The sequence below is a fragment of the Gopherus flavomarginatus genome, chromosome 17, assembly GCF_025201925.1.
Source record: "Gopherus flavomarginatus isolate rGopFla2 chromosome 17, rGopFla2.mat.asm, whole genome shotgun sequence".
NCBI classification, from domain to species: Eukaryota; Metazoa; Chordata; order Testudines; family Testudinidae; genus Gopherus; species Gopherus flavomarginatus.
Genome location: NC_066633.1, coordinates 23,471,870 through 23,759,258, shown reverse-complemented (window position 1 = coordinate 23,759,258; position 287,389 = coordinate 23,471,870). Strand labels below are relative to the sequence as shown.

The 287,389-nt window shown below is 48.5% G+C and overlaps 3 protein-coding genes and 1 long non-coding RNA gene across 6 annotated transcripts; all 4 read left to right on the top strand.

Moving 5' to 3' along the window:
• Positions 1-37,392: 37,392 nt before the first annotated feature.
• Positions 37,393-54,944, top strand: AMBP (alpha-1-microglobulin/bikunin precursor). Its single transcript, XM_050926557.1, has 10 exons — positions 37,393-37,512; positions 39,455-39,597; positions 40,546-40,622; positions 41,398-41,511; positions 42,057-42,158; positions 46,846-46,883; positions 48,982-49,060; positions 49,640-49,807; positions 51,638-51,811; positions 54,847-54,944. Exons 1-10 carry the CDS (start codon positions 37,393-37,395, stop codon positions 54,876-54,878), a joined length of 1,047 nt encoding a protein of 348 aa, XP_050782514.1. The 3' UTR covers positions 54,879-54,944.
• A 4,376-nt stretch (positions 54,945-59,320) lies between these two features.
• LOC127036083 (uncharacterized) lies at positions 59,321-65,496 on the top strand. The gene is made up of 2 exons (XR_007770003.1): positions 59,321-59,387; positions 65,069-65,496. It is a non-coding gene; the product is annotated as an uncharacterized LOC127036083 (long non-coding RNA).
• Positions 65,497-72,923: 7,427 nt separating this feature from the next.
• On the top strand, positions 72,924-102,773 carry CCDC183 (coiled-coil domain containing 183). Its single transcript, XM_050926541.1, has 14 exons — positions 72,924-72,993; positions 73,451-73,572; positions 75,001-75,078; positions 76,370-76,537; positions 77,528-77,632; positions 88,290-88,412; positions 89,011-89,139; positions 90,651-90,711; positions 92,336-92,436; positions 93,571-93,731; positions 94,565-94,730; positions 100,732-100,860; positions 101,554-101,650; positions 102,637-102,773. The coding sequence occupies exons 1-14, from the start codon at positions 72,924-72,926 to the stop codon at positions 102,771-102,773; spliced, it is 1,647 nt and encodes a 548-aa protein (XP_050782498.1).
• Positions 102,774-104,155: 1,382 nt separating this feature from the next.
• RABL6 (RAB, member RAS oncogene family like 6) lies at positions 104,156-216,642 on the top strand. 3 transcript variants are annotated; one of them, XM_050926495.1, is made up of 16 exons: positions 104,157-104,498; positions 119,690-119,824; positions 142,087-142,134; positions 153,399-153,451; positions 155,145-155,236; positions 157,973-158,113; positions 159,431-159,536; positions 160,100-160,150; positions 169,857-169,960; positions 187,431-187,789; positions 194,001-194,157; positions 206,102-206,314; positions 207,894-208,251; positions 211,806-211,977; positions 212,844-212,896; positions 214,300-216,642. In XM_050926495.1, the coding sequence occupies exons 1-16, from the start codon at positions 104,369-104,371 to the stop codon at positions 214,492-214,494; spliced, it is 2,367 nt and encodes a 788-aa protein (XP_050782452.1). In that variant the 5' UTR covers positions 104,157-104,368; the 3' UTR covers positions 214,495-216,642. The 3 variants fall into 3 exon arrangements, with proteins under 3 accessions (XP_050782454.1, XP_050782452.1, XP_050782453.1); XM_050926497.1 differs by lacking the exon at positions 119,690-119,824 and having other exon boundaries at positions 104,156-104,498; XM_050926496.1 differs by lacking the exon at positions 160,100-160,150 and having other exon boundaries at positions 104,159-104,498.
• Positions 216,643-287,389: the final 70,747 nt, after the last annotated feature.

The following is a 287,389-nucleotide window of genomic DNA, read 5'->3' as shown; positions in this document are numbered from 1 at the left end:
TTTATAGACACTTAGACAACCTGTATAACTTCCCTGCTGTCTGTTGGATGACAATTACAGCAAAACAGAATATGTCCTGCAAATTCTTAGCATGTGTAGAAACAACTCGGGGGACATCAATTTTGGATTTGGTTTTGACCAACAGGGATGAATTTATTGCGAATGTGAAGGTGAAGGAATCATGGGTAGCAGGTACCATTGGCTAGGGGAAGTTGTGCCTCCCCAAACCTCCAGGCATGCCCCTGCCCGCGCTCTGTCCTGAGCACCTCCCCCATTTCCCTCTCGGTGCAGCTCCAGTCTTCCTGTGGGGTGGCCTCAGCTTCAGCTGTGCCGCTTGCCTTCCCAGTATTCCAGGGCTGGCGGTGGTGGGGGGGGGGGGAGAACAGAAGGGACAGCACCTGGGGCAGAAGGGGCGGGGCTGGGGGCTAGCCTCCCTCAGCTGGCTGTTCATGGGAGGAAGTGATCATAATCTGATAGAATTCAAGATCCTATGGAAAGGAGGATATGAGAACAGCAAAACAAGGACACTGGACTTCAGAAAGGTGGATTTCAACAGACTCAGAGAAATAGCAGGCAAGGTCCCATGGAAAGACCAATCAGGAAGAAAAGGAGCCAAACGGTTCCTAAAAGATGTAATACTAGAGGCTCAACATCAAGCTAGTCCCACACAGAGGAAAGATAAGAAGAGCCACAGGAGGCCAATGTGGCTGCACAAGGAGCTTTTTAACTACTACAAACCAAAAGGGATACATCCAGGAAATATACGTGGGAATAGCATGAGCATATAGGGACAAAATCAGGAAAAGTGAAAGCAAAGAATGTTTTACAGCTGGCAAAAAATGTTAGAGACAACAGGAAGGGGTTCTTCAAATACGTCAGACAAAAAGGGAAAATCAAGGATGGTGTGGGTCTGCAGCTCAGTGGAGGTGGTGAGCTGGTACAGACACCACCACCAAGCGACTGAAGCACTGATCAAAGGGGAAAGCCTGACAAAAGGGCAACCAGCTATCCTGTGGTGAGAAGCACCCAAGTTTTTAAGGGCACTGAAAGTGTTAAAATCAGCTTAGAATGTGTTTTGCTTTTATTTTATTTGACCAAATCTGACTTATGTTTTGACTTACAAACAGTTAAAATCTATCTTTATAGTTAATTAATCTGTTTGTTTATTCAACCTGAAGCAGCGCATTTGGTTTGAAGTGTGTCAGAGACTCTCCTTGGGATAACAAGCCTGGTACATATCAATTTCTTTGTTAAATTGATGAACTCATATAAGCTTGCAGCATCCAGCGGGCATAACTGGACACTGCAAGACAGAGGTTCCTAGGGTTGTGTCTGGGACCGGAGATATTGGTTGGTGTAATTTGGTTGCACAATCCAAGGAGCAGCTTACATGCTAAAGGCTCTGCATGGACAGCCCAGGGGTCCTCACAACAAAGCAGGGTAAGGTTGGCTCCCAGAGTCAAGTGACCTAGCAGATCACTGTTCCAGATAACACCAGGGAATGTCACACCAACCCCAACTAAATCATCCCAGCGAGGGCTTTGTCAAACCGGGCTGTAAAAACCTCTAAGGATGGAGATTCCACCACCTCCCTAGGTAACCTATTCCCGTGCTTCATCACCGTCCTAGTGAAATAGTGTTTCCTAATATCCAACCTAAACCTCCCCCACTGCAACTTGAGACCATTGCTCCTTGTTCTGTCATCTGCTACCACTGAGAACAGTCTAGATTCATCCTCTGTGGAACCTCCCTTCAGGTAGTTGAAGGCTGCCATCAAATCGTCCCTCACTCTTTTCTGCAGACTAAATAAGCTCAGTTCCCTCTGCCTATAAGTCATGTGCCCCAGACCCCTAATAATTTTCTTTGCCCTCCACTGGACTCTTTCCAACTTATCCACATCCTTTCTCTAGTGGGGGGCCCAAAACTGGATGCAGTACCTCACCAGTGCCAAATAGAGGGGAATAATCACTTCCCTCAATCTGCTGGCAATGCTCCTCCTAATGCAGCCCAATATGCAGTTAGCCTTCTTGGCAACAAGAGCATACTGTTGACTCATATCCAGCTTCTTATCCATTTTCCCAGGTCCTTTTCTGTAGAACTGCTTCTTAGCCAGTCGTTCCCCAGCCTATAGTGGTGAAAGGGATTCTTCCATCCTAAGTGCAGAACTCTGCACTTGTCCTTGTTGAACCTCATCAGGTTTTTTTGGCCCAATCCTCCAATTTGTCTAGGTCACTCTGTATCCTATCCCTCCCCTCCAGCGTATCTACCTCTCCCCCCAGTTTAGTGTCATCTACAAACATCCCATCATCCAGATCATTAATAAGGATGTTGAACAAAACCAGCCCCAGGACCGACCTGTGGGGCACTCCACTTGAAACTGGCTGCCAACTCAACATTGAGCCATTGATCACAACCTGTTGAGCCTGACGATCTAGCCAGCTTTCTACCCACCTTATAGTCCATCCAATCCATACTTTTTTTACTTACTGGCAAGAATACTGTGGGAGACCATGTCAAAAGCTTTGCTAAAATCAAGATATATCATGTCCACAGCTTTCCCCATATCCACAGAGCCAGTTATCTCACCATAGAAGGCAATCAGGTTGGTCAGGCATGACTTGCCCTTGGTGAATTCATATTGACTGTTTCTGATCACTTTCCTCTCCTCCAAGTACTTCAGAATGGATTCTTTGAGGACCGGCACCATGATTTTTCCAGGGACTGAGGTGAGGTTGACTGGCCTGTAGTTCTCCAGATCCTCCTTCTTCCCTTTTTTAAAGATGGGCACTACATTTGCCACTTTCCAATCATCTGGGACCTCCCCTAATCGCCATGAGTTTTCAAAGATAATGGCCAATGGCTCTGCAATCACATCAGCCAACTCCCTCAGCACCCTCGGATGCACTGCATCCGGCCCCATGGACTTGTGCATGTCCAGCTTTTCTAAATAGTCCTTAACCTATGTAGTACCTTGCCCGTTTGTGCCAGACACACTAGCCTGCTACAAACACAGACCCAGGTCTGAACCACGTCCCACAAAAGCTGCAAGCTTAACTGAAAACAGTTTAAGAAATGCTCCTGTATCCAACACCCAGATACCCAGTTCCCAATGGGATCCAAACCCAAATAAATCTGTTTTACTCTGTATAAAGCTTATATAGGGTAAACTCATAATTTGTTCGCCCTCTATAACACTGCTAGAGAGATATGTGCAGCTGTTCCCCACTCCCCCCCAGGAATTAATTACTTATTCTGGGTTAATTAATAAGTAAAACATGATTTTATTAAATATAAAAAGTAGGATTTAAGTGGTTCCAAGTAATAACAGACAGAACAAAGTAAATTACCAAGCAAAATAAAACAAAACACGCAAGTCTAAGCCTAGTACAATAGAAAACTAAATGCAGGTAAATCTCACCCTCAGAGATGTTCCAATAAGCTTCTTTGACAGACTAGACTCCTTCCTAGTCTGGGTCCAATAGTCATTCACACCCCTGTAGTTACTGTCCTTTGTTCCAGTTTCTTTCAGGCATCTCTTTGGAGTGGAGAGGCCATCTCTTGAGCCAGCTGAAGACAAAATGGAACGGTTCCCAGGGCCCTATATAGTCTTCCTCTTGTGGATGGAAACCCCTTGTGTTCTCCTATGCAGAATCACAGCTACAAGATTGAGTTTTGGAGTCACATGGGCAAGTCACATGTCCACGCATGACTCAGTTCTTTACAGGCCATTGCCATTGTTTACATGTTAGTTTGCACGTTCCCAAGAAAGGTCAAATGTGGATTGGCGTCCCTCAAGGTCCATTGTTAGCTAAGTACTCCCAATTACTTGAATAATCCCTTCACACTTTGTTGACCTGCTGCCTCCTGAGTCTCTCGGTATGTCTACACTCCCCCAGCACAGCTCTGGCACTGCAGGTGTAGTGCTATGTACAGACTTCCTACATCAATGGAGGGTCCTTTCCATTGATGTAGGTGCTCTCTAGAGGCAGTAGCTAGGAATCCTTCTGTCAACCCAGCTGTGTCTACACAGAGGATTAGGTTGATCCATCGCACATGGTGTGTTTTTTGTTTGTTTGGTTGTTGCTTGGTCAATCTAATGTTTAGCTGTTGAGCAAGTCTTTCTCTTAGATGCTGTCCACCTCATCCATGAGAGATTCGGCTCCCAATAATTTCTCCTTAACTCACCCAGTTACAGAACAGAAGCTGTCCCCTATGGCTTAGGGTGACCATTCACATAGATACAGAGCACTGAACGAGTACTCTGTTAAGAGAGTTTGTTTAAACCTATGGGGTCGAATATGTCCCCACAAGCTGTTCAGCAAACAGAAGGATAATATACAGTTCAGGGGAAGCTGGGATCAGTTCCCAGACAGGAAAAGCTGCCAAATCCCCCAAATATATTGTGGAGATTTCACTAGCTGTTTGCTGAACTTGGAGACCTGCAGGAGTGAGTGGCTCATGCCTTAGTCTATTGCACCATCTAGTGGTTTTGGGGGGTATGTATCATTTACTATTTTTTCCAAACCCAACAGATACACCAAAATACCGGAGTCATCACAATATACAACATAAGGAAAGAAGGTTACAGTAAAGGGAGGGAAGCGACATATTTATCTTCAGGGTCCATATTAATCATAACCCTCTGAAAAGGGAGCCCACATTGCTTTGAATTTTTCAGGCATTCTCCTCCTGCAGAATGCCAGTCGTTGGTTAGATGTGAGGTCAGACATATCACTGAACCAGGCATCGGTGTTTGGTGGGGAGAGACATTTCCAGTTTTGCAGGATTAATTTGTAGTGACCAAATTGACACATTGGACCCATGCCATCTTGTTGCCAGGTAACCTCCAGGTAATCAGGAGTGCGTCATCTAGTGTTGTCAACAAGCAAGGGGGAGAGATAGTAAGGGTCAGAAGATTAAGGCCCTCTTGTGACCTGCAGCTGAACATGGGCCTCCTTTGTGATCTTCTGGGGCATGGATAGGTGATAGATTTCATGAGTCTAAGGAAAGGAAGGAGTGAGCAGCAAAATAAGGACAATGGACTTAAAAAAAGACAGATTGAACAAACTCAAACTGGTAGGTGAGTGTGGTGGGTTGGACCCCACTCCTGAAGTGCTGGGGTCTCACTGAGTCCCGCTTGTTGCACCAGCCTAGGTTTCATGACCCTGTTGTTGCTGTGCCAGGCTCTCAAGCCTTCTCCAGCACACACACAGGTATGGCCACACCCAGCTGCAGACACAGACTGAAATCAGTTCTGTGTGGGAGGACTTAGCTAGGAGAATGGCCAGCACTCACATGCACAACTTTTTTGGGGTATAAACCCTAAATAATATTGTCTTGAACGGGTATAGAAAGATCTGCACGCTGGAAGCTCATAAAAATGGGCCCTCTCCCTCAATGTGGAGAGAGATATGCCCCGCCCACTGCACAAACTGGGTTTTGAAATAAACAAGAAATAAGTTTATTAACTACAAAAAGTAAATTTTACGTGATTCTAAGGCAGCGGTGGGCAAACTACACACCAGCTGTTTTAATCTGGCCCTTGAGCTCCCGCTAAGGAGTAGGGTCTGGGGCTTGCCTAGCTCCAGTGCTACAGCATTCCAGCTGGGGAACAGGGTCGGGGGCCATTCCACACGGCTCCTGGAAGCAGTGGCATGGCTCCCCTCCAGTTCCTTTGTGTAAGGGCAGCTAAGGGGCTCTGCTCTGCATGCTGCTCCCATCCCAAGTGCCACCCCTGCAGATCCTCTTGGCCAGGAACCGCAGCCAATGGGAGCTGCAGGGGCGATGCCTGCAGACGGGGCAGAGCACAGACCTGCCTGGCCACACCTCTGTGTAGGAGCCAGAGAAGCAACACGCTGCTGCTTCTGGAGCTGCTTGAGGTAAGCGCCACTCAGAGCCTGCACCCCTGAACCTCTCCCTGTACCCCAACCCCCTGGCCCAGCCCTGATCCCCCTTCTGTCCTCCAAATCCTTCGATCCCAGCCCAGAGCACCCTCCTGCACCCCAAAACCCCCATCCCCAACCCCACCCCAGAGCCCAGAGCCCCCTCCCTTCCCCTGAACTCCTCATTTCTGGTCCCACCCCAGAGCCCAGAGCCCCCTCCCTCCCCCTGAACTCCTCATTTCTGGTCCCACCCCAGAGCCCACACCCCCAACCAGAGCCCTCACCCATTCCCACACTCCAACCCCAATTTTCTGTGCATTCATGGCCCACCATGCAATTTCTATTCGCAGATGTGTTATAAGGGATAGCAGACAGAACGAAGCAGATTACTGAGCAAATAAAACAAAACATGCAAACTAAGCTTAACACACTCAAGAATCAGGTTACATAATGTAATTTCTCACCCTAAATGTTGCTTTAGGCAGGTTGCAGAGTTTCTGTAGCTTAGCGTTCCCGTTATTTCTCTTTACAGACTGGGCCTGTCATAAACAGATTGTTAAGGGTTAATGTCTCTTCTACCTGCAAAGGGTTACAAGCAGGGAACTGGACACCTGACTAGAAGACCAATCAGAAGACAAGATACTTTTAAATTTGGGCGGAGGGAAGCTTTTGTGTGTGTTCTTTGTCCGTTGTGTGTTCTTCTCTCGGAGGGTCTGAGAGAGACCAGACATTACTACAGGATCTCTAAGTTTCTTTTCAAATAGTAAGTAAAAACAGGCGGTTTAGGCTTTTTGATTGTTTTACTCTATTTGCAATTGTGGATCTGGCTGGTTAACTTTTATATGTGTAGCTGCTGGGAATATTTTGATTTGTATTGGTACTGGGGGGAAAGTCTCTTTCTGGTGTCTGTAAGCTATAGGACCCTGTAATATTTACATCTTGAAGTTACAGAGCTAATTCTTTACTTTTTCCTTTCTTTTATTAAAAGATTTCTTTTAGAGAACCTGATTGATTTTTTTTTCTTGTTTCCCTTGTTTTATTCCAGGGGATTGGGATAACTCACCAGGACGGGTGGGGGAGACGGGAGGGGGGGAGAGATAGAATCTCTCTCTGTTTTCCTTGAATCTGTTTGCCTCTTTGTGGAAGGGAAGGGAGATGCTTCTCTGTATGGTGATTTAAGAGGTTGGATCAGTATCTCTCAGGATAGCCCAGGGAGGGAAATTCTGGGAGGGGGAAAGGTGGGGGAATGGTTTATTTCTCCTTGTTTTAAGAACCCAAGGGATCTGGGTTCTTGGGGTCCCCAGGGAAGGTTGGGAAGGTCAGAGTGCCCCAAAACACTATATTTTTGGGTGGTAGTAGTGCTATCAGATCTAAGCTGGTAATTAAGTTTAGAGGATTCAGGTGCTAGTATCTCATTTTCTGAACTCTGAAGTTCAGATCTGAGAGGGAATGCTATGATAGGGCCCCTGTCTCAGCCTGGACTCAGCCCCGCCTTTCCCTTCAGGGATTTTTAAAAATCTTCCTCCTTGGACAGGGAGGCAATGGAGAGAGTCCTGATTGATTTACTGCCCAGCCTTACATAGAATTTATATAAGGCAGGAATCTTTTGTTTCCCATTCTGCCCCCCAACCCTGTCTTAATGGAAAAACACTGAAAGCCCAAGATAGAGGTCTAGTGCCAGGTGACACTGTCACCTGACCCTGCAGTGTAAAAGCAGCAACCCCAGGAGCTTCTCAGGAAGGCGGGAGATTAGTATCTTCGAAAGCTTACTGTTCTTTCTAATGGCCCATTGCGGCTGATTGCCTACTGTCTGGTGGGCGTTCCCCCAAACACACATACAGATTTAATTGTTACATAGTCAATATTCCTAACTTCCGATACAGAAATGATACAAGCGTACACATTGGGTAAACACATTCAGTAGATCACAACCTTTTCAATGATACCTCTCATGACTCATCGTGCATAAAACATACCTTGGCTATGCCATATTCATATCGCAACAATATTTCTATGAAGAAGTGAGGTCCTATGGGAAGAAAATCGAAGGGAAAAAGGAGTTCAGGAGAGGAGTGCTGTTCAAGCAGACAATATTACAGGCACAAATGCAAACTAACCCAGTGTGAAGGAAAGATGGGCCATATAGTAAGAGGCCAATATGGCTCCATCAGGAGCTTTCGAATGACCTGAAAATCAAAGCGGAATGATACACAAAGTGGAAACCTGGATAAATTTCTGAGGATAATAGAACAGCACAAAATCAGAAAGGCAAAGACACAAAATGAGTTACACCTAGCAAGGGATAGAAAGGCAACAAGAGGTTCTTTGAATACATTAGGAGCAAGAAAAGATGAAGGCAAGTATAGATCCTCTACTTAGTGGCAAAGCAGAGCTAAGAACTGTAACATCAAGAAGCTTGACGTATTTAATGCGTATTTTGCTTCAGTCTTCACCAAAAAGGTTAATGGTGATGAGACATTCAGCACAACTCATAGATGCTTAGTCCCAGGCTTGTGTGGAATTTCTGGCATGACCCCTGCTTCCTTCAGGGCATGCTGGGACCTGCAACTGCTGGGTACCCTCCAGCTCCTCCCCCCAACCCCCGGCAGCATCTTCTATTTGCGAGCTAGGCTCTGCCAGGACCAGCAGCCCCTAGTGGTGACCAGCAGCACTGTGACCCATTTTTGTAGGGGAAAAAGGAAATTCTGAGCAGAACATTAATTTCTGTGCAAATTCTGCATTGCACAGTGGAGCAGGACTCTGCCAGGAGTATACATTTCAGTGATTCTCTGGACGGGGGTGAGCATGTGAACTCATTGCCTACAATCATCTGCCTATTGGGAGCAGTCTTTTTAAAATGTAGCACAGGCCCCAGTGCGTAGAAACACAGCTATAACCCTAGCAAGTTGGCAGGGAATGAAAGAGGATTGCAAAGGGGACCCTCCCTTTCTCCTGTGGTCTAGGATGCAAGTCTGGCTGCTGTTATACCATGCTGTGGACAGGCCTTTGGAGAGAGCTGGAAGGATTATGGGTGTTTTGAAATGTCTCCGGGGTGCTCAAACTGCACAAAAGCTAAGTGAACAGGAGTACTTGTGGCACCTTAGAGACTAACACATTTATTTGAGCATAAGCTTTCATGGGCTACAGAAAACATGAAAAAGTGGAAGTAGGCATACCAACTGTAAGAGGCTAATTAATTAAGATGTGCTATTATCAGCAGGAGAAAAAAACTTTTGTAGTGATAATCAAAATGGCCCATTTTAGACAGTTGACGAGAAGGTGTGAGGATACTTAACATGGGGAAATAGATTCAATCTGTAATGACCCAGCCACTCCCTATCTCTATTGAAACCCAAGTTAATGGGATCTAGTTTGCATATTAATTCAAGTTCAGCAGTTGCTCATTGGAGTCTGTTTCTGAAGCTTTTCTACCTTTAAATCTGTTACTGAAGGGCCAGAGAGGTTGAAGTGTTCTCCTACTGGTTTTTGAATGTTATGATTCCTGATGTCAGATTTGTGTCCATTTATTCTTTTGCGTAGAGACTGTCCTGTCTGGCCAATGTACATGGCAGAGGGGCATTGCTGGCACATGGTGGCATATATCACACTGGTGGATGTGCAGATGAACGAGCTCCTCATGGCATGGCTGATGTGATTAGGTCCTGTGATGGTGTCCTTTGAATAAATATGTGGACAGAGTTGGCATCAGGCTTTGTTGCAAGAATAGTTTCCTGGAATATGGTTTCTGTGGTGTGGTGTGTGGTTGCTGGTGAGTATTTGCTTCAGGTTGGGGGGCTGTCTGTAAGCAAGGACTGGCCTGTCTAGATCCCATTAACTTGGGTTTGAATAGAGACTGGGAGTGGCTGGGTCTTTACACATATTGAATCTATTTCCCCATGTTAAGTATCCTCACAGCTTCTTGTCAGCTGTCTGGAATGGGCCATCTTGACTATCAGTACAAAAGGTTTTTTTCTCCTGCTGATAATAGCTCATCTTAATTAATTAGCCTCTTACAGTTGGTGTGCCTACTTCCACTTTTTCATGTGCTCTGTATATACATATATCTTCTTACTATATGTTCCATTCTGTGCATCCGATGAAGTGGGCTGCAGCCCATGAAAGCTTATGCTCAAATAAATGTGTTAGTCTCTAAGGTGCCACAAGGACTTCTGTTCTTTTTGCGGATACAGACTAAGGGTATGGCTACATCTGGAATTTCAAAGAGCTCTCCCAGCGCTGCATGTAAACCACATCCCTTACGGGTGTAGTGTGCAGTGCTGGGAGCCACGCTCCCAGCGCTGCTGCCCTGATTACACTGATGCTTTACAGCGCTGTATCTTGCAGCGCTCAGGGGGGTGTTTTTTCACACCCCAGTTGCAGCGCTGTAAAGTGTGAGTGTAGCCAAGGCCTAACACGGCTGCTACTCTAAAAGTGAAGTGACCAGCTTTGTGAGCAGGCTGGGGATGTCGGGGAGCAGTCCAGGCACCGTGGGCAGCGTTTAAGGGGTAGGACACAAACACTGCTTTGGCAATTGGCAGCTTGTCCCTAGCTGTGTAAGTCAATTATAAAAGGTTTAATGAGCAGTGTAGTGATTAAGGAGTTAAGCCTTAGGCCATGCGAGAGAGCTCTGACTATTGAGCCCTCACTGTGGGGTGCCCACAGTAACATCTAATTATCCCATTAACCACAGCATCTCCCTGCTGGCTGTTCTTAGAATCACCTCAGGGTTCAAAGTAACTCTCAGCTCTTGGAGTCTAGATTCTGTGGAGTAGAAGCACCCACTTTCCTCTGCAGTGCTCCAGCTCCCTCACCCTTTGACTCTGTGGTTTATTCCTGCTGATTGTCAATCTTGGCCATGCCTGTCCTTGCGCTGTCAGGAAGCAGCAGAGACACAAAGTGAGCAGGTCTGAGCTGCAGGAAACTGATCCCAGGAGTCTTGGTTTAGGAGGCAGAGTGAGGCTGTGCAGTGATGTGGCTCCAGGTGGTGGAAGCGATTGCCTAGTGTAGCATCCACTGAATACCCAGTGATTAGGGACAAATGGGAGTAGTGGTGAGTGTATTTAGAGGTTCAGAGCCTCTTTTCACAGTGTGAGGAGCCACATCTCATCTCACAGTATGAATAATGAGACCTCAGCGTGGGCAGACTGGACTCTGAACTGTCCTACTGGGACAGCGACATGGAGTCACCAGCAAATCATTTCCATAACTCCTGAATCAGCGCCTGCTAAATATCCCCCGGGGAAAAGGAGGGGGCTGCCGGCAGGGGGCATTTGATGGGAGGGTCTGAGTGCTGGGAGTCAGTTCTTTCTTGGCCAGCAGACACCATGTTATCCCTGTGGCCATGCCGCAAAGTGCAGTGAGGAGAATGGAACATTGACTAAATTAGGGTACCTCAATACTACCTGCTGGATTGGGGGGCAGTAATCGGTCTATTGGGGATCGATTTATCGCATCTCGTCTAGACTCGATAAATTGATCCGCGAATCGATGCCCGTACTCCACCTCGGCAGGAGGAGTAAGCAGCGTCGACGAGGGAGCTGCGGCAGTCGACTCACCACCATGAGGACGGACAGGTGAGTTGAACTAAGATACTTCAACTTCAGCTACGCTATTTGCATAGCTGAAGTTGCGTATCTTAGATCGATCCCTGCCCCCCGGCCCCAAGTGTAGACCAGCCCTTACCAGGGAGGGGATGGACTTACCATTTGCTTGGAGTCCAAGTTGAGTTTAGAGATGTTTCTAAAGAGAGAGAATTTTTCCCAGGAACTGGATTAAAGCCGACTAGTGAAGTTACATAGACAATAAAGGGGAAGGGATGCAGCTCAGAATAGTTCAGAGATCTTCTGACCAACCTGAATGAATTCAAGTCAGTGGAGCTGGATGCAATTCACCAGGGTACTGAAGGAATTAGCTGAAGAAATCTCAAAGCCATTGGCAATAATATTTGCAAATTCGTGACAGGAGAGGTTCCATAAGACAAGAGAAGGGCTATTGTAATGCCAGTCTTTAAAAAGGGGGGAAAGGAGGAGCCAGGGAACATTGATAGCTGTGAAGTTACTAGAGCAATGTATAAATAGGACCCTTCATTTTCAGTTTTTATTTTATTTAATTTTTCCTGTGGCATATATCACATTGGTAGATGTCCAGATGAATGAGCCCCTGAAAGTGTAGCTGATGTGATTAGGTCCTATGATGGTGTCCCTTGAATAGATATGTGGACAGAGTTGGCAACGGGCTTTGTTGCAAGGATAGGTTCCTGGGTTAGTGTTTTTGTTGTGTGGTGTGTGGTTGCTGGTGAATATTTGCTTCACGTTGTCTGTAAGCTGTCTGTAAGCAAGGACTGGCCTGTCTCCCAAGATCTATAAGAGTGAGGGATCGTCCTTCAGATCAATCTAGTTGGGGGCTGAAAGTGACGGCTAGTCAAATATCAGGGGGTAGCAGTGTTAGTCTGTATCCACAAAAACAGCAAAGAGTCTGGTGGCACCTTAAAGACTAACAGATTTATTTGGGCTAGTGTCGTTCTGTTACTTTCTTTGTTGGGTCTGTCCTGGAGTAGATGACTTCTGGGTATTCTTTTCGCTCTGTCATTCTTTCTTCACTTTAGCAGGTGGGTATTGTAGTTTTAAGAACACCTGATAGAGATCCTGTAGGTGTTTGTCTCTGTCTGAGGGATTGGAACAAATATGGTTGTATCTTAGAGCTTGACTGTAGACAATGGATCGTGTGGTGTGGTCTGGATGGAAGCCTGAGGCATGTAGGTAAGTATAGCGGTCAGTAGGTTTCCAGTGTAGGGTGGTGTTTATGTGATCATCGTTTATTTGCACTGTAGTGTCCAGGAAGCGGATCTCTTGTGTGGACTGGTCCAGGCTGAGGTTGATGGTGGGATGGAAATTGTTGAAAAAATGGTGGAATTCCTCAAGGGCTTCTTTTCCATGGGTCCAGATGATGAAGATGTCATCAAGTAGAGTAGGGGCACTAGAAGACCATGTGTATACCATATGTCACAGTTACCCTTCCCATCTCTTGCTAGCTGCATCTCCAATTGTGCTTCAGTCTTCCTGATTACACCCCTGCGTGCTCGAGCAATATTTTTACACCCTTCCCTAGTCATCTGTCTAAGTTTCCGCTTGTAAGCTTCCTTTTTGTGTTTAAGCTCACTGAAGATTTCTCTGTTAAGCCAAGCTGGTCACCTACCATATTTGCTATTCTTTCTGCACATCAGGATGGTTTGTTCCTGTGCCCTCAATAAGGCTTCTTTAAAATACAGCCAGCTCTCCTGTGAAAGCAGCCAAGAGTCCTGTGGCACCTTATAGACTAACAGACGTATTGGAGCATGAGCTTTTGTGAGTGAATACCCATATCCGACGAAGTGGGTATTCTCCCACGAAAGCTCATGCTCCAATACGTCTGTTAGTCTATAAGGTGCCACAGGATTCTTGGCTGCCTTTACAGATCCAGACTAACACGGTGACCCCTGTGACGGTGCTGCCTGTGGGAGCCAGCTGAAGTCACTCAATCAGGGTGAACTGCAGACAAAAAGGGGCAGACAAACCCAAACGCTGGTGGTTATTCCAATACTTAGATTTACCAACCAGCACAAAACAGCTTCTATAGTACCTTACTGGTCACTTAGAAGTCCAAACCACACAGTTCCCTTAAAGTGCCCAGCCTCAGGCCTCCATCCAGACACACCTATCAGATATGATAATGATTCCTGAAAATCTTACTTCATCATATAAAAGAAAAGGTTCTTCCAATCCCAAAGGATCAGCCACATACCCAGGTTCAATTATAACTTAGATCTTACCCAAAATACATGCTATAGCCAATTGTTATTAACTAAGCTAACATTTATTAGAAAAGAAAAGAGAGAGAGAGTGTTGGTTAAAAGATTAATACACATACAGACTTGAATTCAATTCTTGAGGTTCAGATACATAGTAGAGGTGAGCTTGTAGTTGCCAAAAGTCCTTTTAGAAATAGTCCAGAGGTTATAATCCAATGTCCATATTCAGGGTGGCTCCAGTCAATGACTGGGGATCTCAATCCTTTTGGCTTAAGGTTTCCCCCTCTTGAAACCCAAAGCAGATCTGAGATGAAGAAGGATCGTGTCCCAGGCTTCTTATACATTTCCAGCAGCCTTTCGGCCTGAGAAAACAATAGGCTTAACTCCTTCTCCCAAACATCCTGGCAATTAGCACAGAGTAATTTATCCATTAAACAGTTTAGATACAGGTTACCACAACCTTCAAAGAGACTCATAGACAATAATACTATTTCACTCAAGTATCATCTTAAATGCTAATATTCCTTTTTTGATCTTTGAATTAAAACTATAGCAATAGACAAGACTTGTTTGCTTACATCACAAGACCTGAGCAAACACCTTCCCTTCTACCTCTAACAATGCAGACTTGCATTTCAAAGCTCTGTTCATTTACATATCTTGCTAACCAGTTCTTAAGGTTCACCCATGGGTCAGGTCAGTCGGTGAGGTGAGTTAATTAACTCTTTCTGGCCCTGTCACCTTTCAGTGAGATATCATATTATACTCATAACATCACAACCCCTCTGATACCAGCTCTCCTGGACTCTTTCCCCTTCCTATTAGCCTTGCAGGAGATCCCTTTATAACTCCTCGCAGTCTGCTTTGGACTTAACTATCCTGAGTAATTTTACGTTGTCTGCAAATTTTGCCACCTCACTGTTTTCCCAGATCATTTATGATTATGTTGAACAGGACTGGGCCCAGTACAGACCCCTGGGGGACACCACTATTTACCTCTCTCCATTTCATTCTGTCTGTAGCCCCATTCTCCAACTTAGCAAGATCCCGCTGAATTTTACCTTTAGCCTCCAAAGTGTTGGCATCAGAGGGAAGATGCCGAGCAGAGATGGGGGACTTCGGGCACAGGATGGGCAAGGCCTTGAGGGGAACATGGGCAGAGTGTGGGGCAGGGCCACAGTCTGGGTGCTTGGGCCCACAGAAGATTAATCTGGCCCTGTAGGGAGGTTGTGGAAGCTCCTTCCCTGGAGGCTGTCAAGAGGAGGCTGGAGCCATCTGTCTTAGATGGTTTAGCCACAACAAACCTTGCATCTTGGCAAGGGGTAGGACTATATGGCCCTTCAGTCCCTTCCACCCCTGCAGTTCTATGTCCCCCTTTGTCTCTCAGGGCACGTCTACATTACAAACATAAATAGACCCGTTAGGTCGACTTGCAGACACCACAGTAATTAGTGTGGTTTTTCGTGTCCGCACTACCCTCCTTCTGTCGGTGGTGCACATCCTCAACAGCAGCGCTTCCACTGACTTCAGAGGGGCAGTGAGTGGGGGTAGGTGACCAGATAGCAAGTGTGAAAAATCAAGACAGGGGGTGGGGGGTAATAGGTGACTATATAAGAAAAAGCCCCGAAAATCAGGATTGTCCCTATAAAATTGGGACATCTGGTCACCCTAGGTGGGGGGCTGAAAGCCCCAGCTCTCAGCTCTGCTCAGATCTCTCCACTGAGATCCCGGCAGCCCCTCCCCCCGGTCTCTCTGCTCCCCACTGGGAGCGTGGCGCCCTCCTCCTGGGCCCTCAACTCCCTGCCAGGAGCCCAGCAGCAGACCAGGCTTGGAACTCTGTGCCAGGAGCCTGTGGAGCACCTGGGCTCCTGGCAGGGATCAGAGTGCAGAAAAGTCAAAGGGGGCAGTCAGGCTGGCAGCCGGACTCCTGGCAGGGAGCAGAGAGCCCGGGAGGGGCAGGGGGTAACCGGGCTCTAGCTGGAGCCCCCCACCTACCCCAGGCACAGGGTTCACAGCAAGGAGCATACCAGCCTTTGTCAATTTCACAGCTCCAGCTGCAGGGGCGCCACTTCAGATTTTGGTGTGGGGAGGAAACTTTAAACTCCAGGAGGTATTTAGGTACCTGAAAACTCGGGTTTTTTTTTTTGCAGATATTAACTTAGATATTAGCTGACAGGAGCACTTTATCTAATTACTATATAAAGAAGAAAAATAAATAAGTATTAGATCCGCTCTGCTCTAATACTAACGTACTGACATCTTGTGTCAAGTCTGTCACGGAGTCCCCGGGCGATGCTCTGGAACTGCTCCCCACCAAGCCAGTCAGGACTTTGGGGAGCCTCCTCTCCCTTGGAGCAGACTTGTTCAGGGCAAGAAGCTCACACGGCTTCACCTCTTGGGTCTCTCCTTGGAGCATTCAGCATCCTCTGCCCCTCCGTGCGCTTCCCACAGCGAGTCCACCCCAGCGGGGTCCTGGGGAAGCCACCGGGTCCTGCACCCCCACTTTGCAGTCAGACGTGACTCTCAGCCAGCCAGTAAAACAGAGGTTTATTCGATGACAGGAACAGGGTCTAAAACAGAGCTTGTAGATACAGCGAACCGGACCCCTCGGCCGGGTCCATTCTGGGGGCAGTGAGCCAGACCCCCAGGTCTGCCCTTCACTCGACCCCAGCCAGCTCCAGACTAACAACCCCTCCCAGCCCCTCCTCTCTCCTCAGCTCCTTTCCCGGGCCAGGAGGTCACCTGATCCCTTTGTCTCCAACACCTTCAGCTGGCACCTTTGCAGGGGAGGGGCCCAGGCCATCAGTTGCTAGGAGACAGAGGGTCAGGCATTTAGGTGCACTGGCCCTTGGCTCTGCCAGATACTTAAGAACTGCCATGGGGACACTGAGGCACCAATACAGTATTCAGAGAAAACATTAAGAACTTTCCCAGTTCGTCACATCTCTCCCCCCTTCGAGACCGAACTGAGCGAGGTCACTCCAGCCAGTGACCTGGGGAAGTTCGAACCCACCAAGGTTCCCATGGATGCCCCAGCATCTCTCCCATCCCTTGGTCTGAGTTACACCAGGACAGTCCAGTCTTACGCCCTCCCTTAGGTCGGGTGTGCTTGATGGCACTTGCAGGCCGCATGTGGGAAGGTTTATGCAGCCCACACCCTTTGCCACTCCAATACCCCTGGGGTTCAAGCTGGGATTGGGTCTTTTCCCAGCCCTCTGGTCTGTGATTCGGGCTCCCTTGGTTAAGAGCCCCCATCTTGGCCTTTGCCAGCTCTGGGCTTGGGCAGCCGCTTCCCATTTTGTGGCCCAGACACAACACCTCTGCCGTCCCCCCTTGCACTTTCCAGCTTTTACCGTCAGTCCCACCTCCTTGAGGCAGCCCAGCCCCCTCTTCACCTGGGACACCTGTTCCTCCCAGGTCTGGCTAAAGATGCACATGTTATCAGTGTCTGCCAGGGCCAAGTTCTCCATCCCTCTCAGCTTGTCTAGAATCTCCCCAGGCCTAGGCATGGGGTCGGCATCGGACACTGTGATGGCTTTAAGCTTCTGATAGCCCCCATAAAACCAGATCATCCTGTCTCGCTTGGGGATCAGCCCCACGGGTGAGGCCCATGGGCTGTAAAATGGCTGGATCCCATCTAAAGCCAGCATATCCCTGACCTCTCTCTCCAGGTTCAGGGGTCCCCTCACTCTCCTCCCATCCAGCAGCTCGAAAGGGAAGAACCCTGTGGATTCCTGGGGCACCACCAGCTGTCTCCCGATTCCCCCCAGTTCTAATTCCCCTTGGGGAGCCCATTCCCGGTACAGGAATCCCTTCTCTTGCAGGACTCTGTCCCTGCAGCCTTTCCCAAGGGGGTTTGCAGCGCTGTGGCCAGCAAGTTCTCTCAGCTTCTCCAAGGAGGGATCCTTCTGCAGCTCGGTCTGGGATCCAGCAGCTGGGGCAGGGAGTGGGACCTGCTCCCTCTCGCTGGCTGGGCCTGGGGTCACAGCCCCCCTGAGCCCTGTCCCTGGTAGCTCCCTTCCTGCTGTGTAATCACTTCCCAGCAGCACGTCTGGACCAGGCAAACCTGTTTGGCAGCCGACCTGCCCTGCCCGGGTGTCCCCCCACTCAGCTGGGGTCTCAGCTCCCCCCGTGCTCAGCGCTGCCCTTGCTGTCCCAGTGGGGGCAGGCAGCGAGCTCTCTGCTCTGGTCACAGCATCAGAGCCAGCGTGAGCCCCCTCTCCGGTGTGCAGGGGGGCGGGGAGCATCTCTCCCTCCCTCTCAGCCCCAGGGGGCTGGTTACAGGTAGGCAGGTATCCTGAGCCCAGCAGCCCCTCCCCCCTGCCAGCCAGGTTATTTGCATTTTCACTGACCATTTCAATCCTAGCCAATTGGTTCCCTGGATTTGAATTCAAACCCTCAGCCGTTACAGGAGCGGGGCCTGGATCCTGTCCCATGGGGAGACAGTCACCCCCCAACAGGGCCTCCCAGCTGATATCCTGGAGAACCCCAACGACCAGCCAGCCCAACCCCTCCTGGGTCTGCACAGGGATCTGGGCCATAGGCAGGGCGAGGGGCTTCACCCCAGGGAACTTCACCCAGGTCCCACAGCCCCTCAGCATCTGGGGCTGCACCACCACAGTTCTCTCTGTCCCAGGGTCTCGCCCCCGCAGGCGTGTTTCCCCACTGACCCCTGGGCAGCCCCCTATGTCTCTCTGCTCCACCATCACCAGTCCACGCTGCTGCTGCTTCTCCTGCAGCTTTTCCTCGGGCTCTTGCTCTCTCTCACGGTCCTCTCGCTCTCTCGGGCTCTGCTCCCATCCCATCCGTCTCCGATCTCCTGATGGGGAACCCAAGCGTGAAGACCCTCGTCTGATTGGGGACCAGATTCTCGGGAATGCCTGGCTGATGCTCCAGCTGCTCTCAGATCCTCTTGTAGCCCCATCTGGGCCAGGAATCTGCTCCTCAGAGCGGTCCTTCTCCTCCAACTGCACGATTAACTGTGCCTTGGTGAATTTCCCCTTGCGTAACCCTCTCTTTGTGCACAGGATCATAATGTCCTTCTCAAGGAGATGGTGATAGGCCATCACTTCACCGTTCCCAAGTGGCTCTGGACTCACAGGCCTGTGTGCTCTTGGCTCCCCCATGGTTTCCAGGAAGAACCCCTGGTGTGCCAGCCCTTCTCGTGATCACCACCTCTTTGCCAGGGTCGAGCTGCAGACTCCTCCGCCCCTGGGACTGCTCCTGCAGTCCCCTGGGGAACCCTGCTACTGCAAAAATCCTTCTCTCTCCCAGGATCGAGCGGTAAGCTCCTCCGCCCGAGACTGCTCGCTGCAGTCCTCAGGGGGACCCCGTTACTCCAACAGTCCTTCTCGCTGGTCACACACTCCCAGAGGTTAACTGCCCCCTGAAACCGTCTCTCTTTGAGCCTTCAGCACGCCTGGTCCTCATTATCCCTCCTTTGTTTTACTGCTCCCCAGTCACTTACTGCAAGCAGCGCCATTCACGGGGTGCAGTACGTCCCGCCGCTGCCACCAGTTGTCACGGAGTCCCCGGGCGATGCTCTGGAACTGCTCCCCACCAAGCCAGTCAGGACTTTGGGGAGCCTCCTCTCCCTTGGAGCAGACTTGTTCAGGGCAAGAAGCTCACACGGCTTCACCTCTTGGGTCTCTCCTTGGAGCATTCAGCATCCTCTGCCCCTCCGTGCGCTTCCCACAGCGAGTCCACCCCAGCGGGGTCCTGGGGAAGCCACCGGGTTCTGCACCCCCACTGCGCAGTCAGACGTGACTCTTAGCCAGCCAGTAAAACAGAGGTTTATTCGATGACAGGAACAGGGTCTAAAACAGAGCTTGTAGATACAGCGAACCGGACCCCTCGGCTGGGTCCATTCTGGGGGTCAGTGAGCCAGACCCCCAGGTCTGCCCTTCACTCGACCCCAGCCAGCTCCAGACTAACAACCCCTCCCAGCCCCTCCTCTCTCCTCAGCTCCTTTCCCGGGCCAGGAGGTCACCTGATCCCTTTGTCTCCAACACCTTCAGCTGGCACCTTTGCAGGGGAGGGACCCAGGCCATCCGTTGCTAGGAGACAGAGGGTCAGGCATTTAGGTGCACTGGCCCTTGGCTCTGCCAGATACTTAAGAACTGCCATGGGGACACTGAGGCACCAATACAGTATTCAGAGAAAACATTAAGAACTTTCCCAGTTCGTCACAAAGTCACTTAAGGGACACTGGTTTCATTTAAAATTTTAATGTATATTCTTACTTTGTGACTAACTCTTGAATACAACAATTGAAACAATTGTGAACAATCTAGGTTACTTTCTATCACTCTTTTGCAGTTCCCCACGCTTTGGAATAGATCATTTAACTCTTGGAAATATCCTATTAGGGCAGTGCCCCATGAGTTCATACTGCACCTGCCTGGAGCTCTAGGGGTGTTACCTCACTACAAATAATAAACTAGAAACTACCCTTAAACAGGAGTGAAACTGACAGTTTCAAGTCACTTTCATAGTACTGCAACCCCAAATGTTCAAAAATCATGAATCAGACTCACCAAAAAATCATGAGATTGGCTTTAAAATAGTGGGATTATGTAAATATAATAGCTGTGGTGTTCTTTTTCTTTGCCGTCTGCTTTTTTAATCTTTAGGATGCACTGGGGTCTGTACGATTGGGTGTCTGGGAAGTGGGGGGCAGACGCCTGCCCACTGCTAAAGGATCTCCCCCCAGCCTAAGGGGAGGACCCACAGGACCACAGAACCCACTGATTACGGGGGACAACTAATAAAAGAACCAGAGGGGTAGCCATGTTAGTCTGGATCTGTAAAAGCAGCAGAGAGTCCTGTGGCACCTTACAGACTAACAGATGTTTTGGAGCATGAGCTTTCGTGGGTGAATACCCACTTCGTCAGATGCATGCATCCGACGAAGTGGGTATTCACCCACGAAAGCTCATGCTCCAAAACGTCTGTTAGTCTATAAGGTACCACAGGACTGTCTGCTGCTAATAAAAGAACAGGGACAGGAGTGCACTGGGGTCTGTATCTATTGGGTATCCGAGAGGTGGGCTGGCGGAAGCCTGCCCACTGCTAAAGGATCCCCCCCCAGCCTAAGGGGAGGACCCACAGGACTTCAGAAACCCACTAATTCCGGGGGACAACTAATAAAAGAACAGGGACAGGAGTGCACTGGGGTCTGTATCTATTGGGTATCCGAGAGGTGGGCTGGCGGAAGCCTGCCCACTGCTAAAGGATCCCCCCCCAGCCTAAGGGGAGGACCCACAGGACTTCAGAAACCCACTAATTCCGGGGGACAACTAATAAAAGAACAGGGACAGGAGTGCACTGGGGTCTGTAGCAGGATGGACCCCTGCTCCTACCCTTCGGGGCTTGGACCAGCCCTGGGAGATGGCTGAGGCTGGGAAGGAAAGCCTGGGCTGATTAGGGAAGGTAGGCTCAGCTGTGGCCAAGCCCCAATCAGGCCCAGCTGGTCCCTATAAGAGGCTGTGAGCCAGAAGCCCATGGAGTCTCCCTCTGCCTGTAGAGGGAGAAGGACCTGGCTGTAGGGAGCTAGAGACAGGCTACCTGAGTGGAGCAAGGCTGGGGAAAGGCAGGGGAGCTGGGTAGCTCCAGCCTGGAAAGCCCCAGGCTGTGGCCTAGTATTGGGCTAAAAGGTACTGAGAGGGCAGCCCAGGGATAGGCCCAGGCAGCAGGTCCAAACCCAACCTTGCCAGTGATGAGTAGGCTGATACTGCAGTCTGCTCCAGGGTGTAGGGGCTAGACAATGACTGGCAGTAGCTGTATACTGAGGTGAGGTGGGGATAGTGGGTTGGGGGGGTTGTGGGGAGGGGAGACCCTAAGACTGAGAGGTTACTGCCAGGGGGCAATGCCCCATGTAAAAGGGCACTGAATCTGGGAGGGACATGGAGGCCAGAGGACAGGTGGATCACAGGCGCTCCAGAGCTGGAATGAGCTAATTCCCAGGAGTCACCAGCAGGAGGCGCCACAGGGGTGAGTCCGCTCCGCCACAGGGTCACATTTTAAAGCTTTCTCCACAGCCACGAGGGCTAGAAACTTCATTTTTCTTTAAGAATGAAGGCTGAAATCATCACATGTCACTTGACTCCAGGAGCAGGGGCTTTAAGGAAAACAATTATCCTGAGGCTCATGACAAAATCATGAGAGTTGGCAACACTGCTTTCACTTCTGTTTAAAAGGCTAGCTACTTTCCAAAAGGCTCTTAAACACAACACTACAGTGACTGAACTGCAGTTCTCACAGGAGAATATGTAAAACCAAAAATTTTAAAATTGAGACTTCTGAGATATATCAGGGCCACTGAAGGCAGGAAAGGAAAACAAACAGACACAGGAGCTCTGGGAAGCTCTTCCTCTTGAACGAGAGTTGGAGGGTCAAATCTTCTAGTCCTTAGTCAAGTAAAACTTCTATTCCCATCAGTGCCTCCACTCACAGATATTAGCAAGTGCTCAGCTATACATTTCATCCTTAAATATCTGAGCCATCTTATCCTGGGCTACACATCTTGTATGCATTGGCTCAGGGACTACATTTTCTGGCATATTCTGGACAGTGCTGAGCACACAGATGGTGCCCAGGGAATAATACAAAGCCTGACAATAATAATCGACTTTATGGACTCTGTGGATGCAGTTTTTCTTCGTTGTTCTGGAATTGGCCTGGATACAGCTGAAACCCTAAGAATTTGATGTATAATCACATCTGATACTCAACGACACTTTCTCTTTCCTTCCTTTTCTCCAACTCAGAACAAAATATGACACAAAACAAAATGGCTTTCATTTAAAATCTAAAATTGCACAGCAGCCATTGCTGTACAACCCAGCCTGGGGCAGAACCTGCCACCCATTGGGGGTTAAATCATCTCTCATCTGACTCTTATTCTCTCTTTCTTCATCCTTCCTGAACTCCATGCTGCTTTTCAGGCTGTCAGCCATGACATCCTTCCCAATCTCCTGGGACCGTTTGCTGTAGACGCAGAGAACTGGCCTTCTTGGTTTTGCTCCCATCTATTTGAGTCCTCCTTTTATGCAACATGTAGCAAAGAGAGGCTGGTCCAGTGGATAGGGAGCTAGCTCTGAGAGACCTGGGTGCTACTTCCCCCCATGGACTTCCTGTATGACCTCAGACAAGTGCCTAGGGACAGAGTTTCAAAGCCTTTTTAGGCACCCAAAGATGCAGCTAGGCATCTAATGGGGTTTACAAAGAACGTAACCTTGTAGGTGCTCTTGAAAATCCCACTAGGTGCCTAAATACCTTTGAAAGTCTGGACTTTAGTCTGTGTGTGCCTCAGAGCCCCATCTGTACAATGGGGATAACATCCCTGCTCTGTTCCACTGAGGGGCTGGGAAGAGAAATAGCTTAGACCTCCTGAGGTGCTCAGATACTATGGTGATGGGGCCCCAAAAGTACCACAGGTAGAGTGGGAACCTCTCTATTACCACTTCTAGCCCTTCCCTGGGTTTTGGCCCCTTCTTTTCACCTATACCCCCTAAATCTCCTTCTTTTCTGAATAAAACCTTGGCTCAGAGGGCTTGCTTGTATTTCTTCCAAGTCCCTTGCATTCTCTCTTCAACACCCCCCCGCCAACCTTTGCAGATGGCCTTCTGTTTTACAGGCTCATCTATCTATGTCCAGTTCCTTAATTTAATCACCAGCCATTTTTTATCTTAATCACCCAGCCTCTGTTTGTAAATAAAATACTGGTTCCCTGCCCCGGGGCACCTCTTCTCTGCAGAACTCCCATCCCACCTTGATGCTATGCTGAAGGTAAGAGCTCCACCTGGGAGCTCCCAGACCTCCTGTATGAAACTCAAGGAGTGGCAGGATTCCTCCCCCCTCAAATGATGCCTCTGGCAAGGAGCTATGAAATTGACAAGAATGACAGCCAGCAGCTGATATAAGTAAGGCAGCATCTACACAGATACTGACATAGGCTCCACCCCTTTCGTGGAAGTGGAGTGTGATGACCCCACACTGGGCCATCAGGGGTTAATAGAGCCCTAGGGAGTCTTTGCAGGAGGCAGCCAATTAGAAGGGGGCTGCAAGGAGCAGCCATTCAGGGCTGGGCTGGCCCATATCAGAAGGACTATGGAGCAGAGCAGAGCAGCAGCAGTTGCTCCCTGGAGCTCAAGAAGGGAGGACTGGCTGCCTTGCAGGAGGAAGAAAGCTAGCACCTGGGACAGAGCGGTGCTGGACAGGATCAGGGGAGCACGAGCGAGCTCCTAGCTGACTGCTGGCATGCTAAGGCCCTGAGACAAGGGTGGAGAAAGTGCTGGGGCTACAAGGAAGTGGCCCAGGGAAGTAGACTGAGGTGTTGGAGGGGACGCAGCATGTGGCTGCCATGTACATGGTCCCTGGGCCAAGACCCAGAGTAGTGGGCAGGCGTGGGTCCCCCCCCGCCCGTGCTTCCACTCACCACTGAGGCAGTGATGGGACTAAAAGACTGTGATATTCCCCTGGAAGGGAGGAGCACAGAGTGTGGCACAGCTGGAGGGCTGTGTCATGAAGAGGATACTGTGGTCCTGGGAGAGGCCTGGGCCCAGGAGCAAAAGAAGTGATGGTGGCAAGACATCACCAGAAGAGCATGCACTGGCAAACAGAGCTGATCCCCAGGACAGCCAGCAGGAGGTGCTGCAGTGGTGAGTCGCACCCAATCGCATGGAGTTATGTCGATGTAGTAGGGCACTTACATCGGCAAGAGGGAGGCTGGAGTGTGGACACTGACGTAGTTAGGTTGATGTAAGCTGCCTTACGTTCACCTAATGCTGTAGTGTAGACTAGGCCTCAGTCCCAAAGAGCCCTTTAGAAGCTGTCTGTCCACACCTTCCCTCCTCCCAGGGAGTCACTGCCTAAACACCCCTCCCTTCACCTAGGAACTAAATGCAGATTATTTCCCCTGCAGCCCCTTTTCTGCTGCCAACTCCCTGGCTTTATGCCAACTCCCCCTATTCCTTCTCAGCTGGGCTCCATTATCAACCAGCCTCTCACCCCCCAGGTTAATTAACTAAACTGAGCCTGTTTTGCCTTGTTTGGGGCACACACCTCTTCACACCTGGGTCTGGGACTAGTCCATATTTTCATTAATTACTTGGATAATGGAGTGGAGAGTCTGATATAAAATTTTCAGGTGACAGCAAGCTGGAAGAGGTTGCAAGAACTTTGGAGGACAGGATTAGAATTGAAAATGACCGTGACAAATTGGAGAACTGGTCTTAATTCAACAAGGTGAAATTCAATAAAGGCAAGTGCAAAGTACTTCACTAGGAGGGGAAAAATCACAATAGGGGATCACTGTTTTTTTTAGCGGTACTACTACCTAGCCAATCTGGGGGTTATAGTGGATCCCACTGAATGAGTCGCCAAAGTGAAGCACTTGCGAAAAAAGTTTATAATGTTGTGGGGTGCATTCAGAGGATTGTTGTAGGTAAGACATGGAAGGTCATTGTCCTGCTCTACTCAGCGCTGGGGAGGCCTCAGCTGGATATTGTGTGCAGTTCTGGGCATCACACTTTAGCAAAGATGTGGATAAAGTGGAGGGAGTCCAGCGGAGAGCAACAAAAATGGTCAATGGGTTAGAAAACCTGATCTGTGAGGAAAGGTTAAAAAAAACCCAACTGGGCCTGCTTAGTCTTCAGAAAAGAAGACCAGGGGGATGGGATGGGAATCTGAGAGCAGTCTCCAAATAAGATGTGGACTGTTATAAAGAGCACAGGAATCTACTGTTCTCCAGGTCCACTGGAGGTAGGACAAGACAGAATCAGCTTAGTCTGCAGCAGGGAGAGTTAGGTTAGATGTTAGGAAAAACTTTGACTCTCTCAGAGGAGTTCAGCTCTGGAACAGGCTTCCCAGGGACGCTGTGGAATCCCCATCACTGCAGGGTTTTAAGAACAGGCTGGACAGACACCTGGCCGGGATGGTCTAAGCTTACTTGGTCCTGCCTCAGTGCAGGAGGCTGGACTCAATGACCTCAGGAGATCCCTGACATGTTGATGACTTTAAGATTCAGGCTTAGTTCCTCTTCAGACAGCTGTAGCAAATGCCTGACCATGGAGCTGCTCCTCATGGAGCTCCCTGCTCTCCACTGCCTCTACTGCTATCACTGCAGGCAGCCTGCCCACTTCCGCTTTTGCTTCCTCCCAGAGGAAACCATCTCCTGCAGGTCCCTGCTCAGCTTGTTTAGGCTGGGAAGGGGCCATGGCAGGACTTAGCTCCTCTGTGCCAATGCCTGCTCTGGCACTACCTCACCAACCAAAACTGCCTGTGTCCCACTCAGCCTAGCACCCTGCATTTATTGGTCTAGCCCTGCTCAGCTCCAACCCTCCAGACCAGTCAGTGGGGCTGGGGCTGCATGGGTGGGGGAGAGTAGGGATTCTGGGCAGGGGGGGACCCCTTAGCACCCTGGCAGGCTGGCTGCTTTGCAGAGGAAGTTCAAGGAATCTCTGTTTTTTGCGAAATATGCTGGCTGGGACAGACTGCCCATTTTGTTCTAATGGGCAACTCATCTCTCACAACTTTTCCAGCCTCAGTTTCATCAGCCACGCTGAAATCCTGGGCCCCTGCTATGTTCTCAGGTGGTCTTTCTGAGTAAGTTTGGGTATAGTCTGGGGACCCAACTATATCCTTTCCACCACTTTTTATGCAAGCCTGTACCATAAAGGGTCTCTCCCGTGGTTTATCCAGCTTAGGGCTTCTACTCTGCCTTTCCCTAGGATTGTGGCACCTGACCAGATCCTCTCTTTTAACAGTTCCCCATCTGACCTTGCACCATAGAGTTTTCTCATTTTACCAGAGACTATCCTTAAAAGTTCTCTAGCAAAAATGTATGCACCTTCAGTTTTGGATTGTAGGGTTTCCTGTGGTCGAAATTCTCTTGTTCCTCCTCAGAATCCCATACAAGAGGTTTGCTGGGGTCCATAGTTCATGGCCAAACGTGAGGAACCCTGTAGTACACTTTGCACTCTCACTGACTGCTGCTCTATCAGCCATCACCAGGCTACTCCACGTTCCTTTGGTGCTCATAGACTCATAGACTTTAAGGTTAGAAGGGACCATTATGATCATCTAGTCTGACCTCCTGCACAGTGCAGGCCACAGAATCTTACCCACCCACCCACCCACTCTTGTAACAAACCCCTAATCTATGTCTGAGTTATTGAAGTCCTCAAATTGTGGTTTGAAGACCTCAAGCTGCAGAGAATCCTCCAGAAAGTGACCTGTGCCCCATACTGCAGAGGAAGGCAAAAAACCTCCAGGGCCTCTGCCAATCTGCCCTGGAGGAAAATTCCTTCCCAACCCCAAATATGGTGATCAGTTAAACCCTGAGCATGTGGGCAAGACTCACCAGCCAACACCCAGGAAAGAATTCTCTGTAGTAACTCAGATCCCACCCCATCTAACATCCCATCACAGACCGCTGGGCATACTTACCTGCTGATAATCAAAGATCATTTGCCAAATTAATTGCCAAAATTAGACTATCCCATCATACCATCCCCTCCATAAACTTATCAAGCTTAGTCTTAAAGCCAGATATGTCTTTTGCCCCCACTACTTCCCTTGGAAGGCTGTTCCAGAACTTCACTTCTCTGATGGTTCAAAACCTTCATCTAATTTCAAGTCTAAACTTCCTAGTGTCCAATTTATATCCATTTGTTCTTGTGTCCACATTGGCACTAAGCTTAAATAATTCCTCTCCCTCCCTAATATTTATCCCTCTGATATATTTATAAAGAGCAATCATATCCCCCCTCAACTTTCTTTTGGTTAGGCTAAACAAGCCAAGCTCTTTCAGTCTCCTTTCATAAGACAGGTTTTCCATTCCTCGGATCATCCTAGTAGCCCTTCTCTGTACCTGTTCCAGTTTAAATTCATCCTTCTTAAACATGGGAGACCAGAACTGCACACAGTATTCCAGATGAGGTCTCACCAGTGCCTTGTGTAATGGTACTAACACTTTCTTATCTTTGCTGGAAATATCTTGCCTGATGCATCCTAAAACCACATTAGCTTTTTTAACGGCCATATCACGTAGTCATCCTGTGATCAACCAAAGTGCTAAGGTCCTTCTCCTCTTCTTACTTCCAACTGATGTGTCCCCAATTTATAACTAAAATTCTTGTTATTACTCCCTAAATGCATGACCTTGCACTTTTCACTATTAAATTTCATCCTACTACTAGTAGTCCAGTTTACAAGTATCAGGGGGTGGCTGTGTTAGTCTGGATCTGTAAAAGCAGCAAAGATGACGAAGTGGGTATTCACACACGAAAGCTCATGCTCCAAAACGTCTGTTAGTCTATAAGGTGCCACAGGACTCTTTGCTGCTTTTTCAGTTTACAAGGTCACCCAGATCTTCCTGCGTGATATCCCGGTCCTTTTCTGTGTTAGCAATACCTCCCAGCTTTCTGTCCTCCGCAAATTTTATTAGCACATTCCCACTTTTTGTGCCAAGGTCAGTAATAAAAAGATTAAATAAGATTGGTCCCAAAACCAATCCCTGAGGAACTCCACTTGTAACCTCCTTCCAGCCTGACAGTTCACCTTTCAGTATGACCCACTGTAGTCTCCCCTTTAACCAGTTTCTTATCCACCTTTCAATTTTCATATTGATCCCCATCTTTTCCAATTTAACTAATAATTCCCATGTGGAACCATATCAAATACCTTACTGAAATCGAGGTAAATTAGATCTACTGCATTTCCTTTGTCTAAAAAATCTGTTACCTTCTCAAAGAAGGAGATCGGGTTGGTTTGGCATGATCTACCTTTTGTAAAACCATGTTGTATTTTGTCCCAATTACCATTGACCTCAATGTCCTTGACTACTTTCTCCTTCAAAATTTTTTCCAAGACCTTGCATACTACAGATGTCAAACTAGCAAGTCTATAGTTACTCGGATCACTTTTTTTCCCTTTCTTAAAGATAGGAGCTATGTTAGCAATTCTCCAGTCGTACGGTACAACCCCTGAATTTACAGATTCATTAAAAATTCTTCCTAATGGGCTTGCAATTTCATGTGCCAGTTCCTTTAATATTCTTGGATGAAGATTATCTGGGCCCTCTGATTTCGTCCCACTAAGCTGTTTGAGTTTGGCTTCTACCTCGGATGTGGTAATATCTACCTGCATAGCCTCATTCCCATTTGTCATCCTACCATTATCCCCAAGATCCTCATTAGCCTCATTAAAGATTAATCTAAAGTATTTGTTTAGATATTGGGCCATGCCTAGGTTATCCTTAACCTCCATTCCATCTTCAGTGTTTAGCGGTCCCACGTCTTCTTTCTTTGTTTACTTATTTATATGGCTATAGAACCTTTTACTTCTGGTTTTCATTCCCTTTGCAAGGTCCAACTCTACATTGCTTTTGGCCTTTCTCACTTTATCCCTACACGTTCTGACCTCAATAAGGTAGCTTTCCTTGCTGATCCTGCCCATCTTCCACTCTTTGTAGGCTTTCTGCTTTTTCTTAATCACCTCTCTAAGATGCTGTTCCACCAAGGTAGCCAGCTCAACCCTCAGGTCCTACTGAACCTCAGATGGGGGTGTGCTGGGCTTGGAAGAGGGTTTTGTGGATCCACATACTCTCAGAAACCTGCTGAAACACTTTGGAGTCAGTTTCTCCCTTGATCTCAGTGTAACTCTCCTGGGACTCCAAATCTGGTGAAAAATCCAGTCACTGGGACTCCTGCTACTGTCTCAGCCTCCTGGTTTCCTGTTGGGTAAGCCTCAGGCCATCTGGGAAAGCAGTCCATGGCCACCAGGAAAGATTGATTTCTAGACTCTACTCCAGGGAAAGGCCCAAGCACACCAACCACAAAGCATTCCACTGGTGCCCTCCCGAGGTCCTGCTGCATTGGTGTACTCCCTGCTGTAGGGAAACCCTTCTTTGCTGTGCAAGCATGACATTTCCTGTATCAGTTTGCTGCATCCTGCCTCGATTTGACCCAATGGAAACTCTTTCTTAGCTTGGCCAAGGCTTTTGTAACCCCAAAATGTGACAACCTCAGCACCTCCTTTTTCAATGTATCTGGTACCACCACCTGATACCTGTACCCATCACCCACTGGTCATGGCCCTCTCCTCTACAATATTTCATCTTTAAGTTTTAATCCATTGTGCCCAGAAGCTTTTCCTGTGATATTCTGAGGCGATACTACACTCTAGGAGGGTGGAGTTTGCCTGCTGATTTGCCAGTCACACTTTATTCTGATATCTGGACACTCTCTTTTCCTTTTTCATGCTGTCTTTCAAATCCTCTGTCATCTCTGTACCAAAGACATGGATGCTGCACACATCTGTGGTGCTCTCTTGACCCCTTTTAAGGAAAGGACAACTGATTCTCTTGTATGTGCAGAACCACTGCAGCTGGAACTGGGGAGAAATGGCTGACACAGACAGTGAATGGAACTGGCCAGCTGCTGCAGGTATTCCCTGCCCCATAGCAAACAGAGGAGTGGCAGTTCTGGGCCCATGAAATGAGCACCAAGATGTGATGCAAACTTGGAACAACCAGCCTGGAGAGAACATCTAGATGTGTGTTCCAGCTTTGCCCCCACCCTGCAGTCCAGAGACACCACAGTGAGAGTGGTTCTGACAGTGGAGAAATTGTTTTTGATCACAACCCAACAGCCCTGGATTGTGATCACTCTGTGGGCAATCAACTTGGTGCTGGAAAATCTCCAGTGGGGGCAGTCGTCATCCAGGTGTGCAAGGCCATTAAGCTGCACAGGATTGTGACACTGGACAAGGTACAGGGGATAATGCACTGATTGATTGAAATGGGCTTCCCTAACCGGGGCAGGGTGATAGAGGGGACGTGTGTCCTGATTCTGCCCCCACCATGCCTCTGAGAACAGAACAAAAAGGGGCATGTCCCCTGGGGTCTGGATGTGCTGATAGGTCACTATGAACATTTCACTGACATTAACGCTGGCCAGCAGAGCATGTCCATGGTGCTTTCATCTTTGGGAAGACAGGACTTTCTGACAAACTGCAGTCAGGGACATTTTCCCCCAGACTGCCCTATTGACATTGGTGGATTTGCAGTGCCCAGTGAGCCTGGGGAACCCAGCCTGCTCTTTGCTTCCTGACTCAGGAACCCATACAGTGATGGCAGCAAGGAAAGATGTAGCTTTCACTTAGGCAGGTGCAGGATGTCCGTGAAGCGTGCCTCTGGCAGACTAAAGGGGAGATGGTGATGTCGTGCTGCTAGGCTCCGTCACAGCGGCAGATATTCCTGTTGTTGCAGCATGTGGTGTTTGGCATAGTATCTAGGAAGCCAGGAGGGACATGCTACCCCTAACAGGAGGGGAGAGGTGGGCAGCTGTCTGCTGGTTTTCTGCAGCCCGACGCAAGATCAGTTTCTGGAGCCCATTGTGGTGCTGTGTGGCAGAGGGAAACCGGAAGAGCACACTTTGAGGTCAGCGTGTTACATTGTGTTATTTCACACACACAGATTGGCTGGTTTACTCACTGGGTTTTTGGATGGGGGTCTGTTCATTCGGAGGGGCTGCATCTCTCTATTGTAAGGCAAAGAAAATCAATCCTGGTGTTCACAAAACAGAACTTTATTGTGCAGCACTAACAAAGGCTGGTGGCTCGGAGCTGCAGGCCAGGTCAGTGTAGTGTATTCACAGCAATTCTCCTACTGGGGCTGAGTGGAAGGAGGTAGATGGCCCCATGAAGAAAGCTTTGCTGTCCACACATTGTGTTGTCTTGGCAGTGTTCCTCGTTGGATGCTGCATTCCCTGAAGCACTTGTCTGTGTTGCCTGAGGATATCTGGCTGCACTCCTCAGAACGTCTGTCTTTCATCTCAGTCCGTTGTCCAGAGTCAGCAGCCTCCACCAGTTCTGAGTACATGTCTCCTCTTGTCCATTGCTAATTTCCTCCTTATCATAAGAGTCTCAGCAGGTGTACAAGGGACAGGTCTCCAGAATACCCCAGTGAGACCTTATTGATATAAACTGGGACCATATAGAAAATGGTTTTCAACCAAGGTCCTGTAGTGGCACCAGATCTTATGTAAAGGGGGTCATATAAGGTGTCTAAGACCAAGTTATGAGTTACGGATTATGATTATGCTGTCTGTATGTCTGTATCATTTTGTAGTTGAAGTTATGAATATTGGCTGTGTACTGTCTGTATTTCAAACTTGTGTTGTGTTACTGGGAAAGATCCCAGACAAGTGGGTGTTAGCTCTGCTTAGCCTGCTTGATGGCCCATTAAGGACCATCAACTACACAACTGACCCATTAAGAGGAGGCAGATACGCCTTGTGACTCAGCAGGGTGTGCAGAAACTGGCCCATGTGACTGCAAACTCCATTTTGCTGTAATTTTCCACAGTAAGAACAAAGAAGTGTTCTTACACCTGGAAGTGCCTGTATAAGGCTGATGCCTCATCTCCATCTTGTCTTCAATCCTGCTTCTTACCTCTGGAGGGACTTTGCTACAAACAGAAGCTCTGCACAAAGGACTGAATGACCCATCCCAGCTGGGGATGTACTCCAGAGACTTCATTTGAACCTGCAGTTTACTCCATCACTGCTACAAGTCTGAACTAAGAACTTTGCCATTACTGTATGTAATTGATTCCATTTAACCAATTCTAGCTCTCATCTCTTTTTTTTTTACTTTTATGAATAAACCTTTAGATTTTCGATTCTAAAGGATTGGCAACAGCGTGATTTGTGGGTAAGATCTGATGTGTATATTGACCTGGGTCTGGGGCTTGGTCCTTTGGGATCGAGAGAACCTTTTTCTTTTACTAGGGTGTTGGTTTTCATAACCATTCATCCCCAGGACGAGTGGGACTGGTGGGGATACTGGGAGACTGGAGTGTCTAAGAAAATTGCTTGTGTGACTTGTGGTTAGCCAGTGGGGTGAAACCGAAGTCATTTTTGTCTGGTTGGTTTGGTTTGCCTTAGAGGTGGAAAAACCCCAGCCTTGGGCTGTGACTGCCTTGTTTGAGCAATTGATCCTGAATTGGCACTCTCAGTTGGGTCCTGCCAGAACCACATCGTCACACCCAGACAAGGTCACTGTTACACAGCCAGACTGAGCTGCTGTTAAATTTTAGGGATTAGAGATAGAGATGCTGGCAGATGTATCCCTCATGAGAGCATCAAAGGCCCAGAGAAAGCTACTAGTGGGAAGGCTCATGATCACCCAAGGACATCCACTGCTGGCTTCTTCACAGTGGAGATGCCCCGAAGAGGTCCTTATAGAGCATCAAGAGAGGTGTCCCGCTGTCACAGCTTGGTGCTCTGGAACCACTGTGAATGAAGTCAAGTAGGACTCCAGGTCTAGACAGTGTCTGCCCTCAGGGCCACTCTCACCAGGGCAAGAGCCTTCTCGGCTTCAGCGCTTCCTGGGTCTGACCTTGGAGCATTCAGCCCCCCTGTTCACACTGTGAGCTCCCTGCAGTAAGTCCACCTGGCTGGGACCAAAGGGCCCAGCACTCCAGCTCCCCAGTCAGCAGTGACTCAGGCAATGTAATAAAACAGAAGGTTTATTAGTTGACGGAAATATAGCGTAGAACAGATCGTGTTAGCACAGAGAGCATGAAGTTACAGCAAAATCCATGGCAGGTGGATCCAGAGCCCTGACTCCTAGCAGCCCAGCCTCAGTCATGCCCAACAGCCTCTTTCCCAGGCAAACAGGTCACCTGGTCTCTTTGTTCTTTAACACCTTTGGCTGGCTCTTTGCATAGGATGGGCTCCGGCCATCAGTTGCCAGGCAACCATGTCAGTCATTTGCTGTGCCCAGGCAGACATTCAGCAGTCACACCTGCCCTCAAGGGTGTCTCTGTAATGATCACACATCCTTATTCCACCACCTAGATACTTGAATGATACATAGGGGAAACTGAGGCACACAGTATTCAGAGAAAACATTAAGACCATTTGGGGGCAGGGATAGCTCAGTGGTTTGAGCATTGGCTCCCTAAACCCAGGGTTGTGAGTTCAATCCTTGAGGGAGCTACTTAGGGATCTGGGGCAAAATCAGTACTTGGCCCTGCTAGTGAAGGCAGGGGGCTGGGCTCAATGACCTTTCAAGGTCCCTTCCAGTTCTAGGAGATATTCTTATTAGCATGAACTCTGGCAACTCATGTGGAAGAGAATAAGGAGGTGGTCAAAACAGAATTTGAAGAGCAACACAAAAAACTAACAGCAACATTTTTTAAGTACATCAGAAGCAAGAAGCCTGCTGAACAAGAAGTGGGGCCACTGGAAAATCAAGGTGCTAAAGGGGCACTCGGGGAAGACATGCTGTGTTGGGGAAGAGTCAACACGGCTTTTGTAAAGGGAAACCATGCCTCACCAATCTACTAGAATTCTTTGAGGGGATCAATAGGCATGTTGAGAAGGGTGATCCAGTGGATATAGTATACTTGGACTTTCAGAAAGCCTTTAACAAGGTCCCCCACCAAAGCCAGGGGTGGGGAAACTTTTTTGGTATCAGGGGCCATTGATCCACCAAAAAAATCAATGGTGAGCCACCCACCTTCAACTCAACTGCCGTTTGTGTGTGTGGAAAATGAATAATGTAGAGTTATTTTCCTCTTCACATAACACAAGAACCGGAGGTCAGCCAATGAAATTAATAGGCAATAGGTTTAAAACTAAGATAAGCAAAGTACTTCTTCACACAACGCACAGTCAACCTGTAGAACTCATTGCCATGGGACATTGTGAAGGCCAAAAGTATAACTGGGTTCAAAAAAGAGCTAGATAAGTTCATGGAGGATAGGTCCAGCAATGGCAATTAGTCAAGATGGTCAGGGACGCAACCCATCCTCTGGGTGCACCCCTAGCCTCTGACTGCCAGAAATTAGGAATGAGTGAGAGGGGATCGATCACTTGATGATTGCCATGCTCCTGTTTACTGCCCCTGGGGCACCTGGCTCTGTCCATGGTCAGAAGACAGGATACTGGGCTAGATGGACCATTGGTCTGACCCGGTCTGGCTGTTCTTAGGTTCTATTCCCACTCCAGGTTTAGGCTGCTTTTGGAGATGCTGCCCTTTGGGTCAGATGCTGAACCAAGCTGTTGTTTGCCAGTGGGTGTCCATGTGGGAGTTTAAACCCCAAGTGCTTACTGAAGTGGCCCACCAATATTTCCCCTCTAATACACCCGTTCCACAGCTTTGTGCCAGCTATTATTGTGCAGACAGTGGTAGCTCCATTTCACTACAGGCATTGAGCTCTAGTTTTTGTAGAACATCTCTGGATTCCTCAAGTATAACAGACTCCAAACAAGGTCAGTTCAAAATGACACATGGAAGTACAGGCTCCTGCCTATTTCCTAGCCTCCATCGAGGCTGGACCGGTCCATGTGTCAGGACAGAGCTCGTTTGGGAGTGGCCAGGCAGTTGCTCACCATTACAATCAGCCAGTTGTTAAAACAGTGCTTAGGAGAGAAGCTCCCAAATGCTTGTGGCTGTTGTCCTAGACCTCAGCATCATGTCAATGCAACGTCTCTCTGCTGACAGTCACTCTCAGGCATGCCGTTCTTCTGGACCACTCTTGGCAACACAGAAATGTATATGCCAGCTTTATTGGCCAGTGACATGCAGCCAAGTGTGGGAAGCTAGTGCCCTCTCCCACACAGCTCCACACTTGAGAAGGGCAGTGGAAGATCTTGCACTAGCAAATGGCATCCCAGGTGAAGGCTGAATTCAGTGTTTAGTTAAACATTCTTTCAGCTCTAATAATTGCAGGTGTTCTCAGTACAAAGGTGAGGGAGTAAAGTCAGCTGATTACTCATGCCTTTCTCAGGCAAAACACCCATTGGCTTGGGATCCAGAAGAAGATATTGGAAAATTCTGCGGGGATGGGGGAAAAGGGCAGGATGGGGTTTTCAGACAGCTTCTTTGGTTCTGCTCCTTTATTTGCAAATATGAGGTTAAAAACCTTGATTTTAAACTTGTTTTGGTTTTGTCCTTTGCTCTGTTTGCAGTTTCCCTCTCACTGTTTGGTTTAGTTAATCAGTCTTTGAAGACAAACAGTCATGGGGAACAGCAAGGGGAACGTGAAGCCAACCTGGCCTTGCATGGCTGATCTGGATTAAACCCTTTTCATTACTAATGTAGGATAGTGAAAGAGCCTCTGTGGGGCTGGAGGTTAATGGTTCCTTGTGAGTTGCTAAGATTTATTGTGGTGTGGCCATGCTGACAGCGAGTTAATGATGGCTGATGGTTACATGATGGCTTCCAGAAGAGATTGCAGTGGGAACTGATGCAAACACAATGTTGTCACAACCTCTGATTCTATCTGTGGAAGAGGAAAGAGGCAGTTCGGCGGTTTGTTGGTTGCAGTAACCCATCAAATCCAATCTAAGTATAGATACAATCAGGGAGGTACACATGGAAAACGTTGTCTTTCTTTCCATTCTCTATGGCTTCTAAGTAACCAAGGGAGAGAAGGCTTCTTCTGTGATGATTCCATTGTTCACTAGATGGTGGGTTAGTCCTAGAGAAGGAAAGTCTTATAGTTAAATATCAGGGTGTAGGATTAAAAGACCTGGGATCTGTTCCTGGCTCTGTCACAGACTCAGTCTGTGACTTTAGGCTGATCACTTCACGACTCTATGCCTCAGTTTCCCCATCTGAAAAGTGGACACAATGCTGTTTCCTGCTGTCATAACATACAGAGCCACAGGCCTTCTTAAACAATGAGCTTTTATTTGGGAGCCATGAGCCACAGACAAAACAAGCAAGCTCCTGGCTTTGTTCCTGGAGACACCTCACTTTTCTGGACCCTTACGACAGCACCGAGGCATCGAGTGGCTGAACGGCATTGCTGCAAGCATGTCTCACTGCACCTACATCATAGCGGCAGGAGGAGGCGTCCATCATCCCAGTCAGAGGGGGCGTTTAGGGCTCAGCTGAAAGCTGCCAGAAGAACACACTGTTATTCTGACCAGCCTTTTAGCTCAGCACTTGTAAACATATATTCTGTCTCAGCACAAAAACAAAAATAGCACCAAGGTTTCTCCTCTGAGTCTTTAGTGGACAGTGGTTCAAATCACCAAAATACAACTTAGTTCAACATGCTTCTCAGTCTGGGAGAGAGGCCCAGGGCTGGACTGAGGGGCACTGGCAGAGCTGCATGTGGAGATCCCAGGGCTGGATCAGCCGTGGTGGTAGCGGGGCAGGACTGAGGGGCATTGGCAGAGCTGGGCATGGAGAGATCCCAGGGCTGAACAAAGGGCACAGGCAGAGCTGTGAGGAGCAAGCTTTGTTCTATCCGGGACTATCAGTCCCTTATTTTCAAGACACTTGCATTCGCACAAAGCTATTTGACATGACTGCTGCTAACAACATCTAAAATGCTGCAGGTTTTTGTGTTAACCCTGTTGCTGCTTGCCAGGGAAAAAAGCTCATTTCTATTTGGCAGCAAAATAGCCCACCAAACAATGTGAATGGGTCAGCACCTGAAAGGCACAAGCAGTTCTGTGACGCCTCACAGAGGCTTGGTCCAGAAGTCTCCATTTCCCTGAGCCTGCACTATCTGGATCCATCAGGGCTGCGTTCTCTGCTTGATTGGCTGCCTGGGATATACTCTGACATGCTCTGCCCACCCACGGCCATTCACCTCTTGCCGTGGCCAGGGGTTTGGAGTTCACATTTTGCATTGTCCACGTTACAGGGCTGAGTCCGTCCATTCTGAAGCTGAGGGGCACAACCGACCTCGGGGCCATGAAGTTCCAGGAGTTCTTCTTCCTTCTCTTTCTTGCCTACCTGCCCACAGCCAGAGGGAGCCCGATTGGGAGCCAAGTCCAGGATATCCAAGTGCAGGAGAATTTCGAGCTTGAACGGGTAACAGCTCTCTAGCGCTTACATTAACTCTCAGGAGTAGATTAGAAAGGTGAAGTGTGTTTTGTCTCTAAAAATGCCAATATTTTCAATCACCATCTCAGGTCCTCTTCCAAGAAGAGCTCGGCCAGAGCTGGAAGGGTCTCACTCTGATCCACATCAATTAGATGGGATTCAGAGCTGGGGTGCTAGTGTGGGTGCTCCTGTGATGAATGTGTATTGTGATAGGTGCTGCATCTCACTGCAGACACCCTGATAGGAAGGGCTTAAGTGTGTGCAGAGGGGGAAGTGAATGAGTGAGTCTGTGTGATATAACAGATATGGACAATGCACCTTTCCCATGCAGGGTACCCATGTGCATGGCTGGGGGGGCTGTAGGATTTGTATCAGACAGGGAACAATCTGTTATGTGGAAAAGAATCGACACAGACTGCAGTGGGAGCAACCAGTCAAGGGAATCTGAGGGGAAATTATCTTGTGGGCAGAGCTGTTACATGAACCGGTGCCAAACTCTGGAGCCAAGTGGTTCCCTGTCAAATTTCTTTTAAGTAACATTGAATAGACAACACTTTTCAAAGGCCACCCTGAGAAGGAATCAGATTGCTTACTGAGATGGGGCATGGATTCAGGGTACCAGTGCAGCGTGAGTGGGGAAGAGAACTCTCCACTGGCACAGCAGAACCACCTCCGCGAGTGGCAGAAGCTGTGTTGGCAGAAGACGCTCCCGCCAGCGTAGTGCTGTGCACATGAATGCTTATGTCATGTAACATATGTCATTTGGGGGGTGGAATATTCACACCCTTGAGCGACATAAGTTTTGCGATCACAGGCTGTAGTGTAAACATAGCCTATGTATCTATCTAGGCCAGTGGTCCCCAAATATTTTACCTCAGGCCCCCCCTTAGCCCTGTCTGTGCCCCTCCCACCAGAGCCAGGCCCGGGAGTGGGGCTGCAGCTCTGGGAGCAGGGGGGACATGGATAGGGGTAAGGAGGCCAACGCTGGGGCCTCAGCTGGGGGTGGGGCCAGGAGCCCTGAGCATGGTGCTGGCAGCCAGGGCCCCAGGCACAGGGCTGGGAGTGGAGCCTCTGGCGTGGGGCAAGCAGCCAAGGCTGGGGCCAGGCGCAGAGCTGGGTGGCGCTCCCTTCTCTCCTCCCATGGGGCTGGCCCAGGCCCCAGCTGCGCCCCCTAAACGTTCTTCTGCCCTCCCTCGGGGGGCATGCTCCACAGTCTGGGGACCTCTGATCTAGGCTTTGTACTGTGTATTAACTATTTTGTCTCATCTGCTTTCTTCAGCCTTGGCACAAGATGTTGGTCAGAGACATGGCTGTAGGGCTGGCCCAGGGGTGTAATGTGCAGCTATGTGAGAATAAGGGTTTGGAGTTTGAGCCCAGCAGAGAAGGAACAGCTGGCATCCAGCAGCAGCTTTTCCTGCTGCCCCACAGCAGAGTCAGCAGGCAGTGGGTCTGACACTAAGTTGAGAGGGCAAGGAGAAGTGCATTAGCTAGGTGTTTCTGGACAACCAACAGTGAAATAGTTAATGATGTTAACATTTAAATTGCAATCGTTAGATTTCGGAATTCATGTACCTTGGAGATGTGTGGGGAGCTCACCCGTCTTGGCATTGTCATTGGTGCAGGCTGGCTCAGGCAGCTTCACACTCACAAAGCTGTGCAGCCAGAAGCCCTGGGACCTGCTCCTGAAAAGTCTGTAACCCCGCTGAAGTCCGCGGGATTTGCAGGGGCTCACTCCTAGATCTATTTGGGCACCTGAGCTGACCCTTGGTGCCCCACAATATCAAGCTCATCAGTAGTTTGCAATGGAAGTTTAAACTCTGCAGAAAACCCTGAAAATTCCCCAAATCCTCAGCAGAGGTGGAATGTCCCTGGCCTGCCTGTCTGGGGCGCAGGGTGGGGCAGTCAAAGGCTGTGCTTTCCTTTCTCCTAGGTATATGGGAAATGGTATGACATTGCCACTGGCACAACATGCAAATGGATGAAGCAATACAAGGATAAATTCAACATGGGCACGCTGGTGCTAGGACCAGGGCTGACCAGTAATCAGATCAGCACCACCAGCACCAGACTCAGGTAGGCTCCCAGGAACTACTGTTCCCCAGTTACCCAGAACACAGGAACACAACTCGGATATACTGTGCACTCAGGCGACTCAGCTGCAGCCTGGGCCTGATTTTCAGAGCTGCTGCCCCCTGCAGGTCCCACTGGCTTCAGTTGGACGGTCCTGAAAATCAGGCCCATTGCGATTCAGTATTGCAGGGGGTCTGCTTACGTACTGCCTGCTGCAATGCTGGACACAGCACTCCCCGTCTATGCCTGAGATTAACCAGCTACAAAATGGGTGTATCGCTAGACAGCCTATTCATGAAACCCTTTGAGATCTGGGGGTGAAATGAGAGGAGAGCCTGGGCACAGTGGGAAGGAGCTAAAGGAGAAATTAATTCTGAATCCCAGGTGTCTCTTGGATGGAATTGCAACCTGGAAGGAGGGAATGGATTTCAATGGAAATAGACCTTCAGAACCTACCCACGTGATTGTTAAGGGGCCCCTGACAGATGCACAAGTTCACTGCAGACCCGTTATCTACTCCAGCTGAGGAGCAAGTCTAGCTTTGACTAATGCTGATGTTACGGGAGGTGCCTGGGACCTTTTGACTCGGCAGCATCAAAAGATGTTTACACGGGCTCCTCCCTGCTTCCAGCACCAAAGCCTCAAAAGCCTTAAAATGACAGTACAAAATAAAAGGAGGCAAAACTGCTCGTTACTGTCCCACTATACTAGTCGTGCAGGGTCACATCCTGCTCCTTCCTCCTCATCTGTGGAGGCCCAGGTCCACCAGACTCACTGGGGCCGAAAGTGTGGGGGAAGCTGGAAGTTCTTGTGATGGGTGCTGGGGAGAGGGCAGGGCCAATGGATCCACAGCCCTGGGGGCCTACAGTGACTAAAGAACTCTGGTGGCCCATCATTGGAATGGGACTGGGAATAGCTGCAGTTATTAGAGGTTTTCTCTCTCCTTCCCAGGCAAGGTGTCTGCACGCAGGTTTCTGGAGAGTACCAAAAAACCGACATACCTGGAAAATACACCTACTATAACCCCAGTAAGTGTGGGAAGGACAATTCTGCTTTCCTCCTAGGAGCTGCATGCACTTAGAACCATTTGGATGCAGAACTTGATGTAAAAAGAGAAGGGATGACAGCCCAGCAAGGAGTAAGGGGATGAAATGAAGGGAAGGAAAATGCAACCAGCTACCTGGGAAGTAAAGTCTAACATGGAAATCTAGTAGAGACTGTGAAACAGTCTCCCAATGGGAGTTGTAGCAGTTCGGTGGCTTAGGACATTTAAATCCAGGCTTTGGGATAAAGGCCTGAAGAAAGTAGTGCAGGGACCAATCCTATTCCAGATCTCCTCCTCCTTTAACTTTGAAGATCCCCCAACAGCAGTCGTAATTAAAAGAGCCCCGTCAGTTTCTCTTTTGAATCAGTTTAAGTTGTTTGTTTATTATCGCCCAGGGTTTTTAACTCTCTTAGATGCAGTGAAGTTACCTGGGTATAAAATGAGAGTAATGCAACAGTGAATCATGGCCAGTGAAATCAGATCACGTCTGTGCAGCGCATACACTGTGGGGTAGCCTTGGGACCCTGCATGGATGGGACAGCTCCCTGCAATGAGGCCAGAGTACCTCAAACTGTGGCTACTTGAAAGCCACCACGGTTAAGGCAGAAGCAGCCAGGTTCAGCAAATAGCACAGGCTAGGACCCTGGGCCAGCTGCCACATTTCACCTAGCCCATTTTCAAAGGGAAGATTATCCCCTATTCATGCCCATTTAGAGAAGTGCCCACTGGCGGCTGTGTGTGTATTTCCTTTTCTGCAGGCTGGGACGTGACCATCAATTCCTATGTGGTGCATACCAACTATAAGGAATACGCCATCATTCTAATGCAGAAGAAAAGTAGCTTCGGACTGACAATTACAGCCAAACTCTATGGTACGTGTCTGTGACCATGGCATCTGGCTGTGCCATTAGCAAAGTGCTCAGGCCCCTGCATCCATCATGGGGTGATAGTGAGGCTGTTGCCCTGGTGCTGAGTGATATGACCTGTTGGGGGCTCAACACCTGTTCCAAACCGGAGAGTCTGGACCAGCCCAACTTTGGTCACAAGAGGCCTGAGTCTCCACACAATTATCCCCCCAATTGGGGGTCATTTGGTCTGGCTCTGGCAGGGCCTGCTCAGGAGAGGCCCAGGGCTGGAATGTCAAGGGTCGCGTCTCATCAGGATTGAGGTGCAATACAAATATTGGTCCTTACAAGTACTTGGCCAATGCTGGGGACAGGTGTGTGGAGCAGAGATCTGACCTGGTACGCTAAATGGTGTGTTCCACACACTGAGCTGGGAAGGGGAAGCTTGCCCAGAATGGGCCTGCCTTTAGCTGCAGGAGCTTTGTGGGAGGGAAGTGGCGGGGGTGGGATTTCAGACCATCTCCCAACCCATACACCACTCACGCACCTGCTGAAGTTTGGGTTCTTTCCAGGCAGGAGCCCGGAGCTGCGAGAAGGCCTTATTGTGGATTTCAGGCAGTTTGCTCAGGAGATGGGGATTCCTGAGGACTCCATCTTCATCATGATTAACAAAGGTAACCCAGCTATGATCAGAGTGTCACTGCAGGGCCCCCTTCTCCCCTTGGCCTCAGGCACCTCCATGGTCTGTATGTTCTGTGACTCGCCCGCTCTTTCCAGACCACACTGTCCACTCCAGCCAAACAGCAGGGAGGGAGAATGCAGCATGGCTATGTGATGGGTTTTCCCCCAGGGTGCCACCTGGAATTGGGGTACCACTGAGTCTGCCTGACCCACAAGCCTGGGTGCCCTTTACACTGTATTGCTGTGACAGTCCCTCAAACCCCCTCCAACACACATGCAGGTAGGGACACACCCAGCTGCAGCTACACACACATGCTGAGATCTAGGGATTCTCTGCATGGGAAGGCTCAACTAAAGCACCTCAAAATTCCTAAGGTATGCACACACCCCCTTTGGAGTGTAAACCCAAAATTATACCATCTTACGCTGCCCAGGGAACTGTACAGCACAAGCTTATGAAATTCTCCCCCTCCCTCAATGTGGAGGAAGATATGCAACAGCTTACTGGCCCCAGTTATGAGTCTCATCCACTGGTTTTAGACAAAACAAAACCAAGTTTATTAACTACAAAAGATCGATTTTTAAGTGATTGATTATAAGGGATAGCAATCAGATCAAAGCAGATTACCTAGCAAAGAAACTAAAACACAATCTATGCCTAATATATTCAAGAGGTTGAATGTGAGTAGTAAATTCTCACTCTAAGGGCTGGTCCACACTAGGGGGGGGGAAATCGATCTTAGATACGCAACTTCAGCTACGTGAATAACGTAGCTGAAGTCGAATATCTAAGATCGGATTACTCACCCGTCCAGACGGCGCGGGATCGATGTTCGCAGCTCTCCGTGTCGATTCCGGAACTCCGTTGGGGTTGATGGAGTTCCGGAATCGATATAAGCGCGCTCGGGGATCGATATATCGCGTCTAGATTAGACGCAATATATCGATCCCCGAGCAATCGATTTTAACCCGCCGATACGGCAGGTAGTCTGGACGTGGCCTAAGTTTTGTTTTAGGCAGTTTGTAGAGATTCTTGAGGGCAAGCTACACTTGTTTGCAGCTTAAAATTCCCGGTATTCCTTTCACAGGCTAGAAATCTCTCTAGTCTGGGTTCAGCCCTTCTCCCCTAGTCCAGTCTTGGTTTCTCAGTTGTTTCTAGCAATCTTCTTGGGCAGGGAGTCAGTGGACAATCACAGTTGTCACTCCCCTGCCTTAAATAGCTTTTGTATATGGCGGGAACCTTTTGTCTCTTCTCTTAGTTCCCACACCTGGTCAGTGGAAAAACACTGGTATTTCAAGATGGAGTCCAGTACCAGGTGATTTGTTCACATGCCCGTATAGGGACACAGCAGCCATGACTTGGAGGCTGTTTGTAGCATCCTCAGGAAGGCTCCCCAGGAAGGGTCCCCTGTGGGAGATTAGCATCTTCTAAGACCTTTTGTTTTCCCTAATGGCCCTTCCCAGCCAGCCATCTAGACTGATTGCATTTTATCTAGTGGACGTTCCCTAGATGTAAACACATTTGTATAGATGCACAAACGATATTCCTAACTTCAGATACCAAAATGATACATGCATACAAATAGGATAATCATATTCAGTGAATCATAACCTTTCCAATGATATCTCACATGCCTTATCTTGCACAAAATATATCCTAATTCTGCAAAAATCATAGCATAATAATATTACTGTGACGAATAAGGGGTATAGGGCCACAGGCAGGTTGGAAGAGCAGTCAGCCAGGGGCTTGAAGGGATGGACAAGAGGCAGGAAAGTGGGAGAAAGGAAGAGAGATCTGTGGTGAGTAAGAAGTAGCAGAGAGGAGCTGTGTGGAGACAAGGAGACTGGGCCGTCTCTGAATGGATCAGGCTCCCAGGCCCCACGCACCTTCAGCTACAGTCCAGAACAGAGCTGCATGATGAGCTCAAAGGTGCTCAGATGCTGTGATGATGGGTGTGGGTTAGTTAGACAGCTGCAGGCCTCCAGGAGGCTTAGGCATAATGCACCCCCAAGCAGTGTCATTTCCCACTAGTGTGGAGAATGGGAACCCTTGTCACCATTCTCAGTCCTGACGTGTCACCAGCACCCTCGCTCGGCAGCTGGGTCATTGCCCCACACGTGATCCCCAGCTCCTGAATGCCAGGAGTCCCCCGGGAGGGAGGCGGAGTTCCTCTGACTACTTCCAGTTGCACTCCCTCCCAGTGAGGCTGCATGCGTTTCCACTGACGAGTTAGCCAGAATCCCCTCCATGACCTCATGTGCTAGTTGGCCAGAGAGGTCTCTGGTGACTGACAGTCCACCCACACCCCGCCCTGCTCTGCTAAGCCCCCACAGTGGAGAAGGAAAAGGCAAGAACTGGGGACTGAACTGCCCACATGGCTGTACCAGGGTGGCTCGCCACCACGGAGTGCACAGTGCCGGGAGGGGGAGTGCCTGGGGAGAGCAACAAGAGGCTGCAGTGGGGTAAGCTGTTGCAGAGTGTGATGAAAGGCTTCTGCAGAGAGACGCTGGAGACCAGGCAGCTGCCCTAGGCAGGGAGCCCGGGAGGAAGAGAAACCTTGTGTTGGGAGGTGGAGTTGTTAAACTTTGAGTTTTATTTGTAGTTTATTTCATATGAATAAACCCAGTCCCCAAGGAGGAGTCCTGGCCAAGGGAAAGCCTGGGGGACATTTTATCTGAACACTCTAAGAGGGGAAACTGAGGCTGAGTATCTGTAGTGTGATCATAGGCCCTAAGGGGGTGCATGGACTGTGGTATTGGAAGGGCTGAACTAGGACACACGGTCACTCTGCATTTGAATCCCTTGATGGGGAGCTCCCTAAGGACACAGGACGTAACTGCCCTGTCCTGCTTGGCACTGGGGAGGCCTTGGCTGCAGTGCTGTGTGCAGTTCTGGGCGCTGCACTTTAGGAAAGATGTGGGCAAATTGGAGAGAGGCCAGAGGAGAGGAAGAAACATGATGAAAGGTCTAGAAAACCTGACCTGTGAGGAGAGGTTCAGAAAACTGGGCCTGCTTAGTCTTGAGAAATGAACACTGAGGGGGGACCTGATAACAGGCTTCAAATATGCTAAGGGCTGTTCTAAAGACCACAGTGTCCACGAAGGCAGGACAAGAAGAAATGCGGGGAGCGGGGGTAAGCTGCAGCAAAAGGGATTTAAGCTGGATGTCAGGACAGCGAAGCACTTGAGCAGGTTAGTGAGGGAGGTTGCCGAATCCCTGTTGTGATGGGTTGGATCACAGAACCCCCCTTGGGAACCGTCAACTGATGTGCCAAGACTACTTCTGCCCCTGCTTTCCCTGCCAGCCTGGGACTCCAGCACCCTGTCTTGCTGAGCCAGATACACCTGTCCGCTCCAACACAGACCCAGGGTCTGAGCCACTTGCCCCAAAGCTGCAGACTTAACTGAAAGCAGCTCACAGAAGTGTTCCTGTCTTTAACACTCAGATGCCCAACTCCCAATGCGGTCTAACCCCAAATAAATCCGTTTTACCTGTATAACTCTTATACAGGGTAAACCCATAAATTGTTCGCCCTCTATAACACTGATAGAGACGGATGCACAGCCTTCTAAACTCAGGGTTGTGAGTTTAATCCTTAAGGGAGTCATTTAGGGAACTGTCTGGGGATTGGTCCTGTTTTGAGCAGGGGGTTGGACTAGATGATCTCCTGAAGTCCCTTCCAACTCTGATATTCTATGATTCAGTAAATCATAACCTTACACAGATATGTTACATGGCATATGTAGCCTAAAACATATTCCAGTTATGTTACATATACAATCATAAGCATATTCCATAAAGCCTTATGGGGGGCACAGTTACACCTGTCTTTGGAGGGATTAAGAAGAGGTTGGACAGACCCCTTCAAAGATGGGGTAGGGTTACCTGGTCCTGCTTGGCTGGATGAGATGGCCTCTCTAGATCCCTTCCAGCCCCTCAATTCTCTGGTTCTATAAGCTGAACTGCCCCCACCTGCTCTCGCCAGGCACTGTACAGCTGTGGTCGTGAAGGTGGGCTTGCAATTTCAGGGTGATGCGATCCAAACAGAAGTGTAAGAGTTGGGTAACTGAGGGTGAGTAAAAGGCTGGGAGAGGAGCATGAGTAAATGACAGCCATTCTATGCAGGAAACTCTCCTGACGGGGACAGGCAGGGCAGGTCTCAGCCCTTCTGTTCATGGGCACTATGGGTGCAGGGCGGTATTGACACAGATACGCAGCATGGTCCACGAGAGCCTTGCCAGCCTATTCTCTAGCAATGCCTGGTACTACAGCCTGGGGCTGCCTTAATTTCTGTCACATAGGTCTTGGGGTGGTGGGAGAGAATCCTAGGGCCCAACCAGCTGCACCTGCCCATTCCTCCTGCCATCACTCTGCCCGCTCTTGCCCTTGCCAGTTCATGTAGTTCAGATCAGCCCGCACCAAGGGGCCATGGAGATAGCATGGAAGAGTAGTGGGATTCCTAAGCTTCGCTCTGCATGCAGACCTGGGGGGGAGCATGGGGCCTCCTGGAAGTCAGTAGTGTTTATCCCTGTAGACAGAGTGCACGTGTCCGGCGATGATAGAGGTAAACTGGACAGAGTTGGGCAGGCCCGTTAGGAGCTGCCTCTCTCTACCAACAGCTTCCATCTCCTATCTCCCATCCTATTAACGCTCTCCTGTCCTGTCCCTTGGTGCAGGTGAATGTGTGCCTAGTGAGACCCAGCCTGAACCCAAGGTGAGTTGATGGGGCTGGAAGGAACCTCACAAGCTGAATTTCCTGGGTCTCCAGAGAGTTGCGCTGGCGCGTTAGGCGTCCCTCCAGAAAGTGCAGTCTGGAACGCCACGTTCATTGTGGTATCTAGGCCACTGGATTAAGGACGCGCATGCTGCTCAGGTTGGGAGCTCTTCAGAAGGGCCCAGCCTGCCTTTCTCAGCCACCTTGGCAGATGGCCCTTCACCAGCGCTGATGTCTCTTGATGTGCTTGTGTCTGTGATGACAGTAGACCTTGTAAGAAGCCTAGGGTACAGTGGAATGAAATGGGCACAAGGGGTTAGCTTTTAAGCCAAGGCAAGACCCCATGAAGATGCCACTTTGTTACATTTGATTTTACTTTAATGTTCCATGTTTGGTGCAAGTAGCCAGTTCTGGAGCCGGGAGTCCCCCCCGTCCACCTGTGTACCCCACTTGGACTCAGAGGGACCCCCTTCGAAGAGGGAGAAGGCATGTCAGTATCTGTGGCCTCTTTAAACCTTAGGGCCAGGCCCTCCGCTTGGTAAATTGGTGCCAATTGGTGCCAACAGCCCTTTAATTAGTCTCAGATGTAGTGGAGGTTATTTGTGAGACACTTGCTCACTAGGAAGTGGTCTGAGACCACTAAACTCATGGCATACAGGGGCTATCAAATGGCCAATAACTTTTAGATGATGAAGAGGTGAAAGGCCTCACATCTCATTACCTGTCCCAGGAGTGCAGCTCCTGCCAAATCGCAGGATGACCTAATGTACTTTTTCACACAACACATGCTTAGTCTGTGGGACTCACTGCTACAAGATATCACAGAAGCCAAGAGCAGAGCCAAACTTCACTGACTGGCACTGTGACTCCAGGTCATGCCACTTGGCTTGCGGGCCCTCTAATGGGGCACCCAGTGCAAGCGGCAGCTTTTGTTCTGCCCCCCCCTCCCCGGACGGCCCTGACAGCCCATTCCTAGGGGTGCACGTACTTCTTTGCCAGATGGACGACAGCTGCTCGCTTCGTTACTGACTGAGCTGTCCAGGTTTGCTGAAGGAAGAGGCTCAGTGAGTCCCTCTGCGCAGCACAGTAGCCGTGCTAGCTCTGCTCAAGCCACTGTGACATGGATGGACTAGCTGCTTGAGTACAGTCCGATGTGCCCCCCGGGTATGTCCTTGAGCAGCCAGCTGGAGCCCACCTGCCATGAGCAGAGAGAGTGCTATACATCTACCTGAGCTGGGACTGACACCCCCTAACTGCCCCCCATACATCTACCTGAGCTGGGACTGACACCCCCTAACTGCCCCCCATACACCTACCTGAGCTGGGACTTACACCGCCAGCTGTCCCTCCCTTCCCCCCTGGTACATCTACCCGAGCTGGGACTGACACCCCCTAGCTGTCTCCCCCATACACCTACCCGAACTGGGACTGACACCCCCCAGCTGCCCCCCATACACCTACCCGAACTGGGACTGACACCCCCCAGCTATCCCCCATACACCTACCCGAGCTGGGACTGACACCCTCCAGCTGTCCCCCCCATACACCTACCTGAACTGAGACTGACACCCCCCAGCTGTCCCTCCCTTCCCTCGCTGGTACATCTACCCGAGCTGGGACTGACACCCCCTAACTGCCCCCCCATACACCTACCCGAACTGGGACTGACACCCCCTAGCTGTCTCCCCCATACACCTACCCGAGCTGGGACTGACACCCCCCAGCTGCCCCCCATACACCTACCCGAGCTGGGACTGACACCCCCCCAGCTGCCCCCCATACACCTACCCGAGCTGGGACTGACACTCCCAGCCGTTCCCAGGGGTGCAGAGGGAGCCGAACGCTGCAGAAGCTCTGTTAGAATCCCAGTGATTTCTGGGTCCATCCTTCACTTGGGAGAATATGTTCTGCCCAGGGACCCGCTCCTCTTGAGCCTGCTCCCAAGGGCATTGTGTGTCCCCCATCTTATAGGCCTGTGGAATCTCTGCGTTCGTTGCCATCTTAGGAGAGACTCTGGGATTTATGGCTCATGGTTTTTCCACTGCATTGTCGATGGAAACTTGCTCCCTTAACGAGCTGCTCTTTCTTCTGTGTGCAGAGGGATCGGAGAGCTGTCCTGCCAGAGCAAGAGGGCTCAGCTGAAGGTCCTCTGCCACCGCTCATCAGCAAAAAGGAAGGTCTGTACTAAGATGGGGTCTCACCACACTCTGGGGATGGCTGGAGTGCTCTCACTGGGACCCTCCTCCTCCATCTGTCTGGAAAAGGGATGGCTGTGCACAGACCTCAGCAGGAGCAGAAACACAGAATAAATTCATGCTGAAAACTCCATTTTTACCTGCCATAGCTTTTCTAGGCAGCCAGGTGCTATCACTTTAAGCCTCCTGCCTTGAGACCTTCCAGGGTTACTGGCAACTGCAGTGTGGCCATCAGAGAGCTGGGACTCTCTGCCTTTTCCAGTGGGACACAGCTCCCTATGCTACAAACCTGCCCCTACTCCAGAACTGACCATTGCTCTCCCTGCCCCACAGAGCTGGGTGATCTCCATGGGAAATCCCTTAGGTGCGGGAAAGCAGCACATGGAAATGGGAGATGTTTGAATCTCCTCAGAGGTTTGGGGGTTAGGCTATGGCCCCGGGGAGATGGCTCAGAGGGCAGGGGACACGGCCATGTAGCCCCTGGATGTCACCACCACATGCCATGCATTTCTGTGGGTTTAAAACGCAACTCACTAGGCTCAACCCTCTTGATGTGCTCAGATTTCTGCCGGCTGAATAAAGATGTGGGCCCCTGCATGGGGATGAACGTTCGGTTCTTCTACAACTCCTCTTCTATGGCCTGTGAGACCTTCCACTATGGCGGCTGTCTTGGGAACGGGAACAACTTCCCTTCGGAAAAGGAGTGTCTTCAGACCTGCAGAACCGAGGGTAAGGGGGGCAGCCCTTCAAAGTTTGAGCAACCCCTGGCCAGCGCAGGAGGGGCAGGCTCAGATTTTGCTGTCCCTCTGATCTGGGCGGCCCCAGCCTTCCACTCCTCCAGTGTGGTCCTGGCTTCCTGCTTCAAAGCCCTTTCCTTGTGCACATGACCTAGGCTCAGGGCTGTGGGGAAGCGATGTGCTCACGTGCTGCCAGTGTGGAGGGAGCCCAGCGCAGTGGGGAGAGCTCTGAGAAATCAGTCACGGGCCAAAATGAGACCAAACAGTGTGCATGCCCAAGGCCTGACTGCAAGAGATGACTAGAAAATGGAGAGGTGGCTAGAACTGAGCGAGTCACTGCTTTTTGTGATTCATGGGCCAAAGCAAAAACCATTAGTTTTGGATAGGGTGACCAGACAGCAAGTGTGAAAAATCAGGACAGAGGGTGGGGGGTAATAGGAGCATATATAAGAAAAAGCCCCAGATACCAGGACTGTCCCTATTAAATCAGGACATCTGGTCGCCCTAGTTCTGGATCCAACAAAGCGATTCCTTTGACCCAAAATAAAATGATTTTTGGTGCTTCATTTTGGGTCATTTTTGGGTGGTTTTCACTTTTTTTTAAATAATAGTTAAATTTCTAAAGGAAATGCTGGTTTAAAATAAAACTCGAAACGTTTCATATTGAAATGGCTGAAACAAATTGTTTTGTTGTTTTCTAACATTCTTTTCCTTTTTCCTTTTTTTTTCGGGGGTTGAAACTATGCACTGAATTCGACCCAAGTTTTGCAAATCGTTTCAGTACCCCCCAAAATGCATTTTTGAGTGAAATTTACTGTTTGCCTGAAAAATGTCACCCAACTCTGTCTATTCGCCATAAAAGAACTGACCCGGTTAACTTCCCAAGTCACTTCCCTGGGTTATCCCGGGGCCTTCAGCCACAGCTACCACCAACAATCAATATAAAATACTTTGTGTCTGGGCAGTCGGCACAATGGGCCTAACCAAACAAGCCCAGCGGCGAACCTGGCTGATTGCGGTCAGGGAATTGTGGGTTTGCTCTCGTGTCAGTGCCCCGACTGCTGCTCTGTTATGGGGACTTGCACCTTTCCAGCCTCTCTGCTGTGAGTTGCTGGGCTTGGCTCAGAGCAACCGAGGGAAACCTGTTCAAGCCCATCTCTGTGGAGTGACAGGAGGGGATGGCGAGAACATGCCTAGATACTATGGTGATGGGCTCTCCAGAAAGGCTTCAGGTCCCGTGTTCGTCCCAGTATAACCGAGCTTGTCAGGGGTGGCCTTTTTTCCTGGTATCATTAGACTGGTGCCCCCTGTAGTGTGGGGCAGTTAGAGTGGGGAACAGGTGCTGCACTCTGCTATAGTTACTCCCATTCCCATGCCAGGGCTACACTACAAATTTGGCCAGCAGAGCTCTGGCAAACAGGAGTGTGGCTGCTACTTCTCTGGGTAAAAGAATCCTTTTGTCTATATAAGCTCTCCAAGGGAGCTTTGCTGGTCTGGCAAATTCCCTGTACAGGACCAGCTCTTCCAGTACAAGCACATGTATAACTGCTTCCAGTGTGTGTGTGTGTGGGGGGGCATTCTGCTGGTTTACCTAGGCCGCTGCAGTTAAAGCACTGCCATTTGGGTGCAGACAAGCCTGCCCCTGACAGTCGCACTCCTCTCCTCCACCCACCAGATATGCCAGCGTAGCAGATTCTGCTGCCTGCCCACTGTGTGAATCCTTTTCCTTCCACTGGCTCCCGGCCTGGAACTGGGGGGCTCCAGGCCTTGGGCCTCGGAAGAGTGGGGCTCCACTTTCTCCCCTCTTGTCTCTTTCTCCCAGCGGCCTGCAGGTTACCCATAGTTCCAGGGCCTTGTCAGCAACCAGTGACACTCTGGGCCTTTGATGCAACCCAGGGCAAGTGCACCAGCTTCAACTATGGAGGCTGCCAGGGCAACGGGAACAAATTCTACACGGAGAAGGAATGCAGGGAATACTGCGGGGTCCCAGCAGACGGTATGGCGCGCCCGGTACTATCACAGAGCTAGCGCTCCTTCAGCAGCCACGGCTCCAGCCCTCTCGGCCCACCAGCATTTGCAGCTCGGGGAAGTTGTTTTCTTCCAGGAAGGACATAACATGACACAGCAGCAGACACCCCATCTCTCTACTCCCTCATCCCTGCTGCCAGATTCTCTTGCCACAGGCACTGGCTTCCTCTGGCCCCTGGGGGTGCTCAACCCCCTGCACCTCCCCGGTCCATCCCAGACCTCCCCCCTCTTGCCCCCTTCCCCCAAGCTCCCACCCCTGCCCTGCCTCTCCCAGCCCCACTCCACCCCTTCTCCCAAGCCCCCATCCCCCTCTACCTCTTCCTGCCCAGTTCTGCCCTCTTCCCGCAGCGCCTCCTGCACATCACGGAACAGCTGATCGCACTGGATGGGAGGCCCTGGAAGGGATGGGGGAGCTTGGCTGCTGGTTAGGGTTTCCTTACGTCCGGTTGAAAAGGGAACTGATGGCTTCGGGCTGTTAAAAGTCTGGCTGGCCACTCGCACTGGGGCAGGCAGGGTGCTGTGGCCAATGGCAGCTGCAGGGGCAGCACCTGGGAGCGGAGGCAGCACACAGAGCCATGCGGCTGCGCCACTGCCTAGCGACTGCGGGGACATACCGGCTGCTTCTGGGGCTGGAGCCTGCACCCTGAACCTCCTTCTGCACTCCAACCCCCTGCCCCAGCTCCGCGCCCCCTCCTACACCCAATTTGAGCCCGGAGCCTCCTTCCCACCTCCTCCTGCACTCCAAACCCCTCATTCCTGGCCCCACCCCAGAGCCTACAACCCCAGCCAGAGCCCTCACCCCGTCCTACATCCCAGCACCCTCCTGCACCCCAAACCCCTCATCCCCAGCCGGAGCCCTCATCTCCCCTGTACCCCAACTTCCTACCCCAGTCCTGAGCCCCCTTCTGCACCCCAAACCTCTCATCCTTGGCCCCACACCAGAGCCTGCATCCCCAGCTGGAGGTCTCACCCCTTCCTGCACCCCAACCCCCTACCCCAGCCCAGTGAAAATGAGCAAGCGAGGGTGAGGGAGAGCAAGTGACAGAGGGAGGGATGGCGTGAGCGGGGCGACGCCTTGAAGGGGCCAGAGCCAAGGATCAGAGCCAAAGTCTGAAGTCAGAATGGGGTTCCCTGGAGTGAGACAAGGCAGGAGCAGGGGTGGCAATGAACAAGAGCTACCACAGTCAGGAGTGCTTTGAGCAGCCACTAAACTGATGCCACTGGGCTCAAGAGTGGTCTGCTGGCTTTTCTCATTGGCTACAGGCCAGCTGTGCTTGTTAGGGTGCCCGGAGACTGGCTCTGTGGCAGGCCCTGCTTCCTGCCATGCAGCACTTTTCACCAGTCCTTTACATCTGTGGAGAATGGGTTGCTCCTTTTTAAGAGGCAGGGAAACTGAGGCACACCACAAAGACAGGCTAGTGCCAACATTTTCAAAGTTGGTGCCTTCAGTTAGGTATCTAAATCCATATATAAGGCTCTAAACCCAGACCGCTGAAGGGAGCAGCCTGGATTTCAGAAGCCCTGAGTCCCTGCAGCTCCAAGTAAAGGCAACATGCTGGACAATCTGGCTGGTTCTAGTCACAGTGTGCCTGGTTTATGGCTCTAGGTGCTCACTGCAGGCACCCACCTTGGAAAGTGTTTTCCTAAGTGACTTTCTCGATCACCTGAGTCAGTAGCAGAAGCAGGAACAGAACTTAGGTGTCCTTTTTGGCCAGTTCCCTACTCTAGCCAGTGGCACTACTCCCCTCTGGGGTGGTCCTGAATGTGTCAACAGCTCTGCTACACAATGCACTTAGCTCTGAGCTGCTATTGGCAAATAGGTTTCCGTTAACCACTTGGCTTCTGCCTCCTGTCACAGGTACATCCCAGACCTGCCAGGTACCCAGTCCAGTGCTGGTATCTCAAGGGAACATTGGCATTCCCTGAGCTCTGATGGGAAGAAGGACTAATTCTGGGGTTATATCCTGTGCTAGCTGTGTGCGTCAAGGATTAATGAAGCCATGTCTGTGATGGAGGGGAGGGTCCTGCAGGTCACTTGTTCCCCACTGAGTGCACCTTGGGCTCGGTGAGAGCTCCAGCCACTGGAAAGCAGCTGTGGTACAGCCCAGGAGTTTCACATGCATAGCGTTTCACAGCCTGCTGTTGCTATTGCCTTTCTGCAGTGGAGGCCCTGTCATTCAGGCCTTGCTCTCCTTGAGCTCAAGAGTGTTTGGTCTAGGTCGGGAAAGTAGAATCTGCCCATGTGTACCTATGGCGATGGGCCCATTAGAAATCCCATAGATGAGCAAACAATGAAGACATTCAAAAGTACCTGAGAAGCAGTTGGAGGGGACAGGGACTGCTGCAGTGGACAGACTCTGGGGCTGATGATCTCAGTAAGCAGCATAGAATATCAGGATTGGAAGGGACCTCAGGAGGTCTAGTCTAACCCCCTGCTCAAAGGGGGACTATCTCCAGACAGATTTTTGTCCCAGATCCCTAAATGGCCCCCTCAAGGATTGAGCTCACAAGCCTGGGTTTAGTAGGCCAAGGCTCAAACCACTGAGCTATCCTTCCCCCCTGGAGCTAGGGCTGTGCTTCGCAGCATGGGCTAGGTCTGCTTGAGCTCGCACACTAAAAATAGCAGGGTGGCCGGGGGGCAGCTTGGGGTCCGGGCGGGTTTGTAGCCAGGCGGCTGGCCTGAGCTAGTGTCTGTGCTACCCTTGGCCACACTGCTATTTAGCACATTGGCTCGAGCATGCTGGGAAGCACCCTCCCATGGGGTGCAGACCTGTGACCCCCTGAAAGAAATTGTTTCCTAATTCTATGTCTGTATTGATCAACCCATTCTGGTGTTTGTGGGACTGCAGTCGGTGCGATCTCCACGGCTGCCTGTCCAGCTCTCACCTCAGCATTGACACCATGTGCATTGCCACGGTCTCTGGGTGCCTCCCGCTGCACCTGAAGTGCGTGCGTAGCTCTCTGCACAGCCTGTGGTGACACGTTTTCTCTCTTTTCTTATAGGAGAGGAGGAGTTTCTGGGCTTGTCCAACTGAAGAGGACACAGGGATGGGGAGTGACAACTGGAATCACTAAAAAGCCGCAGCAGGAGGCCCCGCTAGGAGAGCATTTGGAATAATGTTTGTGCTGATTGTGTGTAGAGCAGTTTTAATGAACAGTAAATGTCTCTCAAAATGAGCACAGTGTGTGTACACACATCCTGTGGACTTCTCCTTATCCCACCCAGCACCAGGGTGTGTAAGCATCTGCCACCATCAGCTGTCCAATGCAGCACTAAGAGCCCCCAGCTCCCCACCATCTTTGATGCAATTCATCCATCACTTCCGAGTCCTTTTCCCCACCACCCTCTGCTGCCAGGCTCCCTTCACCGGGTCCTGTGCAGCCAGCAAAGTCGTGCTTCCTGGTCCTTATCTAAGCAGGCCTGGTTTCGCCTCCAGCCTTGCGCAGCATTTGATGCCTCCTGGAGAACTTGGAGTAAGATTCTGTTTCTGTGTCTCCTTTGTTTCCCAAGTCTCTGCTCTTTGATGGACCTGGGGCTGTTAGCATGAAACCAGGACCTGTGTTTCTGAACAGGGCCTACACCCTTCTGGATTCAGGCTTCTTCCCAGGGTCCCGAACTGGGATGTTCCATGCAGGCCATTCTAATTTAACAGAGGGCAATAGGCCCCTAAGAACCCAAAACACTGGCTTTGGGCTGAACTCTGATTAGATACAAGATGAACTAAGAAAAATGGGTAAAACACAGAAAATGTGAATCAGAAGCTAAAATTTGGCAGCCAGTCAACTCTGCACCCTCCCTCCGAGAGCTTCCTGCTTGCTGTGATCAGCTGTTCTGCAGGGTGCAGGAGGTGCTGGGAGGGAGGGAGAGGAGGGGGGATGGGGCACACTTGAGGGAGGGGATGGAAAGTGGTGGGGAAGAGGCAAGATGGGATCTGGGGGGGAAGGGGTGGAGTGGGGGCAGGGCCTGAGGCTGAGTGAGGGTTGAGCTCCCCTGGGGAAAATTAGAAGCCGGCACTTGTGCACCGAAGTGCCGCGCTTTGTGCTGTTGACATTCGATTACCTAGGGCAGTTGTGGAATCGCCATCGGGGCTGCTCTAGGCATTTTGCCACCCCAAGCACGACAGGCAGGCTTGCCTGCGGAGGGTCTGCTGGTCCCATGGCTTCGGTGGACCCTCCGCAGGCAAGCCGCCGAAGGCAGCCTGTCTGCTGCCCTCGCGGCAGCTGGCAGACGCCCCCTGTGGCTTGCTGCCCCAAGCACGCACTTGGTGTGCTGGGGCCTGGAGCTGCCCCTGATCGCCATCGTGGGAAGTTTCTAAGAACAGGTTTGACAAACACCTGTCAGGGATGGGCTAAGCCAGGGGTTCTCAAAGTTCATTGCACCGCAGCCCCCTTCAGACAACAGCAATTATTCCATGACCCTGGGAGGGTGGCCTGAAGCCTGAGCCTGCCTGAGCACCACTGCCCCGAGAGTGGGGCCAAAGCCCAAAGCCAGAGCCCCATCATCCAGGTCTGAATCCCTTGGGCTTTGGCCCCGAGCGGTGGGGCTCAGGCTTTGGTTTCCGCCATTGGCAATGGGGCTCGAGGTTTGACCCTGGGCCCTAGCAAGTCTAATGCCAGCCCTGGTGACCCCATTACAATGGGGTCCCGACCCCAGTTTGAGAACTGCTAGGCTAAGCTGACTTGGTCCTGCTGGAGCATGCGGGGGATGGACCTGAACTCTGAAGGTCCCTTCCGGCTCATTTCTGTGATTCTCCAAACCACCTTTCAGCTGTCGCCTGACCCTGTAGGCCCCTGAGATCCCCTGGTGATGTGCCCAATGTGCAGAATCCTGACACTTCCTCCCAGGGCCGGCTTTAGGGTGATTCAACCGATTCCCGGGAATTGGGCCCTGCACCCTCCGCTGAAGTGCTGCCGGAAACAGCGGCAACTGATTGAGCTGCCACCGAATCGCTGCCGCTGTCTTCAGCGGCATTTCAGCGGCAGCTCTTTTGAATTGGGCCCCGCACGTCCTAAAGCCGACCCTGCTGCCCCCCACTGGTGAGAGGCTCACAGCCCCGGGACTAGCTGACAGGGCCCCAAAGCAGGAGGTGTGGGAATGCAGCTCTTGCCAGCAGGGCCCAGGGCCACAGAGGATCAACAGACCTGTCAACTCTCAGACCCTGCTGAGGTTCGAGGTGGTTCCACCTTCTGGGCCACGACAATGAAACCCAGCAGTGAGAGCCGGGCTCTCAAAGCCCTGCTACTGGGGGAGCCAGGACAATCCACACACCTGGGTTAGGAGCAAACCTTCCCAGTGGCATGTGAAGACTTGGGCTTGTGCACTGCAGCTGAGGCGTGGCCTGCGGAGCTAGCCCACACTAGTTGTTCTCAGGACTCACTGGTGGCTTTTCATCTAGATCCCCACAGTGTTTTCCAGAGAGGAGTGGGTATGCTTACCCACATCACAGCTGGGAAAGTGAGGCACAGCGAGGGAAAGTGACTGGCCCAGCATCACACATGAGCCAGTAACAGGCAGGGCTGGAGCCCAGGGTCCCCCTACACCCATTCCCAGAGCTGGGAATAGAACCCAGAAGCCCTGACTCCCAGCCCATGGGGTCGGGGTGGATTTGGGATGGGGTTGGAGGTGGCAATAGGACCGAAAGGGCTTGTGGATGGTGATGGGTGGGGGAGGCTGGGGATGGAGATGGGGGAGTGGGGAGGGCAGTGTCACCTGGAGTGGGGATGCCTGGTGGGTAGTTCCTGCTTTTCAGAGGGTCAAGTTGAGGTGCACTAATGCTCTGGCAGGGTGCAAGGTGCTGCCACTCAAGTTGATTGCTGCATTAATGAAGTATTGGGCAGTGAATTTTAGCTGTGGCCCTCCAGCCCCTGCTTCCTGGCTCCTTGGGACTGAGCAGGGAGCAGGGCCGGCTCTACCATTTTTGCTGGCCCAAGCAAAAAAAATAAACAAAATCCCCCCAAAAATGCTTGTGCTGCCCCAAGAATAGATGGAATGCTGCCCCCTTAGCATGTGCCACCCCAGGCACATGCTTGCTCTGCTGGCGTCTGGAGCCAGCCCTGGCAAGGAATATGCATTGTGAGCCTGTTTAATACCCCTGGGTGGTGAAAGCTAGAAAGGCAGCTGCAGGCAGGTCCTGGCTGGGTAGGGAGCCAGGAAACAAAACCTTGGCACCTGGCTGTCACCGAGTGGCAAAATCTGTAGCAAAAAGGTTAACTTTTTTGTGGCATTTTGGAATAAGCCCCACCTCAATGGCTGACGAATCCCAGGGTCCCCAGGGCCCTGCACAGGGCAGATGACACCAGAGCTATTGCACAGGTGCTGTGCACTCACAGACAGGCCTTGCACGTGGTTCACCTTATCTAGGTTATAACCACAAGAATCATCTCATTTGTACAAAGGAAAGCTGCAAATCTACTAAGCAAAAGAGGAATTTTCCTCCAGGGCAGATTGTCAGAGGCCTTGGGAGTGTTTCGCTTTCCTCTGCAGCATGGGGCACGGGTCACTTGCTAGAAGATTCTCTGCACCTTGAAGTCTTTAAACCATGATTTGAGGACTTCAGTGTCTCAGACACAGGTTTGATACAGGAGTGGGTGGGTGAGATTCTGTGGCCTGCGTTGTGCAGGAGGTCAGACTAGATGATCATAATGGTCCCTTCTGACCTTAAAGTCTATGATTCCATGATTCTATGAAAAGCCCCCCAAGGAGGGGAAGGGGGAGGGGAGGGCGGGTCTGGGGTGAGGGGGTAGCTGAGGTATGCAGTGGGGGTCCATACCCAAGGGCAGGGTGTTGGGGACTGAGTGGCAGCAGTGTGTGTGGATACAGTTGAATCAGTTTAAGAGTGCTGGGTAGCGATCTAGCTCCAGAGGCCCAGAAAGCAGGAGGTGTGCCCGGGTGACATTAAATGGGCTTTGTCCTTTTCAGCAAGCAGCTTGCTGGACCGTGCGCTAATCATCTTCCAGCAGAGAGAGCAGAGCTTTCATGGCAGGCCTCTGTTCTGGTTTCACGCTGGCCACGCTCTCCTCCATCCTTCTGTCCTTTGCCTCACCAGCAGCTGGTTGTTACCGTTCACAGGGCCCTTGTCTCAGGACCTGAGGGTCCCTCTCCAGGCCTGTCAAGCCAGTGCCTTTCGCCAGCAGATGGATGGGCATTGCACAGTGGGACCATAGCCACTGCCAGGCCAAGGAGAGCACTCATGGGAGGGGGTGTCACCGTGGTATGTTGGATACAGGCACAGCTGTTTCCTGTCAGTCAAAGTGGCAGTTCTAGTGCTTCATCGAAGACAGCCATGCTGAGAAATTAAAGCTTGGGGAATTATCTGCAGCAACCCCACGGTTTTCAATTCCCACCCTGCTTTTCTCAGATGAAGCCCTCGAGCTGCAGACTCGAGATCCCAGGAGATCAGTGACAGCCAGGAGCCAGGGCTTGTCCCCGCAAACCAGCCGAACGAATTCACCTGATTCAAATTGAATAAAGATATAAAGGCCTGAATAAAGATATAGCAGACAAAACCAGGTATGCCAACCTGACCAAAGTCAGGCTAACAGAGGTTTGTGGGAATCCCTGAGTGGAAAACACTGAGAAGCAGCAGCATGTCTCACAAGCGCTGGGAAAAAGTAAGATAAGAGAGAAGCTGCATTCCTGGCATAGTACCAGATGTGCTGTGTTAGGGCAGCTCCTTCGAAGAACTGATAAGAGCCCTAGTTTCCCAGCCTCCTTGTTTTCACTCCCTGGTTTTGTTCTTTGTTTGTTTTTAACTCCCCTACATTTCTAACTTTAGGCATGCATGTATACTAAAGGTGTCTAGTTTCTAGTTGTTAGAAGAAGGGGGTGGGTTGCTCCAGTGAATAATTTATGACGCGACGGAACTGTCTATATAGGCTTATACTAAGATGTAAAGAGCGGGCTGGTTCTCTCTGGAGACGAGCTGCTCTCTATTGATGCGTGCACTTGTCAATAAAGAGCTTTTGATCGGACCTTGCTGGTGTTGCCTGTCTCTCTCGCGGTCAGACAACGAACTTTGCCATCTGGGTTAGAGTCCCTGACATCTTTGGTGACTCCGCCGGGACCCGTCTGACTCTCCGGCGAGGGATCGGACCCTGAGGCAACGCAGCGCTCATCCTCCGGTTTAGAGTAGACTTGCCTGGTGATCTGATCTCTGCGTTGACGATAAGGTGTGTTCTGTGAACCAGCTGAAGCTCGTAGAAATCCAGCAATGTCCACCTACCCGTTGAGTAGGGTCCAGGTTGTCGGGGTTAGAATTCCTGACAACTTAGGTCTGGGTTAGAGTCCCAGTCCAGGTTTGCGCAGGATCCAAGTTGTCTGGGTTAGAGTCCCAGCCTGGGTTTGAGTCCCAGTCCAGGTGTTCGAGTCCCTGGAGAGGTAAGCGAGCGCTTGACGTGGGGAGGTGGGGGTTAAAGTCCCTTTACCTCGACCTGGGGAAGAGAGGTTAGAGTCCCTTCATGAAGAGGAGTTAGAGTCCCTTCATTAAAATGGGACAAGTTGGCAGTAAGTGCCCGGGGGATACCCTGTTGTCTCTGATACTTAGAGATTGGAAAGAGATTTCTGAGACCGCTGGTCTAGTTAAATTTAAGAGGAGAAATCTGTGTTGGATCCAATGGCCATCATTTACCTTTCAATTGTCCCCGACTAGAGACTGGTCGGAGGGTGAAACCTTTTCCACAGATAGAATGAACTCCTTAAGGGATATTTTGGTTGATCTTAGGCCGGGACAATTGGATTACTTGTTTGTATGGTATAATTATAAACCCATGGAGGGATGGGTAGCTTTTGAAGCTGTTTGTATGGAGAGCTCTTGTAAAAAAATCCCCCACCATATGCCCCAGAGCCGCACCGGGAGGAGGACAATTTTGTTCCTGTTCTTCCGTCTGGTGGAGTGCAAGGATTCAAAAGCAGGTTAGGGACAGTTCAGGGACAGAGGAGAATCAAGGGGGAGCTCAGAGTGATGTTCCCTCATCTTCAGAGGAATCAGGCAGCCTCACCCCCTCTGTGCAGCCTCCAGCCAGCCTTTTGCAGACTTGGCCAGGAACTGCTTCTCAAACACTCTCAATATGACAGCAGCCCTCGTCCTTGCCCTTGTGGACCCCCACTAGGTTACTTAACTCCATAAGGGAGAATGTTTCTGAGACACCCCTGATATTACAAGCCTCGTTGAGAACTTATCTAGTTCCACTGGTTGCTGGGGAACATGAGATGGTTTTTACCCATACCCTGTTTGCAACTTCAGATTTGTTTAACTGGCAGTGCACTATGCCTCACTTATGAGACAATCCTGAGGCAGTGGAAAGAATGTTCTGCACAATCTTTTTCACTCATGTGCCCACTTGGGCAAATGTAAGTCAGTTATTAGATACTCTTATGACAGAAGATGAAAGACAAAAAGTAAAAGAAAAATCTGCAGGTCATTTGAATGCACCTTGGCTAATTACTGACCCTAATTGGAATTCCAATAATCCAGCTCAAAAGACAAAGTTGGATGGATTTTTGAAAGCTGTTTTGAATGGTATTAGAGACACAGGGGAGGCTGCTCCCAACTGGAGCAAGGTGACTGCTTGTGTTCAGCGTCCAGACAAGCACTCCTCTGACTTTTGTGCTCGACTGATTTGTGAAGTTAGAAAGCATGGGAATTTGAATCCTGAAACTGATAATGAAAAGGAGATGGTTAAAATGGTTTTCATGTCACAATGTGCAAAGGATATTGCGAAGAGATTTAAAGAGCATCCAAATGGTACACAAGGGAAAAGTTTGTCTAAAGTAGTTAGCATTGCTACTAGAATGTTTAATGGGAGAGAGGAGAAGAAAGAAAAAAACATAAGGAAGGGTGGGGGCTAGTTGAGAAGCCCACCCTCCTAGCTAAACTGGTAGTGGAACAAGTTGGTGCCCATGGAAGGGACGGTTCAGTGAGAAAAGCAGGATCGGGCCCAGGCGGGCAGGCAACAGACCGAGAGATTGGAAAACAGGTTGGAAAATTTTGAGGGTGTAGTGGAAGGAAGGAGTAAGTAAGTGTAAGCATGGGGATTTCAAATACCCAGGACAATACTTGAAATGGTGATTTGAGTTGATAAAAGTGGCTGTTGAGAGACAAGCAAGTGATTTAAGGGAGAGTGAGAAGTGAACTCTCTAGTTGCTGGAGGAAACAGCAGTTGAACTTTGTAAAAATGCTAAAGAGGAAAGTTCTTGGTGTCTTTGAAATGTTTGTAAATAAATTGAGGCAAAGAAATTGTTAATTGCAATCATTTAGAATTTAGTTAAATTAGCTGAAGAATGTATATAGTGCTATGTAATTGAAATTTTATTAGGCTCTAAGGGCACTATAAGTGGTGATGTTTTCTTTCAGTGTTTGAAAGCAGGAGTTAAAAGTAAAAAGCAAGCCAGAAAGCATCTGTATTAATGCAAATTATCTAACTGATAAGGTAGGAGCCACTGAAACCTGGGCTGCCTATGAAACACATAAAATATGGGGTAATTCCTCTGTTTTTCCTGAAATCAGCAAGGGTATTTGTCTATTTTACGCAATGATTGACTGCCCAGAAGGGGTAGACCTCTGTTTTTTTGTCTTTCAGATAATCAGAGAAAACTGATGCCAGCTGAACAGCATTCAACGTACCATGCATTTACTGGCACAATAGGAATTATGTTTTGTGTTCTATGTTCTGTCTTGTGGTGTTTGTCTTGTGGCCGGAATTGTTGTGTTTAGTGTTTTTATGGGATAGTCTGGTTTGGAATCAGGCAAAAAGGTTAAATTAAAATGCAGATACTTGTTTTGTTCAACTTGGAATACAAAGTGTTTGGATAAATCAGGAGAATGTGATATACTGAAGTCTAATGCATTTCCTTAAGTAAGAAAAAGAAACTTCATTGGCCAAATTGTTAATTGCAAAAATTGTTGTTAAAATTTGCATACCAACAGTCTTTGAAAGCAAAGACATGAAAAGTTAACCCGCTCCCCATATTGTACATGGGATCCTTCTGGATACCTCAGATTTCTAGCCAGAGGGCTGGGGAAAGTGCGAAGCTATTGGACTGGAGGTTGTATTGAGTGAACTCCTCAAAGTGGGTGTGCTTGTCCTGGCTTGTTGCTCCAAAGCTCTGTAATAAGGTTATTTTAGTAAAAGGGTGTGTGTGGCATATATTGAATAATAAGACTAATGTACTGTATAATGACAATGTTTATGTGTTCATGGTTGGGAAAAAGGTGTATATGTAAAAAGTGGAAGTTTCCTTTGTAGGGTAAAAGAAGCCAAGAAGGTAAGAAGAACAAAGAACAGAATAAGTTAACTGGAAAAAAATAGCAAGTTCAGGCTATAGATAGGACAGTGACTCCATTCACAGTCAAGACTTGGCTGACAACCAGGAAAAGGAGGGCTTGAATATGCCCAAACAGCTATGAGATCTGAAAAACACTGCCAGGCACTAATGAAATGTGTTAGGTTTCTTTTCTCACAGGTAAAGAAGCGCTATCCAAAGACCCTAGCAGCCCTGCCACTACTTGGAACCAGGAAACTGGATTGATGTAGAGGTCCATCAGCGAAAGACTGCTTTGACTCCATGCTGGAAAGGCCGTTAATAAGCCCTGCTGATACTAACATCGCTGTAAAGTGCCAAAAATGACTGCTTGGACCCAAGATTCTCACTGCAAAAAGACCCCTCCACCTCGGGAGAATTCTCCTACTGATGATTAGCCTGTTTCTCCTTCTAGCTCCACTGAGCCTTCTGGACAGTAGGAAAAAGTACAAGGTGAAGTGCTAGTAACCTCTCCCTTGTCCACTGACAGATCTATTGTGCCTTTGAATTTTTCTAGAAAAAGCAAAACCATTACAGGGTGATGTGCTAGTAACCTCTCCCCTGTAGGACGCTGCACCACGACTGTTTTGGGAAAGAAGAAGGAACAGTCACTCCACTGAAATTGCCAAAGTCCAGGAATTCCTGACTAGAAAGGACATTAAGAACTGACCCTGGTGAAGAAACAAAGAATTGTACACTGGCACAAAAAAATTTGTGGGACCCATGCTTGGGAATGTGGTATTGATTGGATTTTGGGGTTTATTCTACAGGCTGTGCCCTGTGTTCTGGATAAATCCTTCAGCATGTATTGCTCTCTCTAATTGCATTTTAAATAACAAGTACCCGAAGAGTTTGTTCTGCCACTGGAAATTTTACCTGTATTGAAACCATTCCAGTGACTAATAATGTAACCCCCTCCTATGCTATTAATGGCAATGCCTTTTAAAAGTACCTGAAAATAGTTAAATAACAAATGTAATATAGTACTACACCAAGGATAGATGGTATTAAATATCACTGAGGCTGGGAAGGCATTGCAGTGGGATCTAGTATGTTTGGAGATTCAGGATTTCCTGAATGACCAGCTGATGGCCATTCGGAGTGATCTTGAGTACCAGACTTGGCCCACTGCCCTTACAGACACATCAGGAGTACCGTCTGATCTGTGGTCATGGAGATATACTAAAGACTTTCTGGGTGGAAGTGTGAACATTTACAGTGCTCCTTCCAAGCATTTGGACCGGGGGGTGTGGGCTTCCACATACCGAATCCTGACGGGTCCATGGGGAGGATGCACATGGGACTGGATTATTCACCGAAACATCTGGGAAATTAGACCACTTGGTATACCTAACTGATTTATAGTCAGTGCCCCAATCCCTTAGTTGTCAGACAAACAGGATTCCACTCTTTTGTCCGTGCACTCATTCCTGGATTGCGGGTGGCTAAGCTCAAGAGAGCAGCTGTAAATATTTCTGCAGAGCTTGAAAAAACAGCTAATGCATTAATAGACGCTTTCCAAAAGTTGCAACAAAAGACTGATGAAGTAGCAGAAGTGACTTTGCAAAATAGACGTGTGCTAGATGCCATGAATGCTGAATTAGGGAGGGGCTTGTGCTCGCATCGGGGAAAAATGTTGCTTTTCTGTTAATCACTCTGGCTTAATTGACAAGGATTTACAAGCTATTAAGAATGTTGCTGTTGTTTTCCATGCTGTATCTCTTGATCACACTTTTAGTTTTGAGGACCTCCACCCAGACCTTGGGTCATGGTTTACTTGCCTCTCCCGTACAATTGCTAAATGGATATGTGTCCCAAGAGTCCCATTATGGTCCTCTAGGGACAAAGGGGGGATTGTTAGGCCTGAATAAAGATATAGCAGACAAAACCAGGTATGCCAATCTGACCAAAGTCAGGCTAACAGAGGTTTGTGGGTAATCCCTGAGTGGAAAACACTGAGAAGCAGCAGCATGTCTCACAAGCGCTGGGAAAAAGTAAGATAAGAGAGAAGCTGCATTCCTGGCATAGTACCAGATGTGCTGTGTTAGGGCAGCTCCTTCGAAGAACTGATAAGAGCCCTAGTTTCCCAGCCTCCTTGTTTTCACTCCCTGGTTTTGTTCTTTGTTTGTTTTTAACTCCCCTACATTTCTAACTTTAGGCATGCATGTATACTAAAGGTGTTTAGTTTCTAGTTGTTAGAAGAAGGGGGTGGGTTGCTCCAGTGAATAATTTATGACGAGATGGAACTGTCTATATAGGCTTATACTAAGATGTAAAGAGCAGGCTGGTTCTCTCTGGAGACGAGCTGCTCTCTATTGATGCGTGCACTTGTCAATAAAGAGCTTTTGATCGGACCTTGCTGGTGTTGCCTGTCTCTCTCGCGGTCAGACAACGAACTTTGCCATCTGGGTTAGAGTCCCTGACAAACTGAAAGAGGAGGTGCTCAGCTGGAGATAGCAGCAGCCACACCCTGATGCCATGGCGCGGAAATGACACTCAAAGTAATTGTTCTGGTGAAGACGAGCTTTGGAGCTGGGGCAAACCCTGTGAGCTCACAGGTAATTCTGCCCTCTTATCAGGCAGGCTTGCCCCCTCCAGTGTAGTCTGCCAGGCTTTGCTGGATCTCACTGTAAGTGACACTAGCCATGGGGCTTCCACCACATCGTTGGAGACCAGGCCACTCTCCAACAGCTTACAGGGGATTGCCCAGCTGTTCACCTTACATTCCTTACTGTTCACTCTCCGTGCGGGACCACAGGAGATGCCATTTGGTTTTTCCAAACCAACCCTAGTTCGGTTTGGATCTGGGCTCCGAGCCATCGAAGCTCAGCAGGAGTGGAAGTGGGGGGAGGGTGAATGTGGAAACAAGTGCTGGTGCCGTCTCTGTAATGGGTGAACTGGGACGATCTGGGTGTCAGTTCTGCAGATGAATAATCCTTCTCCCCGGCTTGCCCCCAGAGGCTCTCCCTGCACATGTGAAAGGAAGCCCTGAGTATGAAAGCAGTGTGACAGGTACAGCAAACCTCTGCCTAGTTCAGGGACGAGATCCCGCCAGCTTTGTGCTGGACGCTGAGCCAGATGGGAAAGACCAAAGGGCTTCCCACAGCCTGGAACCAACTAACGAAGCAACAGGTTTCCCAGCGACGCTCTCTCCCTTTGGCCCTGGGTTCATCCCAAAGGGGAGCACACTGCTCTCTAGCAGCTGGCCTGGCTCCTCTCCCTGTTGGGGCGTTTCATTCCAGCTGAGCCCTGCCCCACTCCCTTCTCTGGGGGCCTGGGTCACCCTGCAGACTCCTGCTAAAGAGTCTCTGATAAAACCCTGCAGCCATGAAGGGGCTGGGGGCACATGAGCCAGATGCTCCTCCAACAGGAGCAGACAGCGTTTTAAAGGGCTGAGGCAGCCATTCTATTTTTTCCAAAACCAACCCAGAGTTGCTTTGGAGGCAGGTTCCCTTGCATGAGAACCACGTGGATTTGTGGCTGGAGGCACAGGAGGGCGGATAAGGGGTTTGGTTCGGGGCTACCTCTGTCATTGGCAAACTGGGATGATTCGATCTGAGGGTTTTTTTAACCCACTACTAATTTTTCTGAAGCTCGTTCCACGGGAGGATCTCAAACAGTGTAGAAAGGGTGGAGTTAGCCTGCCACCCTCTTGTGAGCATGGGAGGTATTCTCCTCATCTCACAAATTGGGAAACCAAGGCACAGAGCAATGGAATTATTTCCCCAAGGTCACAGAGCGAGTCAGTGGCAGAAGTGGGAATAGAAATGATCCCAATCTCCAGTCCTATGCATCAGCCTCCAAACCACCTGTCCTGCCCCTTCCCCCCAAAATCTCATCTCTCTGATTTTGCAGAATTACATGATGGGATGATTTGGTGCTGGCTGCTCTTTTACCCAGACCCCCATCATATGGAGCTTTGGAGTTTGGCCCATTTCCTGGTGGTTTTCAGATTGGTTGGATGAGTCCTTCCAGGGGGCTGCGGAAGGAAACCTGGGGCTCCCCAAGCAGTGGACCGTGAGATGATGATCTCCCTCTCTTGTCTGCAGAATTCAAAAGCTGGAGGCCCCTTTATTTGCAGGATGCTGGCAGGGCACACAGCAGTCCAGAGGCCTGTAGTGACACTGCACTGCAGATTCAAGGAGCAAGCCAATGGCACCAGTGCAAGGCGGCTCAGTGTTTCTGGGGAGGAGCTCTGGGGAGGATGGCCAGTAGAGGAAAGGAGCTTGTCGCATCGGGGTTGGGGGGCTGTTCCAAGAGCATGCATAAAGCCTCCAAGCAAGAGGCAGAGGGATCAAAGGAGTGCATAGGATGGGCTAACTCTGAGTGAGCGGAGCTGCTCGTTGAGCCAGCCAAGACAGAATGTGACAGGGCCCTTCTCCCAAAGACCAAATCTGTACAGGCCCTTCGCCGTCTGCCAGAATTCTGCTGCTTGTGATTTACACCAGAGGGCATGAGCAGCATTACAGCTGCTGAGAGTTGTGTGTTGTGAGCATATCACACTCCCCACTTATCACTGGTGTGCCAGGAAACCTGCAGCAGGTAACAGAGTAATAATATCACCTAGCTCTTCTCCAGGGCTTTTCATCTATACATCTCAAATGGATTTACACAGGAGGGCAGTATCACGATCCCCATGGTACAGCAGGGGAAACTGAGGCACACAGTAAGTCAGTGGCAGAACCAGTGGCAGGAATAGTGCCAGTGCACTGCTTTATACACTAGAAGCTTAGGAAGGTTTGCTGTTTGTAGTAGGAAAAAGGCTCCAAGAGATGAAAGAATCTGGAGGAGAACAGGCAGGGGCTTCCCGAGGGGACAGGCATGAGAACATAAGAACAGCTATGCTGGGTCAGACCAAAGGCCCATCTTGTTCAATATCCTGTCTTCTGACAGTGGCCAGGTGCTTCAGAGGGACTGAACAGAGCAGGCAATCACTGAGTGACATCCGCTGTTGTCCACTCCCAGCTTCTGGCAAACAGAGGCTAGGGACACTCAGAGCATGGGGTTGTGCCCCTGACCATTCTGCCTAATAGCCATTGATGGACCTGTCCCCATGAACTTACCTAGGTCTTTTTTGAACCCACTTATACTTTTGGCCTTCACAACATCCCCTGGCACCAAGTTTCACAGGCTGACTGTGCGCTGTGTGAAGAAACACTTTCTTGTGTTTGTTTTAAACCTGCTGTGCATTAATTTCCTTTGGTGACCCCTAGTCCTTGTGTTATGTGAAGGAGTAAATAACACTTCCCTATTCACTTTCTCCACACCAGTCATGATTTTATAGCCCTCTATCATATCCCCGCTTAGCCATCTCTTTTCCAAGCTGAAAAGTCCCAGTCCTATTAATCTCTCCTCATACGGAAGCCGTTCCATACCCCTAATCATTTTTGTTGCCCTTTTCTGAAACTTTTCCAATTCCAATATATCTTTTTTGAGATGGGGAGGCCACATCTGCATGTAGTATTCAAGGTGTGAGTGTACCATGCATTTATATAGAGGCAATATGATATTTTTTGTCTTACTAACTGTCCCTTTCCTACTAGTTCCTAACATTCTGTTACCTTTTTTCACAGCCACTGCTCACTGAGTGGATGTTTTCAGAGACTTTCCACAATGACTCCAAGATCTCTTTCTTGAGTGGTAACAGCTAATTTAGACCCCATCATTTTATATGTATAGTTGGGATTATGTTTTCCAATGTGCATCATTTGCATTTATCAACATTGAATTTCATCTGCCATTTTGTTGTCCAGTCACCCAGTTTTGTGAGATCCCTGTGTAACTCTTCGCAGTCTGCTTTGGACCTATCTTGAGTAATTTAGTATCATCTGCAAATTTTGCCACTTCACTGTTTACCCATTTTTCCAGATACTTTATGAATATGTTAAACAGCATGGGTCCTAGTACAAACCCTTGGGAGACCCTGCTATTTACTTCTCCCCATTCTGAACACTGACCATTTATTCCTACCCTTATTTCCTATCTTTTAACCAGTTACTGATCCAGCAGAGGACTTTCCCTCTTACCCCTTGAGTGCTTACTTTGCTTAAGGGCCTCTGGTGAGAGACCTTGTCAAAGTCTTTCTGAAAGTCCAAATACACTATATCCACTTGGTCACCCTTGTCTACATGCCTATTGACCCTCTCAGAGAATTCTAATAAATCGGTGAGGCATGATTTCCCTTTACAGAAGCCATGTTAACTCTTCCCCAACAAACCGTGTTCATTTATGTGTCCTAGAATTCTGTTCTTCTCTATAGCTTCAGCCAATTGCCTAGGACTGAAGTTAGGCTACCGGCCTGTCATTGCCATAAATGCAAAGTGCTCCACTTAGGAAGGAACAATCAGTTTCACACATACAGAATGGGAAGAGACTGTCTAGGAAGGAGTATGGCAGAAAGAGATCTAGGGGTCATAGTGGACCACAAGCTTAATATGAGTCAACAGTGTGATACTGTTGCAAAAAAAGCAAACGTGATTCTGGGATGCATTAACTGGTGTGTTGTAAACAAGACACGAGAAGTCATTCTTCCACTTTACTCTGAGCTGGTTAGGCCTCAACTGGAGTATTGTGTCCAGTTCTGGGCACCGCATTTCAAGAAAGATGTGGAGGAATTGGAGAGGGTCCAGAGAAGAGCAACAAGAATGATTAAAGGTCTTGAGAACATGACCTATGAAGGAAGGCTGAAGGAATTGGGTTTGTTTAGTTTGGAAAAGAGAAGACTGAGAGGGGACATGATAGCAGTTTTCAGGTATCTAAAAGGGTGTCATCAGGAGGAGGGAGAAAACTTGTTCACCTTAGCCTCCAATGATAGAACAAGAAGCAATGGGCTTAAACTGCAGCAAGGGAGATTTAGGTTGGACATTAGGAAAAAGTTCCTAACTGTCAGGGTAGTTAAACACTGGAATAGATTGCCTAGGGAAGTTGTGGAATCTCCATCTCTGGAGATATTTAAGAGTAGGTTAGATAAATGTCTATCAGGGATGGTCTAGACAGTATTTGGTCCTGCCATGAGGGCAGGGGACTGGACTCGATGACCTCTCGAGGTCCCTTCCAGTCCTAGAGTCTATGAGTCTATGAGTCTATGCTCACCTCAGGCAGGTGGTGCTGAGACAGCAGAAACTGCTGAGGGGCATACAGAGAAAGAGCCGGGAGTGCTGGGCCTGGTGCAGGACCTGAGGCCTGAACCAAACGTAGCAAAAGCCAGGTTGTGAGCCAGCCAGGCCCTATCATAAAGCTTTAGTCCTCTCAATATTGAGTGAGAGTCCTGGGCTTCGGTAACCTTTTGCAAGAAAATCCAGTATGGACTGAAGATCATTCTCAGTGTGCATGAGGATGACATAGTCTTCAGCATATTGAAGATCAGTAATGGATGCTCTTGTTAGACCAGCAATAGAGATCTCCCTAAGGGATGGGGAGCAGGCAGATACTGGACACAGTATTGGTATATAATACTCTAAATGTTCTTTATTGATTACAAAACAAATCTTATTCACACCCCAAACATACTGTGCCAGAGTACAAAGGTCAGAATGGTCTGAATGGCCAGTCAAGGTTCCTTCTGTCAGGATAAGATCATAAGATATGGGGAGCTGGCGAAAACCACATCTATATCCACTTGGGACTCTGGATCAATAAACGACCCTGATTTGCAGAAATCATAGGCACCATTTATAGTCCATTTCATTGCCTTTGTTTACTAGGATTCTTTGCCTTTGTTTACTAGGCCTTCTACTCATACAATTCCAAAGAGACAATCCTGGGTGGGCTGCCATGATCCCAGGTGTGCCATTTCCTCTATTTCTTATACAATTTTATATCAGTCCAGCTGGTGTTATATCCTTTTCTGATTATTTTCTGTATTTTTCTCAGAACAAAAGATTGTTTTTGTACAAAGAGTTCTAATAGTCCTGGACCTTAAGTCCTCACTTCAGTTGCTAACTTGCAATGCACATATTCATGTCAAGCACGCGTCATTCATACTAGGCCTCAATGAATAACATAACATATTACATGGATATATGAATCACAATGTAGATAGATAGATAGATAGGGTGTATGAGGATAGATAGATAGATAGATAGATAGATAGATATCCCAACACCCTGAAGACTTTAGACTTCAAGTGAAGACAGTCTCACTCAATATTGAGAAGACTGAAGTGCTCTATCAACCTGCTTCAGGCCTGCACATGCCCCACCACAAATCACCATTAAGGGTCAGACTTTGGAGACAGTTGAGCACTTTTGCTACCTCTGTGGCCAACTTTCTCAAAATGCAAAAATCAAGAGTGAGATCCAGCAAAGGATTCAGTGCGCAAGTGCTTCCTTTGGGAAATTGCTCCGATGCATTTTCACGGACCATGACCTATGGCAGGACACCAGGACCCAGGTTTATAAGACAATTGTTGTTCCTACGCTCCTCTACGGATGCGAAACCTGGGTGACCATTCAACAGCACCGCAAGAGTCTGGAGAGGTATCACCAACGATGCCTCTGGAAGGTCCTTCACATCAAATGGCAAGATCACCACACTAACGCCAGCATCCTTCACTGAAGCCAATGTCACCAGCATTGAAGCAATGATCCTGAAGCACCAAATTTGCTGGGCTGGACATTGTGTGCGGATGCCAGGCTCTCGCCTCCCAACACACGTCCTCTATCTCAGCTCACCTGTGGTGGTCAGAGGAAACACTACAAAGACACACTGAAAGCCTATCTTAAGAAAACTGATGTGGACATCACAATCTGAGAAGAGCAAGCCACCAACTGACCCCAGTGGCGCCATATCCTCCATCAGGCAGTGGCCCGCTTTGCAGAGAAGCACCTTGCCCTCGAAGCTGAAAAGAGAGAAGACGAAGGAAAAAGAAAGAACTTTCTCCTAGCAGGCCACTGGCCTCCCACAAAATGTCTGTACCTACTTCAGGTGGATTTGCAGTTCCAGGATCAGACTCCTGAGTCATCTCAGGACCCATATACAAATCTGTGGTACAGATCATCCTCGAATCGAGGGATTGCTAATCATCATAAAGCAGATGCTTGCTTAGAAGTTCACTGTCCTGCATATGAACTTGGCAAAGGCATAGCTAGCATTGCTGAAACACAGGCACTCCCAGGAAGTTCTAGGTCCTGCGTATTCATGTAAACACATTCCTGAAGGAAAACTCAGGTCCACCCCAGCACAGAGGTGCAATATAAGCACAATCCTGGGAGCTGGCACAGGAACACATGACCCCAAGTAAGACAAGGGTGGGAGGACAGGCTGATGGATGAACTTGTTGGTATTGATGTATGGAAGGAGAAGTCGCTGGAGGGGCACCTGGGTCCAGCTGAGGGGGCTGCAGAAAGTCCTGCTGCTGTTTGAGCTGGCCTATTGTCGTAGGCATACATGTGCTAGTGTACCTGTAACCAGGGAGCCAGGGTGCTAGGACCATGCTTGGTCGACAAGAAACCTGGCCAAGGGCCTTTGCCACCGAACCAAGTTTGTGGTCTTTGTAGGTAGTGCTATCAAGGTTTTCTGGGCCAGCTACCTGTGCAGGGCTGGGACAGAACATGGAGAGAACCCACATGCACCCAACTGCCACCACTGAGAACCCAGCGATGCATGACTGAGTCACAAAGATCCTCCTGATGTCACAGTACAAGGACAATAGAAAAGCTGATTCCAAAGGCTGATCTCTCTCCTGCTCAGCAGCTGGTGGGAGGAGAGGGCTATAAGTGTCTCTGGGTGGGGACCCAAAGTCTGAGTGACTGTGACAGGATACTCTCCGTCTTCTGCCACCATGAAGTTCCAGAGGAAGAGGGATATCAAGCAGCAGATCCGGGAGCTGCGTGCCATCATCTCTCTGCAAGGTGATGCCCTCTCTCTTGGCTGGGCTGACAGGCTGGAGTGAAAAGCTCCCTGAGCCCCCTGAGCTGCCGGGACCCAGGAGCCAAGTGCAATCCTAGGCGGCAGGGCTGATGACATTGTAGCCGGGTTTGCAGCAGGTTTCAGAGAGGGCTCAGATGAGATGGGGAGAAGGAAACCCCACTGATACTGGTGGGCTGGGAGAGGGGAGTGGGCATGGAGGTCTAGTGACCAACTACCCGCAACGATGTTCCCATAGGATTATCATATCCAGAAGGGGTGGGGGGTAAATGTGGAGCCAGGTCCTCCGCTGGTCACCTCAGTGACATGCCATGGGCACCAATGGTGTGACGGTGAGTTCCACCCACTCGCAGCAGAGCATGCAGTGCCAGGCCTGCCTTGTCAGAGGGGAGGGGAGGGACCTGGTCCTGCCCTTTGACTGAAATCCCAGTTTACCTCTAGAACAAGGGAAGAAGCTTTTTGCACATTCGACAGAGGAGAAGCTCACTCAGAACAAAGGGCTCATCAGCTTCCTGCGTGGGAATGTGCACGACGAGATGTGCACCTTGAGCGTGGCTCAGAAGGTACCCGCGCCCCCGCTGCGGCATTGCTCTGCTAGCGCCTGGCTCTGCCCTCACACCAAGGAGCAAGCTTGCTAACCCTAACCTGGAGAGCCACCAGGGTGTGCACAATCCCTGAGCCCCAGCACCCACAACCATGCCCAGCTGAGGATCTCCAATGCTGGGCAGGTCTGAGGGGATTCACCTGCCGCCCCCAGGGCCAGTAGGAGACCCCGGGAAATACCATTCAGTACTGGTACAGCTGCCTGGATACCTTCTGCCCCCTTGGTCCCTGTTCTCCTGCCCCACAGCCCAGCTTTTCAGCCCTAGGGCCCCCTGCCCATCCCAGCCTGCCTCTCTGCTCTCCATCACCCCAAACCCTGCTCCCAGCCTTGGGCATCTCTCCCCTGGACTCCCTCAGCTGCCTCACTCCCCAGCCACGGCTGCTATTAACCCCCATTCTGCCTAGGTCACTCACTTCCCCGGCTCCGAGCACTGCCTCCCACTGGGCCCCCCAGCAGAGGCAGGCTGCTCCTCCCAGGAAGGCCCAGCCCAGCTTTCCTCCCTCCTCGCCCCCTTTGGATCCTTCTCCCTGTCACCCTTGTGCTGCTTTCCAGGCCCCCTGCCCCCATGCTGACCTCCCCCAGCAGTGCCCCTTGTGTGCTCCCAGGGTCTGAGCTTCTCCCACTGGCTCTGCAGTTCAGTGTGGGGCAGGGCTGTTTCCTCCTGGACCAGAGGCCCTGAGTGCTGAGAGCACCCACCGCTAGTCAGCCCCCCTGCAAGGCAGGTTCTAGATGGCTCAGGAAGGGAAGCCAAAAATGGAGGCCCGCAAAATGTGTAGACACCTTCAGGGCCGGTTTTAGGAAGTGCGGGGCCCAATTCGAAGAGTTTCGATGGGGCCCCGGCAGGGATGACATTAAAAAAAAACGTAAAAAACCATGGGGGGCTTACTCACTGGGCGGTGCTCTGAGTCTTCGGCGGCGGGTCCTTCACTTGCTCTGGGTCTTCGGTGGCACTGAAAGACCCGCCACCAACGTGCCACTGAAGACCCGGAGCGAGTGAAGGACCCGCCGCCGAAATGCCACCGAAGACCCAGAGCGCTGCCAGGTGAGTAAAAATTAAAAAGGTGCCTCTAGCCAGGGAAGAGATTCTTGGCCACTTGCCCCCCACTCTGGGCGGCCCTGCCACTGGGCATGAGGCCCTCTTAGCCGTGGGGCCCGATTCGGGGGAATTGGTGGAATTGGCCTAAAGCCAGCCCTGGACACCTTCGCCTCACCCTGCCTTGCTTTCAGCCATCGGCAGATGAGGATGCTCCGGTAGCTGGGGAAGGGGAGCAGGTCAGCCCTTGGCTGGGAATAATGCACTAACAATTACTGTGTGCAGATGCACTCACAGATTAGTAGTAGTAGAACTTTGATCCCAAGTTTCTCTCTGCTCCTCTCCTGCCCACAGTACGACCAGGTAACGATTTCCCAGGCATGCTGGGATCAAAAGCACTTGAAGATGCATTTAGCCAGGAGCACCGTGGAGGTAATTGGCAAAGCAGACACCCAATCTCTGGCATTTACTGCCCAACGACAGAGCAGAGAAAATGGGGGTAGGAGGGAGGGGGAGCTGGAGGAGGCTCTAAAGGAAATTGCCCCTCTTGGTGATACGTTGGCAAACCTCTGCTCCTCTGCTCCGGGGCTCTGTACTGTAGTGAGCTGGGGAGTGTGTGTGTCTGTGTGTGTCTGTGCGTGCACATGCATGTGTGTCCCGCCACCCTGTGCTGGATGGAATCAGAACTGCTCGGCTGTGTGCCATGGACCCTATACTGCTAACAGTTACTGGAGATTCTCCTCTAGCTCAGCTGGCAGGGCCTTTGTTTCTGGAGCAGGAGGGTCTGTGCTGTTGTTACAGAGAAGAGCTAATGGTGGCAGTGTGCAGCAGAGACCTCAGAGAAGGTTCACGTGGCTCCCTCCTGTTACAACGTGTTCCTGCCAGTCACACCAGCTACTAGCAGGTCACAGGCTCCTCGCTCGGAAGTGCTGCCCGGGGCTGTCCTCACCCTAGCCAGGGACCTTCCCTTCCTGCTGGATTCAGGACATGCCAGAGGGCAGCATGGGAGCAGCAGGGGCTACAGCATCAGCTCAGCTGCCCCTCGCTGCTTCCAGCCCCGTGGCCCTGTTGTCCTTTGGCAGAAGCAGCACCAGGGAAAGGAGGGGGGCTCTGGAGGCACAGGAATGTGCTACTGATGTCCAGGCTTTCCTGGGATTAGAGCTGCAGACTCTTTTATTGATTGTACGGGGCAGGGGTAGCTCAGTGGTTTGAGCGTTGGCCTGCTAAACGCAGCGCTGTGAGTTCAGCCCTTGAGGGGGCCATTTAGGGATCTCAGGCAAAAATCTGTCTGGGGATTGGTCCTGCTTTGAGCAGGGGGTTGGACTAGAAACCTCCTGAGATTCTATGACTTTCAGACCCAGATCTGCATTCTGCAAAGAGCCCCTGCATGGTGTGTCAGCACAGCTTGCATGGACTCCAGTGACAGGTCCCACTCTTTACACTGGGCCAAACCCACAGCCCAGATCTTCCGGCCTGCACCCCACAGGACTCCAGCTTGAGGTTCTGTCTGACATCTATCTTAGGGCTTGTCCTGCTGCCTGTCACTGTGGTATCTGGGCATCTGCCATGCATAATCAGCTGCTATCCTGGCCATCACCTCTTCCCTGGGGGTCTCTGCCTTTGGGCTGGCTGAGGGTGAGGTGGTTCAGAAGCTCACTTGGGGCAGAACCCTCTGCAGGCTGCTTGTGGGTGAGCCCACCCAGTGCCACTGTGTCTCTTTCAGGCCGCCAGAGAGAAGCTGCAAAACTCCATCTTTAACAGGATGAACGTGCACAATGTGCTGCTGTACGAGGTGAAGAGGCGGGGCGGGATGCTGGAGGGGCTGCAGAGGAAGCTGCAACACCTGGCAGACGTGGAAGGAGCAGACAGACAGGGCCAGATACAGCTGCAGGTGACAAGGGCTCAGCTCTAGCGGAAGACTGTGCATGCCAGAAATCTGTGGCCATAGCAATGGGCCAGGTCCTGGGAAGGGCTGAGAACTTGCTGGTGCAACTGACTTCAGCTGGACCTGCAGGGGCCTGGGTATCTCTGGAACCAGCCCAAGATGTGGCTTGTTTTGGATGAGGGTTAGCTCTGGACAGTCCCCATGTCCTCCCCAGTTTGCATGGGCACTCACACCATGCATGTGCATACTTGGCCCATACATGCACCTGTGTGGTCACTTGCACTTCTGCACCCTGAAGGCCCAGATCACAGGAACCTTGTTCCAGCTGGATGAGGAACCCCCTGAGGAGTCCATCTTCAATTCTAGTTCATCCAGAGAGGTGGCCACAAGGTGATCCCAGACTTTCCCTGCCAGCAGAGACTGACCCCACTCCTTCCACTGCATCCCTAGTACCCAAAGATCTGCAGCGGAAGAGAACCTGGGCCCAGTACAAACCAAACTGCTAAAGCTACTGGGCAGGCGCAGCAAAGAAAGCAGATGAGAGGCAGGTCTGAAACCCTGAAACCCCATTTCCTGGGCTCATGGACCCAGGAGTTCCCAGGCTGGCTGCCCTGCTCTGCACACTAGCAGCACATGGCCTTCCCGCCACCACCCCTAGCTGGAATCCATTATCAGCATCCCTCCCGTCCCCTGTACCCGCTAGAAGAAAGGAGCTCACACAGTCAGTGGCCTGTCATGGGGCCTTCAAATCCATGTCTAAGGGCAATAGAACTTGGAAGAATCCCATCCTACCTGGAGAGTCCCGGGCCTGTGTCAAAAAAAGATTTTAAATTAATATAAGGCTACTGGAGCACCAAACCAATTCGCCCTCCCCATTCCTGAGGGCTCAGGAGCCCGAGCCAGCCAGCCCCAGGGCTCTGAGTCGGCCCATCCGGTCCCCAGGAGCATTCTCATGTCCCAGGCAGCCCAGTGACACAAGAGCCTTCTCTGTTGCAGGTGATTCGTCAGCTGGAGAATAACATAGAGAAAATGCTGATGAAAATCAGAACTGGTGAAAAGATTTATTACCTGTATCTGAAGATGGTGGATTTCCTGAAGGATGTGAGTCTCCTCCCCACAAACAGGAGTAGATAAAGGACCATGGAGTAGATAAAGGAGCAGTTCCAGGCATTGGCCAGAGGGGATCACTCAAGGCAACCCCTTGTCCATCTGGAAATAGGGTGCCAGGTGCATTGTTAACAGAAGCCGATTGCACTAATGATCGTGTTGTGCTGGGTCTGCTTTGGGGTTAGAGATAAACCAGTCACAGTGTTCAGCTGTAAACTGCAACTTCCCCACAGACTCCTGGGTGTTTGGATCCAGAGTCTTGGCTCAAGCCAGTCTCTGCCTGGAATCATCTCACTCAGCAGGGCTGGCTCCAGGGTTTTTGTCACCCCAAGCAGCAAAAAAAACCCCAAAAAACCCCGCAATCACGATCTGCAGCTCTAACGCCGCTGCTTCAGTCTTTGGCAGCTATTCAGCGGCTGGTCCTTCCCTCCGAGAGGGACCGAGGGACCCGCCGCCGAAGTGCCACCGAAGACCTGGACATGCTGCTTCCTCACCATTGGCCACCCCAAGCAGCTGCTTGCTGGGCTGGTGCCTGGAGCTGGCCCTGTCATTGAGACACAGCCTTATCCCTGGGAGCTGGCTCTGGGATTTACAGGCTCAGATATGTGAGATGGCTTCCCTTTCCAAGCCCCACTCTGGCCCTCTTTGGAGGGTTGCCACCTTTCCAATGGCTAGTAACCAGATACGCAAGGCCCCGCCTCCAGCCCTGCCTCTTCCCCCCAAGGCCCTGCCCCTCTGCGCTCCCGCCCCTGTGCGCCATGTGCCTCCACAAGCCACATGAGGTGGTGGCAGCAGCTGCTGCAATGCTGCCTCCTTCCTTCCACTTAGGGTGCCACCTTTTTCACTGATCAAAAATATCAGACATCAGGGGCTGTCAAATGGCAACCAAACACACAAGCTGAAACCCGGATTGTCTAGGTGAAAACTGGAGGGGCGGCAAGCCCATCTCTTTGGAGAAATCCTTACATGTCTCCACAGTAGGGCGCAAGCTGAGGCTGCCAGAACAATACAGTAACATGATTGGAGTGTGTTTGGAAAAGCCACAGTCCTGCTGATGTGTTTTCCTTCTGGACTGAGAGCATTAGAATTGGGGAACATCGTGAAGTCAGCAGATCATAATAGGCTCATCTTGGGAAAGACATTTTTGGTCTAAAAGGCAATCAGACATTCATGTCCTGGGAAGCCACCGATACTGAATGTTGGTGTAAACATTGTCTTGTTAAAAAAATCCAAACAATGCACGTTACCAGTCCATGTTGATAAGTGCAGACATCTCTTGAAATTCAGTGTGCTGAGAACAGTCCATGCAGTGGTGTAGAGAGAAGTCTGCAGTGTGCAGTTCATTCAGTGATGCAGTAAGGAATCTGCAGTGTGAAGTCAATGCACTGCTGTGGAGAGGAATCTGCAGTGTGCAGTTCATGCAGTGCTCAGTGAGGAATCTGCAGTGTGCAGTTCATGCAGTGCTCAGTGAGGAGTCTGTAATGTGCAGTTCATGCACTGCTCAGAGAGGAATCTGCAGTGTGAAGTCAATGCAGTGATGTGAAGAGGAATCTGCAGTGTGCAGTTCATGCAGTGCTCCATGAGGAATCTGCAGTGTGAAGTCCTTGCAGTGATGTGAAGAGGAATCTGTAGCACAGTGGTTCTCAAACTTTTTTTTGTGGTCCACTTGAACGTTGCTGAGGGTCTTGGTGGACTAAATGATCTTTCCAAGTGTTGTTTGTACTGTTTGCTAACTATATATATATATAACCCCCCTTAATAATTAACTTTTTTTGTTCTACAAATAAAAGCACACAACTCATATTTTAATATCAGTACTGTTGTCCTACCTTACCAATGCAATGGATGTGCCCTCTCTCCCCCGCCGCAGCAGCCCCTGAGCTGGGGCTGGGGAGGAGGGGGGGTCTCTCCCTCTCTCCCCCACCACAGCAGCTCCTGATCTGGGGCTAGGGAGGAGGGGGGTCTCTCCCCAGCCACAGCGGCCGCAGAACTGGGGCTGTCTCTCCTCTGCAGCCGCAGCCCTGAAGCTGGAGAAAGTCGCCTCTTTCTCTGGCCACTGCAGAACTGCACATCCCATATTCCTCCCACCCCCTCTTCTCACCCCACTGTCCCCTCACCTCCAGGGCTGGCTCCAGGCACCAGCTCAGCAAGCAGGTGCTTAGGGTGGTCAAGGGTAAGAGGTGGCACGTCAGGCTCTTCGGCGGCAATTCAGCGGTGGGTCCCTTGGTCCCTCTTGGAGGGAAGGACCTGCTGCTGAAGTGCCGCTGAAGAAGAAAGTGGCACTGTGGAGCTGACGCTGATCGCAATTGCGGCTTTTTTTTTTTCTCCGCTTGGGGCAGCAAAAACCCTGGAGCCGGCCCTGCTCCCCTCTCTTCCCACCAAGGCCACGCCTCAGCTTACATGTCCATCTTCTCCAGGGTCCAGGCACCTGATTAGTGGAGACACACCTGCAAGGTTCCACTGATTAGGAGGGTGGCCCTTCATTCTGGCATGTGCGTCCGTCCAGGCGCACACCTTGCAGGGAACTCCACCTGAATGGAGCTCGTCCATGGACCAAACACACTCTGCTGTAGTGTATGTTATTACAAAGCCTGGGCTGGGCAATGCTGCAGTGAGAAAGCCAGGGGCTGTTGAGGGTGTGATTTGCAGTCGGGCATTGAGAAACCAGAAGCAGATGGTGTACAGCATGGCGTGGGGTAACGCTTCAAGGAGAAAATAACAGAACATGCTGTATGGAGCTGTTTGGAAAACACAGCTGTATTTTGAAGCTCCAGAGTCTCAGCTCCAGTTCTGCACCATCTGCAGGGGTAGAGACAGTTTATTTATTTGGAGGGGGAAGGGAAGTGGGTTAGAATGAAAAAATAATCAAATAACAGCAGCAGATTCTCATTCTGCCATGATGTAACTATTGTAGTAGACGCAGCCCATTGATAACTGTCTGTTCACTTGAGTCCAGGGGAGACTCTGAGGGTTGCTTCATGTCCCTTGGTATTAGCTGGCTCTTGGTCACCAGGGATGGGGAAGGTTTCTCCTGTGCCAGGCTCTGGCTCCTTTCTTCCCTGGCTGGGAAATGGCTTAGCAAGCAGGGCCTCTTCTTCTTGTGAGGGGGAATTCTGAGTGCCTGGGTGAGACTCCCATCTGTGCTTCTCCCCCTCTTCCTGCAGCTCTCTTCTCTCTCCTTCAGCTCACAAGGACTTTGGAATCCAGATGCTCTCTCATGAAGGAGACCTGAGATAGGTCCATCCAGTGGCCATTCTTCTGGGGCTGGCTCCCAGAGCCACTTGACTGGCTCTTCTCTTTTTCCTGCCCTGTGCTGAGTTGCATGTGCTCTTTTCACAAAGGGATAGGGGAGGTCAGGCTAGATGTCTAAGCGCTAGGATCCTTCGCCTGTCCTTGTGCAGCCTCCGGCCCAGTTCCATCATGCCTGGGGGGCAAAGGGCTCCAGCTGCCCTTTTCTTGTCAGAGTTTGCAAGGACCATGTAAAGAGAACAGAAAAGTGGCTTCCCAGTGTAAGACAGCCCCCTACTAAGGGCAGAGGAGTGGGGGAGCAGTGTTGGGCCAAGAAGGCCTTGGTCTCTCAGCTGTTGGGCATGGAGCCCTGGCAGTCTGGTGGGAGGGAGGGAGTGGGGAGCATGCATGGAGGAAAGACTGGCTGCACAATGGCAGACAGCAATGGATCGGGGAAGGTCGGGGACTGGGAGTCAGTCTCACCTGGGATCCCCTTCCTGTGACTAAGAGGGGACACCTGGACTTTATGGGTGAGTGGAAAGCACCCCCACCCCCCCACACACACCTCAACTGAAGCTAGGGTGACCAGATGTCCTGATGTTATAGGGACAGTGCTGATATTTGGTGCTTATTTTTATATGGGCTTCTATTACCCCCAACCCTCATCCTGATTTTTCACACTTGCTGTCTGGTCACCCTAACTGAAGCCCTCAACTAGTAAGACTGTTTAGACATAAGGCTGGAGTCATGCCCCAAATTGAAGGGAAACGGAAGGTAGGAAGTGGCCCAGGGGAGACTGAGCTGATGTGGCAGCCAGAAGGGACTGAGTCACCCCTTGCCTCTCTCTCCTTGGGCCTGGGGCTGGACCTAGGGAACAGGGAGGGGCTGGGTCCTCCTGTGCTTCCATTTCTCTTCCCCTGGCCTCCTGGGTGGCAGGTGACAAACTGTGGGTTGGCTGCTGGGCCCCCCAAGTGCCTGGAAGAGCTGCCTCCAGGCTCGGAGAGGCTGCCTGAAGACTGACCACTGAGTGAAGCCTGCTACATGTAAGCGGGGGAATGGTCCTGCTAGCATGGGGAACTTTCCTGGCTTATACACGACCCTGGTGAAATGGGCTAGTGAAAGGATCTGAGTCCTTGCTCCCAATCCCTTTACCCAGAGGCTGCCTGACCTTGAGGGCTCCCCTTCCACATTTCTGTGTGGCAGAGTCCTAGGCTGATGCTAGGATTCCTGGGGAGCTTGACCCCCCCATCTTGTCATGGTCACTTAGGGCAGGGGTTAGGGTGTCCCCACTCTGGGATGCTCTCTCTGCTCTGGATGCTTCAGTGACCCAATGATCATTCCATACAGTTCAAACAAATACAATTTATTAAACAGCAACTAAGTAAAAAAATCAGGAAAAAATGGGAAAAGTGAAAGGAAAACCCATCACCCTGCTCTGTGGCCTGGGGACATCACAATCAGCATCTCTGGAACATCAAGGCAGTTCACAGTCTGTCCCTCACACGGCCAAGGCCCCTGCCCAGGCCCTGGCTGTGCTTCAGGGACCCTGCGGGTCCAACACTTGCTCTGGTGGTGGCCGCACATCCTCAGGCAGTAGGTGGCAGAACCCCTCTTCCCAGCATCATCCCCCCCCCTACTCGTGGGGGTTACAATCGCTCTCAGCTGGTCTGCAAGGCCTCTTGGTGAGGGCGTCTCCCTGCACTTGGCCTCCTGCCCAGGGTCCCCCATCACTCTGCTACTCTGCCTCCAATGCAGCTTCCTGGGCTGCTTCTCTGGCCCTGGTTGCTGCAGCTCTGCTCCCAGCACAGGTCTGCTCTCTGGGCTGCTTCTGTGGCTCTGCTCCCAGCACTGACCTGCTCCCTAGGGTGCTCCTTACCTGAGGAGGTTGTGAAGGCTAGGACTATAACAGCGTTTAAAAGAGAACTGGATAAATTCATGGAGGTTAAGTCCATAAAAGGCTATTAGCCAGGATGGGTAAGGAATGGTGTCCCTAGCCTCTGTTTGTCAGAGGATGGAGATGGATAGCAAGAGAGTGATCACTTGATCATTGCCTGTTAGGTTTGCTCCCTCTGGGGCACCTGGCATTGGCCACTGTCAGTAGACAGATACTGGGCTAGATGGACCTTTGGTCTGACCCGGTACGGCCGTTCTTATGTTCTTATGTGCTTCTCTGGTTCTCTCTGGCTGGCCCAGTCCTGCTTCCCAGCTCAGCTCAGGCTCCTGCTCTCTCCTTAGCTCAGCCCCACTGTCTGACCCAGAATACAGGACCCCGCTGGTCTCCTGACTCCCTCATTAGCCTGTCCTCCCTGTCAATCAGGCTGACCTGGAGCATTGGCCTCTCCCCATTGCTCCTAGGGACTGTCAGTCTTAGGGTCCTGATCTCCATCGACTTGTCCCTTTTCCTTTTGGTACTGGGAGGTAGCTAACCAAAAAAACCCAGGAGTTTTAGTAAGGGGGCCAACAGTCCCCTTATATTCAGTAACCAACAGCTCAGTTGTAGGCTGTTCCCTTTCTTCCTTCTGCCTCCTTCTAGACGGATCTCTAAAGTACACAGTGACTCTGAAACCAAGAGGCCAGCTAAATGTTTCAATTTACCCGGAGAGATTGTGTGTGTATGTTTCAATTCTGCAATCCTTTGTCATTCTCACTAAGTGAGCAGTGACTGCATGAAATACAGAAACAAAGTGAATATTTTCAAGGCTGAAATGAAATAACTTAAAACAGTAGGAAACAACGCTTCCAATTAACGAGTGGATCAGTCCCTGCTGGTTATAAAACTAAGCTGTCTCTATCGTCTGTAACAGAAACCAAATGCCCGTTAGCATTTCTGAGACACCTTGTCAGCCACGACATAAAAGTCTTTCCCTGCAGAACCCTTTGGGGAAAAAGGCTGTTCTCTCTGTTCATCCTGGTTTCTTGGTTTTCAGTGGCTCAGTGGTTGATGTTCTTCAAAAGACCCCTGAGAATGTCGGGATCATGCTAAGTTCTCAGTACTCTCAGAAGAAAGAATAAAGCAGGAAGATTCTAATGGAAATACTCAGTCGTACATGATATCTTGCCGGACAGGGACTTGCACTGGAGGACCATTATACTGAACAGGCTGAAAATGGGCCTTACCTGGAGAGTTCAGTTGCAGTTGTATTCAGCTGCTTTGCTTGCAGACTGAATTTCAAAGGGGCTGAAAAAGAGTCAAGACAAATTCCCAAGCCAAGTTATTCAAAATGAGATAATGGACATGGTGGCTCTTAAAGTGGGGAGGGAGATTTCTGAGAGGGTTTCTGGGCAGTGGTATACAGTGGTGATGGATGAAACAACAGAGTTCTCCAACAAAGAGCAAGTGGTTTTTATGCCTACAATACGTGGGTGATGAGCCAACTGTGCATGAAGAGTTCATTGGATTGTACAATGTGGCCTCCACATTGACAGAGGTAATGGTATCACTTATTACAGGTACTATTGTTCCTAAATCTGAGGATCAACAAATGTCATGGACAATGCTGTGATGGTGCCATTAATATGGCAGATTATATCAGGTGCAGCAACCAGATTGCAACAGGAGGAATCACGAGCATGTCAGGATGCTATTAAAAATAACACTTGCTGCAATTTCAGGAGTAACTGCACCTATATTCCCCCTTGAGGGCATGCACTTAAAGTTTCAGGCTTCCAGCCATCATCTGTCTCTGGGCAGGGGCCTTTGTCCCACTCCCTTCTGCTTGAGGGGTGGGGGTTTCATGCTGCACAGCTCCCTGCCTTACACTGTGATATCCCCAGCAAGCCAGTCTGCCTGCAGGTCAGTGCTTGTGCTTTGCTTTGTCTCTGAAGGTGATGACCAGCGTATTGCCAACACTTACAAGCTATAACCCAGTTCTTGCTAGGCAAGCACCTTTATTCTTGAGGTAAAAGCATCACAGAGAAAACGTATAAAAACAATAAACAGGTGTAAACACCCACTAAACATACCAGGAATCACCCTCAGTCTTATGGGGCCAAGGTCAAGGCCCTCCCGACCCTTCAGCAGGACCGGGGCCCCTTGGACAAAAATTCACATCCATTTGCGGGATTGGAGAGAAGGCCCTGGATTAGTTCAAGCTCATCCTTTTACACTGAAAGCCATTTCTTTGTTTTCTAATCTGTGGGAAACCCAGTTTGAGCCAGTATGTGCAAACCACCCCGGGGTGATGCTTCTCTGGGGCTGTTTCCAATCCCCAGGAGTAACCACCCCCTCTGTTTTTAGTTCCTGGAGGTGCTGTGGTAACCCTCCCCGAAGAATAACACAACCATATAGAAACCATTCATACGTTTAATACAATGGTCCCCAAAGCTACTGCATGGGGTTGCAATGTCTGTTACAATCCTATCCTGCAAGATACTCTTGGAACCATTTAGGAAATTACAGAATGAAGTAAAAAACTCACCCAAACAAGATGCTGTACTTCAGGACATAAAATATGAAGTGTTCAGTACACCACCAAACATATATGTCCTCTGTCCAGCAATGGACTCTGTGCAGAAGCATTTGAGATCTACCTTTCACTGTGGGCAACTTGAGAGGTTGCAAAGGATGCAATGAAAGATCCTGAAATTAGAGCTCAGAATTTAAATGGAAAAGTTAAACTTCCTCTTGGTATCTGTGACGTTCTGTACCTCAGGGGAACCCCCATGTTCATCCTTGTAAAATAATTGTGTGGTATCCAGTGCAAATTTTGTCATGTCAGGTGTCTTCAGAAGGCTCACGATGTACTGAGCATTGTTGTTATAGTCATTGTTACAGTAATGTTATAGGCTGTAATTCCATGTATATAGTTATGAGGCTGAAAATGTGTCTTCAAGTCTTAAAATAAGCCCAGGCAAAAACTCTCCAAGAGCAGAGAGGCAGTTCACACCTCATCAGGGCAGGTATAGGACAAACCCAGCCCAGCCTCACAGGAACAAAGGACACTGGCCTAGGCAGCAATAAAAGAATCTTTTGGACTTCAAGTGAGTCACCTCCTTCCTTTGGCCAGTTTGGGACTGTGATAAGGTAATGCTCACCTGACTCTCAAGGGGAGGAGGCAAAGCCAAGAGGGAAGAAAGACCATGACAAAAGGGAGAGACATTTGCCATGCTTGCTCTCTCTTCCACCTACATCTACAGACACTACACCAAGCAACTGAAGTACTCATCAAAGGGGAGAGCCTGGCTGAAGAGCAACCAGCCAGCCTGTGCTGAGAAGCATCTAAGTTTGTAAGGGCATCGGAAGTGTTAAGATCAGTTTAGAATGCGTTTTGCTTTTATTTCATTTGAGCAAATCTGACTTGTTTTGCTTTGACTTATAGTCACTTAAAATCTATCTTTACAGTTAATTAATCTGTTTGTTTGTTCTACCTGAAGCAGCGCATTTGGTTTGAAGTGTGTCAGAGACTCCGCCTGGGATAAGAAGCCTGGGGCATATCAATTTGTTTGTTAAACTGACGAGCTCTATAAGCTTGCAGCATCCAGGGGGCATAACTGGACCCTGCAAGACAGAGGTTCCTAGAGTTGTGTCTGGGATTGGAGATATTGGCTAGTGTCATTCAGTTGCAAGTAGCTGGGAGCAGCTTACATGCTACAGCAGGGGCAGGCAACCTATGGCACGCGTTCTGAAGGCGGCACACCAGCTGATTTTCAGTTGCACTCACACTGCCAGAGTCTTGGCCATCGGTCCGGGGGGCTCTGCATTTTAATTTAATTTTAAATGAAGCATCTTAAACATTTTAAAAACCTTATTTGCTTTACATACAACAATAGTTTAGTTATATATTATAGACTTATAGAAAGAGACCTTCTAAAAAGGTTAAAATGTATGACCGGCCCGCGAAACCTTAAATTAGAGTGAATAAATGAAGACTCGGCGCAGCACTTCTGAAAGGTTGACGACCCCTGTGCTAGAGGCTGTGTGTGAACAGCCCAGGAGTGGGGGTTCTCACAGCAGAGCAGGGTAAGGCTGGCTCCCAGAGTCAAGGATTGGAGTGACCTAGCACATCACCAGTCCAGACAATACCAGAGAAACGTCACAGTATTGAACTAGGTTGAGAAGTCCTAAAAACAGTAGACAATGTGTCATATTCTGCAAGGGTCAGACCTTTCAGCAATAGAAGGTCAATCTCTTATGAAAATGACACTGAATTCACTTCATTCCGTCCAATCGGATGAAAACTACAACTTACTCTGGGAGCAAATCTACAGAGAAGTTTGAAATAGAAGATAGAAAGCATGAGCTTCCAAGAAAGAGAAAAGATCCTAAGGAAATGCAAATAGCAACAGGTGAACTCAGCTACCCAAATACAGAATAGGAATTTGGTAAGTACATCTACTTCAAAGTAATTTATTTTACAATGTCTAGTGTTCAATCAAGATTTGAACAGAGAGGCTACAAATTATTAAAAATAATACACTCATAACAACACAAAATGTAACAGGAATGTGATTTCAAGATGTGCTACCGGTGTATGGTTCCAATTTCAACCATGATCAACTGGTTACTCTGCCTCATCTATTTCAAGCCAGCTGTCAGCTTACAGAAAGATCAGTGAAAGCTGTTCATAAATATCTCAGCTTGCTCTGCCAAACCAAACATTGGCTCTTTTCCAAAGTGGTGAAGCTGATATACCTGATTTTGATGGAACAGCAACCAATAGTGAAGTGAAGGCTGTTTCTGCACTCTTCAGTGTATTAAACCATGGCTTTGATCCACAATGGGACAATCATAGCTCAGCTGGTATGTGATTTTTTACTTGTACACAAGGACAAAGCTGATAACTTACAGATGTTGCAGAAGAATTCATTGCAAGCAACGCAGGGCAAAGATAATTGTTTGCAACTTTTTCACATTTGTAAATTGTTCTTTTTATTCCTGTTTTATGTTTTTGTGAGCAGTTTTGTGCCATGACTAAATTTGTGAGCTAAATGAGCTCTGGTTCCAAACTCTGTGCCTCCTTGATTTATTAACGTAAGCCCTAAATTCTGGGGAGCTAAAAGCACCTCAAGCCCCTATTCTCTACACCCATGACATGAGTGGTACTAGGTGAAATATGATCTGGCCAGTTGGGAATTTCTTTGGAGCTGGCTCTGCCCCACCAACATAGGGGCTGTGTCAGGAGAGAGAGGAGATGTAATGGGAGTGGGGGGAGGCAGAATTGGATAGGGTAGACTTTGCTCCCCTACAGTTGTTCTTAGTTGGCCTACGGTCCCTTAGCATCCAATGCCCCATCCCCGTACCCATATTGTGCAGGAGACAATCTGGCCCAGGATTTTTGCCTTTGAGTTCCTTGTTGATTCCAGAGGTGGTTCCCACATTCTCCATTATGCTGAATCTCACTGAGGAGGATGGGGGCACAGGGTTGTACTGCACCAGCATGTCCTATAGGTGGTAAGAATTGCTGTCTGTGTCTCTGTGCCCTAGGAATTAACCCAGCTCCCTTTGCAGCTGAACGTCCTTCAGCACATGGTAGAAGTCTACCAGGTGGAGCTGAAGGGTATGAGACTGATGGCTGTGGATGCCACCGAAGCAACAGAAGCAGCCAAGGTGAGAACTCTGCTTGGGAATCAGGTGCTGGGTATGTCGGGAGAGGTCCTGGTTCAAGGGCTGCAGCATCTGTTGCATGCAGTGACCTTTCCAGGGATGACTTAGGCCCCTTCTCTGGTTAATTTTCTTGCCATAAAGAACAGAACTGGGGATCCCAGTGCCCACCAGGCTCCTCCTGCCCCTACAGCCATCCCACTCCTGGGTGCTGGGGACAGCTTGCTGAAAGCACTAGATATGAAATACCCAGACAGGTTCAAACCCTGGCTGCTCCAGCATCCCAGGCAGTTTATTTTGTGGAGAGTCCTTTGGAAAAGACCTTAAAAGCTGAGGCCCTGCCTGCTCTGCACAGGCACTAAAGATCCCAGGGAACATTTCATATGATGTAGGGGCTTGCCAAGGCATCCTTGGCCAAAATTACCCCCCTTCCCCGCACCCCGCTGTGCAGTGCGCTATGGGCCAGTTGTCTTCCACGCTCTGCCCCAGAGGTGGCTGCATTGCTGCAGTGCTGTGGGGATGCAGCTTGTGCAGTACTTTGACATGGAAGGGCTTTACTGATGTCATGATTGTTATTCCCTTCCCTGGCTGTGCCATGCTCCAGATGGACATGACCAATATGGAAACTGAGTTCATTGCAGAGAGAAGGTTCAGGGAGAATTCCCTAAACTTCCAAAAGAAGCAGATTGACAGGATCCGGGTCAAGGATGCGAGCGAGCGGCACAGGAGAGTGGTGAGTCCACGTGAGCTCTGGGCGCAGAAAGGCGAGTGAGCTCACCCTGTGTGCCTGGCTTGAGGATGGTGAATGGGAAGTTCGCTCCAGCAGGGGAATGTTGACAGCCTTCTCGACGCTGACAGCCCCTAGCACAGGATGCTTTGAGGGTGAGCTGCAGCTGCCCAGTGATCATCAGCTCCTGTGGCTTGACTTATGGAACCCAATGTGAAGTGCAGCCCTGGGCTGGGGTCTCCTTGGCTCCCAGAAGCTAAGCACAGCCAGTGCTTTGGTGGGAGAGGGATATCCATGAGCAGCAGTGTGGGTGATGGAGCCCTTGCTCTGACTCCAGCTGCTGCAGATGGACCTGTCCTAGGCGATTCTCTCCTTTAAGTCAGCAGGGCCACTGCTGGAAATGTCTCTTTGGATGAGCCAGAAACAGAAGGCCTGGCTCTTGGTTACAGTCATTCTTTGCCCCCATCACTCTTTCCAGCCATGGGTCTTCAAACAGAAAGAATGAAGCCTCTCAACCTTCTGTGAGGTAGATCAGTACCATTATCCCCACTTTACAGATGTGGAAACTGAGGTACAGAGCAGGGCAGTGACTTCTGCCAGGTCACAAAATGAGCCTGTGGCAGAGCTGGGACTAGGACCCAGGAGTCCTAGCGCTGTACTATAACTGCAGGACCATCCTCTTCCTCATACAAGAAATGAGTTGTTATCCCCAGTGCCAGCCAGGCCCCAGCTTGGGTAATGCCATTCACCTACTTAAGGATCCCTCCCTTCAGAGTCACTTGGAGAAATTGTCCTTCTCTCCCTAGCCAGAGAGCAGTAGGAGGTCGCTGGTACAGGATGGGTGCTATATCCCACCCCAAAGGTGGCCACATGGTATCATTGGCTCAATGAGTGATGGCCACATGTGCTGGGCCTGATCCCTGTGTCATGGCTGACACCTTGGCAGAGTGGGTGTGAAACACAACTGTGGTGTTTTACAGTTTCTCCTCCCTGGAGTCAGCGACAATGCAAGGTACACGGCCCGGGGCCTCAGGCCAGGAGGCGTCAGTGGACTTACTCTGGAGTTACACTGGTGGATGCGAGATCAGAGGGGAAGGATTGTCCAGTGGTTCAGGTGCTGACCTAGGACTTGTAAGACCTTCATTCACCTGCCTGCTCCTCCACAGATGCCCTGGGTGACCTTAGGCAAGTCCCTGGGCCTCAGCTCCCCATTTGTACAATGGGGCTAATACAACTACACTGCTGTACAGGATAAAGACATTAGAGATTGGGAGGCAGCCAGACCCGGCAGTGATGGGGGCCAGATAAGCACCTAATCTAGCCAGAACCTGGCCCCCGTGTATAAAGTGCTTTGGGATCCCCCGGTTGAGAGAAGCTCCATATCCGGATCACTACTGGGGACCCGACCTCTTGGGTTGGCTCTGCCCTGGGGCTAGTTTGGCTTGGCATGGGCCAGGTGCCTCATTTCCTCCCATGCTTTTCTATGACTCATTGGGTTGCTTCTAATTCCCTTGCAGCAGGCCAGGCGAGGCCTCAATGTGGATTTCCCAGCGCTGATATCGCATGAGTCGCTGAAAGGTGAGCGTGCATTTCGGCCAGGCCCACTACTGGAAGCTTCTTATACTGTGCACATGCTGATGGAGAGGAGGGACTGGAGCCCAGTACCCTGAAGGTTAGAGTTCGTAACGCCAGGAGCTGCTCCAGGGTGCAGCGTTCATAACGCCGGGAGCTGCTCCAGGGTGCAGCGTTCATAACGCCTGGAGCTGCTCCAGGGTGCAGTGTTCGTAACTCCAGGAGCTGCTCCAGGGAGCAGCGTTCATAATGCCGGGAGCTGCTCCAGGGTGTAGCATTTGTAACTCTGGGAGCTGCTCAAGGGTGCAGCGTTTGTAATGCCAAGAGCTGCTCCAGGGTGCAGGATTTGTAACTCCAGAAGCTGCTCCAGGTTGTAGCGTTCGTAACTCCAGGCGCTGCTCCAGGGTGCAGCATTCGTAATGCCGGGAGCTGCTCCAGGGTGCAGCGTTCGTAACTCCGTGAGCTGCTCCAAGGTGTAGCCTGCTGAAGGCTCAGGCAGCATCCCAAGTCCACTGAAAATAGGTGATGGCCACGGCCTGAGGCAGGGTATCAGGCGGTGGGGTATGAATATCCAGCTTGGAGATGGACAATCCTGGTTTCTGGGAGTGGCTATTTCTCTTCTCCCTGGGGTCTTTTCCCAGAGGACACACTCAATGAGTATTCATCACCGGCAGCTCTTGGTGGGAGACGTCTGCTCCCATGCGACCTCATCCTGCTCTTGTTGAGGTCAATGGGGACAGCACTGACCCCAAGCCTGGGTAAAATTCAGCCCAACCCAAGGCTCCCTGCACCACTTAAGCCTCTTGGTGGGGCACCACTGTGTAAGCAGTGTTATGTTCATGGAACACACAGAGAGAAGTTAAATAAAAAACATAAATATTCTTGTTAGAAGTTGTAACCTCAAACAACTTTTTTCTTAGATTCCAGAACAATAACACACAAGAACAAACACCAGAGAGAGACAAAGCAGGCTGTTCCCTACAACAGAGAGACGCAACTTACTCCACCTCACTCTAGGCTGGCTGGCTGCAGACTGGTCGCTCAAGGGCCAGATTGCACACTTCCCTTGCACAGAGCCTCCTTAGCCTAGCTAGCCTGCAGGCAGAACCAGGAAACCCTGTACAAATTTAATAGTGATACTCGGTCCTTTTGACACGGTTGTCAATACAACTCGGGGAGCAGCCTCTGGGCCCCTGCATACAAGGAAGGGTTTTTCTTCTTTGGCCCTGCATGGGAATGGACAGAAGGACCTGGCTTAAGGGTGGCATTAATGTGGGAGACAGACCTTGCTAGGAGCAGGGCATGATTAGCTAATGAGAGCCTGTCTTTTATTCAAATGCTTAACCTAGTGTTTCATTGGTCAAGTGGGTTGTCCCTGGCCATGTTGCTGTAGATTTCTGGGAGGTTTTAGGGAATCTCTCTCTAGTTCTTATCTGAACTCAGTTGTTATTTTATACCTTGCCCATAGACTCTTCATTCCTGCTGCTCCAACCCCTGGCCGTCATTCTGATGTCATTCCGTGAACCCCCTGCATGCCTGCTCTGTTCCACCCCCTTCTCTGGCCACCAAGCCTGCCCCAGACTGGGGGATATAACTGGTCTTCTCTCTGCTGTTTCCTCCCTACGCCTAGGTGCAAAGCTGGAGGCCTCCAAAGCCCAGATTGAGCATCAGGCCCAAGTGACGTCTGAGGTAGACAAGATAAAGTGTGCAGTGCAATGCTCACACCTCTGGGTAAGACACTCTGGGCTATATGGCTTGGGCGCTTTGCTTCAAGGGAGGTAATGCCAGATTGTCAGCCCAGGAAGCTGAAAGCTCCTGTCCTGTGTGGACATAGGTGCTGGAACTAGGGGTGCAGGGTTTGCTGCTGCACCCCCTGGCTTGAAGCAGTTTCCATCATATACAGGGTTTACCATTTGGTTCAATGGGTCTCAGCATCTCCACTCTACAAATTGTTCCAGCACCCCGGGGTGTGGATAGCTTCCCCCATGCCATGCCCATGTCCTTGTCCTGTCCTGTCCACCAGGCCAGGGATCAGCTAAGAGCATGGATGTGCCTTTGCTAAGGAGATGTAATATTCATACCAGGGTGACTATACTTATGCCCGTGTTGACTCTCTGAAGTGTCTAGGGAGTGGTATCCCCAGAAGCCTTAGCACACTCACCAAGAGCTGAGTGCTTGTCTCTCTCAACAGCCCTGACTGCTGAGAGCATCCTGGCGACTCTCTGAGGGCATCCTGTGTGCTGGGAGCTGCTGTCTGAGCCTGCTTCTGCCTTGGCACAATGTGGCTGGACAGTGTGCTGCTCCTTTCCTTCTCCGTTTGCTCCAGCTTACCAGAGCAGTTTGATTTTCAGAGCTAAGGAAGCAGCAGACACTGTGTCATGAGGGGACGAGATCCTTGGGACATGCGCCAAGGGAAAAGAGGCATCAGAGAGTCAGATCCGAGCTCCTGACTCAGCTCTGAATTGGAACTGTTGCCTGATTAAGGATTGAGGAGTAAGTCCAGTGCTCAGGATCTGGCCCACTGATGCCAGGCTCCAGTAGGCAGGGATGGCCTTAGACAAGGGCTAAGAAGCTACCTGCAACATCTAAGGGGCTTTGCTGGGGTCTAATGTGGGACCCCAAGGCCACAGCCTGTTGCTGTGCTGCTCCTACTGAGAAGTCCCTCCAATGAGCCCCCAAAATAGTGATAATATCCCTGTAACTGGGCAGTGCTGATCTCACATACTCCAGGGTGTGGTCCGCATGGCTGGTTGTGGCTGGTGTAAGCTCCCCGCACTCCGAAAGTGGAGCTGGGATCTCATAGGTCCTGTATTCTTCCTGGTCTGATGCATTTTGTTTTGATGCCTCCTCCTCTCTCCTGGCCAGGACATCGCAGGGAGGTTCCTGGCCCAGCAGAAGACTGGGGAGAACCTGCAACAGCAGACAGTGGAGTGTGAGCAGAAACGTGAGGAGCTGGAGGCCAAGCTGAAGGAGCTGGAACTGGAACGTGCTGAGCTGAAATTCCACCAGACCCCAAGCTCCATAAGGTACATATTTACCCCTGCACATTGGGTCTTCATCCCTGCTCCTGGGTCTTCACCCTGATGACTTAGCTTCTGACAGGACGCATGTTGCAATTCAGGCTCATAGAGTGCATTTTCTACCATGGTTGGTGCCAGCCCCATATCTACTGGTGCTCTGGGTGTAAGGATGGGATTTGATGTCCTCTAAATACTCACAGCCTGCTCCCTTCCCCCCACCAATGCATTTGGTCCTCTGCATTTCTGCAGGGCCCATCTTAAATTCCACTGGAATCCTATGCACTGTTTGCAGCAGTGCTTCAAAAGAGATGACATGGCATCTGGGGCAAAGGATTCTGGTATATGTCTGAGACCCACAAGTGCTACTGCACAGAGCTGTGCAGAACCAAGGTCCCTTTTGGAGGGAGCAGGGCATTCTCAGTAGCAGGTCTTCACTTCCAGAATTTGCCCCTCCTGGAAACACATGGAAGCCAGGCCTTGTAATATGCACTTCACAGCCCAGGCTGCCACCAGCAGTAGGCTCCAGAATCCCAGGCAAGGGGCCCACTGGTTAGATTTCCTCCATGCCTACCCTTTAACGTTGCTGTGGTGCAGGATTTGTGGCGTGTGTACTCCTGTACAGTGTCTGATAGTGCTTACCTAAGCCATGTAAAGAGCATCCAGATGCTGTGTGGATGGGGCTCCATAAGTATAATCCGAATGAATAACAGCCTCCCTTGGCCCTGTGTGTGTGCGTGTATGTGTGTACATGTGTGTGTGTGTATATGTGTGTGTATGTGTGTGGGTGTGCCTCTGTGTGTGTGTGTGTTTGTATGTGCATGTGTGTGTGCACCCTCTAGCTCTAGGAAACTGGCGGCAGAACTGAAGAAGAATTTGGAGGCGGAAGAGGTCCGGCTACACCAAGTGCACACCCAAATGCTGAAGAATCAGGAGCTTCTGCTCAGCTTTGAAAATGGCATTGACAACCTCCTAATTCGCCTGTGCGGGATCACTGTGCCTGGCCATGTATGTGCCCTAAATCCCCTCCCTCCTGCCCTTTCTGTCACCGTGCAGCACTGGGTTGGGCAGGAGAGGGCTCTCTGCTCCTACCTCTTCAGCATCATGTCATTTGCTTTGGGAGCTTGTAACTAGGCTCACCCCCAAACCCACTACATCTTCATCGTCCCCTTGTCATTCCCACGGAGAAGCGGTTCTCTCCCTCACTCGTGGGCAGTGTATTGCATGCTCGCTCTCCAGGCTGCTACAGCAGCCTTCACAAAGCTGTTGCCACTCCTGGTGCAGCTCTCAGCATCAGCCTGGTGTGCCCAGCCCTGTGTCTCCCCGCTTTTCTGGGCTGCCAGTGTTCCTCCACTGGGAGTGTGCCCTGCCCTGCCTAGTCCAGCATTGCTCTGCTCTCAGACCCGGTTCAGTGTGGGGCCTGTAGACCCCATCACACGCTCAGACACAGCGGATTGCATGCTCTTTCCATTTCCAAAGGCCAAAATTATAGCAGGGTTCAAAAAAGAATTAGCTAAGTTCAGGGGGGAGAGGTCCATCAGTGGCTAATAGCCAGGTTGGGCAGGGATTCAACCCCATGCTCTGGGTGCAGAGGTGACAGATGCTTCCTAAAAGTGTGTGTGTGGGGGGGCACAGCTGTCCATGCAGCTCTTACTTCAACCCGACTCCGGCTTCAGGCCTGGCTTGAGGGTGGGGCCCTGAGGGCCAAAAAGCTGCAGCGGGGTCATAGTAAGAGCCATCTGTGCTGCTGTGGGGAGCTGCAGAGCCTCCATCTGCCTGGCATGGGGGGCCTGGGACACAGGCCGGAAGCTGCACTTGGGCCTCCCCACAGCTGCCCAGGCTCCCTGGGCTCTCTTACTCAGGCTGGGTTTCAGCTGGCCGGGGGATGGGGCCTCGTGGAGAAGAGAAGGTGTAGGGGACCAGGGCCATGGTGAAAAGTGGATGGACCATGGCCTCTTGGCCTCCCCTGTTCCTTCGCCCCAATCTGGGTATCTCTAGCCTCTGACAGCTTGGATTGGACTACAGGGGATGGATCACTTGATGATTGCCTGTGCAGTTCATTCTGTCTGAAGCACCTGGCATTGGCATAGCCACTGCTACGTAGCTATTTGTATGTGAACTAGCTCGATAAGAGAATGGGTTTGCAAGCAATGCAGACATCACCTAAAAGGGCTCTCGTCCCCGCCACTCAAATAGAAAGTCCCCTCCTAAAGATTCACTCCGCTCAGAGCACCTGCTTCATGCTGGCTGGCTGCAGACTCAGGCAGACCTCCCTGCATCAGTTTATGTCTGGGTCATATTTTGAAGGGTTTTGTTAGACCTGCAATAAAGGTCTCCCTATGGGATGGGGAGCAGGCAGATACTGGGTGCAGCGTTGGTATATAATACTCTAAATGCTCTTCATTGATTATAAAACAAACCTTATTCACTCCACATTCACACCCCAAACATACTATACTAGAGTCCAAAGGTCAGAATGGTCCCGATGGCCAGTCGAGTTTCCTTCTGATCATAAGATGCGGGGAGCCAGCAAAAACCACATCTATATCCACATGGGACTCTGGATCAATAAACGACCCTGATTTGCAGAAATCATAGGCACCATTTATAGTCCGTTCCGTCGCGTCCTCAGTTGTTTGCCTTTGTTTACTAGGCCTTCTACCCACACAATTCCAAAGATACCGTATATACTTATTCATAAGCTGAATTTTTTTATTAAAAAAGGGAAGCACCAGAGAAGGGGGTCAGCTCATGAACGGGTATAGAGAGGGAGAGGTGGGACACAGGCCCTCCCCCCAACAGAGGGAGCAAGGAGAGGCAGCACCGCCAGCAGAGCCAGAAGGGAAGAAGCGGGGCCAGAGTTTGGCTGCTTCTGGCCACGCTGCTCTCCCCCCAGCCTCCGAACAGCTGCAGCTCCAGGCCTGCAGGATGCAGCCATGCTGCCTGGCCTGCTGGAGCAGCTCTGTCCAGGCCAGAAACATCCTCCTCTGGCCTGCCCCAGCTGAGGTGGGAAGGGATGGGATGGGGAGAGTGTGGGAGTCCTGGGCTAGGGGTGGAGTCATGTGGGGGGTGGTCACAGGGGTTACTCCCCTGACCCCCAGCTTCCCCCTCCCTCCCCCAAATTTCCCCACCAGTTGCTGTCCCAGCCCGTCAGGATAAGCTGCTGGGACACTTTGTTTACTTAGGTTTACCTCCAGGCCTGCGGACGCTGGAGCTAAACAAACCATCTCAGCCCGCCAGCAGCTTATCCTGATGGCCTGGGAGACAAAGTTTCCCAACCCCTGAATTATAGGGTCGGCTTGTGAATGGGTCATAAAAAATTTCCATTTTTACTTATCCATCTTGAGGGGGTCAGCTTATAAGTGAACGGGCTTATGATCGAGTATATATGGTATATTTATATCTATATCATCTATATATATTTTCGGAATTGTGTGTGTAGAAGGCCTAGTATATATATATTAGAGCTGTCAAGTGATTAAAAAAATCACAATTAATCATGAGATTAATCACACTGTTAAACAATAATAAAATACCATTTATTTAAGTATTTTTGGGTGTTTTCTACATTTTCAAACAGATTGATTTGAATTTCAACACAATACAAAGTGTACAATGCTCACTTTATTTTTGACAAGTATTTGCTCTGTATAGAAACAAAATAAATAGTATTTTTCAATTCACCTCATACAAGTACTGTAGTGCAATCTCTTTATTGTGAAAGTTGAACTTACAAATGTAGAATTATTTTTTAAAAAACTGCATTAAAAATAAAACAATGTAAAATTTTAGAGCCTGCTGGTCCACTCAGTCCTACTTCTTGTTTGGCCATTCGCTCAGACAAACAAGTTTGTTTACATTTGCAGGAGAGAATGCTGCTTCTTGTTCACAATGTCACCTGAAAGTGAGAACAGACATTCTCATGGCACTGTTGTAGCAGGCATCACAAGATATTTATGTGCCAGATGCACTAACGATTCACGTGTCCTTCATCAGAGACTGCTATAACATGAAATATATGGCAGAATGCAGGTAAAACAGAGCAGGGGACATATAATTCTCCCCCAAGGAGTTCAGTCACAAATGTCATTAATGCATTATTTTTTTAACAAGTATCAGCGGCATGGAAGCATGTCCTCTGGAACGGTGGCCAAAACATGAAAGGGCATATGAATGTTTAGCATATCTGGCACGTAAATACCTTGCAATGCCAGCTACAAAAGTCCCATGCCAGTGCCTATTCTCACTTTCTGGTGACATTATAAATAAGAAGAGGGCAGCATTATCTCCTTGTAGCAGGGTGGTCCCCCTGCTCCTGCCTTTCAAGGCTTAGAACAGCCCTGGGAGAGGGCTGTGGCTGTGGCAAGAAGCCTGGGCTGATTGGGGAAAGTAGGCTCAGCTGTGGCCATGCTCCAATCAGGCCCAGCTGGCCCCTATAAGAGGCTGTGAGCCAGAAACCCAAACAGTCTTTCTCTGTTTGTAGAGGGAGAAGGGCCTGGCTGCAAGGAGCTAAACAAGATACCCAGAGTGGAGCAGGGCTGGGGAAAGGCAGAGAAGCTGGGGAGCTCCTGCCTGGAAAACCCCAGGCTGCAGCCTAGGGTAAGGCCAAGAGGTGCTGGGGGTTGCAGCGGGCAGCCCAGGGGTAGGCAAAGGAGCAGGTCTAAACCCCTTTGCCGGTGATGAGTAGCTGATACTGCAGTCTGCCCCAGTGAATGGGGGCTAGATGGAGACTGGGCAGTAGCCAATACGGAGGCAACGTGGGGATAGTGGGGTGGGGGTTCCCCTGGGAGAGAGAGACCCCGTTAAAGGGGCACTGGGGTCCTGGGAGGGACACGGGGGCCAGCAGAGGATAGGCGGATCACTGTCCTGCAGAGGGTGCTCCTGGCTGGAAGTGAGCTAATTCCCAGGACGACCAGCAGGAGGTACCGCAGGGGTGAGTCCTGCACGTCTACACTCCTGTAAAAGTAAACAAACTTGTTAATATTAGCGATTAGCTGAACAAGAAGTAGGACTGAGTGGACTTGTAGGCTCTGAAGCTTTACATTGTTTTGTTTTTGAGTGCAGTTATGTAACAAAAAAACCCCTATATTTGTAAGTTGCACTCTCAGGACAAAGATTGCACAACAGTACTTGTATGAGGAGAATTGAAAAATACTATTTCTTTTGTTTATCATTTTTACAGTGCAAATATTTGTAATAAAAAATAATATACACTTTGATTTCAATTACAGCACAGAATACAGCATATATGAAAATGTAGAAAAACATCCCAAATACACCTCTACCCCGATATAACACGACCTGATAGGATGTGAGTTCGGATACAAGATGGTAAAGCTCTGACATGCTGCTCTGAGCAGCGTGTTAATGGTGTCGTGCCAGGCTGGGGCTGAGCGGTTTGATAAGGGGCAGAGGGTCTTGGGAGAGGTCAGGGGCTCCCCCCCAGGGTCTGGGGGGCAGAAGCTGTGGGAGGGCACTTTTGGGGGCCCCACAGTCCCAGAGTGGCCTGGGGGATTAGTGGGGGGCCAGGAGCAGCCCGCTCTGCTTCCCTCACCCCAGCCCCAGCCATGTCGCTCAGGGGAGGGGGCTTGGGGGAAGGGATCCCCCGCACACTCACCAGCAGCGGCAGAAGCGGAGCAGCCCGGCCCCAACGCCTCCACTCCGCCAGCTCCCAGCCGCAGCGCTCCGCTTCCCACCACAGGTGAGTACGAGGGGACGTCCTTTCCCCAACCTCCCTGCACTCACCGGCGGTGGGAAGCGGAGCAGCCCACCTGCAGCCATCTCCACTCCGCCAGCTCCCAGCCGTGGTGCTCCACTTGCTACTGCAGGTGAGTGCAAGACCTTTCCCCAGCTGCCCCCCAGCAACACGGCTGGGGCTGGGGCTGGGGCCGCATCGCTCCGCTTCCTGCCGCAGGTGAGTGCGGGGGGGAGGGGGCATCCTTTCCCCAACCTCTCTGCACTCACCGACGGCGGGAGGCGGAATGCCGCGGCTGGGTGCTGGCGGAGTGGAGCAGACTGGGGCTGGGCTGCCGGTGAGTGCCTGTCAGGGGGTGGGGGTGGATAAGGGTCAGAGCAGTCAGGGGACAGGGGGTCGGGTAGAGGGTGGGATCCTGGGGGTGATGAGGGATGGGGGTCTCTGGAGGGGGCGGTCAGGGAACAAGGAACGGGGGGTGCAAAGCAAGTTTGATGTGGTCTCACCTATAACATGGTGAGATTTTTCGTCTCCTGAGGACTGCTTTATATCGGGGTAGAGGTGTATTTAATAAATTTCAATTGGTATTCTATTGTTTGTGTGATTAAAACTGCAATTAATCGCGATTAATTTTTTTGAGTTAATCATGTGAGTTAACTGCAATTAATCAACAGCCCTAATATATATATCTTTGGAATTGTGTGGGTAGAAGGCCTAGTAAACAAAGGCAAAGAACTGATAGATATATCTATCCCAACGGTTTCTCTGTAGCAGAAGGGCTCCAGGCCTCTGCTTTCTCTGAGGCTGGGGTTCTGGAGTTCAGTAATGTGGCAGTTGCAGACAGAGAAGGCACTGCAGCCGCTGCATGGCCATGGACTCTCACTGTATGCAACCATGGCAGAACAAGCTTTCATTTCCCCTCGGAATGAACAAGAGAGGCCAAAGGTCATGGGAGGTTCAGGATCTCAGCAGAGCCTAGTGCTGAAGCTGGGTGGCCGAGCTCAGTGTGTGGCTAGAGCTGGGTGGTGAATGCCCCATTCTCATTGTTTGGGCACAAATCCAACATGCCTTTCGGATGCTAAATACATCCCAGTCGGTCGGGCTGCTGCCATGTGGGGAAAGGCACTTTATAAATGTCCCTCTGCCCAGCACTCAGCCTGGACAGGCAATTCCCCAATTGCTGAGGCCTCTCATCCCGTCCTGAACCTCCTGGGTGTTTGTTCCCACTTGCTGGCTCCCTCTGCACTCCAGACACTGGCCCTGGAAGGAATCTCTGGAGGCGGCATCATCTATATCACTTTGTCTCCTTGCCCCTAGGGTGACATACGCGTGGACACCAGTGACACTTACGACAAGCTGCAGTTCTGTGAGACAAAGCTGCTGCACTTGACAAAGGTCATGACCAACCTTCCATCCTACAACTTCAGCAGGGAGGAGAACAATGAGGTGTGCTATTCTTCCCTGACAGGCTCGGGAGGCCTTCCCCGAGAGGCTGGGCCCAGGCAGCAGGTACAGCTGCACTGCTACTGAACTCCCCAGGCAGCAGGTCTCCGCTCTCTAAAGCCTGGAGGACTTCCCAGAACACAGTCGTGCTGATGGGCTGAAGATACCCAAACTTTGCCCAGCCAAAGGGGCTGTACTGGTAATTTGCCAGGAACTCTCAGGCACATTGCAGCTGCCCTCATCTTTCATTTGTTTCATATGTGTATAAGCCCCTGCCAAGCAGCATCTGAGCACTGTGCAGTAAAAATAGTGCAAATCAGAATCTCAAGAAGCAATATCTAGCAACCAGAGACTCTGTGTCCCAGCCATGGATTGCACCATTGTGATCCCAGCAGCCTCCAGAGTTTAGTGCTGCTTTACACTCAGGTTAGCTGACCCATCGTGGCCTATAAAGCTAGCCACACTGAATACATGCCTCATGCCTTGGATGGGCTTGTACTCCAGCGGCTAGCCTGACCCACTGCTCGCACCTCTGCTGCTATGCTCCATGTTTAGCATGCTAGCTTGATCAGAGCTAACGTGGGTATGTCTCCTTGAGCTGGAAATTACCTCTTCTGCTGGAAATGTAGACATACCCTGTGTCCATTGCCCGCCTCCCCACCTATACAATATTTAACCTGAAGTGTTTTTTTACAGACCTTTGTGAAAGTTAGGAATTTCCTGGAGGAAAGTACAAAGAATGAGCGTCAGAACCTGAAGATTTCTTTTGAGGATGAAGAAGATGCCGTTAGAGGTATGAAGATCTTGGAATTGGGAGAGCACTGAGGACCTGTAGTTAGAATGGAGATCTCAGCCAGCTGCTGGGGATAGCTTTCAGCAACATTCGCAACAGCCTCTCCATCCTCTGCAACTTCAGGGTTCTGTCAGCTGCATTCCACTGAAGGGTCAGACATGGACCCCCATTGGCTAAGACAAAATTGGTGCTGGTCTAGAAATCTGCAGTTGCCAGTTACTCCTGTGGCTCAGAGTTTGTGTGTGAGGAGCCACATCCCTCCCTTTAAGGCCAACGGCTCTCACTACAGTCTAGGGGATTTCATGATGGTAGGAGAGTAAGAAATGGACAAATCCTATGGGCTACTCTGAACCCTCCATCAGCAACCTCCAGTCAAGTGTAAATATCTCTTACCTTTTATTTATGTACATCCTCACCATTCTCCTGCCTAGTTATAGCATTGCTAACCTCATCAAAAATGAGGAGTCAGGCCTCCAAAGGCATCAGATTGGCTTAAACTTCATGCGATTTTAAAGACTAATTCATGCTGAGCTCTGTTTATTCACCTTCTGCTGTTGGAACCTCAAGTTTTTTAACTTTATTCTACAACCACTACAGCTAGAAACTTAGGTTTCTTTTAAATGAAAGCTGAGATTCACACATAATCACATGGCTCCAGGAGCTGGAGCATTATAGAAAACATCCTATGGAGTGAGAAACAGCAACACTGCAATTATTTTAGTGAGCTGAGTCCTGACAGCTCAGAGTCTGAGGAACTGGGAATGGGAATGTAGCTTGCAAGGAATATACTGGTAACTGCACTCTGCTGGATAGCAGACGTGATTGTGCTTCCCACTGCCAGTTTGAGGCCTACAAAGATGCCATCAGCCTTAATACTAGTGACCTCTGCTGGGGATTTAGCCCCCAGGTGTTATAGTTGAAAAGCAGCAGCAGCTCCATTGCCACGTGCTTTCCCAGCCTGCTTCACTAGGCTTTGTCTTTTGCAGATGCCTTTGATTTTGCTGACATTGACCACAGCTACGTGCCCAACCGGGATGAGATAAAAAAGCAGGGCGTGCGCCTGATTGAAACCATGACCAAGGCTGCCAAGAAGAAGCAGCGAGGAGGCCGGAAAGGCACCTAAGGCCCAGTACCACCATCTCACACCAAAAGCAACTTTATTTCAGACTCAATAAAGCACTTCACTTTCCTTGGCTGGTGTTATGCTGCCCAGGCCCACTCAGCGCCATGAGAAGCTGTTGTAGGGTGCCAGGGCCAGGCTGGTGAGGGCCCAATCCTGTCAGGTGCTCACCTTTGAAATGCAGAAAAAAAAAGCCCCCTCCACAAGGCAAGCCTATTGCAACCCCAACTCCCAATCACGAGGGAATTCCACAACCCTGCTCCCTTCAACAGCCTGTTCCAGTATCTAGAGAGATACCACCTAGAGAGAGTGATAACACTGCATCCAACTCAAGCCGTCTCTCACACACCCACGCAGTGCACTTGAGTCTTGCGGGGCAGGCAGTTGCTGTGTCTTCATCTGTTGTCACTGAAACTGTGGAAGTGGGAACCAGAGCCGGCTCTAGCCATTTCGCTGCACCAAGCCCGGCGGCATGCCGTGGGGGGTGCTCTGCCGCTCGCCGGTCCCGCGGCTCCGGTGGACCTCCCGCAGGCGTGCCTGCGGATGCTCCACGGGAGCTGCGGGACCAGCGGACCCTCCGCAGGGAAGCCTGCGGGAGGTCCACCGGAGCCGCCTGCCGCCCTCCCGGCAACCGGCAGAGTGCCCCCCGCAGCATGCCGCCCCAAGCACGCGCTTGGCATGCTGGGGCCTGGAGCCGGCCCTGGTGGGAACACTGCAGCCCCGTTTGCTGGACACAGAAACTTTTACCATGAGCGAGCCCAATGCACTGTGATCATATTGCAAATCTTTAGACCCGTGTTAAAAAAACACCCAGTAGATTCACTTAGTTTTCTGACAACTGGAAAATCCATTAAACAACCCGCCAGGCCCGTCAGATACTGGCCAGGTGCAGTAACCCCAACGCTGAGCGCCCACGTGGCCAGGGGCCTCGGCCCCTCTGCCCTGCCCCTGCCCCTGCCCCGCTACAGGCCGCCTTCGCGCGGGGATGGGCGGAGCCACGCGGCGGGGCGGGGCTGAGTGGTGGGGAGGGGCGGGGTGCTGAGTCGGGACAAGGCTGAGTGGGCGGGGCGGGCTAGGGAGCAGGTGTGAGTGAGTTTCACTCTCTTGTCCCGCGCGCGGTTCCGTAGCTGCGCTTTCTGCGTGCGTCCCTCTCGCCTTAAAGCGAAAGGGCCAAGATGGCGGCGGCGCGGGGGGCTGAGCGGTCTCTCTTGGCTCAGCGGCCGGCGGCACCTGCGAGGCCCTGGCGGGGCTGAGCCCGACCCACAGGAGCCTGGGCAGCGTCGAGACCCGGACACGCCGCTCTCTGCCCCGGGACCGGGCGATGCCGCGTTAACCTGGCAGCGCCGGGACCAGCCCCGCATCCTGCCCAGCCGCCGCGCCGGGGGACAGGCCCTGGGAGTGCAGCCAGCCGCGGTGCTGGGGCTTGGCCGCGTTCCGCCCCCGGGGCACAGCGGTGTGTCTGCGCAGGCTCGTCAGCACCCCCGATGGCCGCGTAAACCGCCCCCCCCGCCCATGCGCTGCCGCTGAGCTCCGACGGGAGGCGCGTTTCCCGCGCGCTGTTAGAGCTTCGTGCCCCGGGAAGGCGGGGGGCGAGGAAGATGTTCTCGGCCCTGAAGAAACTAGTGGGCTCGGATCAGGCTCCCGTCCGGGACAAGAACATCCCCGCAGGGCTGCAGTCTATGAACCAGGCTCTGCAGAGGAGGTTTGCCAAGGGAGTCCAGTATAACAGTGAGTAGGAGCTTGAAAGTTTCGGGGAGCAGGAATACGGGGGGGGGGGATAATCTCTCGGGTGGCAAACGTCCATGCCCTGAGAGCTGGATCGTTCCTGCTGTTGTGTGCAGAGGAATGAAGCTGTAACCATATGATACTAGCCCTTTGTTCTGTGTGCTGTTACTCTCACAAACTGCCCCCGGAACAGTTTGTGGCATTAAATAGTTCCACTATGCGTGGGAGATGCAGCGATAGGGAAGGGAGAATGACCTAACTGAAAGACAGAAAACTCAAATCTTTAATGCTTGTTTTGAATACTTCTTGTTTTAGGGGCTGGGTGGTTCTGAATGCCTACATCCCCACACACCTCTACTGATTTCGTTGGCAGTTATAGGAGCACACCATTTCTCAAGATTAGTCCATTCAGATGCTAGAAAAATCCCCCGCCCCCTGCCTCTCTGATATTTGGATGGCCTTTGCTACATCCCAGGAAAATGGTACTTTCTCATCAGGTGTAAATGGCTGTTTGTTGTTAAGTGACTATTGTGGAATTTTGCCATGGTAAAGGTTAGTGAAAGGTGTAGGTGACACCATATCTAGTTTTATTAGGTCCATTAGTCTCATATTGGGTATCAGTTTATGCAGGTACATATTTTAAAATTTTTTTCAATAGGCATTTTAAGAAATGTTTTCTCGTGGATAATTGCAGCATCTCTTATTCCTAGTAAGAAAATATTCCTTGAAACTCAGAGGGACACTGTAAGTAGGTGAAATATATGAACAAATAATAATTGTGACACACAGGGCAGCAGTTCCAAAACGTTTTACTTAAGCAATTCAGCACATGCATTTTATCTCTGTTTGCAACCCACTCAGGGGCCCAAAACCATAAGTCAGCTGTGTCCCCTGCTGCTGTTGCCTTCTTGCCCCTCTGAGGCTTGTGACACTGACCTCCTACAGCAGTACTCTCTGCTCTGGCACTACAACCCTAATTCTGGTGCAGAGGAGAGGTCCTGCAGGGGTGTTGAAGACCGAGCGTTCTCCACTCTCAGCCCCACAGCAGCAGTCCCCGTCTCATGGGCTGGACCAGGCCTCCCTCCACAGCTGGGCCAAACCTGAGTGGTGCTGCAGTGTTGTGCGGCAGATCACAATGCATGGAGCAGAGCACCAGGTCCAGCCCCATGGGACAGGGACTGCTGCTGTGGGAGTGAGAGTGGAGCAGGCTCGGTCTCCAATGCCCGGAGTAGGGAGCTGGGCCTAGCCTTGTGGGACAGGAGCCATCACTATGCAGGCTCCCTCTCCAGTCACTTCCTCTCCACATCAGGCCTGTAGCCCACTTAAACCTTCCCGTGACCCAGTGGTGGGTTGAGACACACTTTTGGGAAACAGTGACATCAGGTGATAGCTCTGAAAATAGACACACACCATCACAGTGAGTATTAGCTCATCTGTATGGATCTGTGTAGGTAGTGAAGTCAGAGTGCAGAAGGGTTAAGAGGAGATCAGCAGTGTGGAATAATGTGTCTGATTTGTAAATGTTGAACTTGAATAATTTTCTATGCATTTGTGTGCAGCTAGGGAGATGTGAGGGGGATAGGAACCATAGTTGAGGGGAAGGGAGAGGCTAGCATTAGAAATGTAGAAAGTATGGTCAGCAATGCTTCTGAGGGGGCGTATGTGTGTTTCTTTGTTATACCAGAGGAAGCATTTGGTTCACATCCGTTAGGCACACTAAGAATAGTGTGTAATTTAGAAAGTCTAGCAATTGTGTGGAGCTATTTCCATTTTTAAGATTAATACAGCTGGGTCAAAAATGCAGACACTAAAGCCACCAAGCATAGTCCCTTGATTCCTTAGCAAGTACATCCATTTTAACTTTGTCACATTGCTAAAAGCCTGTAGAAGGGTTTTGTTTGGTGCCTTGACTTGACAGTACTTGTGTTCTGATAGCTTCAGTTCTATCATAAATATTAAAAACAGTATTCTGTCACTGCCTTGGGGGAAGCTTTCCAATTGCCATAGTAACTCTTCTCTCACTGTTGCTGTTATATAATATTTACAGAAGATGCAGGCCAGCTTGTGAAAGGGTTTTGGAGGTGGTCCACTAAGACTCGCATGGTGTATTTATTTTTGAATGCCATGCATGTGTGACCCTTCAAGGTTGGACAGGTCTTGGCATGAGGAGTTATAACTAAGGTGACTTCCAGACATTCTGTGCTTCAGCCTCAGGGGCTGGGGACTCTGGAGCTGGCAGCTAGTGGGGCCCTGGGAGGGTTCCAGTGACAGGCGACAGGGGGCCCCCTGCAGGGTTCCAGTGACAGGTGACAGACTTCTGAGGGGGCCCTCAGGATTCTGGCAACAGCCTCGCATTGGGTGGGAGGCAGAGGGATGCCTCGGGTAAGTGGTTGAGGGTATCCCGTTTTCTCTTTAGGCAATATGGTCAACCTGCAGCTCCCAGCCACCGTGGGTGGAGGGGAGCTTCCAGCTGCGGTGAGCAAAGGGGGAACCCCACACCCTGGTGGCAGGGGAAACCATGGAGCTGCAGCAGTAAAAGTCACAGACAGGTGACAGCTTCTGTGAATTTTTGTTCATTGCCCATGACCTGTCTGTGACTTTTACTAAAAATAACCATGGTACAATCTTAGCCTTAGGTATAACATGAGTGGGATATGGGATAGTAAGGGATGTCAGACAGAAAGGGTGTCACTATGGGGAAGACAAGGCTGTAGCTCTTATTTTATTTCACCAATGCTCCTTTGTAAATTAAAAAAAAAATGAAATTCAAGGGGAAAAATGAAAATGCTTTTCATAGCCATTGTATACAAATATATGTCATGCCTTTAACCCCTTTTTTCCCCTACATTTGCACAAATCCAAATTTAGGGTTCGCTGTTATGGCTGTTACAAAAATGGTCACTCGCTTTTTTGATGATCCATTCAAAATATGAAACTGAAATCTGTTTCCTTACCACACATCTATTTAGCTCATACACTGACTTGTTGAAGGATTGCTCATAAGCGCTATAGCTAGTGGACTGGCAGCCAGGAATTTCTACTTTCTAAATCTGGCTCTGATACTGATTTGTGTGGTTTTGGGTGCCACCTCTTTGTGCTAGTTTCCGTATCTGTGTAGTATATTCAAGAAAAGAAGTGGAAGAAACCCTCAGGTGAATAGTTTAACTATATTAAGTGCTGAGTGTTATGCTTATGAATTCTGGACAGCTGGCATGAGTTATAGGAAAAAATGCATTGAAGCACTTTGTTGAGGGAACCCCATCCACTCCCTACCAGATAGTATAGACCTTTCAAACAGAAGAGAAGAGGTTGGCGTGTTTGTAGGGTATGATTTCAGAAGAGGGAAAGGCCTAATAGCAGTCTTAGCAGCAGCCACTAGTATTCAATGGAGAATCATATTTCAAAATAACTTTCATACTTGTATCTTAACATATGTTTTTTCATGTACTCCTCATCGTCACTGTGCCTTGTGGGCATACCACCATATTTGGTTTTTTAGTAGCAGAGAAGAAAATAAGCTATAGGCACTACCAAACTACAAACTGAAAGTTTACATAAGGTGGTGATAGGCTGGGAGAGGAAGAAATGAATGAATGTGGCTGAAGGCCTTTCTGGGATTATATGTCTGAGGATTCCCTTGAAACTCCCATTGATGGTAACTGATCAGAGCAAAAGATGTGAGGCGGTTTGAAAGATCCAGCTGTCATATTCTCTTTCTTGCCTGGAGATGGGAGCCCACTGTGCTACCATCCTCAAACTGTTTGACAGGGCAGGCATTCACGAAACAGAAGTCTGTGTGTTCCTTTCAGATGGCTTTGGACATAATCAGTATAATACTGACAAACAAGTGTGTAGGCACTGCCTAAAAATCAACCACTAGTAGGAAATACTGAGGCCAGTGGTTCTGGGAAATCAAATATTCTACCAGTCTTCTGCTTTTCTCCCCTTGAAAGTAAAAAAATGTTCTCATGGATATATTGTATCCTTTTATTAAGTTTTTTAAAACCTGATTTTCTTTATTATTTGTAGTATTGTAGCAACTATAAACACACTTCAGCTTAACATTCTGGAGGAGCAAGGACAGAGTTGGGGGTCAAGAGCTCCTGATGTCTAATTGTGGTTAGCCACAGACTCAATCTGTGGCCTTGGGCGTTTGCCTCTTCCTCAGTTTCTCTATCTGTAATAATGAGTGGAATCTTTCCACCTTTTGTAGAGGATTTTAATGATGTGGATGAAAAATGTACAATATACTAAATGACTTATTACTTTCTTTCCTCACATTTTTCTGTCTCCCACAAATAACTTCTGATGCTTGTTATGCAAACCTGTGGGTGTTGCTTTAATTTAAACCACTATTTACTATCAAATTAAAGCTGCAAGCCTATCGTTATCATAAATGTTAATACCTATGTGTACCTTACTGATGCTCCTCATTTCAAACTTAGGACTATCTAAAGGGCTGTTGACCAGGGACAGTCAGGTAATCATGAGTGGGCTTGTAGTGAGTGTTGAGTTACCGGTGATGCTGTATGTCATTTTTTTTAATGATATTGAGGACCTTATCAGAGTTACGTACTTGCAGCAGTGGTAAGAGTGTTTGGCATATGATAAATGAAGTAAGAGAGCAGCCTTGGCATATTAAATTTAAAAAACCTACTCTCTAAGGGTGTGACTGTGATTTAAAAAACAAACAAAGGCAGTGTTAAAGTCACCCTATTGTTACTTGAGTGGTTATTTTGAGTGTCTTGACACAGGTTGCACAGCATAAGAATGACCATACTGGGTGCTACCAACGGTCCATCTAGCCCAGTATCCTGTCTTCTGATGGTAGCCAAGTCCAGGTACTTTAGATGGAATGAATAGAACAGGGCAGTTTTTCAGTGATCCCTCTCCTACTGTTACAAGCAATAGGCACCACAAGAGAGATAGAAATTGAGTGGTTACCCTTACCTTAAGGTACCTTTCATTTGCTGGTTAACAAAAAGGTGTCCTTCTCAACTTAGTGGAGGTTTCAAGTGGAGGTTTTTGTGTGTTTGTTTAAAGTGGTTAAGCAGACCTGACTTCTAAGCCTTTGGACCTAAACTTTTTCTGTTTTAACACACAGCTGAAGAGTTAACCCAAACGCAGCAGCATAGTTCAAGAGAAGCAGAAATTGATAGAAATTATAAGCAATTAAACTGACCAGTGTAATTACCTTTTTCAAACAGAGGAATGCATGAACAGCATAAATGGTGAAAGATACATCTGACTTCTAAGTCTCTTTTCCTTTTAATAACCTAAGCTGTAATTTAATAATGGACATAGATTTTTTTAAAGGACTTTCCAGGGGAGGCAGTCTGATCCTTTGGGTAGGGCATAGCTCTGAGGCAGCAGACCTGGGCTCCTGTTCCAGCCCTACTGCTGACTTGCTGCATGCTTTAAGAAAAATAGGCTCTTTTTTTTTTTTTTTTTTTTTTGAAGTAAGCAGTCACCTTTCATTATGTATTTCTCCATCTGAAAATGGAGATAATGCTTATCTACCTCTTTAAGGATTCTGTCACATCTATAGGTACAAAACACTGTAAGTACTACATATTATTTTAACCTTATTTTTGGTCTCTTAAAGTTATGTATTATAGAAACATGAATACCACTCAGCAAATAGTCCAAAAAGAAAAGCAATTATCGACAACTATAATTTTAATTAAATTTTTAATTGCTGCTTATATATTGTACATTACTTAAAATATTTACTGTATATACTCGTTCATAAGCCAAATATTTTTGGTAAAAAGGTGATGCATCAAAGAGTGGAGGTGGCTTATAAACAGGTCTACACCAAAATTTGATGATTTTAAACTCTATAGAATCATTGAATTGAATATCTAATACATTGTCATTTTGTTTACCTGGAGCATCTACAGGCATGGAACCCCTTAGCCCCATGTAGCTGCAGGTTGCTGTACCTGGCCACAGGGAGCTGAGGGGCTCCATGCCTGCAGATGCTCCAGGTAAATAAAACGTCCTGCCAGCAGCTTACCCTGACAGGCTGGGAGCCAGCGTTTGCCGACCTATTTATTGATGTCAATACTGCAGCCTTTTAAAGTTGCAGAGTTGTTTAGTGGACTAAATTGGCTTAAAATGGACCTCATAAGTCTTGAGCCAATATGAAAATATAATGTGCAGAATTGATGGAATCTCTAATAAAATTGAAATAGCCTGTTATCCCTACAGACATGCCAATCTGCAGGGCTGCTTTGAAATAAACAAAGAACAATAATTTGACAGTGATAAAGCAGGTGACATTCCTATGTAAAATCCTACAAAATCTAAACTACAATAATCTATTTTCATACTAGTATTTAGAATGAACAACGGTCAAATCAAAAGAAAAAGGTCTTATCATGCAGCATTCAATCTTAAAGTTGTTGCATATGCAGAAGACAAAAGCTGTCTAGAGATCTAGAAGAAAAAATTGAATCCTTCCAAAGGTTTATTATAAAATATCGAAAGGAATATGCATTTGAACTGTCACAAATAGGAAATATGGATGGAACACCAATGACATTCGATCTCCTGAGCAACAGAACGGTAACCAGTGTTGGTGAAAAAACCGTTTTAATTAAAGCAACTGGCCATGAAAAAATCCATTTTACGGTGGTTTTATCATGTTTGGCAAATGGATCAAAGCTCGCTCCTGTTATTTTTAAAAGAAAAAGCTTGCCTAAAAATATGAAATTTCCTGCTGGTGTCATCGTACGTGCACATCAAAAGGGATGGATGGATGAAAGTGGGACTATTGAATTGCTGGAAAAAGTGTGGAATAAGAAACCAGGAGCACTTATCAAGAAATCTGCTGTGCTCATTTGGGACATGTTCAGGGCACGCAAGGTGGATGAAAAATGTGGCCAAAAATATGAAAACTGCTTTGGCTGTAATACCTGGCGGCTTAACTTCAGGCAGACATCGAGCGGCTGTAGAACTGAACAAACCCTTTAAAGACAGACTGTGCAAAACGTGGTCTGAGTGGATGTGCTCAGGCATGGCGAAGTTGACAAAAGGCAAGACTCTTTATGAAGCCCGAAATCAGTCTGGTCGCCCAGTGGATCAAGGGTGTCCAGTCAGTCAGAAATGGTAGAAAAATCATTTAGGAAATGCTGTATCAGCAATGCACTCAACGGGTCAGATGATGATGGCATATTTGATGATACAACAGAGGCTGATGATGAGAAGGAATCTGACTCTGAAGACGACACTGCTGACATCTACAATGACAATGCAGGTGTTGTAGTGACTGAAGCTGAGTTTAATGAACTGTTTGGTGAATCAGAGACTGATGCAGACTTTGAAGGATTTTAAGACTTTTTAAAGTATCACATTGTTCTAAGTTACTTGTTTTAAATATGCATTCACTGATTTTAAATATTGACTAATTTTGAAGGTGAATACATATTTATTCAGTTATTAAAACAGTCTTTTTGTTAGATTACATTAATATAATTCTAGCAAAAGTTTTGAGTGTTACTTGTGATGCCAGCTTTTAAAATATAGCAGGGAATGGCAAACTGAGGGGCTCTGTGCCAGCAGATGCTCCAAGTAAACAAAATGTCCCAAACTGCCAGCGGCTTACCCTAATGGACTGGGAGCCAAAGTTTGCCATACCCTGAAATGTAGGGTCGGCTTATGAAAGAGTCTTACTTTTTTTGCTATTTTTACCTAACCATCTTGGGAGGTCGGCTTATAAACAAACGGGCTAATGAACAAGTATATATGGTAAGTGCATGGTACAAACTTCTTGAAATCATGCAATAGCAGTCCTCCACTTGTATCTCTTCGTTTTAGATACAGCATGAACATCGGATGAAGGGCTGCCTTTTGTTATTAGGCTACTTTGGCAAAGTGATGCAGAATTTAATGCTAATCACTTGTTCGAGTTTCAAGGGTGAGAAATCACTTTAGGGCAGTCCATTTCCTAAGGAAGAACAAATTCCGTGTCTCAGAATGATGTGTGAAATCCTGGCACCATTGAAGTCAGTGGCAAAACTCCCATTGACTTCAGTGGAGCCAGGATTTCACCGAATGATTTCTGATCTAATCTGACAAGATGATCAAACTTAGAAAATTTGGCCAATGTCTAAAAGAAGACCCTGATGCTGAATCATAGAAGATTGGGGTTGGAAGAGACCTCAGGAGGTCATCTAGTCCAACCCCCTGCTCAAAGCAGGACCAATCCAAACTAAATCATCGGAGCCAGGGCTTGTCAAGCTGGGCCATAAAAATCTTTAAGAATGGAGATTCCAACACCTCCCTAGGTAACCCATTCCAGTGCTTCACCACTCTCCTAGTGAAAGTTTTTCCTACTATCCAACCTAGACCTCCCCCACTGCAACTTGAGACCACTGCTCCTTGTTCTGTTATTTGCCACCACTGAGAACAGCCAGCTCCATCCTCTTTGGAACCCCCCTTCAGGTAATTGAAGACTGCTATGAAATCACCCCTCTCTTCTCCTTTGCAGACTAAATAAGCCAGGTTCCCTCAGCCTCTCCTCATAAGTGATGTGCCCCAGCCCACTGATCATTTTCATTGCCCTCCGCTGAACTCTCCAGTTTGTTCACATCCCTTCTGTAGTGGGGGGACCAAAACTGGACACAATACTCCAGGTGTGGCCTCATCAGTGCCGAATAGAGGGGAACAATCACTTCCCTCGATCTGCTGGCAGTGCACCTACAAGTGCAGCCCAATATGCCATTAGCTTTCTTGGCAACAAGGACATACTGACCCATATCCAGTTTCTCATCCACTGTAATCTCCAGTTCCTTTTCTGCAGAACTGCCACTTAACCAGTCGGTCCCCAGCCTGTGGCAGTGTATGATATTCTTCTGTCCTTGGATTTCTTTTGGCTCAGTCTTCCAATTTGTCTAGGTCACTCTGGACCCTATCCATACCCTCCAGTGTATCTTGTTCTTCCCCCGCTTAGTATCATCTGTGAACTTGCTGAGGGTGCAATCCATCCAATCATCCAGAGCATTAATGAAGATGTTGAACAAAACTGGCCCCAGGACTGATCCGCTTGATACCAGCTGCCAACTAGACATTGAGTTGTTGATCACTACTCGTTGAGCCTGACGATTTAGCCAGTTTTCTATCCACCTTATAGTTCGTTCATCCAACCAGTACTTTTTTAACTTGCTGGCAAGAATACTGTGGGAGACCATATCAAAAGCTTTGCTAAAGTCAAGGTATATCACATCCTCCACTTTCCCCATATCCACAGAGCCAGTTGTCTCATCATAGAAGGCAATCAGGTTGGTCAGGCATGACTTGCCCTTGGTGAATCTATGTTGACTGTTCCTGATCACCTTCCTTTCCTCCAAGTGCTTCAAAATGGATTCCTTGAGGAACTGCTCCATGATTTTTCCAGGGACTGAGGTGAGGTTGACCGGACTATAGTTCCCCGGATTCACCTTCTTCCCCTTTTAAAAGATGGGCACTATGTTTGCCTTTTCCCAGTTCTCCAGGACTTCCTCCAATCACCATGAGTTTTCAAAGATCATGGCCAATGGCTCTGCTATCATATCAGCCAACTCCCTCAGCACCCTCGGGTACAGTTCATCCGGCCCCATGGGCTAGTACATGTCCAGCTTTTCTAAATAGTCCTTAACCTGTTCTTTCACCACTGAGGGTTGCTCACAACCTCCCCATACTGTGCTGCCCAGTGCAGCAGTGTGGGAGCTGACCTTGTCTGTGAAGGCTGAGGCAAAAAAAGCATTGAGTACTTGAACTTTTTCCACATCTGTCACTAGGTTGCCTCTCCCGTTCAGTAAGGGTCCCACACTTTCCTTGACCACGTTCTTGTTGCTAATATACCTGTAGAAACCCTTCCTGTTACCCTTAACATCCCATGCTAGCTGCAACTCCAATTGGGCTTTGGCCTTCCTGATTACACCCTTGCGTCTCGAGCAATATTTTTATACTCCTCCCTAGTCATCTGTCTAAGTTTCAACTGTGAGCTTTCTTTTTGTGTTTAAGCTCACTGAAGATTTCTCTGTTAAGCCAAGCTGGTCGCCTGCCTTATTTGCTCTTCTTTCTGCACATTCTGAAGGTGAGAGCAAGCTTCTAGAAATAACACAGAATACATTGCTTATCTTTGAGTTGTTAAGGTCACATGCTGGATGAAACTGTGGCGAATCCCATTTATATTAGCTTTTCAGCATGATATTTTGGACACTTCTTATCCTTTGAGTATAGTTGTTTTTTTTTTTTTCTTCACACACAGTTAGGTTCCTTGATTGAATGTCTTTTGTGTGTGAGTGTGTGTCTCTCAATCTGCACTAGAGCAGCCTGGTGTTCTATGCCATTGATTACCAGTCATTACAAATGCATTTGATTATATTAGGATTTTCTGATTTTTTGCCTCAGGCACATATACCTTCCACAGTGAGTCCAGACTGTCACAACTAGCTGTCAGTTTTTCTGTATTACTTTGCTGAGCATCGCTGCTGTGTTCTGCTTCCAGTAAGAGTATAATAGAAAATATGGTCCCTGCTGCAAGGCACTTGCACTCTAAGACCCTGTCTACACTAGCAAGTTTTTGCGTGGCGAAGCAGTGTTCTGTGCTGTAACTCCCAAGGCGTACACACTGCCAAGCCACTTAGTGGACAGAAACTGCGCAATTGTAGCGCTGTAAAAAAAAAACAACCACCCCAATGAGAGGTTTACTGCTTTCTGCGCCGGGGCTACTGCTTTGTGGTGCCAGTGTAGACACCATGGTGATTACGCTGCAGTGATTGGCCTCAGTGAGGTGTCCCATAATGCCTGTTCTCACCTCTCTGGCCATCGGTTTGAACTCTACTGCACTGCCTTCAAGTGACCAACCGTCATCCCCACCCTGTAAATTCCTTTGGAAATTTGAAAGTCCCCTTCCTCTTTGCTCGGTGGTGTGTGAAGTGATCTCGGGGCATCTTTCCAGGTGGCCATGCCTGCTCCACGCACCATTGCTCCCTCTTGGAGCAATGCTGAGCTGCTGGACCTCATCAGCATTTGGGGAGAGAAGGATGTCCAGTCCCAACTATGCACCAGCATAGGAATTATGATACTTACGGACAGACTTCACAATGTGTGATGGAAAGGGGCCATGACTGGGACACATTGCAATGTAGGGTCAAAGTGAAGGAGCTGCGTAACGCCTACCACAAGGTGTGGGAAGCAAACTGCTGCTCCAGTGCTGCGCCCACAAGCTGCTGGTTCAACATAGAGCTGGACACGACACTCCATGGCGACCGCACCTCCACTGCAAAGGCCACTGTGGATACTTTGTTGGGTCGTGTGCCAGTCAAGAGTGTACGAAGCCAGGTGGAGGAAATCTTGGATGAGGATGTGAGGCAGGGAATGACTTGGAGGCCAGAGATGCATAGAGCCAAAAGCTCTTTTCTACCCCAGAGGAGGCTAGCCATGCACAGCTGTCGGAGACTGGTGAAGCGCAAACAGGAGAGGAGGCTCCGGTAAGTGGATGTGATTTTTTGGGAATCACTGAAGTAAGTTGTTGGGGGTAGGAGGGCAGGAGGGTTGTCTCCCACTGCATGCCTAGTCTGAGTGGCAGAACAGGCTGTTGATTTGACTCCCTCACTTCATGGGACTCTCCCTCAGAGGTCTCCAGGAAACTGTCTTAGAGATACTGGGCAATCCGCTGCTGCAGGTTCTTTGGCAGAGCTGCTTTGTTTCTTGCCCCATTAACGGCAACTGTGCCATCACAGGGGGGACCATTGCTGAACACAGGCGAGCTGCATGGGGACCAGGGCAGAAGCTACAGCCTTGGAGAAGACCCTCCCTTGATTCCCTGCTCACCCTCAGCAGCGAGACATCTTCCATAATCACATCCTCTGAAAAGTGTGGGGACAAGAATGATTATCAGCCTTCCCACTCCCTCCCACCCCCCAGTGCTGGCTCTCCGCAAGAGCCACGTGCCCAGTGTACAACAGGGTCCAGGAAGAGTGATTTACCTTGCCCTATAGCAAGTCACCATTTTGGCAACTCATGTTTGCTTGCCTGCAGTTAGCCGGTTAGTGACAGGTGTGAGAGTACTGGCTGTGTTTTAAAGCACTGAATCAGTGTTGTCTATGTTGCAAACAATACTGCTTCTGTAAAATGTTGCGTTTAAACTTCACAGAGATGACCTTGGGATCCCAACCTCCCTCTTTATTATTGGTGGCTGAATGGCTGCGCAGAATTAGAAAGTGGCCAAGAAGAACTAAGGACTTTCTGCGTAATGTTATGATGCACTCTGCTGCCGAGAAACAGGAATTGAGGGAGTGGCAGTACAGACATGCTTCAGGTGGTACTAGCTCTTCAAACTGAGCAGTTCTGTGCCCGCCCTCCCCTGCAGCCGCTGTCACAAAACTTTCCCATGTGCCCCCCAGACACCGCCAACTCGCTTTTATCAATCTCCTGTCTACAGTCTCTACCCGCAGCATTCCACTCCTCCCTCGCAGTTCAGCACTGTGGACTCCCACTATTCATTGCACTCAACGCCCATTCCTCTGCGGTATGGCCCTGCTGAAGTACCTGCTGCATTGTACTCCAAAGGAGAAGGTTGGATACGATCCCTGGACATACACAAATCTCTAGCCATCCAAGGAGACCACCTTCTCGTGGGACCTTCCCTTCCCCCATCCCCGTTCCTCCTGATATATTTTTTCCTTTCACTCTCTCCTCAGGTGGTTGTTTTTTAATAAAAGAATTGTGTTGGTTTTAAAGCAATCTTTATTCTATAAATTGAAAGCAAAAAGAGCCCTGCAGACCAACATACAATTACGGTAAACCCACATATTGCATTGTTTACACCAATTACCTCCTAGCATTACAAGCATTGCACTTCTGAGCATAGCAACAAATATTAGTGGCTTTCAGCTTCAAATTGCTGCCTCACGGCATTCCTGATCCTTATAGCCCTACGCTGCACTCCTCTGATAGCCCTGGTCTTTGGCTGTTCAAACTCAACCTCAAGGCGCTGAGCCTCTGCAGTCCAGCCCTGAGTGAAGCTTTCACCCTTCCTTTCACAAATATTATGGAGCGTACCACACATGGCTATAAGCATAGGAATAGTTTCATCGGCCAGGTCCAGTTTCCCATAGAGGCAGCACCAGCGGGCTTTTAAACAGCCAAAAGCACACTCAACAGTCATTCTGCACTTGCTCAGCCTGTTGTCGAACCACTGCTTGCTGCTGTCAAGTTGCCCCGTGTATGGCTTTATAAGGCGTGGCGTTAAGGGGTAGGTAGGGTCTCCTAGGATCACAGTGGGCATTTTGACTTTCCCTTTGGTGATCTTCTGGTCCAGGAAGAAAGTCCTGGCTTGCAGCTTCTTGAACAGGTCAGTGTTCCGAAAGATGCGTGCATCATGCACCTTGCTGGACCAGCCTGTATTAATGTCTGTGAAACGCCCACAGTGATCCACAAGCACCTGGAGGACCATTGAAAAAACACCCCTTGTGAGTAATATACTCGGTGGCTAGGTGGTCTGGTGCCAGAACTGGAATGTGCGTGCCATCCGCAGTTAGGGAAGCCCATTTGTGCAAAGCCACCCACAATGTCACGCATGTTGCCCAGAGTCACGATCTTTCAGAGCAGGATGCCATTAATGGCCCTGCAGACTTTCGTCAGCACAAGTCCAGTGCTCCAATTTCCCACTCCAAACTGTTTAGCAACCCATCGGTAGCAGCCTGGAGTAGCTAGCTTCCACACTGCAATTGCTCTGCACTTCTTCAGTGGCAGGGCAGTTCTCATTCTCATGTCCTTGCGCCACAGCGCTGGAGTGAGCTCATCACACAGTCCCATGAATGTGGCTTTCCTCATCCGAAAAGTACTGCAGCCATTGCTTGTCATCCCAGACATGCATCACAATATAATCCCACCACTCAGTGCTTACTTCCCGAGCCCAAAAGTGGTGTTCCAGAGTGGCACTCTAGTGTCATCACTATTATGTGTAGCAAGATCAATGTCTCACTCGTCTTGCCATTGTAGTTTAAAGAATAACTCCACTGCCACTTGTGACTTGTTGGTCAGAGCGAGCAGCATTCTGGTCAACAGATCAGGAGCCATTCTTGAAGCTTGAAGAGGCTGGGTGCTCAGTACTCAAACAGTTGAAAGATGGCACCAAATGCGGATGGATGCACAGGGATTGCTGGAATGCCCCATCATGCCCCACGCCTTCCCGCAAGTCTTAGCAGCAGAAGAGAAAGAGGTGCTCCGTAGGATAGCTGCCCTGAGTGCACTGCTCCAAATACCACTGCAAGTGTGAACATGCTATTGTGTAGGCAGCTGACAGTGCGAACACACAACAGTGGTTTCCCTTCAGCGCACTCTAAACGGCACTGTAACTTTTCCTGTGTAGACATGCCCTAAATGAGAGATGAGAGAGCGCTCCATTACAGAAATAAGATGTGTTGTTTTAATTTAAATTGGTGTTTACAGGGATATAGTTAAACCAGTGCAAATCCCTGTGGGTCCATGCTTGTTTTTAGCTTAAACCTGCTCCTTAACTTTAGTTAAATTAAAATAGGCAATGCTTAAACCAAAGAGTGTCCACACAGCCATTTGTACCAATGTAGTTCTGTCAGTTTAAATTTACATCTTTAATTTAAACTGACGCAACCTTCTCAAGTAGGCAAGCCCTCAGGCAGGGCAATTTGGGTATCCAAGCTGACCAGCCAGTTTCGAAGTGGTGCAGATAGCTTCAGGAGATCGTTATTTTCTTGAGGATAAGAAAATTATTTAAGGAAAACTTGAACGCTACAGGAGGGCATTTGGCATGTGGGTAGGAGGAGGGGAATGCAAGCTCAAAGATAGGTGTGGAAGAACTTGTTGAAATGTGAGCAGGGGTTAAGGTTACCCAGGGTGGTGGTGGGGGGGAAGGCAGCAGGATGGGAGTTAAGCAAAAATGAGAGCAGAGGCATAGACTGAGGGAAGTTGTGCAAGGCCTCAAGGGCAAGGATAAGTGGCTTGATCTTGAAGTTGATTCTTCCTGCTGAACTTAACTATGCAGCTCAGTAAGCAGGAATTTGAGTGACTGTTGCTCATATCTTGTAATGAAATACCCTGCATTGTAACATGAAAGATCTAATTACATCAGAATAACACTTTCAAAATATTAACACTTTTCCAAGCATTCCCAAGATTTGTTTTAATCAACTTTATTTTTGTACTTGCTCTTCTTCCCCCAGTGAAAATTGTAATCCGAGGGGACAGGAACACAGGGAAAACCACACTTTGGCACCGACTCCAGGGGAAGAAGTTTGTTGAGGAATATATTCCTACTCAGGAGATCCAAGTCACCAGCATCCACTGGAACTATAAAAGTAAGAAGGGAGAGGGAATGAAGGGTGCCTGGGGGAAGGAACAGTCTGTGCCATGGAGGCAGGAATTCCTCTGTAGCCTCAGCTGTCTCTTTCAGCTTTATCCAGTTTAGATTTAAAATGGGTACTCATCACTCTTACTTGATTATTCAAATAATCCTGTTTTTTAATCCTTTCACTCAGTAATTATGTTACCAACCATTTAAACAGATGTCCTCAGTAGTTAAAATCACAGGAAGAAATTTAACAAAATATGAATTGAAATGCTCATTGTATTTTCTTGTTTCAATGAAAACAGATTTTATTAGTGAAATGTGTCCCTGGAGGACTGGATCTGAAGTACAACAGTCCTGTGTTAGTATATTCAATACCAGCAAGTGACATGGAGCAGTCTAGTCTCACTCTGCAATTGGAGAGTAAATCCATAGTGGACATGGTGAAAAGTGAATTAGATTTTTAAAATGCTTGTAGTTCTAATAATCTTAGGTGGAGATATTAATACAAGTATAAGGTATTGAAAAACAGAATTATTGTATTTTGTCAATGATGCTCTAAGACTCTTGCTTGAGTTGGAGAGCTGAGGTGGAAGTCTTCTTCCTGCTATGGCAGCTTAAAGGAACTGGCCCTGAGATTTTTACAGCATGGGCAGAATGCTGCTGATGTAGAAACTGCATAAGACAGCAGCCGATTATTTTAGGAGTCTCTCTTCATAAGATCAATCATAGGAGGCTGGAGGGGGTAGGCTGAGGGAGCAGGGCCATGGTGCATGTCTGTAATGGGGTCAGCACTCGCCTCATGTGTGCCCCCTTTTCTCTGGCCAGTTGTGCCTGCAAACAGTCTTTTCACAGGAGCCCTTTCTCTTGGTTAGGTGTGAGCCTGCTTTGGTTTTACATCAGGGTGGTGCCTGCCTCTCGCAGGCACCCCCCAGCTGCTGGATCTCTCAGCTGATCTTCGGCAGCTCAGCTCTCTGGCCAAGCCACACATGCTGTCCCCCCTTTGGGGTAGATAGTCCACGTTCTTTCTCTGCCCTTGTATGAGGCTGTAGCTCTAAGGCAGGGGTCGGCAACCTATGGCACGCCGGCACAGCGTGCCATTAAAAATCCTGCCCGGCCCGCTCTTCTGTGCCCTCCAACCCCCCCCCCATGTAGGGGCAGGGGGCAGAAGCATAGATGTGCGCACAGGGTGTGCCCAGGCACACCCTAATGCAGGGCTGGGCAAATGGCCCCACTCTCCCGGCGCGGCAAGCCGTGGGGTCCATGCTCCCAGGCTGGAGCGCCCGGCCGAGTGCAGCAAGCCGCCGGCCTCTTCCCCCGCCTTCTCCTTTCCCCTGGAGCCATGTCACCGCATGCGCAGCGCTCTGGGGGCTGGGGCTGCCTGCTGCCACAGGACAGCCTGTCTAGCTCTGCGCAGAGCAGAACATGCTGCTAGGAGCCTCATGGTAAGGGGTCTGGGGCTGGGAGGGTCGGATAAGGGGAGGTAGTCAGGGGACAGGAAGCAGGGTGGGTTGGATACGGGGTGGGATCCTGGGCGAGGGGTCTCTGGAGGGGGCAGTCAGGGAGCAGGGGGGGTTGGATGGGGCATGGGAGTCCCGGGATCTGCAGAGAAGAAGTGGGGGCAGGGCCTTGGGGAAGGGGTGGGTGGATGGAATATGGGCATATCCCCCCCAGCCCTGACCCCCCCCCACACTCAGCCCTCTGCTTGACTCCTTCACCCCCACCACGACCCCAGCCCTGACTGGCCCCCCCCACATACCCAGACCCTCCCTGCCCTGACACCTGCACACACACCCCCACCCCCACCCTGAGCACCAAATGGAAACTCCTGCAAACCCCTCCCCCCCCATTCCCACCTGCACCCCTCGCACCAAATGGGAGCTGCCCAGGTAAGTACCCCACACGCAAACCTCCTGCCCCAACCCTGAGCCCCCTCCCTCCTTCTGGCTCCTGGCCAGACCCTTCATCCCCAGCCCTGTGCTCAGTGCACTCCCATCCTCAGCTCAGTGCAGAGAGAGGAAGAGAATGGGCCAGAACCAGGGAGAAGATAGGTACCCACTGTATGTGGGCAGGGCCGGGACCCTAGGCTGGCACCTGGGATCCCGGCTGAGCAGGTCTGGCAGCTGGCGGATGGAACCCCTGAGCAGCAGTGGGCTGAGCTGCTCAGCCCACTGCTGGTCTGGGGTTCTGGCCGCCAGACCCTTGCCAGCCAGGGTCCTGGCCGCAGGCCCCACTCAGCCCGCTGTTGGCCTAGGTGAACAGAACACCAGACCAGCAGCGGGCTGAGCCGGCTGACGGTGTAAGATCGACATTTTAATATAATTTTAAATGAAGCTTCTTAAACATTTTGGAAACCTTGTTTATTTTATGATGCAACACTAGTTTAGTTATCTAATATATAGACTTAGAGAGCGAAACCTTCTAAAAACATTAAAATGTATGACCGGCACGCGAAATCTTAAATTAAAGTGAATAAATGAAGACTCGGCACAGCACTTCTGAAAGGTTGCCGACCCCTGCTCTAAGGCTTCTTCCCTGAGGCCCTGCCTTCTTCAACCATCCAGCTGGGGCACATCTAAGTACCCTCAGCTGGTGTCCTTTTCAGCAGCCCTTCCCTTGGCTCAATCTGCAACCAGACCAGCAGTGCCCTTCTCTGACTAGATCAAACTAGCTAGAGATGTAAAGGGTAATGAGAAAATATTCTACAAATACTTTTGAAGCAGGAGGAAGACCAAGGACAGGGTAGACCTGTTACTCAGAGAGTGTGAGTGTGTGTGTCTGAGAAATAACAGAAAATGTGAAAATGGCAGAGATGCTTAGTGACTTTGGTTTTGGTTTTCACTAAAAAGGTTGGTGGTGATTGGCCGTCTAACATAGTGAGTGTTAGTGAAAATGAGGTAGGATCAGAGGCTAAAATAGGAAAAAGTTAAAAATTACTTAGACAAGTTAGATGTCTTTAAGTCACCAGGGCGTGATGAAATGCTTTGTAGAATACTTAAGGAGCTGACTGAGGAGATATCTGAGCCATTAGCGATTTATCTTTGAATAATCATGGAAGACTGGAGAGATTCCAGATGACTGGAAAATAGCACCTATAAAAAAGGAAATAAGGACAACCGAGGAACTACAAACCTGTCAGCTTAACTTCTGTACCAGAAAGGTAATGGAGCAAATAATTAAGCAATCAGTTTGCAAACATCTAGAAGATAAGGTGATAAGTAAAGTGAGCATGGATTTGTCAAGAACAAATTGTATCAAACCAACCTGATAGCTTTCTTTGACAGGGTAACAAGCCTTGTGGATATGGGGGAAGTGGTAGACGGGATATATCTTGACTTTAATAAAGCTTTTGATACTGTCTTGAATGACCTCTTAAACAAACTAGGGAAATGTAACCTAAATGGAACTAGTGGGTGCATAACTAGTTGCAAAACAGTTCCCAGAGAGTAGTTATAAGTGATTCACAGTCATTCTGGAAGGGCATAATGAGTGGGGTCCCATAGGTATCAGTTCTGGGTTTGGTTCTGTTCAATATCTTAATCAATGATTAAGTTAATGGCATAGTACACTTGTGAAGTTTGCAGATGATACCAAGTGGAGGGGGCTGCAAGTGCTTTGGAGGATGGGATTAAAATTCAAAATGATCTGGACAAATGGTCTGAAGTAAATAGGATGAAATTCAATAAGGACAAATGCAGTCCATTTAGGAAGGAACAATCAGTTCACATACAAAATGGGCAATGACTGCCTAGGAAGGAGTACTGTGGAAAGGAATCTGGGGGTCATAGTGGACCACAAGCTAAATATGAGTCAGCGGTGTGACGCTGTCGTAAAAGAAGCGAACATCATTGTGGGATGTATTAGCAGGAGTGTTGTAAGACACGAGAAGTAATTCTTCACTCTACTCCACGCTGATTAGGCCTCAACTGGAGTATTGTGTCCACTTCTGGGCACCATATTTCAGGAAAGATGTGGGACAAATTGGAGAAAGTCCAGAGAAGAGCAACAAAAATGATTAAAGGTCTAGAAAACATGACCTATGAGGAAAGACTGAAAAAGTTGGGTTTAGTCTGGAGAAGAGAAGACCAAGAGGGGACATGATGATGACAGTTTTCAAGTACATAAAAGGTTGTTACAAGGAGGAGGGAGAAAAATTGTTGCTCTTAGCCTGTGAGGATAGGATAAGAAGCAGGGAGGTTGTGGGATCTCCATTGTTGGAGATTTTTAAGAGCAGGTTAGACAAACATCTGTCAGGAATGATCTAAATGATATAGTTCTGTCATAAGCGCAGGGGACTGGACTAGATGACCTCTCAAGGTCCCTTCCAGTCCTATAATTCTATGATCTCTGTACCTTCACCTGGTTTGGCCTGGTCCTGGGCTCAGCCTGTCTGCACTGACCTTTTCATGGTCCTGCTGCTACTCTAGCCAGCCAGGCATCCGGTCTTTGGCAGTCTTCCCTGGGCTCAGTTCTGCCTGGTGAGCTCTCTGCAGTGAGCTGTCCATGGCCTGCGGCTCATCTAGCCAGCCAGACACCCAATCCTCCCTCGTAAAGTTCCATGCAGCAGCTGAACTTCTCTGCTCTGCTGCTTATCTTAAGTAGGGCTCTTCTGGACCCAGACTGGCCCCTCCTCTGCAGCCACTCTAGGATGCCTGGAGGATTTCCCTCTGCTCTATTCTGGGGCAGGGTGTTGCAGGGCCGCAAAGTCTCCAGCAGGGGACCTCTGGACCTGGCAGGATTTGCAGGGCAGGGTGACGGAGCGGCTCCGGAAATGGACAGGACTACTCCAGTGCCTCTCCCTTCGGGGGAGGGCACTGGTGCTTAATCAACTGGTCCTGTCCATGCTCTGGTACCGACTCAACACCCTGGTCCCGGCCCCGGGTTTCCTGGCCAACCTCCGGACGGTGATTCTGGAGTTCTTTTGGCCGGGGACGCACTGGGTCTCTGCAGGGGTCCTCCACCTGCCCCTGGAGGAGGGGGGGCAAGGCCTGAAGTGCTTACGCGCTCAGGTCCATGTCTTCCGCCTCCAGGCCCTGCAGAGGCTCCTGTTTGGTGCGGGTAGTCCGGCGTGGAGCGTATTGGCGCACGCCTTCCTCCGCCGCTTCCGAGGGCTCCGATACGACCGGCAGCTCTTTTACCTCCATCCGAGAGGTCTTCCGCGAGACCTCTCCGGGCTGCCGGTCTTCTACCAAGACCTCCTCCAGACCTGGAAGCTCTTTTCAATGACCAGGTCCGTGGCGGCCACCGTGGGGGTTGACCTTCTCGCGGAGCCCCTGCTACACAATCCCCAGCTTCGTGTGCAGGTGGCGGAGTCCCCCACGGTGTGCCAGAGGTTGGTCTCGGCAGGAGTCACCAGGGTCGGAGACCTCCTGGACTACGACCGGGGAGACTGGCTGGATCCCCTGACGCTCGCTCAGCGCATGGGGCTCTCCAGACCTCGTACACCCCAGCGCGTACTTCAGGAGGTGAAGGCCGCTTTACTGCCCGCTGCTCGGGCTTACCTCGACCGGGTCCTGCGAGAGGGCACGCCCCGCCCACCCTCCACCCCAGGCCCCGTGGACATTTTTATCGGGCCCCTGCCCCGTGGACCCAATCGGCCTTCTCACCCTTTCACTGCCAGCCGGCTGCATGATCTGCAGCCGGTTTTGTTCCAGACCGCGCCACGGAAACATCTGTACTCGCTCGTGCTCCATACCCTCCACTACCTCACCCTCGTGCCCCGCCCCGATACCAAATGGCGGGACCTCCTGCCACCTCTCGAGGGTGAGGAGCCCCGGTGGGCCAGTTTGTACTCTGCCCTGGTCCCGAGGCCCGCCGGGGATATCAGTTGGCCGCTCCTTCACGGAGCCGTGAGCACGGGCGTGTACTTGGCGCGGTTCACATCTGTCCCTAGCACCTGCCCTTTCTGTGGTGAGAAGGAGACCTTGGCGCACGTTTATTTGGAGTGCGCCAGGTTGCAGCCCTTGTTCCGGCTCCTCCTGAATATTTTCCTGCGTTTTTGGTTGCACTTTTCCCCTCACCTTTATATCTACACGCTCCCCATCCGTGGCCCCACGAAGTCGCGGGATCTCCTTCTCAACCTCCTCTTGGCCCTGGCCAAACTGACCATCTACAACACCAGGGAGAGGAGGTTGGCCGACGGGATTTCCTGCGACTGTGGGGCCTATTTCCATTCCTCCGTCTGCTCTCGCATCCGGGCAGAGTTCCTCTGGGCGGCGTCCACTGGCTCCCTTGATGCCTTCGAGGAGCAGTGGGCGTTGTCCGGGGTTCTCTGCTCGGTGTCCCCATCGGGTTCCCTTCGTTTAGCCCTATGACCTCACTCCCGATCCTGTTTTTTTCATTAGTTGTCCCCCGTAATTATTTGGTGTCCCAGACCTGTGGGTCCTCCCCTTAGGCTGGGGGGAGGCCCTTTAGAAGTGGGCGGGCTTCGCCCGCCCACCCCCGCTGGATGCCAATAGGACCTCTGGACCTGATGCACCCTGGCACACTGCAACGCCCGCAGTTCTGGGTTGCATTGCAACTTGTACACAGCTCAGCTTGGGCTGCAATAACTTAAGCAGCCAACTTTTACTGAGGGCTGCTATGCACCCTCCCAATTCTAAGCTGTTATGGGAGGTCAGAGGTGGTATAAAGCCCCTTTAGCTGCACCCTCCCAATTCCAAACTGGGTTTTCTGCTGTGCCTCCCAAAGTTGCACCCCAAAATCACACCCTTGGAGCTAAATAACGTATTAAATAATTGGGTCTGCGAAGGCTTAAGTAGATTTTTTTCTGCTTATTGAAAAGATTCTGTGGCTGCCTTCTACCACTTCCTCTCTGCCAATGGCTTTGGCTGATCTATCCAAATTAGAATTTGAGAAGTTTGGTCTTCCCACTGCGCAATGCAGAATTTTCACGGAATTAATGCTCTGTACAGAATTTCATTTTTTCCTGCAAAATTGGTGCTGTAGAGCTGTTGGCTTCTGCTGGGGCCGCTGAATCTGGCAGAGCCTGGCTCCTCAGCTCAGTGTGCCAGCACGAGTAGACTGAGCTTCCCAGTTTTGCCAGCCCCACTCGATCACATTGTGCGGCTGGGCTGGTGAGCTATGTGTGGGGAGAGCCAGGTGCAACAGCTGGGAGCTGCAGGGAGGGGCCACTGCTTTCCGGAAGGGGAGATTGAGGGTAAGGGGGAGGCCTGGTTGGGATGGGGGTGTGTGTATGACTTGAGCTGTTCTGGGGATGGCTAAACCTTTAAATTGTACCTGCCGCGCCCCCGCTCCCCCCATTATTAGCAGGTATGCATCGTCTCTGCCCGGCAGGACAGTAAAGAAGTTATGTGGAGCAGATCCAGAGGCAGGGCTTTGAGGGGAGAGATCGCTGGAACCTGGGCAGTCTGCTGTTGAGGACTCGGGGGATAGAGGTGGGCTCCTTGCCCTGGACAGCGTGCCCTGACGGGAGTCATGCTACCCTGAGTCCTATCTGTCTTCATAAAGAGCAGTTCCAAAGCATCAGACCTGTGACTCTCACACCCATATGCATCTTTACTTTGGGAGCACCATCTTTCTGTTTATCCTGCATCAGCTGGCATAAGGCACTTACTCGGCTGCGCAACTTAGACAGGTCCTGCAATCTTTGCAGTGCATGAAGGCTATGCTGTTACTTCCTTGTGTCAGGCACAGACCTGTCACTCAGCTTTCTTCCCTGTCTGGCTTCTTGGAATGTCGGTCTTACTGTGAAGTACAAGAAAAACTTTGAAAATTGTTTGGGGTATGCGCCACACTATTTTACTAGCAGAGCTATAAGAGATCAAAATAAGAAACAGGGAAATTCTTTTTTCCATTGTAGTGGGGCAAACCTAAAGGCAATTAACTTTCAAATGGTGGCTACATCTGTAGAAGCAGTATTTTTCCATGTTATAGGTAAACTGTGTGTGATTTTTTTTTCCAGCCTTTACTCTAAGCAAAAGGGATAATGCATGTACTATTCATAAATGCAGCAATGGAAACTGAGATCTTATCTAAAAAAAAAACCCAACTCTAATTTACAACACCAATTACTTGCTTTGTTCATGCAGTGGCACTAATTAGGCAGTCAAATTACATGCACAAAAATGTTTGAAAACTGTGCTCCGTAAGTAGAGGGAAGTCAGGCAGTTTATGCTGTTTCCAAACATTGGATTGCATCTGTACTTGTTGGATCTCAGGTTCCATTTTTTCCAGTATAGAGGCAGCCCTTTTAGCAGGCTGGTTTTGCTGGTAATCCAGTAACAGAAGGCAATTTTTGTGTAAGGCCAAAGTTAATGTAATGCTCCGTCATAACAGAATTTGGTGTTTGGAAATGACAACCTTGTGTACTGTGAGGTGAAGGGCTTGCCTCAAGGTGAAATATGTGCGAGGGAGGGGAGTGTCTGGAGTGATGGACACTTGAGAGATTACAGAGCTGACATTCTGTCTTTTGCTGTCAGTTTGTTTCACTTTAAAGAAAATAAGAGTTTTGTACTGTTAGAAATAATTAATGGGAAAGAATTTCACTCAGTGCTATAAAAAAAACCTCACCACTTTTAACAAACAAACATAGATGTTTCCTGCTGTGAAATTTATTTTGCCTGTGCCACGCTTATGCTGTTTGACTAAAGATACTGAGGTATACTGTGTCAGCCATTTCCCAAGACTAATTAAATTTCAATCAAATATTCTGGGATCCTTTGGTTGCTCAGTATTAAGATTTTAAATGAAGAGATGGAATATACAACTTGTCAGCTCTTTGTAATTATTCTGAAATCTCAGCATGCTGGCAAAGAATTCATTTTATTAGAGGGATGTGGTTTTTTTTCTTCTGAGAATGAACCAGCCTGTTTCTCTGATCCACTGGTCTCCTGTCTGTGGAATTTGATAAGCTTTAGGCCCTGTCTACACTAGCAAGTTTCTGCGCAGTAAAGCCGCTTTCTGCGCTGTAACTCCCGAGGCGTACACACTGCTCAGCCACTTAGTGTGCTGAAACTGTGCAGTTGTAGTGCTGTTTAAAAAAACAAAACAAAACACACTCATCCCAATGAGAGGCATACAGCTTTCTGCGTCGGGGCTACTGTTCTGTGGTGCCAGAGTAGACACTGTGGTCAATAACAGTGCTGTGATTGGCCTCCAGTAGGTGTCCTACAATGCCTGCTCTTTCCTCTCTGGTCATCGGGTTGAACTCTACTGCCCTGCCCTCAGGTGACCAACTGTCATCCCCACCCCGTAAATTTCTTTGGAATTTTGAAAGTCCCCTTCCTCGTTGTTCGGTGATGCGTGAAGTGGTCTCAGGGCATCTTTCCAGGTCGCCATGCCTGCTCCATGCATCAGGCAGTTCCTTGCTGAGAGCAGTGCCAAGCTGCTGGACCTCATCAGCATTTGGGGAGAGGAGACTTTCCAGTCCCAACTGCACTCCAGCTATAGGAATTATGATACCTATGGACAGATTTCACGATCCATAACAGAAAGGGGTCATTACCGGGGCACACTGCAGTGCAGGGTTAAAGCGAAGGACCTGCGGAACGCCTACCACAAGACACAGGAGGCAAACTGCTGCTCTGGTGCTGCGCCCATGAGCTGCTGGCTGTATTAAAAAGCTGGACACGATACTCTGCAGTGACCCCACCTCCACTGTGAAGACCACTGTGCATACTTCGGTGGCTCACATGCTAGTAAAAAGTGGATCAAGCCTGGAGGAGGAGATCTTGGACCAGGGTGTGGATGGGTGGGGACCCAGAGGCAGAAGGTGACTCGGAGGCCAGAGATGCATGCAGCCAGGAGCTCTTTTCTACCCCAGAGGAGGCTAGCCATGCACAGTTGTCAGATGTTGGCAAAGTGCAAACAGGAGAGGAGGCCTTTGGTAAGTGGATTTGATTTTGGGAATCGCTGAAGTGAGTTGTTGTGGGTAGGACGGTTGCAGAAAGCAGTCTTGTCTCCCACCACATGCCTAGTCTGAGACTCTCCCTCAGAATTCTCCAATGGCAGGGCGGCTCTCATTCTCATGTCCTTGCACCACAGGGCTGGTGTGAGCTCATCTCACAGTCCCATGAATGTGGCTTTCCTCATCGGAAAGTTTTGCAGCCACTGCTCGTCGTCCCAGAGGTGCATCACAGTGTGATCCCACCACTCAGTGCTTGTTTCCCAAGCCCAAAAGCGGCGTTCATGGAATATCAGGGTTGGAAGGGACCTCAGAAGGTCATCTGGTCCAACCTTCTGCTCAAAGCAACACCAATCCCCAACTAAAACATCCCAGCCATGGCTTTGTCAAGCCTGACCTTAAAAACCTCTAAGGAAGGAGATTCCACCACCTCCCTAGGTAACCCATTCCAGTGCTTCACCACCCTCCTAGTGAAAAAGTTTTTCCTAACATCCAACCTAAACCTCCTCCACTGCAACTTGAGACCATTACTCCTTGTTCTGTCACCTGGTACCACTGAGAACAGTCTAGATCCATCCTCCTTGGAACCCCCTTTCAGGTAGTTGAAAGCAGCTATCAACCCCCCCCCCCATTCTTCTCTTCTGCAGACTAAACAATCCCAGTTCCCTCAGCCTCTCCTCATAAGTCATGTGCTCCAGCCCCCATATCATTTTTGTTGCCCTCCGCTGGACTCTTTCCAAATTTTCCACATCCTTCTTGTAGCGTGGGGCCCAAAACTGGACACAGTACTCCAGATGAGGCCTCACCAATATCGAATAGAGGGGAATGATCAAGTCCCTCGATCTGCTGGCAATGACTTTACTTATACAGCCCAAAATGCCGTTAGCCTTCTTGGCAACAAGGGCACACTGTCAACTCATATCCAGCTTTTCGTCCACTGTAACCCCTAGGTCCTTTTCTGCAGAACTGCTGCCTGGTCACTTGGTCCCTAATCTGTAGCAGTGCATGGTGGTATTCCATCCTAAGTGCAAGACTCTGCACTTGTCCTTGTTAAACTTTCTTTTGGCCCAATCCTTTAATTTGTCTAGGTCCCTCTGTATCCTGGATCTCCCAGTTTAGTGTCACTCAGATTAGTGTTCCACTGTGGTCAGCGCCTCTGTATGCCACAGGCAATCTTGTGTCATAGCTACTATGCGTGGCGAGATGAATGTCTCATTCCTCTTGCTTTTGTAGTTTAAGGAATAACTCTGCTGCTACTTGTGACGTGTTGGTCAGAGCAAGCAGCATACTGGTCAGCAGATTGGGATCCATTCCTGCAACCTGAAGAGATAGGGCGCACAGTACACAAACCGTTGAAAAATGACACCAAATGCGGACAGAAGCACAGGGATTGTTGAGATGAGAAGTAATGCATCACGGGGCTCTGGCACAGGACCCAGGATGCCCTGTGACCCCTTACGCCTTCCCACAAGCGTTAGCAGCAGAAGAGAAAGAGGTGCTCTGTGCTGCCCTGAGTGCACTGCTCCGAATACTGCTGCAAGTGTGAACATGCTATTGTGCAGGCAGCTGACTTTGCAAACACACAACTGCTGTTTCCCTTCAGCGCTGTCTGAGCGGCACTGTAACTCTGCCAGTGTAGACTGCCCTTAGTCATGAGTGAGATGGGTTGGATCGCAGAAACCTCCTTGGGAGCTGCCACTGGATGTGCCCAGACTACTTCTACACCTGCCTTCCCTGCCAGCTCTGGACTCCAGCACCCTGTCTTGCTGAGCCAGACACTTCTATCTGCTCCACCACAGACCCAGGGTCTGAATTACTTGCCCCAAAGCTGCAGGTTTATCTGAAAGCAGCTCACAGAAGTGTGCTTCTCATAACACTCAGATGCCCAACTCCCAATGGGGTCTAACCCCAAATAAATCCGTTTTACCTGGTATAAAGGTTATACAGGGTTAACCCATAAATTGTTTGCCCTCTATAACACTGAGAGAGAGAGATTCACAGCTGTTTGCTCCCCCAGGTATTAATACATACTCTGAGTTAATAAGTAAAAAGCGATTTTATTAAATACAGAAAGTGGGATTTAAGTGGTTCCAAGTAGTAACAGACAGAACAAAGTAAGTCTCCAAGCAAAATTAAATAAAATGCACAAATCTATGTCTAATCAAACTGAATACAGATAATCTCACCCTCAGAGATGCTTCAGTAAGTTTTTTCCTCAGACTGGATACCTTCCAGGCCTGGACACAATTCTTTCCCCTGGTACAGCTCTTGTTCCAGCTCAGGTGGTAGCTAGGGGATTCTTCATGATGGCTCTCTCCTTAGCCATCTGAAGACCAAAATGGAGGGGTCTCCCAAGGGTTTAAATAGACTTTCTCTTGTGGGTGGAGACCCCCTCCTCACTCCTATGCAAAATCCAGCTCCAAGATGGAGTTTAGGAGTCACCTGTGCAAGTTACATGTCCATGCACGACTCAGTTTTTACAGGTAGCATCCATTATTTACATGCTACCTTGAAAGTCCTCAAGTAGACTTCTTAATGTGGATTGGAGCATGCCAAGATCCATTGTCCTTTAAGTGTTTCTTGATTAGGTGCTTAATTTCAACATTCCTTTCTCCAGAAACTGACTAAATGCCCTACTAAGGTTATTTAGAAATCATGCCAGTTCACAGCCAACATTCATAACTTTTAATACTAAAGTGATACATGCATGCAAATAGGATTAATACATTCAGTGGATCATAACCTTTGTGGAGATATGTTGCCATCACAATGAGTTTCTGGTTTTTTTTGGTTTGGATTCTTTTAAGGAAGTTAGGAGTTTAAGCAATTGACTTTCTGGAGTCCAATGTACAATTATGATTACATGAACCTCATCAGTTTAATTCTGCTCTACACAGTGCCACAAGAAAGCCCAAATGTAATACTAGTAAATATTGCATGATCTTTGTTTGACAGGCTTGATTATTCATACATGCATAGGGTAACAGCCACTGTGCTTTCTGTTTGACAGTCCTAAGCATGTGAAGTAGTTTGTCTAGGGGTATAGGAGTGAGTGAGTCTGTCTCGTAGACTGGGAGTCCGTGATGAAATCAGCCAGCAAATGAGTTATTCTTTGTAATCAAAGGCCTTTCTGACTTTTCCACTACCCTTTCTTTGGGAGTAAACAATGGCTGCAGAATGCTATGCTAAGTAATTTCTTGAACAGAGATATTTGAGTAGGTTTGAGCCATGCTGTGGGTAGGCTTGAAATACGGGGCTATTAGTTTCAAATCTGTGATTTGGATTAACCTGTGATCTGACACTATTGTTCAGATACTTGCCTTCAGAAGCAATTTAGGTGGAATGCTATCCATAATGTCTTGTCATAAAGCTAACCCAGTGGCACTAAAAGCTAATCATCTGCTTGTATGTTCATGATAGAGTCAGGAATGCAATGACTGATTAAAAACTCTGTTGGGTGTAACAATTGGTATAACTACTGTTCACTTTTAGCATAGGAAAAGAACATTTAATCCAATAAGTACTTATGAAAATGATTTTCCCTTGGTTCGTTTATATCGCAGATATTTACCCATTTCCCACTTGCTTCTGTATGCCATGCTATTCTCTCTACTGCTTCTAAGGCCCTATCAAAAATTAAGTTAATGTTTCTCTCCTTTCTAGGCCAGTCGGCTTGCCCTTAAGCTAACTGGAAGGGTTACTGTTGGCTTTGAGTAAGGCTTGAGCAATTCTTGATATATCTACTAGGTGACTTAAACTCATAAGAATGGCCATACTTGGTCAGACCAAAGGTCCATTAAACCCAGTATCCTGTCCTCTGACAGTGGCCAATGGCAGGTGCCCCAAAGGGAATGAACAGACAGATTATCATCAAGTGATCCATGCCGTGTCCTTAGCAGCAGATATGTACATAAGAGTAAGGCTCCTTAGTGCAGGGCAGGGTCTTGGTGAGAAGTCCAGCCCCACTGATACTCTAGCTAATGAGAAGCAGGAGGGAGGACACTGGGAATTGTATCTGAATCCTGCTGGGGCTGAGGGGGCTCTATCTTGTATTTAGTCTCTGGGTATGGCTACACTTACAGCTGTACAGCGCTGGGAGTTACAGCTGTCTTCGTACAGCTGTGTAAGGACAGCGCTGTAGTGTGGCCACATTTGCAGCATTTGCAGCGGTGTTGGGAGTGGTGCATTGTGGGCAGCTATCCCAGCGTTCAAGTGGCTGCAATGTGCCTTTCAAAAGAGGGGAGTGGGGTGGAGTGTGACAGGGAGCGTGGGGGAGACAGAGAGAGTGGATTTTTGGAGCTAACACTGTTGTCAGCTCCCTGCCTTGCAAGTTCTAAGGACTGGAAGATACACAGCACCTACTTTCAATCATTTTAAAAGTTTCGACCCCTTCCCCCACCCCTCTCTTATTCACTAAATGCAAATTATGCACTCCTAAATAGCCTTCAGACCACATAAGCAGCTGCTCAACACGGACTCCTCCCTCCCCCCTCCGCCGTGTGGCTTCTCTCCTCAGGCAAACAGCTGTGAACATTTCAAAGCAATTCCCCTGCCTGCCTCTTCTCGAGCAAACAGGAGCTGTGTTTGTTTTTTAGATAAGCAGCTCCGGGGATCCTGGAGTTCAGCCACTCTTCTGGTTTGTTGTGAACAGGCATTCTGGGATACCTCCTAATACCCTGGAGGCCAATTACAGCGCTTTTGATGGCCACACTTGCGGAGCAGCGCTGCATCACCAGCGCTGCAATTGTTATACCCCAAGCAGACCAGGTGTACAGCCAGCGCTGCAGCCAGGGAGTTGCAGTGCTGGATGTGCCTTGCAGGTGTGGACAGTTACTAAGTTGCAGTACTGTAAACACACCACCAGCGCTGCAACTCTCCAGTGTAGCCATGGCCTCTGGCTAGTAGTTGTCTTTATAAATGTGAAGCTCAGTTCCCCCTAGCTGCTGGAAGGGAAGAGGAGCTTCTTCTCTCTTCCCTCCCCTCTCTCCTCTTCCTTCTCAGAGCCTCTTGTCTGTTGAGAGGTTGGAGGGTTTCACTAACTTTACCTCTCTAACAAAGTATCTTGGCTGCTGCATGGGGCAGAGGGTGTCTCTATTACTGTGCCTCTCCTCTCAGCCTTCTGGCTGCTGTAAGTGTGTGTTTGGAGACAGATTTGTGCTGTGTTCCTCCTAACTGTGTGCAAGTCTGGTGTGTTGCCTTTCTCTGAGGGTATGGCTACACTTGCCGATGTAGAGTGCTGTGAGTTAAACCAGCCTTCGGAGAGCACAGCAGGGAAAGCGCTGCAGTCTGTCCACACTGACAGCTGCTTGCGCACTGGCATGGTCGCGTTTGCAGCACATGCAGTGGCATCGGGAGCGGTGCGTTATGGGCAGCTATCCCACAGAGCACCTCTTCCCATTCTGGTGCTGTGGCTTGTGGGAAGGGTGTGGAGGCTGCGGGGCATTCTGGGTCCTGTCCCAATGCCTCGCGATGCATTGGTTAACATCCCAGCATTCCCTGTGCTTCTGTCCACATTTGGTGCCATCTTTCAACATTTTTTGTACTTCATGCTTCTATCTTCCCTTTTGGTCTGCGGGAATGGAGCCCAAACTGCTGAGGAGTATGCTGATGAGTCTCACCAGCTCGTCGCGTTTGGCAGTTGAGTTATTCCTTAGGATCCAAAGTGACTGTGAGGGCTCCGATGATGATATTGACTTGAGTAACGCATACAACACGAGTTTGCTTGTGGCCTTCGCAGACATATTCACCACCATGGAATGTTGCTTTTGGGCTCGGGGAAACAAGCACTGAGTGGTGGGATCACATCGTCCTGCACGGCTGGGATGACAAGCAGTGACTGCAGAACTTTTGGATAAGAAAAGCCACTTTCATGGGACTGTGTGAGGAGCTCGCCTCCACCCTGCGGCTCAAGGACATGAGATTGAGAGCTGCCCTGATGGTGGAGAAGCAGGTGGCTATTGCAGTCTGGAAACTGGCAACTGCAGACAGCTACCAATTGGTTGCTAACCAGTTTGGAGTGGGAAAGTCAACCGTTGGAATCGCAGGGCCATTAATCGCATCCTGCTCAGAAGAAACGTGACTCTGGGTAATGTCCAGGACATTGTGGCTGGCTTTGCATAAATGGGTTTCCCTAACTGCAGAGGGGCAATTCTGGCACCAGCCCACCTAGTCTCCGAGTATGTTAATCGGAAAGGGTATTTCTTTAGGGTTCTCCAAGCACTTGTGGATCACCATGGGCATTTCATTGACATTAATGCAGGCTGGCCTGGAACGGTGCATGACCTTTGTTCAGGAACCTGCAAACCGGGACTTTTTTTTCCCAGACTAGAAGATCATCCTAGGGGATGTTGAAATGCCCGTTGTGATCCTTGGAGACCCTGCTTACCCAGGACCACCCAGAGGATTCAGGGGGCCTGGGACAAAACAATTTCAGGGGCCCCTTCCATAAAAAAAAATTGCAATACTATATTCTTGTGGGGGCCCCTGTAGGGCCCGGTGCAAATTGCCCCACTTGCTCCCCCCCACGGGAGGCCCTGGGAAAAATAAACCTTCTGCATCTCGGCACAAACTCAGTTTTGAGAGAACTTCTTTACAAGGTATCACTGGTTCTCGGCATCAGCTAGTGCTAAAAGGCACTAAAGTTCATTAAAAGGGTTGGACGATATTTTCTGTCAACTTTTTCTGGATCGAAAACTAGGGTTTTTAAAAAGCAGAAAAAAATCGCGGACCATGTCTGCTTTCCTTCAAAATTTGTTGTGGTTTTTTTGATTGAAAAGCTGAAATTAGTCTGCCAAAACCTGAATATGGCTTGGGGTTTCAGAAGTGTGTGGCCAAACATTTGCTGCTTGCTGTATTTGATTTTTTTTGAAGAAATAATAAAAAAAATTCTGCTTTAAAAAAAAAAATCCAAAAGTTTTGAACCACCTCAGCTTGTGACCAAACGCCTGAGCCCATCCAGGCAGAGATTTTTCCAGGTTTCTGATACTTTGCTGGCTTCCTTGACTTGTATCTGTCTCCATAACTTTGGGTTCATTTAGGTTACAATATAAGAACAGCCATACTGGGTCAAACCAAGGGTCCATTCCGCCCAGTATCCTGTGTACCGACAATGGCCAATGCCAAGTGCCCCAGAGGGAGTGAACCTAACAGGTAATGATCAAGTGATCTCTCTCCTGCCAGCCATCTCCACCGTCTGACAAACAGAGGCTAGGGACACCATTCCTTACCCATCCTGGCTAATAGCCATTAATGCACTTAACCTCCATGCATGTCTCTTTCCTAGAGACTGGCTCCATGGGGTCCCTCACAAACTGGAGACGGTTCCTGTGGGTTTGTCTTTAGTATAGCTTATGTACATACTCCACGAACTGAGCATTTGAGCTTGTTCCAGAATCTGGGATGAGCTTATGTTGTGAAAACTGACATGCTCAAAATAGCACATGCATGTGAATGTAGACTGGGTGCTAAAATTAAATTAACCCAGGGGCTCTCAAACTGGGGGTCAGGACCCCTCAGGGGGTCACGAGGTTATTACTGGAGGTCGCGAGCTGTCAGCCTCCACCTCAAACCGCGCTTTGCCTCCAGCATTTATAATAGTGTTAAATATATAAAAAAGTGTTTTTAATTTATGAGGGGGAGAGTCGCACTCAGGTTTGCTATGTGAAAGTGGTCACCAGTATAAAAGTTTGAGAACCACTGAATTAACCCCTCTGGAGCCTCAGGGAATGTGTGTGGCAGGGGGTCTCCCTTGGTAGGGTTGGGAAAGATATTGTTCTTCTCATGTGATCCCTCCTCCAGTGGCTAATTTTAAATTAAGCTACTCTCCCCTGACATGAATCTCCCTGTGGCACTGAAATTAAATATAGACTATAATTTGGCATTTGAGAAGTGAAAGGGATGGTAGCCCTAATGGAAAAGCTAACAGCTTGGCTCTTCTGCAAGCCTCAAGCTGCTGAATGAGCTTTACGGTAGGGAAAGCTGTGCCTCCCAAACAGCCTGGCCCTGCCCCCTATCTGACCCCCACCCACTTCCTGCCCCCCGACTGCCCGCCCCTTCCAGAATTCCCCACCCATCTTGCTCCTTGTTCCCTCACCATCCCCCAGAGACCCCACCCCTGTCCCCTGACTGCCCTAACCCCTATCCACCCCCCCGTTAGTCCTGACAGACCCCTGGAACGCCCACAATCCAACCCCCCTTTGTTCCCTGTCCCCTGACTGACCCCCCCCTCCCTATCCTCTGACTGTCCCCAGGACTTCCTTCTCCTTGGCCAACCTCCCTGGCCCTGGCCCCTTACTCCCGGCTCCCCCCTCACCCGGAGCCTCAGCCCATCCAGCAGCATCCCTCGACAGCTGCAGCGTGGCTTCGGTGAGGCCTGAGCTCCGTCCCGCTCAGAGCTGCGTGGTCAGGGGGCAGGGCTGCGAGCTCCAGGCTGAGCTCGGCTCTCTCCGTTCCCTCCCAGCTGCTTGGGAAACAGAAAGGGCAAGGGGGTGGCGTGGGAGTGGTACACTCACAGATTTGCATGTGTCCTGTCTGGAGTGCTGTGCAGTGAGTGCTGCACTTCAGGATGCCTATACTGCATGGTGATGGGGGCTGAGTGCAGTGGGTAAGGGTTGTAGTTTTCAGGCCTGGGTGGTGAAGCTACAGAGGGCAGCTGGTGGCAGTAAGAACCTGGATGTTGGGGAAAGTGGGTTGGAGGTGACATGGGGGCACAAGGGAAAGAGTTTTGGGACAAGGGCTGCGGGGAGGGCGGGTGCAGTAGTGCTCTGCCTGCATGGCTACAGGTGCCTGGATAGAGTCTGCCTGGCGCTCCATTATGCTTATCAGCCGCTCTGTGCTTTTTTGCCAGAGCATCGTGCTTTTATGCCGGCGCTCCTCATTCTGCTAGTGGCACCTTCTTTCACTCTCCCGCCACTCGTGCACTTTTGATTTTCATTACTTCAGTGCTGCATTACTTTATGCAACATGTCTGTCTTGCTTCTGCGTGGCCTCTTTCTGATTGGAGTCTTTCGGATGGTGGTAGCACGGACGGCTGAGATCTCAAGGTTACATCTGTAAAGGCAAAGTGCAACACTTAACAGAGGCAGCATTGTTCACACCAGACAGAGCAATGATTCCCCCATACTTAAGGGCAAGCACAGTCTACGCAATAGCATAATTTGCCCATCCCAAAGCAAGTGCACACAAACCCACGGGAGCCCCAAAATGGTGAGAGAGCACAGGGTCAAGCATGACTGATGGTTTCATGTCTGTACTGTCCTCTGGGTTTCGTTTCATGGCTGTACTGTCTTCTGGGTGTCTGTGCCATGGGGAGAGCCAACAGCGGCAGGGTGCCCCTATACTGAACACCCTCCCCACATTTTCCACAGGAGTTCATCCTGGAAGATACCTCGCTGCTGAGGGTGACCTGGGAAGCAAGGGAGGGTCTTCTACTGCAATGCGGCTTCCGCCCTGGCCCATATGCAGCTTGCCTGTGTGCAGTAATGGTCCCCCCGCCCCTCACAGTACAGTGGTGCGGACAAATTAGCCTTACTGGGACAAGAACCACAGTGGCTCTCCCGAGAAACCTGCGCAAGCGCATTGCCCAAGTTCTGGATGAGACGTTTGAAGAGATCACTAAGGCCAATTACTGCGATATGTGAGAGCCCATCAGCGCCCTATCTAGGCATGCATGCAGCCCTAATCCTCCTCACCCCAAGAACCCTCACTGAATAACTTCCTTCCCAAAATAAAAGCTGTTTACCGGGAACCTCCTCTGGTGTTTGTCCTTCCCCAAGCACTGGCCGCTGCAGCTGGCTACCTTCCTCCTGGCTTGAGAACAACTCCTGGCTGCATGCATCTAGGGGTTCTGGGGCGCCTTCCTCCACCTCAGCACACTTGCTCCTCCTTGCTGCTGCTGCTCCTTCTGCCTTGTTGAACTGAGCTCTGAAGTGTCCGTGGTGGTACTTGAAGTGGAGGTGGGGTCACCCACCAAGTATCGTGTGCAGCTCTTTGTAGAAATGGCAGGTTGTGGGCTAGCACCATAGCGGTGTTTGCCTCGTGGGCTTTGTGTTAGGCATTCCGCAGCTCCTTCACTTTAATCCTGCACTACAGTGTGTCCCGGACATGGCCCCTTTCTATCATGGCCCTTGATATCTGCTCGAAGGTATTGTAATTCCTACGGCTGGAGCGCAGTTGGGACTGGACAGCCTCCTCCCTCCAAACACTGATGAGGTCCAGCACCTCGCCATTGCTCCATACTGGGAATTGCCTGGCGCATGGAGGCATGGTCAACTGGAAAGATTCGCTGAGAGCACTGCATGCCTGGCTGAGCAAACAGGAAGGGGATTTTCAAAATTCCCAGAGAATTTAAAAGGCGGGTCTGACGGTTGGTCATCTGAGAGCAAGGCAGTAGAGTTCAAAGTGATGACCAGAGTGGCTAGAACAGGCATTGTGGGACGCTTCTGGAGGCCGATCAGAGGGCATTAACAGGACAGGTCGTCCACACTGGTGCTGCGGCGCTCCAGCAGGCACACAGCAAACGTTATTCCACTTGTCGAGGCGGAGTACCAGGATCGCTGTACCTGTGGAGTCAGAGCGCTCTGCGTGCCTTGCCAGTGTAGGCGGGGAGTGAGCTAGTGCGCATGGGGCTCCTTTATTGCGCACTAACTCGCAAGCGGAGCCAAGTCCTGAATCACTCCACTGTCTCCACAGCTTTCTGCAGGAGTATGAAGTTGACACATTTGTATCCAAATCCAGGGTTCTGGTACTAAAACTGATCAGTCTCCTTAATTTCACACTCATGCTGCTTAGCTATGTCAGGAACAGAGGCACTAGCTCTGTCTGCAGGCTCAAGAAGACAGTACTGTATGTACAATCTACATTTGTGTCTGCAAGGTTATTTCCCTGCAAGGACTCCAGCAATAGGGAAAAGCTCTGGTGAGGGGGAACCTTTCCCCACTGCTTCCCCCTCTTCCAAAACCTTTCATTGGCATGTGTAGCTACACACTGTATTATGGACATAGCTTGTTTTTCTTGGCAGCATATAGCTGCATACCTTACAAGCTGCCGGAAGTGGTATGTAGTGTAGATGTAGCCACAGTGAGTAATACTCTGAAAGTAGCCCTGTTGATTTTAATGGAACTACTTGTGGAGTAAGATACTACTCAGTATGAGCAAGAGTGGCAAAATCTGGCCTTATGAATGGATGACTTTAGAAATGTACTGTGATAAAGGACTGTCATCTAGTTGGCTGAAGCAAAAGGCTGACAACTCAGATTGTGGTTTTTAGTCCAGCGAGGCCTGTGGCACTTTCACTTTGGGCAAGTCACTTGATCACCTTGTGCCTCAATCAGTCAAGCTGGAAAATTGGATGCAGAGCAGGAATTGCTTTGCAGAACCAGACTTAGCCAAAGATCAGGTGCAATCATGCATAAGTTCAAAGAAACCTCTATTTGTACTGCTTACTCTTTTTACAGGATTTTCAGACTTCTTAGCTAAAACAACAGTGCATGGTTTCCTGGATTGAAGGTAATAGTTAGTTAATTTCAATCACAGTGTCATAGGGGAATATTTTTTTTACTTGGGCCATTGTGCTTAATTGCTCAATCTTTGTTCAGTCACTGTTTGCTTGTAGGTGTTGCCAATACAAATTGTTTTTCAGTCCTTAGTTTGGCACTTCTCTGAAAAGAATCTCTCCAACAAAGGCATTGTGGGGGTCTCTGTTACTTATGGTATCAGATCACTTACTCAGATTGAGTAAAAATATGGCTTTCTAACTGCAACTGCTTACCCTGCACTATGAAGCTGAGCCGTTTCTGGCTCATGCATCATCAGTAATAAAGTTCTAACTAAGTTGAAACTCGGTTAATAAATCTGAGTCAGACAAATCCAGGTTACTCTCCTATAGCTGGTGGCTCTGTTGTGCTTTCAGGAGTAAAAATCTTATTTTTTGTCAGAGTAAGCTAATGTGACTTGGAATTCGCACAGGAACAGACCTTGTGTGTGTGACTTGTTTGATGTATGTTTCAATTTCTGCTTGATGCATTTGTGTGAGGGTTTTAAAAATATTAGTAAAGTTGATCTCCCTTAGAATACCTCTACTCTGAAGTTTTCTGTCACAAAGATCTTTGTTCTCAGCTTTTAATTAACTTCTAGTATGATACAAAAAAAAATTCAAATGAGGTTTTGAAGAGCTCATGATGTAATGTGTTCCAAATTTGCAACTTAATTAAAAATTTGTCCATAAATCTCACTTTTATTAACAGGAATTTTCAAGGAGCTCTTTAAAGAGAGCAGCATTTGAAGTACATCAGAGAGGGAATGCTGTGGGGGTTTTAAGTCTTTTTTTATTTGCACTTAAATATTCTGTTTTTCTTTGCTTTGTAACATATTTGCCTTTTTTCCCTCCCACCCCCAATCCTCCTTTCTAGCCACTGATGATATCGTAAAGGTTGAAGTCTGGGACGTAGTTGACAAAGGTAAAGACTTACTGTTTCCTTTCTAATGCTACTTAATTCCTTTTTTAAAACTTAAATTAGAAGAATTTATGTGAAATTTAGTAGAAGTGTTTGTGTTAATTTCCGGAGGTAACCTGACAGGGCTGGGAATTCTCCCTCGTTTCCAGAGAGGCTCAGATGTCTCAGATATGCCATCTTAACTCCAGGGTGAACAAATAATTTAGAAGCAGTTGCAAGAAGCGTGAACTTCTCACCAAGTTGGCTTCATTCATTCAAAAATGGACCAAATGATTTGATTCCTACTGTGTTTGGTGAACTTCATTTCCTCTCCCTTTTTTAGGCCACTAGTGTCATAAACAGATGGTTAAGGGTTAATGTCTCTTTTACCAGTAAAGGGTTAAGAAGCTCAGTAAACCTGGCTGACACCTGACCAGAGGACCAATAGGGGGACAAGATACTTTCAAATCTTGGTGGAGGGAAGTCTGTTTGTGCTTTTTGTTTTGTTCGTTGTTCGCTCTTGGGACTAAGAGAGACCAGACATACACCCAGGCTCTCCAAATCTTTCTGAATCAGTCTTTCATGTTTCAAAATTGTAAGTAATAGCCAGGCAAGGCGGATTAGTCTTATTTTTGTTTTCTCAACTTGTAAATATTTCTTCTTGCTGGAAAGATTTTTACCTCTGTTTGCTGTAACTCTGAACCTGAGGCTAGAGGGGCTTTCCTCTGGGCTATATAAATCTAAGTACCCTGTAAAGCGTTTTCCATCCTGATTTCACAGAGATGATTTTTACTTTTTTTCTTTAATTAAAAGCTTTCTTTTTAAGAATCTGATTGATTGATTTTCCTTGTTTTAAGATCCAAGGGGATTGGGTCTGAACTCACCAGGGATTGGTGGGGGGGAAAGGAGCGGGGATGGTTAATTCCTCCTTGTTTTAAGATCCAAAAGGTTTGGATCTGTGTTCCCAAGGGAAGGTTTTGGGGGAACAGAAAGTGTGCCAGACACTAAATTCTGGCTGGAGGCAGTGTTCCAGATCTAAGCTAGTAATTTAAGCTTAGAAGTGTTCATGCAGGTCCCCACTTTTTGTACTCTAAAGTTCAAAGTGGGGGAAAAAAACCTTGACAACTAGTTCATTCTGTTTATAGTAGTACCCATCGAACTGTCTTTTTGAAGGAATAATCTTGTTAAAAGGATAGTTTTGCTGTGCAAAGTAGTGTTGTTTTTTTAAAGTGAATACTTAGATCCACTTAAATTATTGCATTTTCTGTGTGCTAATCTAAAACCTTTTTGTAACATGCTTACTGGGAAAACAATCAGCCTGTGTTTAAAACTACACCTCTACCCCCATATAATGCAACCCGATATAACACGAATTTGGATATAATGCAGTAAAGCAGCACTCGGGGACAGGGCTGCACACTCCGGCAGATCAAAGCAAGTTCGATATAACGCAGTTTCACCTATAACACGGTAAGATATTTTGGCTCCCGAGGACAGCGTTATATTGGGGTAGAGATGTATATACATTCTGAACAAAGTCTTTGGGAGCTGAATATTTGCATGTGATGATACAATGTAGCTTTTAAAACATGATAGCATATTAGGAAGAGAGCTGTATATTTCTAGTTTTTAGGAAGCCAAAAGCTGTACCAGATACACAGTTGGAAGCTGTTAGCAGAAATGAATGGAATTCATAGGTAACTATTAACAGCACATTCTTTTTTGCATGAACTGAAGTTAATTTGATTTGGGGAAAATGAATTGGACATATATCCTTTTAGAAATGCTGTAATGGTTAGAAAAGTGACTTTGTAAATATAGCACTCTGCAGATCTGCCCCTTTGTGTAATCCTATAGGTGATCTGGGTCAGATCTGCTGACTAGTGATGACAATTTACATTTTTATCATCATATTCCTGTTTCCATTCCTGCAGAATCTTTAGAGCCTTGGGAGACTCAGCTGGAATCTGTTCTGGCTTTCGTACCCTCAACAGAACTATGAATTAAATTCCAGGAGCACTGTCTTCTCTCAAAGTATACAGAAGTGTGTCACTCGTGCACTCTAACCTACTCTTTATTAGAGCTCAGTTGGATCAGGGTTACTGGTGAAGTGTGAGCCAGACCCCAGCTTGACTTTCAAAACTTACCCTAAGCATGCAGGGCTGGCATCCAGGAGTTCCATCTTTTTTACTTACCGATAGACAAATCTGGTATGAAGTAATTGAGACAGTGAACATGTGACCCTGTTATGCCTGTATTTTATTTTATTTTAGAGTTGCTTCTGAGAGCAGATCTGCACTTTAAACTCCAAAGATTTGTCATCCTGGTGGCAAAACAGGCTAAGACAAACCTGGCATTTGCAGATGTTAATAACAGTTCAGTCACACTGACTTCTGGGGGTGGAGTGTGCCTGGAATTTAAAGGATCTGTCCTCTTCCACCCCATTCCCAGAAAGGGAAAATGTCATTCTGTTAGAATCCCTTTTTATGGAATAAACAAACTCAAGTTTTTTATATAGTTACAGGTTCATGGGCTTAGTTAGTGCAGTTTAATGCAATCCAACTCTGACAGTAGTGCAATTCTGTGATAAATGCACCTCAAGAAAAATGCAAACTAGCTGTTAAGGAATTGTTCATATCTCACTGTTTCACCTTTTAATATGATCTCATTTAATTTTATTTCCTGTGCACTCAGGCCAAAAAATCCTCCTGCATGATGCTTTGGGTGAGAGTGACACTAGTTTAGACCACAGCCATTTATTAGCAAAGCCTCCAGTGTGTTGCAGTTGAATGCTGGTGGGATCTGATCCTTGATTTACCCTTTCCTAGAGAATCCTATGTAATGTGCATACATAGAGTTGTGCAGTGTGCTGCATTTATAGACTCAGACTCATAGGTCAGAAGGGACCAATCTGATCTCTAGTCTGACCTCCTGCACAAGGCAGGCCACAGAACCCCACCCATCCAATTTTATAACAACCCCTATCCCAGGACCGAGTTATTGAAATCCTCAAAAATAGTTTGAAGACCTCAAGCTGCAGAGAAACCACCAGCAAGCGACCCGTGCCCCACGCTGCAGGGGAAGGCGAAAAACATCCAGGGCACCTGCCAATCCGCCCTGGAGGAAAATTCCTTCCCGACCCCAAATATGGCGATCAGCTAAACCCTGAGCATGTGGGCAAGAGTCACCAGCCAGCACCCAAGAAGGAATTCTCTGCAGCAACTCAGTACCCATCCCATCCAACATCTCCCCGCAGACCATTGAGCAGACCTGTCCGGTGGTAATTCAAGATCAATTGCCCAAATTAACGATCCTATCATAACATCCCCTCCATATACTTATCAAGCTTTGTCTTAAAGCCAGGAAAGTCTTTTGCCCCTACTACTTCCCTCGGAAGGCTATTCCAGAACTTCACTCCCCTAATGGTCAGAAACCTTCGTCTAATTTCAAGTCTAAACTTCCTAATATCCAGTTTATACCCATTCGTCCTCGTGCCTACATTAGTACTAAACTTAAATAATTCCTCTCCCTCCCTAACGTTAGCCCCCTTGATATAATTATATAGAGCGAGCATATCCCCCCTCAGCCTTCTTTTGGCCAGGCTAAACAAGCCAAGCTCTTGGAGTCTCCTTTCATAAGGCAGTTTTTCCATTCCTCGGATCATCCTTGTAGCCCGTCTCTGAACCTGTTTCAGTTTGAATTCATCCTTCTTGAACATGGGACACCGGAACTGCACACAGTATTCCAGATGGGGTCTCACCAACGCCTTATATAACGGTACTAACACCTCCTTATCCTTGCAGGAAATACCCCGCCTGATGCATCCCAAAATCGCATTTGCTTTTTTAACAGCCGTATCACATTGGTGACTCAGTCATCCTGCTATCAACCAGTACCCCAAGGTCCTTCTCCTCCTCCGTCGCTTCCAACTGATGCGCCCCCAACGTATATCCAAAATTCTTATTATTAATTCCTAAATGCATGACCTTGCACTTTTCACTATTGTATTTCATTTAAAAGACTGCCTTTGAAAATTCCACCAACTTGTACACTCTGAATGTGGCATTTTGAAGTTATATGTTGATTCCCACCTAAAATTATGACTTGCATCTCCACCCCTGAAAAAGTCTATCTGCTTTTAAGGGAAAAATCAAATGGAAGACTGACATATTAACAAAGTCTGACCTGGTCAAATGCATAAACTCTGAGTGCTTTGATTTCTCTCTTCAGAGTAAACAGGTGTTGATGAAAAGATACACGAGTGGACACACGATTGAAATTTTGGTCTTGTAGAGCAGCTTGATACCTTTTTATCTGCTATCAGTGCTGCCAGGGTGTGTGTGTGTAACGTGTGTAAGATTTTGGAAGTTTTGCTAAACTAAATCCCAAGAAAAGTCACTTTGTAATTATTTTACTGAGGTTAAAGAATAGAAATCTCTGGTAGCAGCAGTGTGGTGGTTGAGAACTTGCTGCAGCTTCATTTCACTAGACAATTTTTTTGCCTACCACTGTAGCAGTACAATCCATGCAGTCCTGACTTCTCTCTCAGCTTTGGGTGAGTTGTAGAACTGATGCAAATCAGAAAGCTTTTACAGAATCTGAATGCAAGGCAGCTACTCAAGTCCAGATGTTTCAAGAGCTATGGTCACCTATTTGTAACTCCTGCCAATCATTACTAGTTCCTAAGTCATCCCTTTTATGGTAATGGTAGGGTCAGGTCACAACTTGTTTCAAAACAGTATTAATCTATGCATCCCAGAGTAATGTAAACCAATGGCTCTCAACCTTCACAAACTACTGTATCCCTTTCAGGAGTCTATTTGTCTTGCATTCCCCCAAGCTACCTCACTTAAAAACTACTTGCTTACAAAATCAGACATAAAACTACCAGGAAGAGGAAACAGCATAGTAAATATTGGGACTCTGAAAAGGGGCATGCAGCAGATAAAATGTTTCAATATTGATAGCTACTCATGAGAAGAATATGTATTAACATTCTAGTTGGAAAAAAACTGGGAAAATTCCCATATAAAAGTCCTTGGTGTTCGACTGGAAGTTGGCAGATAGTATGGCCCACCACTGTAAACCATAAAAAGAAAGGGAATAAGCAGTTGGGTCATTCACCTGGCTTTCACTCATCATTTGCCTGCTGAGCCTGAACAACATCACTACTGCACACACATCTCTGTTATCTTAAACAACCAACCTGCAGCATTAATTCCAGCAGTATTCACAATATGTTCATGTATACATACATGCACATTTCAGTGGTGTCATCTTGACAAATTAGCACACTTAGAACTATAGCCAACCTAAATCAGTTGCCCTTACATCTCTCACATTGCACAAAGACACATACAGAATTGTGCACAGTGAAATCTGTGAAAGCCACACCAATCATATATCCATCATGAAAACATGACCATGTAACTGTAAACGTGGTCAAGTTAAAGCTACACACGGACTGTCCAGGGTGAGAATGGAAATGTGTGAGTAGGACAGGTGGGTGTTTGAACTTTCTTGGTTTTATACTTTAACATTAGAGATTCAGCTCTTGTGTATACAATCTGCCAGATAAAGAGAGTGGAGAAGAGGTGGGATTATGACACTGGAGAAATCATACAAGGGAAACCTGATTGTGAGTTTGACTGAGAGTCACTTCCAGGTCTCCAATCTTCCTTAACACAGTAGTGGTGGGTGGGGGGTGCCTTCACAGCTTCAGCTGAGTTGTGAGAGCTTCCAATCCACACCTGAGTCATCTGGGAAGATCTCTAGCAAAGCTGGGTGAAGAGCAGAATTGACGTTCCTGACATTTTCAAAATTTAAAAACCAGAACAAATCAGAGAAGGACCTGGAGACATGAGTATCTTGGAGGAGAGTGGAAGATGTTTCATTAAATGGAGTTGAAATAACATCTACCCAACACTCTGTTGAAGAGTACCAGGCTTGGAAGCCACTGCAGCTCCCTTTGACCCTGGCATAGCTGAGGTCTGATGCTGTGAGGTGTGAATGTCATGCAACACCAATTAAATTGTTCAGAAAGTGCCCCAAACTTTTTTACTAAAGCTAACATTAGTTTCTTTATAGCTGCCAGCTGGGAAGTGTGGTTGATCACCATTCTGCTGCCTATGGTTTGGGGCAGCATTGAAGCCACAGAAATCAAACTGAAGCTTTCCAATGAATAACCCTACCTCCATTGCTGTTTTGGGTTAACGCTTTTGTAACCAGTCAATAGCAACAGAAATTATTTCAGTAGTCCAATAGTGGAATTCCGTAAGGACTGTTCATCATGGGAGTGCCATTTTGAGTGTGAACATTTATGGATTAATATTTTCTAGTAAACCTGTTGAGCAGTTTTTGATGGGCCAGACTGTTTCATGGAAGAATTCCTGAACTGCAGACTTCCTTTGCTCTGATTTCACAGGAGAAGCGCTATCATGTTGTTAAGTCCTCTGAGGAGAGCATTTATTGGGTAACTGCTCTGTTTTGTCCTCTACCTCAACAAAGAAAAGATTAAACACGTTTCCCGTTGCCCAGATTGGTTTTACATCCACATCTGCCAAAAAAGAGTATTTTACAAGCATTCATTCTGTGTTTTTCAGATGGATTAAATACTGAAAATAAAATGATTATAAAAGCATTTCATTTCTTTGCTGTTGGGCTGGCATTGGAGGCTTTTTCAATCAACAGAAATGAGTAGCAGGAGCATTGAAACTGTCAGAATAGGTTCTGTTGAGAATAGACTGATCTACAGATTTCAGTAAGGAATTCCAATGTTAGATTCTGCAGTTCTTCTACAATTCCATTAACCCTTTTTGGTCATGAACATCTGGAACAAAAAGAACAGGAGTACTTGTGGCACCTTAGAGACTAACAAATTTATTTGAGCATAAGCTTTCCTGGGCTACAGCCCACTTCATCGGATGCATAGAATGGAACATATAATAAGGCGATATATGTACATACAGATCATGAAAAGATGGAAGTCGCTATATCAATTCTGAGAAGCTAATTAAGATGAGCAATTATAAACAGGAGGAAAAAAAACTTTTGTAGTGATGATCAAGATGGCCCATTTCAGACAGTTGACAAGAGGTGTGAGGATACGTAACATGGTGAAATAGATTCAATCTGTGTAATGACTCAACATTCCCAGTCTCTAGTCAAGCCTGAATTAATGGTATCTAGTTTGCATATTAATTCAAGCTCAAGAGTTTCTAGTTGGAGTCTGTTTCTGAAGCTTTTCTGTTGCAAAATTGCCACCTTTAAGTCTGTTACTGAGTGACCAGAGAGGTTGAAGTGTTCTCCTACTGGTTTTTGAATGTTATGATTCCTGATGTCAGATTTGTGTCCATTTATTCTTTTGCACAGAGACTGTCCAGTTTGGCCAATGTACATTGCGGAGGGGCGTTGCTGGCACATGGTGGCATATATCACATTGGTAGATGTGCTGGTGAACGAGCCCCTGATGGTATGGCTGATGTGATTAGGTCCTATGATGGTGACACTTGAAGAGATATGTGGACAGAGTTGACATCGGGCTTTGTGCAAGGATATATCTGAGAGAGAGATCTCGGGAGACAGACCAGTCCTCACTTACAGACAGCCTCCCAACCTGAAGCAAATAGACTCACCAGCAACCACACAACAAAAACGCTAAGCCAGGAACCTATCCTTGCATCTAGCATTTATAATGGTGTTAAATATATTAAAAAGTGTTTTTAATTTATAAGGAGGGTCGCACTCAGAGGCTTGTTATGTGAAAGGGATCACCAGTACAAAAGTTTGAGAACTACTATCCTATTGGGATCCAGGTACAGGAGAGTGATAGAAGGCAGATATATTAGCCTCAGATTAAGCAATCAGGAACTTGCTGGAACCAATTAAGGCAGGCAGGCTAATTAGGACACCTGGAGCCAATTAAGAATCTGCTAGACTCCATTAAGACAGGCAGGCTAATCAGGGCACCTGATTTAAAAACGGCCTCACTGCAGTCAGTGAGGGGCATGCGAGGAGCTGAGAGCAAGAGGTAAGCAAGAAGCTGAGTGAATAGGCGTACTGCTGGAGGACTGAGAAGTACAAGTGTTATCAGACATCAGGAGGAAGGTCCAGTGGTGAGGATAAAGAAGGTGTTGGGGAGGCCGTGGGGAAATAGCTCAGGGAGTTGTAGCTGTCACACAGCTGTTACAGGAGACACTAAAGACAGCTGCAATCCACAGGGTCCTGGGCTGGAATCCAGAGTAGAGGTTCCCCCCCAACTCCCTATTTGAAATGAGAGGAGATCATCTGGACTGTGGATCACAGCAGAGGGGAAGGTCTCTGGCCTGTCCCTCGACCCATTACGTGGGCCAGCAGAGACAGCAGAGATTGTTCTCCTCCTTTTCCCCATGCTGGCCAGTGATGAGGTTAGCCAAGTGAACTGCAGGTTTGTGCCACTAACAAAAGGAGCCAAGCTGAGGACTGCCGAAAATCTCTGAGGCGACAAATCCACCAGGAAGCGCAGAACCCACCAAGGCAAAGGAGGAAATTTGTCACATGAGGTAATGCTGGTTTAACCCTTGGACAGTGGGAGCTAGGAACATCACAGGTACCATCTCTCTCCCTAGCAAAAAGTGCCCTTCTCTCAGTACTCCGCACAATGCCAAATGACTCCTTTTAAATACAGCCCTATGGGACCCTTAACATGCCCTGCGTAGAAGCTTTGATATGGGAGCTAATTGCTTTTGTGTCACATTGGATACATAAACCTGCCTCTTAGTTTTGAGCTGCACAATTGCAAATAGACGCTAACAATACATTGGAGAATTCCATACCATGTGATTCCTGCAATTGAGGCATATGTTCCCCACACTCAAAAGAACAATACAGCAAGGTGCTGTCATCCCTATGGGGCAGAGTTACAGTGTAAGAAGCAGTTTCTTAATTGAGCATTTCCTGGTTTCTGAGTTCCTGTAAGGGCTTTTCTACATGGGGAAATACCTAGAATAGCTAGATTAAGCTCAACCGCGAAAAAGTAGTCTTAGTGCAGAATAAGAGTATCCACGCTAGGAGCCAGTATAGAATAGCTTTTGTTCGTTAAATTCACACTGGCTGATTTTGCAATAGTGTCCATGTGTAGACAAGCCCTAATGTTCACATTCCTCTCAGGATATGTGCAAAAGTTTTAACAGCTTTTTAAAAAGTGAATATTGAGTGAGTGTAAAGGGATGAATTCCTATAAGGATGTTTGTATATTATCCAAGACAGAAAGAGGCTGAGGTTTTTGGTTTTTTTGGTATACAAAAATTGTATTTTGGCAGTACTCTAACTTCTATGACCTTCCTCAATAAGAAGACTGTTTGGCCAAAGGCTAATCTAGATGAGTCAGTGTACTGAAGGACTGGTTTTTGGTACAGATACTCCCCGACTTGTGCTCCGAAACACTTTGCGTAACTCAAAATTTGCATAAGTCAGAAACGTATACCCAGCTATTACACCAAAACCAAAAAAACCTATTTCTAGCTTACGGAACTTTTTCCGTAAGTGCGGCTTTGCGTAAGCTGGTGGGCATCTGTAGTACACTTTCTAGTTTTTTGTCCAGTCGAATTCTGAAATGTGTCGAGTGCTGTGTCTTCCCTTCTCTTGTGAGTTGATTCCACAGCCCAATAGATCTTAAGCTTTGTCTACACTACAGAATTATATCAACGCAAGTTAGGTTGACTTACAGCCACCACAGTAATTCTGTGGTTTTTGATGTCTACACTACCCTCCTGCAGGTGAAGCGCAGAGCTGGCTTTATGACCCACGGCGCCCGATTGGAATACCCGGCAGAACTGGGGGAACTGGCCTAAAGCTGGCCATGGTGATGCGTGTCCTCACCAGGAATAGTTGCAGCAACTTAAGTGGGGCAGTGTGGGGGCTGTCAGCCCCGCTGCAGGGCTCACCACTGCAGGCCCTTTTTCCCCCTGTGGGGATCACCACTGCAACCCCCCGCCCCTACCCGCTGCCACGGGGCTCAGTGCTGGAGCCAGCCTCCCACCCCACAGCCACCATGAGCTGTCCCTGTGTCAACTTAACTCTATAGTGTAGACCAGGCCTTATTGTTAAGCTTTTCCTGCCCTATCACTTACATTTATTAGGCATAAAATGGCATATGGATGGGGTTCTTCATCTGTTCTGCATTTTAATTTAATTTTAATTGAAGTTTCTTAAACATTTTAAAAACCTTATTTACTTTACATACAATAATTTAGTTATATATTATAGACTTACAGAAAGAGATCTTCTAAAAACATTAAAATGTATTACTGGCATGCGAAACCTTAAATCAGAGTGTGAATAAATGAAGACTCGGCACACCGCTTCTGAAAGGTTGCTGACCGCTGTTCTAGAGTGTGTTCTGACCTTTGGATTGGTGCATCTGATAAATTGCCATAAGATTCCCTTTGCGCAGTCTCTTCCCGGCCTTCCTTTCACATATTTCATATTTCTCTTTCCCCATCTCCCCACCACAATCATCCTTTAGGGTTTAGGCAAGTTGCATGGTTTTAGCTTTTTTGTCTTTCCTCAGGAGTCTGTCTCATTTGCCCCTAATTATTTTGGTTGTTAAATTCACTTACAGCAGTTCAAACTAAAGCACCTAATGGATTCTCTGAAACCACATTTAAAGCATTCATAATACTGTTTGCTTCAGGTTTGTGCAACAGCACTGAGCTCTCATAGTCTTTCCTGGGAAGGTTGCATGCTGAAATCTTTGCCTTTTTGCAGTTGGCTATATTGTGCAATTCAGTTGTCAGGTATTGTTGCACTGTGTTTCTCCAGTGCAAGCAAGAACAAAAGGTGAAACAGTCAGAGCCTCTTCTCTTTCTTTACAGAGAGCAGGCCCCAGGCTTTTTTCTTTCACTCATTTTTGGTGGTTTGCCAGAAGGGCTGCAGTAGGCTTTCCTTCTATTGATAGTATTTCCCCTCAAGGCTGGCTGACTCCCCCTCTACCAAGCTTATAGAAAGAAGTGGGTCTCCTTTAAATGTAGGATGCAAAACACTGTATCCTGTCCAAGGACAAACCTGCTACTGGGAAATCACCATCAAACACACGTAGTCTCCTGAGTCTGTGTCTTAACTAGAAATGCTCCGGCTGTGCAGCTTAGTGCCTCAGTGTAGACACTCACTTCAGCGATGGGAAGAGTTTTCCTATCATCTTCCCAAGAGATGGTAGCTAGGTAAACAGAAGAATTCTCCCCTTGACTTAATGCTGTCTACACCGGGGGTTAGGTTGGCTTAACTATATTACTTTCTCTCTCCTTTCTAAGGAAAATGCAAAAAACGTGGAGATGGTTTGAAACTGGAGAACGACCCTCAGGAGGTGAGCCACCTTTGAGATACAAGTATGTCTCCCTGTTGTTCTTGTTAAGTGATTGCATGTTGTCAGCTGTCAATCTCTTGTGTAAAAGTTCGGATGTAGTTTGCACTCATATCTGCAGTCAGAGTGATCAGCTGACACATCGGCCATAACTTGTTCCCAGTCTGAGGCACTAGGCTGCGCCAGCTCTTTTTTTTTTTTTTTTTATTCCAGTGCATTGCACGGAGAGTCTGACTCTCTGCAGCGATGCTGGCAGTTTCCACCCTCCCTTTGGGGTGAAATTCCTCCATTGTTCACTGTGTGGCATTGTATCTGTTGGGTTATGATGACAAGAGGGAGATAGAACCAGCACAGGAAGACCAAGGTTCCTTTCCAGGGCTCGTCATTGACTCACTGTGTGATCTGAGGCAAATCACTTAATGTGATGCCTTTAGCTGATCATCTGTACAAAAGGGAAGATGATCACACACCTTTTTAAAGCATTTTGAAATCTGCAGGTAGAAAGGGAAGTATCACTGCCAAATATTGTAATGGGAGCACACTGAAGGGAGCACATGCCCTCTTCACAGCAGCTTTGCTGTTGTGCACGACGTGTATAAACATGAAGACAGATCATGTGATGCCTGTCTCCCCAGACAGCATTTTGATCCCAGATGCACTTACAGAGCTTCTTTCACAAAAATCCCATTGTGTTCCCCTTTCAGGAAAGGCTGGTTTGAAGTCTGCTCACTTGTTCTCTTGTAATTCTTTAAATGCTTCGTTGCTCTTGGTCACATGATGGTGCCCTGCAGGGCCCAGTGAATTAGAAGTATCCCACTTTATGCTCTTTAACCGTTCTGTTGAAATCAGTGGGCCAATATGGGTGGTGTATAGAAGAGGTTAATTTGTTCTCAATCTAGTAACTTCCCTGCTAGCACATAGATAAAGAGACTTCCTCTGATTCAGGTGTTTCCCCCATGAAATGCTCAGTCATAAATTCTAAGCCCACATTCCAAGTGTAAAGCTATGTATGAAAGCAAATCATACAGCTGCTGTGCCATTAGAGTGGAGGGTAGTTGCACATTAAAATGTAGCCATGCTGTAGGTACAAGACTGTAATGAGACCCTGCAAATTTGCAATGAGGACGGCAAATACTGAATTTTGAAAACAATCTTAATGCGGTAAAATGTACTATTGATAAAAATCAATACTGCTGCTAGAAAATGCCAGTCTCACTACAGAGGGGAGGGAGGTGCAGCAGAAGACACTCTCTGGCTATACAGATCAGCAGTGAGCAGCACAGCAAACAGTCAGGTTTGGAAAAGAACAAGAAAGGGAGTTGCTTTACTCTAGATATGTTTTGTCTTTTGTATCCTGTAGCTGTCTATGGAATCAGCTTGTCAAGAGGGGATCTGGGGTGATGGGCTGGAGAGGAGAATGAGATTGCAAGTGCTAAAATACTCCTACTCTCTTGAATCAAACACATGGCTTTTCACAGAACGCTGGCAGCTCTCAGATCCTGCATACTCAGGCGGTGTAAACAGTGAACTATTGGAGAAGCCTTGTTCTAGTGATGTTGTGAATTCCAGTGGTGCTCTTTTGTTTGGGAATACTCCCATTGGAAACTTTGGGATTCTTCATGAGACCAGTTGTTTTTCATACAAGTCTGAAGCTGTAAGAGCTATGGATTTACAGTTTGTGTCTTTCTGTTTCCAGGCAGAGTCAGAGATGGCTCTGGATGCGGAGTTTCTTGATGTGTATAAGAACTGCAATGGAGTAGTGATGATGTTCGACATCACCAAGCAGTGGTAAGAAAGGAGCAGTGATACAGGCAGCTTGAGTCTTGTTTGTTTAATCAAAACAAATGATTTTTAGATCCTGTGATTTGTAGACACACAACAGTCCAATGAGCTGAAACAAGTTCCTGGCACCTGAAATAATTTTGCATTATTTTCTGGCCTGTTTTTAATCTGTTCCCCTGTAAAGCACAATTCAGATCTGTTCTGAACCAGCTGTCTCCCTCCATGTCCACTGATCTGTAATCCCTACTGTGCAGCAGACTAAGGGAAACAAGCAGAAAATGCCTTTTGCAAACGTTATTCATCCAGCACCCAGAGTATGCTGAGCACCTCCAAAGGTAGATGAAAAAGTGCCTGCTCCAAGGAGCTTCCAGTCTCAAGTGTAGGCATAATATCTAATGGGAGAGGTGAAAGCAGGGAACATGGAAGAAAGCCCAAGGGCAATAGAGAAATGTGGGTTTGTAGGTGCTCTGTGGACACAACTTGGGACTTCATTTGTTGGGCTCTTTTTATCCCCTCCGCTAAGGGAGAGGAAACGTGGAAGCAGGGATGGGAAGGGAAGGTGGAAGTAAGGAGTGCAGGGGTGACAGGAACTGGGGAAGGGGAAAACAGAGTAGTCCTGGTGTGTCAGGGGCATTGATTGGCCCAAACTACTGCCACTGGCGCCTTCAGCTTACAAGGGAGAATTGCTGTCCTTTGGCTGAAAAGGTGCCATGAACCCTATGGGCAGAAATACGTGAAGCCCTAATGGGAGAGGGTTACCCATTGCTGGAACTCTCTTCCATAGGCCTCACCTCCAGATGCAGTGTGCTTTGGTATGCTCTTTAATTTCATTAGAGCTCTTGGCAGACTTCTGCACTCCAGCACTTCAAAGTAAATGAAGGACAGGCACTAAAGCCATCTTGCTCATCAGTATAATAGATCAACCTGTCTAGACACTGGGATATAGATCATGCAACTTTAGACTCTCTGTATTGGTACAGTATGTACTGGCTTGTATGTCTGTAAGACAGGGATACTTAAACACAATTTCCTTAGTAGGACAAGACAAGGAGGGCCCTCAGTTAAAATGATAAACCTGAAGTGGATCAAAGGAAGTATTTCTGTATGTAGCATATAACCTGTGGAACTCACTGCCACAGAGAATTGTCAAGGCAAATAGACTCAGCAAACGTGCTAAGCTATCTGTAAGAATTGTACTTCCTATTCCTGAGGGTATTCTGCACCAAAAAATTAAAAATTCTGAGTACAATATTTTAAAATTCTGCAAATTTATTTGTCAATAAATAAATGTGGAGGCTCCAGCCTAGCAATGAGGTGCACAGGCCACTGGTTGCACTGAGGTGGGAGATCATCCTGCAGCCCCTCCACCCCCAAACAGGGACTTGGCGGTGAAGCTACACCTGACTGTAACACAGTGCAAGAGCCAACCCTGTCTCAGAAACAACCTGGCCTCTGCACTGGGCACACCAGGTGCGGGTAGACAGGCAGGCTCAGCCTAGGGGGATCCAAGTGTAGAGGGGCTTAGTGAGGGGGAGAGGGTTCTGTGGGGGGGAGTCTGGGTGTGGGTGGCTCAGTGTGGGGATCTGAATACACAGGAGTTTGTTGGGGGGTTCCAGGTGCAGAGACAATGGGACTTTACAGGGCGGTCCAGGTGAACGGGGTTGGGACTTAGCAGGGGGTGGTCTGGATGTGAGGGAGGTGGGGTTGAGGTGCAGTTGGTTGGGGCTCAGTGGGGTGGGTGTCTGGGGGGCTCATCAGGGTGGTCCAGGGGCTGTGTGTATACTATTGGGTGGGGGTTCAATGTACCTGCTTAATGGGGGAGCCCCAACTGAAGCTGCTGCTGAGGGAATGCTGCATATTGGGCTCCTGCTCTCCCCTCTCCTGCATCCTCTTCCCCTACCCCACCCTCTCCCCTCTCTTATCCCTCTCCTTTCCCACTGCCTCTTTCCTCCAGCCTCACCATGCCCCCCCTTGACCTTCCCCACCATGGGCACTCACTATTGTACAGAAAACAGGATGGATCCCAGCACTCAGAAGGCAAGCACAACCAGCACTAGGACTCAGGAGGCAGCATCCAGGCAGCTCTGCGCTTGCAGAAATTAAGGCGGGTGGGTGGGCACTAGCACATGACTCCGTGTGCCCCCCCCACATACTTTGCCTCTGTTTTGGGGGCAGTGCCCCTCCAAGCTACACCCGTGGGCATTCGCAGCCCCACCCCCACCCCAGCGCAGCTTCCCTGTCACTTTCTGCAGGGAAGCAAAGAAATCTGCAGTGGGGACATGCTTTCCTCCTGCGCACAGTGGTGCAGAATTCCCCCTGGAGTAACTTGTACTAGCTTTGATGAAAATAAGGGCGTAATCCCAATCACCAACAGGGCGAGGAGAATATTCTCCCTATCCTCACACAACAGTGCAGAGTGTAGCCTTCTCCTAGAATGTTTTATGTGCGTCCCTGCTCAAGGTACAGGCCTGAGGTAATTGGACTGTTTTGCTTCTGAATGAATCTCTGTGAAATAACAATATTACCTCAGAATGTGTCTCAGTGTTGTCTGTAGGTGGGCCTCAGAAGAAACTCACATGTGAGATTTGTATTTTGGATTTTTCTGTTTGCTTTGCAACTTTTCTATGTGCTAGTTTCCATTGTGTGCATGTAAGCTGTAAATGCAGTAATATTGCTTAGAGAACAACTAACCCATCAAGTGTGCTCACACTAATTATTTGTTTCACCTTTTATTTGGTAAAGGACATTTAACTACATATTGAGGGAGCTTCCTAAAGTGCCCACCCATGTTCCAGTGTGTGTGCTTGGGAATTACCGTGATATGGGAGAGCACAGGGTCATCCTGCCAGATGACATGCGGGCGTTCATTGATAATCTGAACAGGTAAACAGGGCTGGCACCATACTGGCTTTCTGGGAGAGCAACACTCCACTCCTTTTCCATGCAATCCAGCCCCGATTAACAGCATTGCTGTTCTCTTCCAGACATGTGTGCACCATTGAATTGCTCCCTTCCCTGGTCATCCAAACCCCTTCTCATCAGGTTGGGTTTGATATCCCTGTATATTGTTGCTTTATAATGGGCTTTCTGCTCACTCTATGGTGTTCTTACCGAACGTAAAAGGCCTGCACTGGGGGGCGGTGGGGGGAATTCTCAGTTTCTAGAGCCAGTGAATAGCAGGGAGTCCCTGTGGTGCAGGCCTTTCAGAACAGCTCTGTCCAAATGGAATTGTACTTCAGCCTTTCCTTTTGGGTGTCTTTTTTTTTTTTTTTTTTTTTTCTTGCTGAAAGATTTTGAATGTTACATCCCCCCCCCCCCCGAACTGTTCCATGAACACCCATGCTCCGAAACCAGCATAATGCCCCTACCTTTTTCTCCCTCTCTCCCGCACCCTAGAGATTGAGCATCCCCACTGCAAGACTACATACAGATCCTGATTGCTTCCAGGCTGTGTTCTCCCAACTGCCTGCCAAGCCTGTACTCTGGCATTTCTTTGAATCTGTCCCTGAGCTCTCTCTTTAATTATAGCTCTTGCCCTTGTTGGGTAGGAATCGGTCAGTCGACCCCATCCTGCCTTTCTCCTTCTGAGAGTGGTTTTTACAAAAGCTTTTTTGTGTAACAGGTTTTCTTGCAAAGTCTCTCACTCACTCATGCGTACATCAGACATGTAGAAATGGAATCCATCACAAAGAATGGCTTCGTACCAGTTCTTTTACAGCCACGTTTATTCATGTTAAACACACCATTATCCAAGGTGAACTAATGTAAGTTTAATGCCCAGTGCTGAGGTTTTTAATAGCTTCATTTAGGTCTGTTTATAGGATTAGAAATAAAAACGTGCTATAAGAAATGCACTTGTACAGCTGTGAAATACTCGATTCAGTAAAACATTGGCCTAGTGTCCCAGCAGAGCAGTTCATATTGTCAGTTGCATGACACAATAGCACAATAACAGCTGCGTGCAAGCCTTTCCCTATCAGCCTTCTAAAGGGAGAAAGAGTTAATTTGGCTCCTTATGAGCTGTAAGCAAAATAATGAGCCCCCAGCAGGATGAACTGTCAGCCTAAGTCTTGGGGTTGAAGATTTGCCTGGGAGATGAGGATTGCTCATGGGATAGAAGTCAGCACATGCCTCTGCTGTGTGTGTAGTCAGTCAGTCTCTGTGTAATTTTCTTTTCTCTACTCATCTGATTGGGAACAGACCTCCTGGCTCGTCTTATTTTCGCTATGCTGAATCTTCCATGAAGAACAGTTTTGGCCTCAAGTACCTGCACAAATTCTTCAACATCCCATTCTTGCAACTGCAGGTAAGAGTCCGAGATTTACATGGTGGGGAGAACTACCCTTTCCAAGGAACTCATGTGGGGATCCTTTTTCTGTGATGTTCTGCTTTTCAGTTGTCAAAGGAGCCTGGACAGATTGTTGCTTTCAGGAGAGTGTTAACAAAAGTGACTGGGCATTTTGTTTCCCATGATTGCAATGTGTGTCTGCTGGTGAAGGGCGTGCTCTTCCTTATTTACCTAAGCATACTCTTAGCGATGTATAAAGGTTCCAAGGGTCAGTACCATGCAATGAACAGGATGCGCAGGAATAAATATGTACATTGCAATGTTAATAGGCCACCAAGTCAAAATGGTATCTAAACTGTTAAACACACATGTATTTTTGCTAATATACAAACTTTTCTTATGTGACCAAGTAATTAAAACTTGGTTAAGAAAATGTCCACCAGTGAACTGAATGGCTTACGGGGTGTATGAAGAGTTGTTTGTGTCCTGATTATCAATTGAAATTAAGCCCACTTTGGCAGTAGCCACTGATCTTGACTCTGAGATGGTTGTTCAGTGGTCTGTCTGGTTCTTTTGGACAGGTACCTGCATCTTGGAAATCTCTCCCCCTTGTTGGCAGTCTCATCAGAGAGGCAAGGACTGAATGAGCCATGGTGGCTGAAATATCTTGTATCCCACAGGGACTGTGGTCCTGATGGCATAGTGAGGGGAAGTGTGTGGTCTGGTGGCACTGCTACTGCTGTACCCTCTCCATGGTCAGAGGACTTCAGATCATACTCTAGCATCTTTCATCAGCACTACATTCACTTTAAAGAACACATTTTGTGTACACATGTGTATCTAGAAGAACAAACATAGCTCAAATGCTAGTCTAGACTGACTAAAGCTCAGTTAATGTCTGTCATCAATTCAGTGGTCTGTAAAGCAAACACAGCAAAGAAAGAGAGCTTGATATAAGAACAAAGTGAAATCCAGCTAGATAGTAAATTCTCTGGGCTTCTGATCACAGTTCATAACTATTCTCTTCCCTGTCGATATGTGGAATGATTGTCTTAAATGGAGGCATTACCAGAAAGTGCTCAAGTTTTTTATAGCTTTGTCTGTGCTTAACAGCTGATTTAGTGAGAGGAGATCTTAAGGGACTTTTCATTTACATATGCTGAGGAAAAAACAAACTTAATGTACATGATTTATGTAACTGAGAATTAAAGCAAATAAGGTTGCTTAATAACAATCTTTAAACAATCTAGTGTAATAAAGTAATTGAACCGAGCCAAGAGGCAATTAATGTCTGTTTACGTGGAAGCTCACAGAATGTGATTTAGTTAGAGTCCCTGTGGGGCTAAGATTGAGTAGCCATTGCTCAGATGGGTGAGGTGCTTGAGACGACCTACTTGCATTCCGAGTCTCCTCTGTTCACTAGAGATGTCATCCAGTACAGTTCACTGAGGGTGGTGCTGGGTGCAGTTGGCTGCAGCAATACCTGAAACACAAATCCAGAGTTAATGTATGAAGAGGTGAAAAAAGTTAATGTTTTACCAACTACTTTAGACTCTTTGCCTCAGCTGTTAGCTCCACACTGAGGGTGGGAGAGGATTCAAGCAGGATCCTGCTCTGTCACGAGGGCTAGAGCACTGTTTCTCAAACTGGGGCCACCGCTTGTGTAGGGAAAGCCCCTGGTGGGCTGAGCTGGTTTGTTTACTTGCGCCGTCTGCAGGTCTAGCCGATCGCGGCTCCCACTGGCCGCGGTTCGCTGCTCCAGGCCAATGAGGGCTGCTGGAAGCGGTGCGGGCCGAGGGACTTACTGGCCACTGCTTCCAGCAGCCCCCATTGGCCTGGAGCAGCGAACCGCGGCCAGTGGGAGCTGCGATCAACCGGACATGCGGATGGGGCAGGTAAACAAACCAGCCCGGCCTGCCAGGGGCTTTGCCTACGCAAGTGGCGACCCCAGTTTGAGAAACACTGGGCTAGAGGCAGGACTTTGATTGACATACACACTTGCATCATTGTTAGGTAAAAATGCATGCAGATATCTTTGGATCCTGCACTAAAAGCCTGCAACTGATCAACTTTGACCTGTCATTAAAAGGCTAAGATGGACAGACTTCAGTTGATGCCACGTTACGAAGGTACTTGGAATTTCACTTTCCTCAGCCCTGAATTTGTTTCTCAGTGCTTGTCAGAGTCTGTCAGGCCACTGACATGCTCTCCAGCTACCTCTCTCAAATATATGCAGAGTTTTGAATGCAGCACTTCCTGTCCCAAAGCTCAGAGACCACATAGTGAGTGTTTCCTTTGTCACCTGTATTTGTAACTGGTCTCTTGGGAAAGGTTGGAACCGTTCCAAAACAAACCACTAAATTATGTGGTTCAGTCACTCCAAGTCTCTGCCTTCTCCTGCTGTGCTAATGGGAATCTTGCTTTTGGATTCAGTGGGAGCAGGAGTGGGCCCTTTTGGGTCACTAAAGAGAGGAAGTGTAACACGTTGGAGAACAGCATGTGATGAGTGTGCACTAGACCTAGCCCATGGTGATGCTGTCCTTGCTTTCATAGAGACTCAAAGTCTCCAAAAAAAAAAAATTAACTGCCCTTTCTCTGCCTTACAAAGTAAGGGTAAAGGAGAGGAAATCTCAAGTGCAAAAGGCAAATAGTTTAGTCAGCCATTCTGCCTGATAGTGACTTGTTTTGTCATGTACCTAAACATAACGTCCCACAGCTCTTGGTGGAGTAGTTAATTCTATCTCATATCGCAGGTTGCTTGCTCTCTCTCACAGGAGCAGTGTTCGTCCAGTCTGGTATGTGGTGGTGTAGCTTAGTCTTAAATTATTCTTCCCTGTCTTCATCTTACTCCTGAATTTTCTATCAAGAGAGCAGAGGATGAAACTTGTACTCTGAATATAAAGCACGTCCCCTCCAGCAGCCCAGTCTCCTCACTTATTTATCAGCTGCCTGCCATGAGCTGGACTGATTAACTCCAGAAAGCAGTTCAGTCCCCCAGGCTCCCTGCCTGCCCTGCCCCCGCGCTGCTCCAGGAAGCGGAAAGAAGGTGGGGGAAGAGAGGTGCAGGGGTGTGTGTTGCTGTTGCTTCAGGCATCGCCCCCAGCAGTTCCCCATTCCTGGCCAATGGGAGATGCTGGGGGCGGTGTCTGAAGCAACAGCAACACACCTCTGTGCCCTTGCTCCCCCACGTTCCAGCCGCTTCCCGTAGCAGCGCAGGGGGCAGACAGGCAGGGAGCCTTCCCTGCCCTGAGTGCGCACTTGCCCGGAGCCCACCCCCCGAGCCCCTCCTGTAGTTGAACTCTCTGCCCTGAGCCCCTTGCCACATCCTGCACCCCGACCTCCTGCCACACCCCTCCTGCACCAACCCATTGCCCTGAGCCCCGTGCTGCACCCCGACCCCCTGCCGCACTTCTCATCCCTCGTGCACACCACACCCCAACTCCCTGCCCTGAGCCCCTGCCACACCCTTCCTGCATCCCCTGGGGGCAGGGAGGGGGCAGAGTTGGGGTGGGGATTTCAGGGAAAGGGTTGGAATGGGGGCAGGGAAGGGGTGGGAAGAGGTGGGGCAGGGGGTAGGGTGGAGTGGGAGCAGGGCTGAGGGCAGTGGAGGGGGGAGCTGTCAGTAATGTGGCCCTTGGGCCAATGTACTAGTCCTCATGTGGCTCTCATGGTCATTTGAGTTTGAGACCCCTGGTTTAGTGCGTGTGTGTCTGTGTGCAACAACAGCATGTGTGCTGGTGACCAGATTCCACTGTTCACAAAACGTTTGCCTTCTCACTAGGTTTTTGGTCTGTAGACTACACTCGCTTGCATTTTAGGCTATTAGAGATTGTCCTGCACTGAATGATGCAACATTCCCCATCCTGTTCTAATATGTAAAGTAAAAATAGCCTATGGATTATTAAAAATAAACCTCAAGTTCGTTCTCATAGCAGACAACTTGAAGGATCGTTGAAAGTTAGGGAATTATTAAAACGACTTCACAGTTCAGGGTAAAACTTGGGACATCTTTCTCCCTCCCCCCTCTTCTCATGCTTCAAATTGATAGATTCATAGACTCTAGGACTGGAAGGGACCTCGAGAGGTCATCGAGTCCAGTCCCCTGCCCTCATGGCAGGACCAAATACTATCTAGACCATCCCTGATAGACATTTATCTAACCTACTCTTAAATATCTCCAGAGATGGAGATTCCACAACCTCCCTAGGCAGTTTATTCCAGTGTTTAACCATCCTGACAGTTAGGAACTTTTTCCTAATGTCCAACCTAAACCTCCCTTGCTGCAGTTTAAGCCCATTGCTTCTTGCTCTATCCTTAGAGGCTAAGGTGAACAAGTTTTCTCCCTCCTCCTTATGACACCCTTTTAGATACCTGAAAACTGCTATCATGTCTCCTCTGTCTTCTTTTCCAAACTAAACAAACCCAGTTCTTTCAGCCTTCCTTCATAGGTCATGTTCTCTAGACCTTTAATCATTCTTGTTGCTCTTCTCTGGATCCTCTCCAATTTCTCCACCTCTTTCTTGAAATATGGTGCCCAGAACTGGACACAATACTCCAGTTGAGGCCTAACCAGCGCAGAGTAGAGCGGAAGAATGACTTCTCGTGTCTTGCTGACAATACACCTGTTAATGCATCCCAGAATCACGTTTGCTTTTTTTGCAACAGCATCACACTGTTGACTCATATTTAGCTTGTGGTCCACTATAACCCCTAGATCCCTTTCTGCCGTACTCCTTCCTAGACCGTCTCTTCCCATTCTGTATGTGTGAAACTGAGTGTTCCTTCCTAAGTGGAGCACTTTGTATTTATCTTTGTTAAACTTCATCCTGTTTACCTCAGACCATTTCTCCAATGTGTCCAGATCATTTTGAATTATGATCCTGTCCTCCAAAGCAGTTGCAGTCCTTACCAGTTTGGTGTCATCTGCAAACTAAATAAGTGTACTTTCTATGCCAATATCTAAGTTGTTGATGAAGATATTGAACAGAGCTGGTCCCAAAACAGACCCCTGTGGAACCCCACTTGTTATACCTTTCCAGCAGGATTGGGAACCATTAATAACTATTCTCTGAGTACGGTTATCCAGCCAGGTATGCACCCACCGTATAGTAGCCCCATCTAAGTTGTATTTGCCTAGTTTATTGATAAGAATATCATGTGAGACTGTATCAAATGCCTTACGAAAGTCTAGGTATACCACATCCACCGCTTCTCCCTTATCCACAAGACTCGTTATCCTATCAAAGAAAGCTATCAGATTGGTTTGACATGATTTATTCTTTACAAATCCATGCTGGCTATTCCCTATCACCTTACCACCTTCCAAGTATTTGCAGATGATTCCCTTAATTACTTGCTCCATTATCTTCCCAGGCACAGAAGTTAAACTAACTGGTCTGTAGTTTCCTGGGTTGTTTTTATTTCCCTTTTTATAGATGGGCCCTATATTTACCCTTTTCCAGTCTTCTGGAATCTCTCCCGTCTCCCATGATTTTCCAAAGATAATAGCTAGAGGCTCAGATACTTCCTCTGTTAGCTCCTTGAGTATTCTACGATGCATTCCATCAGGCCCTGGTGACTTGCAGGCATCTAACTTTTCTAAGTGATTTTTAACTTGTTCTTTTTTTATTTTATCTTCTAAACCTACCCCCCCATCCTATTAGCATTCACTGTGTTAGGCATTCCTTCAGACTTCTCTGTGAAGACCAAAACAAAGAAGTCATTAAGCATCTCTGCCATTTCCAAGTTTCCTGTTACTGTTTCTCCCTCCTCACTGAGCAGTGGGCCTACCCTGTCCTTGGTTTTCCTCTTGCTTCTATTTTACTGATAAAAAGTCCTTCTTGTTTCCCTTTATTCCTGTAATTAGTTTGAGCCCATTTTGTGCCTTTGCCTTTCTAAACTTGTTCCTGCATTTCTGTGTTTGCCTATATTCATCCTTTGTAATCTGTCCTAGTTTCCATTTTTTATGTGGCTCCTTTTTATTTTTTTAGATCATGCAAGATGTTATGGGACAAATTACAACATGGTTTTACTAAAGGTAAATCGTGCCAAACCAACCTGATCTCCTTCTTTGAGAAGGTGACAGATTATTTAGACAAAGGAAATGCAGTAGATCTAATTTACCTCGATTTCAGTAAGGCATTTGACACGGTTCCACATGGGGAATTATTAGTTAAATTGGAAAAGATGGGGATCAGTATGAAAATTGAAAGATGGATAAGGAACTGGTTAAAGAGGAGACTACAACGGGTCGTACTGAAGGGTGAACTGTCAGGCTGGAGGGAGGTTAATAGTGGAGTTCCTCAAGGATCAGTTTTGGGACCAATCTTATTTAACCTTTTTATTACTGACCTTGGCACAAAAAGCGGGAATGTGCTAATAAAGTCTGCAGATGACACAAAGCTGGGAGGTATTGCTAACACAGAGAAGGACCGGGATATCATACAGGAAGATCTGGATGACCTTGTAAACTGGAGTAATAGTAATAGGATGAAATTTAATAGTGAAAAGTGCAAGGTCATGCATTTAGGGATTAATAAGAATTTTAGTTATACATTGGGGACACATCAGTTGGAAGCAACAGAGGAGAAGGACCTTGGAGTATTGGTTGATCATAGGATGACTCTGAGCCGCCAATGTGATATGGCCGTTAAAAAAGCTAATTCAGTTTTAGGATGCATCAGGCGAGGTATTTCCAGCAAAGATAAGGAGGTGTTAGTACCGTTATATAAGGCACTGCTGAGACCTCATCTGGAATACTGTGTGCAGTTCTGGTCTCCCATGTTTAAGAAGGATGAATTCAAACTGGAACAGGTTCAGAGACGGGCTACTAGGATGATCCGAGGAATGGAAAACCTGTCTTATGAAAGGAGACTCAAAGAGCTTGGCTTGTTTAGCCTAACCAAAAGAAGGCTGAGGGGGGATATGCTTGCTTTTTATAAATATATCAGAGGGATTAATATTAGGAAGGGAGAGGAGTTATTTAAGCTTAGTACCAATATGGACACAACAAATGGGTATAAACTGGACACTAGGAAGTTTAGACTTGAAATTAGACGAAAGTTTCTAACCATTAGAGGAGTGAAGTTCTGGAGCAGCCTTCCAAGGGGAGTAGTGGGGGAAAAGACATATCTGGCTTTAAGACTAAGCTTGATAAGTTTATGGAAGGGATGGTATGATGGGATAGCTTAATTTTGGTAATTGATCTTTGATCATCAGCAGATAAGTGTGCCCAGTGGTCTGTGATGGGATGTTAGATGGGATGGGATCTGCGTTACTGCAGAGAATTCTTCCTGAGTTCTGGCTGGTGAGTCTTGCTCACATGCTCAGGGTTTAGCTGATTGCCATATTTGGGGTCGGGAAGGAATTTTCCTCCAGGGCAGATTGACAGAGGCCCTGGAGGTTTTTCGCCTTCCTCTGCAGCTTGGGGCATGGGTCACTTGCTGGTGGATTCTCTGCAGCTTGAGGTCTTCAAACCACAATTTGAAGACTTCAATGACTCGGACATAGGTTAGGGGTTTGTTATAGAAGTGGATGGGTAGGGTTCTGTGGCCTGCTTTGTGCCGGAGGTCAGACTAGATCATATGGTCCCTTCTGACCCTAAAGTCTATGATTCTATAAGATCTCCTGGTTAAGCCAAGCTGGTATTTTGCCGTATTTTCTCTCTTTCCTACCCAGCGGAATAGCTTGCTTTTGGGCCCTTAATAGTATCCCTTTGAAAAACTGCCAACTCTCCTCAGTTGTTTTTCCCCTTCAGTTTTGATTCCCATGGGAGCTTACCTATCAGCTCTCTGAGCTTACCAAAATCTGCCTTCCTGAAATCCATTGTCTCTATTTTGCTGTACTCCCTTCTACCCTTCCTTAGAATTGTGAACTCTGACTTCAGGATACTTTCACCCAAGCTGCCTTCTACTTGCAAATTCTCAATGAAGTTCCCCCCTATTTGTTAAGATCAAGTCTAGAACAGCTTCTCCCCAGTAGCTTTTTCAACCTTCTGAAATAAAAAGTTGTCTGCAATGCAGTCCAAGAACTTATTGGATGGTCTGTGCCCCACTGTGTAATTTTTCCCAACATATATCTGGATAGTTGAAGTCCCCCCTCACCACCAAATCTTGGGCTTTGGATGATTTTGTTAGTTGCTTAAAAAAAGCCTCTTTCACCTGCTTAGATGGCCTGTAGTAGACTCCTAGCATGCGTCACCCTTGTTTTTTACTCCTTTTAGCCTAACCCAGAGACTCTCTCAACACGTCCGGATCCTATGTCCATCTCTACCTCAGTCCAAATGTGTACATTTTTAATACATAAGGCAACACCTCCTCCCTTTTTCCCCATCTGTCCTTCCTGAGCAAGCTATTCCCACCCACACCAACATTCCAGTCGTGTGTATTATGGATGAAGCCCATGTTTGAATAGTCACTATCAAAACCTAGCCCAGTGTGGGGTGCTTTTGGTTGATTTTGTTTGTGAGGGAAGACAAGCTGCTGGTGGTGGATTTTCCCATATGGTATGGAGTCAGAAGCTGAAGGTTTTAGCATCTGGGTATGGGACAGTTGAGACTTTAAGCCTTGCAGTGGCAGTCTGGGATTGTTCACCAAGCACATTAGCAAGATGTTTCTTCTAAGAAGTCAGCAGTGAAATAGTTAATGACATTTTAAAGTGTTGTCTTTCTGTTTCGGAGCTAAGAAACCACTGGGTTAAGTAGGACTGTTCACCCCTCCGAGCCATTGTCTCAGGCCATATCTATGCTAAACCCAGGGTTGAGTTCAATCCTTGAAAGGCCATTTAGGGATTTGGGGTAAAAATCTGTCTAGGGATTGGCCCTGCTTTGAGCAGGAGGTTGGACAAGATGATCTGCTGAGGTCCCTTCCAACCCTGAGATTCTATGATTCTATACCTATGTTGTTGGCGTAACTTATGTCGCTCAGGGGTTTGAAAAAACACCACCCTGAGCAACATAAGTTTCACCCGCATAAGTGGTAGTGTGCATAGGCTGTATCTCTGGGAGAGCTGTTACCGCTGCTCGTGGAGGTGGTTTTATTATGTCGACTGGAGAGCTCTCTCCTGCTGACACAGAGCAGCTTCATGAGTGATCTCACGGCAGCACAGCTGTATCCATTCAGCTGTAAGCTTGCTAGTTTAGACACGGCTTCAGGCTGTCCACATTCAGGAAGATAACACTGCATTGGTTTGTCTAATATTGCCTCCCCCAAACGTTGGAAACACATGAACCAGATGTTGAAATTCATGACTGACTTAAAAATCGTAAGAATTTTAAATACATAAATGTTGGAGTCTTTTTTCTTTGCCCTCTGGTTCTTGAGGTCATAGTTTCAATCTCTCCTCTGCAACCCTGAGGGCTAGACACTCTCTTTATTTTTTTTATTTTTTTTTTAATGAAAGATGAAATTCTTAAAAAATTTGATTCTGGGAGGGGGAGGGGGTATGACTGTAGATAAAATATCAAATATTGACTCTCCTAAGTAAAATTTCAGAGTTGACCACACTGGTTTACATTCAATTTGTGTTTACAGGGTTATTTTAACAACCATGTTGACTAGAAACATAGCTTTCTAAAATCTGAGGTTTGATTCCAAATCACAGTTCTGAGGCAAATTGCTTGGCTGCAGATTTATAGGGCCCTGGCTATAAAGAAGAAAGGCCAGGTAGATAGGTGCTGGGATGGCTTAGAAATGAGTCTTCTCTTAAGCAGTCATTTTGTCTGCTGTAAAGGGAAATGAATTCCTTGGTGTCAGAATCTTTAGTGCATCTGTGCACTAATAGGAGCATTGTTCTTTTATAGTCATCCAGCTGGATGACTGACTTAAGTCCCATTAGAAAGCAAATGTGTGACTCACTGCACCAGCTGAACACTGCCTAATGGTGATAATGAAGCGTTCCTGTATCCAGAGAATCTGCAGACAGTGTTGGTGCAAAGTACTGATATCACTGAGGTGCATAATTTTGTATATTCTTTCACAAAGGGACTTATAAGCAATTCTTTATTTGAAATTCTTATATTGTTGCTCTGTAGCCTATTACAGTGCTGCTTTGTGAACAGCACTTTCCTACGCACAGCGCTGTTCGTGACACACTCATCCTTGCAACAGAGGATGCTGACTTTCAGAATGAACACCTTGTTTCTGCCCCTCTGCTTTCCATTGTATTCCTTTATTTAAGTTGAACACTTTGCTGGGGGCCCTAGCTGCTGTTTAATTCATTATGATGGGTAGAGTGGTGACATTAGTGCTGATACAAGATGTCTCTGTACTGGCAAGCTCCCAGATATCTTGTACAGTGACCTTTCCTGCTTAGACTTCTGTTTTATTTTCCTTTCTTCAGAGGGAGACATTGCTACGGCAGCTGGAGACGAACCAGCTAGATATTGACGCGACGTTGGAAGAGCTCTCAGTGCAGCAGGAGACAGAGGACCAAAACTACGAAATGTATGTCATTGAGCCCTCCTTTCTAACCTTTTTGCTGGAATCTATGTAGCTCTTGTCTATTGGGCAGCACTACACTTTACATCAACCATGAGCGGTCCAATGGATATCATTTAGTATTTGTTTGGATATTTCATTTCTCTTGTAAAATGCACCTCTACCCCGATATAACATGAATTCGGATAGAACGCGGTAAAGCAGCACTCCGGTGGGGGGCGGGGCTGCGCACTCCTGCATATTAAAGCAAGATCGATATAACGCGGTTTCACCTATAACGCAGTAAGATTTTTTTGGCTCCCGAGGACAGCGTTCTATCGGGGTAGAGGTGTAGGAGATTCTCCAATGCAAAGCTTGTTTGGATTCCCTTCAGACATGTGACCTATGGGAGGGGAGAGAAATGGAAGTGGAGCTGGGTAAGACGAAATGGCAGAGCAGTAATGAGGCACATGCTACAAGGATTATAGAGGAGTATGTCACAGCCTCTAATGGTGGAAGGGAATGCTCACAGTGCACTCTAGTGCTTCAGCAGGGAAACGTCACATTCTTTTGGCAGTAGGCTTGTTGTTTGTGTCTTCTGGCTAATCACTTTTGCTCTCATTTAGTCTTTGAGACACTAGGATATTTTTTGTTGATCTCTTCAGTAGTTCTAGAACCTTATTAAAATGTGCTCATATTTCAGAGTGTGCATCCTTTTTGTTCAGTGTCATATCCACTTAATTCCCTGCTTGTAGTGAGTTTCTACTGTTAGCCTTGTAGAGCCAGTACAGCTCTGGAGAATGAGTTGGATTCTGTTCAAACTTGGGTGTATCAACAGTTGTGTTCAATAACTTCCAATTGCAGGGTATTTATTGTGGTAATGTGCAAGCCAGACAGAACACAGCTTGGCTTTCAGGTTCTGGAATGAATTTGAAGCACTAGTAGTCAGAAAAAATCTCTTATAAAACAAGCAGATTTATTTGATGATCATGGAATCCATAACTGCCCTCCACCATGCCATTTTACAGTTGCATTTCAAAATAGAATCAAGCTTTAAGTTACATAACCTTGGTCGGTATTTTTTGTTTTTGTTCGTAAAGCACCTTGAGTCACTCAACTAAAAGGCAACTATATGCACGTAAAACAGTATTTCCCAAATACTGCATTCCTATCATAGAATCATAGGGGTTGGAAGGGACCTCAAGAGATCTAGTCCAACCCCCTGCTCAAAGCAGGACAAATCGCTATAGGGAAAACCAGTGATGCTGAATGAGACCCACTTAGCCACTGCAGATATTGTTTTCTTCTGAGCAGAAGCTACAGTATTGTCCATGCTCGAAGGACTCATTTGTGGTGTCTGTACTACCGGTTCCTTCCCTGTTTTTTTGAGGGTGGGGTCTGTGTACTCTGTCCATAATTGGTATCAGTCTAGAGGGAGCAAGCATCCTGCTGTATTTTATAACTGGTGTGTTTCCAGGGCTAGAGAGAGTAGTCTAGTGTCATGGCAACAGGAGCTGTAGGGATATTGCCTTTCACTGAAGACTATTATTAATTATATGTGTTGTGGTAGCACCTAAAAGCCTTGGCCCCAGACCACGTCCCCATTGTATTGGGTGCTGTGTGGACAGATAAAAAAGATGATCCGTGCCCCAAAGAGCTGCCCGGTTTGTTTACAATCTTCTAATATCTTGTGGTAGGAAGTTGAAAAAACACTTGCAGAAACTCCATGAATCTAGACAACCTCTCAGTCTGTATCAACACCTTTTGCCCTTCCCTTTTCCAAACAGTTGGCAGCCACTGAAAATACAGAGGCCCTCTTTTGCTAAGTATCCCGAATGTTCGTAGTCAGTAATGCTGCCTGGCCAGGTAGAATAACTGCACTCAGGTGGTATGAGGTGCCGTGCTGATGAGATAGTGCTGCCTCTCAACAGCCAAGAAGGGCCCACACTGACTACCCTTCGCCTGTGTAATTGTACTTAACGTGACTTTGAAATGTTTTAACCAATAATTGGGACTGCTCAGCAGGGTTCTTTTGGTGATTTTTTTTATGTGAATAAAATACTAAAAGTAAAACAATCTCTTACTGTGATTCTGAATTAGCAAGTAAATCAAACTTTTATATGTAGCTAGCCAAACTCTGCTCTCATTGATATGGGTGTAAATCCAGAGTAACCCCAGTAACCCAGTTACCCGGTGAAGGGTAACAAAAAGTTTTGACAGGTATGTTAGCAACAAGAAAAATGTCAGGGAAAGGGTAGGACCCTTACATATGTTGTGGAAAAAGCTGAAGTACTCAATGCTTTTTTTGCCTCGGTCTTCACAGTTAAGGTCAGCTCCCACACTGCTGTCCTGTTCAGCGCAGTATGAGGAGGAGGAGAGCAGCCCTCAGCGGTGAAAGAACAGGTTAAGGACTATTTAGAAAAGCTGGGCATGCACAAGTCCATGGGGCCAGATCTAATGCATCCAAAGGTGCTAAGGGAATTGGCTGATGTGATGGCAGAGCCACTGGCCATTGTCTTTGAAAACTCGTGGCGATCCAGGGAGGTCCCGGACGATTGGAAAAAGGCAAATACAGTGTCCATCTTTAGAAAAGGGAAGGAGGAGAACCTGGGGAACTACAGCCTCACCTCAGTCCCCAGAAAAATCATGGATCAGGTTCTCAAGGAATCCATTTTGAAGCACTTGGAGAGGGAGGTGATCGGGAACGGTCAACATGGATTCACCAAGGGCAAGTAATGCCTGACCAACCCGATTGCCTTCTATGATGAGATAACTGGCTCTGTGGATATGGGGAAAGCAGTGGGTGTGATATATCTTGACTTTAGCAAAGCTTTTGATATGGTCTCCCACAGCATTCTTGCTAACAAGTTAAAAGATTGGATTAATGGACTATAAGGTGGAGAGAAAGCTGGCTAGATTGTCGGGCTCAATGGTTGATCTACGGCTCAATGTCTAGTTGGCAGCTGGTATCAAACAGAGTACCCCAGGTGTCGATGCTGGGGCCAGTTTTGTTCAACATCTTTATTAATGATTTGGATAATGGGATGGGTTGCACCCTCAGCAAGTTTGCAGATGACACTAAGCTGAGGGGAGAGGTAGAGACACTGGAGGGTAGGGATAGGGTCCAGAGTGATCCCTCTGAAAGCCGCTTGTGGCCCCCAGGAGGCCCCGGACCCCTGGTTGAGAACCACTGCCCTAGAGAATGAATGGCTTTGACTTACCTGATAAATATGGATTTGCATGTCTCCTTCTGTCCTGTTCTTAGTCTCTTTTCTGTCCTGTTGTTACACTTACTCCCCACCAGTCCACCCCTTGATTGCTTCCTGACTTTACACTTCCCAGTACTATCAGGGTTGAGTCTCGCCACTTTTTCTGTTCCTAAATTATCCTTGAAAAGACGATATGCCATCATGTGCCAGCAGTGCCCCTATTGGCCAGACTGGACAGTCTCTACACAAAATAACAAATGGACACAAATCAGACATCAAGAACTATAACATTCAAAAATCAGTAGGAGAACACTTCAATCTCCCCGAACACTTAATTATAGACTTAAAAGTGGCAGTTCTTCAACAAAAAAATCTTCCAAAACAGACTCCAATGAGAAACTGCAAAACTGGAATTAATTTGCAAACTGGACACCATCAAATTAGGCCTGAATAAAGACTAGGAGTGGATGGGTCACTACAAAAACTAATTTCCCTCTGCTGATACTCACATCTTCTTGTCAGCTGTTTGAAATGGGCCACCTTGGTTGCATTGGCCTCATTAGCACTACAAAAGTGATTTTTCTCTCCCTTGATATTCACCTTCTTGTCAACTGTTGAGAATAGGCCACTTCCACCTTATATGAATTGGCTCGTTAGCACTGACCCCCCACTTGGTAAGGTTACTCCCGTCTTTTCATGTGCTGTGTATTTATATCTGCCTACTGTATTTTCCACTCCATGCAGCTGATGAAGTGGGTTTTAGCCCACGAAAGCTTATGTTCAAATAAATTAGTTAGTCTCTGAGGTGCCACAAGGACTCCTCGTTGTTTTTGCTGATACAGACTAACACGGCTACCCCTCTGAAACCTGTATTCTGTATCTGTTCTTTTTGAATTATTCAATTTATCTGCACATATTTTCAGCCTATGGGGTGCTTGTGAACTATTTTTTGAGACATTGAGAATTTGCTATTTGCGTTGTGATTAGCCAGCTAAGAAACATGGAATGTTTGCTTCCTCATTGAATGACTCAAACATCAAAGGTTTCAGAACCTTAAACCACCTGTCACCATGCATTGAAAAGCACCTAATCCCAGAGCAAGATGGATTCTGCCTTGGCAAGTCAGGCACCAGTCAGGTGCTGCTGAACATCATTCAATACACCAAAGATAGATAGATTTGAAAAGGGTATGGTAACAGGTACAGTGTTTGTCGATCTATCAGTTGAATGACGCAGTGAATCACTGAAGGCTTTTCACTAAAATATTCAACATGATAAAAGATCACCACCTCATAGAGCTGATACAATCACTGTTAGAGAACTAATGTTTTTACATCCAACTATGCGGGAGGTAGAGCTGATGGTGGCCACAGAGAAATGGCTAGCTGCAAGGGAGTGCACTCTCACCAGTACTGTTCAGTATCTACACAAATGATCAACTAATTGATTTCAGCACAAGAGGTTTTCTGTATGCCAACATAAGAATGGCCATACTGGGTCAGACCATCTACTCCAGTATTCTGTCTTCTAACAGTGGCCAATGCCAGGTGCCCCAGAGAGAATGAACAGAACAGGCAATCAAGTGATCCATCCCTGTCGCCCATTCCCAGCTTCTGGCAAACAGAGGCTAGGGACACCATCCCTACCCGTCCTGGCTAATAGCTATTGATGGACCTATCCTCCATGAATGTATCTAGTTCTTTTTTTTGAACCCTGTTGTGGTCTTAGCCGTCGCAACATCCTCTGGCAAAGAGTTCCACAGGTTGACTGTGCACTTGTTTTAAACCTGTTGCCTATTAATTTCATTTGGTGACCCCTAATTTTTGTGTTAAGAGAAGGAGTAAAGAACACTTCCTTATTTACTTTTTTCCATACCCATCATGATTTTATAGACATCTATCATTTTCCCCCTTTTAGTCAAGCTGAAAAGTCCCAATCTTACTAATCTCTCCTTATACGGAAGTGGTTCTATCCCCCTAATCAATTTTTTTTGCCCCTTTTTTTTTTTTGAACTTTTCTGATTCCAGTATATCTTTTTTGAGATGGGGCAACCACATCTGTACACAGTATTCAAGATGTGGGTATATCATGGATTTATATAAAGGCAATATGATATTTTATGTCTTCTGTCCCTTTCTTAATGATTCCCAACATTTTGTTCACTTTTCTGCTGCTTGCTGCACATTGAGTGGATGTTTTCAGAGAACTATCCACAATGACTCCATGATCTATCTTGAGTGGTAACAGGTAATTTACACCCCATCATTTTATACATATAGTTGGGATTTGGTTTTCCAATCTGCATTACTTTGCATTTATCAACATTGAATTTCATCTACCATTTTGTTGCCTTGTCACCCAGTTTTGTGAGATGGCTTTGTAGCTCTTTGCAGTCTGCTTTGGACTTAACTATCTTGAGTAGTTTTGTATCATCTGCAAATTTTGCCACCTCACTGTTTACCCCTTTTTCTAGATCATTTATGAATGTTTAGTACTGATCCCAGTACAGACCCATGGGGAACACTACTATTTACCTCTCTCCATTCTGAAAACTGACCTTTTATTCATACCCTTGGTTTCCTATCTTTTAACCAGTTACTGATCTATGAGAGTATCTTCCCTCTTATCCCATGACAGCTTATTTTGGTTGAATGTTTGGTGAGGGGCCTTGTCAAAGGCTTTCTGAAAATATAAGTACACTATATCCACTGGATCCCCCTTGTCCATATGCTTAGTGACCCCCCTCAAAGAATTCTAGTAGATTGGTGAGGCATGATTTCCCTATACAAAAGATGTGTTGACTCTTCCACAAAAAATTATGTTCATCTACATGTCTGACAATTTTGTTCTTTACTATTGTTTCAGCCAGTTTGCCCAGTACTGAAGTCAGGCTTACTGAGGATGACCTCTGGAGCCCTTTTTAAAAATTGGTGTCACATTAGCTATCCTTCAGTCATTTGATACAGAGGCCGATTTAAATGATAGATTGCAGAACTACTAACTGGGATTTGTAATTTCACATTTGAGTTCCTTCAGAATTTTTGAGTGAATACCATCTGGTACTGGTGACTTAAATTAAATGGTAATATTAGTTTATTCCAAAACCTGCTCTAATGACACCTCAATCTGGGAGAATTCCTCAGATCTGTCACATAAAAAGAATATCTCAGGTTTGGGAATCTCCCTTACATCCTCAGTCATGAAGACTGATGCAAAGAATTCATTTAGTTTCTCCGCAATGTCCTGATCGTCCTGAGTGCTCCTTTAGCATCTTGATTGTCCAGTGACCCCACTGGTTGTTTAGCAGGCTTCCTGCTCCTGATGTATTTACATTCTCCCCCACTCTCCACTTATTTTTGCTATGCATCGCTGCCCAAGCCAAAGGTGTCTCTCAGATTGAAGCTATGTTAACATTGGCACTCTCTGGGTTCTCAGTCTATTACAGCAAGAACTAATTGTGTACCAACCCAGCCAAAATGCAAGTGAGTCTTTTTCTATCACTCGAATCATGAACCCCATAGACAACTCATCTGGAATGGGGTATTGCTTGCCCACTGCTGGAATCCTGTCTACCTTGGAGTGATGCTAGACCACACTTTCTTTCAAGACATACATGGAGAAGAGAAAAGGCAAAATTAGTACCTAGAACAACATACTCAGGAAACTTGCAAATTCAAAATGGGGAACCAACTCAGCAACACTGACAGGCACCTCACTTTCACTTTGCTATTTGATAGCCAAATACACATCTGCTGTGGGAAGGATTAGGTCATGCAAAGAAGCTGAACTCTCTGCTGAATGACAGGTGCTGCTACATCACTGGATGTCCTAAAACCAAGAAACCTGAACAGCCTCTGTGTTTGCTGGAATTGCTCCACTAGATATTAGGAGACCGGTCACAAGCAAAATGAACAATTATGATGGATCAAAGATACCAAACATCTGCTACGTACATGGTCACACTGCACGAGTTAGCTGCCTGCAATTGAGAAAAAGTTTCCTAGCTGCAGCGGAACCACTTAGAAAATCACTGACAGGTACATGACTGGAAGTGTGATGCACATGGCTGGAAATACTCGAAGGACATCAGAGTGCATTGATGTTGCCGAATGCCTTCCCACAAGCACAGAAAAGGATTGGTCAAGGTGGAGGTGTTTAAATCACCTTCGAACAAGAGTTGGCAGGTAAAAAGTCAATATGTGGAAGTGAGGGCTATTCCAATGACCAGACGTGACTGCAGTGAAACACAAACCATGAAACATCTGTTGGTCTGCTGGTCTCTGGAGGAACCAAGCACCACAAAAGAACTTAAGGCTACTGATCGTGCCATATCACATGCCCAACACTGGAAAAAGCAATGTTTGTGGTGGAAGGACAGAAGAAAAAGATCAGCTCTCAAAGTGTTGTACGCAAAAAAAAAAAAAAAAAAAAAAAAAAAATTTGCTTGTGCCCCTTTGACAAACCATAGTTAGTTCTTTTAGGGGGAAGATAGCTGACAGGGAGTGAACACACACACATACACACCCCTACATACTTCTAGTGTTTAAGAGTTCTTGAGCAGACTGTTAACCAGGCTTTGAAAAAAAGACTTTATTTCAGGATGTATCCTCAGCAGTTGAACTTCAGATTAAAATTTCCTAAAATTATTGCAGAGACTTCTACAATTAAGGACCTGTTTCCAAGGTTCCCATTAGATGGAAGTATTCCTCTGCATACTGTATCAAAACTGCTGTGTAGCTGTGATCCATACACTTGGGTTAACCCATTCAGGCAAGGGCTGTCTTCCGTAAAGGGGACAAGATGAAGTGAAGTCTGTGGTTAAGGCCCCAGCAATCTCTTAATGAGGCATTTTCATTGACACAAACTCTCAGTGCTATTAGCTCTGTTCATGATTGAGGGAGTCATTTCCTTTCCTTATGCATAGACTGTAGCTCAGAATTTTGCTCAGAGTATGCTGCTGAGTGCCAGTCTCAAAGTTCTGTATGGAAACATTTGTCCATTCCTAGATCATCTTAAACAGCAACCAAAAGTAAATTCTCTAAACTACATAAGCTGATTAAATTGGCTGTTGCCCATTGGGAAAGCAATGTAACTCCCTCCGACCTCACCCCCAAAATAAATCTTAGTATTTCTTGATCCAGGTTGGTATGAATCAAAAGTTACCGTGAGATTATTGGTGGCATGTGTGAAACTTGGGAGCAGAGGAGTGGGGGGGTCTCAGTCCACTTCTTAGTGGTGGACAGGTCTGCATTTTAAAAAAATAAATAAATCACAACTGACCTGGTGGCTGAACTCCCCTCCAATACCTTGATAATGATACTGTCAGTCAGGGCTGATGTATATAGGAGGGGCCTTTGCCTTTGCTGTACCTATTCTATGGATAAACTGGAGAACTTAAGACACTTGGGGGATATTGTCAAAGACAGGCACCAAACTCCCAGCTAATTTGCAGTCGATAGGAATTGGGTGCCAGGAGTGGAGGGGTCTCTGTGATCTCAATCCAGTGCCTTTCAGCAGCCCTGCATTCAATTTAAAGTAAAGAATCTTAATGCAAATAAGCTAAATGATGAGACTGTAGAATGTTGCCACAGGATTCATGCTACATTGCATATTAATATGATTCTCCTTTTTAACAATTAAAAAAGGCACTTCTCACATGAAAAATCTGTTTGAAAAACAGATCACACTATGTTAGAGACAAAGAGCAGAAAGGCCTCAGACTAGGTTCTCCTATTCAGTTGTGAATAAACACAAATCCTGGAGGTTTAGGAGCAGGCTGTTAATAGGCCTTTCTTTTCCACTTTTTGCTTGCTCTGTTGGCGACTCCTGTTGCATTTCTGTTCCTTGCAGAGCCCATTCATCTTTAAAGTTGCAGAAAAACCCCCTCTTCTATTCAGTCCTGACTCACAGTGAATTAGTCAGGGCCAGCTTTTTGTTGGACAGTGTGGCCATTTTTATCCAGGCCAGAATGGAAGGACTGAAATATAGAAGAGGAACACAGGAAGGAGCACAAGGATGATATGTACTAGAGAGAAGCTCTCCTCTGCCAAAGTCAAATCTCAAATAGAGCAAATGTACTTCAAATCATAGTTTGTATTCACTCTAAGATGTCTTTACTTTACTTCAGTTTTGGATAGTTTGATATTAGGATTTTAGGAGCATAACTTCAGGATGGCTGCTTTACTCATGAGTAAGAAGAGAGGCAAGAGTGTTGTGGTGATGTTGCAAGCAAAACAGAAGAGTAGTGATGAGTTTTTTGCCTCCCTGTAGCTCTGAAACAGACAGGTTTACACATCTACAAAGAGCACATCTAAAGCTGTAGAGACATAGTCGTTCGTTCATAGTGTTGTTTCCTAAAAGTAAGGAAAAGAAATGCCTTGATGGGTGTCTCCACTCTGGAAGCTGCTGTTGACAGTCTAGTGCTACACTCTAGTATGGAAAGTTGTCAACATCAGAACTCTGGCATGGAGAGCTTTTTCTGCCCAGCATGACAACAGGAAACACCTTCTGCACATATTGACCTTCCTGTTGCCACTCTTCTCCCCAGACAAACCCATGTCCTTGTCCCAAGGGTATACTGCTTGTCTCAGATCCTGGGGGCTGATGACACAACTTGAAAGCTCAGCACAACCAGTCTGTGCGGTGCTTGTAAGACTAATGTGAGACCCTACCCAGCTTTCAAGCACTGCATGGATCTCAGCTTCACACTTGCTTTCGGATGGGAGCACCTGTGCCAAGTGAAACTGGGGAGGACCAGGCACCGTTCAGTTCTTAAGCTTAAGTTCATAGGGTGGGATATTCAGTAGCACCTGAGTAGTGAGTGAGGAGGACAAGTCCCATTGACTTCGTTCATACAATGTGTTTCACATCTGTATGCCGAAAATAACTTACCGTATCTTATGCATATACCCTTTGTACAGTGAAAAGGCTTCAGCCTATATGTAGATGAACAGATAGGTATCTATGAAACATAACCTTGCACTTGAGACCATCCCCTTTATAGTCAGGGTACCAACAAAAGTGAGTCTCATTATATTTAATGCCATCTCACTTTCTCTGCTGCTTTTAAAGTTCTTCTGTTCATGCAGCAGAAACAGATGGTATTTTCAGTCCCCCCTCTTTGATGTCCCTCTGGAGTTGGCCTCCTGCCCAGAATGAAGCCGACTGATTCCAAAATGGGCAGCTTTGACAGTTCAAAATACAGATAGGGCTTCAAGTACCCAAGTAACACAAACAGTGTGCTATTCTTCCTCTGGCATCTCATTTTTTTAAAGTTCTAATTGATTCTAATCTTCTGGATCCTGAAATGACTCTCTGGTTTCTCTTCAGTGTTTCTCAAATGCGGCCAGCGTGGCTGCATACAGCCACCAGAAGGCTTTTCTTGTGGCCACAGCTGCCTGGGCTGTGATGAGAGGGAGGAGGAGCTTTGAGTAGTGGTTGGGCCCTGCCCCCCTCTGGAGAGACAAAAGCTGGAAAAGCATGCAGCCAGTGAGTTCCTCACCTTCCCAGGTTGGTGGGGTCAGGGTTCAGCCCTTGGGTGGTGGGTGGCAGGCTTCAGCCGTGGTGCTTCAGGCTCCGTTCCCTGGCCGCGCGGTGGCAGGCTCTGGCCCCAGTCTCATCCCTCTCCTCCATCACCGTGGCCCTTGCTGCCTCCCGCAGTGCTCCCACTGTCTCTGTACCCACCTCCCCATCCAGGGCTTCATTTGTTCCCAGGCTTGCCGGGACTGAGTAAGTCTGCTGTGAAAAGTGATATTTGTGTTTGTTCATATCACTTTTCACAACAGACGTGCTCTAGCAAGTCTTAAAAAAAGCAAAAGAAACAACAAGAAAAAAGACAAAAACATGCAAAGCACCTTATTTGTGTTTCTGTTCTGTTTAGGTCTAGTAAAAAAAATAGAGACAACTGTACATTATTTTTAATATTGATTCTGCAAAAAAATCCTAAATAAATTACAATGACTTTTGGCACATATATGTGCATATTTACTTGTTTTTCATAAAGTTAATTACGAATTTTAGGAAAAATGGTGAGAGCAACGCCCAGCAGGAGTTGGTGGCCGCACTCTGAGGCCATCAAAAATTTTGTTGTGAGAACCCCTGCTCTATATGATGCTTGTAAGATCTTAGATCCTCCAGCAGTACAACAGTAGTCTGATTGTTTCATGGAAGCTTCCAACTTTCCTGAGGTGTGTGCAGCCAGTCACCTGATGGCTCTCAAATTTTTTTCATTGCTGTTGCTCATAGTGATTTGGAGGTGTTCGAGGTGCTTATGCAGACCAGATGTGCACTGCTTAACCATTCCATAGACTCTTATTGTCAGAGGCTGTAAAAGTGTGCAGAGATGGCATTATCCCAGCCTTTGCCTCTGACGCAGCCCCAACATTAGTCTTTGAGCTTTCACCAAATCACTGATCCTTACTCCTGGGCAGTGATGAGCTGCCAAATCTTAAGAACTGGTTCCCTACCGGTTTTTTGGCGGCATGTTGGTGGCGGGTCCTTCAGTGCTGCTGAAGACCCTCAGTGAGTTAAGGACCCCCCACTGCTGGGGGGCCATGTATTCCCTCTGTTCCCCCACCATTATCACTGGGGACTCTGTACTTCCCCCTCCCCACTTAACTGACTCCTTCCTTGCCTGCCCCACGCCAAAAGGCCCTAGCACAGCAGAGGAAATTGACCTTGGGAGCCACAACTGGAGAAACCCTGCTCCTGGAGGAGGGCACCTGCCTGTTTGGTGCTGCAAGTAAGAGCTCTGTCTGGGGCTGGGGTGTGCACCACAAGCAGACCTCCAGTGTGAAACTTGGAGGAAGGAGGTGCCCCCTTGCTTTCCATAAGTGGTGCTCCTGGCCAGGGCTCCCTACGGCTTCTCCACAGCTGCTATTGTCAGCCCCATGCCTCTGCAGAGTGGGCACAGTGACAGGGACAAGGGGTGCACACTGGGGATGCCTCCAAGTGGGGAGCACAACCCACTAGCTTGCACAGTGTTGGGGGATCACCCTTCAGCCCCTCTCCCCTCGGGACATGGACTCTGACGAGGCTGCACCCAACCCTCACACAGTGCAAGGGCCAGGCCTCCTTCCTCTCTGTGCCACGTGCACTGCAATAGCAAGCGAGAGGGACAGAGTCATGCATGCTCAGCCCCCATCCCCACGAGGTGGTGAGTTACGTTTCTCCTGGCTGCTCCCAACAGCCAAACCGATGCACCCACTTGAGACTGCTGCCAGAGAGGGGCCCGTGACCCCTTTTTGCAGCCTGTGTGTCACTCTGTTATTCTGTGGCGGACATGAATTCTGCAGATGTGCAAGTGGCGCAAAATTCCCCCAGAAGTTATCCTGTGGGTTCAAATCTCCTTGTTGGAGTCGAGGGCTAGTTCAAGGCAAAAATCCTTGATGCTGAGTGGGGACATAGGAGGACTTCACAATAGATGTATCCATACAGCCACCACAGTGTGGTGCTAATTAGCCTCCTTGATAGCAGTCTCAGCAGAGGCAATGGCCCTGGCAGCCGGCTCTCTGGAGTATATAAGCACATTCAGGAAACCCTCTGGTCCTAGTCCTAGTCCTAGTCTTGTTACCTTTAACCTCCCATATAGTCAGGTCTGTTTCTGTGCTGGCTTATGTTTGCCATCTTGCTCGTAGCAAGTGATCTGCTACAAGCAAGTTCAGAAAAGCTCATTGCAGAGGGAGGATATGATATTCCGAGGTGGAATCCACATCAGTGGGAGGCTGTCACCCCAGATAGCTAGCTGACAGGGCCATGCTGGGTGGCAGGAGGATGGGTTCAGATAGTCAGGTGTCCTTTGTTTCTTTAAGGAATCTCCATCCTGCCCCAGGTTTGATGTGGAGCCTGTTAGGAAACCACCACAGGTTGCTATTGTACGTGGTCAGATGAGTAAAGCCTATTTTGGGGGCCAATCTGATGATTTGTTGGGGTCTGTCTCATTTATTTTTTGATCTCTTGAGGTTGGTGATACTGTGAGTGGCACTTAATTATATTGCATTTTAAAACAGCGGAGAAAGTTGCACAACCTTGAAGACTATTTTGGGAATGAGAAGAAACAATTATTAATTGCTTGTCATCCCAAAACTTGTATCTGCAGTTGATCTGCGATCCGCAAACTTGATCTGCGGATATCTGCAGATGAGCCCCTTGCTTACTGGATTGCTTGTGAACTGTTCAGCTTTCATAACTGTCTGAGGTTGTTAGTGCTGAGCTATTCAGCTCTTGAGCTGTAAGGTGGATAGATAGCTGGCTCGATCATCAGGCTCAACTGCTAATGATCAGTTGCTTCATGTCTGCTTGATACTGGCTGCCAACTAGAGTGCCCCAAGGGTCGATCCTGGGGCTGGTTTTGTTCAATATCTTCATTAATGATTTGAAGGATGGCATGGATTGCACCCTCAGCAAGTTTGCAGATGACACTAAACTGGGAGGAGTGGTCGATACGCTGGAGGATAGGGATAGGATACAGAGGGACCTAGGCAAATTAGAGGACTGAGCCACAAGAAATCTGATGAGGTTCAACAAGGACAAGTACAGAGTCCTGCACTTAGGATGGAAGAATCCCATGCACTGCTACAGACTAGAGACCTAGTGGCTAGGCAGCAGTTCTGCAGAAAAGGACCTAGGGGTTACAGTGGATGAGAGGCTGGATATGAGTCAACAGTGTGCCCTTGTTGCCAAGAAGGCTAACGGCATTTTGGGCTGTATAAGTAGAGGCATTGCCAGCAGATCGAGGGTTATGATCATTCCCCTCTATTTGGCATTGGTGAGGCCTCATCTGGAGTACTGTGTCCAGTTTTGGGCCCCAAACTACAAGAAGGATGTGAAAAAATTGGAAAGAGTCCAGCGGACATCAACAGAAATGATTAGGGGGCTGGAGCACATGACTTATGAGGAGAGGCTGAGGGAACTAGGATTGTTTAGTCTGCAGAAGAGAAGAATGAGGCGGGATTTGATAGCTGCTTTCAACTACCTGAAAGGGGGTTCCAGAGAGGCTGGATCTAGACTGTTCTCAATGGTGACAGATGACAGAATGAGGAGTAATCGTCTCAAGTTGCAGTGGGGGGAGGTTTAGGTTGGATATTAAGAAAAACTTTTTCACTAGGAGGGTGGTGAAGCAGTGGAATGGGTTACCTAGGGAGGTGGTGGAATCTCCTTCCTTAGAGGTTTTTAAGGCCCAGCTTGACAAAACCCTGGCTGGGATGATTTAGTTGAGGTTGGTTCTGCTTTGAGCAGGGGATGGGACTGGATGACCTCCTGAGGTACGTTCCAGCCCTGATACTATGAAATGGAGCGCTTTTGCTCCAGCAAAAGCTGGATTCCTAGCAGGTTGTAACTTAACGTGAGCGTTGTCTCCTTGTGAGGCAAGCCTGTTCTTTGGCTGTTCATGAAGGCTCCATAGTTACTGATTATAAAGCAGATGATCGCCCTCCTGACCCCATTAAATCCTCTCTTCAAAAGGGCCTTGAGGGGTTTTAGATCAAGCTGCTATTTCACAACTGGGAATCTCTCTGCTGGAGAAGGTGGGCTGGTTTTGGTCTCCCAAAGGATGTTGTGGTGATCTGTCAGGTAGTGGTATATTCACTGTCTGTTTGCTGCACACAGTGATTGCTGAGGCTGCTGATGTTATCAGGGATGTATTTAAATTCATAGCTTCTGCACATGAGAGCTAGTTAAGCTTAGTGAAATATAAGCAGTGTTCATAGCATCTGTTGGAACTCCTAGGTGGAAGTTCTCATTTAGGGATCATCCTTGCATCTTTCAGCTTTACTTCATATGGCTGCTCTACCTTATTCTGTGGCCATTTCATTGTTTAGGAGAAGCTATTGCCATTTAAAATCTTTCTGTTAACATAAGAACATATAAGAACATAAGAATGGCCACACTGGGTCAGACCAAAGATCCATCTAGCCCAGTATCCTGTCTGCCGACAGTGGCCAATGCCAATGCCCCAGAGGGAATGAACAGAACAGGTAATCATCAACTGATCCATCCCTGTTGCCAATTTCCCAGCATAGAATCATAGAATATTAGGGTTGGAAGAGACCTCAGGTGGTCATCTAGGCCAACCCCCTGCTCAAAGCAGGACCAACACCAACTAAATCATCCCAGCCAGGGCTTTGTCAAATCTGACCTTGAAAACCAGATTCCCCCAGTTCCCTAGGTAACCCATTCCAGTGCTTCACCACCCTCTTAGTGAAATAGTGTTTCGTAATATCCAACCTAGACCTGCCCCCACAGCAACTTGAGACCGCTGTGTCTTGTTTTGTCATCTGCTACCACTGAAAACAGCCGAGCTCTGTCCTCTTTTGAACCCCCTTCAGGTAGTTGAAGGCTGCGATCAAATCTCCCCCTAGTCTTCTCTTCTGCAGACTAAACAATCCCAGTTCCCTCAGCCTCTCCTCATAAGTCATGTGCCCCAGCCACCTAATCATTTTCATTGCCCTCCGCTGGACTCTCTCCAATTTGTCCACATCCCTTCTGTAGTGGGAGCCCCAAAACTGGACACACTACTCCGGATGTGGCCTCACCAATGCCGAATAGAAGGGAATAATCACTTCCCTCAATCTGCTGGCAATGCTCTTACTAATACAGCCCAATATGCCATTGTCCATCTTGGCAACAAGGGTGCACTGGTGACTGTCATCCAGCTTCTCATCCGCTGTAATCCCCCGGTCTTTTTCTGCAGAACTGCTGCTTAGCCAGTTGGTCCCCAGCCAGTAGCAGTGCATGGGATTCTTCCATCCTAAGTGCAGGACTCTGCACTTGTCCTTGTTGAACCTCATCAGATTTCTTTTGGCCCAATCCTCCAATTTCTCTAGATCACTCTGGACCCTATCCCTACCCTCCAGTATATCTACCTCTCCCCCTCAGCTTAGTGTCATCTGCGAACTTGCTGAGGGTGCAATTTATCAATAAAGATATTGAACAAAACCAGCCCCAGGACCAATCCCTGGGGCACTCTGCTTGATACCGGCTGCCACCTAGACATGGAGCCGTTGATCACTACGCGTTGAGCCCGACGATCTAGCCAGCTTTCTATCCACCTTATAGTCCATTCATCCAGCCCATGCTTTAACTTGCTGGCAAGAATACTGTGGGAAACCATATCAGAAACTTTGCTAAAGTCAAGCTATATCACATCCACCGCTTTCCCCATATCCACAGAGCCAGTTATCTCGTCATAGAAGGCAATCAGGTTGGTCAGGTATTACTTGCCCTTGGTGAATCTGTGTTGACTGTTCTTCATCACGTTCCTCTTCTCCTTCAGGAGAAGCAGAGGTGAGGTTGGAGGAGCTGAACTGGGGGTTAGGGGGCTATTTGTGAGGTGGGGAGCTGGGGAGGCAGAACTGGGGGGGGGCAGAATTGGGGTGAGATGGGGGATGGACTGGGGAAGGGTGAGTACAGAACTGATGAGTGCTGGAGAACTGATTTGGATACTAAAGGCACAGGATTGATTTGGAAGTTGGGAGGCAGAACTCATTGCTTGGCAGGGGATGGGTAGATGTGGGGGTGAGAACTCCTGCAGCACGGGCCAAATCCTTGTACCTAATATATTTGGGAACATGGGCAGCACTAACAGTCTCTTTGGGGAGAGGCAGGAGCAGTTCACCAATTGTTAGACTGAAAAAACAATATCATATCTTTGGCTCCCAAAATATGCGGTAATTTACAATCTCCAGATGTGTTGAGGTCTGACTCATTTATTTTTTGATCTCTTGAGTTTGGCAATACTGAGTGGGACTTAATTATATTGCATTTAAAAACACCAAAAAAGTTACACACCCTTGGGAAGACTATTTTGGGACTGAGAAGAAATGATTACTTATTTGAGGCACACTACAGTTAATAATTAAAGGTATCAAGGTGTGCTGCAGCAGAGAAAAGGTTGGGAACCACGGTCTGAGAGTGACGTGACTGTTGAGTTGCTGTACAGGGCTTTCTCCCGGAAACTTGTGCCAGAGAACTTACTGTACAAACATGGAGTGATGACCTGTAGATACTAACCCTTTGCATATCTTGGTGCCTTCCATCCAAGGAGCTCATTGCACTTTCTCAAACACTGATTAACCGTCAGTCCCCATTGTGTGCTCGGTTTCCATATGGGGTGAGCTAGGCACAGAGAGGTGAAGTGACTTTTCTAAGTTTGCCCAGGAAGTCATTGGCAGCACTGGGCCTGGAACCCTGCTCTCCTGGCTCCTAGTCCTGGGCTGCAGCCAGAGAAACAGTGTTGTTAATGGGAGTTTGCTGGGCCAGGCCTTATGTCTGCAATCCATTCTTTCCTGCAGCTTCCTTGAAATGATGGAAGCCCGAAGTCGAGGACATGCATCCCCAATGGCGACTAATGGACAGAGCCCTTCCTCTGGCTCCCAGTCACCCATAGTACCTCCCAGCTGCACATCAACAGACAGTTCCAGTCCTGGTACCCCCCAGCCACCACCACCACCTCAGCAGCTGCCTGCCAACGCAACATCCCCTGAGCCTCCATCCTCCTTGTCACCAGTGCCTCCACTAGAGGCTCAGTTACCACACACATCGTCCCCAGCTGCTCCAGCAACGCCTGTTGTAGTACCACTGCAAAAGCGCAGCATTATCTCCCGCCTCTTTGGAACTTCTCCAGCACCAGAGATGTCTCCTCCCCCGCCAGGTAGGTGCTGACACAGAGAGAATCTGGGTTTTGCTGTCTGGTCGCAGGTGCATGGGTATACTTACAATATTGCACTTCCCCGCTGTCCCAATTTCTTTGCTGTACCCCTCCTGTTCCCTGTGGCAGGCAGAGCAGGCAGCCCTCGTGTCTTAGCAATGCCAGGCTTATATTTGTTCAGTATAAATCCAAAGAATAGTGCAGTTGCTTCATTCTTTTCTTTCAGCTGCCTTGCTTGATTTGCCTTGTGCCTCCAGCAGCGCTCACGCCAGCCTCTGGGCGGGACCCCCCTCCAGCAGCGCTCACGCCAGCCTCTGGGCGGGACCCCCCTCCAGCAGCGCTCACGCCAGCCTCTGGGCGGGACCCCCCTCCAGCAGCGCTCACGCCAGCCTCTGGGCGGGACCCCCCTCCAGCAGCGCTCACGCCAGCCTCTGGGCGGGACCCCCCTCCAGCAGCGCTCACGCCAGCCTCTGGGCGGGACCCCCCTCCAGTAGCAGGATGGTGGCTCTGATGTTGAACTTCAAGGCTGGGAGGGGTTAGATGTGTAGAGGGCTCCTGGGGAAAGTAATAAACTGTCAGTTTCTGAGTAGGAGTGTCCCCTTCCCCACTGCTGGGCCTGTGCCACTCGCATCAAAATCCAAATGGTAATAGAAACCCATGCAGCCGCTGCCTGTATGTAACTATGGCAGCTGCAAAACACACTTGCATGTTAACAAAGAGCAGTCTGCTGTTTGTATTTAAGGAACATAATCATTCAGCCAGAAATTTGAAGTGGTCACACAACTGCAGCACTGTGCTAGCTCTGCAGTAGATTCCCCTCTGGGGAAATATGCACCAGCAGAGCTGGCATGAGGGGGAGAGTGGCCCATGGTAAACAGCGGAGCAAAGTAATGTAAAGGTCATGGAGAACTAGTATCAGACAGATAGAGTCCCAGTGCAGAGGCATCCAGGGCTGTTCATTGCTTTCATTTCTACTGAGCTAGACCTTAATTTGCCCATCACATTCACTTTACTTATAAAGCTGACTGGAGCTGCCTCTGCCTAGCGATTAGCATGACGGGTTTGAGTCACCCTTTGCTAAATAACCTCCTCCTTCATACTGTCACTCTACGGAGTTCAGAAAGCTATCAAGACACCCACAGAAAGGGGAGGCGCTCAAAATGCACACTCAAGTTCAGTTTTAATTCTCCACATCAATGGTGGGCAAACTTTTTGGCCTGAGGGCCACGCTGGGGTTGCAAAACTCTATGGAGGTCCAGGTAGGGAAGGCTGTGCCTCTCCAAACAGCCTGGCCCCTGCCCCCTATCCGCTCCTTCCCACCCCTCGCTCCTTGACTACCCCCCTCAGAACTCCTGACCCATCCAACCTCCCTGCTCCTTGTCCCCTGCCCGCCCCCTCCCAGGATCACTGCCCCCCCCGGGACCCCACCCCCTATTCAACTCCCCCGGTCCCCTGACTGCCCTGACCCTTATCCACACCCTTGCCTCCTGACAGGCCCTCTGGACTCCCATGCCTATCCAATTCCCCCTGTCCCCTGACCGTCCCCCTGAACCTCTGCCCCATCCAACCGCCCCCTGCTCCCTGTCCCCTAACTGCCCCTGGCGAGCCCCCATTCCCTTACCATCCCGCTCAGGCTCACAGCCCCGCCTTAGTCTCCTCTTTTCCAAGCTGAAGAGGCCTAGCCTCTTTAATCTTTCTTCATATGGGACCCTCTCCAAACCCCTAATCATTTTAGTTGTCCTTTTCTGAACCTTTTCTAGTGCTAGAATATCTTTTTTGGGGTGAGGAGACCACATCTGTACGCAGTATTCGAGATGTGGGCGTACCATGGATTTATATAAGGGCAATAATATGTTCTCAGTCTTATTCTCTATCCTCTTTTTTTAATGATTCCTAACATCCTGTTTGCTTTTTTAACCACCTCTGCACACTACGTGGACATCTTCAGAGAACTATCCATGATGACGCCAAGATCTTTTTCCTGACTTGTAGCTTAATTAGCCCCCATCATATTGTATGTATAGTTGGGGTTATTTTTTCCAGTATGCATTACTTTACGTTTGTCCACATTTAATTTCATTTGCCATTTTGTTGCCCAATCTTAAGAACTGGTTCCCTACCGGTTTTTTGGCGGCATGTCAGTGGCGAGTCCTTCAGTGCTGCCGAAGACCCTCAGTGAGTGAAGGACCCCCCGCTGCCTAATCACTTAGTTTTGTGAGATCTTTTTGAAGTTCTTCACAATCTGCTTTGGTCTTAACTATCTTGAGTAGTTTAGTATCATCTGCAAACTTTGCCACCTCACTGTTTACCCCTTTCTCCAGATCATTTATGAATAAATTGAATAGGATTGGTCCTAGGACTGACCTTGGGGAACACCACTAGTTACCCCTCTCCATTCTGAGGATTTACCGTTAATTCCTACCCTTTGTTCCCTATCTTTTAACCAGTTCTCAATCCATGAAAGGACCTTCCCTTTTATCCCATAACAGCTTAATTTACGTAAGAGCCTTTGGTGAGGGACCTTGTCAAAGGCTTTCTGGAAATCTAAATATACTATGTCCACTGGATCCCTCTTGTCCACATGTTTGTTGACCCCGTCAAGGAACTCTAATAGATTAGTAAGACACAATTTCCCTTTACAGAAACCATGTTGACTATTGCTCAACAGTTTGTTTTTCTATGTGTCTGACAATTTTATTCTTAACTATTGCTTCGACTAATTTGCCCGGTACTGACGTTAGACTTACTGGTCTGTAATTGCCAGGATCACCTCTAGAGCCCTTTTCAAATATTGGCGTTACATTAGCTAACTTCCAGTCATTGGGTACCGAAGCCAATTTAAAGGGCAGGTTACAAACCTTAGTTAATAGTTCCGCAACTTCACATTTGAGTTCTTTCAGAACTCTTGGGTGAATGCTATCTGGTCCCAGTGACTTGTTAATGTTGAGTTTATCGATTAATTCCAAAACCTCCTCTAGTGACACTTCAATCTGTGACAGTTCCTCAGATTTGTCACCTACAAAATCCGGCTCAGGTTTGGGAGTCTCCCTAACGTCCTTAGCCGTGAAGACTGAAGCGAAGAATCCATTTAGTTTCTCCACAATGACTTTATCGTCTTTAAGCGCTCCTTTTGTATTTCGATCGTCAAGGGGCCCTACTGGTTGTTTAGCAGACTTCCTGCTTCTGATGTACTTAAAAAACATTTTGTTATTACCTTTGGAGTTTTTGGCTAGCCGTTCTTCAAACTCCTCTTTGGCTTTTCTTATTATACTCTTGCACTTAAGCTGGCAGTGTTTGTGCTCCTTTCTATTTGCCTCACTAGGATTTGACTTCCGCTTTTTAAAGGAAGTCTTTTTAGCTCTCACTGCTTCTTTTACATGGTTGTTAAGCGACGGTGGCTCTTTTTTAGTTCTTTTACTGTGTTTCTTAATTTGGGGTATACACTGAAGTTGGGCCTCTATTATGGTGTCTTTAAAAAGGGCCCATGCAACTTGCAGGGATTTCACTTTAGTCACTGTACCTTTTAACTTTTGTTTAACTAACCCCTTCATTTTTGTATAGTTCCCTCTTTTGAAATTAAATGCCACAGTGTTGTGCTCTTGAGATGTTCTTCCCCCCACAGGGATGTTGAATGCTATTGTATTATGGTCGGTATTTCCAAGTGGTCCTGCTATAGTTACCTCTTAGACCAGCTCCTGCTCTCCACTCAGGATTAAGTCTAGAGTTGCCTCTCCCCTTGTGGGTTCCCGTACAGCTGCTCCATGAAGCAGTCATTTAAAGTATTGAGAAATTTTATCTCTGCATTTCATCCTGAAGTGAAATGTTCCCAGTCAATATGAGGATAATTGAAATCCCCCAGTATTATTGGGTTCTTAATTTTGATAGCCTCTCTAATTTCCCTTAGCATTTCATCATCACTATTACTGTCCTGGTCAGGTGGTTGATAATAGATCCCTAATGTTATATTTTTATTAGAGCATGAAATTTCTATCCATAGCGATTCTATGGAACATGTAGATTCTCTTAAGATTTTTACTTCATTTGTATCTACATTTTTCTTTCACATGTAGTGCCCCTCCTCCCCCTGCACAACCTGTTCTGTCCTTCCGATATATTTTGTACCCTGGAATGATTGTGTCCCATTGATTGCTCTCAGTCCACCAGGTTTCTGTGATGCCTATTATATCAATATCCTCCTTTGTCACAAGGCACTCTAGTTCACCCATCTTATTATTTAGACTTCTAGCATTTGTGTACAAGCACTTTAAAAACTTGTCCCTGTTTATTTGTCTACCCTTTTCTGATGTGCCAGATTCTTTTTTATGTGACTGTTTATCATCTGATCCGGCCCTTACATTATCCTCTTCCGTCCTCTGTTCCTGACTGTAACCTGGAGATTCCCTATCATCAGACTCTCCCCTAGGAGAAGTCTGTGTCCGATCCACATGCTCCTCTGCAGCAGTCGGCTTTCCCCCATCTCCTAGTTTAAAAACTGCTCTACAACCTTTTTAATGTTTAGTGCCAGCAGTCTGGTTCCACTTTGGTTTAGGTGGAGCCCATCTCTCCTGTATAAGCTCCCCCCATCCGAAAAGTTTCCCCAGTTCCTAATGAACGTAAACCCCTCCTCTCTACACCATCGTCTCATCCACGCATTGAGACTCTGAAGCTCTGCCTGCCTACCTGGCCCTGCGCGTGGAACTGGGAGCATTTCTGAGAATGCCACCATAGAGGTCCTGGATTTCAGTCTCTTCCCTAGCAGCCTAAATTTGGCTTCCAGGACATCTCTCCTACCCTTCCCTATGTCATTGGTACCTACATGTACCACGACCACTGGCTCCTCCCCAGCATTACACACAAGTCTGTCTAGATGCCTCAAGAGATCCGCAACTTTCGCACCAGGAAGGCAAGTCACCATACAGTTCTCCCGGTCATCACAAACCCAGCTCTCTATGTTTCTAATGATCGAATCTCCCATTACTAACACCTGCCTTTTCCTAGCAACTGGAGTTCTCTCCCCTGGAGAGGTAACCTCAGTGCGAGAGGCAACCCCAGCACCATCTGGAAGGAGGGTCCCAACTATGGGAAGGTTTCCCTCTGCTCCCATTGACTGCTCTGCTTCCCTGGGCCTTTCTTCCTCCTCAACAGCACAGAGGCTGTCTGAGCGGAGGTGGGACAATTCTACAGTGTCCCGGAAAGCCTCATCAACATACCTCTGTTAGCTCCTCCAGTTCCACCATCCTGGCCTCCAAAGTCCGTACGTTGCCTCTGCGGGCCAGGAGCTCCTTGCACTGACTGCACACATACACCACCCGCCCACAGGGCAGGTAATCATACATGCTACACTCAGTGCAATGAACTGGATAGCCCCCACTCTGCTGCTGGGCTTCTGCCTGCATTGTCTCCTAGTTAATGAAAGGGTGGTTTAAAGAAAAGGATTTTGGAATATGGTTTGGATTATAGGTTTTAAGGGGACTACAAGGGAACAGGTAGGACCGACAAGGGACACCCCCTCCCTTCCCAACTCCCTTGCAAAACTCCCTGTTAGGCTTTTCTTTGTGTTTCTTAAGAATCTGGGGTGCAGATTAACCTAGGAGAAGAGTAAAGTTTGGTCTACAAATAAGACCCATTAAAGCAACTTTTATTTTACGTAACACCTAGGGGCATTGACCTGTTGAAGGCCTCTTGCTAGGTACCTTACAAAGCTAGAGTAAGTGGCAGTCCTTGCCCCAAAAGGTTTAGTTTAAATGACAAGCTCACATATGTGTGAAAAAGCCAGGTGAAAGACAAGGGAATAGTAACAGGAAATTTTAATGTAGACTAGCTTTGTGCATGGTTCATATGTGTAAAAAGCCAGTCCTGGCTGTAATCACAACCCCCGTTATTAGCTGGCAGCACTCTGTAGTTATAGTGGCATAGGTGAGTTTTACAGAGGAAAAGATAAGTTGATCTTGGTACATGCTAAACCAGCAGTAGGAAAAGGCAGCTCGTGGCTGCCTTCTTGCGAAGCAGTCGTTTGATCTGAATGGCCTGTTGCATTCCTTCCGCTACACAGCAAATGTCCAAGACTGTTGTGGCTGTTAGCTACATGTCTGCACACACAAGTGACCGTCCGCATGCTAGAGAAGCATTGGGTTTGAGATGCTTAGGGGAGTAAATTCTCTGTCACGCCAGCTGGGCATCATTTATGCCAAACTGATCACTGTTCCATCTACAGATGCTGCTACTGTTCTCCCCAGTGAAGTCCCTGCAAAAGTGCAGAGTGTGGAGGACTTTATTCCTGATGACAGCCTGGACCACAGCTTTCTGGAAGATACAATCCCTCAGAGAGACAAGGGGATAACTAAGACTAAGGACCACAATGAAAGTGACAGGTAAGGAGGAAAGGAACTGGGGGTGGGGGAAGAGGAGCGGGATAGAAATAGCATTTGGAAGTGCAGTCTGGGTGACTGAGGGAACTTGTGTGACTCCAGCATTTTCCTTCAGCTCTTAATACACACAGTATGCTACACAGTGCAAACCCCCAAAGGGTATGTATGTGTCCTAGTAGTGGTAGCCTCACCTCAGACACTTTCTTGACTTCTTGGGTGTTCAGGAAAGGAAAACGGCTTGAGGCGTGCCCTGCTAGCAACACCTACCCCTGCCAACTCGAGCAGGTCTGCTTGCCGTAATTATAGTATCACTCACAGGAAGAGAGGGTGGGTCTCTCTCCCATTAGCCAGGTCCCAAAGCCACTTAGAACCACTACCTTGAACTCCACACAGGAATTTACTATCATCCAGAGCAGAGTGAATTATATAATTTCCAAATCCCCTCCCCACCACTTCTCTCTGATTGCTTTCTAGCCTCTCCTACTATTGTCCTCTGTTAGCTCTGGCTGCTTCTCTTCTGTAAATTGCCCTGGCAGCAGATGCTTGAAGAATCCCATTTACTGCATTAGCAGGATGAGTTTGTCCTTGCCAAAGCATTGTTCTTCCTGATACCTTTTGAATGCCAGACAGCTGTGGTACCACTAGTTTAGCCTAATTTTTTTTTTCTGGCTTTGATCGTGCTTCCAAAACTGAAAGGCTACATCACTGTATGACTTTAACTGAGATTCTTGCTTGAAAAGGTGTATTGCAAGTAGGGCTGTTGATTAATCCCAGTTAACTCACACAATTAACTAAAAAAAAAGTAATAGTGATTAATCACAGCTTTAATCGCACTGTTTAAACAATAGAATACCAATTGAAATTTATTAAATATTTTTGGATATTTTTCTACATTTTCAAATATATTGATTTTAATTACAACATAGAATAGAAAGTGTACAGTGCTCACTTTATATTTTTTATTATAAATATTTGCACTGTAGAATGATAGAAGAAATAGTATTTTTCAGTTCATCTCATGCAAGTGCTGTAGCGCATACTCTTTATCATGAAAGCGCAACTTATAGATGTCAATTATTTTTGTAACATAACTGCACTCCAAAACAATGTAAAGTTTTAGAGCTGACAAGTCCACTCAGTTCTACTTCTTGTTCAGCAAATTGCTAAGACAAACAAGTTTGTTTACATTTACAGGAGATAATGCTGCCTGCTTATTTACAGTGTCACTTGAAAGTAAGAACAGACATTCACATGGCACTTCTGTAGCTGGCACTGCAAGGTACTTACGTGCCAGACGTGCTAAACGTTCATGTGCCCCTTCGTGCTTCGGCCGCCATTCCAGAGGATATGCTTCCACGTCTACTTTAGAGACCTTACAGTGGCACAGCTGTATCAATGCAGTTGCATTGCTGTAAGATCCCCCATGTAACTGCTTTATCCTGACAAGAGAGAGCTCTCCCATTGACCTAATTAAACCATACCCAACAAGCAGCGGTAGCTATGTTGGCGGGAGAGCATCTCCCACTGACACAGCGCTGTGCACACCAGTCCTTCTGTTGGTGTAACTTACATTGATCAGGAGGGCTTTTTTTTCACATAAGTTCAAGTGCTTGCTCATGTCAATTCCAAGTAGGTGTGCGTGTGCCACGTGCACAGTCTTCAGAAGGTTTTTCCCCTAGTGGTACCCATTGGATCGACCTGGGTGCACCCTGGAGTCATGTCTTCAAGTCGCTGAATATAGATCCTTGCTGACCTACTGCCTCCGCAGTTCCATCTTACCACCAGTGATGGTTGTTGGAGCTGAGTGTCTCTTGCTTCAGCAAGCGTTTCCTCTAGTGATTTCTGTATCTTCAACCTGTAAATATTTAAATAGTTAGTATAAGTTGCAGTTAGCTAGTAGCTAGTTAGTGTTTGGGGGTTCCCCAAACTCAGTTCGTTCCCCTCTTGGTGTTCGAGGCCTCGATCCCAAGGGTGCCAAAGGGCGATCCCCATGACTCCTGCCTAAAGTACCTGAGGGAAGCACGTCAAACAGATTGTTGCAGGATCTGCAAAGGGTTCTGCCCTAGAACTAAAAAGGGAAGGGACTTCAGGCTCAAACAACTCCTCATGAAGGCAGTTCTCCATCTCCAACTGGCTCTGGGCCAGCAGGACATGGCACCCAGCACCTCCGTGCAGAGCACGCGGTCCTCCGTTAGAGAAGCTATGGCACCGAGGAAGGACTCTATGCTTAGAGACCCTCGGCACCATCATTTCCCGGTGCCGAAGTCCGTGGCAGCAACTTGTCACTGCTCACACTCACCACTGCCTCACAAGAAGAACAGTAGAGGATGCTCGCCCACAGTGAGAGCATCTGGGACTGACAGCGCTTGGCGTCACAGTCATCGGACTCAGAGGCAGAGTCCTATTACTCAAGACACAGCTGGTACCGGTCGGAACAGCGCTGCTGTAGACAGGAGACAGATTGAGCCCCCCCTATGGTACCGGGGCTGACACAGTGGCAGGAGCCCATGTCATGGGCATACTATTAGGCCCAGGGTACCTATTCCACAGGCCCATAGTCAGTAATTTCAGAAGAGCGTGCCCCTCCACCACCCCTGAACCATCTCCCACCACAAGGCACCGAGACAGCTTCAGACCCCAGTGCAGAGCCCCTTCTAGATACCAACGCCATGACTGGCACCGGGACCAACCTGGCACCGAACAATAAGGCACTGGGCAGGGACAATAGCAGGGTAGCAGGAGGGTCCAGTACCGCCTAGGGTGTGATCGTCGTCTTCTCCCAGTAAGGCAGTGGCAGGATGGTCATCTTCTGCTCCGCCCCCCATTGACAGTACAGCCCATCAGGAGCTGTTGCGCAGGGTGGCTCAAAACCTGGGGCTCCAGGTCGAGCAGGTGGTCAAGTCAGTAGACCCCATGGTGGACATCCTAGCTCCTGAGGGGCTCTCAAGGGTAGCATTACCCCTCATAAAAACCATGCAGACCACCACGAAGACCTTGTGGCAGACTCCTACCTCTATCACCCCTACAGCTAAGGGGGTAGAAAGGAAGTATTTTGTACCTTCAGAAGAGTAAGATACCTCTTTACTCATCTGTAGCCGGGGTTGCTGATGGTAGCGGCTATGAATGAGAGAGAAAGGCAGGGGCAGCAGGACCCAACCCCAAAATCCAAGGACTCAAAGAAGCTGGACCTCTTCGGCAGGAATGTGTACTCCACTTCGGATTGCTAACCCGCAAGCAATTTTGAGCAAATATAACTTCAATTGGTGGAATACACAGATGCTGATTCCTGCAGACCCTAGATCAAAGTTTGCAGCTGTGGTGGAGGACAGCAAGGCAGTGACATGGACCTCCTTGCAGGCCTCAGTGGACTTGGCCACACGAACCGTGTCCTCCGCCATATACATGAGAAGAAGTTTATGGCTCCAAGTGACGGGCCTCCCCCCAGAGGTCCAGCAGACAATACAAGACCTGTCTTTTGTTGGCTTGGGGTTGTTTTTAGAGCAGACGGACTCCAAACTCCATAGCGTAAAGGGTTCAAGGGCAACACTGAACTCTCTGGGCCTGCATACTCCCACTACTCAGATAAAGCATTTTAAGCCCCAACCGCCTTTGTGTTTCTACCCTTCCCAGCCTACACAGGATTTCTTCAGGAAGTGGGGCAGGAATAACAGGTGCAGATCTCCCCATCTGCCACCCAGTCAATGCCAGGGCTCAGCAAATCAGTCCTCTGTCTCCAAGCATGCCTTTTGAGGGTGCACCCAAGGATGATGCACCAGTCCAGTAACCGGATCCTTCCCCTTGTTTTCTGAATCTCCTATCGTGCATAGGCCCAGATAACCTCAGACTGCTGGGTTCTCCACATGGTAGGCATGGGATATTCTCTCCATTTTTGCTCCACTCATCCCTCTTCAGGGACTCGTCTCACGAGCAACATCTCATGCAGGCGGTGCAAACGCTCCTAGCTGCAGGAACAGTAGAGAAGGTCCTTCAGGAGCTAAGGAGAAGGGGTTTTTACTCTTGATACTTCCTAATCCCCAGCGCCAAAGGAGGTCTCAGAGCCATATTCAAGTTCCACATGATCTCTTTGGCTGCCATCATCCCCTCCCAGGATCTGGGGGGCTAGTATGCTGCCCTCAACTTGAAGGATGCGTACTTCCACGTATCGATAGTCCCGTCCCACGAACGTTTTCTCAGGTTCGTAGTGAACCACAACCATTACCAGTTTACGGTCCTTCCCTTCGGCCTGTCAGTGGCCTCTCAGGTGTTCACCAAGTGCAAGCTGGTTGTGGCTGCCTTTCTAAGGAGACTGCAGATGCCGATGTTCCCGTATCTTGATGACTGGCTTGTCAAGGGCTGCTCCAGGGCACAGGTAGAAGCACACGTACATCTGATACGATCAATCTTCGACAGTCTGTGTCCATTGCTTAATGTGCCCAAGTCCGCCTTACCCCCACCCAGAGGATAGAGTTCACAGCAGTACTAGGCTCCACCCAAGCCAGGGCATTCTGCCAGAGGTGTGCTTTCAAACCATGTGCTCCATCATAGAGGACTTTCAACTTTTCCCCACCACGACGGCACGGTCACATGGCCACTTGCACATCTGTAATCAAGCACTTCAGGTCTGGCTGACTTCAGTTTACCATACAAGTAGACACAGCTTGGACAAGGTAGTTTCGTTTCGTCCTCGGATTGTTGAACCCTCCAGCAGTTTGCACAAAAGTACCCTTCTCCAGATTGCAACCATCGATGTCACTAGTCACGGAAGCTTCAGCACTGGGGTGGGTTGTGCATCTAGGGGCCCTCGGGATCAATGTTCCCTCTAATGTTTTACACCCATGTGCAGAATGAATTTTGTTATTTGCATCAATATGAAGGTGTGATGTGGTGGGGGTGGGACAAGAGGTTCAGGTTATGGGAGGGGGCTCAGGACTGGGGCAGTGGGAGTGAGAGCTCTGGTTCGGGGTGCGGGTCTAGGATGGGGATGAGGGATTTCGGGTGCAGGCTGCCCCAGGGCTGCAGCGAGGAGAGAGGTCTCCCCCAGCCCTCTCACTGTAGCAGCCCTGGACCTACTGTGGTGGGGAGAGGCGCCTCTCCCCCGGTAGCCTCTGCTCAGGAGGAAGACTTGGGTTCTTTTGGGATTAATATCAAACAGAAAATGTCACAGCTGAATAACAGACTATGGGCCAAATTCAGCGTTCAGTTACACTATGGATATTAATGGAGCTACACTGGATTTGGACAGCAAGATTTCACTCCCTAGGTAAGAAAGCTGTTAAAATTTTCATCAGCTATAAAAGGTGTCAGTGCCCATAATACCATTCTGACACTAGTAAATAACATGAGACCTCAAAGCTGATGTGCTAGGGGAGGAAATTCACAGCAAAGGCCAAACTGCACACGACTCACCTGGACCTAAGATTTGTTAAAAACCTCAAGCTCAGGCCAGCTTCGCTGAAAGGATTTGTTGTGACCCTTTTGTGTGAACCTGGGGCTGCTTGCTGGGTTCTGTGAGGAAACTGTCCGTTCAAAACTCAGTGGAACAGGAACAATAGGAACTCTGGCTGCAGCTGAGCTTTGCTTTGAGTTGCTAGAGAGAAAGAATGAAGGACTGGAATGCAAAATACAAACCCAGCCCCAAAGCCCCAGCAGCGGGGAAAGGCACCTCTCCTGTGGCCCCAGCTCAAAGTCGCTGCGGCAGGTCGGGGCTGCGGGTGAGGTGCCTCTCCCTGCCATGGCCCTGAGCGCCTGCACAGCCCTTGAAAGACTGCTGCGCGGCTTAGCGAGAACTTAGCTCAGGACACAAGGCTTCTGGTCCTAAACAGAACTCTCGCTCCATATCAGCGTCAGAGAGTTGAAGGTGGTTCGTTTAGCCTGTCAAACCTTACACACCTGCCCTTCAAATAGGATTGGATCAGTCATGATGGACAACACAGCAGCGATATTTTATATAAAACAGACAAGGTAGAGCATGCTCCTCTCACCTATTCCAGGAAGCCCTCAAGCTGTGGGACTTCTGCATAGCTCACTCAATACATCTAGGAGCGTCTTATCTTCCGGGATCCCAGAGCAAGCTGGCAGACCATCTCAGCAGATCATTCCATGGCCACGAGTGGTCCATCTGCCCAGACATCATGAACAGCATCTTCCAACGGTGGGGAGTTCCCCAGGTGGACGTGTTCACGATGAAAATGAACAAGAAATATCAGCAGTTTTGCTCCTTCCTGAATCACAGCCCGGGCTTGACCACAAACGTGTTTCTCGTCCTTGGGAAGGACTGTCTGTTCTCTGTGTTCCCACCCTTTCCACTCATTCATAAGGCCCTGCTCAAGATCAGAAGGTACAGGGCGTCCCTCATTCTAATAGTTCCTGCCTGACTCCACCAACACTGGTACACATCGCTCCTGGAACTGTCAGCCACTCCGATCACCCAAGACCGTGGTCACCTCCAGCACCTCAACCTCGAGTCTCTCCACCTCACAGCATGGAAGCTTCATGACTAAATCCCATGGAGTTTGCATGCTCTGAACCTGTCAGAGAGGACCTCCTTGGCAGCCAAAAGCCCTCCAATAGAGTCACTTACTTAGCTAAGTGGAAGAGATTTTCGATCTGGGTGACGCAAAGGGCCACGTCTCCAACTCAAGTATCAATACCCTTCATCTTAGACTGTCTACTGCACTTGAAGCAGTCAGATCTGACAGTGTCATCTGTAAAGGTTCACCTAGCAGCCATCTTGGCATTCTACCCAGGCATGGATGGTCGATTTGGTCTTCGCTAGCCCAATGGTAGGTCGTTTTCTCAAGGGCCTTGACAGGTTATACCCTCCAGTCAGCCATCCGAATACAAACATGAGATCTTAACCTGGAGAGCACCAGGTTAATGAGACCTCCCTTCAAGCCCTTAGCAACATACTTGCTCCTCTACCTCTTGTGGACAGTAGCATTTCAGGTGGCAGTAACTTCAGCTGGGATGGTGTCTGGGATCAAAGCCTTGACATCTGAACCTCCATACCCAGTCTTCTATAAGGTCAAGGTCCAGTCGCAGCCTCATTCAGCCTTCCTGCCAAAGGTGGTATCTCAATTTCACACAAGTCAGGACATCTTCCTCCCAGTGTTTTGTCCTAAGCCACATGCCAACAGCAGGGAACAAAGACTTCATTGCCTGGACATGAGGCAGGCTCTGGCCTTCTATATTGAAAGGACAAAACCATTCTGGAAGTCCTAACCAGCTATTCGTTATAGCAAACAGGATGAAGGGCCTCCCAGTATCATCCCAAAGAATTTCATTGTGGATCATGTCCTGCATTCGGACTTCTTATGACCTGGCGGAAGTGCCAGCTCTAACGCTAACAGCACATTCTACAAGGGTGCATGCCTCCTTGGCTACATTCCTGGCACAAGTCCCTATACAGGAGATTTTCAGGGCAGCGACCTGGTTGTCGATCCACATGTTCACTTCACTTTATGCCATCATCCAGCATGCCAGGGACGACGCAGTTTTGGGCAGAGCAGTGCTTCAGTCAGTGAACCCTGAGCTCTGACCCCTCTTCCAATGGTCTGCTTGGGATTCACCTACTTGGGATTGACATGATCAAGCACTAGAAGAGGCAAAAATGGTTACCTAGCTTCTCATAACTATTGTTCTTCAAGATGTGTTGCTCATGTCCATTCCAAGACCCATCCACCTTCCCCTCAAATTGAGCCTCCAGCAAGAAGGAGCTGAAGAGGCAGTTGGTTGGCAGGGCCCTGTATGTGGCACCTGGAAGTCGCAACTCCAGGGGGCACTCAGGCCAACCTGATGGGTGCTGCTAGGGGAAAAACCTTCCGGTGACTATGCACACAGCGTGCATACACCTATTTGGAATGGACATGAGCAACAGTTATGAGAAGATAGGTAACCGTTTTTTACTGACAGAAGTGCTAGTGTAGACATAGCCTTAGATGCCCATCCTGAATACAGTGGAGTAGGATCTGTTCTAATTGTGCCCTTCATGAGAATTACTAGTGTGGTGACTTCATTTAGAAGAACACTCTTGCTTTGCCTTGACCTGTTTTCTTCCTGCGCTATAGCAGCGACATCAAGCTGGCATTAGGATGTTACATGGTTTTTGCTATCAGGGATTCTCAAATGATTTCAGTGTTGTCCATATCTTGATTACGCTTTGTGGACCTGTTCCACCCCCTTATGATTCCATAATATCCCTTTCGCCCCTGCGCCAATTACTGACATGGAAAGTAATATTGAGGAATATATTCATATGTTTTATCAGTCTTGAAATGTGGCCTAGCTGCTAGAAGTGAGCCAGCACCATGGGAGGAAAGTGGGTTGTTCAGAGACCACAGGCTGAGAACGGCTGAGCTATGTAATTCCTATTTAAAGTCATTTGGCATCACATGGCTAATAATCAGCACAAGTCTTTGAAGATTTATGGGGTTGTATGTCCCAAGCTCCATTTTTGTTGATGTTGGTTTTTTAAGGCCTGTTTCTGTCCTGTAGCGTACAAGGAGAACTCTTAAATAGGTATCTCCCCAATTATTTATTTATCTCCTAGATCTGGAAGGGACCCTGAAAGGTCATTGAGTCCAGCCCCCTGCCTTCATTAGCAGGACCAAGTACTGATTTTTGCCCCAGATCCCTAAGTGACCCCCTCAAGGATTGAACTCACAACCCTGAGTTTAGCAGGCCAATGCTTAAACCGCTGAGCTATCCCTCCCTTCCTCCCTCTCCTTGGAATATATGTTCCTTGAGCAGCTCATTGAGACAGTTATATTGCCTATTTCCTGGCCCCAGGGTTTGCCTGGCTTATCCTTAGTCTGATGCACTGTGCTAATGTGTATTTGAAGGGTATTAAGAAGCTTATCAGACTCAAAACAGGTATCCCCATTTCTTCTGTTCCTGGCCTTGCCAGAAGTAGCTAGGTTATACCTATGGATAGGATACAGGATTAGAAAGGTGAGTTCTGTGTGAGCCTGTGGATCTGTTTTCACCACCTCATTAGACTTTTATCTTTACTAACCATCCAGTTATCTTTCCATATCCTTAAATGTGCATAACTCTGAACTTGTCTGTCATCCCCTCCCCCCTCCCCGCCCCCCACACAAACATACATCTTCATGAACAGTTGCTTCAGTAGGGTCACCCAGCTGTGCTGAGTGAGGGGAATTGAGGACAGGGTTTCCTTCACACTCTGGGGCTCCCCTAGCGCCTGCTCACACCACCCCTCTCCCACAGCACAAGTTCCCTCCAGCTTCCTTGCTGAACTAGATTTTAGTTCCTTCCCTCTTTCTCTAGCTCCTAAATTACAGTGGCAGGAGGAGTGTGTTCACTCGCTCTGTAGGGGAAGGTACATTAGGGAAAGAGCTAAGGCTGAGCTGTTTGTTCTGAACTGAAAGCAGTACACTCAGGATTTGAAATGGAGTTTGCCCCTATATGTCACGAGCCTCAGTATGAGGGACCTCAATAGCATGTTCTTTGGTGTAACGTCAGCAGCATTTACCTTAAATCACATACCTCTTTGGTGCTAGGTGCCCATTCTAGGGACCACATTGGCTCAGGATTAATGCAGGTTGAGCAGGCTGTTGAGACTGGTGCAGTGTGCTTATTTTTGCATTCTTTGCAAGTTCTTTCCAGCTGGAGAGTCAGTGCCACAAGGTGATACTAATTTTGCATTGTCAGACCTTGTTTGTATTGCAGGAGTGTTTTTCCTGATGTATTTTCACTTCGTTGTTTTGCTGTTAAGATGCAGCTAGGTGATTTGTGTAGAAGCTAGGGATGGAGGCAGTCAGTGTCTTTACATATACGCTGCATGTGGAGATGAGCCACTTTGTTATCTGTGTGTACATACACATTCTTTCTATCCAGACTGAGGCCATTTTAAAGATCCGTGCCTAAGTCCAGTGTGTGTGCTGATTGGTGGGAGGATAATTGCACTAATAGCAGATGATAGCTATAGTTGCATTAATTAAGCTACTGTTGTTTATTCAAGACAATACTGTAATCTAGAGAGTGAGGTTTCTAGATCATGTCATACCACCAATAGCATTTTAAAATAAAGCCACCCGCAGCATTGTTTCTAGGACGTTTCCATTTTCTTTTTGATGCATTTCAAGGGGAAGTCCACTCACATTCTTTTTAATAACCAGAAACCTCTTTTTAAATCCCCCCCTGCCCCCCCAACCCCAGTGCCATGCTTTAGCTAGTTTTTGTAGGGCTAGCCTGGGGTGAGGCTGTGCCCTGTTATATGGGAGATCAGGGTTTAGGAGCCAATTCCAATCACTCGTTCATAAGTCTGATGTGGGCTGCGAGGGCTGCAGTGGCAACCCACTCAGCCTGGGCAGATAGCATGTCCCTAATGCTCAGCAGCCAACATCTTTTTGGTTCATTGTGGCAGCAGAAGTGTTGAACTCTAAAAGGAGTCCTGGGCAGGCTGCCTCAGCTGGAGCATTGGGGGCTGCAGTGTTTTGAAAGCAGAGGGTCTCTTTAGCACTCAAGAAGGGAGGCAGAGGAATCCCCAAGGGGATTACATGTAAAACCTGAATGTGGCATCATGATCTTGGCAAATGTTCAGTTGAAATCAACACTTACTGCAGTGTCAAATTTGAAATGAGCTCTCTCCATCACACACACTCAGTTGGTAAAGGTACAAATTTCTTAAAACATCCACTTGGGAATGTTAGGCTGTCAAAAATGATTGGGTGAGTTGACATGGAATCAACTAAAGACCTTTGAACATTCTGTTCCTTTAGCAAGCATGTGTGGCAGCTTCCACCATCCACAGCTGGTCAGCGTCATGCTGGGCGTTGGCCAGAGGGAGTCACAGTGATGATAGACACCTACTGGAAAACCAGGTCTGAAGCTTGAGGGACGATTAGTCAGTCCCAGCTCCTTCCTTTAACCCTCTAAAGTGTTAACCATCACGTGCCATGAATGTCATTTTTTGTATTTGGAAGTAAATGAAATGAGTTTATGTAATCCTTAACAGGTCATTAAAAGGAAGGCAAGTGCTCTGTGCGTGTTGGACACCAGCATAATACATCCATTTATCAGAAGCAAATGATCTTCTCTGAATAAAAAGTAGTTAACAGAGAAAGCAGGCAGGATAAGGAAAGGTGGTATAAAGCCTCCTGAATCTGAATTGTGAAGATAATCTCTATTCCTGACGTGAGCAAATCTCGAGGAAAGCATTGATAGGGCAGGTCCTTGGGAAATCAAGCCAAGAATTCCCACTTTATAATTCTGCAGTGAAACTCCCTGTCAAGATGTCTCAGAAGGCACAATCCTGTTCAGCTGAGGGAGCCTTAAGGGCTCTTGCACTCTAAAATGTGTCCTTAGGTTAACTTAATTTGGGGAATGTTCAGCATTGTTATGGTGTCTGGGTAGCTGCCTACTTCAGGTCACACTATAGAAAAGAAATAACACAGAGCAGCCCAAGCGCTGAAGGTATCTTCCTGCCACTGTGTCAATATGGGATATTTTTGAATCCCAGGGCATGGGGATTAAAGCATGCAATTCCTATTGGTTTTTATGGACTAATACTATGCACAGTGTACTGGAAATGTTCCCATAAAGTCCTCACTGAGTCAGAAACATGCTCTGCAGCTGTGAGGCCTCGCCTCAGATCTTGGTTGTACTAACCACTACTTGATGTCCTCCTCCCACCCCGGGGTTATAATCCGTTGTGGAACTTGTGCTGTGCCAGGCCTCTGGCTCTGGTGATCAGGCACTGCCTGAGCTCCATGGCAGGTCAAGGAGTGCACAGTCAAACAGGACACTGGTAACTTCAGCTGACCCGAATTAACCACAGATGGCCCTCATTAAGGTAGGGAAGAGATCCTAGAACTCAAGTTGCATTAGTCCGGAACACCAGTGCTGCATTTGCATTCTAGAAGTAGGAGTATATGCATCTCAATGCGCCCTGAGGGGCTCTGCTTAACACTTCTGTATCTTACAGTGATGGAGAGGCTCTTGGAGGGAATCCTATGGTAGCCGGTTTCCAAGATGATCTGGATCTAGATGACAAAGTGCCCAGCAAACCCTCATTGGCAGCAGAACTTGTACCAAGCAAAAATATTACTTTGTCAAGTGAGGAAGAGGCGGAAATGGAGGATGCTATGGTCACCATCGTGGCTGATGAAGACATTGACGTGGACTACGAGACACAATGGTATGAAGGAGTATAGTCTACTAGATAAAGTAGATAAATCAAAATAGATCAAAATGATCTTCTCTGAATCTACATTTGGGAGTTGGGAGATGTAGGTCTTTTTTCAGTCCTGCCACTGACTTGCTGTGACCTTAAGCAGCTCACTTAATCTCACTGAGCCTGTTTTCCTAGCTGTAAAATGGGGCTATCTATGCCTCACCAACTTTGCAAGTGTTCACAAACTACAGATTCTCTGATGGAAGATGCTGTGGAAGTGAATAGTAGTATTACTAATCACCATCCACATTTTTCAGTTTGGATGGAATTGTAACACACAAATGCAGCCAAAGGGCTAATTTGATTTGTCATATCAAGCAATCCTTCCCCAGAGTGAGAGCCCCTCTTGATGAGGGAGTGGCCCAGCCTTCTTCCAAAATTTGAACAAGAGAAGTTGGGTAAGCTGTTGGGCACTTTTTCATAGTGGGTGTGGGTGAGTCTCAAGCCTCACTGCTTAGGACACAGAGGGTGCTTGTGATGCCCTCTCTGTGCACCAAACAAGCAGCACTTTGGCACAGGGAGAATGGCAGTGCTGCTGTTGCTGGAGAATGGAGCCCACAGAATATTGTGTAAATTGCATGGAAGATTGTGTGCAGTCATAAATAATGCGACAAGGCTTGGCCCACAAGCAAATGTATTGATCTCAAGTATGTGTCCCCTCAGGGATGTCTGGGCTATCTTTCAGCATTTGGCTTACTGCCAGAAAGATTTCCAGGGTCTGAGTGCTTTGTATAAAACCTATAAAGCCTCATCACTGCTTAGGTGTAAATTAGAGAAATCCCCTAGAATAGGTTCACCTAACTGGTTAGTTACCATTAGTCACTTTGCTTCACTTGTGCAATGTGGGAGATGAGGAGAGTAGACATGAAAGAGTATAGAAAAGAGGTGGAGCCTCTTGGTTTTCCTTGAACACTGTCACTATCTGAGTGTCATAAGAAAGATAACGCATGTGTTAAGATACCACCAGTCTTGCAAGGGCTCACAGTTAGTCCTGGTGAAAGAGCATGCAGGAGAAGTGGTTTGGAATGAGCTCATAGGACCAAAGCCATGGGTTCCAACTTGCTAAGACTGTGACTGTATAAATCCTCTGCCTTTAATCCATGTTACTCTCTCCTGTCCAGTGCTGCCTCTTTAGAGGATCTGAACAAGGAAATATTTGTCTAGATAAACGCTGTTTCTAACTCGATCAACTAGTTTTGCTTCCTCCTTTCTGTATGATCAGGGAGGCCTCAATTGTAATGGAGAAAAATCTTAGTCAGGCATTAACATTCCACTGCCCCTGCTGGTGTCTGGCAGATTCCATCTTCCTTACTCCAGTGGTCCAACCCTCTGAAACAGCCCATTGGGGCAGCTTAATTGTGTGGTGGGACCCCTCCTGATGGATCCAAGGCAGACAGTTCCCTCTTTGTTTCCCCCACACCCAGCTCCTTGTGACTCAGTGGGCTCACAGCCCCTGCACAGCTGGGATGTGATGGGAGGGCTCCAAGCTCACCCTTTCATGATTGTTAGAGTTGTAGCTGACAGCTTGTTTCCTTTTTTAAAGGTCTTCCAAAAATTCAGTGAAACCACAGAAGAAAGCCTCTTCCACCAAAGCACCTGACCAGAAGCCTCCAGGAAGCTTGCCTCCGCATTCTGGATTTGAGAAACACATCAGCACAAAGCTCCCCACAGATCTGCCAGCTACTGGAGCTGCTGCTCCTACAGCTACAGCATCAGTCCAGGCACAAACGACCACTTCCCAGAACAAGGGCTCAGCTTCCAAACTGAAGGGAAGCAAAGAAGAAATGCCTGAGGAGTCTGACAGTGATCATGAGGGACCAATAGCCACCCAGATGCTCTCATTTGTGATGGATGACCCGGACTTTGAAAGCGAGGAGTCTGATAGCCAAAGGAAGAAAGTGGTAAATAACGTGCATGTGTCCCTGCTTTCTAGCTCAGCCTAGAAGCAGCAATGGAGTGATGAGAGCTCTTGTCTGATCTTCTAGTATCCCAGGAGTAGCAGCTGCAGGATGAGGATTAAACAATCTGAAGAGCATTATTGTTCAAACACAGGCCAGTAATGTTCTTCTCATTGCTGAAGCTGAATGATAGCATGTCTCAGTTGCATTTTTAAGCATACGGATTAGGGCTGTCAAGCAAGTAAAAAAAATTAATCGCGATTAATCACACCATTAAACAATAATAGAACACCATTTATTTAAATATTTTTGGATGTTTTCTATATTTTCAAATATTTTGATTTCAGTTACAACACAATACAAAGTGTACAGTGCTCACTTTTTATATTTTCTATTACAAATATTTGCACTGTAAAAAGCAAAAGAAATAATATATTTCAATTCCTCATACAAGTACTGCAATGCCATCGCTTTATAATGAAAGTTGAATTTACAAATGTAGAATTGTGTACAAAAAATAACTGCATTCAAAAATAAAACAAGGTAAACTTTATAATCTACAAGTCCACTCAGTCCTACTTCAGCCAATCTCTCAGATAAACAAGTTTGGTTACAATTTGCAGGAGATAATGCTCCCCACATCTTGTTTACAGTGTCACCTGACAGTGAGAATAGGCATTTGCATGGCACTGTTGTAGCAGGCATCGCAAGATATTTGCATGCCAGATGCACAAAAGATTAATATGTCCCTTCATGCTTCACCCACCATTCCAGAATATATGCATCCATGCTGATGATGGGTTCTGCTCGATAACGATCCAAAGCAGAGCGAACCGACATATATGTTCATTTTCATCATCTGAGTCAGATGCTACAAGCAGAAGGTTGATTTTTTTTCTTTTTTGGTGGCTTGGGTTCTGTAGTTACCGTATCGGAGTGTTGCTCTTTTAAGACATCTGAAAGCATGCTCCATACCTCATCCCTCTCAGATTTTGGAAGGCAGTTTAGATTCTTAAACTTTGGGTTTAGTGCTGTATCTATCCTTAGAAATCTCACATTCGTACCTTCTTTGCATTTTGTCAAATCTGCTGTGAAAGTGTTCTTAAAACAAACGTGCTGGGTCATCATCCGAGACTGCTATAATATGAAGTATATGGCGGAATACGGGTAAAACAGAACGGGAGACATACAATTCTCCCCCAAGCAGTTCAGTCACAAATTTAATTAATGCATTATTTTTTTTAACAAGCATCATCAGCATGGAAGCATGTCCTCTGGAATCGTGGTCAAAGCATGAAGGGGCATATGAATGTTTAGCACATCTGGCACATAAATACCTTGCAACGCCAGCTGCAAAAATGCCGTGCAAATGCCTGTTCTCACTCTCAGGTGACGTAAATAAGAAGCAGTCCGCAGTATCTACTGTAAATGCAAACAAACTTGTTTGTCCTAGCGATTGGATGAACAGGAAGTAGGACTGAGTGGACTTGTAGACTCTAAGTTTTACATTGTTTTTGAGTGCAGTTATGTAACAAAAATCTACATTTGTAAGTTACATCTTCACGATAGAGATTGCACTACAGTCCTTGTATGAGGTGAATTGAAAAATACTGTTTTTATTTTTACGGTGCAAATATTTGTGATAAAAATTATAATATAAAGTGAGCAGTGTACAATAAATCAATAAATTTGAAAATGTAGAAACATCCAAAAATATTTAATAATTTAAATTAGTATTCTATTGTTTAACAGTGTGATTAATTGTGATTAATTTTTTTAATTGCAGTTAATTTTTTGGGGTAAATCGTGAGAGTTAACTGCGATTAATCGACAGCCCTAATACAGATTATTCTCAGTAACTGCAGATAACCTCTGAGCTCAAGCAGCCACGTGGAATGTATGAAACCCAAATGCTGAGGATTTTTCATCTGGAGCTTAGTGTACTAAAGCTTGGCAGGGAGAGAATGGGGAAAGTGGGGACAGGGAGAGTGAATGTGTATGCACAGTTCCCTGTTTTCAACCCAAGAATTGAAAAGCCATGGTGAAGTTGTGTTGAAACCTTCCTTTGCTTGTCAAAGCCTATTGAAGTCCCAAATGCCATTATAGAGGGGCAGTCCAACATACAGCTGAAGTTGAGGTATCCATAGCATATCCACAACATTGACAAGATAGGCTGCTGCTGCTCAGCTTTAACATAGGGGCGACCTGCAAAAGGCTGCCTAGATCAGAGAGGACCTGGCATCTCCTCCAGGCCTTCCTCCATATTAAAGATGAGGGAATTCAGTGAATTCTTTGAGATCCTACAGTTCGCTGTTGTGGCCTTTACCGGAGCAAATTCTGGATGTCCCTGCCTTAGTCCACAGTAGAACCGCTATCTGTACAGAAACAACTCGCCATGACTGACTGTGGAAAGCAGCTCCTATGCTTGCAGACAAAGTACTGTATACTGAGCCAGTAACTGAGAGGGCTCCTGTAGAGCTGGTTTGGTGTGTTCACCTTGCGGCATGGTTGTGTGGGAGGAGTCACTATCCTAGTTTGTCCATGACCATGGCCATGTATCATACTGGCCTCATTCAGTAACACTCTGTTCTCTTAGCATGGCCGGTGCTCGCCATTTCACTGTAAAAACAGTGGCTTTCTGAGCAAGGTTGATACTCCTTGTGCCTGATTAGACAGCAGGATTTGCTGGGAAGTGCTGTGTTGTAGCAGCGTCAGGGAGATATTCGTCCACAGAAAAACTGTTCCTCAGTGCACGATGTTTTTGCCAGGTTAAACAGTGAAAGAAGTTGTGCCCCCTCCACTAACGGGGAGGGCTGCATATAGAGCCGGAAAGGCAGTTCAGCAAAAGAGGCAGATCACGTTTGGACTACTGCTAAGAATATTGTACAGGAACAAAGTTAACTCCTTAAGTGTCAAGTGGCAGACATGGTGAGATGTCTGTGCTCCAGGATTGGGGCACAGCTGTCTCCTTTTCCCCTCTTGCAGGGTGAGAGGAGCCTTCTGAAGCTTTACCTGGCCCCTGCAATTTTCCAGCTTTCAGCCTCTGCATCATGGGAGCTGCAGCTCCCTCTTTCCTTGAACAGAGGGGTTTGCTCCAGCCCCATGAAATGATTCCCCTGGGTGCATACTTTCTTTTGACCCCAGGATGGCATGTGACTCTGCCAGGGCACAATATAGGTTTGAGTCCATTGTATTTGAAGGTTTTCCAGGATGGCAGTGCCTGTTTGTGCAGTTGGTAAGCCTGATGCATCTGGGGCTCGTGTTAACCCCACAGCAGCAAGAGGCTGGCCTTTTGAGTACAAATGTTAAGCACCACAGGGCATTTCACACCAGAGCTACAGTTCCAGTGCTATCTAGGCACTTCCATCGTGGCATAAAATAGTATAAAACTGTGACAGCTTCTTGAAAATAGCTCAGTTCTACCACCCCTTAGCTCCCCTTTGGAGAGCAGAAACGTATCCTAAGTAGAGAGGAGATGGGGCTTTTGCTTGAGCAATCAGTTTAGACTCCTTGGTAGCTGAGATTGGGTCCATGACGTGTCTACTTTCATTCTCTAGGGTGAATTCCCAGTCCGGGAAGACCCCTCTGACATCTCCGATGAAGACACCTCGTTAGCCAAGCCTCCACAGCCCATGAAGCCTACAATCCACTCCTTCAAGCTGAAAAATGACTCTGATCTCTTTGGCTTGGGTTTGGAAGAAACAGGCCCCAAAGAGAGCAGTGATGAAGGTAAAAGTAGGTCACTGAGCCACTCCTGACTGTGATTGTCCTGCTGGGTTTTTACTGCACTGAATAGGTCCAACGTTAAGCAAATCAATTCTGTATTAAGTAAAACACCCCCGACTTCACCCAGCACCCAGTGTGAGCATTTAATGAGCTTTGCCAAAGCATAACGAACTTTCTTTCACTTTCTCCCATGCCTGCCCTGGCTAACCTCAGCTGGGGGAGCACTTGCTGATGCCTTGGGAGAGACTACTGGGCATTTTCCTGCCCTGCTAGAAGTAGGGGCACTTCTTGAGAGCCTTTTCTTGAGATTTCCTGTCCAGTTTTGCGTGCTTCAGAATCTGTGAATCCGAGTCTATTATTGTGGGTCCTCCCCATCCCAAGAGCCAATCGTAGCTTATGCAGAGAGGTTTCTGTGGATGGACTGGCATTACCACATGACTGTTTCCTTTTGATCTGCCTGGGAAGTAACCTGGAATTATGGGACGTTAAAGACTCTTCATGACTGGAGGAGGGTGGGGGAGAAGGGATTTGACATTGATTGATTAGTTGTTCTAAAATTATGACTAAGATGTCAAACCCTATTCAAGCTCTATCAATAACTCACATGTAATTTTGCCTTGCTTTTAACTGTTTGATTTCCCATAACCGACGCTGCCCTGTTGTGTTGGGTCTGATAGATTACTGATAATGATGGAAGAGGCCATGCAGTTTGGTGGTGTGAATCAGGATCTCCCCACCATTCAGCTCTAATGCACCATATACAGTGTCCTCCTTAGCAGCAGGAGAGCAGGGCTTTTTTTGTGGAAAATGCATTATTAGCCATTTAATTTTGTAGAGAAAACAACTTTTGGAGTTTTTTGTTTGAACAGATAAAGAAAAACATCCTTCCAAGGAGAAAAAGAAGAAGAAGAAGAGCAAAGAGGTACAGCATCATTCCCTGGTGTAGACTCCATCAGCATATTCTCTGCCAGTCAGCCAGAAGGGGGCTGGCGTGCTACAGGGAAGTGTGGCTGGCTCTGTTAGCGACTGGTTTCTCTTCCATATTCCAACCCCGGAGAGGCAAGGGGGTCTGCAGTCCCCAAGTCTCCAGGCTATTAGCCGCTTTCCAACTTACAAGGAAACTTGTAGAACTTAAATTTAAAAGTTAAAATCAGAGCTGTAATGCACAGGATTTAATTGTAGAGAGTATGCCTATAGAACAGACAGCATATGTGCTATATGGAAACAAAATTCTCTCTCAATTTCAGCAGTGTCCAAGAAAGAATAAATCTTAAGAGCTAACCAGAGATCATCAGCAGATTTGTTCTTCAATGAGGTGCATCATTTCTAAACTTTCCCAGCTCTGTGTAGCTCAGAAGCTTCTCTCTCACCAATGGAAATTGGTCTAATAAAAGATATTGCCATACCCACCTTCTCTCTCTCAACTTGTTGGCATTCTGACTAGCCGTCCTTATCTGACAGGATGGCTAGTGTAAACCGAACATTGCTTCACATGCTCCCAGTAGATAATATGTGACAGACTCAAACCAGTGGGGTACAGAAGTCTGGTAGAAGGCAAATATACTGGTCACTGGGTGAGTAGTTTTCTGTTCCCTGAGTGACCAGAGCAGGGGCTGCACTAGAGTAATCAGGAACCTGCTAGAACCAATTAAGGCAGACAGGCTGATTAGAACACCTGCAGCCAATCAAGGCAGGCTAATCAGGGCACCTGGGTTTAAAAAGGAGCTCACTCCAGTCAGGCAGGAGGGAGCCAGAGGAGAGGAAGTGTGTGAGAGGAGCTGGGAGCAAGAGGCACAAGGAGCTGAGAGTGAGAGGCTGTGCTGCTGGAGGACTTAGGAGTATAAGCGTTATCAGACACCAGGAGGAAGGTCCTGTGGTGAGGATATAGAAGGTGTTTGGAAGAGGCCATGGGGAAGTAGCCCAGGGAGTTGTAGCTGTCATGCAGCTGTTACAAGAGGCACTATAGACAGCTGCAATCCACAGGGCCCTGGGCTGGAACCTGGAGTAGAGGGCGGGCCCAGGTTCCCCTCGAACCTCCCAACTCCTGATTAGACACAGGAGGAATTGATCCAGACTGTGGGGAAGATCACTGAGGTGAGCAAATCTGCCAGGACCCACCAAGGTAGAGGAGGAACTTTGTCACAAATAGCAGACGGTTCCGACATCATTAACCCCATCCCTCCTAGATATTGGACTTTATTCCTTCCATATAAAATTCCCATGATAGATAGGCTTCCTCCCTAGGATCCCACTTTCAGAATGATGCATGATGGGTTACTGGTGCCATTAGAAAAAACCTTCCTTAATTGCCTTTGCATCTTGCAGGAAGAAGAGAAGTCTATAAAGAAGAAAAGCAAACACAAGAAGTGCAGGGAGAAGGAGGAGAGCAAAGATGAGAAGAAGAAAAAGAAAAAAAGAAGCAAGGAGAAAAACAATGAGATAGATGAACTGGAGGCCTTTCTGGGAGGAGGAGCCAGCGCCAGCAAGCAGCAAGGGGGCGGGGACTATGAGGAGCTCTAGGCCTGCAGTGGGTACAATCAGCGGACTCCATTGGTTGGTGGCTGCCTCCAACTCTCCATACGAGCCACGCCAGGACGGGTACAGATGTGTAAAGCTTTGGCTGTCTGCCATAAGTACTGTCGAAACAGAGATGGTGGAACAAAAAAGCTTTACATCTGTGTATGCTGTTCTGGTTCAGTCGTGTGGAAGGAAAACAGCCGTGGGATACTAGAGGAAGATTTGAAGGTTAAAGGTCATGGTATGGTATCATGGCAATGAGTTATCATTTCCTCCTACCAATGTCTAGCCCTCTTTCCTTTCTCCAGAGAGTTCCAATCTGGTAGTTGGCATGGTGTGGGGAGGGAAAGGTGAGTGGACCTGCTCCCACCCCCACCATATTCCACTGCTGCACCCCTGAAATTCCTGTTTTAATAAATAAATGAATGCAGCAAAACATGCCACCTGAATGCATCGTGCTGTCACCTTGTGAATAATCAAGTCTTTAACTTTTTATCCTTCCTATTTTTTTAATGAGAAAGGTGTTATTGGCCTTTGCCCCATAAGGCAATTGACAAAGCTTTAAATTAGCAAAATATCGTCTTGGCTCTTAATGAAGCAGCTGCAGGTCCTGAAATAAGACTGAGTATAATTTGGGGATATTTCTGCACAGCAGCTTAATTAACCCTGTGGTGCTGCTTTTGGAATCCATGTAGCCTCATTGATTCCTATGGCCCCCTTGTCTCTGGCGCTACATGTAAGCCGCTGTGCAGTTGGGAAGACAATGTAAAGTTATCTTTGAGAAAAGAAACTAAATTGACACTTTCCCTTAAACACTCCCTGGCACCCCAGCCTTGAATTTGAATACACTAGCAATTCAGCCCTACAGCACCTCTCAGGGACATGACTGCTGGATGGAAATGGAGATACCAGAATTTCAAGAAAGTTTACAGAAATGCGTTAGCATGGCAAGGTGTTCGCTTCTCAGGGCATGCTGTAAAACAAAGGCTGCCTCTGCACCAAATGGGGAAACCACTCGGGCTGGGGAGAGGGTCCCTCAAGTTCTGCAGACACTGAAAGCCATGTTTACTAGGTCGCCTAGCACTTAGTGCGGGGCACTTCCTTCCCCAGAGTAGAGTCCAGAACCTCCTCTTGTCACATGAGCTTTGAAAGCCTTTTAATTTTGGCTCTGATATCAAAGAACCATGTATCAGTGCATGTTCAGCGGCATAGGTCATGGATGGTTATTGACACCTTTGCCCTGCCATTCATGCCTTCCACTATCTTGGTGAGTGCCCCCCTCCACCCTCCCAATCTTTAAAGAGTTTGTTAATACTCAAAGACAACGAGGAGTCGGGTGGCACCTTAAAGAGTAACAGATTTATTTGAGCATAAGCTTTCGTGGGTAAAAAACCCACTTGTTCAGTTGCATTTGAAGAAGTGGGTTTTTTACCCATGAAAGCTTATGCCCAAATAAATCTGTTAGTCTTTAAGGTGCCACCGGACTCCTCATTGTTTTTGTGGATACAGACTAACACAGTTACCCCTCTGATAATTGTTAATACCCTATTGTGCTGTATTACCTCTGAGGCTCAGCCCTGGGAAGCCCATTTACATTTTTGTGCATTTATTAAATAGCCCATATTCGTGTGGGTTGTTTTTATCTTTTTAGTTGTGAAAGGTGGACTGTCTGGAAGAGACGAGATGAAATCCAAACTCGGGTTTCCTTCCACTTCCGCAGTCAGTGGGATACTGCTTTGGATCCATCCTCACTTCAGAGTTGCCTTGAACTATAGACTGTTGCTCCATTTTTTTCCTGAGAAATGCACTTGTAACTTTCTATATACAACAAACTGGGGTCTTGCTGCATGAGCAGAGTATCATTTCAGGTACGTTTTCCATTAGCAGTTGCCTGGTCAAAGTATTTTGTTTCATGTGACCCTTTGGAGAATTTGCATGGAACATTTCAAACTTCACGCACTAGGGAGGAATACCAGATTGCAAACCAGTTTGCAGCCTCTGCTCCAAAATGGAAACAAGACATTTGTGCTACAGCTGGCCAAGTGTTTCTGAAAGTTCTTCTGCTCTGTAAAGATTTTGGATCATGTTCCATTTTGCATTGGAAAACCTAGTGCACTCCATTCTGACTATAAAGCTCTCTATTGTACACAACTGCCTCTGCACCTTTCTTATGTACACAGCTTAACTATTGCAAACACTTGCTTGAACTCAGGAGACTGCATGGCCTTCCAGGACAGTTTCACAAGAGGAGAGTGCTCTCAAACCTTCCTGATGACTTAGCTGTTTCTTTAAAGGGATCCTGTCAGGGACAAACCATAGCTTAAAAAACAATTCCTTGTGTGTTTAGTAAACACCGGAAGAAGATTGTTCAAGTAGAAAACTTTAAATAATCTGAATTCTTCTCCCCTTCTGTGGTTTGTTCAAGTATTACATTTGTGTCACCTGGGCTGCCAGTAATAGTCATTGTTTTTGTTCCTGTTTATAGTTACTTCCTAGATGGTTTCACTTTCCAGCCAGTACAAAGCCGCACCATCTCTGTAAATCTCATCAAAACTTTCTACTGGGATCCGTCAAATTTTATTTTATTTTAATTTTTTGAGGGGGCAGCATTTTTGAGATTTTCCGAAACCCAAACACTGGCCCAAATTTGACTGACATGGTCCCTTGTATGTTCCTGAGGGCCTGGATTTCTCAGCCCAAAACAGTCAGCACTGGAATGGCTGGAACAAAGAATAATGGTAGTCATTGCTTTCCTAAATATTCCTCTAAAGAGAAATGGGCCTATAGAGACGACCCCCCCCCCCAGCAACCACACACACACACACACACACACACACACACACACACACACACACACACACTCTCTCTCTCTCTCTCTCATGCACACACACACACCTTTGAAGCAGCTTTGAGGAAAGCTGGCCTTGTGTTTAATTAACTGGACTGGGATCCGGGATTGGGGTTCAGTTGTTGTCTCTGTTGCATTAATTGGAGTCTCAGTTCTCCCCCTGTAGGGAGTGGATGCTCGTTCTCTCTCACGGGGAAGATGAGAATCAATACTGAGCACCTTCTAAGTATTCATGATACTTTGGCGAATTCAGCCTCAGGAGTAGCCCTTCATCTCTGAAGTCTAGTGTGCCAGGAGCTTGTGTTTGGAGGCCAGCTGGGGAACCCCCACCGAGAAGCTGTATTGCCGACAGGATTGTTCCACTCTAACAAGGTGCAGTGGCCCATGTTGATCCAGAAGACATTTGCTAGCCTGTAACTGAATTAAATCCCTCTTCCCCAGTTCTCTGAATATGCACCTAGGAAATGCCCCAGCTAGCAGTGTGGAACATACAGGATTATGCCTGTCAGAGGTTAATCTGTGGACTTGGCTTTCTCTTTGAAAATTTGTTTCTGCGGGTTTATAGCTAGCACCTCCAGTATGCAGCCTTTGGATTAAACGAAGCATGGAGTAGCCATTTGTGTTAGTGCGGAAGTTTCTGCAGAAGCACATTTACTCTAGCTTTGGTTTTGTATTTCAGGAGGTGGCAATCCACTTGACTTTTGGATGGCAGGTAAACACAATCAGCCAACTCATCGCTGGTAGAAGCAGCTATTTGTTGGAGCCAAAGCCACCCCAGTCTGCATGTGGATTATGTCTTTTTTTTAAATTGCTGTAGATCCATTTGTTGTTAAACTACATGGTAACACTATATTTTTGTAGCGTGTCAATTGAAAAGGCAAATTTTCCAAGCAGGACAGTGGCCATTCTGGAGCCATTATCCACCTGTTACTTGCTGCTGATAGACTCACACATCATAAAACCTCACTCAACACTTCCCCCGCCCTCCATGTTACCATTTGGAAACATCGTGAAGTTTGACACACTAAGATCAGACCTTGGTCTCCACTGCGTAACTTGCATTACTGCATAGACATACCATCAAATAGTACAGAATAGATAGTATGGCATTTGGGCCTAAAGTCCTACATAAGTAAGAGCTGAAGTGCTTTGTTCCTACCTACCATAGCTTCCTAATCACAAAATGGGTCACGATCCACTAGAACCATTTGTTCTTTTGGCTACATCAGCATGTTCTGAGAAGACTGCTGCATTTCACAGAAGACTGAGGTTGGAAGAGACCTCAGGAGGTCATCTAGTCCAACCCCCTGCTCAAAACAGGACCAACCTGTGACGGAGTAGGGAGTGGGGCAGATTGACCTGGGAATGTTGCGTGGGAGTTTTATTGAGACTGTCTGCGCTGGTGATGGGATACCAGGGTGAGGATACCTGAGCCCAGGAGGGGGTTGGGGCCTGGTGACACCTTTTGCCCGGGAAACTGGACAAAGTCTGAGGAGCAGCAAGCCCCCTGCTGCGGTCAGTGAGGGGGCATCCAGGACTGCATGGAACTTTGATAAGTGCATCCTGTCCCAGCATAAGGAAGGAGAGGACATAGATGAATTCCTGATTGCCTTTGAGAAGGCGTGTGAGTTGGACAGGGTTGACCCTGCAGACACTCTGGTTTCTCACCCCCTTACTGGACCCCAAAGCCATGGGGCTATACAGCCAAATGGAAGGGGTGAAGGCAGGAGACTATGAACTGTTCAAAAAGGCCCTGCTACGTAAGTTTGGGAAGAATCCTGAGGCATACCGGAAAAAGTTCCAGAGCCTACGTAAAGTCCCTGAGGTCACACATCTGGAACTGATCTTCTACATGCAGGGATACATTCACAAGTGGGTGGATGGGGCCTAGACTAAGGAGGACATGGTTAAACTGATTGTACTGGAGCAATTGTATGAACGCTGCCCAACGGACCTGATGATGTGGGGGACAAAAGGCCAGAGGACCTGCAGTGTGCAGGGCAGCTGGCTGATGACTTTGTGGACCAGGGACAGGAATCCCAAAGGAATAGGTACACCGTGATACAGAGTGAGTGTCACCGTGGGATTCCCCAAAGGGGGAATGTGAAGAATACCCTCCAAAGGGGAGCGTCTGGCAACAGGACCAACTGACCCGCTCGAGGAGACCAACGGGACATGAGCTGCTGTTACTGTCGCCAAAGAGGCCACATATGGAACCAGTGCCCCAAGCTCAAGGACAGACTGAGCAGACCAAACCCACACAGGGTTAACTGGGTATAGAGGAGGGGCAGACTTCCCAGGCAAGGGAGGCTGACAGCTCAGGAGGGAGGGGTTTCCCAGACCAGATCCTCTGGAGGGCTGGATTCTCTGGACTCAAGGTTCTTGGTTTACAGGGTGGAGGCAGGGCGGTCCCTGCAGAGCAAGTGCCTTTTTCGCCTGGAGATGGATGGAAGGAAGGTCAATGGATACTGGGATACGCCCGCGGAGGTGATGCTGTCCCGGCCTGAGGTGCTGCCCAACACTTACCTGACCCTGATGGGGGTGGATGGGACCCCATTCAAGGTACCCGTGGTGAGGGTACATCTGAAATGGGAGGGGGCACCACCATTTGCCCACTGACGTGTTGGGGAGGGAACTAGAGGACTGGCCAAGCAACCCCAAGAACACCCTGGTCGTGACCCATAGCCAGAGCTGGTGAGGGGCACTGCACCCTAACCCCGGGAAGGGTACCTTGCCAGAGGCTCAGGACCCTACCCCAGTGGGGAGAGAGTGCCCAGGAACAAGACTCAGAAAGGCTGCAGCTTCAGACCCAGCAGGTGGGAGAGAGGGTGGGGAAGGCCTAGGACAAGGGGAAAGCGACTTTGAGACCTTTTCCCATCATAGAAGATGGCTTCATCATATTCACATGGTACACCTGGTGGTGGTGCGCCCAGTTAGACAACTCCACCACATAGTTTACTTCATGTAGTTGCTTGACAACCTTAAAAGGACCTTCTCATGCAGCCTGGAGGTTGTTCTCTCTCACAGGGATGACGCCAGTGGCGAAGGTGCGGGCCTGTGCTGTGCGGTCATACCAGACCACCTGCTTCTTCTGGGCCCTGGCCATAGTCCCCTTGGCCAGGCCCCTGAGCTCAGCAAGTCTTTCTCGGAAGGTCAGGACATACTCCACCACTGATTCTCCATTGGGAGTGGCCTTCCCCTCCCATTCATCTCATCAGGTCCAGGGGCCCCCTTACACTCCTTCCATATAGGAGTTTGAAAGGCAAAAACATGGTAGACCCCTGGGGTACTTCCCTGTACGCAAGCAGGTGAGGTAAATACTTGTCCTAGTCCTGCGAGTGCTGGTTCATAAAGGTTTTCAGCATCATCTTTAGCGTTCCGTTGAACTTCTCCACCAGCCCATTGGATTGGGGATGGTACACTGAGGCCCAGCTGTGCTGGACTCCACATTTCTCCCACAAGCACTTCTTTGGGGAACCCTACTCGGCTGAAAATAGTCAGTAGCACATCTGCCCTGGTGTCTGCTTCAATGGATGATAAGGGCACTACCTCGGGTTAGCAGGTAGTGAAATCTACCACCACCCAAATGTATTTTTTCCCCGACTGCGTCATCTTGCTGAGAGGTCCCACTATGTCCATAGCCACCTTCTGGAAGGGCAATTCTTGGTCCCAGATACAGGCCCAAGTGAGACTTCTGTCCACATGCGCAGATCTCGGCCTAGTGGTAAATGAGGCCAAGTCTATGTTAGTCCCGGTTCATCGCATACAGTTCATAGGAACTCTACTGGACTCATTAGAGGCCACAGCCTCTCTTCCCCAGGACAGGTTCAAGACCCTTAAAGGTCTCATCACCTCAGTCACGGCCTTCCCAGTGACGACGGCGAGGGTGTGTCTTCAGATCCTCGGGCACATGGCAGCATGCACGTCCATGGTGCCCCATGCCAGGCTCAGAATGAGGCCCCTCCAGCTCTGGCTGGCCTCCCAGTATTCCCAGGTCTGGGCTTGACAAGGTTGTCACGATACCTTCCCAGGTAGTTGCTGCCCTACAGTGGTGGTCCCGCCTGCTCAACATGCTGCAAGAGAAATCTCTTTCCCCTTCCGAGAAATCTCCCCCTCACTAGACCTGGTGTCGGATGTCTTGGACCTGGACTGGGGAGCTCATGTAGGGAACATTCAAACCCAAGGGAGATGGTCGGCCTCAGAGTTATCCCTACACATAAACGTCAGGGAGCTCAAGGCGATACGGTTGGCATGTGTGGCCATCAGCGGCACCTTCATGGGAAGGTGATCAGAGTCCTCACGGACAATACGGCTGCGATGTATTACATCAACAGACAGGGAGGAACGCACTCCTTGGCCCTATGCCTGGAAGCCCTGAGCCTATGGGAGTTCTGTATAGCCCACAATATCTCCCTGCGAGCCTTTCACCTTCCCGGCGTTCACAATGTGCGAGCCGATCACCTCAGCAGGATTTTTTCCCACCAGTATGAGTGGTCCCTCCACTGGGAGGTCACCCTACAGCTCTTCCGAGAGTGGGGAGTTCTCTGGGTCGACCTCTTTGCAACTGCCCAGAACTGACACTGCCCCCAGTTCTGCTCCAGGGGCGGGAAGGGGGGTGATCTCAGACGCCTTCCTCCGTTGGTGGTTGGGCCAACTTTTCTATACCTTCTCACCTTTCCCTTGATAGGCAAAGTCCTGCAAAAAGTAAAAGCAGACAGGACGCGGGTAATCCTTATAGCCCTGGAATGGGCCCATAAACACTGGTATGGGACCCTCCTGCAACTCCTAGTGGCTCCCCCATGGAGGCTGCTGCTCCACCCGGATCTGCTCTCCCAGGAAGGGGGATGCCTCCTCCACCCCAGCCTGGCCACGCTTCACCTGACAGTGTGGTGGTTGCTCCGTGGTTAGATGAGGAGGAGGGGAGGTGTTTGGAGAATGTCAAATGAGTTCTGTTGGAAAGCAGAAAGCCGTCCACACGACGGACGTACCTGGTCAAATGGTCTAGGTTCTCTAGCTGGGCGGGGAAGTGGGGAACTTCCCCATCATCCGCATCGCTCCAACTCATTCTCGATTACCTCCTGTCCCTTAGGACCCAAGGGCTAGTGCCTGCCTCCGTCAGGGTGCATTTGGCAGCCATATCAGCCTTCCACTCTCCGGTACAGGGCACTTGGTCTTCTCCCACTTTCTAAAGGGCCTGGATCGTTCATTCCCGTATGCTAGGCCCCCCCCGTGCCGCAGTGGGATCTAAACCTAGTGTTATCCCACCTCACGGGTCCTCCCTTTGAACCCTTGGCCACATGTTCCTGCTCCCACCTGTCATGGAAGGTAGCATTCCTCGTTGCTATCCCGTCAGCGCGATGTGTCTCAGAGCTTAGGGCCTTGACCTCGGAACTTCCGTATATATATTTCCACAAGGATAGGTCCAGCTTTGCCCACACGCTGCTTTTCTCCTGAAGGTGGTCTCTGCCTTCCTATGGATCAGGACGTTTTCCTACTGGTACTCTGTCCTAAGCCCCATTCCTCCAACGAGGAGCACCACCTACCCATGCTAGATATGCATAGGACACTGGCTTTTTACCTGGACCAAACCAGGCCATTCTGGAAATCCTTGCAGCTGTTTGCTGTATCGGCCGAACGGATGAGAGGACAACCAATTTCCACCCAGCGCCTTTCGCACTGGATCACCTCATGCATACGCATGTGTTATGGCCTGGCAGGGGTTTCCCCGCTGCCTATCGTTAAGGTGCATTCTACGAGAGCTCAGGCCTCATTGGCTGCCTATGTAGCTCCCATCCCTATCCAGGACATATGCAGAGCTGTCATGTGGTCCTCTGTCCACACCTTTTCTTCGCATTCTGTGATCATCTCCCAAGCTTGGGATGATGCCGGGTTTGGTAGGGTGGTACCGTGACCTGGAAACTCCTACCCACCTCCATCAGACATAGCTTGGAGTCACCTACTGTGGAATACACTGGAGCAATCACTCAAAGAAGGAAGGACAGTTACCTGTTCCATAACTGGCGTTCTTTGAGATGTGTTGCTCAGGTGTATTCTACACCGCCCCCCCTCCCTTCCCCTCTGTTGGAAGTTCTCTGGCAAGAAGGAACCGAGGGTGGGGGGAGTGCGCAGCTCCCCTTATAGCGTGATATAGAGACCCCACTACAGGGGTCGCAGCGGTGCTCCCCCCCCACGGGTACTGCTAAGGGGAAAACTTCTGGCACCAGTGCACGTGGCGAGCACGCACACCTACTGTGGAATAAACCTGAGCAACACATCTCGAAGAACGCCAGTTACGGGTCAGGTAACTGTCCTTTCCAGTGCTGCAACAGGGGGACTGGTTTTCAGTCCTTGACGTCCAAGATGTTTATTTCCATGTCACTATTCATCCCGCTCACAGAAAACACCTGCAATTCACAGTAGGACACGACCACTTTCAGTACCGAGTTCTACCATTCGACCTACCTACTTCTCCAAGAGTTTTCTCCAAAATCCTAGCAGTAGGTGCAGCACATTTACACAAACAGGGAATAATGATCTTCCCTTACCTGGACAATTGCCTTCTCAAAGGACCAACTCAGCAAGAAACAATGGACACAGTCCAAACCACTATCACTTTAATCCCAGTCCAACGGCTGGTCTTCATTGGGGCACATCTCGACCAGATTCACAACTCTGACAAATCTTATCTCAGAGGTCTGAGTCAGCCCTCAAATACTGGCTCATACTGTTAGGCACATGGCAGCCACAATGTTCATGGTGTGACACGCAAGAATACATATGTGCTACCAACGGGGCTGATTAAGCACGGGTACACATACCCAGCAAGCACAGCCTATACAAATGACTCAGTACCACCCAGTATCCTGGACTCTACACTGGTGAACAAGACCTGAAAATGTTTGTATGGGCATCCCATTCCAACAGGAAGCCCCATCAAATGTGATCACCACAGATGCCTCACTGATAGGATGGGGCGCCCATATGCATCAACACGGTTCCAGTCAAATGGTCTCCTGTGGAGACTCAGTTACACATCAGTCTACTAGAGCGATGTGCCATCCGCAATGCCTGCAGGCGTTTCCTGTCTCTTATGAAGAACAAATCCATTTGCATTGTGACCGACACCCTTGCATGCATGTTTTACATCAGCCACCAAGGAGGCACTTGTTCACGCTCGCTGTGTACCAAAGCCATGAAGCTATGGAACTGGTGCATGTGAGGGGATCCCCAGCGTGCAGCCTGGGACTGTGGGACTCTTGTGCCCCCTTAACTCTCTCCAGCCTGGGCTGTCTCTCACAATGCCTTGCTAGTGACCAGCAGCAAACCCCTCCAGGCACTGTTATCCCTCAGCACAACTGCAGGTGGAGCCCCACACCCACCTAGATTGCACAAATGTTCCCCGAGCCACTTACAAATCACACAGAGAAAGGCACCAGCCAAATCCTGCCAGCTCCCAGCACTGTACCCCAGCAATGTACCACCTTGCACTGCTCGAAAGGAGCAGTTCCCCACTTCGTCAATGGAAAGTGGATGTACACCAGCCTTTGCAAACCTGAGCAGATTACCTGTGAGTTTGCCTGAAGTGTTTGGTAAAGAGAAACAGTTAAACACGTTTATTGACTACAAAAGAGATTTCAAGGGATTAAGCGGTAGTGGTGGCTGCAGCCAGGAGCCCTGGGCCCTTTTATATCACCTGAGTGGGCCACAGGGCTCCTAGGCGTGGACGGGGTCTGTGCCAAGTTTCTGATCTGCTGGGGGATGCTCCCCCCCACCCCCGGCTTTGCCCAGGCCCCATTCCCACTCCACCCCTTCCCCCAAGGCCCTGCCCCGCCTCTTCCTTTCCCTTCCCTGCCCAGTTCTGCCCCCTCCCCCAAGCACACTGAGTCCTCGCTCCTCCCCCACTCTCTGCCAGTGCCTCCAGATGTCATGAAACAGCTGATCTATTGCAGGTGGGAGGGAGGGGGAGACACTGATTGGCAGGGCCAGCCAGTGGGCAGGAGGCTCTGGGGGGAGGGGGAGGTTCTGGTAGGGAGGCTGCCGATGGGTGCTGAGCACCCACTATTTTTTTCCCCTGAGCGCTCCAGCCCTAGAGCACCCATGGAGTTAATGCCTGTGCGGGGTAGTACTGGCAGCGGCGAATGTAGCTGGGCATGTGGAAGCCCTGGCCATGCCGGAGGAGCGTGCTCAGCAGTGTAGCTGCAGCTCACTGAGCACCAGCCAGCACAGGCGCAGCACCACCCGAATGTCAGGGCTTGGGTGCATGCGTTCACCAGCCGCCGCACGTGGTCCAGCTCCAGGCTGCCCTGCATGACTCAAACCTCGCCCATCCCTTTCTAGGGGGCCCATTGACTGTTCTGCCCTGGGGAACTGACTGTGCTGCCCGGGCCTGCTTCTCAGTATCCTTGTTGCTTGCAAGCACAGGTAGGGGCAGGAGAAAGGCCAAGCATGTGACCACTGTGTCTGTTTTATACCTTCAGACCATGCGCTTGGGAAGCACAAGTCCAGGCATGTCTGGGGGGCATTGCTGAGTCTCCAGGCAAGGTTGAGCAATTCCCCTGGTGTGGCCTCATGCAGGTGAGTCTTTGCATTGTAGCTCCCTTGCTGGACAACGGCTGGTGATGGTTGTTTCATACCCCACCCGGGTGTTAGTTACTTTCCTTGTTGTTGCCTCTGGGGAGCTAATATCTGGCTGATTCCCCAACTTACAGCATGTTTTAGTGACAACCATACAACACAATTCTCATAACTTCACATGCATTAATGATACACATCTGTGATAGAGAAATGACTTTCAGCAGATCATAACCTTTCCCCTGATGCCTACCATGGCCTGCTTTATATGCAAGATCACAATTATATATAAATGAGGAATATGGGGGTTACAGGGCGCTCCCCCAAGGTACAGAATATCACAATACATACAACACGCCGTATACATTTTGGCCTCCATATATGCCCTGCTGTCAGAATGCGATGGCGGACATGCTCAGTGGGTACTTGTCCCAAGACCATGAATGGGAGATGAAGGGGGGAGTTTTGAGATCCATTTTATACCGGTGGGGCACTTCCCTCATTGACTTGTTCGTATCACCAACAACCCGCAAATGTGCAATGTTCTGCTCGAGAGTGGCAATGGGACCCGGATCGCTGGGGGACACCTTTCTTATCAAATGGGATGCACAACTCATGTATGCATTCCCACTGATAGCACATGTGATACACAAGATACAAACAGACATGGCCAAGGTTATTCCCATAGTCCCGACATGGCCCAGACAAGCATGGTACCCTTACCTGATGCGCATGGCGACATGCGCCCCTCAAACTCTCCCTCATTGTCCGGACCTACTGTCGCAGCACAACAGTCGCACCCTTCACCCAAATCTGGAGATACTCCACCTACAAACGTGACTCCTACATGGTTCCATTATGATGAACTAGCCTGCTTGGAACAAGTTAAACGTGTTACTAAACAGCATAAAGGTGACCACGCATAATACCTCCAAAAATGGAAGTTGTTCTCCTCCTGGTGTCAAGAAAAACACTTGACAACCCCTACAACACCACGACCATTAGTGCTGGAATTGAAACTTTTGCATTTAGCAACGAGCTCAATCAAAGTCCATCTGGTGGCCATTACTGCCTTCCATCATGAAATCGATGGAACCTCAATCTTTGCACTATCCAATCACTAAACACTTCCTCACCGGTCTCCAGAACCATGGAGTTTGCCAACCTACCCCTGCCTGGGACCTCAATCTGGTGAGGTATTTCCATTGAAACCCTTAGCTACCTGCTCTATTTATCCATGAAAGTGACCTTTCTGGTCGCTATTACTTCTGCCAAACAGGTGAGTGAGATAGAATCATAGAATATCAGGGTTGGAAGGGACCTCAGGAGATCATCTAGTCCAATCCCCTGCTCAAAGCAGGATCAATCCTCAAATGGCCCCCTCAAGGATTGCACTCACAACCCTGGGTTTAGCAGACCAATGCTCAAACCACTGAGCTATCCCTCTCTACACAATATTCCTTAAAGACAAGGTCACGCTACGTCCAAAATTCCTACCGAAAGTAACATCAGCCTTTCACGTGAACCAAACAATCCATCTTCTTACATTCTATACTAAGCCTCACAGTACTGCAACAAAAGCTGTCCTGCACACGTTGGACATTAGGTGTGTGCTAGTGTTTTACCTTGAAAGGACCAAACCTTTCCGGAAATCCCCTAGACTTTTCGTCTTTACTACTGAGCGTTCAAAAGGAGACGCAATATCCACTCAGAGATTGTCTAAATGGTTCTCCACATGCATTCAGAATTGCTCTTGCATTTGGAGTACAGACCATCCTGCGCACATCAGCACATTCTGCTCAATCTGTTTCAACCTCAATAGTGTTCCTGCGTAACGTTTCAATACTGGAGATTTGTAAAGCAGCCACTTGGGCCTCTGTCCACACATTCACTTAGCACTATGCAGTCGCTCACAACTCCAGGGCCAATGCCATAGTTGGCCTAACCAGACTCACCTCAATGACTCAAACGAATCCAAAGTCCCTCCTGCCTTCTGAGGGGCATTGCTCTCCAGCCACCTGAAAGCACCCACAGGGACAGCACTTGAAGAAGAAGAGAAGGTTACTCGCTTTGTGCAGTAACTGAGGTTCTTCAAGATGGGTGTCCCTGTGGGTTCTCCATGCCCCATCCTTCTCCCTTGTACTTTGGAGTTCGCAGTGGGGACTCTGCAGTAGAGAAGGAACTGGTGGGCTCAGGTCGTGCGCATGTTAGAAGCGGCACCAATGGAACCATGAGACACTTGCTGCACATTTGCAACCCGTGCAGACACTGCTACCATACCCACAGACAGCTAAAGTGCAGCACCCACAGGGGCACATCTCAAAGAGCCTCAGTTACTGCACAAGGTGAGTAACCATCTCTTACTGTACTGTGATGCCAGTGTGCCCATTGGAGCCTGAAACTGACCACTCACTGGGATCATGGAAAAATTCTGCAGTAGCCAAGCCTTTGTCAGCTGGCAGCAGCATTTCAGAAGTGACTTCTCTGATCTGATGCCAGCTCATCTGTTACTTGAGGAAGCCACAGCCAGTTGTTTGACGATCTTAGCTGGATTTGCCTCAGAAATAATCCCTTGAGCAACTCGAGCTGAGTTGCAAACTATGGAAGCTTTAGTATGTGTAAGACCCTTCATTTTCAGTTTAAACTGATTTTTATCTAAAAATCCCCAGATTTTACAGAAGGTATTATTCCTTGTTTTCCGATGTTCACCCTACTTTTGTATCATTCAAATTATATAAAAAATAACTTGTTTATTAGGAAAATACACTATATTGCATGAGAGAGATGTATTACAATAATACATTAGTCTGTGGATATGCAAAGCTGTAAGGCTCTGTGTTAGTCTAGAAGATACATACACTAAACCAACAGGCACGCACACAAGCTCTGAAGTGTGTGCACAGCTGAACGTACTGATGGATCTCACGCCCACCACAGACAGATTTCAAACTGTTAGCAGATAATGGTTTAATGATGATACACTAAGGTGGGAAGAAAACGAAACCTGTATCAGAACATTTCAGAACAAAAGTTTTAAAAAATAAAAAACATGAGAAAAAGATGAAGTTGAGTGTATGTGTTGCAAGTGGTGTGGCCCAATTATTAAATGTAACTATTTATGGCCTAATAGTTCTAAGTGTACAGCAGTAATTGTTCGTTCAAATGAAAAGTTTTATTTGGGGATTAGCGATGCCTTGTTTTCTTAAAGTCAGAGGTGGCCTTGTGTTTTGAGTTCTGTTTTGGTTCCTCAGCAACTCTCATTGATTAACAGAATTCAAAGCATGAAGCTCCTGAATACTTCCCCCGCCCCTGTCTTTTTGTCCACCAAAATAAACTACAATATTTACCCAGAAAAATTATTCATATTTTTTGCTGTGATTTTCACCTGTTTTTGTTGTTGTGGTAAGAAACATTGATAAATTCCTAGGAACAGTTAAATAAAATAAAAACAACTGAAAATGAAGGGCCCTAAATATGTGACACAGTAGATGTTTAATCTATGTTTAATGCATCCATTTCAACCAACCTCCATGGAGGCTCTTGAGCAAAGAGGAATAACCCTTTCTTACAGCTGAACTGCTAATGCCTTTAAGCAGTCATAGCAACGCCGTCACTTCAGGGGCCCGACCAGTGGTTCTCAACCTGGTTGTCATGAGCAGCAGATGCAGCTTTCTGTGTTACATGGGCCTTATCCACACACTATCTATACTACTTGCATGGCTTGAGGATGTCACTTGGGCTGCAGTTCTGTGCTGATTGGCCCCAAATGGCCCATAGACCAAGAGCCACTAATCCAGACTGATGTCAAGTGACAGGGAAGATCAGATGTGCTTGGCTGTCATTTCAAACAATCTTTCAAGTTAAGAGATCTGTTGTGTGGGGGGGTTAATTTCAGGTGCTTCACTCCCTGTGCGGTTGTTTAAAGCTTAGGCTTCTGGTGCTGCCTGGACTCCGGGGTGGGGGAGCTGCCAAGCGCTGAGCAGTGCTGGGCAGTCATTGATTTTTCAGTCTGGCAGCAGTTTTGAAAAAAAAAAATTGGTGTGGGAATTTTTTGTGAGCTAAAGAAGTCCCTTTTGTGTCTATTGTAGAGCCAGGCAGCAGGGGTGGGTCTCCCACGTGCTGCATGAAAGCCCTTACCGCTGGGCTGAAGTTACATAAGGGGCAGCAACCCCTTCTCCATCGCCCCCCAGTTTGAGAAGGGCCAGTACTACTTGTGCCCCATTAGGGAATAGTTTCAGGTTGATCAAAATTGCATTTTTCACTGAATAAACTATTGGTCTGAAAAACTTTCCCCAGCTCCAGCTATAAACAAGGGCTCTGGGGTCTTGGCTAACCTGGGAAAGTGGCATTACGGCAATACTTTCACTTCGATGCAGAGTGCTTGGTGCCGTATGGGAGCCTGGCCTTGCCCAAAGCAGTCACAATTGGTCACCCACATGAAACCTGGCTGACACTCCCCAGGGTACAATCTGGATGGTTGGGCACCTGTGTCCTCTCAACCCTCCAACCTGGGGGGCCTTTTGCACTGTCTGACTGTGCAGAACAACCACTTCTGCCCTGTTCTCTGATTGCCTCTAGCATGCAAAATCTCCCAGCTGAATGTTAGATACGAGTGCTCTAGCCAGCCGCTCCTGAATTGTATTGCAGAGTGATACTAGCAAATTCCCAGGTCCAGACCTGTCCCTAGAAATGTGCATCTTGTACTGCCCAGCTCTTTCCTTCTGTGCAGTACAAGCTCATCAAAAGTCCATCATTTCATTAATAGAAAATGACATGCACAAACCCTGTTATCCCAAATGAAGTTTTCTAAACACACACTGGTCTAGATAAAACAATAAAAGAACTTTATTAACTACAGAAAGATAGATCTTAAGTGATTACAAGTAATGAGGCATAAAAGTCAGACTTGGTTACACAGAAATAAAAGGTAAAATGCAAATTAATACCTAACTTAACAAGCTAAGTGAATTCAAAGCAAAGATTTCTCTTGCCATGCTCTCAGCAGTCTGGCTGGGTCTTTCAGCCAGGACCCTTCCCCCAGTTCAGTTATACTGTCTTTGTCTTTCAAACGTTGTTGATGCCATGAGTAGAGATTGTGGGGGAGAGAGGTGATTTGTGACCTCTGTTCTCCCTTCTTATAGCATTTCTCTTCTTTGAGAATCATCTGGGGTTAGACAACAGCAAGTCTGTTTGCCAAGATGTACATTTCTCATCCACACCCCTCTTCCTGCCAAAGAATGGCCACTTACCCAGGTGGTTGTCCATTTGATTTTGTGACACCTGGCTGAGGTGTCTGATTGCCATTTGTCTCTGAGGAACTGGTTTGGGATACTTTCCCAGATTTGGAATATGCCTCAGTAACGTCATACAATAGAATCTTATAACTTTACAGACAGTGTTGCTGCACATATTTTACCAAGACAATAATGATCAGTGAATTATGAGTTTTCAAATGATATCTCAGAAGGCATACTTTGTACAAATCTATCATAGTTTTGTAAAAGTGATGAACATACAGGTATAAGCAGCAAAGAATCCTGTGGCACCTTATAGACTAACAGACGTTTTGGAGCATGAGCTTTCGTGGATGAATACCCACTTCCTCAGATGCATGCATACAGGTATAGTTTGTCACACTGACTTTGTCTTATAGTCTGCTTATGGCAGCTACAATCCACAGTTTATTGGCTGAAATATCAAAGAGCAGGCAGCATGGTGTACGTTACAGAACCATTGTGTGAAAAACAAACCATTCTGGGAATAAGGCTAGTCCGCGGAGACAGCAAGAGCCTCTGTTTCGTTCTGTGGAGATGCAGGGAAGGCTATTCCAGATGGCAGGAGCAGTGCATTAGAGGCCAGAAAAGCATTTATATCACGGTGGCTCTCCCGGTCTCTGCAGATTTGCCTCACGTTGATTATATGAGTCTATGCCTGGCACAGAAATGGAGCCTAGAGATGATTAGAGGACTCTTGTTTACACATCTGCTGCAATGTGAAAGTTCTCTAAGCCACCAGAGGGAGCCTGCTGGTTATTAAAAGGAATTTACCCTCCATCCTCAGGAAATGGTCACCACAGGACATTGATTTCCATGTAACTCAACCTGGACTGTAGTCGTGTGGTTTGATCTCTGTCAGGATGTGAGTGTTTTGGGAGTGGAGGGGAGAGAACTGCTTGAGAGGAATAAGATCCCGCTGAACCTTTGCCCAAAGCTGTAACTGACGACTCTCTGTGAGGCTGGATGTTGTTCGGACCCTTCACATCTCTCAGCCCCACCCTGTCTCTGAGCCTCCTGGGTCTGACCACACAGCAGCAGTGTCAAAGTCCTGGCTATAGCTTCTGAGGCCCTAGCTCCTGCCTGCTCACCTCTATCTTCTGCTGACAAGCAGCTCTCACTAACTGACCTGTGTGTGTTCTGGGAGATACAAGAGTACAGGCAGGGTGCTGTGCCTAACATCTGGGCCAGAGCTCACCCCTGGGTGCAGACAATGGACTCCGGCTTTCCTAGGCAGTGCCTGGAAGGGCAGGGGGGAGTTAGGGGCTGGCAGGGTGCAAGGAAACCACAGCAAATGCAGACGCTTCCATGGGAGTGTGCACGATGGGAGCAGAGTGCAGGCTGGGTGTGGGGCTCAAGGCATTTTGTCTTTTCCTGATGTACCATAGAGGCTGAAGTGAGGGCGCTGCTTCGTATGGGGCTTCTCTGCCTCCCTCCGGCTCCGAGCGTCCTACAAAGGCAGGTCGCTTTCATTATCCCATGTTACAGGTGGCGAACAAGCCTCGGTGAGGGGAGAGGATTTGCCTGTGGCCACCCAGCCAGGCAGTAGCTAAGCTAGGAAGACAGATGAGATCTGAGACTCTCCAGTCTGGTTCCCTGTCCACCAGCCCATACTGGTGACTTCTGCCCCAGTACCGTGTCATTCAAATCAGCCAAGACTCCCATTTCCATGGATTTTGGAGCCCCCTTCCACGGAAATGGGAGTCTTGGCTGATCGGAATGACACTGTGCTGACTTGCATTGGCCGTGTTCCTTGTCATTCGCTGCTGTGTGTGGAGCTGTGGAGCCGTGGCTGGACAGTACCTGGGCCTACAGAAGGACGAACAAAGGATCCCAGCCAAAGCCCCCAGACTGGGAAAGAGCTTGTCCATGTGGGATCCTGTGCCACTTCCACGCAGCTGTAGTGTCTGGGACAGCTCCTGTCATCCCACCGTCTGATTCTGCAGCACTCTCAGTGAGTGTCCTGCAGAGTCATGGCAGGGGCCCTGGGCAGATCCGTCCTACGTTCTCCCCTGCAGATGTCTGAGGGGGGAAGTGAGGTGGGGCAGGGTGCTGAGGTCACACTCAAGGGCAGGGCACATACAGTGGTACGATGTTTAGGAAGGCCTGGATAGCAACTACCCTCCCCCAATGGTCTCAGCATCAGGGAGGGAGGCGGAAGGTCTGATTTCTTTACTGGGCTTGGCCTCGAAAGTCCTGTGAGACCCGGGGGAGGCCTGTCCCCTCTCTGCACTTCAGTTTTCCCACCTGTATAATGAGGATGATACCGACCCATCCCCATGTTGCACCTTGAAATCACTGGATGAAAAGTGCCATTGAGCGGCGGGAGTTATTGTTACCAGCTGGTACGGCAGGAACCGCTGGTAGGTGTGAACACGCAGGGCCCAGGGAAGAGGAGGAGCGAGTCTGTTCCAAATGTGTCTAGCTCAGCTCTGCAAACTTAGCACAAGCTCCTCAGGGCCTGACTTTCAACCCCCACAGCTCTGCCAGGACCCCCGTCCCCCATGTGCCCAGAGATGTGGATGTGGCTGTTAGTGTCAATGAATGGTGCCAGTGGCCCCACTGCCTGTTCCCAGGAGCCTGGCCCCGTCCAGCGAGGAGAGCTGTGCAGATGGCTGCTGTCAGCCCCTCAGAGCAATAGCTTGCACACTGGGTGACTCCGTGGCTGTCAGTGTGCGGGAGGAGCAGGGGATGCCAGGGCAGGCCAGCAGCGGCAGAGAGGTGAGGGGCTGGGGTGGTGGGCTGTGGAAGCAGGCGGAGCAGCCAGCTGTGCGCTCCCCACCGTGCTGCTCCCTGTGGCTGGCTCCCCCACTCCACCTGTTGCCTTGGAAAGAGATGGATTTCTCGGCTGGCTCTTGGTGGCCTGCATTGCTGGAGAGGGCAGAAACGCTGGGGGCTTGGGCTGGGCCTGGCCAAGATGGGGCTCCCCAAACCCAACGCCCTGGCTGGGGGATTGAGCTGGGTCTTTCCAGCCCCCCACCTACCTGTGGTGGTTCCTCCCCAGCCCGTTAACCTCCTTTCACGTGCCAGCCCCACACCAGCCCTGCTCCCTTCTCAGGGAAGCCGGAGCTTGGCCAGCCCTGGTGCCACAGCTACATGGTGCTGTCCCCTTCGACCCCAGCTCTGCATTGTGGCAGCAGCCTGACACTGGCTCTCCCCCATGCCTAAGCCCGAACGTCTACACAGCAGTGAAACAGCCCCGGAGCCCATGAGCAAGACGGAGACGCCGCTGGCTGTGGGGCCCTGGCCTTTCAGGGCCGTGCTAGGCCCAGTCCCTAGCGGGCAGGGCCGTGAAGAGGAGGGAATGTCCCAGGTGCAAGTGCTGAGAAGAGGAGAGAACAAGGCAGCGTGTGAACTCTTTGGAGGGGGATGTGGCCCCCCAGGCTTGTCTCCTCCCCAGCATGCACTGGGGGAGCCTGGAGCTGCCTGTGCTGGATCTGGCAGGGAGACGCTGGGACTGTGCAGCAGGGGTGCCCCGGGCTCATGCACCCGCCACCCCCACATGGTGCTGGGCCTGGCCTACACACATAGGGAATGGGCTGTCGGAGAGAGTCAGCCCCTCGACCTGCTGCCCCTGAGCAACTAGCCAAAGCTGGGATCTGCCTCTTGCACAGCCTGGCCGGAGTCATAAGAACTAAGTGTCTAATCACACAAACCCAGACACCCTTTCCCCGTCCACTGCCCTGCCCCTTCTCTGAGGCCCCGCCCTGCTCATTCCATCCCCACTCCCTCAGTCACTTTCTTTCACCAGGCTGGGGCAGGGAGTTGGGGTGCGGGATGGGCTCCAGGCTGAGCCTAGGGTAGGGAGTTGGGGTGCAGAGGGGGTATGAGTAACAACTCTGGGAGGGAGTTTGGGTGCAGGAGAGGGCTCAGGTCTGGGGTAGGGGGTTGGGGTGTGGGAGGGGGTGAGGGGTGCACTTACCTTGAGTGGCAGCGCAGGGGGCTAAGGCAGGCTCCCTGCATGCCCTAACTCTATTGCCCCTGCCACGTCCCCCGTAGCTCCCATTGTGGTGGGTAGGACCCCCTCCTGGGGTGCCACCTGATGTGCTGGGGTCCCATTGAGCCTGACCTTTCCACCAGCCTGGGCTTCTGCAACCTGGTCTTGCTGTGCCAGGCTCTCAACCCTTCTCCAGCACACAAAGGAACACAAGAACAGCCAGACTGGGTCAGAACAAGGGTCCATCCAGCCCGGTGTCCTGTCTGCCAACAGTGGCCAATGCCAGGTGCCCCAGAGGGAGTGAAGCTAACAGGCAGTAATCGAGTGATCTTTCTCTTGCCATCCATCTCCACCCTCTGACAAACAGAGGCTAGGGACACCATTCCTTACCCATCCTGGCTAATAGCCATTAATGGACTTAACCACCATGAATTTATCCAGTTCTCTTTTAAACGCTGTCATAGTCCCAGCCTTCAGAACCTCCTCAGGCAAGGAGTTCCACAGGTTGACTGCACTGTGTGAAGAAGAACTTCCTTTTATTTGTTTTAAACCTGCTGCCCATTAATTTCATTTGGCGGCCCCTAGTTCTTATGGGAACAAGTAAATAACTTTTCCTTATTCACTTTCTCCACACCACTCATGATGTTATAGACCTCTATCATATCCCCCTTAGTCTCCTCTTTTCCAAGCTGAAAAGTCCTTGCTTCTTTAATCTCTGCTCATATGGGACCCGTTCCAAACCCCTAATCATTTTTGTTGCCCTTCTCTGAACCTTTTCTAATGCCAGTATATCTTTTTTGAGATGAGACCACACCTGTACGCAGTATTCAAGATGTGGGCATACCATGGATTTATATAAGGGCAATAAGATATTCTCCGTCTTATTCGCTATCCCTTTTTAATGATTCCTAACATCCTGTTTGCTTTTTTGACTGCCTCTGCACACTGTGTGGACATCTTCAGAGAACTATCCACGATGACGCCAAGATCTTTTTCTGATTAGTTGTAGCTAAATTAGCCCCCATCATATTGTATGTACAGTTGGGGTTATTTTTTTCAATGTGCGTTACTTTACATTTAACCACATTAAATGTCATTTGCCATTTTGTTGCCCAATCACTTAGTTTTGTGAGATCTCTCTGAAGTTCTTCACAGTCTGCTTTGGTCTTAACTATCTTGAGCAGTTTAGTATCATCTGCAAACTTTGCCACTTCACTGTTTACCCCTTTCTCCAGATCATTTATGAATACCAGTAAATTGAATAGGATTGGTCCTAGGATTGACCCTTGGGGAACACCACTAGTTACTCCCCTCCATTCTGAAAATTTACCATTTATTCCTACCCTTTGTTCCCTGCCTTTTAACCAGTTCTCAATCCATGAAAGGATCTTCCCTCTTATCCCATGACAACTTAATTTATGTAAGAGCCTTTGGTGAGGGACCTTGTCAAAGGCTTTCTGGAAATCTAAGTACACTATGTCCACTGGATCCCTCTTGTCCACATGTTTGTTGACCCCGTCAAGGAACTCTAATAGATTAGTAAGACATGATTTCTCTTTACAGAAACCATGTTGACTTTTACCCAACAGTTTATGTTCTTCTGTGTGTCTGACAATTTTATTCTTTACCATTGTTTCAACTAATTTGCCCGGTACTGACGTTAGACTTGCCAGTCTATAATTGCCTGGATCACCTCTAGAGCCCTTTTTAAATATTGGCGTTACATTAGCTATCTTCCAGTCACTGGGTACAGAAGCTGATTTAAAGGACAGGTTACAAACCACAGTTAGTAGTTCTTCAATTTCACATTTGAATTCTTTCAGAACTCTTCGGTGAATGCCATCTGTTCCCGGTGACTTGTTAATGTTGAGTTTATCAATTAATTCCAAAACCTCCTCTAGTGACACTTCAGTCTGTGACAAGTCCTTAAATTTGTCACCTACAAAAGATGACTCAGGTTTGGGAATCTCCCTAACATCCTCAGCCATGAAGACTGAAGCAAAGAATTTATTTAGTTACTCCGCAATGATTTTATCATCTTTAAGTGCTCCTTTTGTATCTCGATTTTCCAGGGGCCCCACTGGTTGCTTAACAGGCTTCCTGCTTCTGATGTACTTAAAAAACATTTTGTTATTACCGTTGGAGTTTTTGGCTAGCTGGTCTTCAAACTCCTCTTTGGATTTTCTTATTACATTTTTACACTTAATTTGGCAGTGTTTATGCTCCTTTCTATTTACCTCACTAGGATTTGACTTCCACTTTTTAAAAGAAGCCTTTTTATCTCCCACTGCTTCTTTTACATGGTTGTTAAGCAGCAGTGGCTCTTTTTTAGTTCTTTTACTGTGTTTCTTAATTTGGGAAATAAATTTAAGTTGGGCCTCTATTATGGTGTCTTTGAAAAGTGTCCATGCAGCTTGCAGGGATTTCACTCTAATCACTGTATCTTTTAATTTCTGTTTAACTAACCCCTTCATTTTTGCATAGTTCCCCTTTCTGAAGTTAAATGCCACAGTGTTGGGCTGTTGAGATGTTCTTCTCAGCACAGGGATGTTGAATGCTATTGTATTATGGTCACTATTTCCAAGCGGTCCTGTTATAGTTACCTCTTGAACCAGATCCTGAGCTCCACTCAGCACTAAATCGAGAATTGCCTCTCCCCTTGTGGGTTCCTGTACCAGCTGCTCCAAGCAGCAGTCATTTAAAGTATCAAGAAATTTTGTCTCTGCATTTCATCCTGAGCTGACATGTACCCAGTCAATATGGGGATAATTGAAATACCCCACTATTATTGAGTTCTTTATTTTGCTAGCCTCTCTAATCTCCCTTAGCATTTCGTCACTATCGCTGCCCTGGTCAGATGGTCAATAACAGATCCCTACTGTTATATTCTTATTAGAGCGTGGAATTACTATCCATAGAGATTCTACGGAACATGTGGATTCACTTAAGATTTTTACTTCATTTGATTCTACATTTTCTTTCACATATAGTGCCACTCCCTTCCTCTCCCCCTACACGACCTGTTCTGTCCTTCCAATATATTTTGTACCCCAGAATGATTGCGTCCCATTGTGTGTCCTCACTCCACCAGGTTTCACAAGGCACTCTAGTTCACCCATCTTATTATTTAGACTTCAAGCATTTCTATACAAGCACTTTAAAAACTTGTCCCTGTTTATTTGTCTGCCCTGTTCGGATGTGTCCAATTCTTTTTTATGTGACTGTTTCTCATCTGATCTGGCCCATACTTTATCCTCTTCTATCCTCTGCTCCTGACGAAAACCTAGAGAATCTCGATCAATAGACTCTCCCCTAGGAGAAGTCTCAGTCCGATCCACATGCTCCTCTGCAGCAGTCGGCTTTCCCATCTCTTAGTTTAAAAACTGCTCTGCAACCTTTTTAATGTCAAGTGCCAGCAGTCTGGTTCCACTTTGGTTTAGGTGGAGCCCATCCTTCCTGTATAGGCTCGCCCTATCCCCAAAGTCTCCCTCGTTCCTAATAAATCTAAACCCCTTCTCCCTACACCATCGTCTCATCCACGCATTGAGACTCTGAAGCTCTGCCTGCCTACCTGGCCCTGCGCATGGGACTGGAAGCATTTCTGAGAATGCCACCATAGAGGTCTTTTTCCTAGCAGCCTAAATTTGGCCTCCAGGATGTCTCTCCTACCCTTCCCTATGTCATTGGTACCTATATGTACCACGACCACCGGCTTCTCCCCAGCTCTACACATAAGTCTATCTAGATGCCTCGGGAGATCTGCAACCTTCACACCAGGCAGGCAAGTCACCATATGGTTCTCCCGGTCATCACAAACCCAGCTATCTACATTTATAATGATCGACTCTCCCATTACTAACACCTGCCTTTTCCTAATGACTGGAGTTCCCTCCCCCAGAGAGGTAACCTCAGTATGAGAGGATACCCAACATCATCTGGAAGGAGGGTCCCAACAATGGGAAGATTTCCCTCTGCTCCCGTTGACTGTTCTCTTTCCCTGAGCCTTTCATTCTCCTTAACACACACAGGTAAGGCCACACCCAGCTGCAGACACAGACTGAAATCAGCTCTGTGTGGGAAGATTCAGCTCGGGGATTTACTCAGCACTCATGTGCACACCTCCTTTGGAGTGTAAATACAAGATAATACTGTCTTGAGCAGTATAGAAAGATCTGCACAGCACAAGCTCATAAAAATCGCCCTCTCCCTCAATGAGAAGAGAGATATGCACAGCTTCCCCCCATCCTCCCCCACCCACTGCACAAACTGGGTTTTGAAATAAACAAGAAATAATTTTATTAACTACAAAAGGTAAATTTTAAGTGATTCTAAGGGGTAGCAAACAGAACAAAGCAGATTACTGAGCAAATAAAACAAAACATGCAAACTAAGCTTAACACACTCAAGAAACAGGTTATGAAATGTAATTTTTCACACTAAATGTTGCTTTAGGCAGGTTGCAGAGTTTCAGTTATTTCTCTCTACAGACTGGGCCCCTGTCTCACCTGGGACTCAGCCCCTGTCTTTCCCTTCAGGGGGTTTTAAGCAATCTTCCTTCTTGGACAGGGAGACAATGGAGAAGAGTCCTGATTGACTTACTGCCCAGCCTTACATAGCATTTACATAAGGCAGGAATCTTTTGTTTCCCAGTCTGACCCTCCATCCCCTCTTAATGGAAAAACATTGAAAGTCCAAGATGTGGGTCTAGTACCAGTCAATCACCTGACCCTGCAGTGTAAAAGCAGCAACCCTAGGAGCTTCTCAGGAAGGCGGGAGATTAGTATCTTTGAAAGTTCATTGTTCTTTCTAATGGCCCATTGCGGCTGATTGCCTACTGTCTGGTGGGCGTTCCCCCAAATACACACACAGATGTAATTGCTACCTAGTCAATATTCCTAACTTCAGATACAGAAATGATACAAGCGTACACATTGGATAAACACATTCAGTAGATCACAACCTTTTCAGTGATACCTTACTTGACTCATCTTGCATAAAACATATCGTAGCTATGCCATATTCATATCACAACAATATTTCTATGAAGAATATGGGGTGTAACATCACCCATTGGCCACAGTTCCTGGCCAATGGGAGCTGCAGAGTCGGCACTAGAGGTTGAGTCAATGCAGGGAGACCCTTTGGGCTCCCAACCCAGGGGCCACAGGGACATGCTGACTGCTTCCAGGAGTGGCGCAGGGCCAGGGCAGGTAGGGAGCCTGCCTTAGCCCTGCTGTGCCACTGGACTTTTAGCAGCCTAAAAACATAGAATCATAGACTATCAGAGTTGGGAGGGACCTCAGGAGGTCATCTAATCCAACCCCCTGCTCAAAGCAGGACCAATCCCCAGACAGATTTTTGCCCCAGATCCCTAAATGGCCCACTTTGGCTTCAGTAACCTCCGGCAGATACAGCCCGATTCTGGGCAACTCCAGGTGAAACCAGGAAGGTTGGCAACCAGGAAGGAAAAACTTTTTCACTAGAAGGGTGGTGAAGCACTGGAATGGGTTCCCTAGGGAGGTGGTGGAATCTCCTTCCTTAGAGGTTTTTAAGGTCAGGCTTGACAAAGCCCTGGCTGGGATGATTTAGTAGGGATTGGTCCTGTTTTGAGCAGGGGGTTGGACTAGATGACCTCCTGAGGTCCCTTCCAACCCTAAGATTCTGTGATTCTATTATTCTAACTCTAATCAGAACAGGGCCCCCCCTTGGTTGGGGGGTGCTCTGGGCTGGGCCTGTCTCTTGCTGTACAGCTCCCAGGTCCCAGTGCTTCGGGGGCGGGGCGGGGGTACCAAGCATGGGGCAGAGTGCACCACCCCGGGAGCAAGGCAGCAAAGACACATACACACACTTCTCCTGCTGTGGGCATTACCTGGGACTTGGGGTGGTTCCCAGTCCAGCACGTCTCTTCCGCGGCTGCAGGGGGGTCTGGGCCTGCAGACCTGGTGCCCACAGAGCCAGCGGGCAGTGCCCTGCCCAGGGAGCCCCCAGTTCTCTCATGCCACATGAGAAGCCCGGGGCCATCCTCAGGCCCTTGCTCACGGGGCCGCCCCAGTGAAGCGCTTTTTCTCTGGGGTGGGCCGCAGGTTCCTCCCCAGTAACCATGGCTGTCTTTGCCTGGCAGCCTCCCTTGAAGAACCTGCCTGACCCAGTCTGGCCTGGGAGGGGGAAGGTCCCAGAAGGAACTGACTTTGAGCCCAATTTCTCACAGCAGCCGAAGCCCCCGTTTCAAAGGGAAGCGACTCCCTGCAGTGCTGCACCGGCCCAGGGGCTGGGATCCTGCCCAGTGGCCATTAGCCCAGTGTTCTGTCTGCTGTGACTGGAGTGGCCGTGCTGGCTAGATGAGGCAGCCCCTGGCAAAAGAGGTGGGCAAAAACCCTGCTGGGCTGCAGAGTAGCTGCTGTTGCATTGCAATGGTGTCGGCGCCAGAGTCCTGCGGCCTTTGCTGCCAGGCCCAGCGTTTGTGACTGATCATGGAGGGGCTGTGCCAGGGGGAGGCACCTGGCACTTCAGGAAACAGAGCAAATCGGCCAGTGCCTCCAATTCCTTTCTCAGCCCCTTGGTTCTGCCTCTCTCTCAGTGCTCGTGACCCACAGAGCCAGCTGGCAGCGCCCTGCACAGGAGCCGCCAGCCCCTCACCTCTGTGCCATCTCTGCCCAAGATGACAGCACAGCCATCCAGCCTCGGGGGCTGCATTTCTCTCAGCTCAGGTATTTCTAGTCAATTTCCCTTTGGGATGCCAGGCCCCTTTTTGCAGAAATCCAGCTGAGCTGGAGGAACCAAGTGAAATAACCACTGCAGTCCACCCCGGTCATTTTAGCCCAAGTCTTGCCATATTTGGAGGGGTTCAAGCCCCAATTCCTGGAGTCATGGGATCAGGTGGGAATCTCTGCTTCCGTTTTCCAAAGGTGGGGGTATTGACAAGCTGGACAATGTGACCCCCAAAGGCTCAGAAGACAAATAAACAGACCCCGCCCCCTAGGAGCTTTTTAAAACCTTGTGATTTTTAAGTTGATCTCATGAATTGTTCGGGCCAGACTCAAGACTCTGAACCCCTGGAGCAGGTGACACCAAATTACTGTTTTCATTAGAATTATTATTTTTTAAAGTTATGCAACTGGTTCTCTGGAGTTTGAGATTCCTAGATCCTGATTCTCCTGTCACCCCAAATTTATACCAGTTCAACTCCTGGGACACCAGTGGAGTCACTCCTGATTTACACCAATATCAGAGGACACACAGGCTCCTAGTTATTACAAAACCTTCCCTTTGGGAACTGAAATCAACCTGACAGTGTCCTTGTCCCCTTCGGGCACTTTGCCACCAACCGTGCCTATGTAAATCCCCTATAAACTGAGCTGCTGAGGCTTGGCTGCTGGTGGAAGTTCCCACAGTCAAGGAGGGTACTCAGTTTGGCTTTTGCTGCTATTTGTTGATTCGATCCTAAAGTGATCCAGGAATCACCAGACCAGATGATTGGCCTTAAACCTCTGACTCTCCAGGGGCATAGAATATGCTGCTTGAGCCCTCAGCTGTTAGTTACCATGCAGCCTCACACTGTGCAGAGGAAGCCATTGCAGGGTTAACGCTGCCTGATGCAGAAGAGTTTTTAAAGAGACACCAGGAAAATTGCAAACAGAACATAAGAACAGCCAGACTGGGTCAGACCAATGGTCTATCTAGCCCAGTATCCTGTCCTCTGACAGTGGCCAATGCTGGATGAACAAAACAGGGTAATTATCAAGTGATCCAACCCCTGTCGTCCAGTCCCAGCATCTGGCAATCAGATCCTGGGACACTCAGGCATGGGGTTGCATCCCTGCCCATCCTGGCTAATAGCCACTGATGGTCCTGTCCTTCATTAACTTACCTAGTTCTTTTTTGAACCCAGTTATACTTTTGGCCTTCACAACATCTCCTGGCAAGGAGTTCCACAGGTTGACGGAGCCTTGTGTGAAGAAATACTTCCTTTTCTTTGTTTTAAACCTGCTGTCTATATCATTGGGTGACCCCTGGTTCTCATGTTCTCCAGTCCCCCGCGAGGCTGGGGGAGGCAGGGACCAGATGTAAGCTCGTGTCACCAACACAACAGGAAACATTAGCCAGACAAACAAAGGCTCCCCTCGGTGTGTTGGGAGTTTTGTAACCTATGAGCCTTAGGGGCTGGAATCTCAGAACTCCGCACCAGCTTGGTGCCAGAGCTCACACCCAGCACGTGGTGCCTAAGTCGTACCCCCTGCCTTCAGCAGCACTGTGAATAGCATTATCCCCATTGTCACTGCTGGGGAACTGAGGAACAGAGCACAACATGACTTGGCCTGGGTCAGTATGAAAGGAGTGAGAGCTCAGACAGTGCACCACCCAGGGTCTTGTTTCCTCCCCCCTGCACATGCTGTTTTCTCTCCAAACACGGCAGGTGAGTTCTCCAAGGGCCTAGACGTAACCCTACCCTAGCGTCCCCTGCTGGGACTCTATTCCAGCACCCTGGGTCACCCCCAAGTCCCTGGCAGAGTCTGTGGATCCTGTGCTTTAACTACTAGGCTATGCTCCCTGACACACAAACAGCTCAGACGGGACTCCTACAAGAAGTCTTGGCAGTGAACCAGCCAAGCCTGCACCCTGATCCCCATGTAGGGCCCTTGGCCCCGGGGCTGAGGGGGATCATAGCTCCATCCTGCAGCATCTTGGCCCCTCTCTTCTGCAGGGGGAAGCAAGTGCCTTGGTGATCCGCTGCAAAATCCCCCTGATGGCTGCTGACCTGCTCCTGCAGGTCCCCAGCCACCCTGCACTGGGCCACCCCAGCAGATCGCAGCCTGGTGACACCTCACTCTCTCTAGAGCTGCCCCTTCTCCAGGGCTCTCTCCTGAGTTCCCAGGCCCAACCCCAGCCTGACCCAGGAACACGTAGAACCCAGCTGGTTTGGAGACAACAGTGGGACGAAGGAAGCCAGTGTCCAGGGTCAGCGTGGGCGAATGCACCATGTGACTGCGCTCAGAGGCGGGGGTGGCTGCAACTGCAGCACGGCAGAGGTACCCGCGGTAGCCGTCGGAGCAGCCTTGGCGCTAGCTGGATGAAAGCTGTCACCCTGAGGACCCTGCACAGACAGACCAGCCCGCCTGCTGCTCAGGGACGGGGCAGAGTGGAGAGTGCCAGGCAGAGTGGGCAGCACAGGCATCAGCAGAGCCCTGTGATTAGAAGGGGCTGTGGCTCACGGCAAGGCGGCTGTGCTAGTGGCAAGAGCACTGCCCTGCAGAGATGCCCTGCACCAGATCTCCAGGGCCCCAGTGTCGCCACCTTGGGGCTGCCTGAGCCTTGCTCCCTTTAGTGCTACCTTCCTCACCTCTCCCCTGGGTGACGGGCGCTGCTTGTACTGCCCTCTGCCCCAGGAGCGTTCCTGGCTCTGCTTCCTGCCTGAGGCCAGCCTGAAACAAGGCGTCCCTATCCCAGTGCAGGAGCTGACCCAGGTGGCCTATTGGAGCCCACTGTCCTGCTGAGAGGCTCCGGGCCCTCCGGGGATGCTGTGCCCAGCCCTCCGGGGGTTGTTTCCTGCACCCAGCGAGCGGCTGGAGCCCCGGCTCTCTGCCCATGTCTGCCCTTGCTCAGCTGGGGCATGGCCTGGAGGTCCCCCCATCCATGGCCCTGGCCAATGTGGGGTGGTGAGAGCCCATTGGGGTGCCCATGCGCCACAGCCCCAGCATTATCACTGCAGCCCCCAAGTGCTCACCATGGCAACCAGGCTGAGTCATCGCCCAGGAAAAAGAGACATGTGCTGTTTGGTTGGAGATCAAAGCAGATGAGGCTGGTGGGAGCTGCTCTGCTCCCCAGCCTCCCCCGCCCCCACACGACATCCTGTGGGGAGATGGCACAGCCTGTGTAACGAGGCCTTGGTGCAACTGAAACCCCTGCCAGGAGTCCTGTGGAGTCTGAGCTGGAGAGGGGGGTAACACGGCATGGGAGAGATTCATTTCTGATCCTTCTGTGGCAAAACAACTCCCAGCTCTGCTGGTGCCCTTCAGTCCCGACCCGCAGCCCCCATTATTCAGCCCTGGGCTCCCCACACTCCCAGCTCTGCTGGTGCCCCTCAGTCCCGACCCGCAGCCCCACTATCCCAGCCCTGGGCTCCCCACACTCCCAGCTCTGCTGGTGCCCCTCAGTCCCGACCCGCAGCCCCACTATCCCAGCCCTGGGCTCCCCACACTCCCAGCTCTGCTGGTGCCCCTCAGTCCTGACCCGCAGCCCCACTATCCCAGCCCTGGGCTCCCCACACTCCCAGCTCTGCTGGTGACCCTCAGTCCTGACCCACAGCCACACTATCCCAGCCCTGGGCTCCTCACACTCCCAGCTCTGCTGGTGTCCCTCAGTCCCGACCCGCAGCCCCACTATCCCAGCCCTGGGCTCCCCACACTCCCAGCTCTGCTGGTGCCCCTCAGTCCCGACTCGCAGCCCCACTATCCCAGCCCTGGGCTCCCCACACTCCCAGCTCTGCTGGTGCCCCTCAGTCCCGACCCGCAGCCCCACTATCCCAGCCCTGGGCTCCCCACACTCCCAGCTCTGCTGGTGCCCCTCAGTCCCGACCCGCAGCCCCACTATCCCAGCCCTGGGCTCCCCACACTCCCAGCTCTGCTGGTGCCCCTCAGTCCCGACCCGCAGCCCCACTATCCCAGCCCTGGGCTCCCCACACTCCCAGCTCTGCAGGTGCCCCTCGGTCCCAACTCCCAGGCTCCCCCTACACATCCCACCCTGTCGCCCCACACACCTAGGCAACTCTGCTCCTGCAACTTAATCTCAACCCACATTTTTTTCAGCCCTGGAGCTTCTCCTAAATCCAACTTGCCAAGCTGTGCTGCTCCTGTGATGCCTGTCCCTGAGGTATCTGAGTGCCTGTGATGTAGCTACACTGAGACCTTCAAAGGGCTCCCCTCCGCCTTGGGCCAGCTGGCCTCTGGACTCCAGCAGTCACTGTCTCTCCAGCCCCTTCCCCTGCTCCCCTTCAGCCCAGCCAAATCCATGTCCAGCACCTCCTCTCCCATCTCTCCTTTACGCCCAGGTCACTTCTCCTCGGCCCCGCTCCCATCCAGCCCGCAGACGCTCTGGCGAACCTGCTGGTGATGTTCTGAAGGGAGCTGCTCCTTTACCACCTCTCTCTGCCCTCGTGGAGCTGTTGGCCTTAGGCTGCTCCTGGCACCAACCAACAGGTTTCAGGGAAAAACATTCCTGCCGCAGACTCAGAGTCATCCACCTGCACAGCCCCCCATCGCCTCGCCCCACAGTGCCCTGAGCCAGCCCAGCCCTAGGGTCACCCTCTGCTGTGCCTCATTGTGCCTTGATCAGCATCTCGCAGCAGTGGGTGAGATCCCAGCCAAAGAGGCTGGTGCTCACCGTGGGGTCCAGCAATGGTGCTGGGAGATCAAATGGCAGAGAGGGCACCAAAGGCACGGCCACTGGGGCCCAACACCTGGGGCCCTGATGCTCTCGTGAGTTCCCTCTAACAGGCTGTGATGGGTGGTTTGAACCCTGCACTGGCTCACCAGGGTTAGGAGGCACCTGAGCCCACCTGGCCCAGTGGGTGGCACCTGGCAGGGTGTCAGGCGCAGCTGGCTATCAAAGCCAGCTGGGGAGGGGCAGAGACAGGAGACCCAGTGAGCAGGTGCTGGGAGGTCCCATTCTAGAGCTAACAGCTGAGAAAACATGTGCAGCCTGGAGCCGGCCCCAGGGGATCCTGAGTCAGGAGGCAGGTGCAGAGGCTGGGGCAGCGTGCCCAAAAGGCAGGGCTGGGAAAGCCAGGGGGCAGGGTGACTGAGGAGGGTGGACAAGGCTCCTGGAGGAGCCCTAGGGGTGGGGGGCAGCACTCTGATTTATGGACAGAAATGCCTTCTGTGGTCATGAGGCTGAGTCCCAGCAGGAGGCCCTGAGGAAGGAGGCCTGGGACATTCAGGGTGTGGGGAGGAAGGTGCTTGAGACAGGGAAATCCCTGGTAACAGGGGAAGGCTGCAGGAGCTGCTGGGTCACACTGCAGTGCACCCGAAAGAGGGTCCAGTCAGCACCGAGAGCCAGGCAGAAGCACGGCAGCTGGGACCAGGAGCCGCCCCAGCCAGGTGGTAAAGGGCTGGGAGGTGAGCAGGGCTAGAAGTGATGTGCTCCCTTTGAGTGGGCTGTGGTGAAGTGGGGGGACTGAGGGACCCCAGGAGGAGGAGCTGAAGAGACTGGAACTTGGGGGTTGGTTGATGTGGCCGTGGTAGAGGTTTAGCTCCTCCTGAAAAACCCCAAGCCCCTCTGCAGATGCCCAGCCATATGGTTCCTCTTCGCTGTAACCAGTTAGACACATTCAAAAATGGCCACTGTTCTGCCAAAAATGTCCAGCGAAATGCTGACAAGTCTTTGGTTCTTCGGCCAGGTGCAGGCTGGGTACAAAGCCCTCTGGAATGCTCCTGGGGCCGCTGCTCAGTGCTTCCCTGCACTAGAACTAAAACAGTGATTTGTTCATGCAAATGAATGTTCAATAGGTTGTAAATCAGGGAATATTGTGAAACGTGGTTTGCAGTAAATATTTTCTTTTCTGGATTCCATACATACTGATTCCTTCCCATGCTGCTGGGACACGACATCTGTTCAAAGAGCTCAGCAGTGCCACACAATCATTTCCGACAGGACGTAAATCTCACCTATTCAAAACCCCAGGGGAAGACAGAGGCAGAATGGGCCTGAGACCATCAGTTACCCACGGCCAAGGGAGGCAGAGTGGAGGTAAGTGCCACCAAATGGCCTGGGCATGTTCTACACCTGCTATATGTGCTGATCAGGGCAGACCCAGAGCCGGCAGAGTCCCACAGCACTGCCTTTGGTCAGGGCCAGAGGTGAAAGTAAGCCAGTATGCTGTGCTGAACTGAACCGGCTTCCCCAGGCTGGCGATTTAAAGGGTCCGGGGCTCCCTGCGGCGGCTGGAGCCCAGGGCCCTTTAAAGCACCACCCGGGCCTGGCTGCCGGAGCCCTGGGGTAGTGGTGGCAGGGCTCCACTGGAGATTTAAAGGGCCTGGAGCTCTGCTGCGGTAGCGACAGCCAGAGCCCTGGGCCCTTTAAAACTCTCCAGAGTCCCAGGACTCCCAGCTGCCTCTGCAGCTCCGGGGGTGATTTAAAGGCCCGGGGCTCCAGCCACCGCTGGAGGCCCTGCCCCTGCCCAGGACTCCAGTGTGCTGGTAAGTCCTTTAACTTACTTTCACCCCGGTCAGGGCTGAGGCTTTGGCCCAATGGGATAGCCAGCAGTGAGCAGCTGAACTGACCCCAGTCCCTGGGATCTCAGCGTGGCAAACGCCGCTCCTCAGATTCCTCCTGGGCGTCCCCTGAGTGCTGAGCTCTGGCAGGAAAAGCCTCAAGGGTTTGGGTGATATGGTGCTGGGGCTTCCCGCCTTGACTCCTTGGAGTAGGATTTGCCCATGTAATCCTTCTGCCAGGGCCCTTCTACAGGGCCCGGTTCAATATCTACAATTCAACACAGAACTGGCTTAAGCCCCCACCCAGTGACCTGGGATAATTACACCCCATCCCAGGTGCCTCTGAGAAGCAACATTTCCCCTCTCACAAGCAGAGTCTGAGTGTTGGAAACTTCAAGAGAGGAGGGAATTCACCTGACATTAATTAGAGAAAATATCACAAGCACGATTCAGAAACATAAAGCTGTGAGCACCCAGCCCAGAGTGCACAGGGCAGGGTCTACTGCCTCATGGGCTTGAATTCTATACCCAGCACCGTACTGACCTCTGCTCCCTCACCCCACCCCACTCCCCCACCCCATGCACAGAGTTTGTCCTTGATCAGTGTGGACCCAGGGTTCAGAGGTGCATCTCAGTGAGTTCACCTCCATGGGCAGAGGGGAGGGGAGGCTGACGGAGGCTGTGCCTCCCCAAACAGCCAGGTGTGGCCCCCTCCATTCCACCCCGAGGGCCCCGCTTCGGTGGTGCTGCTGGGCTTCAGGGGCTGGGGCCACGCTGCCCACCTTCGCGGGGCTGGAAGGCCACAGCAGCACCGTGCACGCTCCCTCCTGGTGCTCCAGGGCTGGGGGTGGGGGTGGGGCTGCAGAGGCAGCGCTGCACGTTCTCTCTCCCTGCACTCTGGGGCTGGAAGGGCTGCAGGCACTAGCCAGCCGGGGGTGGGGGCCGACGGCCGTGGCTGGGGGGCTCTGGATTCCAGAGCATGTGGAAGGGGCAAGGCCTCGGGTGGAAGGGGAGGGGCTGAGGGCTAGCCTGCCCCAGCCAGCAGCTCACACACTGCCCATGTTAACCTGCCACCTGGGGAAGAAGGCGCTTTGTCTATGATCCAAGAAGCAGAAAGTCACATCCTCACGTTCCATTGAAATTATATCAAAGCAGTGTAATACCAGGCTGTGAAGAGGGCACTCTGGTCCAGTGATACATAAGGCGGAGGGTAGCTCTCTTTGATGGGCACCCAGCCAGTTAGCTGTAAGCAGGGCTGGCTTTAGGAAGTGCAGGGCCCAATTTGAACAGTTTTGATGGGGCCCCAGCAGGGATGACTAAAAAAAAAAACACACACAAAAAATACATGTAAAAAAAACACGTGGGGCTTGTACTCACCGGGCAGTGCTCTGAGTCTTCGGCAGCACTTCAGCAGCGGGTCCTTCATTCGCTCCAGGTTTTCGGCGACACTGAAGGACCCGCTGCTGCAGTACCGCCAAAGATCCAGAGCAAGCGAAGGACCCGCCGCCAAAGAGCCACTGAAGACCTGAAGCGCCGCCAGGTGAGTAAAAATTAAAAAGGCTCCTCTAGCCAGGGAAGGGATTCTTACTGGGCGCGGGGCTCTCTTAGGTGCGGGGCCCAATTCGGGGCAATTGGTGGAATAGGCCTAAAGTCGGCCCTGGCTGTAAGATCCCTCTTGGTAGCTGTTCTCTGCTTGCTTTACCTGTAAAGGGTTAAAAAGCCCCCCAGATAAAGAAAAAAAAGTGGGCACCTGACCAAAAGAGCCAATGGGAAGGTAGAACTTTTTAAAATGGGAAAGAAACTTTCCCTTTGTCAGTTGTTCTCTGGGCTGGAGGGACAGAGCAGCCATGCTATACGCAGCTCAGCCAGGTCTGATCATAAATCATCCGATCACGTCTAGAACTACTTATCTGAACTTCACCTGTGTAAGTAGATCAGAATGTTTAGCTAGACATGATCAGGGTTATTTCTATTTCTTTTTTTAAGGCTTGTGGACTCCTCTGTGCTAACCCCAGATGCTTTTGTTTGCTTGTAATCTTTAAGCTGAACCCCCAAGAAAGCTGTTTTGGGTACTTGATTTTTGGAATTGTTTCTTTTAAGAGCTAGCAAAAGCCTAAGTTCCAGATGTATTTTTTCCCTTTTTATCTGTAATAAAATTTACCTTCTTTAAGGACAGAATTGGATTTTTGGTGTCCTAACAGGGTTGTGCATTTGTTTGATTAGCTGGTAGCCACAGCTAATTTCCTTTATTTTCTTTTGCAGCTCTTTCAGGAGTGGGGTGAAAGGGCTTCAGGGTACCCCACAGGGAGGAATTCCCACGTGCTTCTTCCTGAGATCCAAGGGTTGGGGGGTTTTTGCATTTAGGTGGTGGCAGTGTTTACCACGCCAAGGTCAGAGAGAAGCTGTAACCTTGGGAATTCAATACAAGCCTGGAGTGGCCAGTATTAATTTTTAAAATCCTTGTGGGCCCCACTTCTGCAAGATTTAAATCAACTAAGGGGGTGGGGTGTGATTGGTTAAAGAATGGTTTCACAATATGTTGGGACTGGTCAAAGAATTATTTTTTCATTATTTTAGTAAAATGATTGGGTTAAGGTCTAGCTAAGCAGGACTTAAGTTTCACTATGAAACTGAGGTCCAAGAAGGAGACCAGCTGGGAAAGAAAGGAAAAAGGAGAAGAAGACTAAGAAAGAAAATGGAGGAGAAAGGAAAAAAAGACCTGGAAGAAGAAGAACTCACCTCTAAGACATAGCTCGAGAGCAGAGCTGCTAGAATCCTCCGCACCACTGTGATTTGCAGCAACCAGAACCCAGGTGAGACTGGCCTTGCCTGGCCAACAGGGAAAGTCCTCCTGCGTGATCAGGCTTGGTGACCAGAGCATTGTATGCTTAGGGGTGTAATCTGCTTGGTGATTGTTAATAAATAGAAGTTAAAGATACCACTGTGTAAGGCAAAAGGTCCTGCAAACACACAGAACCATATGCCCTGAGCCCTGGGTAAGAGTGGGTACGTAAATGAACTGGGTTACGTCTTGAGTCCTAGGGACTGAATAAAGGTGGGTGCCCTAACGTGTGCAGGTAACAATGTTGGCTGGTGTTGGGTTACAAATCACTTTAGCATGGAATGCAGGGTAATGAAATGTTCTTATCCTTATTGTAGAAGGAAAGGGCAGCAGAACTGTGCTTAGATAGTCCTGATCGAGGGAGTCACCTTCAACTGAACTGAACTGAACTCACAAATCAGGGCGCTCAGATGCCAGACCCCTATGAAAAGTACGGAGGTGGGGACACATGTCTCTGCGGGGTGGTGTGGGCTCTGCCTAAGGCCATGGCTACACTGGCGCTTTACAGCGCTGCAACTTTCTCGCTCAGAGGTGTGAAAAAAACATCCCCCTGAGCGCTGCAAGATACAGCGCTGTAAAGCGCCAGTGTAAACAGTGCCGCAGTGCTGGGAGCGCGGCTCCCAGCACTGCAAGCTAATCCCCATGAGGAGGTGGAGTACGTGCAGCGCTGGGAGAGCTCTCTCCCAGCACTGGCACTGCGACTGCACTCACACGTCAAAGTGCTCCCGCGGCAGCGCTCCTGTGGCAGCGCTTTGAAGTTTCGAGTGTAGCCATACCCTAAGAGTCCTAGGCATTGTTTAACCTGCCCTTACCCACTGTTCAAAGATAGAGCTAACTAAGGCTCCATTAGGAGTCTTTTGTTTTGTTAAGTGATTACTAGAGCTGAAACCATCTGTTGCAGGACAGCATTTCTGCTCAGCCTGCTTCAGCACTGAGGCTCTTGCACTAAGAGTTGAAAACCACTGACAGTTGGGTGGAACGGCAAGAGACTGACTCGCAGAGGGGCAGGTGGCTGGCCAAGCGGCTGACTGCCAGACAGAGTGGAGCCGTGACTGTTGGACACAGCAGAGTGGTGGTCCTGGTCGGCGGGGCAGCTGATGTCAGAGCAAGCACCTGAATGGTGGAGTGAGCAAGATACCTTCTTCCCCAACACATTGCTATGGTGGGAGGTGAACTCATGCAGATGCACTTCTGAATTCTGGGCCTTCACTGACCAATGACAACAACTGTGAGAAAGGAGGGAGGAGCACATTGAAGGAACATTGGTTGTAGGATTCAAGAACCTGAGGCAAAAGGACACTTCCTAAAGTTGTCTGGGGTGGGTCTTTTGTTCATGGTTTAATGTTTGTGAATCCTGCTTGTGGCAAGTGGGGAGCATTTAAAGTAGCCTTTGTTGGTGGCATCAGTGGCTGTCGGATAATAAATGTCCTTCTCTTGAAGGTAACCTGTAAGTTTAGAAACAGGATATGGGGCTAGTGCATTTTCCAAAGTGCTTTTGATTTATGTTTGCCACAGGATACACTTTTAGCAGATTTGGAATGTCTGAAAATAGTCCTATCAGTTTTTGCTGTGAACATCACTCGAAGTAGCAGTGCTTAACAGCATGAAATGTTTTGGTGAGTTCTGCTGCAATACCGCTATCATCAATGGCAGTACGTGAACTTCTGAAAAAACGGTGCCTATTTGAACTTTTTGTAACATCCATTGTGTTTGGCTGTTTCAACATGCGTATTACATTACCTTTACCATGAGTCGAAACATCAGTATCACAGAGCTGCAGAATGCATAGTTATCTATCACCTTTCCTTCTTCTTCACGTGAATGTCAGTTCTTCTTCCCAGGCAGTTGAGAACGTATGTTATCTTTTCACCATGGTGACTCCTGTGATAATTACAATTTTTACATTGAACAATCCTTCCTGGTGCTTGTTGCAAAAGCAAGATTCATGGCAGGATGGGATCTTTAGAAATACCAGCAGGAGCCAGCTGGGGGGGCTTGTGAGCAATGTTGCCACACCATGAAGTACAAAGATGGCGTAAGACTGGCTGTGGCCCCCAAGTGTTTTTCTGTGGAACCCTCTGGGAGTTCCCAGCTCCTGCAGCCCTGGCAGGGAGTGCAGGTCTGACGCCTCCCACTAGCTCTGGCCAGCAATCACAGAGAGCTCCACAGAGACTGGGGCCAATGAGCGAGGCTCCTGGATGCGGTGATTGTTCCACTCCTCCCTGCAGCATAGAGGAGGCCCCAGGTGCTCTTAAGAGAAGAACCCAGGAGCCCTGGGAGAGAAGGGGCTGTGGCCACCTTCAGGGACAGGCTGCAAATATTTTTACTTTGTACGTTTTTATTACAAACCCAGGTGGGTCAGGGAAGGAGAGCGAAGGTCCAAGAAGAGGTCAGAGGACCCAAGATGCCAGAAGAAGGACAGTTCTGAAGGGTTCAGCGTGGAGCCCCTGGCCACCCTTCCCCCCTGCCAAGGAAGTTGATCTATCTGAAAATCCTGCTCCTCTGATTTTTGAGTTGATCCAGATCTCCCTGGGGCCAGCTGCTCCCTTAACTCTGCTGTGGAGTGACTGCATCCAGGGCTTTGGCAGGCCCAGCTGGTCCCTGGACTCATTTAGCTGGGACTAGAAATATTTTAATAGCACTGCCCAGAGTGATGCCAGTTGTTTCTGTCAGGAGGAGAACTGGCTGGCATGAGTTGGGGCTTTCATTGGTGCAGGGCTGTTCAGTTACAAAGAATGTACAAAGTCCTGGGTCCTGAGCACAGTGGAAACAAACAGCAGCAGCTTCCTTTTTCTCAGATCCCCAAGCCTGCCTGTCCAGCGTGTTCTGTTTCCAAGGAGCATTGTCTCTCGGGTCTGTCTCATGCACACTCACCGCTGCTTTGCTCCCTGGCTCCTGGTGTTCTGCCTCATTCATATGTGCAACTTGATACAAGATGTAGTGCTAAGCAGGCCTTGCCATGCAGCCCAGTGCCTTGGGTGGTGGTTTCTATTGTTTCCAGCTATCACTGCATCAAAGGACCTTAACTGCTGAATGAAGGGTGCTTAGCACACTCACCAGCTTTACCTAGGCCTGCCATTGTCTAGAGATCAGAGACCCCCGTGATGGCAGCCATTCACACCTTCCAGCAGAGCAGTACTGAACGTGCACATTTCCAGTGGCCCTGCAGCAGCTAGGACCTGCTGTCTATGCCGGGTAAGCCCCTCCATTCTTGTTCAAACTCAGCTGGACACACCAGCTGGTCTGTGTATTTCTCAGTTCACAGCTCTGTGATCTCTAAAACCTCCCCCACGGGCCCAAGGAGCAATAGGGGAGGGGCTCAGCCCTGAGCCCAGGGCAGCGTTTTGAACCCACTGCCCAAGCCAGCAGCTGAGGGATGTATAAATATCACAAAGAATATTTATATATACGAATGAATGGAAAGATCCCCTGGGCTGTAACAATGTTCAAGAGCCACAGCTGCCTTTCAGTCAGGAACCAGAGAAATGGAGCAGCTCAGAGATTCTTTGAAATGGTCTCAGTGCTGTGGGGCATACAGGGGTGAGCAGTGCAAGGCAGGACAGTGGGATGGAGACATGACAGACCATGAGTCTGAACTTAGGATCTTCAGTGCTGACAGCCAGCACCATAGTTAAGGTGTCAGCCCTCTGGTATTAGGCTTTTATCCACTCTGTGGAGCTGCCACTAGGGGGCACATGCACACCTTGCTAGCATGTCACAGACACATACTGGGTGAGCCCTAGCTTGTGGCCCCCGAGCCCTACAGCCTCGAGCCAAGGTCTCACCCTTTCCTTCCCTCGTGACTCCCTTCAGTAACCAGGGATGGCCGGGGTTGCTGTGTAGCGTGGGTTCTAGGCAGCATGAGCTCTGGGTTCTACTCCTACCAGTGACTCACGGTGTCACCCTGGACAAGCCACTTCCCCACTCTGTGCCTTAGTTTCCCCATCTGCCTAAGGAGTAACAAACAAGGATTGCAGCACAGGCCACCTGGGAGAGGCCAGTGGGTTCTCGTCAGTCCCTGGACACAGTCTGATGACTTTGGCCTGGTCTACACTACGAGTTTATCTCGAATTTAGCAGCGTTAAACTGAATTAACCCTGCACCCTTCCACACAACAAAGCCCTTTATTTCGCTATAAAGGGCTCTTAATACCGATATCTGTACTCCTCCCCGACAAGGGGAGTAGCGCTGAAATCAATATTGCCATTTCGAATTAGGGTTAGTGTGGCCGCAATTCGACGGTATTGGCCTCCGGGCACTATCCCACAGTGCACCATTGTGACTGCTCTGGACAGCAATCTGAACTCGGATGCACTGGCCAGGTAGATAGGTAAAGCCCCGCAAACTTTTGAATTTCATTTCCTGTTTGCCCAGCATGGAGCGCTGATCAGCACAGGTGACCATGCAGTCCCAGAATCAAAAAAGAGCTCCAGCATGGACCACACGGGAGATGCTGAATCTGATCTCTGTATGAGGAGATGAATTTGTTCTATCAGAACTCCGTTCCAATAGACGAAATGCCAAAACATTTGAAAAAATCTCCAAGGCCATGATGGACAGAGGCCACAACAGGGACTCAACACAGTGCGGTGTGAAACTTAAGGAGCTGAGACAACCGTACCAGAAAGCCAAAGAATGAAATGGACACTCACGGAGGGAGGGGCGACTGACAACTGTAGCTATCCCACAGTTCCCGCACGCTCCAAAAACCATTTGAATTCTTGGCTGAGCTCCCAAAGCCTGAAGGGTCAAAAACATTGTCGCAGGTGGTTCAGGGTATATGGCGTCGTCCCCACTGTGAAAGGAAACGGGAAAAAAATGTTTTTTTATCACCTTTTTTCAGTGTCACTGTATGTCTACTGGATGCTGCTGGCAGACGTGGTGCTGCAGCGCTACACAGCAGCATCCTCTTCCCTTCCCTTCCCTTGTGGATGGCACATGGTACAGTAGGACTGATAGCTATCATTGTCCTGTGAGTGCTCCTGGCTGGCCTCAGTGAGGTCGGCTGGGGTCTCCTGGGAAAAAATGGGAATGACTCCCAGGTCATTCTCTTCTTTAAGCTTTGTCTAATAGAGCTTCACTCCTGCCTGGAATATCATAGCAGCTGGAGGCTGCCCTCCCCTCCCCACTTTAATCTCTGCTTTCCGAGGCAATAAAGTCAGTGTTGTTTCTTATTCATGCATTCTTTATTGCTTCATCATGCAAAGGGGGGGATAACTGCCATGGTAGCCCAGGAGGGGTGGGGGAGGAGGGAAGCAACGGGTGGGGTTGTTGCAGGGGCACCCCCTTGAATGGCATGCAGCTCATCATTTCTGCAGGTTGTCTGGTTCTTTAGTAGGCTTGCCTGATATTCTAGGCAGGACTGACTCTCCATTAGACAAAACTTAAAGAAGAAAATGACCTGGGGAGTCATTCCCATTTTTGTCCATGTGCCTCCGACCAACCTCACCAAGGCTGGCCAGGAGCACCCATGACAGCAGCAGTCAGTACAGTATTACTGGTAACCGTCTTTGTCGACTTGCAAAGCAGCAGACGGTACAGTAGGGCTGGTAACCGTCTCTGCTAACTTGCAAAGGCAAGGGGATGCTGCTGTGTGGTGCTGCAGTACTGCGTCTGCCAGCAGCATCCAGTAGACACATGGTGACAGTGAAAAAGGCTGAATGGGCTTCATGGTTGCTGTGCTATGGCGTCTGCCTGGGCTATCCAGGGAAAAGGGCGCGAAATGATTGTCTGCCGTTGCTTTCACGGAGGGAGGATTGAGCGATGACATTTACTCATAGCCACCTGCGACAAATCCCATCAGGCATTGGAATCTCAACCCAGAATTCCAATGGGCGGGGGAGACTGTGGGAACTATGGGATAGCTATGGGATAGCTACCCACAGTGCAACGCTTCGGAAATCGACGCTAGCCTTGGTACATGGACGCACACCACCGAATTAATATGCTTAGTGTGGCCGCGTGCACTCGACTTTGTACAATCTATTTCCAAAAATCAGTTTCTGTAAAATCGAAATAATCCCGTAGTGTAGACATACCCTTTGCTTTTCTCTCTCTACGGAATTTCAATGATGGAAATCTCTGATGGAGCCTGTCGCCACTCCTCCTGCGCATGTGCGCGCACGCGCACACACACACACACACACACACACACACACACACCCTCTGGGCAGCCCCCCTGCACAGCAATGACATCCCCATTCCTCAGGCTGGCTGGAACATTCCTCCCAGCAGAGACAGTGTGGCCCAGTAGCAGGGAGCATGCTTGGAGCCCAGGGATTATATGTGGAGCAGGGGCTTCCCCATGCCCATCTTGGCTGTGCAGACAGCACGCCAGGGCTCATCTTGCTGCTAGCATTAGTCAAGTCCTCCCTTGCTCACATTCATCCAGACCAGTGCGTAGCCGAGCTGTGGCTGCATCACAGGCCAGCTGGAGGAGCTGGTAACTGGGGGGAAGGAATAGGGTCTCCAGTGGGTGTGAGTGAGACAAGACAGACCTAAGCCACGCCCTGTCAGCAACACCAGGGCCTCGTCCCCAGGTCCCCAGCTCTGCTGAGCCATCTCAGGGCAGTATCTGAGTAGGAGCAGGGAGACAGGCCCTAGCCTAGAAACCTCCTTGGAGGGAAAACCTAGTTAGCTTAGTTAAGGTCAGGAATTGTGGGGGAAATAATCAGCTGTTGTAGGTTTGTGCTTTTGTCTGTTGTTTATAAAGGCAAGAAATTCAAGGAGCAGGTTGCAGCCTGCGGATGCTACCCTGCAGTGCAGAGCCAGGGCTAGCACGGTATCGCAGTACAGCCAGCTGACTTGGGAACCGCAGGCTGTGCTGAGGACTGGTGGGGGGGAGGCCTTGGCGTTTCATCTGCAGCAGCTGTGGCTGTTTACCCCCCAGAGCGCACATGGTCCAAGCAGAGCATGTGGGATTTCAGGTGCTCACAGCCACATAGGAACAATGGAATTGCCCAGTTGGATCAGCCCCCAGGTCCATCGAGCCCAGGAACCTGTCTCTGGTAGTGGCCAGAACCAGCTGCTTCAAAGGAAGGTGAATGAACCCTCAAGCAGGCAAACATGGGATAAACATCCCCTCATATTTGGTCTCACCTGGTCTCTAATAGGAGAGCTAGCCCTGAAGCCCTTAAGCTGAGTGTTAAATATTGGGTCCAAAATGGTTGGTATAGTTTTTGAGCATCATTCTGGTTGATATTCTTACCCGCAGAGATGTCCAATCCCTTTCTGAATTGTGTTAAGTCCTTGGTCTCACCAATTTCTTGTGGCAGTGAGTTCCATGACTAACTATATGCTGAGTGCAAAAGTATTTCATTTTATCAATTTGGAATTTCCCAGCTTTCAATTCTATTGAAAGTCCCCTTGTTTTTGTGCTGAGAGAGAGAGAGAGAGGGAAGACATCCCTTATCTCCCTTCTCTAGGCCATTCATTATTTTATACACCTCTCTTATGTCCCCTCCTGTTCCTCTCCTTTCTAAGGTAGCCATCCCACCTTAGTTCTGCAATACCCTTATAAAGAACATAAGACATAAGAATGGCCATACTGGGTCAGACCAAAGGTCCATCTAGCGCAGTAGTTTGTCTTCCAACAGTGGCCAGTGCCAGGTGCCCCAGGGGGAATGAACAGAGCAGGGAATCATCAAGTGATCCATCCCCTGTCGCCCATTCCCAGCTTATCATAGAATCATAGAATATCAGGGTTGGAAGGGACCTCAGGAGGTCATCTAGTCCCACCTCCTGCTCAAAGCAGGACCAATCCCCAACTGGCAAACAGAGGCTAGGGACACCATCTCTGCCCATCCTGGCTAATAGCCATTGATGGACCTATCCGCCATGAATTTAGCTTGTTCTTTTTTTAACCCTGTTATAGTCTTGGCCTTCACAACATCCTCTGGCAAAGAGTCACAGGTTTACTGTGTGTTGTGTGAAGAAATATTTCCTTTTGCTTTAAACCTGCTGCCTCTTGATTTCATTTCGTGACTCCTAGTTCTTGTGTTATGAAAAGGAGTAAATAACATTTCCTTATTTACTTTCTCCACACCAGTCATGATTTTATAGATCTGTATCATATACCCCTTTAGTCACCTCTTTTCCAAGCTGAAAAGTCCCAGTCTTATTAATCTCTCCTCATATGGCAACTATTCCATATCCCCTAATCATTTTTGTTGCCCTTTTCTGAACCTTTTCCAATTCCAATATATCTTTTTTGAGATGGGGCGACCACATCTATGCACAGTATTCAAGATGTGGGTGTACCATGGATTTATATAGAGGCAATATGATATTTTCTGTCTTATTATCTATCCCTTTCTTAATGATTCCCAACATTCTGTCGCTTTTTAAACTGCTGCTGCACATTGAGTGGATGTTTTCAGAGAACTCTCCACAAAGACTCCAAGATCTCTTTCTTGAGTGGTAACAGCTAATTTAGACCCCATCATTTTATATGTATAGTTGGGATTAGGTTTTTCAATGTGCATTACTTTGCATTTATCAACATTGAATTTCATCTGCTGTTCATGTGTTCTATGAACTGTAATACCCAGTGTGGTGAGAAAAACTGCTTAATCTAGATGTTTCCTAGTCTAATAGGGTTGAGAGTTTAGACTGTGTGCTTATATTTTATTTCTTTTGGTAACTAACTCTCTGACTTTTTGCCTATCACTTAATATCACTTAAAATCTATCTATTGTAGTCAATAAATGTGTTTAACTGTTTATCTTTACCAGTGAGTTTGCCTGAAATATTTGGTAAATCTGCTCAGGTTTACAGAGGCTGGTGTAAATCCACTCTCCATTGATGAAGTGGTGAACCAATGAATAAATTTGCACTGCTCATAGGGGGCCATCCCAAATGTCCCATCCTGGCTACGCCACTGGGCTGCACAGAGCATAGCATTCACCCACAGAATCCTGCCACCAGCTGGGATGCCTGTAAACTGCCCAAGTTGTGATGTCGTGCACAGGACACCCAGAACTGTGAGCTACTGGGTGACCACTCTGCCTTAGCAAAAGTGAGAGTTTGTCGCTGGAAAGCTGAGAGTCAGCTACCCAACAAAGCAGCCTGTCTGCCTTGCCAGCAAACTCAGCGAGACTCTGCCACTCCACACCTTGCCTTGCCGGAAAAATCTGTGACCTGCAGTTCCTGAATTCCACAGAGACGTCTCCCCGCAGTGTCCAGTCCCTCACTGGACACTCATAAATATTATTAGGTTCACTGCCTCCAAAGAGATGGAGCACGCACCAGCCTGTTAGGTTAGCTGAAGACTCACACTTCACTTTAATACACAGCATCAGATGGCTTTGTAATAAAAGAAGAAGTTTATTAACAAAGAAGAGGTATTGAAGTGATACTAGGCAAGAGAAAAAGAGACAGATCTGGCTATGAATAAAACAAAACATGCTTTCTAGTGACTAGAACTTAATTTTACCAGGTTACAATCTTTGCCTAAACAGTTTTCCTACTTAGTCAAGTTACCAGCATCCCTAGCCCTCCAGATGAGGGGATCCAACTTTTACAGGCTGGGAGGATGCTGTACCCTATTCCCCTCTGTGATGAATAATGCCAATGGCTTTTTGCTCCCCCCATATGTTACCCAGAGTCCATTGTCTATATTTCCAGTACCAGGAAGGCTTCCTGGGGTGCAGACTCTGTGCCCCGGTGTGCTCACCAAGCTGGCTGTTCCAGGTGGGCCTTGAGTGGGCCTGACTGTTATAAAAAGGCAGTCAGCAGCGAACCAGCGGAGCGGCGAACAGTGGGGGCTAAAAAGGGAGTTTGCCTGGGGAGAGCCCACTAAGACTTTCATCTCGTGGGCTTCTGTGAGTTGCTGCAAGAGCTGAGGAAACTTTTAGAAGCAAGAAATTATGGAAGGTGAGCGTTCAGCTGTTGTAACCTGCACAGATTGTGCCATATTTGTCTTTCTTCCACAGGACAAAAGCGACTTTGTCTGTACGAAGTGCAAGCTGGTCTCCATATCGGAAGAGAAGGTTTGAGGTCTGGAGCAACATAATAGAAAATGAAGATTTCTTGGACTGACATCAGGATATGCTTCTATGGGCACAGCGTTCTGAAGAATCAGAGCAGGCTCTGCAGAGGTGAGAGAGGGAAGGTTTAGCAGGATGATTACCCTGCTGCTGCCCTGAAGGGTTAAAAACAGTCCTGGGAAGGGGCTGTGGCTGAAGAAAGCAGCTTTTAGGCTGGGCTGATTGGGGGAAGTGGCTGCAGCTGGGGCCATGCCCCAAACAGACTCAGCTGGCCCTATAAAGGCAGAGAAGCCAGGGGCAAACACACAGTCTTCCTCTGCCTGTAGAGGGAGAAGGGCCTAGCTGCCAGGAGCTAGAGCCCAGGTACCTGAGTGGAGCAGGGCTGGGGAAAGGCAGAGGAGCTGGGGAGCTCCTGCCTGGAAAACCCCAGGCTGTGGCCTTGCATAAGGCCAACAGGTACTGTGGGTTGCAGAGAGCAGCCAAGAGGTAGGCCGAGGCAGCAGGTCCAAACCCAACCTTGCTAGTGATGAGTTGACTGATACTGCAGTCTGCCCCAGGGCGTGGGCTAGACGATGACTGGCAGTAGCCTTATACTGAGGTGAGGTGGGACTAGTAGGTGGGGGTTTCCCAGGTAGGGGAGACCCTAAGACTGAGGGGATTACTGCTAGGGAGCAGCACCCCAGGTACAACGGCATCGGGTCCGCGAGGGACATGGGGACCAGAAGACAGGTGGATCACCAGCCTGCAGAGGGCGCTCCAGAGCTGAATCAAGCTAATTCCCAGAATTCGACCAGCAGGAGGCGCCACAGGGGTGAGTCCACACTTCTACAGACGGTGAAGAAATTTGGCAGCATGTGACTTCCAGAAGAAGCAAGAGGAGCGTCCATGTACCAGCAATGGAGATACAGGTGAGCAACCATTTTCATGTTCTCTCCGCAGGTACTAATGCGGAGAGTGGACTAGATGGTACATCTGAGGGAAGGGAGCAGAAGGAGACTCCACCGATTGGAAGGCATGTGATCCACTGTCCTAGGGATGGGGGTTCCATGACCACTGCTCCCAAGAGAAGGAGGAGGGTGGTGGTGGTCAGGGACTCCCTCCTCAGAGGGACTGAGTCATCTATCTGCCGCCCCGACCAAGAAAACCAAGAGGTCTGCTGCTTGCCAGGAGCTAGGATTCACGATATGACGGAGAGACAGCCGAGACTCATCAAGCCCTTGGATCACTACCCCTTCCTGCTTCTCCACGTGGGCACCAATGATACTGCCAGGAATGACCTTGAGTGGATCACTGCAGACTACGTGGCTCTGGGAAGAAGGATAGAGGAGTTTGAAGCGCAAGTGGTGTTCTCGTCCATCCTCCCTGTGCAGGGAAAAGGCCTGGGTAGGGATCGTTGAATTGTGGAAGTCAAAGAATGGCTACGCAGGTGGTGTCGGAGAGAAGGCTTTGGATTCTTCAACCATGGCATGGTGTTCCAAGAAGGAGGAGTGCTAGGCTGAGACGAGCTCCACCTAACGAAGAGAGGGAAGAGCATCTTCGCAAGCAGGCTGGCTAACCTAGTGAGGAGGGCTTTAAACTAGGTTCACCGGGGGAAGGAGACCAAAGCCCTGAGGTAAGTGTGGAAATGAGATACCGGGAGGAAGCACGAACAGGAGAGTGCAAGAGTGTCTCAGACTGAGAAAGCGGGACAATCAGCAAGTTATCTTAACTGCCTATACACAAATGCAAGAAGCCTGGGAAACAAGCAGGGAGAACTGGAAGTCCTGGCACAGTCAAGGAACTATGATGTGATTGGAATAACAGAGACTTGGTGGGATAACTCACATGACTGGAGTACTGTCATGGATGGATATAAACTGTTCAGGAAGGACAGGCAGGGCAGAAAAGGTGGGGGAGTTGAATTGTATGTAAGAGAGCAGTATGACTGCTCAGAGCTCCGTTATGAAACTGCAGAAAAACCTGAGTCTCTGGATTAAGTTTAGAAGTGTGAGCAACAAGGGTGATGTCGTGGTGGGAGTTGCTATAGACCACCAGACCAGGAGGATGAGGTGGACGAGGCTTTCTTCTGGCAACTAGCAGAAGTTACTAGATCGCAGGCCCTGGTTCTCATGGGGGACTTCAATCACTCCGATATCTGCTGGGAGAGCAATACAGCGGTGCACAGACAATCCAGGAAGTTTTGGAAAGTGTAGGGGACAATTTCCCGGTGCTAGTGCTGGAGGAACCAACTAGGGGCAGAGCTCTTCTTGACATGCTGCTCACAAACAGGAAAGAATTAGTTGGAGAAGCAAAAGTGGATGGGAACCTGGGAGGCAGTGACCATGAGATGGTCAAGTTCAGGATCCTGACACAAGGAAGAAAGAAGAGCAGCAGAATACAGACCCTGGACTTCAGAAAAGCACTTTGACTCCCTCAGGGAATTGATGGGCAGGATCCCTTAGGAGAATAACATGAGGGGAAAGGAGTCCAGGAGAGCTGGCTGTAATTTAAAGAATCCTTATTGAGGTTGCAGGAGAAAACCATTCTGATGTGTAGAAAGAATAGTAAATATGGCAGGCAACCAGCTTGGCTTAACAGTGAAATCCTTGCTGATTTTAAACGCAAAAATGAAACTTAGAAGAAGTGGAAGCTTGGACAAATGACCAGGGAGGAGTATAAAAATATTGCTCAGGCATGCAGGAGTGAAATCAGGAAGGCCAAATCACACTTGGAGTTGCAGCTAGCAAGAGATGTTAAGAGTAACAAGAAGGGTTTCTTCAGGTGTGTTAGCAACAAGAAGAAAGTCAAGGAAAGTATGGGCCCCTTACTGAATGAGGGAGGCAACCTAGTGACAGAGGATGTAGAAAAAGCTAATGTACTCAATGCTTTTTTTGCCCCGTCTTCACAAACAAGGTCAGCTCCCAGACTGCTGCACTAGGCAGCACAGTATGGGGAGGAGGTAACCAGCCCTAGGTGGAGAAAGAAGTGCTTTGGGACTATTTCAAAAAACTGGACGAACACAAGTCCATGGATCTGGATGCACTGCATCCGAGGGTGCTAAAGGAGTTGGTGGCTGTGATTGCAGAGCCATTGGCCATTATCTTTGAAAACTCATGCTGACTGGGGAAGGTCCCGGATGACTGGAAAAAGGCTAATGTAGTGCCCATCTTTAAAAAAGGGAAGAAGGAAGATCCAGGGAACTACAGACCAGTCAACCTCACCTCAGTCCCTGGAAAAATCATAGAGCAGGTCCTCAAGGAATCAATTCTGAAGCACGTAGAGGAGAGGAAAGTGATCAAGAACAGTCAGCATGGATTCACCAAGGGCAAGTCATGCCTGACTAACCTAATTGCCTCCTATGAGGAGATAACTGGGTCTGTGGATGAGGGGAAAGCAGTGGATGTGTTATTCCTTGACTTTAGCAAAGCTTTTGATATGGTCTCCCACAGTATTCTTGATGGCAAGTTAAAGAAGTATGGGCTGGATGAATGGACTATAAGGTGGATAGAAAGCTGGCTAGATCGTCGGGCTCAACAGGTAGTGATCAATGGCTCCATGTCTAGTTGGCAGCCAATTTCAAGTGGAGTGCCCCAAAGGCTGGTCCTGGGGCCAGTTTTGTTCAATATCTTCATTAATGATCTGGAGGATGGTGTGGACTGCACTCTCAGCAAGTCTGCAGATGACACTAAACTGGGAGGAGAGGTAGATACGCTGGAGGGTAGGGATAGGATACAGAGGGACCTAGACAAATTAGAGGACTGGGCAGAGTTCTGCACTTAAGACGGAAGAATCCCATTCACTGTTACAGACTAGGGACCAAGTGGCTAGGAAGCCATTCTGCAGAAAAGGACGTAGGGGTTACAGTGGACAAGAAGCTGGATAGGAGTCAACAGTGGGCCCTTGTTGCCAAGAAGGCTAACGGCATTTTGGGCTGTATAAGCAGGGGAATTGTGAGCAGATCAAGGGGCGTGATCATTCCCCTCTATTCGATATTGGTGAGGCCTCATCTGGAGTACTGTGTCCAGTTTTGGGCCCCACACTACAAGAAGGATGTGGAGAAATTGGAAAGAGTGCAGCAGAGGGCAATGAAAATGATTAGGGGGCTGGAGCACATGACTTATGAGGAGAGGCTGAGGGAACTGGGATTGTTTAGTCTGCAGAAGAGAAGAATTGGGGTGGGGGGGATTTGATAGCCGCTTTCAACTACCTGAAAGGGGGCTCCAGAGGATGGATCTAGACTGTTCTCAGTGGTAGCAGATGACAAAACAAGGAGTAATGGTCTCAAGTTGCAGTGGAGAAGGTTTAGGTTGGATATTAGGAAAAACTTTTTCACTAGGAGGGTGGTTAAGCACTGGAATGGGTTATCTACAGAGGTGGTGGAATCTCCTTCCTTAGAGGTTTTCAAGGTCAGGTTTGACAAGACCCTGGCTGGGATGATTTAGTTGGGGATTGGTCCTGCTTTGAGCAGGGGGTTGGACTAGTTGACCTCCTCAGGTCCCTTCCAACCCTGATATTCTATGATTGACATACGAGGTAAGCAGTGTACTGCCAGTGTCTTGGGCTCATTCTGGCAGACTGGCAAATCTACATTCCTTTGTCTAGGGCAGGCTGGGTTTCTGCACTGCCTCCCACACACCTGGAGGAAGACATTTCCAGCACACACTTCTCACTCTTTATACACATCCCGTAGATATACTACACAATGATACTCTTGAGCAGCATGTCACCAATTTTTACATGAACCTTACTTGATACACTTTTATAGTATAAGAATGTTGTATACGATCCGTTGACTCAGTTGCTTGTTCGTTGGGTTCTGACTCCCTAGTCTCTTCCTGGGGAGTCTGAATTGTCACACAAGTGCAGCCTGGCATCTGTTTAGCAGGTGGCATGGGCAGTGTGTTGTGCTATACTAGTGGGGGCCAGATCCTGTGCTCAGTTACACCTGTGTGACCCCATCAAAGTTAGCTGGGTTGCTGGTGTGTAACTGAGGCCAGGAGCCCAGCTCCTCAAGGTGTTTAGGCAGCTAACTCCCATTGATTCCAGGATCTGAGCCTGGGTCTGCTTTTGGGGGCCAGATCCTGTCTCAGTTCCCTCAGTGAGAATCCAGAATCTGTCCGATTAACTCAGCTCGCCTGAGCAGTATTGCCAGCTATTATTTACATTCCAGGAGAGTCCAGACAAGCTGGGTGTTGTATAAACACACTGAGAGTTGCTGAATCCCAGAGCCACTGAGAGTAGACGCTGCTCTTTGGTGTCTACATTAGCAGGCAAATGCTCACTCTGGGAGGCAGCATGGTCCAATGGACAGAGCTGCGTTCTCTTTCTGGCTCTGCCACAGAGCTGCTGGGGGACCTGGAAAACCTGCCCCCTCCCCTCACCCCTCTGCGTAATGGGGATGATGACACTGAACTTTCTGTAGGGCTCTGATCCAAAGCCCATGGCTGTCTTTCCATTGCCTTTGGTGAGCTTTGGCTCAGGCCCTAGAAGAGCTGAGTAGTGTTACCTGGCCATTTACATCAGCAGCTAGGCACCTAAAACAGGTATTTGGCTGCCAAGTTTGAAAATGGGCCTGCTATGTCCAGTGATGGCAAAACCTGCTCCTGATGGCTACCAAAGGGGCTGCTATTTTGGTTTCCTTGTCAGGGCTGTCATTCTGCCTGGCATGGGACACAGCTCAGAGCACCAATCTCAGGTCAGATGGGCCAGAAAACAGGCCTAGGGTGTACAGGGGGTCCCTGGTATACATCTCCCCTCACTCCATCGCTTTGGATATCTGTCGCTCATCAATAGGGGAGCGTGTTCCGATTTACATTGGTCCTGATCCGCATATCCATCGTTTGCATGGATCAGAACTGACGTGAACTGGAACAAATAAGAATGGCTAGACTGGGTCAGACTAAAGGTCCATCTAACCCAGTATCCTGTCTTCCAACAGTGGCCAATATCAGGTACCCCAGAGGGATTGAACAGAACAGGGAATCATCAAGTGATTCATCCCCTGTTGCCCATTCCCAGATTCTGGCAAACAGAGGCTAGGGAGACCATCCCTGCCCATCCTGGCTAATAGCCATTGATGGACCTATCCTCCATGAATTTATCTAGTTCTTTTTTTGAACGCTGTTATAGTTTTGGCCTTCACAACATCCTCCGGCAGAGTTCCACAGACTGACTTTGTGTTGTGTGAAGAAATACTTCCTTTTGTTTTAAACCTGCTGCCTATTGACTTCATTTCGTGACTCCTAGTTCTTGTGTTATGAGAAGGAGTAAATAACACTTCCTTATTTACTTTCTCCACACCAGTCATGATTTTATAGACCTTTATCATATCCCCCTTAGTCACCATTTTTCCAAGCTGAAAAGTCTCAGTCTTATTAATCTCTCCTCATACGGAAGCCGTTCCATACCCCTTATCATTTTTGAGACAGAGACAGAGACAGTGTGTGTGCTGGCTGCTGGGGAAAGCCATGCACTGTCTCTTTAAGACACTCACTGAAAGTTCTCCTGCTTTGACCTGAGCCCTGTTGTCTCCCCTCCCCTGCTCTGTGGAGATGGGCTACATGGGCAGGCGGAAGGAGAGACAGAGATTGTGAGCTGGCTGCTGGGGAAATCTCAGAAACAGTGCACTGTCTCTTTAAGAAAGGCACCCAGTACACACCATTCAGACCTCAGACTGCAGCAGCTCTGAGTCCTGCTGAGCCAGGCTGTCCCCTCTGCCCTGCTCTGCAGAAATGGAGTGCAGGGGTGGGGGAAGGGGGACACCCTGACATCAGCACCTTCATCTCCTCCCACCCCCACTCTGCACTGCCAGCAGGAGAGGCCGGGGAGTAGCTTCAGGACAGAGCACCTTGGGGGAAAGGGCACCTGAACACATGCTGTTGGCTGTTCCCCCTCTGCTGTCAGCTGGACGGCGTTTGAATCTCTCCCGTGGAGCCACCCAAGTGTGCAGCTTACAGGGAACACAGGTGGAAAGCTGCCTTCCTAGAACTGTGTGCAGCGCTCGCCCCAGCGCTGCGGCTTAAGAACTCCAAAATGAGAGCTGCCCTCTCAGGGGAAAAGTGCATGGTGATGGCAGGGCCGGCGCTTCCATTAGGTGACCCTAGGCCATTGCCTAGGGTGCCAGGATTTGGGGGCGGCATTTTGTGCGCTCCCCACGGGGCGCACGGGAGCTTCCGGTTCCGCTCCCGTCACGCCGCTGAAGAAGGACCTTCTGCCGATGTGCCATGGAGAACAGCGGCAGGCAATTGAGCAGCTCAATGACTGCCACTGTCACCTGCAGCATTTCGGCAGAGGGTCTTTCTTCGGCGATATGGGAGCGGAACCGGAAGCTCCCATGTGCCCCATGGGGAGTGCACAAAATGCTGCCCCGCTGCCTAGGGTGCCAGAAACTCTGGCGCTGCTCCTGGATGATGGCTTTGTGGAAGCTGGCAACTCCAGGCTGCTACTAGTCAGTTGTGAATCAGTTTGGAGTCCGGAAGGTCATCATTAGGGTTGCATTAACACACACTTACAGGGCCCTTAATTGCAGTCTGCTGTGTAGGACTCTGACTCTTGTGTGAAATAGCGGATGGCTCTGCAGCAATGGGATTCCCTAACTGTGTCAGGGTGATAGGTGGCATGCATATCCCAATTTTGGCCCTGGACCATCTTGCAACAGAGTACATCAGTAGAAAGGGGTACTTCTCTATGGTATTGCAGGCACTTGAGGATCACCAGGGGTGCTCCCCTGACATCAGTGTGTGGTGGTCAGGGAAGGTGCACGACACATGACTCTTCAGAAACACTGACCTGTATAAAAAGCTGTATGCAGGGACTTTCTTTCCAGACCAGGAGATTCCAATGGGGGCTGCTGAAATACCCATAGTGATCCTTGGAGACCCAGCATACTACTTACTCTAATGGCTCATGAAACCTTACACAGGAAACCTGGATAGCAGCAAGGAGCACTTTGACCACAGGCTGAGCAGATGCAGAACGACAGTAGAATGTCTATTTGACAGATTAAAAGCACGCTGGTGCTCCCTTTCTGGCAGGTTTGATGTAAATGAGGAAAATATTCCCATGGTCATAGCAATCTGCTGTGCACTTTATAGTATTTGTGAGGCTAAGGGTGAAAAGTTTCCCCCAGGATGGAGTGCAGAGGCAGATCGCTTGGTAGCTGATTTCGGGGAGCCAGATACCAGTGCTATTAGAAGGGCACAATGGGGGGCTATTCGAATCAGGGAGGCTTTGAGGCACCATTTTGACAATGAGCAGCAGTAATGTGTCTTTCTATATAGCACTCTGCTATGCTTTGTTGACTTACTGGCTTGCAAGAGAATTTTGATGTTTCATGACTGATTTGTAGTTTGCAAATGATCCAATTGCCACTGTGTATTAATTCCACCAGCAACCACCGTGGTTAGGAGACAATCAATATTTATTTATCTTTCAGATAGTATGTTTTTATTAAATACCAATTAACAACACATACAAAAGGCTTGATGAGAAGGGAAATAACAGTGATGGGCTGTGTAGGTTCTAATAGCGGTGTGTAAGTCAAGCAACCTTTTTGGAAGCTGTGCAAAGGGGTGGAGTAAATGGCATACTGAGATGGACCAGGAGGTTGCAAGGAACGTGTGCGAGGAGTTTGGGGAGGGCATGGCAAGCAGTTCTGTATCAGCTGCAGGGGAGAGAAAGCACACACGTGTATTCTGCCTGCAGTGTGATTAGGGACTTCAACATCTCTCTTTGCTCCTCCATCACTTTTATCATCCACTGCTAGCCCATTAAAATTTAATCATAGAATCATGGAATATCAGGGTTGGAAGGGACCTCAGGAGGTCATCTAGTCCAACTCCCTGCTCAAAGCAGGGCCAATTCCCAACTAAATCATCCCAGCCAGGGCTTTGTCAAGCCTGACCTTAAAAACCTCTAAGGAAGGAGATTCCACCACCTCCCTAGGGAACCCATTCCAGTGCTTCACCACCCTCCTAGTGAAAAAGTTTTTCCTAATATCCAACCTAAACCTTCCCCACTGCAACTTGAGACCATTACTCCTTGTTCTGTCATCTGCTACCACTGAGAACAGTCTAGATCCATCCTCTTTGGAGCCCCCTTTCAGGTAGCTGAAAGCAGCTATCAAATCCCCCCTCATTCTTCTCTTCTGCAGACTAAACAATCCCAGTTCCCTCAGCCTCTCCTCATAAGTCATGTTCTCCTGCTCCCTAATCATTTTTGTTGCCCTCCGCTGGACTCTTTCCAAGTTTTCCACATCCTTCTTGTAGTGTGGGGCCCAAAACTGGACACAATACTCCAGATGAGGCCTCACCAATATCGAATAGAGGGGAATGATCATGTCCTTCGATCTGCTCGCTGTTCCCCTGCTTATACAGCCCAAAATGCCGTTAGCCTTCTTGGCAACAAGGGCAAACTGTTGACTCCTATCCAGCTTCTCGTCCACTGTAACCCCTAGGTCCTTTTCTGCAGAACTGCTTCCTAGCCATTCGGTCCCTAGTCTGTAACAGTGAATGGGATTCTTCCGTCCTAAGTGCAGGACACTGCACTTGTCCTTGTTGAACCTCATCAAGTTTCTTTTGGCCCAATCCTCTAATTTGTCTCTCTTTTCTGTCCTCCTGTCTATGTTATAATTTTAATTTAAAATCTCTCTCCATGCCCTGCATTTTTGTTTTTTGGCCTCTGAGGACTGGATCATCTTTCGAAACATGTCCTCCTTGCTTCTCCTCAGTCACTTCCTTAACTGGCAGAGTGCTCTGCTGGTATGTAGGGGGTTCTCCTGAAGGCCACATGTGCAGAAGCACAAGAAACAATAAATAGAAGCATGATTGTTAGTGCACTCACAGCATCGAATCATTATCGTAAAATACACCTCTTTTTAAATACAAATCAGTTTTTCACTGTTCCTTGGCCAGCACGCTGTTGGCAAATGCTCTAAACATGATAGGTTTGGGCCAGGGGGCAGTGGTGGCACTCAAGATGGGGCAAAGGGGCCAGGTGTTTTTTTTTAAGTGGATCACTGCAGGTGACTAAGGACAATATCGTAAATTCTGCCACCATTTTGCACAGGAGGTGGTCACTGAAGTTGATATCACACTCCTGAGGGGATGCCAGGGTGGATCTCCTATATGCGTACAGCTTTAGACCGGGTCCCTATGCTGCTCACCTCTGTGCTGCTTTGGTCCCTGCACAGGTGACTGCTACAAGTGACAGGGAGACTCGGCAACAAAATGGCAGATGAAATTCAGTGTTGATAAATGCAAAGTAATGCACATTGAAAAACCTAATCCCAACTATACATATAAAATGATGAGGTCTAAATTAGCTGTTATCATTCACGAAAGAGATCTTGGAGCCATTGTGGATGGTCTCTGAAAACATCCACTCAGTGTGCAGCGGCAGTCAAAAAACCAAACAGAATGTTGGGAGTCATTAAGAAAGAGATAGGTAATAAGACAGAAAATATCATATTGTCTCTATATAAACCCATGGTACACCCACATCTTGACTACTGTGCGCAGATGTGGTCGCCCCATCTCAAAAAAGATATACTGGAATTGGAAAAGGTTCAGAAAAGGGCAACAAAAATGATTGGGGGATATGGAATAGTTGCCATATGAGGAGAGATTAATAAGACTTGGACTTTTCAGCTTGGAAAAGAGGTGACTAAGGGGGGATATGATAGAGGTCTATAAAATCATGAGTGGTGTGGAGAAAGTAAATAAGGAAGTGTTATTTACTCCTTCTCATAACACAAGAACTAGGGGTCACCAAATGAAATGAATAAGCAGCAGGTTTAAAGCAAACAAAAGGAAGTATTTCTTCACACAGAAGGCCACACACAGTTCTGTGGAACTCTTTGCCAGAGGATGTTGTGAAGGCCAAGACTATAACAGGGTTAAAAAAAGACCTAGCTAAATTCATGGAGGATAGGTCCATCAATGGCTATTAGCCAGGATGGGAGGGACGGTGTCCCTAGCCTCTGTTTGCCAGAATCTGGGAATGGGCAACAGGGGATGGATCACTTGATGATTCCCTGTTCTGTTCATTCCCTCTGGGGCACCTGGCACTGGCCACTGTCAGTAGACAGGATACTGGGCTAGGTGGACAAATGATTTAATTTAATAAGAGTTGCAAGTCATGAAGCGGTCCAGGCTTTCTGCATTCTGTGAACTTATTCTGCGAACTGTGCTCTAAACTTGGTTTTTTTGAAGTAGTGAAGCAAAGAATTTCGCTTTGCCATTTTTTTCGCTGTCTTGGCAATAGCATAACAGCAACTAAGGGAAACTGTCATTTGCCAATCAAAGTCTGTCTGCTTGACCAATTATCCAATTGGACAAAAGCACCCTCCCCCGCACTTTGAAACAATGTCCGTGATTTGTCACTAGTATGTAATGGTCCAAAATCCTGTTTTTACAGAGCCTGATAAAAACGCGAGATTAATGGTGTTAAAGCTAATTGGGTGGTCCACAGCCCACCCAGCCCCACCTGAGGCTCGGCCCCTGCTCTTTCAGACATTTTTAATCTGCCTAAACTCAAGATCAGTTTTTTAGCAATAATGAAGTGACGCTATGAGACTGGCAGTCAAAAACACAAAAAAATGAAGGCGAGGCAAGAAGACGAAGCTAAGCAAAAAGACAGTTTGTCATCTTATTTTAAAAAGCTTGAAGTATTGAATAGTGGAAATTCATCAAAGGTATGGGCGAGGAAACATCTGAACTATCTGATCACTTGCCGAGTTGTGGGGATACCACAACGACTGCAAAAGTTGAACAAGTGAACTCTGAAGTGACAATGGAACTACAAAATATTGGTAATTTTATCAAAGTAAGGGAAGAAACCTATCCTGGAGACATTGCATTATGGCCAAAATCTGTTGCACTGGATATGATAGACTATTTCTTAGTAAACAAACCAAAAAACTTAGGTAATATGGAAAATTTGAGAAAAGAGAGTGTGTGGTTTCAGGACAAAAGCAATTTAGAGGTCTTCCTGAGCCCCAATTTCTGAGGATGAAGAAAAATGGGACAACAAATGAGAATGTGGTTGATTTTTTCAGAAACCACTGAGGCAGGCTACTGTTATGTTTGCAAATTATTCCCTGACCATAGTGAAGGAAAACAAACATTTCTCAACAGGCACTCTAATTGGAGAAATGTTGCAAGACATATTGCCAATCATGAAAATTCCAAAGCTCATATTAATGCTATGTATAAGTTTGTTCAAAGGTGTAAATTATCTGGAAGAATTGATTCTGTGTTATCGGCTCAGTTTGAAAAGGAGTGTTCTTGTTGGAGGAAAGTGCTGAGATGTGTTGTTGCCACGGTCAAACTGCTGTCTTCTTTGGGACTACCTCTAGGAGGACATGATGAGTCATCATTGTCAAATCAAAAAGGTAATTTCTTAACTTGCCTTGAATATGTTAGTGAATTTGATAATTTCTCAAAGAACATTTGAAACATGATCAGTATTGTGGCTCAGGGAAGACCAACTTCTTAATGCACCAAACCTACGATGAATTCATCAGTGTAATGGCAGAGCGCTTCAGAAACCAATTCACTGATGAAGTAAAGGATGCCAAGTAGTATTCCATAATAGTCGATTCAACACCAGATGCGAGTCATGTAGCCCAATTAACATTAATGTTAAGATATGTGACCGGCAATGGTGAAGTTGTAGAGTGGATTTTTTTGTTTTGTCCCACTAAAATCCCACACTTCAGAATGTCCAGAAATAACTGTTTTGGAGGTCATTGCAAATTTAGGTTGGTACATCAAAAATTGTCCTGAGCAGAGCTTTGATAATGCCACAAATATGGCAGGAAAATATTGAGGTCTACAGGCAAGACTGAACGATGCAAGCCCCTCTACTTTATTCATACCATGTTCCAGTCATTCCTTAAATTTAATCTGCAAAGCTGCAGCCGAATCTTGAGGGAGCTACACATTTTTTTGACTTTGTTCAAAATGTGTATGCCTATCTTCCGGTTTCCACGCATCAGTGGAGTATGCTACAATCACGCTTGGAGCAGGCAAATGAAAAACATTTGACAGTCAAAAGAATTTGTGACACCAAGTGGTCTGCTCGTGCAGATGCTGTTTTGGCTTTGAAAATGAGCTATGATGATATAAAGAAAACCTTATTTGACATAGCCACATCAAATGCTGAAAAACCACGTGTGAAAACTGAAGCAAAATCCTTAGCAGAGATGTTTGAAAAGTACAATATTGCTGTTCTTACTCTTTTGTGGAGTAAAAAAGAGTACTTTTACTTCAAAGAATTACAGGTCTGTCGCATCTTACGCGCATTTAACATGCGCAAATTCAGCTTTACCAGTTGGCAAAAAACAAAAACAAAAAAAAGAGAAAAATAACAATTTAAATACTGCTCCTGTAGTGTGGGCGATTCCGCCCACTATTACACTCAATGTAATTTTGACTATACATGGTTTTCGCTTTACGTGCTGACCACGGAACGTAACCCCAGCATAAGATGAGACAGACCTGTAATGCCATCAGCAAGTCACTGCAAAAGGTTGATACAAATTTATTGAATGCTGCACAATTGTTAGCCTCAGTTAAAAGTTTGATCATGGAAGTTCGAAATGACTATAGCTCAGTGGAAGCAGAGGCACTAAAAACAGAAAATATAGGTTTCTCTGATATCTGATGAGAAGCATAAAAAAAGCAAGAAGTTATTTTTTGATTAAACTAGAGACAAATCAATTTAAAAGGGAAAGAGAAGATCATCGTTGAGACCATCAATGTTATTTGTGACACACTAATAGTATAATTGCAGAGTAGAGGTGAATCTCTAAAGAAAACTGTTTATTTATTGTTTGTTTTTTGACAGAAGTAGCGACAAAAATGCTAAAAGCCACTACAGTACGAAATTAAGTGAATTCTACCAAGAGGACGTAGACACAAATCTTTTTGAAGATGAAATGAACATTTCATTCATTTTATCGAAAATGATGAGGTCTGTCTTTTGAGATCACCAGTTGATTTGTATAAATTTGTATGTGACGGTTTGCAGACAACCTTTCCAAATGCAGAAACCATTCTGAAAACATTTTTAACAATACCTGTCACAAGTGCTTCTGATGAACATTCTTTTTCTGTATTGAAACAAGTAAAAAATTATTTGCAAAATATGATGAGTCAGGAACATTTCACAAGGTCAGCAATATTGACAATTGAAAGTGCCTCTCTACAAAATATTACTTACAATGACTTAACTGAGGATTTTGTAAAGAAAAAGTGTAGAAAAAAAAACTATCTGAATAAATATGTGTTTTTCAAATTGAATAAGTTTCTTCAGAGGAAGTTAACTTTTATTTTTCGATGCATGCATCATTTATACTTTTTATTTTTACATATTAGCATAATGCAAATACAAGCTTTCATCTAGACCAGAAGTTCTCAAACTGTGGTCTGAGAACTCCACTCAGGTGGACCGAGGAAAGATTATTAAGTTTTTTTTCATAAAGCGCTCTTATCCAAAGCACTTTACAATAGTTAGCTAACGGTGCAAACAACATTTGGAAAGATCATTAAGTGGTCAGGCAAGTCCCTCAGCAATTTTCAAGTGGCCTGTGAAAAAAAAGTTAGACTACAAAAACAATCAATGTACCTCACTTTATTTTCATTTATTTCCTATTACTTACAATATAGGAGGAGGATGAAGACAAAAAGAATGAAAAACGGGGGGTGGGAGGAGGGAGATAAGAGAGAATGCTCTTTTTCTTGGCTAGGTCCCGAGGTGGGGAGGGGGGCAAAAAATGAAGCTGCGCACAGGGCCCCTCTAACTCTAAATTCACCACTGCCATTATCCATAGGCTGCCAGAAGCATTCCCAGGTGAAGACAAGCTTTTTCCATTGTCCATTGTCTTTGCTGATGGGCCATTAGCACTGTCTAGCTTCTTTATTGTTGTACCTAAAAGGTTAGTTGTGGGTGTTTCCAACTTCACATTCAGTAACACATACACAGCAAAACTTTATAACTGCACATACAATGAGATATTAATGTTCACCAGATCAAGACTTTTAAAATGATACCTCAGAAGGCATACTTTGTACAAAACATAATTATATGACTGGTGAATATGGGGGTGCTCAGCTGTCACAAAAGCAGCTCTGCCACAGAACCTTCAGCAGAGGATTGGTGAGTACCTCCAGGAAAGTTTTCTAGAGCTCGCTCTGGAGGATTCCCAAGAAATCTTAGTGTGCATTAACACATTGTTCTGCTGCACTGCTTAGCTGCTACAGGGCAGTGGTGTAGCCAGGATGGGACACTTGGGTGGGCCTCGACTTTGGGTGGGCAGGCAATGATGGGGGGGAGGAGGGATCAGGACCCGCCTCTCCCCTTCCCCATTTAGCTGGCCTTGGTGGAGGCGATGGAGGCTCTGGCCAGGGGCCCTCTGGGGCCCCAGGCGCACATCCAGCTCCGGGAGGAGACTTTGCTCTCCAGCAGCAATGGCTCCCATCCACGTCCCACATCACACTGGGCATGGCCCTGCAAGTGGCAGACCTACATTTTTTTGAGGATTCCTCTGCCTCAACTGGGTGGCCTGAATCTTGCCCTCCTCCTAGTGGTGGATTAGCCACTGGGCCAAAGGGGCATGCCCACAGGCCCCAAACAATTGGGAAGCCCCAGAAAAATGGGTGCCCCCACCAGGGAGCAAAAAGTGGGGTGCGGGGGCTTTCGCTGAGCCTGTTCCCCAGCTGGATCACTGGGCAGGTGGCATGGGGCAAGCCCAAGACCCCACTCCCAGCTACAGTGCCAGACAGAGTGGGGCAAGCTCCCATGTCCCAACCCCACTCCCCGGCTGGAGCACCAGGCAAGTGGATGGAGCTGGGCAAATGCCCAAACCTGCTCCCCAGCTGGTGCTCCAGGGGGGCAGACGGAGCTGAGCAAGCGCCTGACCACACTCCCTGGCTTGAGCGCTAGGCAGAGTGGGGCAAGCACCCTGCTGCTTGCAGGAGCACCAGGCAGGTGCAGCAGGGCAAGCCCCCGCGCTCCGACCCAGCTCTGTGGCTGGAGTGCCCGGTAGGCAGGCAGAGTGGGGCAAGCTGGGGCTGGAGCAGAGCTGGGAATGGGGGATGGACCAGGATGCTAAGTGGGTTGGCCATGGCCCTCCCAGACCCACCCATGTCTATGCCCCTGCTACAGGGGAACATGAAGCACACACAAACACAGCTAGTTTTGCACATTTATATTCCTTCACCCACTTCTAGAATATAACAAAGCAATGGACAGCTCTACCTCATATAACAAAGCAGCATCAACTCCAAAAAAAAAATCACTTCCTAAAGCTCCCCTCTCCTGCATCCTGTGCGCCAGAGATGGAGTGCTGGGACTGGCTCAAACCCTTAGTGATCGAGGTTGTGCCTCACCACGATACTGGACGACCCTGTCGCCTGTCCCGTGTCATCCTCCAACTTGATCTCCTCATCCACAACTTCATCTAGACAGTATTTGGTCCTTCCAAGAGGGCAGGGGACTGGACTCTATGACCTCTCGAGGTCCCTTCCAGTCCTAGAATCTATGAATCCTTAAGGCTGATTACACTGTCTGCTGCCTCCAGCCCTGCCGAAGTATCCACAGGGTTCCTGGTGGTGGAAGTGGGGTCACTGCCAAGGATGGTATCCAGCTCCTTATAGAAGTGGCAGGCCTTTGGCACAGCACCAAATGATGGTTCAATTCCCTGCCTTCTGGTATGCCTGCCTCAGCTCCTTTATCTTCACACGGCCCTGATGTGTGCAGAGGTGAAAGTAAGCCGGTACAGTCTGGTATGGCGTATCGGCAAGAGCCGGTACACTGTGCTGGACTGCACAGGCTTCTGCAGTGGGGATTTAAAGAGTTCTGGGCTCCCCACCGCAGCGGGCAGCCAAGAGCCCTTTGAATCCCACCCACGGCTCCAGCAGCTGGGCTGGGGCTGGGATTTAAAGGGCTCAGAGCTCCTCGCCCCTGCATCCCGGGGGCTCCCAGCCACCTCTGCAGCTGGGAGCCCTGGGTTGATTTAAAGGCCCTGGGGCTCCCAGCCACAGCCGGTGCCCCAGGGCCTTTAAATCTTGAGAGGCCACGCCTCTTCCGGATAAGGCCACGCCCCCCTCAGGACTCCGGCAGTACCGGTAAGTCCTGCAATTACTTTCACCCCTGGATGTGTGTCTCTTTTATCGCCCTTCTCCAACATGCCACAAGAAATCTGACCATAGGTATTGAAGTTCCTATGGCTGGAGCAGAGCTGGGACTGCATAGCCTCCTCTCCCCACAGACCCAGCAGATCCAACAGCTCACGAATGGTCCAAGCAGGAGAGCATTTGCTGCATGGACCTGCCATGGTCAGCTGGGAAGATACGATGTGAGCTGTCCATACTGAGCAAACAGGAAGTGTACCTGGGTGCAGGACAGCGGAATTCAAACTGCTGACCAGAGCAGTCAGGATGGGCACTGTGGGACACCTCCTGGAGGCCATTTACAGTGACATAACCAAGTGCAGTGTCTACACTGACACTTTGTCGGTACAACTTTGCCACAAAAAAGCTCTACATCTCTCAGCGCTTATTTTGTCGGCAAAGCAGGGAGAGTTTTGTTGGCAGAAGGAGCATTGTGGTGTGTGCACTTCCGTTGTTTTGTCGATGAAAGCCGACTTTGGTCGACAAAACTGTGTAGTGTAGACAAGGCCTGAGACTGGTGTGCACTATTAAATCTCTTCTGGCTCTTGTAGGGGCTCAGGTGCAGTGACTGATTTGTATTTTTAACAGACCGCAAAAGTCCATCAGCCCCACCAACCCCTGGGTGGGGCAGCACCTCTCTGTCCACCCCCTCTTCCTATACAGAATTTCTCTCTGTTGAGATCTTCACAGGATCTTCCTACACGTTCCAGAGCAAATGTCAACTCCTTTAGTGCTACTTTCTGCTGCAGCCTCCTAGCAGCAACAGAATATGTCAGAGATGCTCCAATGCACCTGGGACATAAGGCAGCCTTGGGATGCAGGTTCCCTCCGTACAGCACCTGGTGCACGAGGCTGGAACCCAGCCCATTCTGCTGTGAATTTCCATTAGCAGACACAGGGCCCTTCTCCATGGTGTTTCAGCAGCACCCAAGACCACCAGGACAGCACAACCTGCTCACTCCGAGGACAGCTTGACCCATGCCCCCTTGGCACTCAGATCCTGGACACTGTGCTGGGAAGGCTGCGCCTGGGAGCAGCAGCAGGCAGGACAGATGGATCAGAGCAGCATGGGCTACAGGAACAGGAAGTAGTGAGAAGGCTGAGCAGCAGGGATGACCTTGCTGGCAGTAGGACCAGTGCTTCCAAGGGGAAAGCAAATGAGAGCCAGGAGCCTGGCTGGAGGCTCCTTGGATTTCTGAATATTGCACACTCTGTACAGTCTTCACAAAGGGCCTCACAGCCTGTGAGATGGGGCAGAATCGTTGCCCCTGTGCAGTGCCCCAGGGCAGCAGGGAAATCCTCGGCCCCTTTGCTTTGGAAAAGAAGCTTGTTTGTAGATTTTGTACCAAGGAAAATAACTGACAGCAGAGCTCCCTCTCTGTCCCTGGCTTGTACTGCAGGTTACCAGCTGGCAAGGTGGGCCCAGTGCCGTCACCTTTCTCTGCTAGGGCCCTGGGTATTTCTCTTAGGATACAATTGAAATGAGTTGAAGGATCTCCATCCAGTCCCCCGTGGCTATATGTCCTCATCAGGAAACTGCCACGCACATCAGCACACTTAGCGTGTGTCTACAATGCAATGTATACCCAGGGTGCGAACTCGGGTTCAAGCCTAACCCCACTTATGTATACACACAAATCGCACTAACCCAGGGCTCAGATGCAGGGTCCCAGGACCCCACAGTGGTGGAGGTCTGAGCCTGAGTCAAGCCAGGACCCAGGGTTCAAGCCCTGTTGCTTTGCAGTGTAGACACAGCTCCACTGGACCCATGCTCTGGGAGTCCACTAAAAGCAGAATGCCTGCCAACAGTGGGGGAGCAAAGTGAGGGCAACCAGCTTCAGCAGTGTTACTGAGCATGCTCAGTCGATGTGAGCTTGCTCAGTACAAGCTGAGCAGAAAATCGGGGGGGCATGTGACCCTGCATTCTCCCTCCCAGGTGTCCCCTCCAGCTAAAAGTATCCCATAATCCCATGGGCTGACTTTCTTTGTCCTCTGACCAGTCAGGTTTGGTGGACAGTCAAGTTTTGCCACACTGAACCACGAACAAAGGGCTGGAGTCAGGGCCGGCCCTAGGTTTTTTGCCGCCCCAAGCAAAAAAAATTTTGGCTGCCCCTTGTCCCAGCCCTGGACTCCTCTCCGCACCCCCCTGCTGCCCCAGCCCTGGGCTCTCTCCCCCTATCCACACCCTCTGCCACCCCAGCTCTGGACTCTCTCCCTCCCCCACCTGCACCCTCCTTCCGCCGCAGCCCTGGGTCACTGGTGACTTGCTCCCAGTTCGGGTCATTCAGCAGGAATTTTGGATGTGCACAAAACACAGACAGGATTGGTTCCCATATGGTTACAGAGCTGCAGTAAAGTGGAACAATTTTCAGCTTGTGTGATTGGAGGATATCTGGATGCAGATTATAAGACTGTCCTACATAAATGAGGAAAAATTGAGGTGCCTTTATTATTCTTTTGTTCCACTCTTTGTTTCTATGGGGAATTTGCCAATGCAATATCACTGTCTGCCTTTTAAACAAACAAACAAACAAAAGGAACTGGCTATTGAAAATAGCAATTCCAGTCCTAATAACCACTGGGAAGCATTTCTTGCTCAATTTTATCCTACATTTTCTACAGCAGGTTACAATGGATCAGTATATTTGATTTGGGAGAAATGAAGTACCAGCTGCCGAAACTGAGCTTGAGCACTCCTGAATTTTGAGGTGTTCAAATCTGGAAGGCAGGTGCTGGGGGGGCTGTGGCTCCGCGGGGAAGCACGGCAGCATGAATGCAGCAGCGTGTCTGGCGCTGCGCAGAGCCAGACATGCTGGTCTGAGTGGCACGGCAGGGGCGTTGGAGAAGGGGTAGGGGATCCTGGGGAAGCAGTCAAGGGACAGGAGCAGGGTGGGGTTGGATGGGGCGGAGGTTCGGGGGGGCAGTCAGGGGCAGGGAGAAGGGGGGATTAGATGGGTCAGGGATTCGGAGGGGGGGGCTGTCAGGGGACAGGCAGCGGTTGGATAGGCATGGGAGTCCCAGGGGTTTGTCAGGGGACAGGTAGGGGCTGGGGTTCTAGGGGGGAAGTTGGGGGGTCTCAGGAGGGGGCAGCTGGGGACAAGGAGAAAGGAGGCTTAGGTAGGGGGTGAGGTCCTGGGGGCAGTTAGGGGCAGGGAGAAGGGGGGGTTAGGTAGGGGGTGAGCTCCTGGGGGCAATTAGGGGCAGGGAGAAGGGGGGGTTAGGTAGGGGGTGAGGTCCTGGGGGCAATTAGGGGCAGGGAGAAGGGGGGTTAGGTAGGGGGTGAGCTCCTGGGGGCAGTTAGGGGCAGGGAGAAGGGGGAGTTAGGTAGGGGGTGAGGTCCTGGGGGCAGTTAGGGGCAGGGGTCCCAGGAGGGGGTGATCAGGGAGCGGGGGGGGTTGATGGGTTGGGGTTTCTGTGAGGGGCAGCTGGAGGGAGTGGATGGTGGGGTTACCCTCCCTCGCCGTGGAGTGTCCTATTTTTTGAATGTTAAAATATGGTACCTGCCCTTCACATTGCAGCTCTCCACCCACAGCAGGCTGCAGCATGAGCTCTCCACTACCTCACTTCCTCCCCTTTCCTTTCCAGTTGGTAGTGTCCAAGGGAATGCTGGGAAATGTAGTTCTTTCCCTGCTCCAGGGCTGGCTCTATAGGCAGGGAGCGAACCAAGGAACTACAGCTCCCAGGGCCCTCTGTTGGTTCTCAGCTCTCACGCTGGATCCCTGCCGCCCCTGCAAATGGACTGCCCCAAGCACGTGCTTGCTTTGCTGGTGCCTAGAGCCGCCCCTGGCTAGAGTGGCCATATTTTGGAAGGGAGCTAGGAAGTCTTGGGTGTGGGTGGTTGGGCCTGCGCCTACATAATACAGTGTAGATGCTGGAATCCCAGGGTGGGACCTAGGGTTCAACAATTCCTAACCTGGGGTTACGAATGAGTGTAGATGCTCAAGTCCTAGGTTAACAAACCCAGGGTCTGATAACTCGAGTTCTGCTAACCGTGGGCTTACATTGCAGTGCAGCCAGATCCACAGTTATCTCTAGAGTGATCTAGGACAAGGCTTCAGCAGAGCTGTGCATGGAGAGCCCAGGACTGGAATAGCAGGGGGTGGTGCAGGTGAGGACTGAAATGCATTGAGAGAGCTGGATTGGGGCTCAGAACAAGATTACCAGGGTGCACTGATACAGCCACATGGGATTGGAATAGCAGGGGCTTCAACAGATTAGGAGTGAGATGCATCGGTGGAGTGGTGTAGTGGAAGTATACACTATGCCTGGCTCTAGCTGAGCAATTAGTCTAACACACATGGAATGGTCGAGTTATCCCAGCAACAGAACTCTCCGTACGTTCCAACGGATTAATATTGGGCAGTATGAATCTGCTGCACTGTTCATGTCCTGAGACCACTCCATTCTGCAGGATTCTTTACAACAGTACAGCTTTTTCCTTACCAAGAGAACCAGCAGTTCTGAAAGCAAACACTGCCCTGGGTCTCTTCCTGCTGGAGAGCTGCTCAGGGCATTTCTCTTTCTCTTAGCAAAGTTGAACATCATTGCATTCTCTCGGAGGGCTCTCAGTCTCACACAACAGAGCCCACCATACAGACTTAGCTACTTCAAAGCAACAACCTCATTTGAAAGAGGGTGTTAATTTAACCAAATAAAGTCCTGCTGAAGCTTGTTACTACCTTGCCTGCCTGATACAACACCATGATTGGACTATTGGGGGATTTAGTAACACCCCAGGGACCACGTGTTCCTGAGCAAGGCAAGCCTCCAAGCTATTCCAAGGGGACCCAGCTAGGCGTTCTGGTGGCTACCAGCTCCTGTTTGCCTTCAGCGATGTATGTTACTTGGGAGCTGGCCAACAGGATTTCTCATGAGCACCTCATACCCCAGTCTAACCCCTCTCGGAGAATCACAAGGCTGAGGCAGCCCATCTGATGGCATTACATACTCCACTGGCATCTAATGGAGCCAGGGATTGTTTGCCATTAAGAAGGTGATTGAAGCTGGTTATTTATTTCCAGCTCCCAGTTCTTTAATCGGGGCCTTGTTCAGAAACAAAGGCTGGAGGCTTACCCCAAAGCCAAGCTGTGATATTGTTACAGGACCACTGTTAATTTACACTGAAATTATATGCAGATCATAATGGAGATTTTCAAAGACCCATCTGGGATTTGCACACTTAATTCCAATTAATTGTGATGCATATGGGGCATCCAAGTTCCTCTGGGGAGCTTTAAAAGTCTGCAGCCCAAACTTTTATGAAATTAACATTTCCATTTTAGTATTACTTTCGTATTATTCCAGTGAAAAACATTGTTTTTAAGCAGCCATTCCTCTGCTCTGTGTGCTATAAATGCAGAGAGGTAGTTAAAAGGTATTATTGGTATCATATCAGGCGGTAAAGACATGTTGGTTTACAACAGATGATTTTTTTAAATTGACATGATCCTCTTAAGCATGCACCATGCAAAGAGGAATGGAAGGAGATAGTTCACCACACTTTGTTAATAGTCACCTCCCCCAGCTCACTCAAGACATTTTATAGATTAGTCTCAGAGCTGTATCCTTGCCAACATGGAGCGTGATCCAAAGGCCATGGAAGCCAGACTCTCATTGATTTCAGCGGGCTTTGGATCAGGCCCAAGAACACAGTATAAATATCCTACGCCACTATAGGGTAATCAGTGTTTTAAAATGAATCATTTGAATTCTAGAATAAAAGAGGCCAACTTCAGCCTCTTAATAAGAGAAGTTGGATCCCTGGAATATGTTATAATTTCAGCTTTGGATACTGAGGTGCACAAAACTGACAGTGTTGCTAGCATGAACTGAGCTCTGCAAAGGAAGCACTGCTGTGAGATCGGCCTGCTAGGCTGCAACATGGGCAAGAAATCTTTTTTGCACGTGTCTCTCTCAATCTGTCAGGAGCTTAGGGGAGCCAAGACGGCAAAGCCTGGTGCTGGGAGGTCACATTCTGAAAACCTTGGAATAAATACAATATTAATAATTAATAACATTTCTGACCCCCATTCCAACCACTCAGGGAGCAGCGCAAACAATGGTGGAGCAACTGTCAGGTTGCCTTAAGACCAACACTTCAACAACAACGTTCTACCCAATCAAAGAGCACGAGAATTATTTCTGTGATTTTTTTTCCCCCTCTTCCAGTCCATTAAAGACAGCCTTGTTTAGAGGTAAACATTCCCCAGCATTGTCTGCAACCCAAACGTCATGGAGTGACCCCGGAAGTGAAACTGGCTACCAACAAAAGTGAAACTGGCTAGTTAGGTTTCACTGAAACTCAATGGCCTGTAATAATCAAACACACAGGAATAGTTATGGACAGGAAAGGGTTGATTTTTTCACTGTTAATAATTGAAGGCATTATTAATAAAACACAAAGATATTTTTGTAACATATTGTTAACCTAATGGTGTCTTTTTAAAATAAAACTATGGAAAAGAATCCTCTGCACTTAAGAATCCTACAGCACCATTCGCCAGTGGACTGAAATGTTCTTTACAAGCACTGGTGAACCGAACGTCACCACCAAGCGGTGAGGATCACTAGCTCTGCTTCACAAAGGGGGGAACTATAAGGCACAAAGGTCCTCCAGATCCTCACAGTTATTTGGGCTCTTCTCTTCCAGTGAAATCAATGGGAGCAAGGTGTCTAAGTGCCTTTGAGGATCTGAGCCAGAGAGGGGAAGGCCAACATCTCCCAAGCTGGGGCCATCTAAATAAAAGCAGCCTGCTCACTGAAGGTGCTCTGCCAGTGCTCTGCAGCTCTGAAGTCAGGTCCTGTTTTGCAGGGAACTTCCAGGTGCATTTAGGTGCCTGACTGGAGATAGCCAGTGGTGTGATGGGTTGTCACTCTTGGGGTGCAGAATGGGAACTCAGGGAACTGCTGTGCCTCTCTAAGGGCATGGCTACACTTGCCGACATAGAGTGTTGTGAGTTAAACCTGCCTTCAGAGAGTGCAGTAGGGAAAGCGCTGCTGTCTGTCCACAATGACAGCTGCTTACGCACTGGCGTGGCCACATCTGCAGCAACTGCAATGGCGTTGGGAGTGGTGCACGATGGGAAGCTATCCCAGTATGCAAGGGACTGCAACGTGCTTTTCAAATGGGTGTGTGTGTGTGTGTGTGTGTGTGTGAAGTGTGACAGGGAGTGTGTTGTGTGTATGTGGGGGGGAGAGAGACCGGGTTTTTGGGGGGCTGAGAGCATGTCAGCATGCTGTCTTGTGAGTTCAGACAGCAGCAGATCCACCCCCCTCTCTCTCTCACATACAGCATTCCACACTTATCTGTCTTGGAGCAGATAAGCAGCCAGCTGTCAGAAACAGAGCACAGAGCTTTCAAACAGCATATCCGCATTCCTACAACGAGTTCAAAACAATGGAAGAGTGGCCACTTGACTTAAGGGGATTATGGGACGTTTCCAGAGGCTGATCAGAGCGCAGTAATGCAACACCTCGTCCACACTGGCACCGCAGCGCTCCAGCGAGGGTGCAGAAAATGTTATTCCACTCGCCTAGGTGGAGTACCAGCAGCACAGTAGCTGCGGAGTCAGAGGCCTTGGCTAGACTTGGAGATCTGCAGCGCTGGGAGTTACAGCTGTCTTCGTACAACTCTGTAGGGAAAGCACTGGAGTGTGGCCACACTGACAGCTACCAGCGCTGCAGTGTGGCCATATTTGCAGCATTTGCAGTGCTGTTGGGAGTGGTGCATTATGGGCAGCTATCCCACAAAGCACCTCGCCCCATTTTGGTGCCGTGGGTTGTGGGAAGGGGACAGAAGGGTGCGGGTCATTCTGCTTCCTGTCCCAACGCCCCGTGATGCATCGCTTTACATCCCAGCAGTCCCTGTTTTTCCATCCACGTTTGGCGCCATCTTGACTCTCTCAATGGTTTCTGTGCAGCGCGATTTCTGTGGGAAATGGAGCCCGAACTGCTGAGGAGTATGCTGATGAGTCTCGCCAGCACATCACGTTTGGCAGATGAGCTATTCATTAAGCTCCAAAGTGATGAGGAGTCCGACGATGATTGCGAGTCGCCTGACGCGTATGACACGACATTGCTTGTGGCTTTCACGGAAATGCTCAGCACCGTGGAACGCCACTTTTGGGCTTGGGAAACAAGCACTGAGTGGTGAGATCACATCGTCCTGCAAGTCTGGGATGACGAGCAGTGGCTGCAGAACTTTCGGATGAGAAAAGCCACTTTCATGGGACTGTGTGTGCTGAGCTTGCCCCCACCCTGAGGCGCAAGGACATGAGATTGAGAGCTGCCCTGCCGGTGGAGAAGTGGGTGGCTATTGCAATCTGGAAGCTGGCAACTCCAGACAGCTACTGATCAGTCGGGAACCAGTTTGGAGTGGGAAAGTCGACCGTTGGAGTCGTTTTGATGCAAGTTTGCAGGGCCATTAATCACATCCTGCTAAGAAGAACCATAACTCTGGGGAACGTGCAGGACATTGTGGATGGCTTTGCAGAAATGGGTTTCCCTAACTGTGGAGGGGCGATAGATGGGACGCATATTCCTATTCTGGCACCACCCCACCTAGCATCCGAGTACGTTAATTGGAAGGGGTGTTTCGCTATGGTTCTCCAGGTGCTTGTGGATCACCGTGGGCGTTTCATTGACATTAACACAGGCTGGCCTGGAAAGGTGCACACACATCTTTCGGAACAGTGGCCTGTTCAGGAAGCTGCAGGCAGGGACTTTTTTCCCAGACCGGAAAATCACAGTAGGGGATGTTGAAATGCCCATTGTGATCCTTGGAGACCCCACTTACCCGTTAATGCCTTGGCTCATGAAACCATATACAGGGAAGCTTGACAGGAGCAAGGACCGGTTCAACTACAGGCTGAGCCGGTGCCAAATGACTGTGGAGTGTGCTTTTGGCCGTTTAAAAGGGCGCTGGCGATCTCTGTATGGGAAGCTAGACTTGGGGGAAAGCAGCATCCCTGCGGTTATATGCGCGTGCTGTACCCTCCATACTATTTGTGAAGGGAAGGGTGAAACATTCAGTCAGGCATGGACCTCTGAGGTTCTACGCCTGGAGGCTGAATTTGCACAGCCAG

Coding starts and splice junctions, on each gene's coding strand:
- AMBP (XM_050926557.1), top strand. CDS start 37,393: ATGAAGTTCCAGGAGTTCTTCTTCCTTCTCTTTCTTGCCTACCTGCCC. Junction 46,884..48,981: donor AGACCCAGCCTGAACCCAAG/GTGAGTTGATGG, acceptor TTCTGTGTGCAG/AGGGATCGGAGAGCTGTCCT. Junction 51,812..54,846: donor CTGCGGGGTCCCAGCAGACG/GTATGGCGCGCC, acceptor CTTTTCTTATAG/GAGAGGAGGAGTTTCTGGGC.
- CCDC183 (XM_050926541.1), top strand. CDS start 72,924: ATGAAGTTCCAGAGGAAGAGGGATATCAAGCAGCAGATCCGGGAGCTG. Junction 72,994..73,450: donor TGCCATCATCTCTCTGCAAG/GTGATGCCCTCT, acceptor GTTTACCTCTAG/AACAAGGGAAGAAGCTTTTT. Junction 90,712..92,335: donor ATCGCATGAGTCGCTGAAAG/GTGAGCGTGCAT, acceptor CCCTACGCCTAG/GTGCAAAGCTGGAGGCCTCC.
- RABL6 (XM_050926495.1), top strand. CDS start 104,369: ATGTTCTCGGCCCTGAAGAAACTAGTGGGCTCGGATCAGGCTCCCGTC. Junction 211,978..212,843: donor CAAAGAGAGCAGTGATGAAG/GTAAAAGTAGGT, acceptor TTGTTTGAACAG/ATAAAGAAAAACATCCTTCC. Junction 212,897..214,299: donor AGAAGAAGAAGAGCAAAGAG/GTACAGCATCAT, acceptor TGCATCTTGCAG/GAAGAAGAGAAGTCTATAAA.